Source organism: Artemia sp. Qi Xiang Cuo, chromosome 18 (genome assembly GCF_049724085.1).
Source record: "Artemia sp. Qi Xiang Cuo chromosome 18, ASM4972408v1, whole genome shotgun sequence".
In the NCBI taxonomy this organism is placed as follows: Eukaryota; Metazoa; Arthropoda; class Branchiopoda; order Anostraca; family Artemiidae; genus Artemia; species Artemia sp. Qi Xiang Cuo.
The window spans coordinates 50,926,021-51,159,939 of record NC_142811.1 but is presented as its reverse complement, the minus strand read 5'-3'; the positions used below and the strand labels follow the sequence as shown (position 1 = coordinate 51,159,939).

General features: G+C 36.1%; 7 protein-coding genes, 1 long non-coding RNA gene and 1 pseudogene across 8 annotated transcripts; 3 read left to right on the top strand and 6 right to left on the bottom strand.

Moving 5' to 3' along the window:
* Positions 1-4,632: 4,632 nt before the first annotated feature.
* Positions 4,633-20,054, bottom strand: LOC148941617 (uncharacterized). Its single transcript, XM_089104212.1, has 5 exons — positions 19,935-20,054; positions 9,990-10,160; positions 6,701-6,900; positions 6,468-6,617; positions 4,633-4,776 (listed from the first exon to the last, which is right to left on the bottom strand). The coding sequence occupies exons 1-5, from the start codon at positions 19,975-19,977 to the stop codon at positions 4,633-4,635; spliced, it is 708 nt and encodes a 235-aa protein (XP_088960338.1). The 5' UTR covers positions 19,978-20,054.
* A 10,987-nt stretch (positions 20,055-31,041) lies between these two features.
* LOC148941616 (protein CFDP2-like) lies at positions 31,042-31,440 on the bottom strand. The gene has a single exon (XM_089104211.1). The coding sequence runs from the start codon at positions 31,438-31,440 to the stop codon at positions 31,042-31,044; it is 399 nt and encodes a 132-aa protein (XP_088960337.1).
* A 12,337-nt stretch (positions 31,441-43,777) lies between these two features.
* LOC148941615 (eukaryotic initiation factor 4A-like) lies at positions 43,778-44,581 on the bottom strand. Its single transcript, XM_089104210.1, has one exon. It carries the CDS (start codon positions 44,579-44,581, stop codon positions 43,778-43,780), a length of 804 nt encoding a protein of 267 aa, XP_088960336.1.
* A 12,899-nt stretch (positions 44,582-57,480) lies between these two features.
* On the top strand, positions 57,481-58,281 carry LOC148941614 (uncharacterized). Its single transcript, XM_089104209.1, has one exon. It carries the CDS (start codon positions 57,481-57,483, stop codon positions 58,279-58,281), a length of 801 nt encoding a protein of 266 aa, XP_088960335.1.
* A 32,388-nt stretch (positions 58,282-90,669) lies between these two features.
* LOC148941611 (uncharacterized) lies at positions 90,670-167,990 on the top strand. The gene is made up of 2 exons (XR_016143303.1): positions 90,670-90,790; positions 167,342-167,990. It is a non-coding gene; the product is annotated as an uncharacterized LOC148941611 (long non-coding RNA).
* Positions 123,999-140,817, bottom strand: LOC148941613 (uncharacterized). The gene is made up of 4 exons (XM_089104572.1): positions 140,759-140,817; positions 138,609-139,104; positions 136,766-136,973; positions 123,999-124,096 (listed from the first exon to the last, which is right to left on the bottom strand). The coding sequence occupies exons 1-4, from the start codon at positions 140,815-140,817 to the stop codon at positions 123,999-124,001; spliced, it is 861 nt and encodes a 286-aa protein (XP_088960698.1).
* On the bottom strand, positions 141,028-160,560 carry LOC148941612 (uncharacterized). Its single transcript, XM_089104707.1, has 6 exons — positions 160,318-160,560; positions 158,494-158,775; positions 151,392-151,569; positions 149,239-149,404; positions 146,395-146,699; positions 141,028-141,296 (listed from the first exon to the last, which is right to left on the bottom strand). Exons 1-6 carry the CDS (start codon positions 160,520-160,522, stop codon positions 141,089-141,091), a joined length of 1,344 nt encoding a protein of 447 aa, XP_088960833.1. The 5' UTR covers positions 160,523-160,560; the 3' UTR covers positions 141,028-141,088.
* Positions 163,385-209,079, bottom strand: Fis1 (Mitochondrial fission 1 protein). The gene is made up of 4 exons (XM_089104701.1): positions 208,988-209,079; positions 178,899-179,108; positions 169,390-169,495; positions 163,385-163,565 (listed from the first exon to the last, which is right to left on the bottom strand). Exons 1-4 carry the CDS (start codon positions 209,018-209,020, stop codon positions 163,477-163,479), a joined length of 438 nt encoding a protein of 145 aa, XP_088960827.1. The 5' UTR covers positions 209,021-209,079; the 3' UTR covers positions 163,385-163,476.
* LOC148941610 (uncharacterized) lies at positions 191,128-192,303 on the top strand (annotated as a pseudogene).
* Positions 209,080-233,919: the final 24,840 nt, after the last annotated feature.

Sequence of the window (233,919 nt, the reverse complement as noted above, 5' to 3'; positions counted from 1 at the left end):
TTTTTTGCATTGGTAGCACTGATCTGTCTCATGTTTTTTTTTTTTTTTTCTTTCTTTTTTTTCAACATGCAAATATAGCTAACATAAAAAAATAGAGATATAATTAATTGTTAATTAAAAATATTATACTCATAATTACATTATTCTTATAAATTATTACATATGAAATTGCCATATGGCACTAAAATGGAACTCTTTGTGCTATTTCTCAATGGGTGGCACTAGCAGGCTATAAGAACATTGTTGACAGATCTTTTATAGCTCCTATAAAAGATATTGCCCATATCTACGTCTTTGATATAAATTCCACCATAATCAAGTTCCAAATGGCACCAAAAACGGTACTTTTGAAGTCATGTCTCAAGTAGAAAAGCTGGGGCTATTGGGCTAGCAGACCTTTATATATGTGATGTTTAATGACTCATTTGAAAGCTATTGCTCTTATATACGTGTTTTTGCTTGTTTTTTTTTTGTTTTTTTTACATTTGTAAGTGCGATACAGCACTGAAAACAAAACTTATGGTGCCACTTCTTAAGTGGAAAATCCTGGAAGCATAAAACGGTATCATTATAATAATTATGGTTCAAAACCCTTAACTGGAGGTTTGCAAGAATACCTCCAGCAAATTCCTCCTCCAGTCCTCCTTAATCAGCTACGCAATTACAGTCCTACAAATACCAATATATTAAATTAAATTATTAGAGACGTGGTTCTGTCAGTACTGTGCTGGACTTCAAATTAGATTATCATGCGTTTAATTCCAGGTTGGAGTTATTTTTTTTCAATAATTGTTTATCCCTTCTTATGTTTAATTTGCAGGTAATCCAATACTTTTGTATGCATGATGCACTCATTTTTTTTAAAAGCATATCCCGGTACGGAATATTTTAAACAATTTACTCATATATACGTGCTTTTTTATCATTTTTACCATCCAAAAATGCTATACATAAATAAAAAAAAAACGGCACTTTTGGTACCACTTCGTAAGTGGAAGAGTTTGGAAGTATTAAACGGTAGTTAATGAAGCATAAAACTCCAGTTAAGGTCCAAAGCCCTTAACTGGAGGTTTATAAGATCCCCTCAAATACACTCCCCCTCCAAGCGCTCTTAGTAAGTTACATAAATCGTCTAGTCATATTAAAAGTAATAGATTTTTGCAAAAACAAATTAACTAAAACTAAACACTTTTCAACTGTACATCTACCAGCAATTAAGATTGATTGATAAACAGTTTTGAATTGAACCTTCAAACTTCACTCGGTGATGAAGCCTGTGTGCTAGTTCTAACAGCGGTAATTGAGGGGGAAGAGACGTCCTTGCCCCCTGAGTTTTTCTCTTGCCTAGGTTTTGAAAGTACCTTTTTTTGTTCATTTAATTGGAAAAGACACTTGTTTCATTTAAAAAAGTTGGGGAAACAACCAAAAGTGCACTTTTTGGGAATGTGCTATCAAGTCAAATTTATAAAAAGTGAATAAGTATAAATATAAGCTTTTAAATGAGCCCTTAAATAGCTTTCTTTTGTTACAGTAGCCTTCTAGTTTCTGCTAGACATTAGGTAATTTATAAAGCCCTGTCTTTATTATGGCTTTCTCAGGCAAAGTTGGCAGAGTAAAAACAGCTATTTGCTCATCGAAAAACAAACGTTCTTGAAAAACATTTACTGTTTTGTGAAGTATGGATAATAAGCTTTACGTTAAAGACTGAAAGTTTTTCTTAGCTGTCACGGTTGTTTGCAGTATTTTTTAGAGATGTCTTATCTCCCCTAGATCGATGACAATCAGAAATTATACTAAAAATAAGTTTTCAACTGAAACTAAGAAGTGACATTCAAACTTAAAACAAACATACATTATTCTGTAAAAATAAAAAAGATCATAGCGGTTTCGCTTAAACATCAAACTTGAATAAAAAACAAGCAAAGCTTAATTTAAAAAAACAAAGTTCTACCGAGGGAAGCAAAGAGCGAACTTGAAAGTTAAAACGGACAAAAATTATTACTTCACAGTTTATTTAATATACATTAATATAACTAGTACAAATTAACCAATTAATTATGTTTCCCTATGCTTTTAGCATTATACAAAACTAATGCTTTATTGAAAACAAAATAATATTGGAGTTTTGGTACAGTAAAAGTAAACCAATTAAGGACACTTTTTATAGAATCAAAATATTATCAATCCCTTATAAGATAAAGCAACAATCCATTTTAGGACTTTCTTTATTTTTATTTTTTTACACTTAATTTGATATCACTTCTGCAAAATGGCTCAGTTCAATATCTGGCTCTCGTTTTGGTTCTTAAAAGGACATGTCATGATTAATTTGCACACAAGTTCGAAGTAAGACCATCGTGATAGTATTAGGACTATAGACTAGCTTTAAAATTTATATCATAGCTTGAAATTCACTGTTGTATAGAGAGAAATGATCAGATTTCCAGAATTCATATAAGTCTTATTTGATCTTCATTTCAATTGATACTAAAGCATATTTCTTACAATTTAAGACTGTATATTACCCACTGTTGCTATTATAGCTGGTAAGAGCAAAATGCTGCTTGATAAATCAATCCAATATTTCTATATGCTGTTCAATTCCTTTGTGGTTATTAAAAAATATTTAGTTTTAGGCTTATGTTTTTAAGATAATTTTAATTGTATAGTGAAAGTTACTAATGTCCCCACTGGTGCAAGACTATGAAAAGCTTTACAGATTCGTTTAGTGTTGTCAGGCTACATACTCACTTTTGACTCTTAAATCAATAATCCTGTTTTTAATATTTGACTTTTGTGTTTTTAGTAAAGCGCTAGTTTTGTGTAATCCTAAAAGCATAGGGAAACATAATTAGTTGGTTTATTTGTACTAGTTTTATTGATATATATATATATATATATATATATATATATATATATATATATATATATATATATATATATATATATATATATATATATATATATATATATATATATATATATATATATATATATATATATATATATATATATATATATATATATATATATATATATATATATATATATATATATATATATATATATATATATATATATATATATATATATATATATATATATATATATATATATATATATATATATATATATATATATATATATATATATATATATATATATATATATATATATATATATATATATATATATATATATATATATATATATATATATATATATATATATATATACATATATCAATATAACTAGTACATATAAACCAACTAATTACTTTTCTCTATGCTTTTATGAATATACAAATCTAGCGCTGTGCAGAAAAAACAAAAGTCATGTATACACCGCAGGATTATGGATATAAGAGTGAAAATTGAGCATGTGACCTGGAAACACTAAACGAATCTATAAAGCTTTTCATAGTCTTACACCAGTTGTGACATCAGTAACTTTCAGTACACAATTAAAAGTATCGTAAAACATAAAGCGTAAAACTAAATATTTTTAATAGCCGCGAAGTAATTGAAAAGCATGTAGAAATATTGGACTGCTTTATCAAGCAGCATTTTGGTCTCGCCAGCTATAATATCAATAGTGGGTAATATACAGTCTTAAATTGTAAGAAATATGGTTTAGTATTACTTGAAATGTAGATCAAATAAGGCATAATATGAACTCTGGAAATACAATTTCTCTCTATACAACAGTGAATTTCAAGCTATGATACAAATTCTAAAGCTAGTCTATAGTCCTAATACTATCAAGATGGCTTTACTTCAAACTTGTGTACAAACTAGTCATGACAAGTCATTGTCCATTTCAGAACCAAAACGAGGGCAAGTCATTGAACTGAACCATTGTGCAGAAGTGATACCAAATTAACGTAAAAAAATAAAGCAAAATCCTAAAATGGATTGTTACTTTATCTTAAATGGATTGATCCTGAAAGAGATTGATAATATTTTTATTCTGTAAAAAGTGTCATTAATTGGTTTGCTTTTACTGTAACAAAACTCCTATATTATTTTGTGTTTTCAGCAAAGTGCTAGTTATGTATAATCCTAAAAGCATAGGGAAACACAATTACTTGATTTATTTGTGCTAGTTTTATTGATATATATATATTAGATAGGCAATGAAATAATAATTTTTGTCTGTTGTAAGTTTCAACTTTGCTCTTTACTTCCCTCGGGAAAACCTCGTTTTTTTTAAAATTAATCTTTGCTCGTTTCTGATTAAAATTTTATGCTGAAGCAATGCTGCCATGATCTTTTTTATTTATACGGAATAATGCATGTTCGTTTTAAGTTTTAATGTCACTTCTTAGTTTCAGTTGAAAACTTATTCTTAATATAATTTCTAACTATCACCGATCTAAGGGAGATAAGACACCTTAGAAAATACTGCAAACAACCTTGACAGGTAAGAAAAACTTTCAGTCTATAACATAAAGTTCATTATCCATACTTCATAAAACAATACATGTTTTTCAGGAACGTTTGTTTTTCGATGAGCAAAAAGCTGTTTTTAATCAGCCGACTTCGCCTGAAAAAGCCATAATGAAAGAAGTATTGTACCAATGACTCCAAGCGGCCCTAAGGGACTACTCTTTTCTTTCTTAGTGGCTTAAGATCATGAGGAAGGTTTAACGGCAATTTCCCCAGTATTCGCACCAACATAATCAAAGTCATAGATGGCGTTATTGTTAATTGCAGTTAAAGATGGTGACATGTTTTCTTTTCCATCAATACTGATGTATGCAGAATCAGCGGTGCCCTATCCTTTTTAGAAAAAAGAATAGAAGTTCTCCCGCGAATAAACTTGCATCAGTTCATTTACTTTTACGGTTTCAATTCCGTTTTGTCAATGTGTTCTTCGTTTTAATTCCATTATTTTCAAACACATAGGCAAAGCAATAGACTGAAGCAAAACATTTCTTTTAGTTCTTATAAAAACTGATTAGCACAATCGAAGATTAAGTTTAAGCTGTTTAATTGATATTAAACAAAGCATAAATAATATGGTATAAACTGTATGACAGCAAATAAATGACATAAATTGGCACAGACATTGACACAAAATAAAGAGTTTATACTCGTAGGAACATAAGTGTGTGTAGAAGTAAAGTTTATACTCGTAGAAACATAAATGTGCCTAATGGATCTGAAATCGCCCATATTCTGTTATTTTGTATTTTGGAACTGCTCTGAATTTTTATATGTATGGATTTTTTATGTTTGCTGAAAGTCAGAAAACCATTTCTTATATAAAACAGATTCATACCCCAGTATGGATTTTTCTATGTCTAATGAAATGAGAACTGCGTGAAAACTTTTTCTTAAATGTAGTACATTCATACGGTTTTTCACTTTTATAGATTTTCCTATGTCTGTTCAAAGGAGAACTGCGTGAAAACTTTTTCTTGCATATAGCACATTCATATAGTTTCTCTCCAGAATGGATTCTTGTATGTCTATTCATATCAGAAGTTCTAGAGAACTGTTTCTTACATGTAGTACATTCATGCAGTTTCTCTCCAGAATGGGTTCTTGAATGCAAAGTTAAATTTGAACTACTTGAAAACTGTTTCTTACATGTAGTACATTCATACGGTTTCTCACCAGTATGGAGTCTACGATGTTTGTTCAAATGAGAACTTCTTGAAAACGTTTTCTCACATGCAGTACATTCATAGGGTTTCTCACCAGTATGGACTCTTCGATGTTCATTCAAATCAAAACTTTGTGAAAACTTTTTCTCACATGTAATACATTCATACGGTTTTTCACTTGTATGGATTCTTCTGTGTCATAGTTCAAAGCAGAACTTCTTGAAAACTTTCTCACATGCTGTACATTCTTAGGGTTTTTCACTAGTATGGACTCTTCGATGTTCGCTCAAATCAGAACTTAGTGAAAACTGTTTCTCACATGTAGTACATTCATGGAGTCTTTCACTAGTATGGGCTCTTCGATGTTCGTTCAATTGAGAACTTCTTGAAAACTTTTTCTCACATATCAGCACATTCATACGGTTTCTCACCAGAATGGACTCTTCGTATGTCTGTTCATATCAGAAGTTCTGTGAAAACTGTTTCTTACATGTAGTACATTCATGCAGTTTTTCTCTAGAATGGGTTCTTCTGTGTCTAAGTTCAATTCAGAACTACTGTGAAAACTGTTTCTTGCACATAGCACATTCATACAGTTTCTCTCCAGAATGGATTTTTGTATGTCTATTCATATCAGAAGTTCTTGGAAACTTTTTCTTAAAAGTAGTAGATTCATACGGTTTCTCTCCAGAATGGATTCTTGAATGCAAAGTTAAACTTGAAATACTTGAAAACAGTTTCTTACATGTTGTACAATCATACTGCCTCTCACCAGTATGGAGTCTACTGTGTCTGTTCAAATGAGAACTTTTTGAAAACTGTTTCTCACATGTTGTACATTCATACGGTTTCTCACCAGTATGGATTCTACGTATGTTCTATTCATATCAGAAGTTCTTGAAAACTGTTTCTTACATGTAGTACATTCATGCAGTTTCTCTCCAGAATGGGTTCTTGAATGCAAAGTTAAATTTGAACTACTTGAAAACTGTTTCTCACATGTTGTCATTCATACGGTTTCTCACCAGTATGGACTCTACTGTGTATGTTCAAATGAGAAATTCTTGAAAACCGTTTCCCACATGTAGTACATTCATACGGTTTCTCACCAGTATGGACTCTTCGATGTTCTCTCAAATGAGAACTTTGTGAAAACTTTTTCTTGCAGATAGTACATTCATGCGGTTTCTCTCTGGTATGGATTCTTGCATGTGTACTCAACTTAGTTTCAGATTTTACTATTATATTAGACGGCTCAATACAGCGAAACGGTGGGGAAGCATAGACTCCTAAAATAGAAAGCATATAAAAGCAGTAGAAAACATATAAGATTTTAGAAATACTGTTAGCTATAAATTATTTTCTAGCTTACGAGGTTTCATAATTTCAACTCCAGAACAACACAATATTTTTAGGAATTGATAGAAACCTTAATCAGACTAGACAATTAAAGGCAGCGCTTTTATGTTGCCAAAGTAATAAGCCATGTGCCTCCCATGTACTACTTTTCTCAGCCACTTCTTACAAAAAGGGCGTTAGTAAAAGCTTAGGATTGGGTTCAGTAAATTGGAAATTAAAAGTTATAGCACTCATGCAAAGGGTTGAAAGTAGTTGGAGTTCTCCTCCCATTCATCTTTTTCCTATCTCTGTAAACCATATACAGAGGTATACAATCCTCCCCATATCATATCGAAATTCTCTAATAGTCATTTTGTCGAACGTTATCAAATGTCCAATAAATAAGATTCTGACCATATTTGTTTTTATTTGTCACAACAACATAAATAACGTAACAAGATAATTACATCACAAGGTTAATCAATTTTACTAAATAACATTTATCCAAAAAACAGTGGGACAACACACCCAATCTAAATGGTCTGAGTGTAATTTGCATATTTGCTGAAAATGGTATCTCTTTTAAATAGCACGATTTATGTGCGCTGGAAAATCAACAACAACAACAAAGTAAATTATGGTAATAATTGCAAATGATAAAAAAAATTCATTATTGACAATATATATTGACACTTCAAAATTCACTGTCAATTTATCGAAATTTTAATCAGGCACAAATGAGGACTGCCTGTATGGTGTTTAGGAGAACGGTATATATACTCTTATAATTTTAAACTTTACTTTTTAATCGTAAATCAGTTAAATTAAATAATCTGTCCGAAGTGCTTGTTTTATTTTTTTCATCTAATACATATCTGATTATTTGCGAATTTGCGTCCAGGCAAAAAGGTTTTTGGACCAAAAAGCTTATTGTTCTTTGGTCCAAGCTTTTTGGACTAGACAAAAAGCATATTGTTCAAGTTCCTCTTGGTCCAAAATCATACGATATTAAGTTTAAAACTGATGAAGAAAAATTAATTATTAAACCCGTATTTAGATCACTAGCACCCTTCTCTGTACGAAAACAGTGTGCTTTCTTAGCCCAAACACGATTCCTGAAAATTTCAAGTTTTTGACGGTTTTTTTCTCTTTGGAAGGTTTGCTTCACATTATTCTTGCACAATTTGCACTCAGGAAAGGAACTTACTGTTGTCTATTTGATTTTATTCAATAAACATTATTTGTACTTTTTTCAAGCCGGAAAATAATATTTGCTGGCTGACAATAAACTAGCTCCCACCATAAAAAATGTGAGATTTTGTATTTTTGCCATAAGGAAGACCACAGATTCGTGTTCTTTTTTCCAGAGGTAATCCTATCAAACCTATGGCCTTAAACGAAAGGGGGAGGGCGCATTCAAATGGAACTCAAAAAGTTTTAGTACCCTTTTTGAGTGAAAAAAGATTGGATGGCAACTAGCCCCCTTCACATGCACTCTTTTTCCATAGAATCACCCAAACAAAATTTTGAGATAACCATTTCGTTCAGCATAGTTGACAGGTGCAATAACTATGCTTTTGGGGGTAATTTGACCCCTCTCCCAGTCCTTAGGGAAAGCGCTATAAAATATGAGATTTGCCCATTGTTTAAGCATAGTATATGTTATTGGAGGGGTATTTAATTCTGGGAGTTGGTTTCCAAAGGGAGAATTTTCTGTAAGGTGAGATGTTTCAGAGGGTAAATTTCCAGGGAGAAATTTAGACTGGGGGATGTGTCAGAATTTCTATACGATTTTTTTAGCATTTGTCCTCAAAACAAAATTCTTTTTAAGATTACCCCTCCTCCCCCCCCCCCCTTCCCTGGCTCATCTTCATAGGAATACCTTGTTGATTAGGGGTAAGAATAGTCCAGTGCTTTCAAATCTATCATTAATCACTCGATAAATTTATTTTCTACATAGTATGAATTCTTGAAATTTTAACATATTTCACGAGGCTATTGGAACATGTAAAAAAAAGCTTTAAAAGACACAGTTTCAACAACACAGAACAAAAATAATAGAATTTGAACATCACTGAAAAATAATTACACCAAACACAAGCAACCCATGATATTTGCACATTTGTTTTAGCTACTGTATTTTTACGTTTGAATTAAATTAATATCTCAACTAATAGGCACCTATTTATGAACCTTCTATTGGAAATTGTAAAATCTCCTGATTGTTTAGACTAATCTCTGTTCAAACGTCGACGTAAACAATCTTTGATAATGGTTCATTTCTATGGACTGTATTTTTGTTCAGGGACGATTGGTATACTGCATGGTCTCTGAGAAAGGGTAGCTATATGCATATATACATTTTCAATATTCTTCAGTGTATGCTCATTAATATTTTGGTCCTCTTCGGGTCCAAGCACTGGGATGTGAATTACACTTATTAATATACAAATTATTAATATCACTAATAAAAATACTAAATAGCCTAAACTAATAACTAATATATTAATTATTAGACCATACAATAGCAGGTAAAAAGTTAAATTTCAAGCGTAAAACAAACATGAATCACTACCAATCAATAAATGAAACCCAAAACAGAGACTAGAATAAATGATTAAGTCAAACTTAGAACGAACAGAAATTACGCTAAAAGGATGACAGCTAACACCATATATGCCTTTTAAAAATCAGGATCCGGGCTGGTTTTTCGGATGTCCCTTTTTATTTATTTTCATTTTTTTCAGTCAAGAAACACGAATATTTTAGAGTAGTCTAACAGTACAAACGATTCCCATCATGACACTTCAATTCAATCCTTTTTCTCTTTTTTGTGTCACTTTTGTTTTAGGTTTTTTAGAATAATATAGCCTTTGTCAATTTTCAAGGTTCCAAATTATTCTTAAAATATTTTCATGTTTCTACATTGACTATTATTTTACTGTTCAGTGCAAATGTAACTATTTAAACTGACAAACATACACACATCTTATTTTGTTTACCAAAAATATATGTAGACTCTTGATGTTTAAAAACATACCTTCGTTCTTGCAAGTAGTTACATCCAATTTAGGAGAGTCGAAATCGTTTTCAAATTTTACAGCTATACTGGGTGGAATGATCAAAGTATTATCCTCCTGCTTAGATGATACATCACAATTTGTAATCCCTATAACCTGTTCCTCTTCGTTTGGAAATAAATCTTCAATTTCTGAAATAAAGTCACAAATAAATTTACAATCAGAACCAGCATAGTAAAACAAGCCTGTCACTCCTCTGAAACAACAAATTTTAACATCTTAACAAATTAATTTTAGCATTTTAAAAAAATTTAATAGCTTAGGTGATACAGCTAAATTTATAATCCTGAAAACCTGATCATCTTCAATTGAAAATAAGTTATCCGTTTCTGAAATAAAATTGCAAATAAATTTAAGGTCATAACCAACATAGTAGAACAAGTCTGTCACTCCTCTGGACCAACAAATTTTAACATTTCAAATTTCTTTAAAAGATTTAAATTTTCTATATGGGGTGAATTGTCAAAATTACGAAAAAGTTTCTATACGGCACTTTGGACATGAATACAATATCTGTCAAAGACATACTTTCAAAGTTAGAGTAAAACTTGCAATTTCCAGCTCACTGAAAAATAATTTCATGAAACAATAGAAATAAAAATTTTTTGAATTTTTATTAACTTCTCATTTTCCAAAAGTCTAAAGTTCTTTCATCAATAGCTTCTCATTTCCCCGTTTTCAATATATAAAATTGAATGTGTGTTGGCATTGTATGCATCACTGTATGCATCACTACACATTTCATCCAATCAACAAAACACTGCAAAGAGTTTTTAACTACACGCTTACAAAGGTTTTAGGTATAGCCTACCCTCCCCCCCCCAAAAAAAAAAAAATCTGCTGTAGGGGGATTTTTCCATACTAAAATGAAATTTATTTGCATATCTTTTTCTGGCCTTTGGCATATGTAATAAAAATAAATTAATTAGGTAATTTAGCCTATATAAATATAGGGTATATATATAGGGTAAAGGTCAAATGTACTAAGTCTGGGATTAAACCTATATTGGAAAGCAAGACGTTGGAAAAGAATTTGAAAAATGTGCCTTTTTTTACATTTGTATTCCATGCAGAATTGTATATTCTCCGTGGATTTTTCTGTAAATTGATATAGCTGATGATGCTTGTTGGCTATGAAGTGTATCTTTAGAACATTGATGAAGATATCATTCAATGGTGCAATCCATGAATAATACATAATTTGGGCTAAATATTTACATATTAAGGGGGGGAGATTAGTGACTTATAAATGTTTAGGAATAATTTAAGTGGTAATATAATAATATTATAGTAGTAGCAAGTAGTAACTTTAGTGTTCTTTTTTTTTTTTTTTTTTTTTTTTTTTTTTTCTAGTGTTTACAATCACCCCTCCAAAAGGAACATTATAAAGTTTGAACACAACTTTTAATATTTCTAAAATACACACTTGTGTCATTCCTAACAGCAGTTAAAGTAAAGTGAAGCGCTTTAAGTAATAATGTAAGTAAGTATTTTAGAATTTCTAAAAGTAGTTTAAAAAATTTAATAGTGTTTCCGAGGAGGGCAATCTTTGCACCAGACTCACTGAAGATATCAAGCCGTCTGAGGCAAAAACAAGCAACTGCACACGCTTGTCCTCAACCCCAGTTCATTCAAGGCTTTATTTTTCACCTCCTCCAATGAAATTTCTGAACACTTTCTTCTTTTTACTTTTCACCTCATTAAGGGATGAACTGCTTTTCATCCTACCCCAACTGTTAATCTTTGGGTATCTATTGTCTGTAAAATGTGATCTAGCTATCTTAACCTCTCTTTCATTTCAGCTCTATAAAATCTAAGCCACCATTTTCTTTTTATAGTTTATTTTTTAAGTTTTCAAGTTTCTGTGTTAAAATTCAATAAAATAAATCCATATTTTATTCTTGCAAACACATTCTCTCATCAGCAGTCGCCAGCAGTAGAAAACGCCGAGTGTGTACGCTTCCATATAGCTCCATAGCTGTGTATTCCGAACCCGGACCAGGCATACCCTTCAGGCATACCATGTTGGAGGGGAACAGAATCCACAAGAAATGATGCAGACCCTAAAGTAGAAGAGGTTTTTTGCGTGGTATGGTCCTTTCTTATCTCTTTTTTCATCCTGCATTCAGAGACATTTAGCTTCTTTTTTTTTCCTTCTCCGTACAGTATTTCCTTCCTTGTCCTCTTACAACATTGTCTCGCGGAAAGACTAAACAATCTGCTGTGTTCCGTGTTCGGAATAGCTCTGTATTCCGAACCCGGATCACACAGACCCTTTTCTTAAGGGGAACAGGGTCCCAAGCTACACCTCCATCCTATATAGTCCTTCTTAGCCCAAACATGCAAATTTATCTACGTTGCTGGTTTCCTGGAAGAATAGGGGTGTAAAAATATTAGTAAAAGGTTGTTCCCAATCATTATTCTGCCTCAGATGAAGGAAAATGCCCACGTTATTGACCGCCCCTTTCGTGTTCATAAACCTACATTACATTTTCACGAAAGCTAGGGCTACAAGTTCAAAAGTGAGATCTTGTCAAGCAGGGTAATTGACCGTCCTCGGGTGTTATTGCTAGCACAAAGAGGTTGAGTATCCCTTTTGGACCTGTTGCATTGCGGCAATTAAATTTATTTTAAATGATAAAAAAAATTTCAAATTTCCTTTAAAAAAGAAGATAAAATAAGCGATAAATCTTACATGATTGAAATTAATTAAAATGTACGAAAAAATAAAAGAAAAAAAAACTACTGAGGGGGTTTTCTTTTCTTCTCTTTCTAATCTATGGTTATAGGGAAGCTGAAAAACAAATGATGAGATGCCAAACCAAGTTGACTGTGAATTTCAATGATCCTGAGGGTCCTGCTGCAACAAACTTCGCGGACGGACTGAAGATTCTGCAATGTTCCGCGTTCAGAATAGGCAACCATCTCTGCGTTAAAACAAACGAGCGTCTTTATACTGCGCAATGTTTACGCCACAATACACAATATGGTCAAATTTCAGATAATTATTGTGCTTCTTTTTTTTCATTATGGCCTTAATGCCCCAATGAAGGGGAATTGTTGGGAAGGGGATGAAGGAAGGAAAATCTATATTGAAAATCAAAATTAAAATGAATAAAATCTTGGACTGATGAGCATTCAGGCATTAATATCATTACACATCAAATATTCTGTTTAATTCATTAGTTCTTTCCAAGATTGTTCAAGACAAATATGGTTTTCACAACAAACAACAGTTTAGCTACTGTTCCCTTCCCTACAAAAGTAGAAACGCTACTACGAATTTAGCGCTTTACTAAAACGAATTAAATTACAAATATTGTCAATATTTTTAAAAATAAATATTCAAATGAACAAAAATCTTGGACTGAGGAGCATTCAGAAATAATATATATAAAAATAATCAGTTTAATATGTATCAAATGATCAGTTTAATTTAATTTGTTCTTTCCAAGACTCTTCAAGAAGTTTTCAGTAAAGGGCCAATGACAGAGTACGCTTTAGACTTTTACAGTTGGGGAAAGGGGTTGTAGCCAAACCCTTTTTCGCAGTAATTTTGTTTGTTTTGAACATGACTTGCACATCCAATTGAAGTCTTACTCGTATCAGATTTATTTATTCAGTTATGCTAATACCTGTTGTATGTTTGTTTGCTGTGTATATTTATTTGATTTCTGATTGTTTTGGGTTTCATTTATTCTTCAATAGTGATTTTAGGTCGTTTTGAGTTTTAAGTATTATAGGAATTTATTTCTGCTGATCTTAAGTTTAATATGGCCTTTACTTTTTTTGAAAAACTTCTTTTTTGGAAACTTTTTTTCTGTTTGCTTTTGATTGCAAAAGTTTTAAGTTTTTCAACGTTCCCTGTTTCAAAATCATTCTTTTTTCCACGTTAAAGTTTCCTCAAACTATCAAAACTATTATCAAAGTAAAAATATCAAAGGTGCGAAAGTATCAAAATTAACAAAGTAACAATAAGCAACTCCCATAATTTACAGCCCTTGCCCCTCAAAGCAAAGTCACCCTGTGAATCAGCAAATAAAAGTATGAAAGTAATCTTAGCCACAACAAGCAACTTGCATAATTCATAACACTCTTCCCGAGTACTTGGAATGGGGGATTTCAACCCTGGAAGCACAGTTATTGTGTCATTGGACAAATTTCAACAAAATGTCTATCTCAAAATTTCAACTGGATGCATTAGGAAAAGGGGTTGGGGGAGGCTGGTTGCCCGTTGATCACTTTTGACTGTTAGAAAAGGTGCTAGAACGTTCAATTCGCAATCAAATTAGCCCCCTCCAAAGCTAATACGACCACTCCTTCCACAAAAACCTTATATGTTAACAATGCACAACTTGCATAGGTTACAGCCCTTGCCCAGGGGGGCTTTAGAAAATTTATCAACCCCTCAGTTATAGTTATTTGACTTTTGGACTGTTTTGAACAAAATGGCTGTTTCAAAATTTTAATTAGATACATTTCAGAAAAAAAGTCGAGCGGGGGGGGGTACCCTTTGATCACTTTCGAATCTTGAAAAAAGGCACTAGAACCTTCAATTTCCAGTCGAATAAGCCTCCTCTAAAGTTTACACAACCACCCCTTCTGTAAAAATCTTATGTGTAAACAATGGGGAACTAGCATAAGTTACAGCCGTTTCCACGAGGGCTGGGGGATTTATCAAACCAACACTCATAGGTATTTTACTTTTAGAATTATAAAAAAACGGTTATCTAAAATTTTTATTGGAAGCATTTGGGAGGGGGGGCGTAGGGACTGGTTGCTTCGCGATCACTCTTGACTCTTAAAAAGAGAACTATAAATTTCGATTCCAAATAAAAGGTGCCTTCTGCGAAGTCTATACGATCACCCCTTCAATAAAAACCTTATATGTTAACAACAGAAAACTTGTACAACTTGCAGATCTTGCCCCAAGGCTCTGAGGGGTTGTGTCAACCCCGGAGGCATTGTTACAGGATTTTTAGACAATATTTTTACAACCCTTACATAAAAGCCTTATATCTCCCCAAGGCATGGCTTACAAACCTAGCCCCCAGGCTCTGGGAGTTTTTTCAACACTGGAGGCATTGTTATATCATCTTGGACTGTTCTGAACAAAATAGCTATCTCAAAATTTTGATCAGTTGCATTTGGGGAAAAGAAGGCGTCAGGGGAAGGAGGGATCCCTTTTAGCTCTTAAAAGGAAACTAGAACTTTCAATCTTCAATCAAATTAGCGTCCTCCAAAGTTTATACGTCTTCCATAAGCTTTATATGTCTCCGGGTTATAGCTAACGACCCTTGTCTCTGGCCTCTGTGGAGCTGTGTCGGCTCGGTGGCATTGTTATATGATCTATGGAAAATTTTAAATAAAATGGCTATCTGAAAATTTTTATCGGATACATTTGGGGAAAGGAGGGCATTGTGGAAGGGCTACTTGCCCTCTGATTACTTTAGACTTTTAAAAAGGAAACTAGAACTTCCAATTTCCAATCAAATGAGCCTCCTCCAAAGTTTATATGGCTACACTTTCCATATAACCTTATATGCCCCAGGCGGATAGCTTAAAACCCTCGCTCTGAGATTTGGGGATGTGTCAACCCCAAAGGCAGTTCTATATGATATTTAGACTATTTTTAACAAAATGGCTATTTAAAAATTTCGATTGGAAGCATTTGGGAATAGCAGGGCGTGGGGAGACAGTTATTGATTGATCACTTTTGAGTCTTAAAAAGAGAACTAGAACTTTCAATTTCCAATTAAACAACCATCTTCCGAAGTTTATATGACCATCCCTTCCATAAAATTTGCCCACGGGGCATAACTTACATCCTTTCCCCGATCCGTGGGGGGTTGTGTCTACCACAGAGGCATTATTTCATACCCTTTGGACTATTTTGAACAAAATGGCTATCTCAAAATTTTCGATTGGATACATTTGGGAAACGAGGACGTTAGGGTGGAGGGGAGTATTTGCACTCCAGGCATATTGATCAGATGCATTTGGGAAAAGAGATTAGGGGGAGGGGGCTAGTTGTTCTCTGATCAATTTTGACTCGTAAAAAGGACATTGGAACTTCTGGTTTCCAATTGAATGAGCCCATTCAAAATGCATACAACCACCCATTCCATATGAAGTGTCTGTGAAAAAAAAGAAAACAAATAATAAAACATTGAAGCGTAATGGCCTTTACAACAGACAACGCTATAGCGTTGTCTCTTATTATAGTTTTTTAACTAAACAAAAACAAATCTTTTTTGCCATTCAATAAAAAACAAGACAAATCACTGTAGTTCAGATACAATTTACTTAACAGTTTAAAAGCCTTGGCTACTTGTCAACAGAGTACTGAACACCAATTATAAACATGTCTCGCCTCTGTTCTATTGTGTGTATGCCTCTTGCATCAAATTCTATAAATTGATCTTGAAGCCACTTTTTTTTACCTGATTTTCAACTTCATTCTTGTATCGAAAATGTTATCTGGGTTAAGCCTCTTTCAGGGGTCCAAGCAAATGACCGTCTAATGGACAAGGTTAAGAAAGAAGGGATGATTAGGAAACATCTAACTTCCCAGTGTTCCCAGTGAAACATTTTCATGAGCAAAAGTCAAAAGTGCATGGCGTTTTATTCGAATGGAAAGGCTTACTTTTTTGTGAGCATATTACTATGCTACTTGTTCTTTTTGCCTCATTGATCTTCAGGAAAGTCACAATAGTTAAGCTCCTGTGAATTCCAGAATACTGCAAGAATGACTTAAGGCCTGCCATTTGAACAAAACGTTGTGGTCTCTTGACTAAAGGTTTGATTCTTCTACAAGAGAATGAGCATCAACATATGGCACTGGTAAAACAAGAAACTGCTTAAAACATGGGTGAGAGATTGCTCCAAATACCCCTACTGCCCTAACTTTTCCTTTCAGACATGCATTGGTTTGCACTCCTTAAAGAGGCTCTACACAGAAAACTAATTTGATCCAACAAAGAAGTTAAAAATCAGGCGCAAAAGTGGCTTTCAGACGAATCTAAACAATTTTATGCTAGAAAAATACATAAATTAGAACAATAATGGGATAGGTGCATAAATGTTGCCGAGGAATAAGTTGAATAGTAGCCAAAATTTTTAATTGACTTAAAAAATCGTTTCTAAGCTACAGTGATATGTCTCATTACTTATTGAATAACTCTTGTGCTTTGCTTGATTTTAGGAATCAATTTTCTTCTTTTCATTCCTCCTAGGGATATGTAAGCGGATTCTAATAATTAAATATAATATACCTGATAGAATATTAAAGTTGAAAAAGCTACACAGGAGGCTCTCAGGTAATGCTCTTGATGAACTTTCTCCTTTTAATTGTCTTGTTAAAAAAAAAATTATAGTTAAAGTTTTTGTTTTATCTATGTTTTGCATTTTTTTTTAATGTATTTAATTTATTTTTACTCCACATTCTAATACTTTTAGAGTATTTTTGTGGGTAATAAATAAATTGTATTATTATTATTATATAATTTAGTGTTACTCATCAAAAACTACAAGCCTGAGAAACTTTGCCTAATTTTCAAAAAAGGGTGAAACACCCCCAAAAAGTCAAGAAATCTTATTAAAAATCATTCCATCAGATTCAGTGTATCAGAGAACCCTTCTGTAAGGGTTACAAGCTGCCACCTGCAAAAATGTGTAATTTTGTAGCTTTTGCAGAAACACAGGTCATGGATGCATGTTCATTTCATTTTTTTTTCAGGGATGATTGTATCAAACCAATGGTTCCAAATTATCACAAGAGTCCTCATTAAACACAAAATGAAAAGTTCTAGTCCCCTTTTTAAGAAACCAAAAAGATTGGAGGGCAAAATTCTGAGAAAAGCCTTTTATTTAACATTGTTGAAATGTCCAATAGCTGTGCATTGGAGATAAAATGAGCCCTCAGAAACCCTAGGGATAGGCCTGTAATGGGCTAATGAAATTAGTCCGTTATTTATGTATAGTATTTGCTATTAGGAAGTATACACATTTTTTTAGAAGGGGGGTTTCTGCTAGGGAGGTATTTTCCAGGTGGAAAATTCTCTGTTTTACAGAAATTTTCTGTAAAAAATTTTCTGGGTACAATTTTCAGTGAGGATGGGATTGCCCTTAAAAATTTTCTGGGGGAGTAAGCAATTTACATGGGTGAAACTTTTCACAGAGGAATTTTCTGTACGGGAATCAAGTTTTCCATGGGGGGACAAAGAACGTTTTCTAGCATTATTTGAAAAGCATCCAGAAAATAAAATTACAAAAACAAGTTTTCTCAACTAAAAGTATGGAGCAACACTAAAAGTTAAAACTAACAGAAATTATTCCATTAATTAGGGGGGTTGAATCTTCCTTCCTCGATTCCTCTCGCATTATGCTTAAGTTTGACTTTTTGTCCCAATTCTTTAGGAATTACTCCTGAAACACAAGGGCCATTTTATTGAAATAAGAGGCTTTTTTAGAAGTACTAAAAAACTTTAGCGTCAAGAGCAAGGGATTTAGGAGGGGGCAACCCCACCCCCATAAAAATAATGAATAATTTTTACACATTCTAAGTTTTAATGTTGCTCCTTACTTTCCAGCAAAAAAACTTTTTTTTAATTTATCAAACAGTTCATGGTAACGAACTGTAAGTAAGGAGCGACCCGGCTCAATGGTAACCGAAACTCTAAAAAACTAAATTTTGATACCAATAGATACATCAAAAGAATATATGGTAGGATATATGGTAGGAAGAAGATATGGTAGGATCTCTCGATGAAGGAAGTTTTCATGGGGGAAGGGACATTGGTATGAAGGGGGCGCCGGATTTTCCATCATTATTAAAGAAAAAGATCAGAAATTAAATTTTTAAAAAACAAGTTATTCAACTGAAAGTAAGGAGCAACATCAAAACTTAAGACGAGCAGAAAATATTACGCATATGATTGGGTTCACCCCCTAGTCAATACCTCGCTCTTTAAGCCAAAGATTTTTTAGTACTTTCATAAGAGTTATTTATTCTAATTAACGGCCTTTGTGATTAAGGGGTCCTTTTAAAGAATTGGAACTAAGTTTGAATTTTAGCGTAAAGTGCGAAGTATTGGGTAGGGGGTGAACCCCCTAAAAAACCCATTTAAAATCTCTGTATACAGATGTTCGTTGCGTAAGTTTTTTCGTAAGTCACGCATATTCATTACTAATAAAAACGTTCTTCATTAAAATTATACAAGTTTCGAGAAAGGCATTTAACCAAATAAAAGTAAAATTAATACGCAAATTTTTTTTAATTATTCGTGTACGGTGAGCCAAAATCAAAACCTGCGTTAATTCAAAAACGTTCAAAAATTAAATAAAAAAACAAGTTTTTTTTAACTGAAAGTAAGGAACGACGTTAAAAGTTAAAACAAGCAAAAATTATCCCGTATATGAAAGGGGCTGTCCCCTCCTCAACACCTCGCTCTTTGCGCTAAAGTTTGACTTTCTCACAACTCTTTTAAGAAATAAAAAACTTTAGCGTAAAGAGCGAGGCGTTGAGGAGGGGACAGCCCCTTTCATATACGGTATAATTTCTGTTCGTTTTAAGTTTTAACGTCGTTCTTTACTTTCAGTTACAAAACTTGTTTTTTTATTTAATCTTCTATAAGGCTGAATCTTTACATAGGGTAACTTGAAACAAAGCATACAAATTATCCAGAGGAATTTCACTAATTAATCAAAGCTGCAAAAATTAATCATTACCATCATAGGTAATAATCAAATGATCCTACGTTCCCCCAAGAACAATTATACACAAAACAAAAGTCTTTTTAGGTAATATTTATTTGCTTTAGTATATTTTTCATCTAATAGAAGGAAGGATAGGATGTAGATTCTACTCATGATTACTTGGCTAAATTCTTGGAACTACTACTAACCTTGTTTAACTGTGGCTTCATCAAAAAGATCATTTGTATCCATTGTTTCACAGTCAAAATTAATCTTTGATTCTATCTCTTCTGCTAATGATCAAACCTCAACTTCTAAGACTCTATTTCCTAGAAGACAAAGAGTCAAAAAAGGGAATTTTCCAACTGGAAGCAAAAGTGCTTGATAGAAAAGTCATTTTGACATTTGCTGTGTGATAACCAGTTCTTTAATTCGTCTATATCCAATCCCACACTTGAGCACTGCAAGTTTTGCACCCATAAAAACCTGACACCAAACTAGAGCTTATTTTAAAGAACTTTATAGGCTACTAGTCAGTATTATGTTGAAAAAAAAGAAGACTTATCTAGAATAAACTAACAGATTAGTGATAGGCTAAAGGTGAGATAGAAAATATAAATTGAATATAAAGATACAATGGACAGAAAGACGAACCAATATTTGCTTTTAAAAGTCATAAATTAAGAAAAAGGGTTTATAGAAAAGTTGGCAGCTTCTGACCATCCCAAATAGAGATGATATGCTGCACTTATCAGGGAGCCAAGGCGTCACTGAAAAGCATAAAAGAGTTTGTGAAAATAAATCAGGAAATTGATCTAGTTAAAATAGGAACTAAAGTGGTTGAACACAAAGACTGCTAATTTTGTGGCGGTATTTCTGATTTAAAAATACAAATGTTTGGTAAGGACTCATTTGATTTATGTGGTGTGAATGCAACCTCTGAAACTGTTTCTTTCTGTTCCAGGTCTGATCATCTTTAATTCATTTAGTATAAATGGGAGTGTTTTGGGTTGTGTGCGTACTTTGTTCATGAATTTCTACTCATGACATCAAGCAATAGTCTTTTTGTGGCACACCATGAATCTTCTACTCATTGCATTAATGAAGGATCAATCACATAATGATGTTGGCAAGTTAAGGACACAAATGTCTGGTAGCCTTTTATGAAATACAATGCATCCAGCAATGAGAAACAACAGAGAAATGGGTTGTTTATGGATGTGTTTAGAACAGGGAGGGGGGGGGGATAAACATCTACAGTATCAGGATAGCTAATACTATATCTGAAAAGAATTTAAAAGAATGAATTAAGTGGTCTAGCCCACTTTATTTTGGAGTATTTTGTTCAGAACAATCATGCCTCTGCAAAGTTGCTCCAGATATGGTAAATTTATACATATTGATATAATTTAGTTAAAAAGAAAGTGAATACATTGCTTGACCCTTTTTTTATTGATTAAATTTTGAGCCGTTACAGGAGATAAAGGGGCTCAAAAAGCACAGAATAAACAACAGTTTGAAAATGTGTTTTTCTTAAAAAAAAGTGTCCCGTGAGAAAAGATTGCCATTTGTAGCTAATACAGGAAGGATAATGATTATTTTCAGTAGCCTAGTCTTGATAGTAAAGTTTTATTTTGAAATAAAATTTGCAGGAATTTTGAAAGAGACTGACCCCCCCCCCCAATAAGTGATGTCAGTTTTAGGCCTTTTCTGGCAAACAAAGTATTGATCAACAATTGCTAGAACAGATTTGTTTATCAACAATAATTTTTGCATGAACACAAATTGTTATTATTGTTGGAAATAAATCAATATTTTCAAAATCAATTGAACATTTCACTGTTTTCAATCAAACTCATGTTCACCACTATAATTTTAAGCGTTTCTAAATCTTTCCACTGTCTAATCAAATACTGCTTTCTCTATAAAACACAACAAGATTTCTTCTCTACCCTTTGGAGGGAAAAATGATAGGTAATTCAAACAAAAGTACCTTATAGTGTCTTAACAATATATACTGAATCTTAATGGCAAATTATTTTTTTATTATTATTTCCTGAATTGCAGAAACAAAATAGTCCACGATATCCATCCTTAAAATTTCCTGTATGGCTAGAGGCCTTTTCTGGTGGCATTGTTGATCAAAAGTGTTCAGATGAGACATTTGATCAATAATGTTGATGAAAATTATTGACAATTGAAATTGTTTTTTATCAATTTTTTTTTCAATCAAATCTAAGCAAGAAATTCCAAGGATGTATTTCATGAGAATTTTTTTTCTTTTTAACAATTTAGAAAAATAGTTAATTTGTCATCAAGGTTTTGTAGACGATGTATTGTTAACTTGATCTGTTGCCTAAAATAAGACATGAGAAGGTATTTTCTTTTGAGGTACCTATCTCTTTTCTCTCCAAAGGAAAGTGAAGAAATTTTGCTGTATTATAAAGAAAAATTCATAATTTTTCTTAATTGATGCTCCATTAAGTGTTGGTCTGTCTTTTGTCATAAATATTTTTTTTGTATCTTGAACGTTTTTCTTTTCTTTGGTTACTCTGCTCTTGTGAAGTTTCTAAGTTTTATGTACTCATGTATGTAGTGTATTAAAATAAAAGTTCTAAATAGGGATAAAATCCTTTTTAATAGACAGTGTATGGAAAATTCACAAAAAATACCAGATATTTCGGTCACATATAGTGACCAAAATATGTGGTATTTTTTGTGAATTTTCTATACACTGTCTATTAAAAAGGATTTTATCCCTATATTGAACTTTTATTTTATCGTCATGGAAAGGCAGTGTGGTCTCCAAAATTATCTATGTTGTGTATTATCTACTTTTTTCTTTATACTTCACAATTATCGTTTTTGTATATGATGTGGGTTAAAAATAAATTATTATTATTATTATTATAATTTGATCAGATTTATAAAAAGTGAATATTATAGAAGCAAACATGAGCTTAATTGGAAATAATAAACAATGTTCAATTCCTGTTTATGGTAAAATTCTACTTTAGCTACTTTTGGCCATCTTGGAAAGGGGTTAGGTTATAAAAATGAAACTTTCAGGGATGGGTCTACAGGTTAGTGGGTAAATTTGCAGGTGGCACTATAATTTAGCTAGGATGAAAGTAAAAATGTCATTTGATGCTTTTTTTGATGCTCTCTCATAATACAGTAATTGTTTCTGTTGCAAATTGCATCTTGAGCCCTTAAAGGGGCCCCAAAGGGATTTTATATGAATTGTGAAAGACCATAAAAAAAGCATCAAATAATGTTTTCACTTTCATCCTAGCTAAAATATATGACCCACTGAAAATTTACCATGAACTTTATACCCCCCCCCCCCCCACCCCCCTAATATACAAATATATGCCCTGAATTGGAATTAACCCTGAATTGTTGATGGCAAAGTTTTGGATTGCAAAATTCAGTGCTATTTTTGTCAACTGAATTTGAAAAACTTTAAACAGTAGGAAATCAGTTTGAATTCAGTTGCCTAATAAATGAGGTTTGAATTGTTATAAATAAGTATTTTTGGAATATATTACTCTTGAACAATTTATTTATAAACAGGTAATATGTTTTTAACCACATTTCAATAACTTAACTAGTGTTGATAACTTCTTTGTGTGGTCACAAAATGAAACACCTTTGGGACCTCTTTAAGGGCTCAAGATGCAATTTACAACAGAAGCAATTATAGTATTACGAAAGAGCATAAAAAAGGCATCAAATAACATTTTCACTTTCATCCTAGCTAAATTATTGTGCCACCTGCAAATTTACCAAAGTATGTCCCCAGAAGGTATTTTGAAGTACCTACCTCTACTCCTTCTCCCTGTAGCCTAAAGGGCCATGACCTTTAAAAATATGGGTGTTATAAAAGTGAAACCTTGCAAAATAGATCTTTGGCTTAAATGAAGTACAACAAAATTGTTTTCAGCTTCACAACTTTGCTCAATCCCAATTTATAAGATTTTAAAGATAAGCAAATAGATTTCCAAAATAAAAAAAAAATATTGATATGGCTTAAAATTCTATTCAATTAACTGGAATTACATTTTCAGAAGTAAAGCCAGAGAAAAAGAAACTGATAACTGAAAATTAAGGTAAAATACTGTTTGGTCAAAATTTCAATAGCCTACCAGTCATGTAGCCAAATTTAGCGGGGAAATTTACAATCGGGAGTGAATTATCTTCTCATATAATTTTCCCAGAACTGGGGTAATCATAATGGGTCTGAAGGAGTTGGGGTCCTCTTTGGGTTTATTTTGTTTTAATATAGGGATGATGAGTGATGTTTTCCAAGCAGACGGGAAGATAGAATTACTCCAGGCATTGTTGAAGAGAGACAAGAGTACTTTTTTAAACTCTATTGGAAGGTGTTGGAGCAAAGATGGATGGATCTGGTCGTGGCTGCAAGATGTTTTGGGTTTGATTGAATTGATTGCTTTATTCAGCTCAATCATTGTAAAATTTTGGAGTAGATGCAGGGACCCAGGCAAGTCAAAATGGGGTGCTAGGCTGATCTGAGGTGGATTATGAGGGGTGGTTTTGAATTTCTTCTCCAAAAAATCTGCAAAAAATTCCGCTTTTTCTTTGCTGGTTTCCAGCTGCTGACCATTTAAAGTTAGCTGATAATGGAAGGGGTTCTGTGTGGAAAATCTGCCATACATCTTTTCTAGAAATTTATGAATCCTTGACTCTTGTGTTTTGTGGGACACTGATAAGAGAAAGTTTTTGCATGCCTCTTCTTTTGCAAGTTTGATTGTTCTCTTAAGTTTTCCCTCTGCTTGTAGCTTTGCTATATATTTTCCAGTGGATGGATTTCTCTTGAAGGATCTGATGGCATTCCTTTTATTGTGCAAAGCCTCTTGGCAAGAGGATGTCCACCATGGCTTAGGGGTTTTGTTATTCCTCAGTGTTTTTGGGCGTTGGGACTGGGGTATGATACGTTTTGCAGCATCAAGAAGTAATGATGTGAGATTTTTGGAGAGTTGGTTTGGGTCAGTGGATAGTGAAGAGTAGTCATGGTTTGATAGAATGTGGGAGAAGTTTGGCCAGTCTGCTTTTTGCCACACATAGTGGGAAATGAAATTTCCCACTATGGAGTGATCAACAAAATGGTCACTTAGGAGGTCGTCTTTTCTGTTAACAGTAGTTTTATTTATTAAACTTGATGAGACTAATTGAAGATCAATAGTTGAATAACTCCCACTTCTTTTGCTGAAGTAGGTATTTAGGTGTCTAGGAGTCACTAGTACTATGTCGGTAAAATTGGTGAGGAATTCCTCTATGTATTTTCAAGCATTATTTTGAGGTGAATAACCCCAGATAGGACAATGGGCATTGAAGTCCCCAACAACAACTAGATTTGAATTTGAGAAGTTATAAGAAATAAAATTGAAAAAATTACATCCATTGTTATTACCATTTGGATTATATAAATTAATAACAGTGACCTCCATGTTTGCCAGCCACAACTTTACACCAATTGCATCAATGTCATGACTGAAATCAGGGAGGCTTATACCACAGAATTTGAGGTGTGATTGTACAAGGATGGCAACTCCACCACCAATGCTATTTGAAGATCTGTCTTTTCTTAGGACATCATAACCAGGAACTTTTAAATTAACTGATGAGCTTAAATAGGTTTGTTGGATGCATAGTGCGTTTATGTTATGTGAAGAAGTATACTTCAGAAGATCAGTAATGGTATAATCATTTAATGATCTCACATTCCATTGCAAAATTGTGGTGGATAGAGGTAACTGAGGGTTAGCCATTGATAGATAGATTTAGTTTATTGAGTATAGTGCTGAAATTTGTGTTGGCTGTGTCCTTAAGATTTTTTGGGAAGTAGGTATTAGCCATCTCTTCTAGAATTGAGGACTTTTGATCTTCTGTGAGGGATGTTCTGGAGAGTGAGTTGAAGTTGAATACGTAGAGGCGTAAGTTTGTAAGTAGATTTGGATTTTCTTCTGATGTTTCCTTTGGTGATTTTGATGAAGTTGGTTTTGCAGGTTTACTTATGGAAGATTCTGGGTCTTGGTCTCTGGCTGGAAGGGGGGGGGGGGAAGTCTAAGGTCTTGATTCCAGGGAATGTTTTTTGTGGTTGGGTCCTTGTAGCTTTTTGCTGTAGAGTTTTTTGATTAGGTTGTGTGTTTGATTCAGAGAATTCGGGTGTATCTGCATTGTGCACCATGAGTTTAATTTTTGCAAACTGAAATGGGATGTTTTCTTTTTCAGACAACCTGAGAGCCATTGATCTTGCCTTGTATTTTGGGCATACAGATCTGTTGTCAGAAGAATGGGGACCTTTCCAATTGATGCATGTTAATTTCTTGTTTGCACAGTTTGCTGTGTTTGAAGGATGGATATTTTAGCATAGGTTGCACCTTTTCAGGTTTGTTGTGCAGTGTTGTTTTGTGTGACCCATTATTAGACATATTTCACACTGTATTGGCTTAGCCTTGTACTCTTTGTAGGGCTTTATCTGGCCAAATAGGGATTTAGGTTCACTGAAGTTCTCTAGGGTGGAGTCCAGGGTGAAAAGGTAGGAGTTAGATGTGTATATGCCATCATTGTTGGGTTTTCCAAGTCTGGTGACTTTTGATACTGATATTTTTTGGCCTTTGCAGTTTATAAGGCAATCTTTTAAGTCAGTTTCAGGAATACCGTTAGGGATATTGTATATGACAATTTTTGTTTGGGCAGGTGGAGGGCGAATCCATTGCTTTGAATGGACCTTAATGCCTCCAAGGGAGTTAAGTGACAAAAGAGTTGTTTTTGCACTTTCAAAGCCTGCTTGAATAGATATTAAGATTGAACCATCTCTGTTGATGTTGAGGTTGAAATTAATTTTCAGAATTTTGAAGAGCTCAAGTCGAATTATTTGGATGTTTTTTATTTGGAACATAGTTTCAGGAGAGATATGCAGAATGTGGATGAAGTGCTCCTCTTCCAAAAAAGATGGGGGTGTCATAGAAACTGTCTTTAATGGGGAGAAACTGGTGTACCGTTTCCTCTTGGATCTTTTAGGAGTGACTGTTTTGAAGCCATTATCATGGTGATTTGAGTCCTCAGAGTGGACAGTGACCATGGTTTCATTGGAGTCTGAGTCCTCAGAAAGGTCACTTGGTAATGGAGAGATGGGGCCTAGCACTTGGTTATTGGTATCTCCCTTCTCAGGGGGTAATTTCATTGGGATCATGGTTGAGGTAAATTCCCCACTTTACATAAATAAAAATAATCAAGAAAACTTCACTTGATAGTCCTGTTTTCATAATTTTTTCAAATTCTCTAACACAATTATTTTTAATATTTTTCTTCTTTTCTTGATTTTCTGTTTTGTTTTTTATTTATTTCATAAGCATTAACCAAACTAGCTTCTTCTTCTATTTCACAGCAGGCGGGCTTTTCAGTAATACCATTTAGCCCTTTTCCTTTTGCTTCACTCTGTGGGCTACAGAGCTACTGGCTTGATTGCCTAGTATTTATTAGATATTTTCAGATATCTTTCAGTTGATCTTTCGACTCAAGGAGTTCAAATATAAGATGATAGATTTCGATTTCTATGCTCTGTGTGCAGGTATAGTTGGCTAGGCTCTTGGCTGATAGGGAGATTTTGTGGTGTTTAAAGCATTTTAACAGTTTACAAAGCAAGGTATGTTGTGCAGACTTCAGCATATTACATTCAAATAGGCAGTGGTCAATTGTTTCATTATTCATATTACAATACCTGCAAAGGGGGGACAGGGAAACTGAACCACTTGAATTAGGAAACTGGTACAAGAATGCAAGAAAGTTTAGTCCATTTGTTCCAGAACAAATTCTATGATAAATTTTAGAAAAATACTTATTGGGAAAGGAGGAAAGGCTAGGATTATCTTTATTAAACGTAGTATCTGATAGTCTTCTGCGGTAAATATCTCTAATGGGGATTGGTCTCCCTCTTGGCTGGTCAATATTTATAGCATTTTTTTCTATTTCATCAACTTGATGATTACCACTTATACCAGAGTGGCTAGGAATATACTGAAGATAATTTCTTATGCCAATTGAAGCAAGATTATCAATAATACTAAGACAATGATAAGTGTCAATGTCCAACTTATACTGAGGAGCTGAGGCCAGCAACTGAAGGCTTGATAAAGAGTCGGAATAGACTATAATATTTTTTTAATTAGCAATCAAAGGTTGGTTTTCCATAAGGTGTTCTAATGGCATGATTATGGCATTTAACTCAGCAGACAGTATAGATACATTATTATACAATCTCTCACCCATGGCAATTTTCAGGTGACGAAGGAAAGCACCACTTGCTACCTTCTCATTCATTTTTGACCCATCAACAAATATTTGGAAGCGGTTTTTATAAGTAATTGTATTAATTTCAGCAAATTTTTTCTGGACAAAAGCAATTTGGGTTAAATCTTTATTCCACTTTGAGAAATCAGTATTTATTATTGTAATTGATCAATTCCATGGAGGGGAATTTATATATCATTGATGAAATCACCTATATTCAGGCAGTTAAAGACAGCTTTCAACAATTCACCATCATTGACTGAAGAGAGTTTGCTTTGTGTTAGTTGGTCAATATTAGGGGTTAGCTTATGGGGCTTGAATATAGCAGATAAAGTTAGCAATTCTTTTTTATGGTTGAGAGTTGCCACAGGGCAAACAAAAAGAATTTGGTTGATGGTCTCATCATGGGTTTGGCATAGGTGGCAAAGAGAGCTTGTTACTGTTGGATTGGTTGTGTTTTGGAAATGATAAGTTTGGAAGTTAAGACCAGTAGCATTTGATCATATTCTTTGGTACATCTTTGAGTCTTTCCAGGATGCAAATGGAGAAAGGTTTACTTTACTTTTTTACTTTCGGTGGGAACCAGACGATGAACTGTCCTGCCCGGCACCAAAGGATCTTGGGATGACTTCCGACGACCACTTGGACCTGTCGGCTGCAGCTTCTCTGGCGATCTTCAGCTAGTCTTTGTCTCATATCCGACCGCGTCTCATGAAACCTCCCCATCGTTCTGGGTCCTCCTTGAATTTTTACCACAGGTTCTTCTTTTGTCTTCCTGGCTTACGTTTCCAGGAGGGGGCTGGTTCGCAGACAAGGACGTCTCGACATATCGTGCCTTCGGGACGGCGCAATGTGTGGCCGAGGAGCTTCAGGCGACGTCTTTTAATGATAAGCAATAGCCCTTCTAATTGACCACAGCGACTCCTTACTTCACTATTGGAAATCCTGTCCCATCTCTTAATGCGGAAGATGTAACAAAGGCAGCAGTGGTCAAACACGTCCAAAGTTTTCACATCTTCAGTCTTGATCAGCCATGTCTCGCAAACATACAGAAGTACTGCTCGAACAGTTGCACCATAGATTCTGAATTTTGTTTTGGTTGAGATCTCCCGTCTGGTCCATAATATTTTTTTCAGACTAGTAAACACTCCCCAGGCTTTTGCTATGCGGGCAGAGATATCCCTTTCAGCTCCGCCATCAGGTGTTATGATAGAGCCAAGATACTTGAATTCCTCAACGCTTTCTATTGGCTCACCGTCGAGGGTAACTTGGCAAGAAGCAGGTTGGTTGAGAGCCAATACTTTAGTCTTTGCGCCGCTGATGGCCAGTCCGATGCGCTTTGAGACCTCATAGGTATCGTCGATCATGCCTTGTAAGCTGTCGGCGGTAGTTTCCAGCTCAGCAATATCGTCTGCGAAGTCCAGATCTGTCAGGGCCTGGAGGAAACCAGCTATTTGTCCGAAGACTATTTCGCTGTGGTTTCTCATTGCATTATACATGATCCAGTCTATCGCGTAGTTGAATAATATAGGCGAAAGGGGGCATCCCTGCTTTACCCCAAACTCCACTGGAAACTTAGGGGTGTCATTGCCGGAAACACGGACGCAAGTCTCTTATGTGTCCTTATACGCACTTCAGAGTATCTCAATGATATCCTGTGGCGCACCGTCTTCAGCCATAATTCTTCATAGCTCCTCTCTGATGAGAGAGTCGAAGGCAGCTGCAAAGTCAATAAAGGCGATAAGAAGGGGTAGATGAAACCTGCTGAACTGCTGAAGGATGAGGTGAATCGTCAATATCTGTTCTGGACAGCCTCTTCCTGGTCTGAAGCCTGCTTGTTCAGGCAGGTTACCTTGTCTCGAGTGTCTTTGAATCGATTCAAAAGAATGACGCAGAAGATCTTCATGGCATGGTCGATCAGGGAGATACCTCTATAGTTTCCGCAAATGGCCTTATCTCCTTTTTTGTATAGCGGAACGAGGACTGATACTTTCCAGTCTTTTGGGAAGGTCTTCGTCGTCCAAACCTGGACAAAAAGGTCGGTTAGGCGGCATAGTAGAGTTGGTGAGGCCTTGAACATTTCAGAAGGGATCCCATCCTCTCCAGGAGTTTTATTGTTTTTCATGCACTTCAGCGCTTTTTGTACGTCCGCAATACTTGGCGGATCGAGGTTTACTGCGTAGGGCTCTCTAGCTGCACTCGAGAAGGCAGGTAGATCGCACGGGGGTTTGACAGGGTTCAGTAGCTCAGAAAAATGCTCTCGCCAGCGTTCCATGCGTCCTTCTTCTGTTCGGATGAGTTCTCCGGACTTATCTTTCAGTGTGTCAACCGTTACAGGATCTTATCCAGTCGCTTCTTTAAGTAGTTTGAACATTTTCCTGCTGTTGTGGCGCCTGGACGCGTGTTACAACTCATTCGCCAGATCTGACCAGTACTGTTGTCTGTCCCGTTTCAGTGACTGTTTAACTGCTTTGCGGGCTACTTTTAAGGGTTCTTTTGCACCTCCCATGAGCGGTCGCTTCTTCTCCACTAGTTCTATGGTGTGGTCAGAGATCCAGGCTCGCTGTTTTTGTTTTGTTTGGCCAAGCACCTCCTCAGCTATGTCCTGTGTCGCAATTTTTATCTGCGCCCATTCTTCATCGACGAGTGAGAGACGATTCAAGGCATCGAACCGGTTGCTTAGCTTTAACTCGAAGTCGGCTTTGATTTCCGGGCATCTTAGTTTCGAAACATCGAAGCACTTCCCTGCCTTCTGTCGCTTCTGTCTACTAAGGCGGTGACGGACTTTGCAAGTGAGGAGATAGTGGTCGGATCCATTTAAAGATCCTTTGTCTGCTCCTCTGTATACCCGGGCATCTGTGCATGAGCTCCTCCATCTTCTGCTGACTAAGATGTGGTCGATCTGGGCTGTTGTTACGCCGTCGTTCGAACGCCATGTAACGAGGTGGAGTCTCTTGTGCTCAAAGAGAGTGTTTGTGACGCATAGGTTGTTATATCTGGCTAGCTGTAAGAGCCTTTCTCCATTGATGCATCTGTCACCAACGGTGTGGTGGCCAATAACTGCTGCTGTGTCGGGGCTACTCTGCCAAGCCGGGCGTTCCAGTCTCCAGCTACAAAGAGTATGTCACGCCTTGGTGTCTTGTCGATGATTCTTTGTAGGTCATAATAAAAGGCATCTTTGACCGGGTCACTGCTGTCCCTTATCGGGGCGTACACAGCGATTATGGCTAATTGGCTAATGTGGCCTCTCAGTGTGATTATGGCGATCCTTGGTGACACTGTCTCCCAAGAGGTGACGCATGATGCAGTAGAACCGTCTATTAGGAACCCAACTCCTTGCTGGCCGGAACCATCATTAGGACCTGAGTTATAGAAGTAGAAAGAGTCAGGTTCGGACATGCTCAATTTTCTGGTCAGATCATCATTCAGTCTCGTTTCTGATAGACAAGAAATGACGATTTAGTACTTCTGTATCTCCTATGAAAGGAGCCATAGTGCAGATTCCGGCTTGCAGCTGAAGACATTCCACGCGCCAATATGCAGATTTTTCTTGATCGGGCGGCTTGCATACTTGTCGGGCCAGGCACCACCCTGACCTGGTCCGCGTCGACTACCGTGAACGCCGTAAAAGTAGTTTTTCTCTGCATTCGGTCTTCAATATCCATTGGTGTTTCATGGGAATTGACTTGACCAAAGGCTCCCCAGACCCTTGGCGCCCCGTTGCGTTAGCCATTCTATTTGTCGGGCTAGGCTACTAATAGAATGTTACACCACTCCACCGCTGTGAGGTGCAACTTAGGGCTCTCCTCCCGGCTCGCTAGGGACGGGGGCGTGAATCCTCGCTCCGAGACCCCAACCATAGCTTGGGAGCACTCGTGCTTATATCTTTTACTGGGAAATGCCTTCCAGATATTATTTCAAGCAGAAGGGCAGATTTAGCTATTCAGCCTTGTGGTTTCCTTTAATGCCCATATGACTTGGGATATATTGGAATGTGGATATACCTTGTTTAGGTAATTGGTTCAATAGTATAAGAGTGGTAGAGATATCATTGTCTGGGTAGTCTGAATACTCTGGTGATATTAAGGCAAGGGCTGATTTTTAGTCTGAATAAATTATAAGAGGGGGGTTTCTACATGGGTTTGGCATCTTTATAATGGTTTCCAATGCAATATTGATGGCAGCTATTTTTGCCGTCATGATACTCACATCATTTTGGAGGCTTTCTGCAGCTGCTATACATAAAAATGGGAAGTGGATTCCACAAGCAGTCCTAGATTGTGTTGTTGAGCTATCCACAAAAATTGGGAGGTGGTGGTTATATCTCTGAGACTCAAATTCATGGAATAATGATTTTACATAGGCAAGGGAGAGATCTGCCTTAATAGCTGGTACAAACAAAAGGTTGACTTCTGGGTAGTGGTTAGCCCAGAATGCTATCCAGGGGTATATTTGGGATAAAGTAGATTAAGGTATGGGGAAGGTCATTTGGGTGGTTGCAAATTCCTGTGCAAGGTCCCTAAAAGCACCAGGGTTTCTTAGCCAATCATGCAATCTATGGGAGCTATTACCTTCAATTTTTGTAAAGTAGCAGGTAAGTAGGCTTGCTCTATGTGTAGCAATAGAGGTGAGACCACTTTCACTGAGAAGGAAGTTGGTTTTGGTGTGATTCCTGAGGCCAAGTATAGCACAGATCATAGTATTTTGGACAGTCTCCAGACTACATAATAGGGTTTTTGAACATGAGCTGTAGACAATTAGTCCATAATCAATCTGAGATCAGATATAAGTCCTATAGAAATTTATTAGAGTTTTTTCATGGCAACCCCAAGGCATATTAAGTAGCCTTTGTAAGATGCACATTTTTCTGAGGCATTTTATTGTCCCATTTTCAATATGGAGCCTGAAAGTTAGTTTTTGGTCTTAAGTGAGGCCTAGATATTTAACATGTTGTTGCTCTTGGATGACAACACCATTTAAGATTAGTAGGGCAGATTGAGGGTTTCTTTTATTATGGAACTGTACTATAGCTGATTTTGATGGGGCGGTGGGTAGGCATGAATTGTTGGAGAAATGTTCAAAGGCATAAAGCAACTTTTGTAACTTAGATTTGGCCAGTTCAAACTTATTGGAAGTAGACCATAGGACTATATCATCTGCAAATTGAATGTTTGTAGCCTACAGGGAAAATTCAGATCCCATTCATATAACAAAAACAGGAGACAGCTGAGGACAGCACCTTGAGGAAGGCCTTTGGAGACAGACTTTTTAGAAGAAATGTAGGAATTTATGGATATCCACTCTTTGACTATTGGAAAAAATTAGTTTATAAGCTTATATAGAATGGTACTATTCAATCTCCTTATAATTAAAAACATTTTAGTCATCTAGTTGGAAAATTTAACCCATCTGTATAGGAAAAATCTAAATTTGCCAACTAGTTGACTAATAACTTCACCCCAGCAAAACTGTCATTTTCCAACTAGTTGACTGATAACTTCTCCCCAGCAACACTTAAATTTGCCAACGAGTTGACAATAAATGTTGCCCCAGCAAAACTTTCCTTCTCCAACTAGTTGACTATTAACTTCTCCCTGGCAACACTTAAATTTGCCTACTAGTTGACAGTAAATGTTGCCCCAGCACAACTTTCCTTTTCCAACTAGTTGACTAATAACTTCTCCCCAGCAAAACTTTCATTTTCCAACTAGTTGACTATTAACTTCTCCCCGGCAACACTTAAATTTGCCAACTAGTTGACAGTAAATGTTGCCCCAACACAACTTTCATTTTCCAACTAGTTGACTAGTAACTTCTCCCCAGCAAAACTTTCATTTTCCAACTAGTTGACTAATAACTTCTCCCATGCATACTCTTTCTCTATCTCTCTCTCTTTCACTATTTCTGTAACACTTTTCTCTTTTCAAACTACTGCTTTCCTATTAGTGGCTTATATTGTTTTGTTTTTTTTAGGCAAAGAAAACAGCTTCATCTGCTGCTAACTTAGCTGCGCGAGCAAAATCATCATTAAATGGCTCCATTAGCTCCAAATCTCCACTTTTGAATCAAAGTACAGAACCATTATCTCATTCAAATGGCGTTTTTATTGACATTCCTGTTAATGATTACAATGAAGTTAGCACGGATTTGCCCTCACCTAGAAGTATTTCTTCAAAAGATGTTGATAGAAATATGCTTGTGAAAAGTGTAGTGATAAAACTAAAGTGTAGTGACTACTAAAAAAATTTAGTAGTGATATTAAATTTTTACAAGAATAAAATTATATTTTGCAGTTTATTGCTGTAATTTCTTAGCAATATAAAACTATATAATGTGGCAGAATCAAATATTTATGCTTAGTGACTTGAGAACATTGTTAACTTCTTATAGCAACACATGTTTTATTTATTTTGTTCTCAGTGGTTGCATTTCCGTTTCCTCCTTGTAAAATTGGTTTACAGCACAGATGAGATTCGAGTATATCAAAACTAGTTGGCAAACATAAATTTGCCAACTAGTTGACTAAAAACTTCTCCCCAGAAAAATTTAATTTTGCCAACAAGCTGACTAATAACTTCTCCCCAGCAAAACTTAATTTTGCCATCTAGCTGGAAAGAAACATTGCCCCAGTAAACAATTCATTTTCCGACTAGTTGACTAATAATAGTTAGAATTTATTGTGAATAGCATAAAATATTTTAAAAATACAGGGTTTTTTTTTCAAATATAATTATCACTATTGTTACTATTCAGTTACGACTTCTGTCTCTCTCCCAGTATCCCTCTTAATGGGAGATGTAATTTGAGTTATTTATTGGGCTTTGAAGCCAGGGATTTTTTTTTATTAATTCTCAGGATAATTAGTTTCATAATACCTGGTCCCAAAAGTCAGATTGAATTTGTCAAAGCTTGGAGGATTATTCCTCCATACTGTTAAAGAAAACAGATGCATATTTGAAGTTTTGTTCATTTCTATCTTGCATTTAATGGACATAAATTGTGTATGTTCCTTCATTGATCTGTCTTTGTTCCTTTACTGGAGGAATATTTTTGTTTCATTTCTAGAATTTGTAATTGATTTTAAGGTAAAATTCTACTTTAGCTACTTTTGACTATTTTGGAAAGGGGTTATGTTAGGACAATGAAACTTTCAGGGATGGGTCTATGGGCTAAAGTATGTCCCGGGAAGGTATTTTGAAGTACCTACCTCCACCCCTTCTCCTTCTAGAGGGTCTTGACCTATGATGACCTTTAAAAATATGTGTGTTATAAAAGTGAAACCTTGCAATATAGATTATCTGCTTAAATGAATACAGCAATAATTTTTTCCTCTTCATAACTTTGCTCAAACCTAATTTATAAGGTTTTAAAGATATGTAAATACATTTCCTAAATTTTGAAAAAAAAAACAACATAAATTTGCCAACTAGTTGACTAAGAACTTTTCCCCAGAAAAACTTTTATTTTCCAAGTAGTTGACTAATAACTTCTCCCTTGAAAAGTTTAATTTTGCCAACTATCTGAATAATAACTTCTCCGCAGCAAAACTTAATTTTGCTATCTAGCTGGAAGGAAACATTGGCCCAAAAAAAAATTCATTTTCGAACTAGTTGACTAATAAGAGTTAGAATTTATTGTGAATAGCATAAAATATGTTAATAATACAGGTTTTTTTTCAAATATAATTATCACTATTGTTACTATTCAGTTACAACTTCTGTCTCTCCCTGTCTCCCTCTTAATGGGAGATGTAATTTGAGTTATATATTTGGCTTTGAAGCCAGGAATTTTTTTTTTATTAATTCTCAGGATAATTAGTCTTATAATACCTGTTCCCAAAAGTCAGATTGAATTTGTCAAAGCTTGGAGGGTTATTCCTCCTGTCTGTTAAAGAAAACAGATGCATATTGAAGTTTTGTTCATTTCTATCTTGCATTTAATGGACATAAATTGTGTATGTTTGTTCATTGATCTGTCTTTGTTCCTTTACTGGAGGAATATTTTTGTCTCATTTTTAGAATTTGTAATTAATTTTAAGGTAAAATTCTACTTTAGCTACTTTTGACTATTTTGGAAAGGGGTTATGTTAGGAAAATGAAACTTTCAGGGATGGGTCTATGGGCTAAAGTATGTTCCAGTAAGGTATTTTGAAGTACCTACCTCCACCCCTTCTCCCTCTAGAGGGTCCTGACCTTTAAAAATATGTGTGTTATAAAAGTGAAACCTTGCAATATAGATCATCTGCTTAAATGAATACAGCAATAATTTTGTCATCTTCATAACTTTGCTCAAACCTAATTTATAAGGTTTTAAAGATATGTAAATACATTTCCTAAATTTTGAAAAAAAAACCATAAATTTGCCAACTAGTTGACTAATAACTTCTCCCCAGCAAAGCTTAATTTTGCCATCTAGCTGGAAAGAAACATTGCCCCAGGAAACAGTTCATTTTCCAACTAGTTGACTAAACTCCCTCAAAATATTGCCCTGTTCCAGTGTTACCAACACTTCAAAACAAAATGTACCACAAATCGCAAGAAAAATGTACCAAAGACAAAAAATTGTACTATATCCTAATTTTTTTCACGTGTTACGCTTCGCGTAACACGTGAATCGTCAATGACGTACAGTACTATCTATGAACATTTTGTATAGAAATTTTCGTTCACTTTCTTTCTCCATTCCTTCGTTTTTTCTCTCTTCTAATACAGTTCATTACTCCTGACAGTAATTGAAGAAATTGTTCGGGGTAACATATATTACTACAATAGCATTTTACTACAGGCCAAAAAGTCGTTGTTATTCGGCCATTTACGACCGTTTACAGCACCGCGCTGAAATCGGTCCCAAATGACGATTTTAATACCAATCAGGGGGTAAAATCAAAATTTTAACCTTGTATTCTTACAGAATATTGCCCAAAACTTGTTGCTGGGACCTGTTTTTCTATTTAATAGTTTGCATACAAATCCCCCTTTTGCCTTATATAAGGATCTCGATAGAGGGGAGGATCGGTCTTAAATTGGGACTGATTAAATAAGTGATTTTGGGGGTTATGATCTGGTCTAGCACGTACTGGAGATTTTTATTTTAAAACAATATTTTTCTCCAAAATTCTTTTAAAAGATCCTTCACTCACCTTATAAGATCGATTCGGATATATCCCCAAAAATTGTACAATAGAGACCATATCTTTCACTATTTCTTAAATCAGCTTAAAAATCTAGATAATGGCATCTTTTATTTTTAAAACTGGAACTGGGTTTATAGCTTTGACTTATCTGAGGTTCCAACTACTCTATACTGTAGTTGGAAAAACTATACATAAAAAAATGACCAAAAATATGACATTAAATATCACTATTTAAATCAGAAGCAATGGCAGCTCTCACAATTGCAGATATTCTGTAACCTTTTCCAGTATTTCACCAGTTAGGGTGTGACACCATGCTCATGGGGGGTTTCCAGTCTTTGCTAACAAATCGTTTAGCATCCAGTACAGCATTAAGAGTAGTAAAGCCGAGTTTATTTCTCAATTTTGTTCTGTTTAAATTAGTAGTTGAAAAAACCCTCGCGGCACAAGCAGAAGAATAGGGTAGGATAAGCATTTTCATCATGAATTCACCAAAGAATGGGAAACTTTTGACTTGAGGACCATCACATCGTTCCAATACTTTAAACCAGAAATAAACTGGGTCAGAATCTGCACATTTCTTGAAATCAGCGCAAAATGGTAACCTTTCCCAATCTTTGGCAATGTTTTCCTCATCAGTCTCTTTTGCCAAATTTAGAAACTGGCCAAGTTGTGGGACAACACTTAAGTTTGAGTGGTCAGGAGACACAGCTATCTTTGGGTCCTGTCTGTCTAAGCTTGTACCCGACGATTATTTTGAACTGAAAAACTTTTCCTTATTTCGTCGCTCAGTTCTATCCGTACACGCTGTTTTGAAGGCAGTTGCAGCTTTTTTGTTGTTGTTGATAAATTTAAAATCTACACGACAGCCAAAGTTTACTTCTTTCATGTCTCGAAAGTGCTGTGGGTTCCTGAACTGTATCAAAGGTGCTTATGTCGTCTCCACGTAGCTTGGCTTCACAGTATGGTTGATAATCACTTTATACAGCTCACTAAGTCGCCTGTACAACATGTGAATTTGGGTATCCTGCAACTGAAACAACCGATTAAGGTCACTAATAAATAGTAGGATACATGTGAGAAAAGAAAAATAAGCTTTGAATGTAGAGAACAGCAATTTTTAGAGTATAGCTGTGGCTTGTTTCCTTCTTTAAAGCTTTCACTCTGAAAGAAAAGTATCAAACAATCCCATTGTTCGAGATAACGCATAATAACTGGAAGTCAGGAAAGCAACCTAGTTGTGACATGGCACAGGATCCTGTGTTCGTCAAGCCTAATGATTTTCTGCATTTCGGCAAACTCACCAGCTATTTTAGGGCTTCAATCAATGTAATTTTAGAGGTCTTGACAGAATTCTTCGACGTCTTTAGGTAGCTTATGACTTGCTGCACTGGCACACAAATGGATGGAGTGGCATGTACACCCAAGAACAAATAGGCTTGGTAAATCCAGTGAAAGCTTTGCTTGAATATCCCTTGTCCCCCCCCCATCATCACAGATGCATTATCTGATGCAAAACCAAACAGATTACGCTTTGGCACTTCAATCTCTTCAAACAGAATTTTTATCAACACTATATATAGATCTTCAGCTGTGCACTGCTGTACTTCAACCAATTACAAGAATGAGTCCTTTACAACTTTCTTCCATCCACCATTCTTATCTTCCTTCACTTCATCGACATGACAAACAATAGCAACTAGGCTTTTCAAATTACTCATATCAGTACTTTCGTCAATGATTACCAAAAAAAACTTTTTTCTCATCAGGTTGCACAAGTCCACATTTGCTACTTCTCCAATTATTTTATTAATCACATGTGTAGTTTTTGTACGACCACACTGAACACTTTTTACTGTTTCCCAGTCAGGAAATGATCTCTTTAAGGTATCTGGAAGCCCTTTCATAACATTGATTGCCAAGTTATGCCTCGCCAGAAATCCACTTAAAATCCTGATTTTCTGACTTTTTAGAAGCCTTTCATTCTTTTTAATACTATCTATTGAGAACTGTAACATGGGAGCAAAGCTAAGCGTTGCAGACACCTTTGACACCTAATATGAAAACTACTACCTGAAAAGTCAGTATTACGCAGAATACAGCGAGGCTGCGTGGTATGCCCTTTGCCGATGTAATGTTTACCCTCAAGGTCAATATTCCAATTTGTGTAAGTTTTTTTTGTCATTCTGCTTCCTTGTGGTAGTTTTCTTAGCTCCAGAGCTGTTCCAACGTGTGATTCCGCTTCATCAGTAACTGAAGGCGTTCCGTCATCTTCTAAACTGTTGCTACAGCTAGCAACAACAGTTGAGCTATCGTACTGAATTTCTTCTTCCCTTGCTACAGCACTGCTTACAGACCGGCTCAACTCTGAATCTGCAATAATACTCCCAACAATCAGATGGCTTCTTATATTTTTGTCTCGATCTAAAACTTCCACGTCAGGATAATGTTCTCTAATATTGGTCAAAAAGGTGATGATATTTGAGATTCTTCTTCACTGTTTTTAGTACTGCTTATGGCCATGCTTTTTTTCTCACTGTTTCACGAGTTCTTCTATCTAGATAACCATTACCATTCTGAGAGCTCGTCGTTGGTCGTTGGCAACAAGAAACCTCCATTATAGGGCCTGTAGGACTGGGAGAATGATTCTTGTCGATGCATAAAATTTTATTCTGAGGTGTCTGTCTTCTAATAGGTTTGAAAAAAGTGTCCTTTCTTGGCAATGTTGAAAGATTCCTGACCATCACGAATCTAAAGTGTCATTATAGCTTCATTGTTAAATTTTCATTTTCACTCGGTAAGACTTGATAGACAGAGATGTTTTTGTCTGACTTTTAGAAGCCGGAAGTGTCTGTTTACGAAAAAAGGAAAAGAGGTGACCGATGACAACTTGTCTATCTCTTATTTTGACTATGGCGAACAAGATCAGGGTGAAATAAAATTATTTGTAAATGAAAGAATACAAGCATCAGTACAAAAATACTGAATTGTACCACATTGTACCATAATTTTGTAAAATGTACCATATTTTGTAGGATTGTACGAAATTGTACCAGTAGAGGTGAAATGTACCAAAATGGAACAATTGTACCACGTTTGGCATCACTTCACTGTTCTTCTGTGGTCTCATCAAGCCTTTTTTAAAGAAGAAAAGAACTGTGATTCAAGTTCTGCAACGTGCTGTTGCTGCAAAAAGTATTTAAAAGCTGAAATCAAGATCTGCAGGCTCTTGAAGATAAGGTAAATACCGTAGTGTTTGGTAATAATATGCTTTTTGTGTTAGGATGAGTTGGTTAAGGTGAAGTCCCTTTATCTGAGGCAACACTATAGCATTGCCTATAGTAAAGGCCATACAGCTCAAATGTTTTGTTGTTATTACTGTATTTATTTATATTTTTTTCCTCAGAGGCACTTCATATGGAAGGAGTCATCGCATAAACTTCAAAGGCGGTTCATTTGTTTGGAAATCGAGAGTTCTAGAGCCCCTTTTAAGAGTCCAAAGTTATCAGAGGGCAACTAGCCCCTCCCCCACGCCCTTGTTTTCCCAAATGCACCCAATAAAAATTTGAGATATCATTTTTGCTAAAAATTGATCAAAGATCATATAACAAAAACTCGGGGTAACCACCCCCTTCCAGGGTTCGAGGGCAGGCATTGTAAGTTATACCCTGGGGGAATATATGGTTCTCATGGAAGGAATGCTAAGAACTTTGAGATAACCATTTTTTTTAATGATTCAAACATCATATAAAGACAACTTCGGGGTTGACGCAACCCCCCAGTGCCCGAGTGCAGGTATTTTAAGTTATGTCCTGGGGGAATATATGGTTTTTATGGAAGGAATGCTCGTACAAACTTCAGAGGGCTCATTTGAATGAAAATTGAAAGTTCTAGTTCGGTTTTGAGAGTCAAAAGAGATTGGAGGGCAAATAGCCCCCCCCCCCCGCCGTGCCCTTTTTCCCAAATGTATCCGATGAAAATTTTGAGGTAACCATTTTGTTAAAAATAGTTCGAAGGTCAGATAACAGAAACTCTGGTGTAGACACAACCCCCCAGGGTCCGGAGAAAGGCGTTGTAAGTCAAGACCTGGGGGTATATATGGTACTTATGGAAGGGATGCTCGTATAAACTTCAGAGAGGGCTCATTTAATTCGAAATTGAAATTTCTAGCTCATTTTCTCAGAGTACAAAAAAGATAGGAGGGCAACTAGCCCCTCCCTTCCCCTTCCACGTCTTTTTCTTCCCCAAACCAATCAGATAAAAATGTTAAGGTGACCATTTGTTAAAAATAGTTCAAACATCAGATATTAAAACTCCGGAGTCTTCACAACGGCCCAGAGCCCAGGGACAGGCGTTGTAAGATACCCTGGGGGCATCTATGGTTTTTATAGATGGGATGGTCGTATAAACTTCAGAGAGGACTTATTTGATTGAAAATGGAAAGTTCTAGTTCACTTTTAAAGAGTTATAAGAGATCAAAGAGACTATCTTTCCGTGAAGATAAATAAAAGTTCAAATAGGGATAAAATCACTACCGGATCTAATCTTAGAAGGTCTTAGATCCGGATCTGAGAAGGCCAAACAGACTAGCTTCCGATTTTGCTTTGGAAAGAATAAGATCATTAAACAATATGTAGTTTTATTTTATTTCGTATATAAATTATTGTTTTTAATTGTTTTAGTTTAGTTTTTATACTGATGACGGTCACTGCATTATATGTGACCAAAATATCTAGTATTTTTGTAAACTTGATCACTTTGGATTAAAGGATTTTATCCCTATTTGAACTTTTATTTATTGCCATATTATCCAAGATCGTTCTTGCTGGGCAACAACCTAGGGCCAAACGAAAAGTAGGTTGCCCTCGAGTCGGTTGGGAGGGTGTCGTAAAGAAAGGTTTAAGGGTAATGGGGACTTCTTGGCAGGGTTTAAAGAGGGAGGCTGGATGGAGGAAGAGCGTGCTTAGCAGTTTTGGTCTTAGGCGGCTTGGTGCTTTAGTGAGTCGTTGATAGTGGTAGTTATATCTGTCTGAAGGGTCCCCCGTCCACTGGGAAATTAATGAAAAGGATAAACTCTCTGATGCTTGTACAAAGGCCTTGGGATATTTGTTGCCACTCAAAATCAGTTACTTATCGCACGGCCTCTCCCAAATCTCAGAATGAGTTTCAGCTGCGAGTACTTGTTCTATCTTAATGCTACTGGAGTTTCATTATAAGCAAATATTACTAGCATCCTCTTATGAATCTCACAAGTGGAGCCAAAGGATCGATTATTGAAGAAGCCTTAGTGGACACAATATTTAACACTTAAAACAACTGTTGAAGAACCCATTTAACAAACATAGGAATTACTGGTTAGAAATGAGTATTTGAAATGAGTTATATATTTATGAATATTCTAAGCAGCTATATTTTCTTTCAGGAACTTACCCATTTGTTACATCATCAAATTGCAGTATTGGAGGTGTTCTTACCGGCTTAGGCCTACCTCCCAGGCAAGAACAAGTTCTCTTCTAGGATCTCTATTGTTATTGATGTTTGTGTTATGTTTTTATTCGAATAAATTGAATTGAGAAATTGATCTATATACAAATAGAAATAGGGTTCTCTGTATTTATTTATATTTATTTATGTGGCTGTATCAATGATACTCTATGGTTGCTCATAGACACTCTGCGGCTGTCTCAGTGATGCTCTATGGCAGGTTATGGAGACTACCTAGTTAAATGTATGTATTAAATCAGTAATTTTAACATATTGGCAGGATAAACATCTTTCAGCATATTTAGAAAAAAAGTGAAAATGAATTATTCAAAGAAAGTTGTACACACAATAAAATCATCGTTGTGTTGAATCCCGACAAATATCGATATTTGAACTATGTAACAAGCATTAATGGAGATCTTATTGGAAATGTATGCGTGCGTTATCAAGACAGCAAAAAGCTAAATTTCTATTCAATGATTTTAGGTTTATAAATTTAACCTTTTTGTATGATAGGCTTTGTTAACTAGATAAAAATTTTAGGTACTAAGAAAAAATTTAAATGGATATACCATTTTTTTACACTAAGAATGAGTGGCCAAAAAAATGCACATTCCCAACATAATGAGAGGTAAAAAATACATATTCTCAACATAATGAGATGCAAAAAAGCATATTCCCAACATAATGAGAGACAAAAAGAAGCATATGTCCAACATAGTCCAAAGCATAATTAACAATATCAAAATATAATTAATCCATAACTTTCAAGAAGAGGCAAAACATATGTGAGGAAAAAAAAAAAATATAAGAGGACATGATTTTAGGTTTATAAATTTAACCTTTTTGTATGATAGGCTGTGTTAACTAGATAAAAATTCTAGGTACTAAGAAAAAATTTAAATGGATATACCATTTTTTTTTTACACTAAGAATGGGAGGCCAAAAAAATGCATATTCCCAACATAATGAGAGACAAAAAAAAGTATATCAAACAGTTCGTAGTAACAAACTAGTCCAACATAGTCCAAAGCATAATGAACAATATCAAAATGTAATTAATCCATAACTTTCAAGAAGAGGTAAAACATATGGGAGGCAAAAAAAAAAATTTAAGGGTTAATATAATAGGGTTAATTCTTGGTTCTTCTTGGTTTGAAAGTTCTTCTTGGTTTGACCGTGATATTTGACACATGATAGTTCCTTTGAACTGACTTTGAGCGTTTTACGAACTTCAATGGATTTTCTTGTTCCTGGACTGGTCCCCTCTCTCTTCTCAACCGGATCCTTGGCATGGTTAACCATAAATGTCTTTAATATAAAAGAGACTTCAGGGGTTATTGTTGTTGAGGATAGTATTACTTGAATACCTTTTGGTAAGATTTCGAAAAACTCCCGAATCCTAAAAAAATCCTTGAACATTAGATCAGCTGAGTCAATAACAATTATTTTTATATTACTTGTATCTAAAATTTGTGTCGGATTGATGTCAATATGCTGTTTTCTGATTAGCAGCAGCATTCGATCAGTTGTTCCAACAGCAACTTGTACCCTTAGATCTCTAATTATCGTGCGTTGTATAGATAGAGATATACCTTCTATGAACTCGTGAATTGCAATTCCCATTAATTGACATAAGTTCACAGTTACTTCACAAAATTTCTGGGCTAGTTCTCGGGTTGGCGCAAAAATAATCGCTTGACACTCCTGTAGCTGCGGATCTACTTGCTGAAGCGTCAATATTGAAGACATTGTTGTTTTTCCGGTCCCAGATGGCCCTTGAACAACAACTTTCTCTCCTTTTAGACCCGCTATAATTGCTCTCTGTTGGGCATGTATTGGCTCATGAAAGCCTCTTTTGTAAATGTTCATCAGCAAATTATGTTTGAGGTTCATATCCTCCCAATTTATCTTTTCTGACATCTTACATAGTAACAGTAATAACCAAGTTCTACAGTGTTAAAGTGTTCGGCTTGTATCAGCTAATGATGTATTTTCTAAAGGTGATAACTAAGCCCTGAAAGAGAAACGCCAATGAAATATTACAGTATGGTCAAATAACTATATCATGGCTTCTGTGAATTGAAGCTGGACCTAGGGAATGTACACATAAAGTGAGAGGGGGCTTTTGGGACTTATTCCTCTGAAATTTCATGATTTATCCATAATTTTTTACATGTAACAAATAATTCACCTGTGTTTTGTACTTACCTCTCCTGTTCTCTCTGAAATAAATCTTACAAGGGTCTTGCCTCAGATAAAAAAAAATTTGTACCCCCCCCCCCCCCATCAATTACTGTTAAATGTAGATTTTATAAACTGGAAGTGATGTTTGAGCAACAGGTTAGGAGTGGTCAATAGGAGGGGTCACTTGTCTCAGCTAAATTTTGAACAATACCCATTTTGGTGCTTTCATTGAAAATGGCTTTTTTGGCATTTTCATTGAAAAAAAAAATCCAACAAACTTGGTAATTTCCCAGTTCTGAAAAATACAATCTTACCCCCCCCCCCCGGGCTAGACTTTCTTGTGAGTGGGACACATGTCATTTTTGAGGGGTAAGGCACTTTTACAAATGCGCTGGAAAAAAAAAAAAAAAAAAAAATGCCAAAGATGCAGTCTAAAGTTCCTTGATTCTAATAAAATCTTAATCTACTAGTCAAAGAGATAGTTGGATAACAGGCATCAAGGCCAACATCAGGGTATATTGCGGTTTGAATTCCGTCCCCCAAAATTTTTGTCCAACTTGTAAAAACGTAACAAATTTCATATAAACAAATTTTATATTCTTTTTCTTAAGAATTTTTTAACCAGCCCCCAAACAAAAATCCTACATATGCCCCTTGGCAGTCATACTACAGAAATGAACCAAAACAGAAAAAACTTGTCCTGAGGAAAAATTTGCTTTCCAGCCCCTCCATCAATTAAATCCTGTTCAACATAAACTTAAAGAATGACATTGACATTTGAATAACAGGCTAGACTGTTTTGAGCATTGGAAGCAATCATTTTATTATTACTTATGGAGGAGGATAGAACCCCCCAAGTCAAAATACTAGTCCAAGAGGTGGTTGGATGACAGGTATAATAAAAAAAAGCCCATAGCACATACTCTTAAGTGAGGGAAGGAGAAGAAATAATGTCCTCTCTTTTTCCAAACACAAAATTATAAGTCTCCCCCCCCAAGAAAAAGACGAAAATCCAGAGTTTGAAAATCCAGAGAGTTTGAACTCAAACCCAACTCACTCTGTTTTGATGACGGGAAATCAACTGGACTCTTAATTGTCAAAAATACTCCATAGAGAAGTGTTGACTTCAGCAACCCATTTTATGACTTCACTTATTTGCAAAACATTTTGGCCAAATTATCAATTATATGAAGTAAAAGTTTCAGCAAACAGGTAAAACACATCCTTTCCTCTATTAGCATTATATGCAATGACATGTGTAAAAGAACAAAATAAAAAAATATATGTATAAAAAACAGATCTAAGGCCAGTAAAGAGGACACAAAGAGAGAAAAATACTGCAAATATTTTGCTTGTTTTCAACAAAGCATTAGCATCTTCAGCACAGATGAGAAGCCCCCCAAAAGGAATCTGACATAACAAAGACATAAAAAGTTGAACAGAAATAAACCAAGAAGAGAAAATAAAAACTCAAGAATTTTTCACTGCAAAAAAAAAAAAAACTCCAAAAAAAAACACAGCATATGTTATACTAATTGTGGTAATAGTTGCTCTCTAGTTCTTTTCGTTTTTTTTTACTTTTGGATGATGTTCATTCAGTTGTATTTTGAGAACGTGTCTTAGAGTCTCCACTTCTGAATATGCAGAATTGTTTACACCAAGATAAGATTAGAAGAGTTGAATAACTTACAGGCTAAAGGTATTTGTTGATAAAAACAACATCATTTCTATACAATTCTCAAAAAGGCTTAGCCAGCTTTGCTTCTCAGTCAGACTATCTGTCTTGACTTTTTCTATAATTAGTCATACCTCTCAAGTCATGCCCCTCCCCCATATATTTTGAAAAACAAGAGTTACACCCCCCCCCCTAATTTCATTGAATTTACATCATTGTCTGCTTAGAGCTTAATGTCCTACCATAACCTATTGGTTTTGGTCCTCAGTTTTGTGTCAAATACATTGAACTGGATTGGAAAAAAAGTTACTCCTACTAATCAAGGTAGAAATAAAGCATAGCCTACAATTTATTATTGGTTATGTTAACCATATATTGTTCAATATTTTACTTCAGTCCCTAATGGATTATCAGGTTCGCTTTGTAAAAATGTATTTCTAATACATTTATTTTTCTGAAAATTTCAGACAAACTTTTTCAGACAATTTTTTTCAGTTTTTCCCGAAACACCTTACCCCTAAGCACATGATTTTAGGTTGATAACTAGTCCAAAAAAAAAATATATAGACATGATTTTGGACATGATTTTAGGTTTATAAATTTAAGCTTTTTGTATGACAGGCTTTGTTAACTAGATAAAAACTTTAGGTACTAAGAAACAATTTAAATGGATATACCATTTTACACTAAGAATGAGAGGCCAAAAAAATGTATATTACCAACATAATGAGAGGTAAAAATGCATATTCCCAACATAATGAGATGTAAAAAATGCATATTCTTACATAATGAGAGACAAAAAATGCATATTCCCAACATAATGAGAGACAAAAAAAAAGCATATCAAACAGTTTGTGGTAACAAACTGTAAGTAAGAAGCAACCCGGCTCAATAGTAACCAAAACTCTAAAAAACGGGATACCAATAGATACACCAAAAGAATCAAATTTTAATGCTGATTTCAAATATATAAGTTTCATCAAGTTTAGTCCTACCCATCAAAAGTTACGCACCTGAGAAAATTTGGCTGATTTTTGAAAAAACAGGGAAAGACCCCCTAAAACTTATAGACCCTTAATGAAAATCCCACCATCAGATTCACCATATCAGAGGACCCTATTGTAGAGGTTTCAAGCTCCTATCTACAAAAATGTGGAATTTTGTATTTTATGCCAGAAGAAAGATCATGGATAAATGTTTATTTGTTTTTTTTTTTCTCAGGGGTGATTGTATCAACTGAGTTGTCCTAGAATATCGTGGGAGGGCTCATTGGAATGGAAATTAAAAGTTCTAGTGGCCTTTTTAAGTGACAAATAAAATGGAGGGCACTTAGGCCTCTCCCACGCTCATATTTTCCCAAAGTCACTCAATAAAAACTCTGAGATAGCCATTTTGTTCAGTATGGTCAAAAATATGATAACTATTTCTTTTAGGATGGCTTAATCCCCCAGAGTCCACAGGGGGAGGGCTGAAAGTTATGAACTTTACCCAATTTTAACATATAGCATTGGTTATTGGGAAGTATAGACGTTTTCAGGGGTAATTTTTTCTGGTAGTGGGGGGGGAGGGGTCAAGGGTTATGTGGGAGGATATTTACATGGAGGAAGTTTTCATGTGGGAAGGGACATTGCTATGAAGTGGGCGCCGGATTTCCCAGCATTATTTAAAAAAAGATCAAAAATGAAATAAAAAAAAAACAAGTTTTCTAACTGAAAGTAAGGAGCAACATCAAAACTTAAAACAAACAGAAAATATTATAACAAACAGAAAATATTATGTATATGATTGGGTTTGCCCCCTAGTCAATACTTTGCTCTTTAAGCCAAAGATTTTTTAGTACTTTCACAAAGCTATTTATTCTAATTAATGGCCTTTGTGATTAAGGGGTCATTTAAAAAAAATTTGAACACAATTCAAACTTTAGCATAAAGAATGAGGTATTGACTAGGGGACAAACCCCCTAATATATGTATTGAAATCTATGAATATAGAAGCTCTTTTCCCCAGGGGTGATTGTATCAACTGAGTTGTCCTAGAATATTGTGGGAGGGCTCATTGGAACAGAAATTAAAAGTTCTAGTGCCCTTTTTATACTTTTTTACACTGAGATTGAGAGGCCAAAAAATGCATATTACCAACATAAAGAGAGGTAAAAATGCATATTCCCAACAGAATGAGAGGTAAAAATGCATTTTCTCAACATAATGAGAGGCAAAAAATGCATATTCCCAACATATTGAGAGACAAAAAAATCATATCAAACAGTTTGTGGTAACAAACTTGAAGTAAGGAGCAACCTTGCTCCATAGTAACCAAAACTCTAAAAAACGGGATTTTGATACCAATAGATACATCAAAAGAATCAAATTTTAATGCTGATTTCAAATATACAAGTTTCATCAATAGTCCTACCCATCTCTGTTAACGTTTCTGCCTAGAATAGTCCTACCCATCTCTGTTAACATTTCTGCCAAGAATTAAAACACAATGTGCCATTCACTAGGCATCACAATTTGACTTTGCACCTCCAGTATAAATTTATACAGCTGAAGAGGCTAAAAAAAAAAAATTTCAAAGAGAGAAAATCTCAAACTTTCAAGAAGAGGCAAAACATATGGGAGGCAAAAAAACATTCAAGAGAACGTGATTTTAGGTTTATAAATTTAACCTTTTTGTATGATAGGCTTTGTTAACTAGATAAAAATTTTAGGTACTAAGAAAAAATTTAAATGGATATACCATTTTACACTAAGAATGAGAGGCCAAAAAAAAAATGCATATTACCAACACAATGAGAGGTAAAAATGCATATTCCCAACATGAGAGGTAAAAAATGCATATTCTCAACATAATGAGAGGCAAAAAATGCATATTCCCAACATAATGAGAGACAAAATAAAGCATATTTCCAACATAGTCCAAAGCATAATTAGCAATATCAAAATGTAATTAATCCATAACTTTCAAGAAGAGGCAAAATATATGGGAGGCAAAAAAAAAACATATAAGAGGACATGATTTTAGGTTTATAAATTTAACCTTTTGTATTAGCCATCTAGTCAGCTAGTAAAAAAACTGTATATACTTTATAGAATTAGCTGACTAGTTGGCTATTAACATCCTAGTATATATATAAAATATAGTTTAAAATAGCCAACTAGTCAGCTATCAACAATGTTTCTAAAGTTTCACTTGTTTAGATTAGCCAACCAGTTGGCTATTAGATCTCACATAAATATATACTTCAGCATGAGTTAAGCCACTAAGAGAACTGTACATACCTTATAGAATTAGCTAACTAGTTGGCTCTTAATATCCCTTGTACATATAAACTTTAGTTTAAAACAGCAAACTAATCAGCTATCAAAGTGATTTAAAGTGCCAATTAGTTTCTCTTCCCCATCAATCCGCTATGAGTGGCAGGGATGCAGAACATCTTGCTTTCTGCTCACCATCTCTACATATTATTTAGACTACTTGGCTAATATCAAACCACTTGATGTGTAAATATCCTAAATATAGCCAACCAGTCAGCTATTGAAAAACAATTGAAGTATACACAAAAATATAAAATAGCAAACCAGTTGGCTACTGAATTGAGTCTATGTATATGCAGGAAAGGAAATTAGCAAACTAGGATTGTCTGCTAAGTGCTAACAATTCTTTTTTTTAATGGGAGAAGGGGTAGGGACAAGGTTGTTGACTTGACTTCATTTAAGGAAAAGGGGGTAAGAAGAGGGTTAAGGAAATGCAGTTTAGAAAAGAGATGGCCAGGATTAAGAAAAAAAAATGATTATTTTAGCAGAGTGCAAATTATAATTGATTTGACGTGCCAATTAATTTAGATTTAATATTCTCTATCATTTTACTATGATTGGGCAGGAGGGGTGGGGATGTGGAATATCTTGCTTTCTACTCACCATCTCTACATAATACTTAGACTACTTGGCTAATATCAAACCACTTTATATATATATATATATATATATATATATATATATATATATATATATATATATATATATATATATATATATATATATATATATATATATATATATAGAGAGAGAGAGAGAGAGAGAGAGAGAGAGAGAGAGAGAGAGAGAGAGAGAGAGACAGAGAGAAAGAAAGAGAGAGAGAATAATAAATAGTGAGATAGCCAACTAGTTAGCTAATTATGCTGTAAAGGCTATAAAAAATTACATTGATAGCTAACCATTTGGCTATTTTAGGCTCAGAGGTATTTATAGGTGAGATCATAACATACAACTAGTTAGCTAATTCCTCAAGTATATTAGAAATTGCATTGACAGCTGACTAGTTTGCTATTTTAAAGTAAAGTTTATATATACATAAAATATTAATAGCCAAATAGCTAGCTAATTCTACAGAGTATATACACATATCTTATTAGCTGGATAATTCAGGCTGAAGTGTATAGCCTATATAGGTGAGATCTAATAGCTAACTGGTTGGCTAATCTAAACATGTGTATACAGCTGAGATTTTAATAGTAAACTAGTTAGCTAATTCTAGTTTGTATGAGAAACTTTATTGATAGTTGACTAGTAGAAGCAGCAAATGAGTAGTCCAACAAGATATATATACTGGTCATTGATTTTGAAAAGACCTTTGATTCTGTGGACCATAACACTCTGGGAAATTCTATAGTATTATGGTGTCCCCAAGAAAATGATAAGTTTGATCATGGCCTTTTACAAAAATACAGAATGCTGCATAAAGACAGAGAATAGAACAACTAGATACTCCAAAATTACATCAGGAGTGTGACAGGGATGCATTTTATCACTGTTTTTATTTGTCATTCTAATGGACTATGTTTTGCAAGAAGCAAGTCAAGCTCCTGTACAAAAATCACAGTCCATGAATTTATGTACTTTGGAAGCTGGGTCAATTACACAGGAGAGGTGCAGAATGAGGTTAAGAGAAGAATTGGCATGGTAAACAGTACTTTCAACAAACTTAAGCCAGTATGAAAATCAAAGAAGTACTTGCTTGCACTAAAGCTGCAACTTCTTAATAGCAAAATTTTGTCCATGCTATTGTGTGCCAGTGAGTGCTGGTAACTAGATGTAAGGACAGAGAAATGACTCACAGCTTTCAAAAATATGTGCTTGAGATGCATGCTGAATATTGGTTGGTGTCAAAAAGTCAGCAACACAGGGGTCAGCAGAAGAACTGGCTAGCTGCTTATTACTGAAGTGATTAAGAAGAAGAGATAGAGCTATCTTGGCCATGTCCTTTAGACAGAAGATTCCAGAATCCCACACTAGGTTGAACAATGACAGTCATGTGGGCATTGTCAGAGGGGAAGACTGAGAAACATGCTCAGACACATGTACAATTGTGATCTACATAGTGCTCACACATCACTACAGCTCAGTGGGAGGATGTACTCATCATACTGCCAATATGTAACATTTACCAAGGCTTTGTCAATGCCCTATGCACCACAGATGGCTCAGAAGGACCTAAGCTCTGGGTAAGTAAGATATTAATAGCCAACTAGTTCTATAAAGGGTAAAATTCTACTTTAGCTATCTTGGAAAGGGATTAGGTTAGGAAAATGAAACTTTCAGGGATGGGTCTATAGGCTAAATTATGGCCCAGGAAAGTATTTTGAAGTATCTACCTCTACTCCTTCTGACTCTAGAGGATCCTGACCTTTAAAAATCTGTGTTGTAAAAGTGAAACCTTACAAAATATATCTTCTACTTAAATGAAGTACAACAAAATTGTTTTCAGCTTCATAACTTTGCTCAATCCCAATTTATAAGGTTTTAAAGATATGCAAATGCATTTCCTAAATTTTGAAAAAAAAACATTGATATGGCTTAAAATTCTACTCAAATAATAGGAATTGCATTTTCAGAACTAAGGCTAGAGAAAAAGAAACTGATAACTGAAAATTAAGGTACAATGTTGTTTTGTCAAGATTTCAATAGGTAGCCTGGTAAATTTTTACCAAATCATATTTTTGAGTTACAAATAAAGTGAATATACCACTTGATGCCTTTTTATGCTGGGGTAAAATTCATTTCTGACAAAAATGGGTACTATATTTGTAAAGGGCAGAAAAATGGCATCAAGTGGTATATTCACTTTATTTGTAACTCAATAATATGATTTGGTAAAAATTTATCACATAGACCTAGGCCTAAGTCAAATTTCAGGACCCCTTGAAGGGTGAAGAAGTGGAGATAAGTACTTTAAAATACCTTCCCAGGACATAACCTACTTTAGCCTTTAAAACCATCCCTGAAAGTTTCATTTCCCTAACCTAACCCCTTTCCAAAATAGCCAAAAGTAGTATTATAAGTAAATTTTTGCAGTCCATGTTACTGACTTAGGCTACAGGTAAAGTAAACATACTACTCAATGCCTTTTTTTATGCTCTTTCCAAATATAATAATCATTTTTGTCGGAAATGAATTTTACCCCCACCCTTATATATACCAATTCAGGGCATATATTTGCACATTAGGGGGTGGGGTTAAATTTTATTTCTGATGTAAATGGGAGGTAAGTTTAAAATTTACCCCCACCCCCTAATGTGTAAATATATACCCTGAATTGGTATATAGCCTATAGGGGTGGGGGTAAAATTCATTTCTGACAAAATGATTATTATATTTGTAAAGAGTATAAAAAAAGGCATCAAGTGGTATATTCACTTTATTTATTAGTCAATAATATGATCTGGTAAAAATTTACCAATTCTCCTCCCCCAAACAGGTAGGCTACCCATTTTCACAAGTGGCCTAAATCTAGCCTTGCATAACAAAAGAAAACTGTACACAACTTGAATAACCAACTAAGATGCTCAGATAAGGATACAAATATATGGTTGCTGTTGTCAGTAAAATATTAAGGGCGAGACTGTCAATGAATAAATAAAAGCAGGCAAATAGCCGAGACGAATAGTAATATGCCGATTTTACTCAACTTTGGGACGTTTTTATTTCTTGTTAATATTTTTTTTTCTTAGCTTTTGTTCCAGCTTATGTGAGGATGTATGATTTTTCCCAGATGAATAGCCAGGACCCACAATTTTTAGTTATTTACTTTTGGAATTTCATTGATTCATTCATAGTAATTTCTATTTATTTCAAGTTTGACTTATTGTGTGAACCTTTCTCTGGTCGTTTACGGTTTTGAAATGACTCTTTATCCTTCTTTGGAACATTTTACTTTAAAAATTTTCTTAAAAATAAATTCTTAAGTATTTTTAATTGTCATACTTTTATTGTGGGCTATACTTTAATAAAAGGAAGGGTAACTAATTCCGGGAAATTGTGACAATGGTAGACTCCAGGATGAAAATTTGAGAGAAAATATTTAGGAACAGTCGTATACTTAACTGGAGAGCATAAAATTTGACAATGTAGAAGATGGATGGAAATATTTTAGGAAAGTATTTGTAAAGTCGCTAGTGGTGTCTTAAGAAAGAAAAATACAAGTGCAGCTAGGAATATTAGTAAAAACGTATTATGTTAAATAGAGAGTTTGATTGTTAATACGTAATAGGAATATTACGTTTAATAAATTATTCATTGGAAAATACTGTATGTTTAATAGAGAGGAATAGGGGCTTGTACAAATAAAGGTCATATTCTTTTACAAGACTAAAAGGTGCATAAGAAAGTAAGTGGAAGAGACAATTTTTTCCTTCTAAAGTAGACGGAAAAGTGAAGTGGAGGCCACGGATAGGATTGCTGGTATAACAGTAAAATATCATAAGAGCCCGTTAATAAATTGAGAGGGGTTAGTGTATCTGGACAGGTCCCAGTTAAAGATAGAAAAGAGGCCACAGTTAATAATAAAGAAAGACTTAAAGGAAGATGGGTGGAACAATTTGAGAATGTACTAAACTGTAATAGAGTTGCACGAAAAGATATAGAGGAGAAAAAAAAAGTTAGTGACACCTTGGATGTTAAGGAAGATTTATTTTGCGAGGAAGAATTAGTGATAGTATTATAAAGATGAAAGAATAATAAGACCCCAAATACTGATAGTTTTTTTTAATATTGTAGTTATGAAGTTAGAGACAAGTTACTGATAATTAAGAACATGATTTTTAAAAAAGAGGAAGTATCTTGCAATTGTATATATATATATATATATATATATATATATATATATATATATATATATATATATATATATATATATATATATATATATATATATATATATATATATATATATATATATATATATATATATATATATTACTTTTCTTAATATTATTGATTTATGTGATTGTATTATTTTTGCACTATTATAATATTATTTATTCTATAATGACATGATTCATGTTATTATTATTGCTGTTTTTTGGGATATCTCCAAACCGTTGGTCGGATTACGCAAGTTGCGAGATTATGCAATCCAATTTGTTGGATTATGCAAGCTGCAAGATCAAACAAGAATCGTTTGTAAGTCATAAAAAGCAAAAACTATATTGATATCTAATTTATTCAGTCAAGTCAAGCATATATATTTTTTTTGTTTCACTCTATTCTGTGCATTTGCTAAAAACTATGTAAGTCAGAAGCATGGAGCTTTTGCGGAATAATTTTGGAATCCGTTAGAATAAAATTAAAGAAATTTTGCCTTTTCTTAAGTAGGAAATGTGATGCTATGATAACAAGCATCCGATTGTTGACAGTCGAGACCAATCTTTATGAGGCGTGAAGACTGAAGTTACTAACTTTAGTGAGTGGAGGAGGGAGATGCAAGCCTCTATTGCAGGGGTTGAAGGTCCTAGCTTGTTGTTGGCTAAAGGGTCGAGAAGAGGGAGGACCTCTTTAAATTGTCTATTTCTTAATTATTGTAGGTCACTTCTTTCGGGGAAATGGTTGTTAACTGGTTGATTGAATTTGGCAGTAGACTTTATAGTCCAAACTTTTGGTGCTAATAGTCGTTTCATGGCCCATTTTTGTATTTTTTTAGGAAATCGGACAAACGTTTCTGGAGCAAGGATTTGAGTTTGGTGTCACTACTGGCAGGCGAAGACGCTGTGGATGGTTAGATCTTGTTGTGCTGCGTTATAGCAATTTCATTAATGGTTATACAGGGTAAGGTGTTCTTCACGAATTTTTTTAAGTCCCATTGTTGCGCATTTCTTTGTGCTCCTTTATTGCCTATTTCTGATACCAGTATGAAAATTAAAAACACTTAGACCTGTATCCTCATCAGGGAATGCCATGTAGTCCTAATAAAACAATTAAATTTTGACTAAGAGCGCTAAGATATTACACTTTACTTAATTATTTACAAGATATTAATTTAGATTTTTCTTAAAGACTATATTAATTAAAAGTGATTCTGAGTTAGTAAGTATCTTCTTTACTTCTTTTTGTTCAATAGTTTTATTCGAAAATCTATTCAATATCTAATGTCATGTAGTCCTAATAAACAATTAAATTTTGACTAAGAGTTCTAAGATATTACACTATACTTAATTAATTATAAGATATTAATTAAGATTTTTCTCAAAAACTATCTTAATTGAAAGGGATTCTGAGTTTTTAAGTATCTTCTTTACTTTTCTTTCTTAAAAAATTTTACTAGACAATCTATTTCAACTGATGTTTGTATTTATTTCTAAGTATTTTCTAATGGTATAATAACAGTGGCGATTATAGGCCAGGCCAGGCCCAGCACATGATTAAATCCGTTTTTTTTTACACAAATATTAAGGTACATTATTGAAAAAGGATTTTAACAAATGTAATTTTCGTATACCTTGCCTCCCAGTTTATGAGGCCTAAGACCGTTACTTGTCTATCAGCTGACGAACCTATATATCTATATATAAAGAACAAAAGAAGAAACAAGCCAATCGCGTAGTTAATAGCTCAAACTTTCAAGAAGACTCTCTAGTAGCTCTACACGTTTTGCTCTTTATATGTTCTGAATATTCCTTATAATTATTTGAGCCATAAACCAACCACAAAAAAAATGAAAACATAACAAAAATGATGCAAAAGACAACGATTAAATGCTGTTCTGTAGATAAGTAATTTAAAATCCCTTTTAAGGTTACTCATTGCTTTTCAAATTAATTTAATATAATGTCAAATTACTGTAATAATATCCCCCCCCCCAAAAAAAAAAATCATGCTGTATTGAACTAAGCACCTAAAGATCCTTTATATTTCTTGTGTTCTTTAGTTAAATTTAAGCAAATTGCAATTAAAAGCACAAAACATTAAGAGTATCTTATTCAACACTTGAAAAAATATTTTTTTTATAGCTCTGGGTAGGCTGCGTAATCTTTGAACTTATTTTTGATTGGTTAATAAGGTTTAGAACCCACCTTTACCCTTTATGATTTTTTTAAGAAGTTAGAAATTTGAAGAAGTCTAAAAATTTTGGCTTCAAGTCAGCGAGAAGAACATAAAAAAAGATTAAACAAGTTAACACATACTAGAAAATATAAATAGGTAAACAAACATCAATGTTATATAGTAAATAGAGTGGGTGATTTTTTTAATCTTTTTGTGTAATTTTTTATCATTTTTTTTTTCATTAAGTAGTGCATCTTCTTTTTTTGTAGGCTGGCAATTACCAAGTTGGACATATTGGATACATTTAATGAAATTAAAGTTGGTGTAGACTACAAATTGGATGGTAAAATTCTGGAGTTCTTTCGCTACAAGCTACAACCTTCTGTAGTTTGTTTTGTGCCTTTGTCAGTGTATCTTGGCATAAATTACGTTAGGATAGTTCTCATTTAGTATAGCTTTTATTTCAGGTCTAATTTATGTAACTACCTCTGACTGTCTACGAAGTAATATCAAATGATATTTGTGAAGTTAGTGCCCTTGCCTAGTTTAGGCGTTTTGTGTAGCAACGATTCTTGAAGACGGCATTATTTCGTTCTTTCCATTTTTTCCTCTTTTTTTCCTTTTTTCTATGTGGTGTTAGCGCCATGGCTCTCTGCTTGAAAGTACCATGTTTTGTTAAACCGAAATTGAATCCGGTTATATCGAAAGAATTATTTATCGACGCTGTTCCACTTCCAGAAACAGTAATTGGGAGTGGGAGGGCTTGTGAGGTTTCCGTAGGTCTTTTTCGCGGGGAAAAAGTAGCCTTCAAAAAGTATGTAGGAATTCGCGGTAATGTCGAGTACGAGTCAATTATTCTAAAAGAAGCTGCTGCCATTTGTAAAGCAAGTCATGAAAATGTTGCTGGAATTAGATTTGTCTGTGTGAAGGAAATGACCCTAGGCCTCGAATACTGTGAAAAAGTTTTGACAGATCAAGATGGGAATCCACATGTCTTTAATACTGCCAGACAAATGCTTGGTTTCATGTCCGTTATGAGTAGTGGAGTTAGTAGGGAAATTGCTCCTCCCTTATTTAATTCAATGGCTTGCCAGATTTCTGAGGGGCTAAGGTATCTTCACTCAATCAATATTATTCATGCTGATCTAAAATCAGCTAACATTTTGGTCACTCAAAATAAAGAGGACGACGATTCTTGGATCTTTAAACTATCAGATTTTGGAGAAAGCCGATTTTCGCTTGCAACATCAGTAATTACTTCAACTACGCAAGATCAGTCTCAGGAAAATCACGGTGGTACCGTTTGTTTTTTGAGCCCGCAAAGATGCGATGGCAAACGTCCTACCTTGGCTTGTGATGTCTTTTTTGTGGAATGTTTTTATATGAGCTGCATGACTTCACGATCAAGTTTCCTTTTGAAAAAGATGGCTTTCCTGTCGACCTGATAGTCGATAAAATTCACCGTGGAGTTTTGCCCTGTCATGAGAACATGTCAAATTCCTTAAAAGAAATTTTTTTGAAATGTTGCAAGTTTGACCCGAAAAGTCGTTCCACAGTCCCCGAACTTTGTAAAATTTTGACTGCCCTTGGCCAAGAATCTTTCATACAGCCAGATAGTTCTGTCGAATCCCTGGGCAGAAATGATGATTCCACTCATGAAATTTTGTCCATTTCAGATATATCATTCATTAACAATAGTCAACCTGGATCTCTCTCGGAATTTTCTGATCCAGGTCTATCTGATTCTCATTTAAAAAACTATTGTCAACCTGTTTCTCTCTCTAAATTTCCGGATCCTGGTGAATCTGATTCTCAATCAATGGTTTTTGAAGGTATGGACGGCGGTAAAATATCCCGTTGTGGTCAAACGCAATCTTCTGGGATTTACGAACCTAATCTGGAACCATCTCCAATGATCTTGGATGCTATAGTTGGCTGTGCACTTAGAAATTTTGGCATCACACAAATAAAAAATTTTCAGATTCGTAGCATTACAAGTATTCTAAAAAAAGAAGATGTTTTAGTAGTTTCAGGCACAGGGAGCGGAAAATCAATTTGCTATCAAATTCCATCCGTTATGGCAACCAGTATTACTCTCTTAGTTGTTCCAACCATAGCACTGCGCAAAGATCAAGTTGATTCTTACTTTTCCGTGACATCAATTCCTTTGCTCTTGGAGAAAAAACTACTGCTGTCGAGTACGACCAACAACTCACAGCCATTTCAGGTCTGTCCAAAAGTAAACCAGTAATCTTGGTAGGTACTCCAGAAACGTTTATGGGCCGGGAAGGATCGTTCGGGTTAGTTTGAAGACACAGACCTCTTTTAGATAGACGACTGAAATTAGTAGTGTTCGACGAGTGTCATCTTATTTACGAGTGGTGTGGCTTTAGAAACTCCTTTTTGGAATTGAAGACCTTGAAAAGTTGTTTCACTCAAGCAACTTTCCTTGCATTGACAGCAACTCTGCTGCCCAAAGATGAGAAATTGATTATAGAAGAGTTTCTTCCCAACCCCTGTGTAGTTCGGATGTTGGTTAATAGGCCAAATGTCAGGCTGAAGATTTCGCACTACAACCTCCCATTAGGTTCAGTAGGTAGCGCAGATTGGGTTGGAAGTTGGTTCAAGATTGCTAAGGGAATTGTTGAAACAGTTAATGGACAGTTAGTCATAGTGTTTTTCTCGTATGAGCGGGAGGCCAATGCTGCATGTTCGGCCATTTCTAATTTAAGAGTCAAGGCAGCGGCGTTCACTGGAGAATGCTAATCACTGGATAAAAATCATATTCATGCTGCTATAAAAAATGGGGAGATTGAAATACTACGCGCCACAACTGCGTATGGTTGTGGCTTGAATATCCCGGACGTCTGCTGTGTTATTCATTTTGGTTTGCCCAAAAACATGTCGTCTTGGATGCAGGAGCAAGACAGAACAGGACGCGATAGACAACCTGCTAGGGCAATTGTTCTCTTAAATGAAAAGTATGACATCAATCGCTGTGTATTCTGGCTTGACGGATTATCTGATGAGGAAAAAAAATCAATGTTTTCTGACTTTGTGGATGTTCTGAAATACGCCTATTCTGGCTACTCTGGTCTCTGTCTTCATAAATTTCAGGTAGAATACTTTGGCGAAAGCTTTGCCCAGGATTACAATCAAAACTGCTGCCAGATTTGTGACGATCAGAGTCTTCACGATGTTACCGCTGAGATTCGTAAAGCTGTCGACTGCTTGAAGCTGTTTTATGAGAGGGGGATTTCGTCTGTTTCGGAAACGCACATAACTTCTTTTCTCGTTGGCAGGTCAGACAAGTGGCTGCGGGAACATTTGGTTGATGCAGATTACAGTGCCTACCCTTATTATAGTTTCGTAGGTGTTAATGGCCAGTATGTACTCTCAGGACTGCTTCGTCGCTAGGTATCGTAACGATTGTCTTGCGTGAAATGTTTTTTGGCGGTAGGAGGGAAGTCCGAAATTTTTTTTCGCGTGGAATGTCTTTGCCAGGTGTGATTAAGCTCCCTATGGTCCTGTACTTAAAAGAGTGCTTTTTATGTTTGTAACTCACTCATGTCATCTAGAAAGCCGCGAACAGGCGTCGCTGACAAAGCTGTAGCCGCGCTTCACTCTGGAACAAGGAAAAATGCTACACTAAGCATGCTCAAGTATCCTGGTTTTACCGAAAACCCAGGTGTTTCTGAGGTTCTCTTTGTTGACGACGTGAAAAGATTTTATGATGGAGAGGATGATTATGTTTTCCTGATGGGTAATATGCAACTAACTAGGAAGGTAGGCAAGCCCAAGTTTGAGAAAGTAGTTACACTTCCTGATGAAGAATCTCTTATTATAGTAGGAGAAAAATAAGTTTTGACCAGGAAAAAATTGGTATAGAAATGATTTTTTCACTACCCGGCCCGGAAAAAAAATGCTTAACAACATATCAATAATCTAAATCTATAGTTTAATGAAAAATCGTTTTTTCAAATGTTTTTTTATTTATTTTCTCAAAAACCGGGAAAAAAATTAAAAACGTAAACTATAATTTTTTAAAAATCTTTTTAGATAAGCTTTTTGATTTGAATTAACTTATTATAATCATTTCGTTACCTGACCAAAAGAAAAATATTTATCATCAAAAAAAAAAAAAATGGGGAAAAAACTGTGTCGTTGGGGAAAAAAACTCTTACCAGCGTCTATCAAGGTCTAATACGGAATAAGTTTGTCGTTCTTGTAGTCTATTAGGCTATGTAAACGAAAGGCTTAGAAAAAAAAAGACTAAACAACAATAAACAGGAATGACGAAACACCTCAGCGCCAAAAACCATGAGACAAGGTAGGTTCTAACTTAATGTGTTCAGAGAAAAGCTTTTATCTTATTTTTCAAATATATAGAAATTGCACATCATGAAAATGTAGAAACTAGATTTTTCATCATCACAGTTAACTGTTATTCTTCTTCGCTAAGTTCTTCTTCTTGAAACTTCGAATTGTTGCACGAGCTTCCCTTACAGGTACGGCAGGCTATAGTACACTCAAGTCCGTTTTTCTTACAGGTACACTTTTCACTATCACAGCCGTCAATACGACACGAGCATTTGATAATTTTCAGCAACTGAGACGGAGCAGCAGGGAGATCTGTTTTTATTGGCGCAAAAACTTCGTTATCCTGCAGTTTCCATCCCAGGCGTAAAGGGTCTACTGGGTTCCCGAGCCAGATTTGAACTTGGCAGTAGACACGTAGCGAGTGGTACTTCGCGGCTGCCTGAGTCGGTGGCAGCTCTTGTGGATGTACGAAAGCGGTGGCAGTGCTCACTTTACTGTGAAAGATTAGCTTTCTGGCAGTGTCCAAGTTCGAAACATGAGGGCAACCATACAGTATCAACAATGCTCGCTCTCCTGCTGCCACAATATCATCAAGCGATGGGAGCTTGTCGCCAAATATAGCAGCGCTGTCCCTGAAACTCTTGTTGGAAAGTAGCAGCTGAACGGCTTTGCTCTTTCCTATTCCGTAAAGGTGAGAGGTTGTGTCACAACCCAGCACGGCATGACAGAACGGAATCAGATTGCTGACATCTGTTCCTAGCTTCTGCTTCATCTCACTAATATCCCACGCTGTACTAGTACCGTCAAACTTAGCTTCAGGTGAGAAATATAAACGCCCGGAACGCGAATCTGATCGACTTATCAGAAGAACCAAGATGTCAGTATCATCAGCAACCACGATTGTGTCTGTAAGACTAGCAGCTTCTACGGCTTTTTCTACAATCAGAACGTCGGCGTCTCCTTCCGAGTGGAAAATTCGGAAACCTACGGCTTCCAAATGGTTGCCGAGCAGCTTCAGGAAACGTCCCTTGTTTGTCTTACATGAAAGAAACTCTTCTTTCTTCATGCAGAGGATCATCTCTTTGGTGAAAAAAACTTGGCGGCCAACCATCCTTGCTCGACGTAAATGAGTAGCATCTTTGATTGCTGGACCACCTTCATATCTGTCAAACACAACGATCGCACTAGGGTACCTTGCTTGTACGCAATGGACGTATGAAGCAAAGATGACCTTGAAGGTTGACCCTACCTTCCATGGAACTCGATGTAGAAGAGAACCACTATCCAAGATGGTGTTACACGCAGAAGCAGGTCTTGAGGGTGACTGAGTCTCGATCCCGCAAGCCTGAAAGATCGCTTTTGCAAGCTCTGGCTTATTTGCTTTTCTCATAAGGCCATCGCTTTCGAAAAGAGAAGGATGAATCGTACAAAGTTCGTACTTGAAGTATTCTTCTCGGAGGTCAGTTCGTTGGGCTACTATTATAAACTGCTGGAAAAGGAGCGCCGGATCTATATGCGCTACCACAAAGGACCCCACCTTTTTGGCATTCATTAGGGTCACTTGGTCTTTTTTCTTGAAGACTTGCTCCTTCAAGGTTTTTCCCGTCATCCTACTTAGAATCAACTTTCCAGCCACATCGGCCTCGTCAACATTAATATCTTGGGAAGAAGTTATGCTGTTGGCAGTGTTTCTAAGCTGATTGTCACCTCTGAACGGAGAAGAGCCTCCGAAGTATCCGACGAGCTTCTGGGTATCGTCGAAGTCACGCTCCTTTCTACTGGAACTCATGTCGCGGTGCTGCTCACTTGTTGAGTAACCAATTTTTGTCAAATTTTGTATCAAGAGGTTGATCTCCAGGCATGCTGGTCTTGACAGAACCCAAATTGCTCTCTGCTGTTCTGTCATCCCACCTCCAGTTGTAAGACCGCCCGATGTTTTCAGACTTCTCATATACTCCTGCTCGATGACAAGATCTGCCGAGAGCCCAGCCCAGCGTCGCTCTGATCTTCTAATGGTGTGACCTCCCTGTTCAAATGCTTCGAAGATTGTTGGGTGACTAGTTTGAAGCTTAGACATCTCTTGCTGGTATATCCAGACCGACTTGACATAGAGGTTACGTCCAGATGCTGCTAGAAACGGAAGCATCTCTACTGCAGATTGTAGGTGCAAATCCCACTGGCCTAGTCTCTCGGCACGTATGAACTTAAGCAGTATCCCAACCATGTCAAGATACTGAAACCAGAGCTTCACAGTTATCTGAGTCAGCAGGTCTTGGCGTCTCTGCTTGAGAAAGTTTTCAAGTTGCTTGAGCTGGGGATCATGACTGAGATCTTCGGGTGGGGAGTATCCATCCAGTACGTTAGCGAAGACAGTAGACATGTCTAGAGACGTCAATATCGCTTGCTCTTTTTCGAGGAGATGAGCATATATGGCCGAGCTCACGAGAATGTGAGCTCGAACAGCTCTAGAAATTGCGTTTCCAGAAAGAATGTGCGGCACTGCACCAGTCACGTATACCAATTCCAGAACCTCTTTCAGACCAGAACCTTGCATGAGGTGTCCTATGCATCCGACGAAACTCATCATCAAATGAAAACCGCCTAACTTGAGAACAATACTACTCAGCTCATTCGTCGTGTCGGACTTGAGGATCTTCATAGACTTCCACCAGAGCGGCTGGTCAAATGTGAGAACGGGTGTGAATCCGTAGGTTCAGCCTTGCGAAGCTACAAAGCGCAAGGTTGAGTAAAGGAAGGATTCGTTTCTAGACGGGAGGTCAATCATCGGCAAAAAAAAGACGCTTGCCTTGCTGCGGAGGTTTCCCGTTTCATGATGTATTTGGTTAGAGAAAACTGACTGCATGAATCCATTCCAGCTCTGGTTTGGGACATTCAGGAGCCCGGTAGCTAACCAGAGCTGATCGAGTGAGGCATACGGGTCGTTGACATTTTTGCCAGGGATCTTCTCATATTGTACATTTGAAAGCACTGTCTCACTTAAGCGGTAAGGGTAGATGGGAATTTTTCCTTTTTGGGCTACTTCATCTAATGAAACTTCAACTCTCGGAATGGGTGATCGGCTGTTAATGAGAGGAGGCTTGACTGTTGCTAGCAGAGCCATCCCATGGAAAGTGTTTCTTCCGTCCATCGTGCAAACATCGTGATCTGCATTATCAGCTACATGCTGCACAGCATGTGCGGAGGTAACTCCTGCAAGGCTAGATTCATCATGGACTGATGCACAGCGTTTAAATTTCTGGACTTCAGCAGAGGAGGAGCAGAATCCATGGCTGTGTAAAGTGTCAATAAGAAATCTGGACTTGAAATGGTGATCCAGTTGCACTGCTAAGCCTAGTTGCAGTGGACAAATGAGGGCACGCGGGTGAGCTGCTTGAACGATGGAATTGCCAATGGCAAGCACTTTGAAGGAAATATCGGTCCAACGAATATTTCATCTAAGAACACCATTAGGCTATTAGGTAGAGCGCCTTCCAGCTGTTCTCCAGAAAAAATCTGCCGTGCGGTCATATATGAGTCCTTCTGTGCTGGCAGTCCTTTGATATAACTTTTGATAATCATTGTTGCTGCTCTAATAAGCTTGATTTTATCACTCTCTTTGTTATCAGTTTTGTCCAAGAAACAAAAATTTTGGAGTATCGCTGACGCTTTTTCTTTGAATGTCACCACGTCAGCCTTACCGTCAATAGTTGCAAATACTAGCTGGTCACTGAAATATTCCAGATGCTTGCTCTTCAAGTACTTGTTAGAGTACGGTTCAAGGTCTGTCCCATTCAAAAGCTCTCCCATTTTAACATCAAGTTCACTGACTGTATACTGTTCTTCGTCATTTTCTTCGAAAAAAGTAGCCAGCTTCAAAGACGCCTAATATCTTTCATCTTGACTTGGCCTCCCCCTTTTTGGACGTTTTTTATCTGGCTCAGTATCTTCGAGTATTCCAAAAAGTTCTTGCGTTGCAAATCTGACTCGAAGGCTCTTATTTAATTGAAACATAGAAGAACAGGCTTTGTGATAAATTGCGTCAACTGCGTGCAACTCTGACACTGCACATATTCGGCGGAAAACGTTATTTGACCAATCATCATCACGGCTTTTGCACACTGCCTTTATACTCTCTTCAAAGTCTTTAGTCCGAACCTTGTACCACTCGTGTCCTTTTCTGTGGGTAGTGTTGAGATTTATCCTTGTAGTGCAGAATAAGCAACACTCTTGGAAGTTGAAACTTGGAGTCCGTGATCGGAGTACCACTTTTTCGGCTTCCGTCTTTTCTTGCAAGGTTCGTCGTCTCTCATTCTCAATTTTCGACAGGTATATTTTGTTTGTGAAAAGTCTTTCTGCAAGTAACATGGACTTGGTTCCCTGTCTCGACAGAGATTTGCTAGCTTCATTGATTGCCGTAGCTCCTTTTTCTGCCAGTACCGACGATTCTGAGGTGTGTATTGAAGGTTCACAAAGGGGACATAAAACTGCGGTCTCCGCCATCTAGAATAGAGAACTGGGAATAAGTGAGTATAAGTAGTATAAGTATAAGTAGTATAAGTAATAAGTGAATATAAGTATGGGAATAAGTAGAACTGTCGGTGAATGTTATAACGAAAACCCTGATTCTGAACCGAAAAATCTGTAGATAAACCCTCCCCAGTTCAGATAGGTTACTAAAATAAATGAGCTTTCAATCTTATTGAGGGCCGGCGTCGAGTATCATAGGGGCTTTAAGGATTCTTGACCAGGGAAATCTGACAGTCACATCCGCGAAAGGAACCGGCGATAGTCGATAGTACTCTCGCTTCCACTAGAGAAATAGCTTTTTCGTTCCGCCTAGCGGCGTCAACCGTGCTGCACTCTAGCGACTTGTTTGCTGTACTTAAGTTTTCTTCAGACAGATGGCACTGATAAAATATGTGTCAGAAAACAGAGGTAGGACGAGAGTAGAGTCGTCTTTCCTTTCTATATTTCCTTCCTCCGATTCCTCTCCGCTTCCTAGTAGTTACGTTACAAAAGCATCGGCAAGAAAAACAAACAAAAACGCGCCTGTGTTAAATCTCTGCTCGGACTCCAAAATGCTTTCCATCTGAGGAGTTTTTTTGCAGATAGGTGGCTCTACAAGGCTCAGCAGACTGAAGCAACTTTGAAAAGAGTGTAAGATCAAGGCATGGTGTAATAGAAAGTGAATATCAGAAGGGACTTTCCAGCTGGTTGAAAATGTCGTCACCAATAAAGCTCGGTAGGAAAAGAAATGGATTTGGAACGTCGGTAGGCTATTTGTTCAGATGGGGAAAAATGAACCGAAAATTCGTGCTCCTATTCAAAAAATACCCTGTGATCGTGTGTCACTTTATTTTTTTTTTTTTTTTTTTTTTTGATTTTTTACTTCATAAAAAAAAAAAAAAAACATAAAAGAGAATTAAAGTTTTAAAATTTATTTTTTTTTCTAAAGAAATAGCACAAAAACTAACGTATCTTATAAGAAAAACCATCAATAAACTACTTTTCTTTTCACGGTTCCTGATTCTCGGATTCTGGAAATATCTAAAAAATAGGCGCAAAAAACGTGAGAAAAAAAGAATTTCGCAACGGGATGGAGATTTAGATTTTTGATATGTTGTAGAGCTCTCTTTTCTGAACACAGTGAAGCAAAAATAATTTCTATACCAATTTTTTCCTGGTTCGGCCATTTTTTTCCGTATCTTTCCCCTAATATTAGCGTTGTCGTCCGTGTCAATGAATGCGCTGGGGTCAAACAGTGCGCAGCAGCCAATTGCGATTTTTCTCTTCAGAATTGTTTTAGCAGAAACACTTGCCTCAAACATCCTTACGAGCCACTGAAAAACGAATCCTGTCATTGTTAAATAGCTTTCGTATGTCCTGTCGAAAAACAGGATCGTCGACGGTGGGTCATTTCTTTCAGTGATGATGAGGGACGACTTCACTCTCACGCACGGCCACCAGAAAACCGTCTAGTCTCTAGGGTTCGTTCTGACATAGTTGGTGCTGTATTACGTGACCCAACATTAACAGTTTCAGAGATTCACAAAGGGGTTGGTGTTGGCTACATTTTAGGTGAAAGGAATTTAGCTGCAGTTAACTTGGACCGCGTCAGGAAGGTTGTTGATGCTGTGCGGAAGGGGTCCGAGACTCTTCCTCAATTTCTAGAAACTTTTGACGAGGCTCTACTTAAGTATATACCGTTAAATCAACACGACGACAAACAGATCAATTTTGAGATGCAGCAGGCCACTCAAAAATACCTACGTTTTTTCTCTTTGGATCCAGGCAATTCAAATCGATGTACGATCGTGTGTCGCTGGATTTTTTTTTTTTTTCTTCATAGAAAAACAAAAACAAAACGTAAAAATAAATTAAATGATTAAACGTGATGTTTCTGTCTAATAAAAGAGCACAAAAACAATCGTTTCTTAAAAGGGAAACCATCAATAAACTATTCTTTTCACGGTTCCTCATTCTCGGATTCTGGAAATATCTAAAAAATAGGCGCAAAAAACGTGAAAAAAAGAGAATTTTGCAGCGGGATGGAGATTTAGATTTTTGATATGTTGTAGAGCTCTCTTTTCTGAACACAGTAGTGCAAAAATAATTTCTTTACCAATTTTTTTCTGGTTCGACCATTTTTTTTCGTATCTTTCCCCTACTATCAGTGTCAATTATTTGTAAGACTCGGCCTTGCCACCTTAAACTTTCTTTCATTATAGCCCTAGAAAAAGAGATCGAACAAATCTTTCTCAAGTTTCAAAATTACCCACGTTACAGAAACATGCTTGACCACTGTTATTACCTTGGCTTATAATATTCTAATCTTAGTTTGAAGACCTATCTTCCCAGTCTTTTAAACTTTTTTATTGCTAAGAAAAAACCCTACGTCTTGGCTATTCTACTTTTTATATCTTTAATGCATCCAAAACTTTTACTAGTATAACTATTCAGGTGAACCCCCCTGATCGATCTCTTTGTTGTCTAACATCACCACTCCAGCCACATTTATTCCTATTCTAAGGGACTTGTCTAAGTCTTTTTAACATTAATTTTCAAACCTATTTTTGAAAATGAACATATTTTGCTAATACTGTATTTAAGAAAATCAAATCATCTGCATATTCTAGGTCAAAGAGAGTTATATTTGCCCATTTGATCCCATGTTTGCTCTTAGTCTTTGCCGTGTTCCTTTGGACAGAGTCAGTCAAATTAATCCATATAAATGAGAATAACACCCTCTTTAACTCCTCATTCAATACCAAACCAGCTACTAACCTGCTTTCCTGCACTAATTGCAGCAATATTTTTCTTGCACACATCACTAATCACCTTAATGCACTTATCCAGTATACCATACAAGGATATACATTTAAACTTTTCTTTCAGCTGAAACTATCATCCTGTTCTATAAATCTGTTTATCAGCTATTTTCTGTCTGTCTGTTCTAAATCTATAAACTAAGGACAAAAGGGATCTGATAATTCAGACGCTTTTCAATTCTTACTCCAATCAATGTTGGTTCTAGGCCTGTGCAGGGTATTCAGCCGCCCTTCTTTGTTCTGCCATCTGACATTAAATTTATTTCATCTTATATTTTTTCACTCCTATTAACTTACCTAATTGACTAAAAATGGTCTCAATTGCTGTAATTTTAATATCATTAAAAAATCACTCCTATATCAAAACTGAGATTTGTAAAATCATTCTAAAACAAATTTGGTATCCTGACCGTGTGGAATACACTGCCTACCAGACTACGAAGCATAAAACTGCCACTGATTCCAATATTAAAATTTGGTCGACGCAGCCTCATTCATTCCTAACCAACATTGCTCTTCTCTTAAAACCTTATGTACGGCATCTCTCAGTCTAAAAAGTATCACCATACTAAGTAATTTGCTTCCTACAAAAATTAAGCGAAAACTTATGTAATTACTACAACCAGTCTTATTACCTTTCTTATAATGGGTTTAATCGAAGTTTTCCTAAGCAATGTACTGCCTTCAAAGTAATTCAGATGATCACCGAAAGTGTTTTTGTGAAGAGGACGATTTTTATGCCAAGGGAGGAAATAAACAAATTAGGCATTTCAGTATTTCCTTAAAATATTAAGCTCTAGCTTAATATTTTAATCTGGTAGTTTAATCTTAATATTTTATTTTAATCTAGCTTAATCTGGTATGCAGAATATCTGCACAATGCACTTTGCTATTCTTTTAAACTTGCCTGCTTTGATACGCATTTATTACATAATTTAATTTTGCCCAAAGGAAATATATTAAGCAGAATATTGAAGTCATGCTAATTTCAAGTCACGCCAAGTCACACTTGGCGCATGTTTTCAGAGCTGAAATGTCAATGAATCATTTGTGAGTAAAAAACGGTCAAGAGCTGAACTTAATTAAATTCGCTCTTTTTAACGCTTATCCGTGGTATGGTATGCTAATTGCGAACAACTGGAAATTTACTATAGATGTAAAAACGTTTGATGAAAGAACGAGAATTTGTTGCTGCTGAAAAAAATAAGCTCTAAGCATTTGGAGTAGACATAAAAAAATAAAAAAGTGTGCTTAAATTTTGTGCAGAAATACCGCTCCTAATATATTGAAAAAAAAATTATAAGTTTAATTTACCGTATATACATACAAATACATATATATATATATATATTTTTTTATATATATATATATATATATATATATATATATATATATATATATATATATATATATATATATATATATATATATATATATATATATATATATATATATATATATATATATATATATATATATATATATATATATATATATATATATATATATATATATATATATATATATATATATATATATATATATATATATATATATATATATATATATATATATATATATATACATATATATATGTCATTAGCAGTTGGCTACAGCTTTTTGAAAAAAGGAAACACATAGTTATTGATAGAATAAAAATAATTTGGACTAAAGTCGTAGAAGCTAATGAAACATAGAGAAGTATGAGATCTAACACAAAGTATAAACAAATTAACTGATTTGATTTATTTAGATCATGCCCTGATTATCCTGCACCTTGTGATTGGAACGATTATAACAGTCCAAACCCTAATGACCTAATGACCAAGATGTGTAGAACAATAGTCGCCAAGATTATGTAACAAACGAAGTCACTATTGACTATAATGCAGCTTTTACTGCGTGTCTAGCAGCATTGAAAAGGATTTAATTTCAGTTCCTTCTTAACTATACCGGTTTCTGTTAAAATTAAATATTTACCAACTGCAAAATAGTTTTGAAATTGAATTGGGTATCAAACCACTGAAATGACGAGGCTTTAAAAGTTCATGGTAAGTGGTAATCCAGCTTTGAAGAAACAGTATCATGCAGGTGGTAGCAATGTATTATTTGGGTTTCCTTTTCAAAACTCCACCCTAGGGAGCTGAAGCTCCCATAAGAAGGGCGAGGGGATCCAAGGCTCGTCCCAGAGCTGGAACAAAATGGGTACCCCATCTATAAAGAAAGCTGCGATGTCTGAATAGAAAGGTAAAATTTGCATCTTTTAACTCAAAATTTCGCCTATATAATCTTTGAAAGATTAAAAAAATAATAGATCGTTCAAATTTTAAAAATTATTAGCAATAAAAAAACAAAATGGGTTAACTTGACTGGGATAACTGTTCAAACAGTTCGTGGTAACGAACTGTTTTTAAGGAGTGACCCGGCTCAATAGTTACTGAAACTTTAAAAAATGGAATTTTTATACCAATAAATCAGCAAAAGAATCAAATTTTTATGCTGATTTCAAATATATAAGTTTTACCAAGTTTAGTCTTACCCATCAAAAGTTACGCGTCTGAGAAAGTTTGCCTTATTTTCGAAAAAATGGAGAAAAACCCCTAAAAAGTCATAGAACTTTATTGAAAATCATACCATCAGATTCAGCGTACCCGAGAACCCTACTTTAGAAGTTTCAAGCTCCTTTCTGCAAAAATGTGGAATTTTGTACTTTTTGTCAGAAGAAAGATCACGGATGCGTGTTTATTTGTTTGTTTTTTCTCCCAGGGGTGATTGTATCGACCCAATGGTCTTAGAATATTACGGGAGGGTTCATACAAACGGAAATTAAAACTTCCAGTGCCCTTTTTAAGTGACCAAAAAATGGAGGGCAACTAGGCCCCCTCCCACTCTCATTTTTTTCCCAAAGTATCCCGATCAAAATTTTGAGCTAGCCATTTTGTTCAGCATGGTCGAAAAATACATTAAATATGTCTCTGAGGACGACTTAATCTCCCACAGTCCCCTGGGGAAGGGCTACAAGTTATGAACTTTGCCCAATGTTTACATATAGTATTGGTTACTGGAAAGTATACAAAAGTTTTAAGGGGGATATTTCCTAGTATTTGGGGGGGGGGGGTTCGGGGCTACGTGGGAGGATCTTTTCATGGAGTAAGTTTTCATGTGGCAAGGGACATTGCTATGAAGGGGGCGCCGGATTTCCCAGCATTATTTAAAAAAAACAATCAGAAATTAAATAAAAAATTTATTTTCTTCAACTGAAAGAAAGGAGCAGCATCAAAACTTAAAACAAACAGAAATTATTACGTATATGATTGGGTTCGCCCCCTAGTCATTACCTCGCTCTTTATTTTGTTTTGATTATTCATGCACGGTGAGCCAAAATCAAAGCGTCATTAACTCAAATACGTTCAGAAATTAAATAAGAAAATAAGTTGTTTTAACTGAAAGTAAGGAGCGACATTAATACTTAACACGAACATAAATTATTCCGTATGTGAAAGGGGTTCTCCCCTCCTCAACGCCTCCTTCTTTACGCTCAAGTTTGACTCTGTCTCACAACTTTATTTTTTAAAACAATAAAAAATGTAGCGTAAAGAGCGAGGCATTGAAAAGGGGACAGCCCCTTTCATATACGGAATAATTTCTATTCGTTTTAAGTTTTAATGTCGCTCCTTACTTTCAGTTAAAAAACTTGTTTTTTATTTAATTTATGGTTAGACATGGCTCTAGTTCAAGACACCTGTTGGTAACAACAATATTATCTTCCCATGAATTAACACTAATCGAAAATTTCGGAATATTTCTACACTAGCAACATTTTAAAGTCAAACTGTGCTTTATTAAAGTCAAACCTAGCAACCTTGTTGTCGGTTTCCCGGATAGATAGAAATTTGTTGATATCTGACTGTCTTAGAAACATGTTTCAAAAATTTAAAAAGTAGTCCAATGGACACCTTGAAATCGATATCAGACGAAGCTGTTACTAATGATATGAGAATCAACCCCCTTACAGTTGACGGTTTTAACTATTAATTTCCTTAAAACTTCCCCTTCTTTCACATGCCCAATTCCCTCTGAAATGTCTGTCATCATTATGAAGTTACTGGGTGTTACCATCTCAAGCGACTTAAAATGGGATTGTCATATTAATGATATTATAAAACGTGCAAATGCTGCGTTTTCCCTCCTTAAACTACTTAAAAAAAACAAATGTCCTAACTCGTATTGTTTGAGGATTTTCCTCTCATCTCTACGCCCAACTCTCAAGTACGCATGTCTTCTTTGGCATTCTCCCATCACCATTGAATTGTTGGACAGAAAAGAGGCAGTACAAAAGAGGTGCCTAAGAATTATGTTTAATGAAGGTAAAGTGCCTTATATTTCTCTTCTTCGGAGAGCCAATCTAGTTACCCTTCAGGAAAGGTGAGCAAAATTTTCCTTGCGTTTCGCTTACATTGCCCTTCATAACCCTCGGAAAACTGCCCTTTTCCCCAGTCAATATTCACCCCTTCGATCCCACCACCCGCGTTCTGCTTCAACTAAAATCCCCTTCCTTGCTCCTATAAAAGTTTCCACTAAAAATATAGAAAAACGTTCATCGCTATTTAACTATGTAAATAGTTGACATATTCTTTTAGTGAATCTTCTCCCCCCCCCCCCCTACTCCCTGTTTACATAATAATTTCAATGTTTCATTTTGTAAATTTCCACCTTTCTGGCGTAACTAAATTATTTTTCTTTTAATTAAATTATTGCCTTTTTAATTTTACGAGTTTTTTTTTTCGTTTTGACATTTTGCTGATTCGGCATTGACCTTTTAATTTTTTTGTTTTAATTGTCTTTGACATTTTTACGTATTTAATATTGACTATTTTATAATTTTTTCGTTTTTATTGTTTTTTTTTGTTTATTGACGCTAAAGTGCGAATTCGGACCATTTGGGCTTGTGATAGCCGTTTTTGAACAATAAATCATTTTCAAGTATCAATTAAAACATACCTTTTCCGTGAAATCAAAAAAGGAAGTTAGAAACTAAAAGGAAGTTAGAAACATTTTTATGTAAAAGTGGGGTCTCAAGCCTTTACCTCCATTATCTAAAAGTTAAGAATTGAATTTACTTGAATTAGCTCAAATAATCCATGAAATTGTTATCTAAAAATTGTTATTTGAAGCAACTGGCATTTACGGAGGTACCCAGGAACACATTTGGCAATAGAGGAGCCATATAAAGGCTTTTGGTATACAAAAAGGCAATCAGGAAATTTATTTGAGTTACAATGAGTCTGGCTTCAAGTGTTCATCCATAGAATATGACCGAAAAAAAACATGCTATGTGGTTTCATTTGCAAAAAGTTGGCTTAAGCCACCAGCTTTGACAAAAATGTTGCAATTCCTCTGATGGTTCCAATGGTTCCCTCTGGTGAGTTTGATACTTTTTTCCAAAGAGTTTTGGCAGCTCTGAAAGGCTTTTAACATGACCTAATTTCCTGCTAAGGGTTTGATTCTGTAGAGCCCACTTTCTCAGATTTACTGTTTAGCTGGCCCCTAATCTGAATCTTTGCCCTATCTTGGATTAAAAAGGTAGGCAGGAACGTTGAGACTGACAATTTGATCATACCTATGGGTTGATTTTTTTCTGTCCTGGCGGCACTACAGAGCTGTCTAAGTAAATAGTGGAGTAGGCTGTATGTATTAATTAACTTTTCATCGTTTATTTAATTAACTTTTCATTGAGCCTCTTCGTATTGAAGAAATTTCAGAAGGGGTCATTCGGTTGGAAATTGAAAGTTCTAGTGTCCTTTTTGTAAGTCACAAGGGATTTGAGGGCAACCATGCCCCAACTAGATCATGTTTTTAATCCCCCTCTCCCCAAAGACATATGATCAAAATTTGAAGATAGAGATTTTGTTCATCATTCTTGAAATGTCCAATCTGTTAAATGGTCCTCCTGGAAATGACATAACCCCCACAGCCTTTTGGGCATGGAATTTTCCCATTATCTATATATAGGATTTGCTATTAGGAAAGGGATATTTACCTTCTTACTTTAGTAAATGATAGTAACTAAACAGTAACTATAAACGTTTGAACTCGGTTATATTCATTACGGATAAACTCTGAGTCACTGAAGTTTAAACTCAAGTCTGACTGAGGTTCAAACGATGATAGCACATAATTTTAAGTGAAATTTTTCTTGCTGCAGTTGATGAGCAAAGAAGATTAGTACTTTGGCATCCCTTTCATCACTTCTTTCATACAACTGATTTAAAAAACTTTTTCCCAAAATAAATTTTTCAAAAAAGTAAAGAGCTCCTTTAAACCTGAAATCCTTTAAGTCAAATAGTCTTCCAAGCGTAGAACTACCACAAATCATCTTAAATAAATAAATGAAAACAAAAAAAAAAAACAGAAAAAACTATAACCGAAACACCCTTATCATCTACTATGTTAGATGATTATCAGGTAGGCCTACTTAGCTTTTAGTTTTAAGAAGCAAGGATGCACAAGTTCAAATTACATCTGTTATCCTCAGCAATGTTAGATGATTTTCAGGTAGGCCTACTTAGCTTTTAGTTTTAAGAAGCAAGAATGCATAAGTTCAAATTGAAACTATTATCCTTAGCAATGTTAGATGATTTTCAGGTAGGCCTACTTAGCTTTTAGTCAGAGGCAACGCTGTAGCGTTGCCTATAGTAAAGACCATACGGCTCCAATGTTTTATTATTTATTTATTATTATTATTTTTTTCCCAGAGGCACTTCATATGGAAGGGGTCGTTGTAAAAACTTCAAGGGGGGCTCATTCGATAGGAAATCAATAGTTCTAGTGCCCTTTTTAATATTCGAAAATGATTGTAGGGCAAGTAGCCCCCCCCCCCCATGCCCATCATTCCCCCAAACACATCCAATCAAAATTTTGAGATAGCCATTTTGTTCAGCATAGTTGATTTCTAGATAGAAAATATATTTTTGAGGAGGACACTCCCCCACAACCCTCAGGGCAAGGGTTTTAAGTAATGCCCTGGGGGCATATAAGGTTTTTATAGAAGGCGTTGTCGTAGAAACTTCAAAACAGACTCATTCGATTGGAAATTCAAAGGAATAGTGCCCTTTTTAATAGTCGAAAGTGATTGGAGGGCATAAATGATAATGATAAAAAGTTTCCTTTCTTATATTGGACGGTAAAATTTAATAAAAACCCACCAAAACCACTTTTTATTGCTGGGACAGCTAGGTGTCCAACCAGAATTGCGGCCACTGACCTATCTTTAATTTTAGGAGAAATTAGAAATAAATTTAAGTTATATTGCTCTGGAATTAAAAATTGTTCTAACTTTAACCCATATTGGAGCGTTAATAACTCAATACAAGTAATAGATTCTTTGGCTATTGTTTCAGCTAAAAGAGTCGATTCATTGGACTTTACTACTCTGTATAGAAATTTGTCACTTAATTTAGTATTCGAAAAATTGAAAATGGTCATATAGAAAACTTTTCTTTGGTGTAATATCAGATTTTTGAGAATTGGTACTTTTAATAAAAAAGCCCGATGGACGAACTTCCTTAGAAGTACTATTAATTCAAGATGTTATAGCTTGGATATGGTATGTCATTTATTGGAATTTGTTCTGTTTAATACTTTTATAAGATTTAATGGTAATTTATATAAACAATCTGTTGGCATTCCTATGGTTGGGAATGCGAGTCCATTCATAGCGGACATGTTTTTAAGTCAATTAGAATACGAATATGATAAATAAAATAGCCCAAGCAATGTAAAATATAACCTTTCAAATAACAAAAGATATCTGGACGATCTCTTAGTAATAAATTGTTCAGAGTTTATTGAGATTTCAAAAAATATTTATCCATAAGAGTTAATTCTGGAGCCTAGCTATGGGACAGGACACTCTGACTATTTCTTAGATTTAAATATTAATTTTTCAGATAATAATACATTAGTTTTTAAAATATAATAAAACGGTGGATTTTAATTTTGAAGTAATTAATTTTCTATTTCTGGAAAGTAATATACATTCAAATATTAATTGTTAAGCTTAATATTCCCAATTATTTAGATATGTAAAAATTTGCAGTAATTACACAGATTTTAAAAATAGTTGTAAAAAGCTTAGCCGAAAACTAATATTTAGAGGTTTTTCTGCCAAAAAATTAGTTGGCAATTTAAGTATCATTAACTTTTAGGTAAATATACGAAAAATTATAGAGAAATGCTGAATGATATTTTAATATAGTTTCTGTGTCGCTTTTCTTTTTTGGAATTTTGAATTTGTACATTGTTTTCAAATAGCTTGAAGAACTTTGAATCTGTAATTGGTTCTGGATACCAATAAAACATTTGTTTTACAACTCACACCTGGACCAGTATTTATTTGTACCAGAATGGTCTTTGCTCAGTGACCTCTGGGATTTCAATAAGGAAAGAATGAAACTCATTTTGTATGTAATTTTGAATAGTTTTACTAGTATGCATGTATTTCACAAGTTTTACCTAACCTAGGGACACCATAAGATCTTATGGTAGAGGCTCCACTGTGCCGGATAAAGAAAGTAAAGCCTCGAAACCCGCTAAGGCAGGTGGTATTTCTTCTGATGAGCCCTAATGAAAGGTACTACTTGGAAATATTTCGCTAGATATAAGGTGCTTTTGCTTGTAAAAATTTACTACGACTTACATTTATTGATGACGACTGTGCATGGATTTGGGCATTTCTATTTGGTTGATGGTTCGGTTATACTGTTTGGTCCTAAGTAGTTGGATAGATGAGTAAGGTCATAACCTCGTTCAAGTGCATATTTATCTCAATTGCTGGATTAGGATGACGGTCTTTTTCTTCTTCTTCTCTCTCTCTCTCATTTTTTTTTTTTTTTTTTTTTTTGCCAAGTAATTACCTCTAAAACATCAGACTTCGTTATGTTAACACCATATTTCTATTGGATATAACCTTACTCAAGCTGTGAAATTTCCCTGTGGACTTTCTTTTTGGATTTATTTCTTTAAGCGGATTTTCGTTATGCAAGCTATTTCAAATTCCCTTGGGACACTAAATTGTAGTTGAATATCTATGCAATAACTGAATGATGGGTGCTAATAACTAGTTTAGACTTGAATTTATTTATTACTTAAATGGATGAATGTGGTATATATTGAATATATTCCTGGTTATGATGGAGCTTATCCATTCTGCCCTACTAAATTTTGTGCAGTCAATTTTTATGAAGGAGAGGATAATGAAATTATTGCCAAACATGCGGCTGACTTTTTTGAAGAAAAGTCTATTATGATAGCTAAAACTGACCTATGATCTCGAGTGTTCGTGGGCGAGCGTGTGCCTCGACGGCAAGGTGATCTATCTAATTACCGTCACACAAACGATATAATTGAGACCCTTCAGAAATGCGATTCTGATGATTTTATTTTGCCTACCAAGGTTCCTGTCATTCCAGCCGTTGCATATTCAAGCCTCGCATCAAGGCTTCTAAACATTGACTCCGAACTCAAGCAGATCCGTGAGAAAATTGTGTCTTATGATCTAAATTTTCCTCCTCTTAGTGACCCCAGGCCCCGGCCAATTGCTGATAAGCATGCCATTATTGTCATTTCGAAAGTTCCATCTCACCTTAACAACCCTGCAAAACACCGTGAAGTGATTGACCTTACACCTGGTCATGAATGTATTCATAGCATAAAGCCCTCCGGCGATAAATTGGTGGTACGGATTGATCAGATTGCTGCTAAGGACTTTTGTGATTCTGTTCCCTCTGTAATGAGCAGCTGTGACGTCAAAGTAAATAAAATAAAACATATCGGCATTGTGAAAGTTTTATCAAATGCCTTTGACGTGGGCATGCTAATTGGCTGTGGCAATATTAAGGATGCAAAACGAATTGGCAATTCTTTTGCTGCCAAAGTCTTTTTTCAAAATGCAATTGCTCTTGCTAATGCGCTGAAGCTTGGCGTTAAAGTTGGTTATGAGATTTTCCGTGTTCATGAGTTCCAGCGTCCACCGACGTGCTGCTATAATTGCCAATCGCCTAATCACCTGAAGGGCTCTTGTAATAACGTAAACGTTGCTCCCGTTATTAAGAAGAACATGAACTGAATCGTCGCGCGATTCCCCGTGTCAGGCTACCCCTAAATGTGCAATCATGTTTCCAGGAGTGTTTCCAGTAGTGGATTTTTGATATTATAACCCAACATTTTCATTCCTTATGTACACTGCCAAACGAGTTTACCCCTTTTGTCAAAGTGTCTTAAAATAGAATATTACAATGAAAAATCTTCTCATTTTTCATTCTTTCCAGTTCTCTCACACACTGATCCTGAAAATCCCTCTCATCATCATCACTAAAATCAATGCAGCTCCTTATTTTACTTACTAACCACAAATTAGTTTCATTTACATATAAATTTGCAACTCTCATTTAAGCTATATGGCGGACAAGATATTCAGAAACAATTCTCAAATGGTCAAATTCATCGAGCCCCCGACAAAAAAAATTATGTGCAACTTCATAAAGAGGTGTACGTCCATAAAAACTCAAAATTTATGTCAGACCCACATTCCAAAAGGTTTACTAGACTTTCTATACGTACTGGAAAATAAGCATAATGATGCGCTGTTCTACCCTCCTCATCTTTAAAGTCAATTTCGGCACCAGTTTCTAATAATAGCTTCATAATCTTTTAATTGCCATTTAAAGCTGCAAAATACAGAGGTGTTGTACCATCCATATCTTCAAAGTCAGTTTTGGCACCATTTTCTAATAATGGCTTCACAATATTTTCATTGTCATTTCTAGATGCAATATGCAGAGGTGTTCAACTACACTTGTCTTTAAAGTTAATTTTTGCACTATTGTCTTATAGCAGCTTCACAAACTCTTCATTGCCAAATCCAGCTGCAATATGCCGCGGTGTTCTGCCAGCCTTATCTTTAAAGTCAGTTTCGGCACCATTTTCTAATAATGGCTTCACAATCTTTTCATTTTCATTTCCAGCTGCAATATGCAGAGGTGTTCTACCATACTTGTCTTGAAAGTCAATTTTAGCATTATTTTCTTATAGCAACTTCACAAACTCTTCATTGCCCAATCCAGCTGCAATATGCAGCGGTGTTCTACCATCCTTATCTTCAAAGTCAATTTCGGCACCATTTTCTAATAATAGATTCATAATCTTTTAATTGCCATTTAAAGCTGCAAAATACAGAGGTGTTGTACCATCCATATCTTCAAAGTCAGTTTTGGCACCATTTTCTAATAATGGCTTCACAATATTTTCATTGTCATTTCTAGATGCAATATGCAGAGGTGTTCAACTATACTTGTCTTTAAAGTCAATTTTAGCACTATTTTCTTATAGCAGCTTCACAAACTCCTTATTGCCAAATCCAGCTGCAACATGCAGCGGTGTTCTGCCATCCTTATCTTCAAAGTCAGTTTCGGCACCATTTTCTAATAATGACTTCACAATCTTTTCATTGTCATTTTCAGCTGCAATATGCAGAGGTGTTCTACCATACTTGTCTTGAAAGTCAATTTTAGCATTATTTTCTAATAACAGCTTCACAATCTCCTCATTGCCAAATTCAGCTGCAGTATACAGTGGTGTTCTACCATCCTTATTTTTGAAGTCAGTTTTAGCACCATTTTCTAATAATAGCTTCACAATCTTTTCTTTGCCGTTTCCGGCTGCAATATGCAGTGGTGTTGTACCATGCGTATCTTTAAAGTCAGTCTTGGCATCATTTTCTAATAATAGCTTCACAATCTTTTAATTGCAATTTCCAGCTGCACTATGAAGTGGTGTATATACAATAGTGAATGCAGAATTAATATCAGCTCCATAGCTTATCAATAAATTTGGTATTTCTTCCTGTTTGTGTTCTACTGCAGTATGCAGTAAAGTTACACTATTATTATGTTTAGCATTAATTCTGGCCCCTTTGTGAAGAAGTATGTTCACAACTTCCTTATCATTAGTCTTAATGTCATAGAAAAGTGGAGTTTGACTAGATTTCGCTTCGGCATCAACCCTAGCACCTTCATCTAAAACCATCTTAACAATTTCTATATCACCACGAACAACAGCATAATGAAGAGGCATATCAGAAGGTGCATTAGATGTATTTTTACAGTTAACTTTACAACCACAACCTAAAAGTAATTCAGCAATTGATATATGCTTGTTCTTCAAAGCATCACAAAGTAGTACATATCCATCTTAGCATCCCTTTGAGTAAGACAGCCCAAAAGGTGTTGATTAATTCCCTTGCTCTTTCAAGTTTTCCTTCACGAACTGCACATATTAAGTCGTGGGTCACATTGCAACTATCTAGCATGACTACTTAGCTTGTTGTCTACCACTATCAGGATACTTGTGGTTAAAATTGATGTTCTCTGATTGAATCTTCTTCTCTAAATAAATGCTCTTTGTCATTACCTGAAAAAAAATCTATAAAATCTTGCTTACAATTCATTTTAGACGGGGGGGGGGAGCACATTCAAGAATGCACATACTTGTTTATATGTCTCTTGATCATAGGCAGGGAAATTATGGTAAATGAAAACCACTTTATTATGGGTGTGTAAAAGAATTTTTATGTGGTTGGAGCTTAGTTTGGGAGTGATATAACTCTCAAGGAGGAGCCATAGAAGTGCCCCTCCCCATCTCTGTACAACAAGAAAACATTTTAATATTCATCAAAACAGAGAAACATTAATATGATTCTCACATTTACCTCCGTATTAGACAAATCGTTATGGAGTTTATTGCAGATCCATTTTTTTATTTTCCTTCCCAGTCTATTTTATTTGTACTAAAGTAGTGATTTTGTTTTTAATCTGTTTTCAGTTTGTAGATACATGTTTTGTTGGAGTTGACCTTTGGGAGAATAAAATTGAGTTCTTTTCTCCAACCGTGTTAGATTATTTTCCCCAAATCCAGACAGGGTAGGAAAAGTGTTGGCGAGAAATACCGTCATTAATATATCGATAGGGGAGGGGTCTGTTTACCCTCAAAAGAGATAACTAGAGATAATAGTGGTGACACAGGCTGTGGTACCCTTGGCCCATATTTTGGCCCTTGCAATCGTTCTATCCCGTTACTAGACTAGCGGTACCGCACTGTCAAACAGTGGCGGTGGCACTGTCAAACAGTTCGTGGTAACGAACTGTAAGTAAGGAGTGACCCGGCTCAATAGTAACCGAAACTCCAAAAAACGGGATTTTAATACCAATAGATACATCAAAAGAATCCAATTTTAATGCTGATTTCAAATATATAAGTTTCATCAAGATTAGTCCTACCCATCAAAAGTTACGTTCCTGAGAAAATTTGCCTGATTTTCGAAAAAAGGGGGAAAGATCCCCTAAAAGTTATGAACCTTAATGAAAATCACACCATCATATTCAGCGTATCAGAGAACCCTACTGTAGAGGTTTCTCCTATCTACAAAAATGTGGAATTTTGCTTTTTTTTCCAGAAGAAAGATCACGGATGTGTGTTTATTTGTTTTTTTTTCTTTTTATTTTTTTGTTTTTTTGTTGTTGTTTTTTTCCAGGGGTGATCGTATCGACTCAGTGGTCCTAGAATATCGTGAGAGGGCTCATTCGAACGGAAATTAAAAGTTCTAGGGCTCTTTTTAAGTGACCAAAAATAATGGAGGGCAACTAGGCCTCCTCCCACGCTCATTTTTTCCTAAAGTCACCAGATAAAAATTTTGAGATAGCCATTTTTTTCAGCATGGTCGAAAATATGATAACTATGTTTTCTACGATGACTTAATCCTCCGAAGTCTCCGGGGGGAGGGCTGAAGTTATGAACTTTACCCAATCTTAACATATAGTATTGGTTATTGGGAAGTATACAGACGTTTTCAGGGGGATTTTTTGCTGGTAGTGGGGGGGGGGTGTCGGGGGTTATGTGGGAGGAACTTTAAATGCAGGGAGTTTCCATGGGGGAAGGGACATTGCTGTGAAGGGGCACCGTATTTCCCAGCATTATGTAAAAAACGATCAGAAAATAAATACATAAAACAAATTTTTTAGCTGAGAGTAAGGAGCAACATGAAAACTCAAAACAAATAGAAATTATTACGTATATGAATCGGTTCGCCCACTAGTCAATACCTCTCTCTTCAAGCCAAAGATTTTTTAATGCTTTCATAGAAGCTATTTGTTCTATTTAACGGCCTTTATGATTAAGTCATTTTTAAAGAATTTGAACAAAATTCAAACTTTAGCGTAAAGTGCGAGGTACTGACTAGGGGGCGAACCCCCTAATATACGTATTAAAATCATATGAATATAGAAGTAGAAGTTCGTTACGTAAGTTAATTCGTAAGTTACGTATATTTATTACTAATAAAAACGTTCGTAAATAAAATTAAACAAGTTTCGAGAAAGCCATTTAACCAAATAAAAGTAAAATTAATATGTACATTTTGTTTTGAATTATTCATGTACGGTGAGCCAAAATCAAAACCTGCATTAATTCAAAAATGTTCAAAAATTAAATATATATAAAAAAAAATTCAACTGAAAGTAAGGAACGACGGTAAAACTTAAAACGAACAGAAATTATTCCGTATATGAAAGGGGCTGTCCCCTCCTCAACGCCTCGCTCTTTACGCTAGATTTTGACTTTCTCACAACTCTATTTTTTTAAACAATAAAAAACTTTAGGTTAAAGAGCGAGGTGTTGAGGAGGGGACAGCCCCTTTCATATACGGAATAATTTCTGGTCGTTCTAAGTTTTAACGTCGTTCCTTACCTTCAGTTAAAAAAAAACTTGTTTTTTTTTTTTATTTAATGGCGCTAAAGATCAAAGAGTGGTAGCCTATAGGATACCATTGGCCCCATCTATAATAGTCATACCTGTGGTGGTTTTGCGTATAACAGTGGTGGCAGCTAGTTAAGGAAAGTTATCAATGGCGAAGGTTCAAAGATTGTTGAAGACGTAAAATTAGGAAAATTTGTCAGTTTTGTGCGCACATTTGACATGGAAGGGGAGAGGCACCTGTCCTATTGAGTAATCTGCTTAAGTGCAGATTACAAGTGGAGTACCAGTATCCAGGGTGGATACGTGATTTGTTTTGGAAGGTAGTTTCCCCGTTTGAGTTTTTGTCCAGCTAATCCAGCAGTAGAATATTTGTGAGGTTATTTAGTTTACTTTCTCGTCCAACACCTGTTATTTTGTTTTTCGGAGATATATTTCACTCATCAAAGATTATCGTAGCAAAGGGAATTGTTATTTGCTAATTAAGTTTGAATATTTTGGTTATATCCGAGGTCAGATTAAAAATTTAAAGAGAAATAATGCCAATTAAGAACGATAACATCCAATGTAGGGATACCGGCTTTGGAGTAGAAATTCCGACACAGGCCCTCGCTCAAACATATTGGATAATGACAAATATCTACGAAGGATCAAAGATATCTGTCAGAAAGATAGCAATAAAGAAATTTGGGGAAAATCAGCGAAACAATATAATGCGGTATTTTAGATGGAATGGGGAGCTTTTAAAAAGGCCAGGGAGCCCGTTGCAAAAAATTACAAACTTATAAGGAGGTCGTTAAAAGAGTTTAACAACATCGATCAGAAAATTTTAAAAAGTTTTGCTTGTTAAGGAAAAATAAGCTAATTAGGGTAACCATGAAGGGTAACTAGAAAATGAATTAGATTTAACTTGCTCCTCTACTTGGCTTTAGGATATTGCTGTTGAAGAGTATGAGGAGGTACAGAAAATAGAGACAAACCTACGAAGAGGTAAATAAAAACGTTGACGAAGTACAATTGGGAATATTTTACTAAATAGAAGAAACTCTAGAACACGAAAATTACACACCTCCACGTTACATAAAATAGTAGAAGAGAAAATAGAGGGAAAAAAGACAAAAACGTATAGAGGTGGAAGAAGAGACAGATCACCAAGAGTTCAAAAGAACCATGAAAGGTCTAACAGAAACTCGCTGAGGAAATTCGGAAACTGACGTTCTATCACAAGGGACTTCTGGGCTATCAGATGGCCATAATAATTTGTAGAAGATAGACACAATAATTTGTGTAAGGATCAACTGAGGAAGAGTGAAAATTATCAGACATTAAATGCTAAGAGGGAAAAACTTGCAACTTCGTTGACAAGGGAGGGAGTTGGACCGGCCCATAAAACAAATAGGGAGGCTAAGCGTTCCAGTCTAAAAAAACGAAATACACAATATTAAAGCTCGGAATGCTAATAATGCTAATCCAGTAAAATGTGATTCCTTGGAGCCTTTTTCTAAGAACTGCCAGGATAGAGATGAGAAAGGAACCCATAAAAAAAAATTGGGCCATAGCCCTTAGTAAAGCAAATATTGACGAGTTTGTAAAATCACATAAAATAGAAGTAAAATTAAACGGAAAACTCACCAAAATGGTAACTGACTCAGGTAGTGAGAGAACTTTTGTGCGAACGGACCCAATTAATAAGACAGAAAAAAAACATAGAGATACGATTGCAACAGTACTTTGTTATGGAGATAAGCACAAATGCCCGTCTGCTTGAGTAAGAATAGAAATTGCAAAGAAGGACAGTCCAAAGAAAACCGTAAAAGCAGGCTTAGTACCTACTCTTTCAGTAGATGTTCCTATAGGAGTAGACTTTGGGGATGTCAGAAATCTCTTATCCTTAAAAGTGACTTCTTTAACGGTGGGAGATGCGAAAGAGGCTTACTACTACAACTACTAACAACTCACAGCAGCACCAAGCCGCCTGAGGCCAACACAGCTACGCACCCTCCTCCTTCATCCCAATCTATTCAAAGCCTCCCTTTTTACACCCTCCCACGAAGTTCTCATGTCCTTTAAATCTTTCTTTATGACGTCCTCCCACCCCAGACGAGGACAACATGCTTTCCGTCGAGCCCTAGACTTTTGGTCGAAAAGAACAATCTTCGGCAATCTGTCATCCTTCATCCGCACAACGTGCCCTAGCCATCTCAACCTTTCTTTCATTATAGCCCTAGAGAGCGATATTGAACCAAATTTTCCGTAAAGCCTATTGTTTGAAGTACGGTTAGTCATCCGGGTGCCCAGAACAATCCCTACGCAATTTCTCTGGAATACATCTAGCAAATCTTCATCCGCTCTTCGAAGCGCCCATGCTTCAGAGCCATATTTGACTACTGTCATTGCTGTAGCTTCTAATGTTCTAATCTTGGTTTGCAGACTTATCTACCTATTCTTCGAAATTTTTCTTAACTGTGAAAAAACACCCTGAGCCTTGGCTATTCTACTTTTAACATCTTCACTGCTCCCACCGTCTTTACTAATAATACTACCAAGGCAAGTGAAGCTGCCCACCTGATCAATCATTTTATTACCCAACGTCACATTTTCCTCTTCACTTATTACTAACCTCAGGGACCTAGTCTTCTAAGTGTTATATTTCAAAGGTATTCTAGCATCCCTAACTCAAAAAGTCACTAAAAGTTTATTCGTTTTGATCTAACTTCCATATAAGATGCTTAAACCATCAGTGTAATGCAATTTCAGGAGACTTTTCCCTCCCTGTGTATTTCCATAGTCTCCTATTGCCTTTCCTGTGCTCCTTAATACAAAGTCCAGCAACAACTTCTGATGTTTGGCCACATAATTTTGAGAATAAGAAATGCGAAACTGATCCCCCGGGAAAATTTTCAGAAAATAATAAGCTTCAAAACACACGCAACGAATATGAGACACCAAAAAGTACATACCAAAATGAAACACTCGCTGTGCTAGACAAAAATGGGAACAAATTTATCGTAGGCGCTTTTCCTCGTAAAGTTCGAAAAATTTTGGTCCAGTATGAAAAACTAAATTCCGGGGATCCAATTCCCATTTGATGACGATTTATTTAATTCTACGACAAAAGAAAACAAAACTAAAATGGAGAAAAGAAATATTAAACGCAAATACAATAAAGAGATGCAGTCAAAGATGGTGGACACTGGAGTCCAATTCAAATTTAATGACTATTTATTTTGTGCGATTGAAAAAGTTGAGGAAAGTAGAAAAGAAACAAAAAAGCAAAAAAAGAGAAGCAAATTTGCAGATTCAAAACAAAATTTTGGAAGAATTACGAAATGACGAGAAGAAAAAAGAGCTTAAGGGGAACGAAGATGTTCATGGCCCATTGGGAATAAACAAGGACTATAACAGAACAATGAAATCTAAGAAAAGGACACTAGTGTCTAATTAAAAGTTGAAGATGGTCTATGTCGCGAAACAAAGACATGGGAGGAAAGTAAGAAAGAGATAAGAGACACAAAAAAGAAATATGATTTACAAATTCAGCCTACGATTGTGGAGAATAAAAATTTGGGGAATTACAAGACGAGTTTAGGCGAAGCAAAGAGATCCTGGATCCATGTGGGAAAATTATAGATGATTATAAAATAGAATTAAATTAATTGCAACGGGTTATGGAAAAGTTGGGAGATATTGAATTTCAGGTTGGATTGGAAGAGCTTGGGAAGGAATCTGAGATTACTCCTATCAACTCTAAGGGAAATTTATTCCTTTTTTTTGGGGGGGGGGGAAGAACCTTTGGGGAGCCATGAATAATGGACGGTCCACTCAACGGACAATTGATTGGCCAGCATTGACCCTGTTACGGAGATTTTGCCTCCCATATTTGGAGTCTTTTGGGGGATACTCTGTACCAGTCACTTCATATTTCACCCAAACCTTTGTCCAGTAACCCTATTCACGGTTTTAACTCTTCATGAGAATCGCCAATTATTTTCTGTAAACCTTATTCATTGGGCGACGTATCCAAATTTCATCTTCAGTTGGTATCAACACCTATTATTCGTTTGATTATCCCAGGCATGGACGCCCATGAGGGGGGGCAGCCCCCCCCCCGGCTGAATGTTGGTGTCATATATTTGTATTAATTAAAAAAAAAACTTTTTCCACGGAATAAGTTTTCAAAGAAAAGTAGAGCTCTATTAAGTCAAAAATGGGCAGAAATAAAGTCAAATAATCTTCCAAGCGTAAAACTACCACAAATCACTATCAACAATTAAATGAAACTTAAAACGAACAGAAATTATAATAAATAGCCGAGTCAAACTCAAAACGAGCAAAAATTATCATTACTAGGGCTGACAACTCCCATGCCTTCTCAAGACCAGAACATAAATTAGGATTTACTGAAAAAAAAAACGAATGACTGTGGATTGTCAGTTTGATATACCAATAAACTCAAAACGAAGTGCCGATTAGATCAGGTAAGCCCCCCCCCCCCCTTAAAATTCAGCTTATGGGCGCCCATGATCGCAGGGGATGGGACCCAGAATGAACTGATTAATGATTCTCTTGGAGTTTTAGCTGTTTTTCCTGTACGTCTATCGTTTCACAGGCCTTAGTATTGTCGGTCATGGATTATTTTAAATTATGCCAAGGGGCAATTACCGTTTTAATTGAGATGTGGTGTCGCTTTCACCGTTGGAGGTAAAGAGGTCAGTTCTGCAAATTTTTCGTGATAGCTGGCATCATCCAATGTTCCAGAACCTGATTCTACGCTACTCACAAATATAAAATCGTGAAAATGAGAAAATTTTAATTGAATCATGCTTAGCACGATTTGGTTCCACTATGTCATGGATTGGGTGTTGTAATTCATTCTGGCTTGGCCAGAATATTGCTTGACTAGATTGTCACGATTAGTTTTTGCTAATCTTACGAACTTCAATTTTCCAAAGCTCATGCGAATGCCCATACGATCTAGACCATGGTTGTGCTAAAGTGGAGACGTGCGGAGGGCAAAAAATCCGGAGCCAAGCTGTGGTAGCAGCAGCACAGACGCTGGTGGAAGAAAGAAGGCAAATGGGTAATGTGAAGTTGAAGTTCTGTGTTTATGTTTTTCTAAGGATGGACCAGCGTGCATGTGGGTGGTCATTTATCTTACAGGGGGAGGTGTTCGGGCTCCCTGCCCCTTTCTTTCTTTTTCCAGGTAAATGACCTATTTCTCTTTTCTTAATTACATTTGCTTAGATTTGCTTATGATATAATTTTCAACTAAAAGTTAAAGTCTCGTTGCCAAGCCAGTCATTTCGCAATAAGAGAATTTTTGGGTTAATGATATTCAAAAAGTGTGAAGCTTTCATTTATAGGATTGGCCAGGGTCAATCTAGGGTCAACCCCTACACCAAGCTCTTTGTACTAAAATAGTGATTTTGTTTTGAGTCTGTTTAGAGAGTTTGTAGATAGATACATGTTTTGTTGGAGTTGACCTTTGGGAGAATAAAAAATAGTTATCATATCCAACCGTGTAAGATTATTTTCCCCACACCTAGACAGGGTAGAAAAAGAGTGTGAGAAATACTGTCATTGTATTTATCGATAGGGGGGTCCGTTTACCCTCCAAAGAGATAGCTAAAGATATTAGTGGTGACACAAGTTGTGGCACCCTTGGCCCATAGTTTGGCCCTTTTAATCGTTTGATCACGTTACTAGGCGCTAATGGTACCGCCAGTGGTGGTACTGTGGCGTTAGAGATCAAAGCTACAGGATACCATATCAAATAGCTGGTAGCCCCAAGACAACTAGTACGAACAGTGGTGCCAGTGTTGGTCCCATCTATAATAATGGTACCAGCGGTGGTTCTACATATATCACCCATGATAAAAACTTAGCAATCAGATAAGAACTGAAATCCGTTTTGAAAACTTTCCGAAAAATAAGTTGTCAAAGAAAAGTAAAAAGCCTTGTCGAAAATCCAAGGTATACGGCAGTAGTATCCATGTATAAGGTTTCAATTACACATGGAATTACACAAGAATATACAGTGTAGTTTGACGTGCACATTGCAAAAAGCGACCAATCCTTTTATATTATATACCTATAAAGTGAACAAACACGTTTTGAAAGTATAATTGAGATTATATAACGCAAGCAGACTGGTTTTTGAGGCACTTTCATCATAACATTTTTTTTTATAACCGAAAACTAGAAACTGTCAAATTGCGTAATCAAAGAATGATCTTATTCAAGAAATACCGGTTTACAGTTGGTTATAATCATGCTTTTTTTTTTTTTTTTTTTTTTTTTTTGCTATATATATTGAACGAATTGTTCATTCCGTCTCAGTTGATTAATATAAGTTCTAATAAACCTATGAGAATCAATTTGCTCGTTCTAATGGACAATAAAATTGTATTGGTAAGTAAATGTACTTTATTCGTCGACTAATATAACCTTTTTTATTTCCTATCTAGCATTATGAGTTCCGCGCAGAATTATCTGTCATTTTGAGTTTCACACAGAAAGGTGAACTTTCTTTAAATATGCTAGCTATGATAAAATTCATATGTTCATTACAGCTGTTTTGATTAGAAGGCTGTTTTCTTGTGAGATTACATTTCACTGCGCTGTTAATTAAACAAACTGAATGAGACGATCATTGTATGTACGCGTGTGTATTTACTAAAGGGGATAGTTATTGTAGAGAAAAAAGAGGAGGAGTTGGGGGAAGGGGGCGCTCCCTATTAATATTCTGAATAAAATAATAGTTGAAATTGTTTTTTTTTATGTATCGTATTTAAAAATGTTTCTTATGTACCTTTTCCTATGTGTTTGTGGCTCATTCTTGAGGCATTGTTGGGGGAGGGTCGGTGACTGATGCGTAAAAAAACTGCACTTTTAAGGCTATATGCATTCATAGCTTAACCGAACTTAATAATTGAGGTTAAAAATAATGCTAGGAGGGGGAATTCAGTTTTGAAGGATGTTTAGAAATGCTACTTATTTCATTTCCAGTTAACATCCGATTCGAAATGCTTCAGATGGTATATTTTCTACTAGCTTCTAAGTAGATGGCCAGGTACAACGATATCTCGGTAAAATAGCGTTCCCAACAATTTCGATTTTTAAATCAACAGATAGCAATTTTCTTCCGTGCCATATATAATTGAGAAGATCGTTGTATGTATGCATGTGTATTTACTAAAGGGGTAATCATTGAAGAAAAAAGAGGAGTTGGAGGAAGGGGTCACAATCATTAATATCCTGAATAAATTTCAAATGTAGCTAATAGTTGAAATTGTAATTTTTTTTCGTACATTGTATTTAAATATCTAGTGAATAACTAAAAATTTATTTTTATTTCCAGGACTCAGATATTCAGGTGTCAAGTCAAAAACGACCAAAGCTCAATCATGAGACTGGCAGCACTGAAATGAATTTGAGGAGAGAAAGCGTGATTCACTATGCCCCACGAACACTTTGTAGCGAGCTAGCTGTAACTTCTATGGTAAGCACCATTTATCAAATAGCTTAAGGGGTTCAGTTGCAACGAGGGTTCAGTTGTATGGGGGTTCAGTTATACGAAGCTTCGATTATACGGGAGTTCAGTCGCACAGAGGGTTCAGTTGTAAGGGGGTTCGGTTATACGGGGAGTTCACTTTCACGGAGGTTCACTTGAACGATGGTTCGGTTACACGGGGTTTAGTTAAATGGGGTGGAGTTGCACGGGGGGGTTCAGATGCACGAGGGTTCAGTTATACGGGGGTTCAGTTGCAATGGAACCGACACAAAAACAATGGGGCACACACAAAAGCCAAATTAGGCCAGTGACCTATGAGAAATCGTAAAATACACCTTGACAATAAACAAGTTCACATGGGGCACATATTTAGTTAAAATAATGCTAGGAGGGGGAAATTAAGTTTTGAGGGGGGTGTAAAAATGGTACTTATTTAATACCCCGGTAAACATCTGACTTGAAATGCTTCAGGATAAATAGACTATTGCTTCTTTCTGAAGTAATCACAGTTCCTTGACAAATATTTTTTATTTTACTTTATTGCTATGCCACACCAAACTAGCGAATATTTATCAGGGGCTTTTTAGATGTTAAATTTTTTTTCAGTGTAATAAATAACGTAAAAAAAATTTATGAAATTTAGAATTGGCTAAGCTCTATTTTGGCTACTCTATATGAAGTGTGGGGGTAAGTATTTAGTTAAAATAATGCTAGGAGGGGGAATTAAGTTTTGAGGGGGATGTAAAAATGGCACTTATTTACTACCCTGGTAAACATCTGACTTGAAATGCTTCAGGATAAATAGACTATTGCTTCTTTATGAAATAATCGCAGTTCCTTGACAAATATTTTTTTATTTTACTTTATTGCTATGCCACACCAAACTAGCGAATATTTATCGGGGGCTTTTTAGATGTTCAATTTTTTTCAGTGTAATTAATAACATAAAAAATGATGAAATTTAGAATTGGCTAAGCTCTATTTTGGCTACTCTATATGAAGTGTGGGGGCAAGTATTTAGTTAAAATAATGCTAGGAGGGGAAATTAAGTTTTGAGGGAGGTGTAAAAATGCTACTTATTTAATACCCCAGTAAACATCTGACTTGAAATGCATCAGGAGAAATAGACTATTACGTCTTTCTTAACTTTCTGGAGAGAGGGGCGAGTACTTAGTTAATATAAGGCTAAGAGGGGAAATTAACTTCTTCGGATAAGGTAAAAATTGAGGAAGTTTTTGAACTTTGTAAAATAATGGTCATTTCCCATGGGAAACAAAGGTCTTTTCTACAGATTAATGAAATAGCAGTGCCATCAAGATCAGATCATGGAGCATCCATTTTTAGTGGACCTGAACCAATCCTCGCACCACCACTGGAGTTTAGGGATGAGCCTAAGCTAGTTCTTGATAATATGGAGTGGCGTAGAGGTTTTTTAAATGATTTTTTTGGGGACATGGCCAGCCTAGATGATCTAACCTGTGACATTGACATGGTGGAGGGCCAGGAATGGACAGATAGATTTATGAGATAGCATTTAGGTGATGTTAGTAGTACTAGTGCATCTCAAACGGGTCCTCATAAAGAAATTCCGTCACAGGACAATACAGACTGGCTTGATCAGCTATCCCCCAAACACCCTGGAAGATGCTCTAACTAGCCTAGAGGATTTCATGCCACCTCCATCCAATGCAATTGAACAGACTGGGGGTGGTGCTATTGAATATTCTATGCCACCCCCCACGATTCCAGTTTATGATGCCGCTAGTACTAAGAATGATATAACATCATCACAAGTACCCTCATTTCCATATTTTTTTTCCTTCCAACTCTGCCTTGCACCATACAAAAGTCTATAGCGCTAAATTTGGTGACCCCTTTAACTCTTTGACCTCAGGGGATATAATAGCAGATCCGTTACCCATTTATGTGCTAATAAGATTCGAGCCATTCTTGAACAACAGATGGGGGCTTGGGGGTGGGGGTCAGTTTAAAAGCATCAATAGCACTAAAAATATTTTTTTTAAATGAAAATGCGAGCGAGCTGTATTCGAAATACTTGCACACAGAGAAGTTGGCAATTCGCTCGCATTTATCAAATTATGAGGAGGTTTTTCTAGATTGGGTTAATGGCATTCAAACTAAATGGGAAAAATATAACGAGGGGGGTAGTGGCTTGGTGGTTTTATTTATCGAGAGTTTAAACGTTAATATTTGTAGACTTAAAAAGGATTTTATTTTAAGAGGTGGGCATTCGGAGAGGGCTTAGTTTTAAAATATCAGATATAGAGGGGTGTTGGGGGATACAAGGAATCTGTTTCGATACGAGGATACATTGTTTCAAATATGCATTTTTGATTCCCGCACACAGACCTCTTCAAATAGATGCCTCTAAGAAAAAGTTGGATGAATTAGCAGTTAATGGTAGGGAGGGTTCAAAGTTCCCCATAGTAGATTTTAATTGTTTAGATGGTCAATTTCCCGTGACATGAAAAGGAATAGATATTTTCGAGTGGGCTAATGCACATTTAAAGATTGGTGTCACGGTATTGCAGTATGATACAGAATTTGAGGAGGGGCAGCGTTCCGATATGAAGGGCGTATTATTTTCAGTGAGGGCTCCTTCAATTGAATCAGTGGAACATTGGGTGTGGCTTCTATACACGCCACCAACAGAGCCTGATTCAATTGGACATTTTAATCCAATTACCGATATTAGTAGGGTTTTCGGGGAGGGTAAAAATGGGTGTGTTTGTTGTTACTGTCCAACATGCCTCTCAAGATTTCGCTCTGATTTAAAGTTAAATAATCACATGAAACACTGTAAACGTCATGGATACCAGGCTGTGGAGACGGTAAGCGGATATTGAGCGATTTTAAGTTTTTAGAATTTCCAAAAAACGTTTGTACAGAGCAATAAGATCGCTTTAGACTGCAAGGTCCGACTTAAAGACGTATACGATTCGTTAAATCCAAATTGTGTTAAAATACATGTAGCCATAGGGGTATCTTACGCTGATGCGTAACGAGATTCCAATAATACCATGCAAGTGCTGGATGTAGTTGAGATGTTGGGCGGCGAAGACTGCATGCGCTCGGCATTGGTCAGTCTAATCAAAATAGCAAACGGTGCAATTTCGCACCTTTGTTACACAAGCTATCCTATGCTCTTATCACCAGATGACAGATTGGCCATTCAAAATCGTAAAATATGTTGGGTTTGCAAGGGGAATTTTGATGATGGTGTTGGGAATGGGGGGAGGAGGACGGTGATCGACCATGATCATTTTTGGCAGAAAATTACATGGGGGGAGTAACTTTAGAGGGGTAGGACATCAGTCATGCAATTTAAACGTTAGACAGCAATATTTCGTGCCTGTTTTTATACACAATTCCAATTTTCACTTAAAGTTTGTTCTACCGGCGTTGGCCCGCATTGCCAAGGGTGGAGTTGTAGATGACGCATGGATAGATGGTTCTTTTTCATATAATATCATACCCAAATCATCGGATAAGCTATTGCTGCTAGAATTCATGAGGAAAACGGTTGACAAGGGTAACACGTGCCTGAACAAAATCTGTTTTTAGACTCTTTCAGCTTCTTCCCCAAATCCTTAAGTCAATTTATTCAGGTACAGAAAAGTGACAATTTTGACAGCTCCCCCCTCCTTAAAAAGCGCTTCCCTGATGATGAAATGTATGATTTATTAACGTGTAAGGGCATATATGCATATGATTATTACAACTCTGCCTCGAGTCTAGATGAGGTGTCATTACTGCTCATTGAAGCTTTTTACAATTATCTTACTGAGAGTGAGTGCACCACTAGCGACTATGAATTTGCTAAGAGGGTTTGGGCAAAGGGTGCATGTAAAAATTGGTGGGTTTATTGTAAACTATACTTGGCCAGTGACATACTCACTCTTCTTGACATTGTGGGCAAGAATACCGATAAAATCTATGGGGAATTCGGGTTGGATTTTGGTTATTATTTTTCCACTCCTCATCTGGTGATGGACTTGATACTTAAAATCAGCAAAGAAGAAATAGGTCTGATCACCGATGTGGATCAGATTCTTTTTGTAGAGAGATCAAAGAGGGGCGGGTATGTTTTTCACGGGGAACGAATCATGAAAACTGATCCGACCGGACAGCACACCAATGAAAAGTCAGATGCAGTTTTTTTGGATATGAATTCCCTTTACCCATCGGCAATGTCTCACTACTGTTTGCCGTGTGGCAATTATAAATGGCTTAACAATCCATGTGCTTCAAATTTCTCCGACATTGCTAGCGTTGAGGAGAATGGGACACAGGGATGGTTTTTTTAAATTGACGATGAAATAACCATGAAAATCCATGACTCGGTAAAAGACTTTGTTTTTCCGTGCATAAATAGACCGGTGGGTAGGGGCTCTCTGAGCCCCTACAATTTATCTTTAGTAGAGGATGGGAGTATGCACTGGGTACCTACAAAAAAAAACTAATTGCCGACCTCAACCCGAAACAGAATATCGTTGTTCAGCACGTGCTGTTTAAAGGGTGTCCAATGATTCACAAAGATTGGTGTCACAAAGATTCATAGAGCCCTCCAACTTGATCAAAAGCCTTACATGAAAACGTTTATTGATACCTTTGTCAGTAAGCGTTCACAAGCGAAAACGAAAGTTGAAAAAGAAGTCTATAAACTCATTTTTAACTCAGCCTTCAGTAAAATGTGCGAAAGTGTACGAAACAGAAATTGATGTGACATTGTAACGAATCCCAAAGATTGTGCTCGAATCATTGCGGATCCAAACTTCACGTCGTTCACAATCATAGACTCTGATATGGTGCTCCTACATCGCAAGAAAAGAAACATTGTTTTAAATAGAAATATTGCAACCGGGAGTGCATTAACTGAAATATCTAAAAAACTCATGTTGTCATTTTATTATAATGTATGCAAGGTACAGTGGCCGATTGAGGGACAAGTTCAAGTGTATTACGGGGACACTGATTCACTCCTGTTAGAAGTTGAAACTGAAAATCTATTGAACGATTTGTAAAATGGCGAGTACATTAGCTCACGAATGAACTAAACAAATTGGGATAAATCCCGCTATCCATAGCTAGTGAAACGCCAGGCCCCAAATCAAGTGTTAATATTAAAATCTGAAACTGGTAGCGATCTGATATCCAGTGGTTTGTTCCCTTGTCCGAAGGTATACTGTGTGGAAACACACAACAAGGATATCAAACAAGTTTGCAAGGGGGTACCTACACACTTTTTAAAAAATAATTTCGACATGAGTGTGTGTGTGTGTGCAAGGCAGAGCTATTTCCTCACAAATTCCATTATTTAATGCCCCCCTCCGGCACGTTGCAGCAGGACCCGCGGTGCTTCCCGGCCGCCGCAGTGGCCGCCATCGGCCTTCGTCTGCCGCAGCGCCCCATTTCAAATTTAAAATGTTGTAAATAAAAGTGTGATATTATTATTTTACGTGTGTGTGTGTGTGTGTGTATATATATAATAATAATAATCTGTATTTAAAAGCCAACTAAAGCCATATACAAAAAGACATACTAAAGAAAAATTACACTTCATTTGACATCCTTCCCATCAATACAAAATTTCCTACTGCCACAATATAACGGGGAGTCCTAGACATCATTAACTCACAAAACAGCCTATCTTCTCCCTCATGGATAATTAATCCCCTTAAATGAGATAGTTGCTTACACCGGAGGAGGAAATGGCCCAACCCATAATCATTTTCCCCACATCTCAAGCAACTATACCTGGCCTCCGGACCTTCCCTCTTTTTCCTTGCAACCTTAGTATAAATTGGAAGATAATTTGCTCGAATCTGAATCCAAATCCTCAAATACTTAATGGGCAAACCCAGCTTGAAATAAAACTCCTGACCAAAATTCTCTTTTACTTCTCTATACAAAGTAAGACTCGGAGATTTGTCCACAGCTGCTTGCCATAGTTGCACTTCTTGGTCTTCAAGTCTTGCACTAAATTCCTTGAAGAACTTTTCATGATCCTCTGGCCCTTTTCCCTTCTCCCACGAACTTGAAAATCCATTCTCATCTAATATCCTCTTGATTTGTGCTGTCCATGATGTTTTGTTATACTGAAGGAGAAGATCTTCATATGCTGCTCGGGTAAGTCTAATCTGGGGAAGTTCTAGAATTATTAACCACAATTTGATAACATTGGTATATCTTTTCAATTTCAGATTAAATGTGCCAATATCACTTTTTAAAACTTACGTATGTGGTGTATTGTGTCGGCCAAAAACTCGTTTAAAATTTTTAAATACAATGGCTTCTAGTTGCTTTGCCGGCTGATACCCCCATATTTCTGATCCGTAATGTAAGATAGGCATAATTTTAGTATTAAATATATGTTTGTGGAGGCTTAGTTCACTTATTTTTGCTGTTAGTGTGCTTCTGTATATACCAAATAATGCATTTCTTCCTTTCTGTGCCATTAGTGTAATATGACTCGTCCATTTTCCATTTTTACTAATGTTGAAACTTAATTGTTTGGTCTTTTCCACCGTTTCAGCCTTTCTTTAGTCAATAAACAATGTGGCAGTAAGTCAAAGGTTTCTCTGCTAACAGTATTAATTTGGGATTTTGTGACGTTCGCCACTAGTTTCTTCTCTTTCATATATTTTTCATGGAGGTTCAAGAGAGTTTGTAAATCATTATTTAAATTTGCCAGTAATATTATGTCGTCTGCAAATAGTAGCATTGACATATTCAGATTTCCCAGTCGGAGAGTAGGTGCCCATCTTTGTCGGAAATAAGGAACAATATCATTAATAAACATAGCAAATAATTTTGGCAAGAGTGTACTTCCTTGGCGCACGCCCTTTTTCGAGAAAAAAGGCAGAGATATTCCCTTCCTAACAACTTTCACAAAACTTTTATTCAATGAATACATAGATGATAGAATTTGTAAAAAAAAGGGGCTGGTAGGCCTAGATTTACTAATACATTCAACAATAAAACACGATCTACACTATCAAATGCTGATTTCAAATCAATTAGGGCCACATATAATTTTCCTTTACCTTTGCAGTGCTTTTCTAGAAGAGCATTAATAACAAAAACTCTATCAGCTGTAGAATAACCTGGTCTGAACCCACCTTGTTCTTCTTGCAAGATTTTTTTCTCTTCTATCCACATTCCCAGCCTTTTATCTATAATTTTTTCTAGAACTTTTCCAGCACTGTTTAGGATGTTTATTGGTCTATAGTTGTTATGTGTAGTGGGATTACCATTCTTATAAAGTGGGAGAATAAGCGAGGTTTTCCAGGTCATTGGCCACTTCCTCTTTGAAATAATTAGGTTAAATAATGAGACCAAAAAAGGTAAAAGAACAGTCCGAAATGCTTTGAAGATCTTCATAGGAATTCCATCGGGCCCGGGAGCTGAATCACCTCGTATTTTGTTAAGTGAATCTTCAATTTCTTCTGGGGTTATTGGGTCACATAATACGTATTCTTCCTGGTTTAGAGGGAATGATGTTTCTTCACAGTTATCTAGACCTAATGTCTCTTGTAGGTGTATGTTGCTATCCTGGGTATCTTTTTGTAGTAGTTTGAAGTAATCGGGCCAAGTTTCGGGGGCGGGCACCTCTGACTGTGGTCTTTTAGCCTATCTCTTTTTATGATTTTCTAGAACTCCCTACTGTTATTTTCTCTAAAGCACTTTAAAAGATTGGCTTTTTCTTTCTCTTTTATAATTTTCCTTTTTCCTTTTTATTGATTTTTTGTGCTCTTTACGTACTAAACGGTAACTTGTTAATGTCTTGTTTTTTGATTCATCATCCGGTGCATTCTTTACATTTTGTAACATTTTATCCAAGTTAACGCTACTGAATTTACATTCTTCATCATAAAAACTTTCATTCTTTTTCTCGGCTGATTTTACCGATGCCAGAGATTCGCTTAATATTTGTGAAAACCTATTTGCTATTGTTTCCTGGTCGGTATTCGGTACCTCAGCCTCATACTTCAGATGGTCAATTTCTTTCGCTATGGGGTCATTAATTAATTTCTCATGGACCAGTACCCATTGTTCATGTGAACAGTTGCAATTGATTTTATAAGGTAAAATTTCTAGCTCCTTACACACCATCATTTCTTTATTCACATACCTCTCCTCAAGACTCCTCTCAAACAAACAATATTCCATTCAAGAAACAATATACTCTGCTTTAACTGCAAAGTTGTCTGATCTTGTTCGATGTATCACTTTCACATTTCGGGATTCAACTTTGAGCCCAGTGTCAACCAATATATAATCAATTAAACGAAAGCAAGGTCCAGAAACACAAGTGTACTCACCTAAGCTACCATCTTCACAAAATCTCCCATTTCCCATTGTCAAATCAGAACCTCCACACTGTGCAAGCAGTTTCCTCCCCCATGAGTTAACTCTCCTTTTTCGATCTTGGCACCTTCGTGGTATAAATTACATTCAAGTAATAATCCCCACTACAGGGTCGTCCTCATCATCTGAAACAAAATTCACATTTAGTTCGGATTGTTCAGCAGTGTAAGCGTTTAAGTCACCTATTAATAACACTGAATCTTCTTTATACCACGATCTAGTAAGAATAATTTCTTCGTCTAATATTGCCCAAGTATCTTCTTCACAATATGAAATATTCTCAGGTGAAATATAAACACATCCAAATATAAACCACTTCCTCAAGAAAATCAAAAGTAACCATATCAAATTTTCAGACATGCTTGGCAAACGACTTAAACTAGAAAATTCATGTTGCTTGACTAGCACTGATATTCCTCCATAGTTCCTGGAATTCCTTGATGTCCTTCTATCTACACGAAAAACAACATAACCAAACACTGATATTTCCTCTTCTGGCAATAACCATGTTTCAACTAAGCAAGTTATTTGTGAATCCAAAAATGAACTATTTAAACACACATCGCTTTTACTACTTAGACCCTGTACATCCCACGTAATAGCTGACAGTTTTTGTATATGGCTGTTTCCCTATTCTATGACAAATGGTGGTCGTTCTGCTAGATTTTGGCCACATTTTTTCGGACTAAGACTTTTTCGTTTCCTTTCCAATTTTGGTCCTTTATTTGGTCTCACATTTCTTTGATCCTGCTTACTATCGTTGCTTGGGCTTATAATCATGTCCAGGACCCTTTTTCCTTTCGGCCTATCACTTTTTGCGTAGTTTCCACTAGGAATGTTATGGTCTAGTATCGCAGCCGGCTTTTCTATGATCGTTGTATCTGAATCGCTGTTTGGGATGCTTTCAATTTCAGGATCTGAATCGCTATCGCTTGAGGGAGATCGCATATAAGACCTTCTCGGGATATGGTTTTTTGTGCTACTATCTTTATTATGAGTTTGTTTCTCCATAGTCGGCTCCGCCATTTCCAGCACTGGTTTCCTCTCAAAATCATAAACAACGTCTGATTGTCTATGCATAATCTATTTCCGCGTAGCTTCACAATTCTCTTTTTGCTTATAGCTTGGGATAATAAAGGTCTTAGGGCCGTACGAGCCTCGCGTTCTTCTGGCGTATAATCTGGCGCTACTGATATCCCCTTTTGTTTGAAAAGGTTCGCATTCCTCAACAAAATGTCTCGTGTAACTTTGGAATTGAACTTTATTAAAATAGGGCGTAGGTTTTGTGGTCCCCTTAAACGAACAGCATCCCTGAATTCCCACTTTGACACTTTTAAGCTTGGCACAGTATTACTGATTAGCAAAATTATATCATCTAACAGGGTTGTATTCGATATAGGGTGCTGGGGAAAATTATAAAACCTCAAATTTGTCTGTTTTATTTCTTTCTCAAGCCGCATATTTCTCTTACGGGATACTTCCAGCTCTGCTCGAATGTTTGTCAATTCTTGAGCTGTCTCCGTTTGCTTAATGTTAAACTCTTTCATTTTAGCTTCAATACTTGCTAGGCTTAGTTTAACGTCATCGATACTCTTCGACAGGCTAGGGATTTCGAACACTGCCTTTTTTATCTCTTCAAGGGCAAATGCTATAGACTGTCCTTCCATCCTTTTTCTATTATAAAATGGAAAATTATTAGCTTAATTTTCTATTAAACATGAAACGAGGACTTACGCGCAAGGGGGCTACTTCGTAACTTGTACGGCCCCCCAGTTTCAAACAGAACAGGTGGTAGATTCTATTCGTCAATCTTCTTTTGAATCCAATGTTAAATCATATACCACAATTAAAAGGTTTATAAATCTTGTCAAACTGGTTTATAACTCTTTTAAGCAGAGTATCACTATAGATTTTATTTCGTCTCCGCACTGAATGAATGCCAAATCGCAACTGATAAATTCTAATAAATGTTGTATTTTTTATAAGGAAATTTAAAAAAAAATGTATTTATTAAAGTGTTTTTTTTATTTTTTTTTTCTAGTGCTCATGTAAAATAAATGTTGTATTTTTTATTATAAATAAATTTAAAAAACAAGTCTAATTTTTCATGTTTAATGTGCTTTTTTTCATGTTCAATGTAGTATTTATAAAGTGCTATTACTTTTATGCATATAATAAAAGAAAATATGATTCTTTATTCTTCTTCTCCTTCTTATTATTGTTTAACCGACTAGTACGGAAATTATTTAGTCATTAGACAACTATAGTCTACAGTTAGTTCTAGGTGAACTGTTGAAGAGAACAAGCATCAATTTAAAACACCATTCAGATCGTTTTTGTTCAGGCCCTCAATGTCGGGCAAAACAGCATTGATAACCAAAACAATATAAAATTGTGATAAAATGTTTGTGGAAAAGCCGAAAAAATCTACTATTGTTACAGTATTTGGCAGGAATCATACGATAAAATAAAATCAATTGCCATAGCGGGATTGGTGCAGATACAATTCATAAAGGGTCTTGATGTTTTCAGCATTATTGAACCAAACACTTGGCTGATTATTGACGATCTGGCTGAATCTATTTAACAATGGTCCCAGGAAATGCTATAACTGTTCACTGTTCGCTCTCATCATGAACAGATTCCCGTTACTCTGGTTCTACACAATCTCTCTCATGAGAACAAATGTATGCGAACACCTGCATTGAACTGCACCTACTATATCATCTACAGAGTTGTTCGTGATTCTAGATCGCTAATAACTCTCAATAAACAAATATACCCCGGCGCCTCTAAATTACTGCTCTCTGCATACAATCAGGCAACTAATAAACCCTAAGGCTATATCCTATTGGATCTTAATCAAAATATATCCGAGGATCTGCGTGTAGTCACAGATATTTTTGACAATGAAATTACAGTATATCTCCCCTTGAACAGTAAAAAAGGCTAATAGTTGCTATCATGACACTGAGGAAATTAAATGAAAATAGAGTTTTATTTTCGGTTCTAAGCACTTCAAAACCCTCGCTTAGGAAAGCCATACTCAAACATGGCATTGACAATGATTTCATTAATCTAATATTTGCACTTTGTTTAAATTTGACCGAGGGCAATGTTCAACTGCCAGAAGTAGTTAAGCAACAGGCAAAGCAACATGGTTCCATTGTACGTGGCCTCTAAAAAGAAAGGGAAGAATTTTAAAAGGAAACGTCTTCTTCAGGCGGGCGGTAGCTTTTTCACACTTTTACTGCCAATAATTGCAGGACTTGTTAACAGTTTTCTCTGGACAACGGCAAAACCCTATCAATTGACTACAATAAAAATCGCTCTATCACCCGTGGAACACTTTGAGGACAATCTGAGTAAATTCACTAACGACGAGAATAATGAGAATGGTAAAAAACTATTTTTACTTGAAGATGCACTTCGCCGAGTGGACAAATATAAGCCCTATCGTGTGAAGACCAGTGGTATTGATCACAAAAAAGAATCATCTCCTCAGGATTCTGCTGCTGCTGCTGCTGCTACTGTTGCTACTGCTGGAACACAATTCAAGAAGGAGGAATTGGATTCAATTGTGTCGAAAATTGGAAATCTAATGCCCCACTCATATCGTGAACAAATTAAACGACTCCTAACCTATCTCATGGAAAGTGGTCAAGATCATATTCAATTTGATAACAATGGGAAAGGGATTATAATTCAGGGCAAGAGCTATAATCTACTTGATTTAATCTATAATATGGTTACAAATCGTAAAGGATTATTATCATTTGACGCTCATCTATACAAGTGTCTAAATACACTAAACTTCCCCAAAAGCCTTATTAGCAATATAAAAATTCTAAAAAAATTAAATGAACATGTACCATCACCAACACCATTAAAATATGAACATGAACAAGAAGAAGAAGATTTTAAATCAATCTTGGAAAATACTAGCACACCTAGTGGAAATTTGACAATGGTGAGGAGGAGGAGCAGCACACCATTGATAGCTAGACAAAACCGAAAACGTATCAAGTCAATGTCACTATCACCCCCATCGCCAACCACTAGTATACAAAAGGGTAGAAGACGTTACACTACGTGTTTACGTTCAAAATGGTTGAAGTTCTGAAAGGTGTTTATGAAAATATTCGTGATGCGGGGAGTTTAAGCTCCCCCACCACTCTTTCCAAATTTACTGGTGTTCACACTAAAAGTGTACAAGACTATCTACACAATAAATAAAGTTACACTCTGCATAGAAATCATAGGCTTTGCGCAAATCATTATCGAAAAACTAAATCCTTTTTCCTATTGCATATAATGCAAGCAGATCTCCTAACTCTAGATGAGATTCAAAGACGTCACAATACACCGTACAAGTACATTCTACATGCAATCAATGTTTATAGTCGCTATGCATATGCAATGCCATTGCGGTCAAAGAGAGGTGTTGAAGTTGCTCAGGCCGTTGAAAGTACTCTCAAACAGGATTCGTATAGAAAAATTCAAACGGATCGCGGTGGTGAATTTGTTAATCCCCATGTTGCAAAAGTACTTGTGAAATATAATACACTGCTCTATCATAGTCATAGTCCTATAAAGGCGGCATTGGCCTAGGATTGATACGAACTATTCGACTTTTAATTTCAAGATATTGTACATTGAAAAATACATCTGCTTTTATTCAAGATTTAGATAAAATCATGTTGATTTGTAATCAACGACCTCATCGATCATTGCCCAACTCAACCCCAACGGAAGCTCATCATTCTGATCATGATACAATTGACACCTTTCTTAAACAATATTCCAATGAAACGATTTTCAATAAAAAAAAAATATTCAATGTTGGTGATACTGTCCGAATTAATAGAACAACTAATGTTTTTTCAAAGGGGAATTACTTGTGGTCCACATAACTTTTTAAAGTGGCAAAAATCCTAGACACTAAACACATAACTTATCGTTTGCGCGATACCAAAGATGAAGAGATTCTCGGCGGCTTTTATGACTATGAACTACCAAAAAGTTAAAAATAATAGTGAAATCTATCAAATTGAAAAGATATTAAAGATTCGTACTCGCAGGGGTAAGAAACAGTTACTTGTTCGGTGGCTAGGATACAACTCTGATTTCAATTCTTGGATGGGTGTTGAAAATATTGACAATGCCCAATGATTTCTATGTAACAATTATGTCCAACGTCTCCGATCCACTCTACAATGATATGAATAAAACAAGTGATTTTTGGACGAAACTGTCCCCCGCCATCAAATTCGACTGTGCCTATGAAGTGGCTCTTGTCGACTGTATTCTCAAAAATACCTATGACGTCCTGAGAAAGGATCGTGAGTATGATATAAAAGTTATACCATTGGATTGGTCACTCTTTGTCGAGTATGAATGGGTTGAAGCACTTAAATCTACTGAATATCCACATGTCAAATTGAAATATATTGAATATGATGATATGACAGATTTGTGTCGTACAATCAATAGAAAAATCTCATATCGTAGGAATGGTACATTCCTTTTTAATTATTCAATGGAACACGATAGGATTTACATTATCTCGCCTGTTGACACTGAAATAATTATTCTGAATGATAGTCTGAGAGACGTTCTTGGCTTTAAACAGAATATGATCAATGGGGAAAATTCTGGCACTGTTTACGGGATGGATCAAGATATTTTTGCTGACTATCTACCTGGTTTCGCCTCGGACTCTTGCATATTTATCTATGCATCCTTTGTGGAAACGTCAAGAGTTGGTAATTCAAATGTGCCCCTCCTAAGTGTTCTTGAACGAAAAACAACTCATGAACTTGGTTATCACTATAATATAAAGCATCTCCAGTATATTTCTGTAAACACTTCGTATTTGGAACTCTGTCAGTTAACACTAAGAAGTGAATTGGGTGATCCTCTAGCAATAACAAAAGGCTTAGCAATGATTACATGTCATTTTCGACCCATCGTCGACGTCACCAGTACCACCTAAAATGAACAATAGAAGAATTCCATTTGTCTGTCCCGATATCGATTGCTATGTTGGTGCTCTGAGTCCACGTCAAATAGGCAATGGATTGGACTACTACAAGGGGCGTACTACAATGTCTGGCTATGGTCTTGGTAGCTGGTTTACTAGGCTATTTCGTTCTGCACCACCCCTTGCCAGAAAATATCTTGTACCTGCTGCATCAAATTCTTCTGCCTCAACACTACAGGACAGGGGGTCGGGTAAGAATTTCAATGAGAGTGTTAAGGAAAATATTAGATCTTCAGCAAGAGCCGTTGGTGAGGAATTAAAATCTCAGCAAAATGGGAAGGGATTAAAAAGGATGCGTGCGTGTCATTCGTCATTCCCCCAGGCGGGAAGCCAAGGACATCAACAATAACTTTGAAGAATGAAAGAAGGAAGACCAATAAGAGGAAAAAGAAAAATATTGTAAGATGAAAGAAGGATTTCTTCTCTTAAGATGACCTATCTCCCCCACAAGGAATCGCATCCATCAATCAGTTCCTGATTGAATCTGTTCAATGCTGAAAATATTGATGTTAGTTTCAAGTATGGCTACTATGAACATTTTTATCCCCAGCAACCCCTCTTGGGAAATATGCACTTTCAAATATTTTCCAATGAAGACTATTTCATTGATTTGTCATCAACATTTATTGATTTAAATGTAGAGATGAAGAAAAATTCAGATAATACAACTCCAACTGTTCCAATAGTCTTTCCTATGAACACTGTATTCTACACAACCTGTTCAAACAAATTAACGTATTTATTAATGGAACATTGATGAGCACTAGCAATAATTTATCCAACAATGCAAGCCACATACAATTTATGATGATGACACCAAAGGCATATAAGGAGTTGAGAGGACAGTCATTTGGCCATGAATATAGATCAGGTGTTAATACTGACGGTGAGTTGACTACTGTAGTGACCCAGGAGTATCATTTAGTTAGAAAATTAAATCATGAGATATTGAATATATTCCAATGGTTGCTCCCCAATGTCAAGATTGACATAAAATTGCAACTGGCCCCATCGAATTTCATTTTGAGAAAGAAACTTTCTGCAGCACCTGATGCAAATGTTAATATCACATCAGCAATTCTCCACGTTCGAAAACAACAGGTTATGAGCTCTTTTGCATTTGCAGTGAAAAAGCTAAGAGCCAATTGCAAGATCAATAAACTTCTTGTACTCCATACGATCACCAATCAACGTCACATTGTCACCGGCTCTCGTAGCTATACCGATTCATCATTTATCAATGGAGAAATCCCATCAAAATTGGCTTTGGCCTTCGTGAAGAGTGGCAGTGCCGTTGGCTCCTGGAATGAATCCCCCCATGATTTTAATTTTTTCGGTCTATCTAGCCTTTTGTGCAAAGTGAATGGTATTCCGCTGTACAGTCTATCATTTGACAAAAAATCCTATATAACTCTGTACGAGTTGACCATGCAATCTCTAGATCATGACTCCCAACTATTTGAAAATGGAATAACCGATTCAATGTTTTCAAAAAATCATGGTGTAATTGTTTTGGACTTGTCGGGGACCCAGGATATGAGCATAGTACGAACAGGGAATGTACGTTTAGAGTGCACCTTTTCCGATGCTTTGACTGAGAGTATCACGCTAATATCATTGAGTCAATTTGAAACCTATTGGGAAATTACACCCGACGGCAGTGTTCTACTAGACCTGACACCATGAACACAATCCAAATAATCAACGTATTTAATATGGATCCATACATGTCTCAATACAAGTCCTATTGCATACCATCGGACTTCATTGAAAAAATTCCAAGTCTTAACAATACCTTAATCTTTGTTAATAGCAGTCCAATGACTTTGAAGACAGGCCATTGGCTATGCATCTTTCAAACAGCGAAGAATATTGCATTTTTTGATCCTCTTGGCCTATCGTATAAATTCTACACTCCATACATCAACAACTTTATTGAAAGCAGTGGGGAAACTATTATTCAAAATCAACGAAGAGTACAGGATTTAACGACTAAGACATGTGGCTTTCATGCTCTACTCTTTTTCATGTTCAGATGTCGTGGCTATACCTACAAGCAGTTTCTCAACATCTACGTTGACTTACCTCAATTGAACGACATTATAGTGGAAAATATACTTACAAACGTGTTTAATATTTATTTTAGTGCCCTAATAAAATGTTCTAAAAATGTATGTGAATAAAATTTTATAAAAATGTATTTGAAATTCTTTATTAATAAATGAAAAATGTATATACATGATAAAAACGACTTTTCTACTCTTTAGATTTCATCTTCTACTAGGTATAGGTATTTGTCGAGAACAACTAATGCAGGTAGATTATCTGAATTCAAAGTATACTGATCCTGATGTGCTGCAATGTAAGGGTCACATTTTCTACAATAGAGTGTAACTTCAGTCTTGTCATATCTCTTTGTATAGTCAATGACACTATTCTCATCATTCTATAGAATTTACATGTTTCAATTTGCTTATCTGAAGTAATGTCACAAACAGTGTCCTCAAGTGGCGAATCACATTCCGTCACAGCCAAATAAAAATCAGTGGGCTTATAATCATAGTAGCCATTGTCTTCACAACGATGACGTAGAAACCAAATTCTTTTGTTGTTCCAATAGTTGAATCGCTGACCCGGCTTCTCCTCCCAGAACAATCTAAAACCACGACAATACCAATCTCGTAGCAGTAAACTAAAATCACGCTTAGGATTCTTTCCAATCATACCAGGATATGTGTTCTCCCACTGATTACATTTATCATAGTGGCAATTTGAGCATAGGTGCCCTCTAGGATGAGAGTAACACACCTCTTCAAGACAGGAATTACAACCTTTAATTTGTACAGCATGTCCTCTATGCAATTTACACGGATTGCATAATCTGCACTTTTCATCATACTCATCAATCATTGTGCAATTCTCACATGAAGACCAGCTGCCCAGTGTGTGCATGCATAGTGGACATGTATGGAACATTTTTTCATGTGTGTTGACACTCTCACTGCCGCAATGAAACTGAGCTACCAACAACAATAAATTGAGTGGGATAGAGAGAGAGGAGTAAATCATCCTTGAACACCATCTTTCTCATGAAAAAAAGTCCTAAATTTCTAAACTATTGTTTAAAGGCATATCCACAATATCATTTTGCTGCTTCGTAATTAATATGTCAATAAATTGTGTAAATGCATTTGAACCACAGCGTAAAAGCTTTATGCACTAGTCTGATGATTGAGAATCAGTTTTCATTATATCGACAAGCATTCCCTGAGAAAATATCTTCCTTTGAATAGACAGCTCTAGAAAATCATCATCTAGAATCAAACGTTTTTCCATAAACACTAGATTCCCAATGATTCGCTTTTTCTCAAATCTATCCATAATAATCTAAAAATATACGCTAGTCTACTATAGAATGAAAAATATCTTTGATTTAGAAACAATTTTATTGAGCATAATTACAACAATAATAACCACTGATTCAATTTGTTCTCATCAATATATTTCACTAGATCATCTAATGCTGCCGGAAGTCTATTTATATTGCACAATATTCAGTTTCGCAGCAAAACATAATTGCTCCACCATTTTAAATTTGCTTAATGATATCACATATCTAGCATACATATCATCCCATTTAAGGCATAGTCTGCTGCCACCTGTTATTTCCACGGCCACGTTTGGTACTCGTATATCTTTGCTGCTAGCGGCTCCACCCTCAACCTCCAATAGTGTTAATGCTCCACTCATTTTCTCTACTAATATCGTCTCAAATAAACTATTTTCTCTGAATTCAATTCTCTTACTAATATGAATTGCAATGAAAATCACTTCTTTTATTCGAATCCAATTACCAATTAAGCTATCGTATATGGAGTAACCTCCGCTCTCTCTGATTGCCCCTAAAAAATGGATGTTGCCTCAAAAACCAGTCTGCTGGCGTTATATAATCTCAATTATAACTTAAAACGTGTTTGTTCACTTTATAGGTATATAATATAAAAGGATTGGTCGCTTTTTACAATGTGCACGTCAAACTGCACTGTATATTTTTGTGTAATTCCATGTGTAATTCAAATCTTATACATGGATACTACTTACGACCCTAGGTAATAATTGTATACGACCAAAAATCATCAATAAGGAATAAATGATATCTTAAAGCAACAGAAATTTAAATAAATAATCACACCACATCTAGAGATAAATGAAAGTAGTACCCTAGCTCCATGTCCGAGCACAGCCTACCCACTTTAAATCCCGATCCGGACTTTTTGTTTTGAAGTTGTAGGTATTGGGATATTCCTTGGGAGCTTTCTGATGTCATGGTAGCCGTAGGAAAATTAACATTAGATGTTATTGTTGATTATGTTTGTTGGTCATGTTTGTTGGTTATGTTTTGTTGGTTATTGGTTTTTGGTTGTTGGATGTGATTGTTGGTTGTTGGTTATGTTTGATGGTTGTGTTTAGGGTTTGTTGGGTATGTTTGTTGGTTCTTGGTTATGATTGTTGGTTATGTTTGTTGCTTGATGGTTGATGGATATGATTGTTGGTTGTTTGTTGTTTGTCGGTTATGTTTGTTGTTTGTTGGTTATATTTGTTGGTTGCTGGTTATGGTTGTTGGATGTTGGTATGGATATTTTTGATAATAAATGGGGTTACTAACCAATGCCAACCCTGTTTTATTTCTCCCATGATTTTTTCTATTAAAAGCCTTAGACGTTTGTATGGAATCATGTCTAAACATGCCTCCCCAGGTGGCAGAGGCCTGATGATAAATCGAGTTACTAGCCAACACCACCCCATGTTTCTACTTCCCATGATGTTTTTCCATTAAAACCCTTATACGAGCATTTTATAGGAAATCATCTCTAAACATCCGTTTCCCTGGTGGCAGACGCCATTTTATAGCACATTAGATAATGTAACTACCAACCCTTAAACCGTCACACCTAAGCAATGCGGTCAGCTGGCAAGATTCCGAGCAGAGCCCTCTAGTCGTCACACCTGTGCACTGCGGTCACTGGTTTTATAAAAGGGAACAGACTTGGCAAGACTCCCATGACACGCCCCTCTGGGCTCCAATTACATCGACCGACTTACCGCTTTTCAAACGCTTAAGTTTAATATGCTTGATGCAATTTCCTGTAACCCTGCGTAAGGAACTCATTAGGGAATCCCCGCTTATAGCGTAACGATAGCACACACCTTAGGTAATGATTGTGCAAAATTGTCACGGAATACTTTTCTTACATTTTATTTTTCGCTCAAAACGTACAACGTTTTTTTTTTCTTTCTTTAACTTAATGGTGGCACACACTTTATGTAATGTCACGTAATGATTGCGCAACCATCACTGCCAGATAATACTTTTTTGACATTTTTGCCTGAAACCCTCAACACATTTTTTTCCTCCTTTTAACTTAATGGCATTTTATTTTTCGCCCAAAACGCTCAATGCATTTTGTCTTTCTTTCATTCTTTAGTTGTTTCTTTGACCTCGTCAGAACTAGAAAGGTCAGTTTTCTTCCAAAGGATTTGCACATTAACTGGTAGGACTAACAAGCCATTCCTAATATTTTGTCCTACTCAGTATATTCTAAAATTACCGTAATGAATGATACCTGAGACCCCCCATTTTTGGCGCTCGTTAGAACGGTGTGTTATAACCCCAAATTTGACACGCTCCCGGAGACATTCGCTCTCAAAATATTAATAGCGATACAGACTAAGCAGTGATTTAATTGTATAATCACATCGATAGTCCAAAATAATAAATCTTAAAAGCACACACTTTGTAAATAAAGCTATTATTATTTTAAAGGAAATTATAAACAATATTAAAAACACAGAAAAAAGCAGTTAAAAACACGACAGGCAAAAAATAAAGGGTGAAAAAAGGCTTTTCGTAATATATGCAAAAGATACATATATTATAGAAAGGTGATGGGGATCCAGGCAACTAGTTCCAGAGGAGGGGGTTTTAATATTAGAGATATATTCAAAGAGTTTTAAGAGATATTAACGAGAGGCCTTAACGAAAATACAGCGTTTTTGATTAATTGCTAGATTTCAGTCCCCCTCTACCGAAAAAATCGTTTAACGCCTCCCGCCTTATTTTTAAGCTGTAGAGTATAGTAGTCCTTGCCAATGCATACCACCCTGGCAAATTATGAACGGTCCAAGGCACTCTCTGACACCCCATCCTCATACCTAAGACATTTTCAGACATTTCCAGCTAAAAACCATACATTCAATCTGTTGATTCATGTTTTTGCAACCCAACCCTCAGTAATACACCATCTAAAATCCCATCCTGTGCCCACACTACTACTGGCCCCCTCTGGCACTTTTTGACACCCCATCCTTATATCTAAGACATTTTCGGACATTTCCAGCTAAAAACCACACATTCAATCCATTGATTCATGTTTTTGCAACACAACCCTCCGTAATATAGCATCTAAAATCCCATCCTGTGCCGCACTATTACTTGAGCCCCTCCCTGGCACACTTTGACACCCCCATCTTCATACCTAAGACATTTTTAGACATTTCCAGCCAAAAATCACACATTCAACCCATTGATTCATGTTTTCGCAACTAAACTCTCCGTAATACACCATCTAAAATCCCATCCTGTGCCGCACTATTACTGGAACCCCCCCCCCCTCCTGGCATACTCTGACATCCCATCCTCATGCGTAAGATATTTTCAGACACTTCCAGGTAAAAATCAGACATTCAATCCATTGATTCATGTTTTTGCAGCCCAACCCTCCGTAATACACCATCTAAAATCCCATCCTGTGCTGCACTATTACTGCCCTTCCCCCAATGGAACACTCTGACATCCCATCCTCATACCTAAGATATTTTAAGACATTTCCACCTGAAAATCATTCATTATATCCATTGTTTAATGTTTTCGCAACCCAACCCCCCGTTATACACCATCTCAATTCCCATCCTGTGCCACACTATTACTGAAACCCCTTGGCACTCTCTGACACCCCAATCTTCATTTCTAAGACATTTTTCAGATATTTTTTGTTAAAAGTTTTACTTCAACCCATTCATTCGAGTTTTTTGTAAGCAATTCACGGCACAGTTCCACACTGTAACTACTTTTTAGCCCCCCTAAGACACCTGTCCCAAAACACCTGTCCCATAACACCTGTATTTTATAACACATTTCCCCAAAAAATACACCAGTCTAACTTTCGCCAACATACGCCCCATTACACTCACTTCAGTTTTTTCCAAACTTTATGAGGGTTTCCTCTGTGACTGCCTTATAGTTAAAATTTGTCCTCGCATTGACGTCCGGCAGTTTGGTAATTTAAGGAACATTCACCACCCATTACTTTGTGCACTTAATACATACCATCGTAAGTAACCTTGGTAAACTAAATGTTTGGCTGAACCTTGTCTTAGTTGATTTCTAAAAAGCTTTTGACCTGGTTGACCACACCACCCTAAGTCGTTCACTACTGGTTAACTTTGAACTTGATCCTCCTGTCAGTAAATATTGTTATATCGTTTCTTTCAAATAGATCTCAACTTGAAAGATACAAAAATATTTTCTCCAACCTCCCTCCCTATATATTGTGGAATTCCTCAAGGAGCCTTATTGGGACCATTTTTATCTCGAGTTATGATTAAAGATATTGGTAAGAATTTCCCCTAAAGGTGGAAATACGTAGATGATTTATCGATCCTTGAAGTATGTCAGGGGAATATTAAAAGAGACCCTTTCGAAATCATATCCCATATTTCGGATGAAACTAAGAACCTAAATATGAAAGTAAATTCCACTAAATCCAAAATAATTACTATAAATTTTTTGTAATCCACTACCCGTTTTCCTTGACCCTATCCCACCCGGATTGCTAATGAAAGTTGCTAATCTCTTCGGCGTCACAATTCCAAACGACCTTAAGCGAGACAGCTTCAAATATTGTTAAACAAGCGGATGTTTCATTATCTATGTTAAAACTTCTAAACAAATTTAATTGCCTTAACATGTATTCCCTCTGTGGTTATTTATCATTTATCAGGAATATGAATATCATTTATCAGGAATTATCATTTATAATTGGAATATGCATGTCCGGTCTGGTATTCGCATCTTTCAAGCAAACTTCAGGATCATCTACAAAGAGAGCAAAATTCCATACTCCTTCCTTCTTAAATCCTTATGTATTACCACGTTAAAAGAAAGGAGAGAATAAATTTGTTTACGTTTTGCTAAATCCACAATATCTAATCTTCGTACTGAGGACGAAGCTTCCTTGGCAATTCCAACATATTCACCGATTCATACCGTTACTGAGAGGTTCTGGAAAAGTTTTATCCCCCATATTCTGGAACACCTAAATAATTCCTGAACTATGTTCTGCACCAAAATTAACTCCTCCGTCCCTTATTTTAGTTGTTGATGTATGCTCACAATAATCATGCGTCGTTTTGTTCTTTGTCTTTGGTCACTCTTATTTTACTCTTTTGTGATATTTATTTATGCTATATTTCATTTTTGACCTTTAATTATAAATCCTTTGACCTTCAATTGCAATCCTTTCTTTAATTGTAAATATTTCATTCAATCGATCTTTGATCTTTACTCTCCAAAAATACGAAGGGCGTTCAATCGAGCCATTCATTGAATGTTGAGGGGAGTGTTGAACTCAATCAATATACACTATGTACATACGGGTTACCAAAAGGGCATAACTCAGGAATAGTACTACTACTACTACTAACAACTCACCACAGCACCAAACCGCCTGAGGCCAATACAACTACCGCGCTCCTCCACCATCCCAATCTTTTCAAAGCCTCCCTTTTTCCACCCTCCCACGAAGTTCCCATTTCTTTTAAATCTTTCTTTGTGACGTCCTCCCACCCCAGACGATGACAACCTACTTTCCGTTTATCCCTAGAGAGTTGGCCGAAAAGAACAATCTTCTATAATCTGTCATCCTTCATCCGCATAACGTGCCCTAGCCACTTCGACCTTTCTTTCATTATAGCCCTAGAGAGTCAGCTGGGTACCCAGAACAATCCTTAAGTAATTTCTCTGGAATACAACTAGCAAATCTTCATCCGCTTTTCGAAGCGCCCGTGCTCCAGAGCCATATTTGACTACTGTCATCACTGTAGCTTCTAATATTCTAATCTTGGTTTGCAGACTTATCTTCCCTCTCTTACCAACTTCCTTTAACTGTGAAAAAACACCCTGAGCCTTGGCTATTCTACTTTTAACATCTACACTGCTCCCACCATCTTTACTAGTAATACTACCAAGGTAAGTGAAGCTGCCCACCTGATCAATCTTTTCATTACCCAACGTCACCTTTTCATCTTCACTTATTACTACTACTATTACTACTACTAACTACTCATCACAGCACAAAGCCGCCTGAGGTCAATATAGCTACGCACGCTCCTCCTCCATTCCAATATATGCATAGCCTCCATCTTTACACCCTCCCAGGAAGTTCCCACTTCCTTTAAATCTTTCTTTATGACGTCCTCCCAACCCGGACATTAATAGCCCAGAACATTAGCACCAACCCAGATACTAGTTGCAGTCCTAGCTTTCTTCCCTACAATACCTTCGGCAACTTCATATATTATTTTTCTAAAATTATTCCAACCATCCTCCACATTATCTAATTTTAAACCCTCAAGTTTAGTATTCAACTGTTCCTGGAAAATCTCTCAAATTCTCGTCCTGGAGTCTACCAACATCATAACTTCCCGAGAGGTAGTTACCCTTCTGAAATTTGAGCTTTAAATTAACCCTTGACACTACTAGATGGTGATCTTTACTTTTAACATCAATAACAGCACTCCTTTGTACCCTAGTATCCTGTATTGATCCTGCCAGTCTTCGGTTTACTATAACATAATCAGTAAGATTTGCTGTCTTACCATCACGTGAATACCATGTTAACTTATGAGCCATTTTATGACCGAACACAGTGTTGGTTGTAAGTAGATTGTTATACCTACAAAATTGCAAAAGTGTGTATCCATTACTGTTTTCTTTTCCTACACTTTTCCTAGGCTAGGATACTATCTATCCCTATTTCTACCAGCCTGGGGGTTAGAATCTCCTAGTAAAAACACCATACTTCTACCGGGGAACCTCTCTATTTGCTCCTGTAAGTAAAATTCATCTGAGTCACTAGTATCTCCATCAGTCGGTTCTACAGGGGCATATACTACTGTAACTGATATCCTGAACTTTTTAGTCATAAAATGAGCACTTCGTATTATTAATACCTTCCCAGCCTAAACAAGACTTAGCAGCTTCTTTATTCATCATGAGCCCTACTCCCTGTTTATCTAGCCCATCCTTACTGCCTGAGTAAACAAATTCTATATCTCCTAATTTCATGCTTCCTACCCCTGGGACATGATTTGCTGAAACTACTAATAAGTCCAGTTCGAATTGTCTGAATTCGTCAGTCAAAATGTCGATACGATGGTCATTATTTAACGTCGTAACATTCCAAGTTCCAATTTTCATGTTCTTTAAATCTTTGAAATTATTTTGGCCTCAGGAAAACCAATGATCCCGGTTACCAGTGCAGGACGGAGATCACATATCTTCTCAAGTCTACCCCAAAGTGCTTAAGCTGGCTTAGAACTGGACAGTAAGAAGTCCCTGGGACCTCCATGAATGGAGGCTTTGTGCAATCCTGGGCACATCTTGGTCACAACAGGGTTTTCGGCACTTGGTGATGCTCTTCCATCAACAAGAGTCAAAACCCTGCACAAACAATCTCAAGCCTATTACCTCCGACTCATTATATATTCATGCCTACTAATATTACTACGTGGAGGCAACCCATAGTGGATAAATTAGCTAGGAAGAGGTTTTTCAGCCAAAAGACGCCCTTCAAAACATACCAAGCCCAGAAGAATTGTCCATTGATCAGAATCCCGTGCAAATGCTGTGTCGTTTACTAGGCTATAATTTCCTCGAGGGGTGCCACTCCTCAATTGGGATTAGGGTTAGCCCAAGGTCCCCAGTCTTGCAGGTACCCCGAAAGGGTCGAGACAGCTCTTTGCACAGGCCGTTGTCCATATATCTGGATCTTACGCCCTGCCGCAGTTGTCCTCCTATAGAGGATCCTTCCACGATGGTGTTCTGCATCACCATGCAATTTAACTCATTACTGGGAGAAGGTTTCTAACTCATGGGACTTGTGGACACACCAGTAGGCCCTATTGAATGTACATTTAAGGAGCCTTCTTCCTCCTCCACCTGCACTTATGACCCTAGGCAAGGGTGCCCCAGTTTGTATAATGGACCCCCAGGGACGAGGTTTCCCTTGGTCCGTGCCTCCTATGGAGGTACTCTACTAATTTGTAGGGCGTTCCCCTATCGCCATCTGGGGACACGCTGAGTGGCCTGGGGGAGGCCAGGAGCATAAGTTAAGACAATAAGGCCAAAACAATAAAATGAAAACAGATTTCCAAAATGATAATACAAATTATGGTACTTAGATTGCATGTTATAGCAACCACGCTAAAGAAGTGAAAGAATGCTAAGTAGGCCTACCTGAAAATCATCTAACATTGCTAAGGATAAAAGAAGCAATTTGATCTTATGCATCCTTGCTTATTAAAACTAATTAAAAAAAAACTTTCCGAAAAATAAGTTTTTCAAAGAAAAGTAAATGTCATTTTAAACTTAAGCTCAGCAGGTACACATACCTTTTAAAATTCAAACTCAAAAAGACCAGAAATGACTATTAAACAATAAATGAAACCCAAAACGAACAGAAATTAAATAAGCAATCATAGCAAAAACATACAACAAATAATAATATAAATAAATAAATAAATCTTACAGCAAATAGTGCCTTTATTGAATATGAGAATCAAGCTTAAAACGAAAAAAAAAAATTCCGGTTGAAGTAAAGATGAAACTAAACAAGAGCAGAAATCAGACTAGTAGTGCATGAGAGTAGGAATAAAAAAGATGTTAATATCGACGTATAAATGAATATCAAAACGAGTAGAAACTGAATTAAATGTGCAGATCAAGCTTGAAACGAACAAAAATCACACGAACAAGAGTTTGGGCATGACCTCCTTCTCTCAGTGTAAAGGTCTAAAACCTACTGCATCATTGGCACTTTACTGAAAACCAATTTTATGAAAAATGTTTTCTTTTGTACTTAACATTGAAAATAAACATTAAAATTATTGTAAAATTTTGAACTGATGAGCTTTCAGCAATTAATATCATTATACATAAAATATTCAGTTTAATTTATTAGCTCTTTTTAAAGCTGTTAAAGACGAATATAGTTTCCCTAAAGACAACTGTTTGGATACTGCCTCCTTTCCTAACTTTAAGTAAAAACCAAAAGCCTACTGCGTCATTGGCGCTTAACTGAAAACGGATTATATTACAAATATTTTCTTTTCCAGTTCTTACAGTATTGACAATAAAAACACAGTTACAGTGAAATAAATTCTTGAACTGAAGGATCTTTCAACAATTAATATCTTTATTCATCAAATATTCAATTTGCTGTTGTTTACACTTTTTAACACTGTTCAAGACGCATATAGTTTTCAGTAAAGAGCCAATGACACAGAAGGTTTTAGACTTTTACAGTGAGAGAAGGAGGTCATACCCAAACTCTTGTTTGTTGTGATTTTTGTTCGTTTTAAGCTTGATTTGCATATTCAATTTAAGTTTCACTCGTTTTGAGATTTATTTATTAATTTACATTAATATCTATTGTATGTTTGTTTGCATTGATTGTTTATTTAATTTTTGTTCGTTTTAAGTTTAATTTGTACTTCGATAGGAAAACATTTTTTTTCATTTTAAGCTTGATATCCATATTCGTTCTAATCATTACTCGCTTTAAGATATATTTATTCATTTATATTATTACTTGTTGTATGTTTTTGCTATGATTGCTTATTTAATTTCTGTTCGTTTTGGGTTTCATTTATTCTTTAATAGTAATTTCTGGTCGTTTTGAGTTGGAATTTTAAAAGGTATTTGTATCTGCTGAGCTTAAGTTTAAAATGGCCTTTACTTTTCTTTGAAAAACTTATTTTTCGGAAAGTTTTTTTTTTAATTAAGTTTTGTTGGTTTTTGACTGAAAAATTTCAAGTTTTTAAAAATTCTTTATTTCAAAATCAAACTTTAAAAAAATCAGATATTCATCAAAGTATCAAAACTGACATCAAAGTAACAATATCAAAGCGAAAAAATGGGTTTGTGTCAACCTCGTAGTTTTTATTATCTGATGTTTGAACTATTTTTAAAAAAATTGATCTCTCAAAATTTTTATCGGATGGGTTTGGGGAAAAAGGCGTGGGGGGACTAGATTAAGCTTCGGTCTCTTTCGACTCTTTAAAAGTGAACTAGAACTTTTTATTTTCAATCAAATGAGCCCTCTCTGAAGTTTATACGAGTATGCCTTATATAAGAACCATATATATCTCCGGAGTATAACTTACAACGCCTATCCCTGGGCTTTGGGGGTTTGTGTCGACCCTGGAGTTTTAACATCTGATGGTTAAACTATTTTTAAAAAAATGGTCACCTGAAATTTTTATCGGATGGGTTTATCCATCCGATACGCCCAAAGGCGTTGAGGCCGGGAAGGGCTAGTTGCCCTCTGATCTTTTTCACTCTGAGAAAATGAACTACAACTTTTAATTTCCCTTCAAATGAACCCTCTCTGAAGTTTATGCGAGCATATCTTCCATAAGAACCATATATGCCCCCAGAGCAATATTTACAATGCCTTCCCCAGCCATGGGGGGGTGTTGACATAGGAGTTTTTCTTATCTGGTCTCTGAACTATTTTTTATGGAAATGACCATACGTAAAGGTGTTTTTGTTATATGATCTTTCAACTATTTTTAACAAAATGGCTACCTCAAATTTTTTATCAGATGTATTAGGGGAAAAAGGGCTTGGGGGCCAGTTGCCCTCTGATTACTTTTGACTCGTAAAAAGCACACTACTACTCTAGAATTCCAATCAAATGAGCCCCCTTTGAAGTTTATACGACGACCTCTTCTATATGAAGTGCCTCTGGGGAAAAAAATGGAGTGTGGGGGGAGGCTAGCTGCCCTCCAATCACTTTTGACTCTTAAAAAGCGAATTACAACTTTCAATTTCCAATCAAATGAGCCCTATAGGAATTTTATACGAGCATCCCTTCCATAAAACCATATATGCCCCCAGGTCATAACTTACAACGCCTACCCCTGGGCCCTGGGGGGCTGTGTTGACACCGGAGTTTTTTGTTATTAGAACTTTCAACTATTTTTAACAAAATGTCTATCTCAAAATTTTTATCTGACGCATTTAGGGCGTGGAGGATGGGGGGGCTAGTTGCCCTCCGATCTATTTTGACTCTTAAAAGTGAACAAGAACTTTCAATTTCAAATCAAATGAGCCCTCTCCGAAGTTAATACGAGCATCCCTTCCATAAGAACTATATATGCCCCTATCTCAAAATTTTTATTGGATGTATTTGGGGAAAAGGGGCGTGGGGGGCTTGTTGCCCTCCAATATCTTTTGACTCGAAAAACTTTAACTAGAACATTCAATTTCCAATCAAATGAGCCGTCTCTGAATTTGTTACGAGCCTCTCTTCAATAAGAACCATATATTCCCCAAGGGCATAAGTTACAACACCTGCCCTCGGGTCCTTGGGGCTGTGTTGACCCCCGAGTTTTTGTTATATGGTCTTTGACTATTTTAAAAAAAGCTATCTCAAAGTTCTTATCGTATGGGTTTGAAGAAAAAGAGCGTGGAAGGGGGGGGGGGGCTAGGTGCCCTCCAATCTCTTTTGACTCTTAAAAATTGAACTAGAACTTTCAATTTCCAATCAAATGATCCCACTCTGAAGTTTATATGAGCATCCCCTCCATGAGACCCGTAAATTTCCCCAGGGCATAAACTCCAACGCCTGCCCCCGGGCCCTGGTGGGTTGTTTCAACACCAGATTTTTTTTTATATAATCTTTAAACTATTTTTAACAAAATGGCTATCTTAAAATTTTTATTGGTTGCATTTGGGAAAAAAGGGTTTAGGGGGGGAGGGAAGCTAGTTACCCTCCAACATCTTTTTACGCTTCAAACGTTAACTAGAACTTTCAATTTCTAAACAAATGAGCCACCTCTGAAGTTTATGCGACAATGTTGTCTATACAAAAACTTATACGCCCCCAGGGCATAACTTAAAACCCTTGCCCTGAGGTCTGTGTGGGAGTTGTAATCCTCAAATACCTAATTTCCAGAACTTAAAACTACGTTTAATAAAATGGCTGTCTCAAAATTTTGATTGGAAGTGTTTGGGGAAAAGTTGGGCGTGAGACGGGGGTTAGTTGCCCTCCAATCACTTTTGACTATTAAAAAGGGCACTAGTCCTTTTAATTTCCAATCGAATGAGCCTTTTTTGAAGTTTCTATGGCAACGCCTTCTATAAAGACCTTATATGCCCCAAGGGTATAACTTAAAACCCTTGCATGGAGGGTTGTGGGGGAGTGTCCTCCTCAAAAACATATTTTCTATCTGAAAATCAACTACGCTGAACAAAATGGCTTTCTAAAAATTTTGATTGGATGTGTTTGGGGGAATGAAGGGCGTGGGGGTAATAGTTGCCCTTCAATCACTTTCGACTATTAAAAAGGGCAATAGCCCTTTGATTTTCCAATCGAATGAACCTTTTTTGAAGTTTCTACGACAGCATCTTCTATAAAAACCTGATATGTCCCCAGGGCATAACTTAAAACCCTTGCACTGATGGTTGTGCGGGATTGTCCTCCACAAAAGTATTTTTTCTATATGCAAATTAACTATGTTGAACAAAATGGCTGTCTCAAAAGTTTGAATTGATGTATGTGGGGAAATGATGGGCAGGGGGGGGGGGGCAAGTTGCCTTCCAATCACTTTCGACTGTTCAAAAGCGCACTAGAACTTTCGATTTCCAATCGAAAGAGCTCCTTTTGAAGTTTTTACAACGACCCCTTCCATATGAAGTGCCTCTGGGAAAAAAAATAATAATAAATAAATAACAAAACATTGGAGCCGTATGGTCTTTACTATGGGCAACGCTACAGCGTTGCCTCTGACTAAAAGCTAAGTAGGCGTACCTGAAAATCGTCTAACATTGCTAAGGATAACAGATTGAATTTGAACTTATGCATTCTTGCTCCTTAAAACTAAAAGCTAAGTAGGCCTACCTGAAAATCATCTAACATTGCTAAGGATAACAGATGTAATTTGAACTTGTGCATCCTTGATTCTTAAAACTAAAAGCTAAGTAGGCCTACCTGAAAATCATCTAACATAGTAGATGATAAGGGTGTCTCGGTTATTGTATTTTCTGTTTGTTTAGGTTTTTATTTATTTATTTAAGATGATTTGCGGTAGTTTTACGCTTGGAAGACTATTTGACTTAGAGGATTTCAGGTTTAAAGGAGCTCTTTACTTTTTTGAAAAATTTATTTTGGGAAAATGTTTTTTAAATTAGTTGTATGAAAGAAGTGATGAAAGGGATGCCAAAGTAATAACCTTCTTTGCTCATCAACTGCAGCAAGAAAAATTTCACTTAAAATTATGTGCTATCATCGTTTGAACCTCAGTCAGACTTGAGTTTAAACTTCAGTGACTCAGAGTTTATCCGTAATGAATATAACCAAGTTCAAACGTTTATAGTTACTGTTTAGTTACTATCATTTACTAAAGTAAGAAGGTAAATATCCCTTTCCTAATAGCAAATCCTATATATAGAAAATGGGAAAATTCCATGCCCAAAAGGCTGTGGGGGTTATGTCATTTCCAGGAGGACCATTTGACAGATTGGACATTTCAACTATGATGAACAAAATCTCTATCTTCAAATTTTGATCATATGTCTTTGGGAAGAGGGGGATTAAAAACGTGATCTAGTTGGGGCATAGTTGCCCTCAAATCCCTTGTGACTTACAAAAAGGACACTAGAACTTTCAATTTCCAACCGAATGACCCCTTCTGAAATTTCTTCAATACGAAGAGGCTCGATGAAAAGTTAATTAAATAAACGATGAAAAGTTAATTAATACATACAGCCTACTCCACTATTTACTTAGGCAGCTCTGTAGTGCCGCCAGGACGGTAAAAAATCACCCCATAGGTATGATCAAATTGTCAGTCTCAACGTTCCTGCCTACCTTTTTAATCCAAGATAGGGCAAAGATTCAGATTAAGGGCCAGCTAAACAGTAAATCTGAGAAAGTGGGCTCTACAGAATCAAACCCTTAGCGGGAAATTAGGTCATGTTAAAAGCCTTTCAGAGCTGCCAAAACTCTTTGGAAAAAAGTATCAAACTCACCAGAGGGAACCATTGGAACCATCAGAGGAATTGCAACATTTTTTTCAAAGCTGGTGGCTTAAGCCAACTTTTTGTAAATGAAACCACATAGCATATTTTTTTTTTTTCGGTCATATTCTATGGATGAACACTTGAAGCCAGACTCATTGTAACTCAAATAAATTTCCTGATTGCCTTTTCGTATACCAAAAGCCTTTCAATGGCTCCTCCATTGCCAAATGTGTTCCTGGGTACCTCCGTAAATGCCAGTTACTTCAAATAACAATTTTTAGATAACAATTTCATGGATTATTTGAGCTAATTCAAGTAAATTCAAATCTTAACTTTTAGATAATGAAGGTAAAGGCTTGAGACCCCACTTTTACATAAAAATGTTTCTGTTCCTTTTAGTTTCTAACTTCCTTTTTTGATTTCACGGAAAAGGCATGTCTTAATTGAAACTTGAAAATGATTTATTGCTCAAAAACGGCTATCACAAGCCCAAAGGGGCTGAATTCGCACTTTAGCGTCAATAAAAAAAAAAAAAAATGACAACGAAAAAATTATAAAATAGTCAATATTAAATACGTAAAAATTTCAAAGACAATTAAAACACAAAAATTAAAAGGTCAATGCAAAACCAGCAAAATGTCAAGACGAAAAAAAAGAACTCGTAAAATTAAAAAGGCAATAAAATAATTAAAACAAAAATAATTTAGTTACGCCAGAAAGCTGGAAATTTACAAAATGAAACATTGAAATTATTATGTAAACAGGGAGTAGGGGGGGGGTGAGAAGATTCACTAAATGAATATGTCAACTATTTACATAGTTACATAGCGATGAACGTTTTTCTATATTTTTCAGTGGAAACTTTTATAGGGACAAGGAAGGGTATTTAAGTTGAAGCAGAACGCGGGAGGTGGGGTCGAAGGGGTGAATATTGACTGGAGAAAAGGGCAGTTTTCCGAGGGTTATGAAGGGCAATGTTAGCGAAACGCAAGGAAAATTTTGCTCACCTTTCCTGAAGGTTAACTAGATTGGCTCTCCGAAGAAGAGAAATATAAGGCACTTTACCTTCATTAAACATAATTCTTAGGCACCTCTTTTGTACTGCCTCTTTTCTGTCCAACAATTCAATGGTGATGGGAGAATCACAAAGAAGACATGCGTACTTGAGAGTTGGGCGTATAGATGAGAGGAAAATCCTCAAACAATACGATTTAGGACATTTGTTTTTTTAAGGAGTTTAAGGAGGGAAAATGCAGCATTTTGCACGTTTTATAATATCATTAATATGGCAATCCCATTTTAAGTCGCTTGAGATGGTAACACCCAGTAGCTTCATGATGATGACAGACATTTCAGGGGGGATTGGGCATGTGAAAGAAGGGGAAGTTTTAAGGAAACTAATAGTTAAAACCGTCGATTTTAAGGGGGTTGACTCTCATATCATTAGTAACAGCTTCGTCTGATACCGGTTCCAAGGTGTCCATTGGGCCACTTTCTAAATTTTTGAAACATATTTCTAAGACAGTTAGATCATCAACAAATTTCCACCTATCCGAGAAATCGACAACAAGGTTGCTAGGTTTGACTTTAATAAAGCACAGTTTGACTTTAAAATGTTGCTGGTGTAGAAATATTCCGAAATTTTCGATTAGTGTTTATTCATGGGAAGATAATATTGTTGTTACCAACAGGTGTCTTGAACTAGAGCCATGTCTAACCATAAATGAAATAAAAAACAAGTTTTTTAACTGAAAGTAAGGAGCGACATTAAAACTTAAAACGAATAAAAATTATTCCGTATATGAAAGGGGCTGTCCCCTTTTCAATGCCTCGCTCTTTACGCTACATTTTTTATTGTTTAAAAAAAATAAAGTTGTGAGACAGAGTAAAACTTAAGCCGTAAAGAACGAGGCGTTGAGGAGGGGACAACCCCTTTCATATACGGAATAATTTCTGTTCGTTTTAAGTATTAATGTCGCTCCTTACTTTCAGTTAAAACGACTTATTTTTCTTATTTAATTTCTGAACGTATTTGAATTAATGAAGCTTTGATTTTGGCTCACCGTACATGAATAATCAAAACAAAATTTGCATATTAATTTTCCTTTTTTTGGCTAAATGGATTTCTCGAAATTTTTTTCTGACGTAACTTATTCGAATTAACTTACGTAACGAACTTCTATATTCGTATTTTTTTTATTATGTATATTAGGGAGTTCGCCCCCTATTCAATACCTTGTTCTTTACACTAAAGTTCAAATTTTGTTCCAATTCTTTAATTAAATTTATAATTTTTTCTCAATTCTTTAAAAACGACTCCTGAAACACAAGGGTCGTTTAATTAGAACAATAAGTAACATTTTTAAAAATTATGAAGTATATGCAAGATATGTGATATCCTTGAGCAAATTTAAAATGGAGGATCAATTATGTTTCGCTGCAAAAGTTGATATAGCACACGTGAATAGACTTCAATGTGCTTTAAGTGCATTAGTGAAACATATCGAAGACAATAAACTCTATCGCTAATTGTACATGCTTAGTATTATTGTTGTAATTATTCAATAAAATTGTTTCGAAATCGAAAATGTTCCCTTTCTTTTCTGGTTATGGCTAACAAATCATGGTCAGTCTAGAGTCAGCAGTCAGAGTGAAAGGATTGAAAATGACTAAATTTGAGAAAGAAAGAATTAGATCAAATCCAGCGTTTATGGAAAAACATTTGATTTTGGATGAGGATTTTCTTGAGTTATCTCTTCAACGCAGGATATTCTCTCGTCAGGAAACACTTGACAATATAATGAGGACTGATTCTCCCCCATTGAACTATTGTATGAAACTTTTAAAATGTGATTCAAATGCTTATAGTCAATTTATTGATATATTAATTGAAACAAAGCAGAATCATATCGTGGATATACTTTTGAAAACATTGCTAATGGATTCAATGTAGATGGCTCCCCCGTCATTCAAAAGAGGTAACGTCACACAGCTACTCCTCTCACCATTTCCCCTCAGTGAGTTTATGGACCGAGGACGCTCAGTTTCGTTTTAGCTGTGAGAGAGTCAAGTGACATTGGAAACCAGATAAATGTTCTATATATGCCCATTGTGCATGTACACTCTTGGCAGTTGGACTCAATGTGAGAATTGTACAATTATTGATGACTATAGTGAAAAGTGCAAATTATGTAATCCTTTTAAATTACATAGAGGCTATGCACTACAAATTAAAGGATGTAATTCATGTCTTGAAGAGATTTGTGACTCTCACCCTAGAGGACACCTGTGCTCCAATTGTCACTATGATAAATGTGATCAGTGGGAGAATACTTACCCCGCTATGATTGGAAAGAATCCTAAATGTGATTTTAGTTTATTTCTACGAGATTGGTATCGTCGTGGATTTAAATTATTCTGGGAAGAGGAATCTAGTCTACGATTCAACTGTTGGGGTAACAAGACAATTTTGCTTCTACGTCATCGCTGTGATGACGCTGTCTACTATGACTATAAACCAAGTGATTTTTATTTGGCAGTTACCGAATGTGATTCACCACTTGAAAACACTGTATGTGATATTGCATCAAATAGACAGATTGAAACTCATGAATTTCATAATATGAATGCAAATAGTATCATTGACTATACAAAGAGATATGACAAGAGTGAAGTTACGTTGTACTGTAGAAAATGTGACCCTGACTTTGCAGTCAATCAAGATCAATATACAGTGAATCCAAATGATTTACCGGCATTAGTGGTTCACGACAGTTGCCTATACATTCATGAAGAAATCTAAAGTGAAGATTTAAAGACATTGTTGTATATATACATTTTATTAATAAACAAATTCACAAACATTTTTTAAGCACTTTACTCTTAGGGCACTGAAATCAATACTATATAGGTCTGAGAGGATATTTTCCACTAGAAAGTCATTCAGACATGGATTGTCAACATAAATGTGGAGAAACTGCTTGTAAGTATAGCCGCGACATCGGGACACAAAATATAGTAGTGCATGGAAGCCGCAGCTTTTAGTCGTTAGATCCTGCACCCTCTTCCGATTTTGAATAATAGTTTTCCCACTGCTCTCGATATAGTTGCTAATGTGGGGTGTGTAGAATGTATAGAGTAGACCAAGAGGATCAAAAAATTCAATCGTCTTCATTGTTTGAAAGATGCACAGCCAATGACCCGTCAGCACAGTCGACGGACTGCTATTAACAATAATTAAGGTATTGTTGACACTTTGAATTTTTCCAAGAAAGTCCGAGGATAGACAATAAGATTTGTACTGGGACATGTAGGGGTCCATATTAAATACATTGATTATTTGACTGGTGTTCATGGTGCCAAGTCTAGTAGAACACTGCCTTCGGAGGTGATTTCCCAATAGGTTTCATATTGATTTAGTGAGATTAGTGCAACAATCTCCGCATATGGGTCGGAAAATGTACAATATAAACGGACAGTCCACGTATGTACTATACTCATATCATGCGTGCAAGACAAATCCAAAACAATTATACCATGTGTTTTAGCAAACATTTCTTCGGTTATACCATTTTCAAATAGTTGCGAATCATGATCCAGTATTTGCATGGTCAACTCATACAATGTTCTATAGGATTTATCAAAAGATAGATTGTAGAGTGGGATGCCGTTTACTTTGCACACAAGAGATGAAAGTCCAAACATCTCAAATTTATTAGGACATTCAGTCCATAAACCTATTATACTAGTACTCAGTAAACCTATTATAGCATGTTACGGTAGAACTTCACACCCGATTAGGTTTGATCTAATGAAGTTAAATGAGCACTTGGTAACAAAACGCGGAGGGGTCATTGTATGACGGCCAACTGGGTGAATATAGTTTATACTGACTTATAGTGTTTTAACGGACAAAGCGACAAAACTCATGACTTGTTGTTTGCGAACATGAAATATTGCCGAGGTGAGGGAGAGACTTACATAAGGATTGGCAGCAAGTTCTTTTCTCAATATGAAATTGGATGGTGCAAGAGTCAGTTTTATATCCACTTTAACATTGGGCGGCAGCCATTGGGGTATATTAAATATTTTATGATATATTTTTCCAACTAGATGTAATTCACTAGTTGTAGCATTTTTAAGTGCATCTGTACTATCAGTATTAGTAATATATTCATATCCATTGAAGCTGCCTCTAAGTTTTTTGTATCACTTGGATCTCATAAACAAGAATTGCATATAGCTTGTATAATTTGAGAGATTGTTGCTTGAGCTCACCAGTATGTCATTGATGTACACTAATTTGACGAAATAAATTATGCAAAATACAATTTTCATAGGATATTCCATCGGCCCGAATTGGCATTGTATTATCGGATTTTTGGACTTTCATATGTAAATCTATAAATGTTGAAGACATGTCCATAAAGTAGTCTTCATTGGAATAAATTTGAAAGTAGATATTATCGGAGAGGGATTGTTGAGGATAAAATTGTTCATAGTATCCATGCTTGACACTCAGATCAACATTTTAGCATTGAATAGATTCAATGAGGCAGTGATTGAAGGTTGAGAATCCTTATGTGGTAGGTAGGACATCTTAAGAGAAGAAATCTAGTTTTGATCTAACAATTTTCTTCCTGGGGCTTCTTCTTCTGTTTACACCACGTGTCGGCTTTTTCCTTCTTTTCTTTGAAAAGAGTGATAATGTCTTTCTTTTCCGACCTGAGTGGAGACTGATGACTGATGCATTGTTTCTCGACCTTTTTAAACCTTTTCCATTTTGTTTTAATACCTCGCCAAGGTTTCGCGCACTGGACCTAAGATTTTCCGTAGAACTTTTTTAAAAATCCTTTCCAGAGCCCCAATCTTATACTGTAGAGGATGCAAAATCTGTCGCAGCCGGTACAAGATATTTTCTAGCCAGTGGTAGTGAAGAGCGAACAGCATAGCAAACCAACTGCCAAGACCACAGCCAGACATTGACGAGCGACCTTTGTAATAGTCCATTCCGTTGCCCTGTTGTCTCGGGCCAAGAGTATTAACATAGCAGTCAATATCAGGACAAGTGAATACCACTTTTCTATTAGATATCTTGTTGAACGATGGGACGAAAATGGCATGTAATCACAGCCAAACCTTTTGAAATTGCTATGGGATCACCCAATTCAGTTCTTAGTGTTAACTGACAGAGTTCCAAATAGGAAGTGTTTACGGGAATATACTGAAGATGCTTTATATTGTAGCGATGAATATTTTCTTGATCCGTTTATAATTCGACAACACGCAGGTGGGAGACAGTAGAATTAACGACTCGGGATGCTTCCCCAAATGAAGCGTAAAAATATATCCAAGTGTCTATGAAGAAGGCAGGCGGGTAGGCAGCCAAAATAAAATCAATGTTTTCAGCACTGTTACGATTGATAATAATAAGCTGAAAGCCAAGAATATCATTTAGGTTATCATTGAGAATAACCTTTTCACTGGCAATAGGTGAACTAATGTAGATCTTGCCCTCTTCCTTTGAATAGTTCAAATGAAAAGCTCCTTTTTTACGAGCGGAAATTCTTTTATTAATAGAACGACATAAATCGTTCATACAGGTGAGTTCCTCGTAGGGTAATTCAATATAAGGATAATCCATCCAATTGATTTTTTGAATTTGTTCTTGATCACTTGAGGATGGTGGTGACGGCCAATCATAGGGTCTAATTTTTATTTCATATTTACGATCCTTTCTCAGGATGTCATAGGTATTTTTGAGAATACATTCGACAAGAGCCACTTCATACTTTCCATCGTCGAATTTTATGGTGGGGGATAGTTTCGTCCAAAAATTACTTGTTCGATTCTATTCATGGTAGAGAGGATCGGAAACATTGGACATGAATTTCACATAGAAATCATTGAGCATTGTTAATATCTTCAGCACTGACCCAAGAATCCAAATCTGAGTTGTATCCTAGCCAGCGAACAAGCAACTGTCTCTTGCCCCTACGAGTACGACTCTTTAATATCTTTTCAATTTGATAAATTTCACTAGTGTTTCTAACTTTTTGCAGTTCATATTCATAGAAACCGCCGAGAATCTCATCATCTTTGGTGTCTCGCAGTCGATATGTCGTGGGCTCGGTGTCCAAGATTTTGGACACTTTAAAAAGTTCAGTGGACTATAAGTAATTACCCTTTTCAAAAATATTGGTGGTTCTATTAATTCGAACAGTATCACCAACATTGAATTTCTTCTTCACATTTTTTTTCTTTTTCACCATTGGAATATTGCTTTAGAAAAGCATCAAATGTATTTTCATTGTAGTGAACATCCCGAGGGCTTGAGTTGGACAGAGATCGATGGGGTCGATGGTTGTATATCCGCATGATTTTATCTAAATCATGAATAAAAGCAGGTGTATTTTTTAGGGTACAATATCTTGAAATTAATAGACGAATCGTTCTTATTAATCGTTCAGCCAATGCAGCCTTTATCGGGCTGTGACTATGATAAAGTGTTGTATTATATTTCGATAGAACCTTTTGCACATGGGGATTAACAAATTCACTGCCACGATCCGATTGAATTTTTCTATACGAATCCTGTTCAAGAATACTTTCAATGGCCCGAGCAACTTCAACACCTCTCTTTGATCGCAGTGGAATGGCATAGGCAGGCATAGCGACTAAAGACACTGATTGCCACCAGAATATATTTGTAGGGTGCATTGTGACGCCGTTGAACTGCGTCTAAAGTTAAAAGATCCGTTTGCATTATATGCAGAGGGAAAAAGGCTTTAGTTTGTCGATATTGTTTGCCGCGAAGCCTGTGATTCCGCTGCAGTGTGTAACTCGCTTCATTTTCAAGACACTCTTTTGCATTTTTCAATGTGGTGCCGGAGACAACTTTAGAAAGCATTTTGGGAGAACTTAAACTTCCCGCTTCACCAATATTTTTATAGACACCTTTCAGAACTTCATCCATTTTGAACGTAAATACGTAGTGTAATGTCCCCTTCCCTTTTGCACACTGGAGGATGTATCAATTCTTCTTCACTTTTGACCAGAAGCCACAGGTGTTGTAAAATCAGTGGTGCTGTTACTGCTAGTATTTCCCAATATTGAATCTTCTTTTTCTTTATTAAATGGCGTTGGTGTTGGCGCTGGAGGAAGACTATATTCTCTTAGTTTCTTTAGAATTTGCTTATTGCCAATACGACTTTTGGGGAAGTTTGATACACTTAGAAAGGTGTATAGATTATAGTCAAAGGATAAAAGTCCTTTACGATTCGTCACCATATCACAAATTAAATCAACTAGATTATAACTTTTTCCCTGAATTATAATTCGTTTCCCTGTCCTGTCGACTTGAACTTGATGTTTATCAGTTTCCAGCATGAGATAAGATAATACTCTTTTACTCTGTTCTCGATAGGTGAGTGGCAATAGGTTCCCAATTTTCAATACAATCGAATTCAATTCTTTCTCCTTTGATTGTGCAGAATCTTGAGGAGATGTTTCCTGTTTAGAGGGATCGGCGACAGCGGTGGGTCTCTCACGATAAGGTTTATGTTTGTCCACACGTCGCAATGCATCTTGAAGTAAAAGCAGTTTTTTGTCATCGGCAATATTCTGATCATTAATGAATTTGCTTAGATTGTCTACAAAATTTTCAACGGGCAAGAGGAAAAGTTCAAATGGTGTCAATTTATAGGGTTTTGCCATTCTCTAGAGAAAAATGTTTACAAGTCCTGCAATTATTGGCAGTAAAAGTGTGAAAAAGCTACCGCCCGCTTGAAGTAGCCGTTTTCTATTACAATTTTTTCCCTTGTTTTTACAAGCCAAGGCAGGTAGAGTGGAACGATGTTGCTTTGTCTGCTGTCTAACACCTTTTGACATTTGAGTCATTCCCTCGGTCAGATTAAAAAAACGTTTAGACATTGGATTTATGAAGTCCCCTTCGAACCCGTAGTTGATCATTGTAGTCCTATGTACGAATATTGAAGTGCTGAAAATGGACAACAAATGCTGATGTTCGTGTAGTTTCTTCAGTGTCATAATTGCAACTAATAGTCTTTTCTACTGTTCACCGGAAGATATACTGTAATTTCATTGTTGAAAATGTCGGTGACTACACGTAGATCCTGGGGCGTGCTCTGATTAAGATCCAGCAAAATGTAACCGTAGGGCTTGCTAGTCGCCTGAGTGTACGCTGACAACAGAAATTCAGGGGCGCCGGGGTATATCTGTTTATTGAGAGTTATGAGCGAGCTAGAATCACGAACAACTCGATAGATAATATAGATAGTGCAATTCAAAGCAAGGGTTCGCATACATTTGCTCTGATGAAACAGATTGTGTAGAACTAGGGTTATGGAAATGTGTTCATGGTGGGATCGAACAGTGAACAGTTGTAGCATTTCCTGTGAGAACTGTTCAATGGATTCAGCCAAATCATCAATAATCAGCCACGAGTTCGATTCAATACTATTGAAAACATCAAGTCCCCGTATGAATTGTATTGGTATGGTTGTGGCAATTGCTTTTATTTGATCATAGGAATCCTGCCAAAAACTATAGCAATGGTAGATTTTTTTCGGTTTTTCCAAAAACATTTTATCGCAATTTTGAATTATTTTAGATAAAAGTGTTGTTTTCCCCAGCATTGAGGGCCCACACAGAAACGATCTGAAGGGTGGTTTAAATTGATACATACTGTTGACAACAGTCGGACTACAACTAACTGTAAATCATACGTGTCCAATGAATAAGTAGTAGCAATAATTTTCCCATAGATCTATCTATTCAAGAACAACAAAAAACAATATTTCATGGCAGCATTTATTTCGGCAATATGAAAACAAATATTTGTTCAACATGAACAATGATAACACTTTATGTACAATATAAATAAAAACACTTTTGTCCATCAGCAGCAATAACACTTAGTGTCTTTAAACACTTTTCTGTACAACAACATTAACACTTTTCTGTACAACAAAAAGCACTTGGAAAACGAACTCGCGACGATGAACATTACAGTGAATTTATTGGTGCCCCCGCCCGGAACCGCGGGGGCGAGGGCCGGCTGGCCGCGGGCGGGCCCCCCCCCCGGAATAGCGGGGGGCAAAAACAATACAATAGTTGTCGTCACTGCAGGTTAGTGGTTGGGTTAGTTGAGGTTCGATTAGTTAATTTATGAACGGGTTGGGTGGTTAGTTAATTTATGAACGGGTTAGTTGGTTAGTTGGTTAGGTTAATTTATCCAGACCAAGTTGATTGCGATAGTCTATGCATTCAACTCGGTCTGAAATACGGTAGTGGCCATGAGGCAGGACCCTCACACCATTCTCGAGCACGTAGACTTTGTCGGATATACACGACATTGCATTTTTTTCTACTCTCACAGCATAATTTCTATACTGTAGAGAGCGAATTGCAAGCACTTGTGCTCTTGGCACTAGACTACTTTCTACACAGTCTCTGTACACGCTCATGTTGAAATTGCTATTTACAAAGTGTGTAGGCACCCATTTACACGCCTGCTTTCCATCCCCATTATGCGTTTTAATGCAATAAACTTTGGGACCCGGGAATACCCCCCTGGATATCAAATCATTCCCCGTCTCTGATTTTAACATTAATAGTTGGTTGGGGGCTGGACGTTTCACCAACTCGGGGTAGAGTGATGGATTTCAGTTGGTGAAATCCATCCGCGAGCTGATGTGTTCCCCCTTTTCTAAATTACTCAATAAATCTTCGGGCCCATTTACCTTTAACAGCAGATAATCTGTATCCCCATAGTAAACTTGAACCTCCCCCTCCCGTGGCCATTGCACCTTGCACAAATTGTAAAAAAAACGACAACATGAGCTTTTTGGAAACTGCCGCCCGCTATATTCTTATTCAGTACCACATTTCGCTTTCGCCTGTGTAGAAAAACCATGCCAGCCTCTATGCTTGTGAATGATGTAAAATCGGGATAGGCAATAATTCGTGTACACTCTAGAGGGTCAGTCATGACATCACAGCGAGATCTGTTACAGACGCTTTCACACATTTTGCCAAACGCTGAATTTAGGATGAGTTCGTACATTTCCTTCTCCACCTTTTAGTTTGCCATAGAGCGTTTATCGACAAAAGTATCGATAAACGTTTTCAAGTATGTTCGCTGATTGAACTGCAGGACCCTGTGTATTTTGGTGATTTTGAAACCATTGTTCACCATCCAGTGCAAAAGCACATGGTGAACAACGATATTCTCCTTAGGGTCCAAATCAGCAATCAGTTTCTGTCTGGAGGGAGTCCAGTGCATCCCCATATCCTCAACCAATGATCGATTGTAGGGGCTCAGAGAGTCCCTGCTCACTGGCCGATTGGTACAGGGAAAGGCAAAATCTTTGACTGAATCGTGAAGCGCCAGCGGAATGTGACCGTCAACTTCAAAGAACCATCCTTGTGGCCAGTTGTCCTCGACGATGGTAATGTCGGGGAACTCACAAGGATTCTCAAGCCATTGATAGTTCCCACACGGCAAAGAGTAGTGAGACATTGCCGAGGGGTACAATGAGTTCATGTCCAAGAACACTGCATTTGATTTTGCACCGGTGCTTTGGCCGCTCGGATCGGTTGACAAGACGCGGTCCCCATGAAAAACATACCCTCCCCTCATTGAACGCTCTACAAAAAGGTGCTGATCTACGTGGGTGATTAGGCCTATTTCCTCCCTACTAACTTTTAAAATCAAATCCATCACCAAATGGGGTGTGGAAAAATAATAGCCTATATCTAACCCGAACTCTGAATAGATTTGGTCTGTGTTCTTACAGACTATATCCAACAGAGTTAAAACGTCACTGGCCAAGTACAGTCTACAATAATCCCACCTATTTTTACAATCCCCCTTAGACCACACCTTCTTGGCAAACTCGTACTCCTCGGTTGTGCATTCACTGCTGGTCAGTGAATTGTAGAAAGCTTCAATTTGAGGTAGTTTCCCCTAACTTAAGCGAGCGCCAGAACAGTAATAATCATATGCGTATATACCTTTGCAGGTCAACAGGTCATAATTTTCAATGTATGGAAAGTGGTGTTTAATCAAAGTAAAGCTATCAAAATTGTCACTCTTATGCACTTGAATTACTTGTATCACTTTCATGGGGAAGGATCTCAAAGAGTACTGAACCATAATTGTATGACAGCACGAATATTCATTTTATCGTGACTACCATTTCAACTCGCGAAGCACCCTCTTTTCGGTCGATTTGGGACTAACGTTATAGGTAATTGAATTATTTACCCGTGGACTATCTACTCCCCCTCCCTCCCTATGCATACGTGCCAGTGCCGGTAAAATAAATTTTTAAGTCATAATTTAAGTTGTGAATAAAAACAGGAATAAAAAACTGTTGGCTAACATTTAAGTTACACGATTGATGCACAACCCCTCTAAAATTACTACCCCCAGATGATATTTCCTGCCACAAGTGATTATGATCTCTGACTTTCCCCTCCCCCCTCTTTTCCCTTTAGTCCCCTTATCCCCCTCTACAAACTCCCCCATACAAACCCAACATATTTTTTGATTTTTAATCGTGAGACAATCCTCTGCAGACAAAACCATTGGGTAATGTGTATTTCTCAAACGAGAAATAGCCCCATTAGCCGTGCCAATTAGTTTAGTCAGTGCCTTGACCAAACACTCGTTCTCATCCATTGTTTCTACTATTTCTAACAACCGCATGGTGTTAGAACTGTCTCTTTGCGCATGTGCATAGGACACTGCAATAGCCTAGTGTTCTTTGACTCGGTTTGGAAATCGGGGATCATTCACCTCCACCAGCTTAGCTTCACAGTCTAAAGATATTTTGTTGCACTGGAGGAGGGTATTCTGGAAATTTTTAAAGCGTAAAATAGCCCTATCCCCTGAAACCATTTCCCCTGTCTGGTAGCCATGCCGTCTACAATGCTTCATATGATCCCGTAGTTTTATATCACTACGGAATTGTGACAGACATGTAGGACAGTAGAAACGTTCCCCCCTTTTCTTACCCTCCCCCAGAACTCTACTGATGTCTGTGATAGGATTAAAATGGCCAATTGCATTCGCTTCACTAGGTGGTGTGTATAACAACCAAACCCAGTGTCTGACCAAATCAATTGACGGGCCCCTTACTGGGAAAACCACTCCCTTCTTTTTCAAACGAGTCCGATCTTCAAATTCAGTTTCATACAGAGCCAAAGTAACGCCAATATTTAAATGGGCCTTGGCCCTTTCAAAAATTTCAATAGATCATAGCGTTACTGGGTTTTTTGCTTCTAGAAACGAAAAATCTACAATTGGAAAATCGGACCCGTCCTTCCCATGTACAGCCCAATCTTTTAAATTCGTCTTGGTAGCGTCACGTGCTAGAGGCTCGAATGCTGATATGAGGAAAGCATACATGAAACATTTTTGACCTGTTTCAAAACAGATCCGCTGGACACCTTGACAAACTACTAGATCTGGATTATAATTTTAAACTCTATCCCTTTCCCCAACCCCTCTTAAAATAAAATATTTCTTAAATTTACAAATACTTACCCTTAAATTTTCAATAAATAAAACTACAGAGCCGCTCCCATTTTCGTTAAAGTTCTCAAGATGCGCTATAATTTGACCTACCCAATCCATAAAAGCACACTAAAAATTTTCTAAATTCGAATAAACCAAACGCATCTCTGAATGTATATAATGGTGATAAACTTCACTTTTCCCCTCATTTAAATAGAACAAGTTTAAAACAATAGAAAACTTAATTGAATCCCTCCCCCACAATTCAATTTGATTCTCCAGCAGTGCACGAATTATATCTACATAGTCATGCACAATTTCTACAGGATCAAACACAAATTTTCCCCCCATTAGTAAATTAAAAGGGTCACTAAAAGTCGCAGTGTAAACAACTATTGCATTTAAAATTGTATTAGATAATTGAAAATCGGGAAAAGTAGTACCCCCCTCCCCCAAGTTGTTCAACAATATTTGGGGTATGCGAATGTTCCACTTCAGTTGTTTGAAGTGGAATTAGGTAATCAGTGGGGGATAGAGGAGGGTTCCCTGTAAAATCCTCTAAAATGTGTGAGGTGTTTGGGCTTAGCACTGGCAAGTCCCCCTCTGAACTAGAAACATTACCTTGCCCAACTGTGCTAGGTTCTACATTAAAATAATTACTTAGAAAAGCATCAATATTAAAAGGTATTTCATCGGAATTAACAATACCATCCCATTCATTGATATGTGAATTGTCCTGAATGACATGAAATTCCGTAGACGCGAGTTCTTCCTCTCCTTCACCAACTGATGACGATGGTGATAATGAATAAGGGACCAATGGTCCAACCTATAAATGAAAAATAGCTTATTTTCAAAGTGTTCAAATCGCCCCTACTGTTTTTAAAATTTGGATTAATCTTTAAAACGTGCTTAGTAGTATGCACATAGTAGCATTTGCTTAATTCACTGTTCCCCCCACTCCACTGATATTCTGAAAGTTCCAATTTCCAACTTAACGAAAATCTAAAACACCGCTTTACATAAAATTGACAATTTGATTTTGTTCAAACAACCCCCTTCCCCCTCAATTTCCACTATTTAATGCTCCCCCCCCCCCTCCGAGCCGGTCATCTCAGCGCTTTCCCGCGGCGCTTCCCGCGGCGCTTCGCGAGCCCACCGGCACTTCCAGGGCGCTACAGTACAAAAAGCTATCCTTTTATCAGCGAAATACCGACACCATACGCATTCACCCACGCGTGAAGAAACAGTTCTTTTTTCGCGGCGCTTCTCGGCCCCGCAGCGCTTCCCGCGGCGCTTCTCGGGTCTGCAGCGCTTTCCCGCGGCACTTCTCGGGCCCACCAGCGCTTCCCGGGAGCCGTAGCAGTCCCAACCGTTTACATAATGTCCTAAAAAACCGTATTGTTAGGCGGCATAAGTCGTTTCGCCTACTTCCCGTACAGGTTGTCTAGGACTCCAAATGAGCCTAGATTATTTGTAATCTCGTGTCTGTTCTGTTTCCAAGACTGAACTTCAACAGCTAGGAAAATACACAATTAAATGCTGTAAACCGTTAACTCAGACATTGTCAGAATGTTTCCCCTCGCTAAAATCTTGGCGGCAAGTTGTAAGATTGAAAGCTATTTTAAAAATATTCAGTGCAAATTAGAACGCCGATATGTGCAATAGATAAATGGGAATAATCTCTCAGTTCCTTCTTCTCTTAAAACTATGGAATATTCAATTGTGAACGGAATAGCATTCACAGAGTTTCAAATGGTGAGCATTAGCAGTAATTGACTGCACTTTTTAAGTGACCAAAAAGATTCGAGGGCAACTCGGCCCCCCCCACCCCTTTTCAGCAATGTCATAAATAGCAATTATTATTTTTGGGACTATAACTTGTTTCGCTCTTACATAGAATTACAATTTCCTAAATATCTATTGATAATTTTGCAAACAATTCCGCTATTTTCAGAAATATACACAGAATTACGTAAAAGCATTGAAATCCTAGACTTGGCCTAACCGCTAATGATAGAACAAGACAGGAAAAGGGGTGAAACAGATCTATTTATATGCTTGTGTGGAGCTTTAAGCCAAAGATTAAAACAATAATATTCAATAGTGAAAATAGCATTTTGAGTTTCATAGTAGTGAGAGATAGCAGTAAAAACTAGAAAATTACCTAAAAATATTCGCTTATGAGATATCGACGCGATAGCAACAGAGAAAATAGTATAGATTAGAAAAAAAGAGCGGTTTCTTTGCAAAAAAATTACATTATATTTAGATATCTCTCAGGGAGGGGGGAGCAGAGAAATTTAAAACAAGGGGTGTGAGATTATACAGAAAATAATATTTTAATATTCCGCTGAGATACACTTTTACACAGTGTTGAAAAATAGTGAAAGGAAAAGACTAAAAAACATTGGAAGAAATAGATATATATATTTCTATAAGATAGGCAGGAAAAAATGCTCACATTTGCAAATCCTGACTGCACTTGGGTGCCAGATGGTCCGGCTAGTGCGTGTTGGAGGGCGGACGGGCCGACGTCGTTAATTACTTGCGCAGATTGGGCTGCGGCTTGTACAGTAGGACCTGTGACGGTACAGACTTGTGCAGTCGAGCCAGTGATGTCATGGGCTTGCACAGATGGCTGCACTTGGGCAGGCAGTGTGGAGCTGGGGGGTTTCAGCCAACGGCCATATTGAACAACTGTTGCAGAGGTTTTACCTTGACCCCGTGCTTTCTTACTGGGAGGTGGGGCACATTCTTCACCATTGTCCTTAAAGAAGAGAAAAAATTTAGTATCGAAAATAATTTCATCCTTTTTTTTTACAGAATGAAAATTAGTACCCCCTTCTACAGAATTTATTGTCAGACATAATTTGTCTAGAAAAGCATTTATCTCAAAGAAGCCCCCTCCTCCACCCTTTTTCAGCAAAGCAAAAAGTAAAAATACATATAGGTTTACCCTCTCATTGAGTTAATCTAGCGTTTTTTTTTTGCAAGCGCAATGTAGATCAATAAAGAATATATCTTACTACCTTTTATTCAAATGCTATAGTTAATATCGCTAAAATATCAAAGAGAAATGGTTTTACACTGAAATAGAAAACAATTATGATAAAAACAATTATCTTTTCATTTCTATTTGGTCACCATTAAAAGCGTTAACCCATTCCCCAACAAATATCCTGGATTCAAATTGACCCTCTCCCCCTAAATTTTGGAAAATTAAGCCATCCCTAGGTTTGCCCTCTCATTGAGTTAATCTTGCGTTTTTTTTGCAAGCGCAATGTAGATCAATAAAGAATATATCTTACTACCTTTTATTCAAATGTTATAGTTAATATCGCTAAAATATCAAAGAGAAATGGTTTTACACTGAAATAGAAAACAATTATGATAAAAACAATTATCTTTTCATTTCTATTTTGTGACCATTAAAAGCGTTAACCCATTCCCCAACAAATATCCTGGATTCAAACTGACCCTCTCCCCCTAAATTTTGGAAAATTAAGCCCTCCCTAGGTTTACCCTCTTATTGAGTTAATCTTACGTAACTATTCAATAATCCCTTTTAATTTTGTAGGCAATTTGTTCCCCTTTTTTTTCAGACATCCTTTAAATGTGCACACAAGCTTAATTAAGTGTAATCTTTCTTTTCACGGGAATGTTGTTTATGTAAATCTCCCCTCTTGTCGGATATTCACACGCGGCTTTTACTGCAAAGGAGAGCCAGTTCATTTGATAATTTTAAACACATCAAGGGGAAAAGATAATTTTGAGTAATAACTTCAACTGAAAGAATTAAATGGGGATGAATGGTGGGAAAGGAGGGAGGGAGGATGAGGTTTACGTAATGGAAAAAAGTTTATATTTTCAAGAAATGTATAAAGAATTTTTTTTTTTGGGGGGGGGGGAAGGGATTTACCTGAATATACTGGAGGGTGACCATGTAAAATAATTTTATTTTGAAAATAAAAAATGTACTAAATCAGAACTTACATGGTAAATTGAAGTTGCCAAGGCTTCTAATTCATCAATATTATTCGTTTCTAGTTGTTTGCACTGTGTCAAAATACTTTCTGATAATTTAATCACATTGCAAGCCCGTTATATACGAAATCTCAAGGGTGAATTGTTACGTAACGGGGAAAATCATGCAAGCAAGCCTCTGATTGGCTGAGAAGAAGGATGTATCCGACTCGTTGATTGGCTGAGAAGGAAACACGGGATCTAACTGTTTCCTATTCCGTTAGGTCTTGCGTGCACATGACCAAAACAACAACAAGATCTTGAAGGAAGTGTCATTGACCCTGTCCCCGCTAGACTCAATAATCCATCAAAGTGAGAAAGTTCCTGTTTTTCCATTCTCACTGACAAAAACCATAAAACAGACATAAATTGCTGTTGACATCAAATAAATTGACCAACACGTTCCTGGTTTTTCATTCTCACTGACAAAAACCATAAAACAGACATGAATTGCTGTTGACATCCATGAAAAACATCAAATAAATTGACCAACACACATAACCGTCCAAGAAAACATCCATCAAAGTGAGAAAATTCCTGTTTTTTCAAGTGAGAAAAATTCTGTTTTTTTATTCTCAGTGAGAAAACCATAAACCTCGTGGTCCTGTTCGGAGTCGGACCCTGCTTTCTACTGATGGGGTACCCATTTTGTTCCAGCTCTGGGACGAGCCTTGGATCCCCTCGCCCTTCTTATGGAAGCTTCAGCTCCCTAGGGTGGAGTTTTGAAAAGGAAACCCAAATAATGCATTGCTACCACTTGCATGATACTGTTTCTTCAAAGCTGGATTACCACTTACAATGAACTTTTAAAACCTCGTCATTTGAGTGGTTTGATACCCAGTTCAATTTCAAAACTATTTTGCAGTTGGTAAATATTTAATTCTGACAAAAACTGGTAAAGTTAACAAGGAACTGAAATTAAATCCTTTTCAATGCTGCTAGACACGCAGTAAAAGCTGCATTATAGTCAATAGTGACTTCGTTTGTTACATAATCTTGGCGACTATCGTTCCAAACATCTTGGTCATTAGGTCCTCCAACTAGGGCGCCTGTTAGTACTTGAGGATTTGGGTTTGGACTGTTATAATCGTTCCAATCACAAGGTGCAGGATAATCAGGGCATGATCTAAATAAATTAAATCAGTTAATTTGTTTATACTTTATGTTAGATCTCATACTTCTCAATGTTTCATTAGCTTCTACGACTTTAGTCCAAATTATTTTTATTCTATCAATAACTATGTGTTTCCTTTTTTCAAAAAGCTGTAGCTAATTGCTAATGATATATATATATATATATATATATATATATATATATATATATATATATATATATATATATATATATATATATTCCCTTTATTTAGGTATGCAAAAATATTTTAGGTATGCAAAAATATGCAGTAATTACACAGATTTTAAGAATAGATGTAAAAAGCTGAGCGAAAAACTGATCTTAAGAGGTTTTTCTGCGAAAAAAATTAGTTGGCAATTCAAAAAATTTAGTTTCATGTATCATGAACTTTTAAGTAAATATACAAAAAAATATAAAGAAATACTGAATGATATTTTAATATGATTTCTCTTGCGCTTTTGTTTTTTTGGAAGTTTGAGTTTGTAGGGGTTTTCAAACAAACTTGAGGATTTTTAAATTGGTAATTGGTTCCAGATACCAATAAAATATACATCTGGACATGTCTTCATTTGTTCCAGAATGGTCTCTTTCAGTGACCTTTGGGATTTTACTATGGAAACGTTGAAACACTTTTTGTATGTAATTTTTAATAGCTTGACTAGTATGTATGTATTTCACAAGTTTTACCTGACATAGGGTTACCATATAGATCTTATGGTAGAGGCTCCACCGTGCCGGGTAAAGAATGTAAAGCCTTGAAATCTGTTAAGGGAGGTGGTATTTTTTCTGATGAGCCCTAAATGGAAGGTTTTACTTGAAAATATTTTGCTAGATTTAAGGTGCTTTTGCTGGTAAATTTACAACGACTTATATTTATTGATGACAACTGTGCATGGATTCGGACTTTTCTATTTGGTTGACGGTTCGGGTATACTGTTTGTTCCTTGGTAGTTGTATAGATGGGTAAGTTAAAAGCCTCGTTAAAGTGCACATTTGTCCCAATTGGGGTATTTGGACTACAGTTTTTTTTGGTTGTGTTTTTTTGCCAAGTAATTGACTCTTAAAAATAATATATATATATATATATATATATATATATATATATATATATATATATATATATATATATATATATATATATATATATATATATATATATATATATATATATATATATATATATATATATATATATATATATATATATATATATATATATATATATATATATATATATATATATATATATATATATATATATATATATATATATATATATATATATATATATATATATATATATATATATATATATATATATATATATATATATATATATATATGTATATAGTCTTGCTAAGTTCAAGTCACGCCAAGTCACACTTGGCGCATGTTCTCAGAGCTGAAATATCAATGAATCATTTGTCAGTAAAAAACGGTCAAGAGCTGAATATATATATATATATATATATATATATATATATATATATATATATATATATATATATATATATATATATATATATATATATATATATATATATATATATATATATATATCCACGGATAAGCGTTAAAAAGAGCGACTTTAATTAAGTTCAGCTCTTGACCGTTTTTTACTGACAAATGATTCATTGATATTTCAGCTCTGAGAACATGCGCCAAGTGTGACTTGGCGTGACTTGAACTTAGCATGACTTCAATATTCTGCTTAATATATTTCCTTTGGGCAAAATTAAATTATGTAATAAATGCGTATCAAAGCAGGCAAGTTTAAAAGAATAGCAAAGTGCACTGTGCAGATATACTGCTTACCAGATTAAGCTAGATTAAAATAAAATATTAAGATTAAACTACCAGATTAAAATATTAAGCTAGAGCTTAATATTTTAAGGAAATACTGAAATGCCTAATTTGTTTATTTCCTCCCTTGGCATAAAAATTGTCTTCTTCACAAAAACACTTTCGGTGATCATCTGAATTACTTTGAAGGCAGTACATTTCTTAGGAAAACTTCGATTAAACCCATTATAAGAAAGGTAATAAGACTGGTTGTAATAATTACATAAATATTTACTTAATCTTTGTAGGGAGCAAATTACTTAATATGGTGATACTTTTTAGACTTAGGGATGCCGTAGATAAAGTTTTAAGAGAAGAGCAATGTTGTTTAGGAATGAATGAGGCTGCGTCGACCAAATTTTAATATTGGAGTCAGTGGCAGTTTTATGCTTCGTAGTCTGGTAGGCAGTGTATTCCACACGGTCAGGATACCAAATTTGTTTTAGAATGATCTTACAAATCTCAGTTTTGATATAGGAGTGATTTTTTAATGATATAAAAAATACAGCAATTACGACCATTTTTAGTCAATTAGGTAAGTTAATAGGAGTGTAAAAATATAAGATGAAATAAATTTAATGACAGATGACAGAACAAAGGAGGGGCGGCTGAATACCCTGCACAGGCCCAGAGACGACATTGATTAGAGTAAGAATTGAAAAGCGTCTGAATTATCAGATCCCTTTTGTCCTTAGTTTATAGATTAAGCACAGATAGACAGAAAACAGCTGACGAACAGATTTATAGAACATGCTGATAGTTTCAGCTGAAAGAAAAACTTAAATGTATATCCTTGTATGGTATACTGGATAAGTGCATTAAGGTGATTAGTGATGTGTGCCAGAGAAATATTGCTGCAATTAGTGCAGGAAAGCAGGTTAGCAGCTGGTTTGGTATTGAATGAGGAGTTAAAGAGGGTGTTATTCTCGTTTATATGGATTAATTTGACTGACTCTGTCCAAAGGAACACGGCAAAGACTAAGAGCAAACATGGGATCAAATGGGCAAATATAACTCTCTTTGACCTAGACTATGCAGATGATTTGATTTTCTAAATACAGTATTAGCAAAATATGTTCAGGTTCAAAAATAGGTTTAAAAATTAATGTTAAAAAGACTTAGACAAGTCCCTTAGAATAGGAATAAATGTGGCTGGAGTGGTGATGTTAGACAACAAAGAGATCGATCAGGTGGGTTCACCTGGATAGTTATACAAGTAAAAGTTTTGGATGCATTAAAGATGTAAAAAGTAAAATAGCCAAGACGTAGGGTTTTTTTTATCAATAAAAAAGTTTAAAAGACTAGGAAGATAGGTCTTTAAACTATAGATTAGAATATTATAAGCCAAGGTAATAACTGTGGTCAAGTATGTTTCTGTAACGTGGGTAATTTTAAAGCTTGAGAAAGGTTTGTTCGATCTCTTTTTCTAGGGCTATAATGAAAGAAAGGTTAAGGTGGCAAGGCCGAGTCTTACAAATAATTGACACTGATTGTACTTTTTGTCATCAGTCTGGGGCCACACTTGAAGTAGTTCGCCTCCAAATGGAGTGGGAAGAGTTCAAATAGAAAAATTTTGAGGAGCTATATGGGAAACCATAACAATCGAATCTCCGAATTGTGGTGGAGAAGGAGCATACGCAGCTGTGCTGACCTAAGATGGATTTATGCTGCAGTGAGTAGTTAGTGATGATAGTAGTAGATGAAGATAAGACTAGAAATAGATTTGGCTCATAATTTGAAAGAACCTGCTCCTAGTAATATACCTTTTGGTAAAGCGTACGCTACAAAATTGTTGCTACAATCAAATTTTTTGTCCGAAGTTTGTAAAACTCTAGATTCACTTTCAATTAAACAAAAATACACTAACTCTTTTAAGAGCAGTATAAGACTCGTAAAGAGGAGCTGATATAGCTCCCAAAGTCAAGTGGGAGGAACGGGAAACAAATCACGGATTTTTGACATAACAAATCTAATAATTAAGCTCTTGGTTATCCACATAGCTATATATGCTATTAAACATTTCATCAAAATGTTAAGACTAGAAATAGCTTTGGCTCCTAGAACCTGCTCCTAGAACTTGAAAGAACTTGCTCCTAGTAATATACTTTTTTGTAGAACAAACAAAAGAGAAGTAAAATATTTATAAGGCTACTTCATTAATTTTATAGAATGTATGCTTGCTGCAAAACCCCAAATTCCCCTAAATAGCAGAAGATAGCTTTAGATATTAAATATAAGAAATCATGTAGCATTATCTCAGGCTGGAGGCTTTTTGTTTAAACTAAAATTCTTCAAATTTTCAATTACATTATAAAATAATTAAACATTAAAATGAAAAGATTATAATTTATAGTATATTTTCTGGTGCTAATTTCGGCTCGGAACCAAGTGAAGCCTCAGAGGAACAATTGATATAAATAACTTTATCACTTTATAACTTTTAATCACTTAATAATTTGAGCGCAAATTTTTAAACTTCTCAAAAACCTACGTACTATTTTTCTTGATATTATTATTGTATTATAATGGGTTTAACCTAAAAATATGGCTTTGCATCATTCTTCTCCATCCATCTAGATCTTTCTACTTTATGAATTCTACGTCAAGTTTAATCACCAATTATAGATACCTTCTGGTATCTATAGATGTTATAGATTATAGATGTATTCTGGTTCCCCTAAAAAGCTTTTAGAATCCCTTCAAAAGTCAAAACTGGAATAATAAGGGTGTGTTGTACTGTTAATGTATAGCTTCCGTCTTTTAGCGAATATTTTAATGTAGCATCGATGGATTTTTTTTGTGACTAAGTGAACTAGTTTGTGACAACATGAGCTTTGTCTCTCGCTCAGACTACCTGTCTTGGCTTTTTCTACATTTAACCATGGCTTGATGGCAACTTGATTTTTATTCAAAATCAACTACCGAGCTTTTTGACAGTATTCTACCATTCATCCATTCTTCTACCATTCATAGAAGCGAAGGTGCACCATTCGATATAATTATCTTTAGCCTTCAAGTGTCAAGGAACTGAGGAACGATTTCACTTGATACTGCACTTCTGTTTGGAATGATCTTTCTATGGAAGTTTGCCCTGAAAATGTCTTTGTTGATTCCTTCAAAAAAAAGGCAAAACAGAGATATATAGCCTCGAATTCAAACGAGATCATCAGCATTGCAGATGCTAGGAAATATCTAACGCCATGAAATTGGGCATTGTAATTGTATTATTAAAATGATGAAAACTTACGAGGGCCTGTGATGTGGACGCTGTGGAGGATTTGTGCCGTAACCGCAGACGAAGCTGTGACCAACATCACCAAGCATGTAATGGACTTGCTTTTTTGCAAAGTTTTGGCATTCTGTTGTAGAAATTCCTAGATCAGCAGCTTGTAAGCAAATCCAGGAAGCCCCAGCAGCATGACGCAGTACTCCCCATGTATCAAGGAAAATCAATCCTTTTGGAGTATAGCGGGCTTGGTAAAGAAGATAATTGACGTAGTTTTGAACATCAGCTCTGTACTGACCATCCCCCGTCAGTTTAGCCATTAACAACTGATAAAAAAAAAAATGTTTATTAATTATTTTAGATGTTTAAATTAAGCATGACTTCATGTTGCTAGACAACTTGCATAAGAAAACCTACGCTATATTTTTGGATCAACTATTTAGTTACTAACAATTAATCAAATTAAAAATAAAATACAAGTAAATTTAAAATTTTGCTAACGGCATAAAAGCAGCATTTTCGTACCAAACATGTTGATGCTGGGAGGGGGTCAGCCCAATTGGGAGACGGAGGAGTTTAATTATAGAAGTACGAGTTATTACGTAGTTATTCACAGCCACTGCATAACCAACTAATTTGTATTACTATGTAATTTTCTACAGTTTCAGATGAGGAGTCCAGACAACTATCCCAAGGACAACTATCCTTGGGAAAAATAGTTAAATGAATAAAAATTGCATATAATATCATTTTTACCTATGTCTCGCTTAAATCATCTATCTGCAATAGCTGTTTAAAGCCTAGGCTATATAAAATATGTTAGGATAATAGACATTGTCTTCTTGTTGGCCGCCCCAAACCAAAACACTTTACTTGTAAACGATTGATTTTAGGCTCAATGTACTGTAAATTATAATTACTCGGGCTCTACTGGTTGGCTAATATTGGAAAAATTACCATATATCATATTTGACCTTGGATGAAACTGAACATTTGTTATCATCTTCTACGCAAACTCGTACCTTCAAATTACATTTGCCAAAACTGCGTTTTTGTCTGAAATGTATTTAAATTTTTGAAGGCTAATCTGCATTAGGGTGCGTGTGAAAAGCAGAAAACGCAAAGTAAACAAAATAAATAGCAACAAAAATATTGGAATAATTTAGTAATGAGTATTCGTGAATTAAAATTGATGCTTCTTTACATTTCTTTGCAATGCCGGATGCTTGCACGTCATTCGATAAAAAAAACATAGACTTGAGACTATGTTCATTTCTAACAATTCTGTCTGCACTCACTGAAATTTCAACAGAATCTAAGACTAAATCCTATACCACAAGGGCTTTAACTTTTATGGGTGGTTACAATCTATCTGGACTAGAACCGGTCTGATTACAGCCTTATATAGTTCAATTTCTTCCGTACCTTCTCTTTACAGTGAGTTTTCCAGCATAATTGGTTGTCGCATATGAACTCGTGATATTTCACCTGTCTTTTCAGGGAAATTGGGTGGTTACATACATTAAGGGTGAAGGGAATTTCTTATTTCGTCAATTATTTTTAACTGCTACTTTGTCAATTTCTGGGGATAAGGGTGGTTAATACAAAGATTATTATTATTAACCTTTTACTGTAAATTTGACGCTCCACAGTAGCGTCAGCCAATATTTGTCATATTTCGATCGTATCTATGACGGAATAAAACAGAAGTTATCAGCTTTTTGGTGCCTCGAAATCCCCTGAAGAATTACTTAACAGTGTCCCGTATTTCTTGACTTGACTTTCAAACGAATTTTTACTATTCTATGTAGAGAAGTCATAATGACTCCAAAATAAGATTCCAAAGACCGACCACTGGTACTCAGAGGTTAAGTCTCAATCCACTACATTTAGCTCCGGTGCAGAAAAGTTGTAAATATATTCCTGGTTATCATCCATTGGTGCCATACTAAGCTGGTTCCGGCTACAAAACTGGTAAACAGTGGAGCCAATTCACGAAAATGTTCGTAGGAGGGGACAATTTTTATTTCTTTTAAACTAAGGATGACCATTTTTTTCGATATTTCCCGGATAAATTCTAAACTAAGGGATTATTCAACGAAAATAAAAAAAAAAGATATTTTTCAAAATATATAAATATAGAAGGGGACAAAAGCACCAAGTGCTTTTGCCCAGAAATCCAACGGGATTGACTACAGCCACAAAGTTACTGGTAACGGTGGAAGCAACAGTTTTTACTTAGATTAAGTACTATTTCACGTTGAATAAGTAGGCTTATCACACAAGTTAAGGTTAAGGTTCGTAAGAATGTAAACTTGATTCTGACAGATGAAACATTTTTAACAAACAAAATTCTCTATTATTTTACAAACTGCGTGTCAAGTGGCTTACGTTACAACATGGCAAATTGTTTTGGCATTTTATAACATAATTATTTTTAGTGAATTGTATTCACTGAGATTGAAAAACGTCAAAATTCATATTGGATAAATTAAGAAAAAAAAATTGTAGCTGTAGAAAAAGTTCCGAGTAAGAAAAAAACATCTTTTCACAAATTGCCTTAAAGTGTTTACAAATTATTTAAAGCTTTCTATGCTTGTTTGAATTTTGTACTATACAACGTAAAGGCTTTTTAAAAAAAAAATACTACAATACTTTATGAAAACTCTAGTTTCTTATTAGATAGTAGGCAATTTTTCGAAATTGAAAAAAATCCTAATTTTTGCCGCCTCAATTAAAAATTTTGCAACGCAACCAGCGAAGTTTCATGACACACAACATTGCAACTGATATACATGAAAGGGAACACAAACCGCAAAAACTTCCGTTATGTGCGAACACTAATCCATGCGAACCCAACATTACCTGAACACCTGCTTTCTTATCATCCCAAGAAAATTGAGAAGGAGTTCCTGACATGGAAAATTCATTGTAAAAGCCTTTGGCAGCATCCAAATAAGAAGCCTCTTCGGTAGCACGATAGAGCCAAATAGCAGCCCAGGTTAATTCGTCACCATAACCACTCCAGGAACTACAAAAAAGAGCTTCGCATACATCACATTCATTATATTGGTTCTTTTTTTATTTGGAACAGATCTGCTTGTTCACTAAGAATAGAAAAAAAACTCTGACAGAAAAAACCCCACAAAATTCGAATTATTGTGCATTTAAATTCACCAGCCTATTTTCACAAGTCTATCTTGAGAACTTGGTGGGAATACGAATAAGTGAATGTGGTGACTCAAAACGTAACTTAAACGTCAACGTAACGTAAACGTAAACGTAACTTAAATATAACGTAATGACAAATAAGATAATAGCAAATTATGAAATATTGTGAAAAATCTGAAGACAAAATATTCTTCATTCCTTGCTATTGTCAAATATAAGATATCCTATTTCAGCACAATAATTATTCTAATTATCAAATTACTTATTCAAATCATTAAGAGTATTTTTGGGCCTGCCTCTAGGACTGTCAGTCCCCGTTGGAAATAAACAGTTATTGAAACCAAAGAAAAATAGAGACATCCCTTTAAAAATATTGCAACTCAAAATTTTTTGGTTCATTTCATTAGCTTGTTATTTTACACAGAAGAGTATTTTCCCACGAATTTTTAGAAATATAATCTCCCGTTTTTATGTGTATGAATATTGAGAGATTTCCCTCCGTAAAAGATTAATGCCACTCTATGTGCCCTCACATTCCTATAATAACATTTAACTTGAACCTCACAGATAACGCTATATGCTTGATTTGCTTAGCTACTAAAATTAAGTATATTTCAGTGAGGTCATTTTTTTTTTTTTTAATTCATCGGGAAATTCTCCGACATCAAAATAGCGTACCTTAAGGCATGGACGCACGTAAGTTTTTTCGGCACCGATTTCCACATCGGCACCTAATTGCAAAGAAAACGGCAGCGATTCGAGCTTGAAAATTTTTCTAATTTTCGGTGCCAATTTACAAAAAACGGCACTGAATTTCTTCGTGATCAACAAATAAAGCCGAAAATGACATCACAGGAAAACTGACGTCCTTTTTGAGGGGCTTCTAGCTCTTTTTGAAAATTCCCACAAATGTGTTTTCCAAATAACATTTCACTATTAAGACTAAGGAAAATAATAATTATCCTGAGCTGTTTCAATCCTCAATTGAATCCTTCTCTTCAGCAGAAAAAATCAAAAAAACTAAAATGAGATCAATCATGCAACTATTGAAAGACTGCATTTGACTGTTGGTGTCCATGATGTTTAGTTTTGAGAATCTCCCACAAAGGGCACTGTTTTTGTACCGATATCGTTTGCCCGATGAGGCACTGAAATCGGTGCAACAAATAGTTATGTTTAACGTCTCTAGCTCAAACTACTTTGGTGATGCTGGTGTAGAATGACAAGGTGTCCTTAAGTTACAAACATTGAACTTTTGCAAGATTTACTACTAACGTAGTCTTGCCATTTTTTAATATTGAATCCTAAAAGTCATTGATTTTGAGCAAAGAGAAATTTTTACTGCAACTTCTAAAAAATTAACAAGTCTATTAAAAAACAGTTTTTTAAAGCGACGTTCAGATGGTGGACTCTGTCCTACATTGAATCTAAAAGTCGGTCGGTAGTCTTCGAGTAGGCCCCGTCTTAAAACTGAGTTCAACTTTGTCAAACTTTCAGTTTCTGAATTAACTTGTGATAGACTACATAGTGTTTAAAAAAAGAAACTACTAAAAGAAATTGTCAAAATCTTCCGTTTAATCTGTTGCTTTAACAAATCCCTATCAGACATTGATCATGCCAAATGCTTTACAAAGAGAAAACAGGAAAACACGAGGACAAAATGTCTTTAAATGGCTACCTGGAGAAATCTGGGAAAGGTAAACAGGAAGGGTGTGTGAAAGCATAGGATGGTTGGCCCCCAACCCCCCATTGCACTTCCTGGCTGAAGGGCCAAGAAACGGAGATCAGCAGCGCCAGTAGGGACTGTAAAGTCCAATGCCGTATTCTTTACCTTTTTTTTTACTTACTTGTAAAACTGTCCAGCATTGGAGATTGAATCGCTGTACTTTCCGCGATAGTTGCGAGCAAACTCGAACAAGCGGCGAGCATGATCCAAACAAGTGTCTGCATAACCAGAGTCAGAGCTTCGGAAAGCTATTGATGCTGCTGCAAGAGCTGCCGCTGTCTCTCCGGCAAGGTCAGAACCTATTCGTACAGAATGAATCAATCAATCTGTTATAATAAAATTGTTATAAAACAATTAATAGAGGAAGATTTGACATCCAAGGAGGTAGCATGTAAGGAGTAAAGCAAAGGAGAACTAGAAGACTCGGAGGGGGGGGGGAGAGAGAGAGAGAGAAAGAGACATATGCTGGTTGAGATTTTGGAAGTAAAGGAGATAGGAAAACGGTAGGACAAGAGAAATATTGAGGAACTAGAAGGAAAAGCTAACGAGCCAAATAAAAAAAATCAATTAAAATGGTAAAATCAAGAAGAATAAAAGAGAATCTTTTATCCAATGAGTGGTGGGATATTGTCAAGTTTCATTCGTTGCCTCTCAAGTAATTAGGCCTTTATCATAATAGCTATCAAATCTTTCATTAATTTCTTTTAGCCCATAAACCTCACATGTCCCTCCCAGCTGACAGCTGTATTTACTGTGAGTAAATATTTCCATTGTATGTCCATTGTCTTATAAATTCTGTATAAGTCAAACGTTAGATAGACCCAATTTTTGAGGCACCTGGTTGACAAACAATCAGGCTGGGGAAGGGACAGCTAAGCCAATCCCACTGAGACACGAAAGCTTTTGAGCTGTTTTAAAAGTGTAGATTTTCTCTAAATATAAGCCTCATAGATACAATAAAAAAGTAAAATATAATTAAAAAAGTTTAAAAAATGTAAATGAAAGTAAGATTATGTAGTAGACCTTTGAGAAACTGTATAATTTGCTGATAGATTAGAGGAATTATTTAAATTAAACGTTTTCCAGGCAATAGAAAGGGAAAGCACTATTAACTGAAATCCAGTATATGGATTGATGAGAGGAATTTGAAGATTGCCTTCAGTGAAATATTATCTAGAGCAAAAATAAAAATTTTGGAATCCAATCATGATTGCTGCTGGAGAACTATTTAACTGAACCAGATAGTCGGTTTAAAAATCGATGTCATGAATTTGCAATCATTATTTTGACAAAAGACACCTCTTAGATTTCCTAATTTAATTTTTCTGCCATCTAAGTAATACCCAAGTTTGATTTACTACTTTACTAACTGCGGGTAATACGGGTAATTTCCTTCAGTGCAGGGGTACTAGAAGGTCCTCGTTTCCAGTTTGTGTATCGAATGATATGGGTTGAAAATCAATGCATCTTCAAGAGAAATGATTACACTTTTTTCTGTTAATGGTACTATCTGTCTTCTCTTTTTGTAAAAGCTGGATGGACAAAGTGTAGCTAAGACTTGGCTCGTTTTTACCCCAAATCAGGACTCAGTCATTTGCACGGAGTCAGGATTTTGATTGTATGTGAGCTAGGTCAGGACTTGGTTTGTTTTGTCCAGTCATGATTTAGTCTTCTTTTGGATATGTACTACACACCAATGGAGTTGTCTGGCACTCAAAATGTTCAAAATGTGTATCTCATAGACAAATTTTTGCAAGAAAAACTGACATTATAAACGCTGATCAGATCATCAAGGATTAGCAATAAGCGTTAAGAAAGATCCAGTCTCGGCTGCTCCAGAGAAATACAAAAAAAAAATCTAGTAGAATAAGATTTGGGCTATTTTCTAATCAAATCCTATGAAAATTCCCTTACGGGTGCTGAAGAATTTTCGCTACAAATTTTAAACATGATATGGTATACTTAAAAAAAAAAACAATAAAAAAACACGACTATTATATGGAGCAATCTGATTGCTACAATGAAAGCTAAAAAATCTCAACTTTAATCACTTGCGAAAATTTGTATATAATTTTGCAGCGGTGCTGAAATTTTGCGAGCTCAGAACGAGCATGGCAGTGCAATTTGAGAATGTCACATTCGTTAAGAGCGTGATTTAGTTAATGGCAGGGAAAACTGCACATAAAAGGATGACTCATCTGATGAGATACTTCTTTTCATAGGCAGTGCAATAGCGCTGCTTAAGTAAAGAACGATGTTGGCACAATGTACTGTTTAAAGTTATTTTTTTCTAGATCAGGGCACTTCGTATCGAAGGAGTTGTCGTAGAAACTTCGAAAAGGGCTCATTCGATTGGAATGGCTAGTGCCCTTTTTAATGGTCGTAAGTAATGGAAGGCAATTAACACCATTTCCACACCCACCATTTCCCCAAACACATCCAATAAAAATTTTGAAATAGCCATTTTGTTCAACGTAGTTGATTTCCAGATAGAAATTATGTTTTTGAGGAGGATACTCCCCCCAGAGCCCCCAGGACAAGGGTTGTAAGTTATGCCCTGGGGGCATATAAGGTTTTTATAGAAATTTTTGTCGTAGAAACTTCAAAGGGCTCATTCGATTGGAAATTCAAAGGGCTAGTGCTCTTTTTAAAAGTCAAAAGTGATTGGAGGGCAACTAACCCCCCTCTCACGCCCACCTTTTCCTAAAACACATCCAGTCAAAATTTTGAGATAGCCATTTTCTTCAACGTAGTTCAAAGTTCTGGAAATTAGATCTTTGAGGATGACAACCCAATCCCCTCCCCAAACAGCCCTCAGGGAAAGGGATGTAAGTTATGCCCTGGGGGCACATAAGGTTTTTATTGGAAGTTTTTTCATAGAAACTTCAAAAGGAGTTCATTCGATTGGAAATTCAAAGGGCTAGTGCTCTTTTTAATAGTCGAAAGTGATTGCAGGGCAACTAAACCCCTTTCACGCCCACCTTTTCCAAAAACACATCCAATCAAAATTTTGAGTTAGCCATTTTCTTCAACGTAGTTCGAAGTTCTGGAGATTAGATTTTTGAAGATGACAGCTCAACCCCCCAACACCCATATCCCTCAGGGCAAGGGTTTTAAGTTATGCCCTGGGGGCTTATAAGGTTTCCATAGAAAGCATTGCCGTAGAAACCTCAAAAAGGGCTCATTCGATTGGAAATTGAAAGGGCTAGTGCCCTTTTTAAGAGTTGAAAGTGATTGGAGGGCAACTAACCCCCCTCTCACACCCACCATTTATCCAAACACATCCAATCAAAACTTTGAGATAGCAATTTTGTTCAACGTAGTTGAAATTTCTGGAAATTAGGTCTTCGAGGAAGGGAAAGGATTATAAGTTATGCCTTGGGCGCAAATAAGGTTTTATTGAAAGCTTTGTCGTAGATACTTGAAAAAGGACTCATTCGATTGGAAATTCAAAGGGCTAGTGCCCTTTTTAATTGTCGAAAGTGGTTGGAGGGCAACTAAACCCCCTCTCACGTCCAACTTTTCCCCAAACACATTTTTCGATAGCCATTAGGTTCGACGTAGTTGAAAGTTTTGGAAATTACGTCTTTAAGGATGACAACCCTGCCCCCCCCCCACAACACTCAGGGCAAGGGTTGTAAGTTATGCCCGGGGGCATATAAGGTTTTTATAGAAAGCGTTGTCGTAGAAACTTCAAAAAGGGCTGGTTCGATTGGAAATTGAAATAGCTAGTGCCCTTTTTAATAGTCGAAAGTGATTGGAGGGCAACTAACCCCCCTCTTACGCCCACCATTTCCCCAAACACATCCAATCAAAATTTTGAGATATTCATTTTGTTCAACGTAGTTCAAAGTTCTGGAAATTAGGTCTTTGAGGATGACAACCCTCTCCTCCACAACCATTAGGGCAAGGGTTGTAAGATTTTTATATATAGCTTTGTCGTGGAAACTTCAAAAGGGGCTCATTAAATTGGAAATTGGGAGAGTTAGTGCCCTTTTTAATAGTCGATAGTGATTGGAGGGCAACTAACCCCCCTCTCCCCTCCTCCATTTCCCCAATATTTCCAGATAGCCATTTTGTTCAACGAAGTTGAAAGTTCTGGAAATTAGGTCATTGAGGAGGACACTCCCCCCACAGTCTCCAGGGCAAGGGTTGTAATTTATGCCTTGGGGGCATAGACGGCTTTATTGAAAGCTTTGTCGTAGAAACTTCAAAACTCATTTGATTGGAAATTGAAAGGGCTAGTACCCTTTTCAATAGTCGAAAATGATTGAAGGGAAACTAACCCCCCTCACACCCATCATTCCCCCAAACACATTCATTCAAAAATTAGAGATGACCATTTTGTTTAACGTAGTTTCAAGTTCTAGAAATTAGGTCTTTGAGGATGGCAAACTATGCCCTGGGGGGCATATAAAGTTTTTATAGAACGCATTGTCGTAGAAATTTCAAAGAGGGCTCATTCAATTCGGAATTGAGATGGCTAGTGCCATTTTTAATAGTCAAAAGCAATCGGAGGGCGAATCCCCCCCCCACGCCCATCATTTCCCCAAACACTTCCGATCAAAATTTGTACATAGCCATCTTGTTGAAAGTAGTTAAAGGGTCCAAAAATTATGTTTTTGAGTATGACAACCCCCCCCCCCCCAACCACAGCCCTCAGGGCTAAGACTTTAAGTTATGCCTTGGGGCATGTAGTATCTTCATAGAAAGCGCTGTCGTAAAAACTTCAAAAAGGGGTCATTGCATTGGAAATTGAGAGGGCTATTGTCCTTTTTAATAGTCGAAAGTAATCGGAGGGACAATTACCCCCGCCCCATGCCCATCATTTCCACAAACATTTAAGATCAACATTTTGATATGGCCATTTTGTTCAACATAGTTGAAAAATCTGGAAATTATGTCTTTGAGGACGACAACCTTCCCCCCATAGATCTCAGGACAAGGGTCGTAAGTTATGCCTATGGGCATATAAGGTTTTTATAGAAATTTTTGTCGTAGAAACTTGAAAAAGGACTCATTCGATTGGAAATTGAGAGGACTAGTGCCTTTTTTAAAGTTGAAAGCGATCAGAGGGCTAATGCCCTCCCCGCACCCATCATTTCCCCAAAACCTTAGAATCAAAATTTTGAGATAGCCATTTTGTTCAGCATATCGGAAAGGTCTGGAAATTATATCTTTGAGGATAAAAATCCTCCCAGCCCTCAGGGCAAGGGTTGTAAGTTATGCCCTGGGGACATAAGGTTTTTACAGAAAGCGAGGTTATATAAACTTTGGAGGGGGCTCACTGGATTGGTAATCAGACGCTCTAGTGCTCTTTTTAAGAGTCAGTGATCGGAGGGCAGATACCCCCTCCCCCCACACACGTCGTATTTTCTGAAATGCATCTAATAAAAATTTTGGGATAGACATTCTATTCAAAATTCTCTAAATATCATATAACAAGGCGTTTGGGGTTGAAACATATCCCAGAGATTAGGGGCAAGGATTTTATGATGGTTGTTTATCTTTAGAAGAGGCTCAGTTTTTTCCCTGAAAAAGACTATGTCAAAATAAAACAAACAGAAATTAATTAAAAAAAAAACTTGTTCCACATAATAAGTTTTCAAAAAAGAGTAAAGAGCTCCATTAAACCAAAAATGAACAAAAATAGAATCAAATAATCTACCAAGCATACAACTACCATAAATCAGTATCAATAATAAATGAGACCCAAAACAAAGAGAAATTAAAATAAATAACAAAGTCAAACTCAAAACGAGCAGAAATTAATATGAATAGGGTTCTAAACCCCATGCTTTCTAAAAGCCATTACTAAAAAACATTCTTTTAAATGTTTTCACTTTTATAACTTTAAGAAATCAAAAATTAATTAAGATTTTAAGGAATGAATATCAGCATAGCTATATTAAACTGACAATGCCCATTTTTTTTTCAGTAAATTCATTTGAGTTTTTTTCAGTAAAGTACAAATTATATTATGGCTTTTAGAAAGCCTGGGGTTTAGATTCGTTTAGAAAGCCAGTTTTTGAAATTTTTATTCATAATATCGCTGGATTATTAGCAAAAATAAGATTATTCAATTCACTTATAACAAATATAAGGATAGCGGAATATTAATTGGAAATTTGACCCTTACTAAAAAGAGACTTGGACTCTCCACAAATTTTTGTCGATTAATTTACGAAAATGGAAAAAAAGTAAATAAGATTTGGGCATATTTCTTTACAAAATATTACTAAAATTCGCACAAGAGTCTTGCAAAATTTTCACTTCAAGTTCCAAACCCGGTGTGGCTGCTTATAAAAACACGAGTTTTATGTTGAGCAAGCTGACTGCTACAATGAAAGCGAAAAATCTCAACTTTAACCAGTTGTAAAATTCGTAGAGGATTTTGCAAAGTTGTTTGCATTTTCCAAGCTCAGTACGAACATTGTTTACCAAGATTAGAATATTAGAAGTTATAGTGATGATAGTGGTCAAATATGGCTCTGAAACATGGGCGCTCCGAAAAGCGGATGAAGATTTGCTAGATGTTTTCTAGAGAAATTGCTTAAGGATCGTTCTGGGTACCCGGCTGACTGACCGTATTTCAAACAATAGGCTGTACGAAAAATGTGGTTCAATACCGCTCTCTAGGGCTATAATAAGGTTGAGGTGGCTAGGGCACGTTGTGCGGATGAAGGATGACAGATTTCGGAAGATTGTTCTTTTCGGCCAACCGTCTAGGGTTAAACGGAAAGCAGGTCGTCCTCGTTTGGGGTGGGAGGACATTATAAAGAAAGATTTAAAGGAAATGGGAACTTCGTGGGAGGGTATAAAAAGGGAGGCTTTAAATAGATTGGGATGGAGGAGCGTGCGTAGCTGTGTTGGCCTCAGGCGGCTTGGTGCTGCGGTGAGTTGTTAGTAGTAGTAGTACGAACATTGTACTACAATTCGCGAATGTCGTATTCGGTAAGAGCATGATTTGGTGAATGGTTTTGAAAACAGCACAAAAAAAGGATGACTTACCCGATGAAGATACTCCTTTTTACAGTGATGTACAAACGTACAAATAAGTTCATACGCATTGTTTTAGTGTCATTCCTACACATTATTTAAATCGTAGTAAAATGATAAAACCATTCATTTGATCAAATGCCTAGTGTTTTGATCCAAGCCTGTAAATATAATCTTTTTATTCATAATAGCCTATAAGAAAACAAGCTTAAGCAAATATTTACCAGGGGCACCCGTTGTAAGTTTCCAAGCTGGACGAGCTCCTTGGTTCCAATCTTCACATCTTCCCCAGTAAGAATGGTCTACATTTCCGTCGCCAACCTGTCCCCAAAGTTCATTATCAGATGTGTGGCATTTGATAAAGTAATCAGTGCCCCATTTGACTGTGTTTCGCATATGATCCAATTGCCCGGCGGAACTAAATTCTGCCTCGTTTTCTATTAAGCTCCAAGCCAGGATTGTGTTGGTAAAAGCCATCGGAAAATTAAACTTGACATAATCACCAGCTAAAACATAATAAGATCTCAAATAAAATATTTGGAGTAACAAGAAGAGCAAAAAGAAAGGGGATTTGGGCCTGTTTCCACCCTCCAAAACTTCTAGATTCTCTTGATTTTGCATGAAAATTTTCCTCATTAACTTTAAATTATCACTACTCTATTAGAATAGATCTATAGCTGTACCTAAAAATATGTCATACAGGCTTCTTTCCTGGATAGGATTGAAACTGTTTTCCCTAATTCCTTTTTAGATTTCCAAATTACCTTCGTTTTGATGGGAAATTTTTACTGTAAATGCTCATTAGCCTCGGGAAGAAAGATAATCACAGCCTTTATCGGAGGCTGACATCCATCTAAAGAAAATGATTGGGGAACTTCAAATTGTCAAACGTCACCCCTTTATATAATTACGGCGTATTTACAGTATTAAGGAGAAAATATTGTTTTTTTTTTATTTTTTAATGGTTAGATAAAAAAAAGGAAAAAAAAACATCCTTAGTCTATTCACGGTCTTTAAATATAATATTTTTTTTGTGCAAAATGACTTTCCGTCTTGGGTGAACAAAATGTTAAACAGTAACCTGTGTATGTCAAATAGCTTGAATAAATTTTTAAAGCTTCCTTACTCCAGACCGCGATTAAATAATTTCATTTCAAAACTTTTAGTATAAATTGTCCAGGAGTGTGGAAACAACTTATAAAGTTGAATGTACTTTCATAACGCAAGGTTTTCGGGGTCTAGACCTATATTACCCATGACATTGAAACTTCGCTTTTCACATCTCAAATCTAAAAAACTAATATATTAAGACGACTTTTACACCCCTTATCAAGAAAAATCAGATAAGAGACTTTTTTTTTACCTAGCGGTGTTTTGAAATATTGCTTCAGCTTTAGGCACTGCTCTGTTAACATTCGTCTGAAGGTGATCTTTATTTTTTTAATTTTGAATCAGGTATTTTAATATCTCAAAAATTTAAGAAACCACAACAAGCTAAGATTTACTCGTCTCTTAAATAAAATTAACAGACGAAAAAGAACTGTTTTTAATAGGCTCTAAGCCCCTTCCTTCCCAGTTCTGTTGGGGTGGGGAAGGGGGTCTCAGTCACCGCAAAAAATTTTGGTTCACAAAATTTGGTTGGGAATTCTGCGCTCGACCTAATTCGTTTTATCAGAAGTATTATGCACAGTTTAGACAAAAAAAAAAAAAAAAAAAAACATATTTATACTGATCACTACAGGCTTAGGCACAAAACCATTTTGGGAGGAGTAAATATTATTTCAGGGTAGGGACAAGTTCTAACTATGTAATATGGGATCCCTGAACGCTTTGCTACGCCATAGCTGATCACAGTGAAATAGAAAATTTTGAAACTTATTTAGCAGGACTCCTTCTTTGTTCTTTTTATATAGTATGTATAGGTCTCCTCTTAGGGTTGGTTTACTGAAGGATGTTTTTTGACACTTAAAACTTGTCTCGAAATTACAAGCTGACTTTGTAGTACTCTGCCTGAAGATCTCTGAGAAAAATGCAAACGGATAACTTACCATCATGGTAACCACCACTCAAATCGACACCAGCACTTGCACCATCATCAATAAAGCAGTTCCCTCTATAGGGAATTCGATTATCGGATGGAAGAACACCAGACCTCTGAGCCTCGTAGAAAAGAAGTGAAGCTGACAACGCTTCATCATAGTTGTACTGCGCAAGCGCAGCTGTGATGCAAAGCACCAGAGTAAATAGTTTCATTGTCACCCCGAGAGACAACTGACGCTAAAAGTGATGCGTGTAAAATAAATAAGCCCTCTTATCAGTCATTTGTCCCAAGTCCAGAATGAGGATGGACATAAACCATATCTGTGAAAAATCAAATATTTAAGTAGCTTCTATTTTTAAACAGTTGGCAATTATTTTTCCTCTTATTTTTAATTCTATTTGCAAACGGATTGTCACAAAATTTGCTTTTTACTATTTTGCTCCAAGGAACATCAAAACTTTACTGCAGAAGACAGCACAAACGGCAAGCTAGATTTATCCAACTTAGAATACTATATACCGAATTACCGAGTCCTGATCAGGGGCGTCCCGAGGGGGGGGGGCACGCCACCCCCCCAATGGTTTTGGCATTCGGTAAAATTTTCACCGAAGGCGAAAATTTCGGCATAAATTTTGAAAAATAGGCCGAAATTTAGCGAGATTCTTGATTTATGCTGAAAATTCGGCATAAATCAGGTATCAATTCGGTAAAATTTACAAAGATTGCCCCCCCCCCCCCAATTAAATGAGTCTCGGCACGCCCCAGGTCCTAATTATTAGTGCAGAATGATATTAATAAAAATCATTTTTAATTTAGATACATGAAAGAGAAGACCGAATGAACAGAACAGAACAAACCCTATGAATTTTATGTTCAGTATGAACAGCTGCACTTCATAGATTATTTAAAAAAAAAGGTTAAAATAAATAAATTAGCACTGATATCGTGTATTCATGTTTGTGCAAAAAACGAAATTAAAATTAGAAATTAAGAAAATTATACTTGCCCGGTTAAAAAGACATATTTGGAAATGACCTCTCACTAATAAACGTTTAATATAATATAAAACAAAATTAATTTAAGATAAGGATTATTGACTTAAGTACAGCTCTGTGACGACTTTATCTGTTTGTGTTGTTAAATGACAAAATGAAGTAGTAGTTGCTAAACAAATATATTGAATATTTTTTTATCTTGTAACTTTTCCTAATTTAGATAAATTTTATACAAAAAGAACAAACAAACAAAAGAACTAAACAAATGACGGCATATTCCCAGAAGATGGTCTCAAAAATACACTGTATGCTTAAGCTAAAGAATTGGCGACACTTGGGCTTGAACCTTGTCCCGGAGGACAAAGGATTGTAAATACAGCGTGCCATCAACTCGGCTAGGGTAGCTCTATTGCCATCCATGGCTTTAGGGTGGCACGCCATCAATATTTTATGTTTCAGAATACACCATTTATTCAAGCTAAAGCTTTATTACTCTCCCAAAACATAAAACCTCACGCAATCTATCGCAAAATCTATCGCAAAAATTATTGCATGTAAAATTTAAGGTTACGTTAATTTCGCTTAAAGTATAAAACCTATTATACATTTCATCTGTATTTAAAGGCGGAAACGATTTTATTTAGTGCCTATAAACAACTGTTATAGAAACAATAAGTATACGAATCAAAACCCCTAGCGTAATTCTGGTGCAAATAATGTACGACATGCAAATCTTTCTAAAAAGGGGTTTGAAAGGAGGAGGGGGGATTTTGGAGGTACCTAGAGTCCACTGTATGCCACGAATAAAAAATTAAGAAACTTTACATGATTTCACTTCAGTAAAGTTGTAGCATACCTGCGTTTCTGCAAAGACAAGAAAATGATTTGGGTAGTTGAGTACTACAGGGGCCATGGACAATTAGAAAAAATAATCAGGACCTTCCTGAGCAAGTGATGGCGTATGGACACTTATGTGCTCCCTAATCATATTAACTAAAAATTCTTGAACGTTTGGGCTGATGGCCATCTATTCGCTAAAATTTTGGGGTAAGGTGTTTTTTCCCAGTCATATAGATTTGAAATTATTGTGTGATTCTAGCTCAAACATGGTGCGACGTGCCCTGTCTTTCTGCTAAAAAGTTAGCAATAGATTTGGTGCGGGAGAAGGTAAGCATCATTTGTCCATCTTGGCTGATAAGAATCGAAAATTTATGCGTGACTCTGGTTCAAAGAGTGCACCCATTTGAAAAAGTTAGGATCGGAGGGAAAGGGATTGAGGGATGGAGGAGAAAGGCTTCCAGTTTGTTCTTTCAAACAACTCATTCTTAACTAATTTTGAGGGGAGTCATTATCTAATTTTTTCAGTTATGAACGTTAACAAAGAAGTGGCCCTTTTCTCAAAATTTCCAAAAAGGTGTATCTAACGGACAAATTTTTATACAAGAAAGCTGATGCGACATAACCTTCTTCAGTTCTTCAACAAATGTCGACCAAAAGAGAAAAAAACAAAAAGAAAGTTCCATGTCACTTATTCGAAAATAACTTTTTGTCGTGGGTCAACTTTCTCGCATTACTACTAAGAAAGGAGCAAAGAAAAAGCACCAGTTTCTTTAGCAATGACTTACTTATTTAACTTGGATCTTCCAACGCCTAAAGGCGCATAAGTAGCAAAGGTAAACCTCCAATTCAGCCGATCATGTGCCAGGGACCAGAGATCATTTAAGGTAGTTCAAGACGTGTCGCCTCTTCCTTAAGGGACAGGCCTAGTGTAATGTGCTGTCTCCCCCTCGGTCAAAGACAGCGATATTTTTAGAAATCCAGGGGGTAATAAAAATCTAGAGGGGGCGGAAATACCCCTCCCCCCATTGGTCACAACGAAATAAACAAAATTGTCATCTAATCTTTAACTGTTGCAAAATAGATTATCTTTGTGAAACACTTATCAGAAATTAGTAAAAACCACACGAAAAAGACTACAAATAACTGACACTAAAAATCGTCAACAAGACAAAGCCAGTAAAAAGTTAGCCTAATACTATTCAATACTATTCGAGAATTACCTGACCCAAAAAACTTACGTTCCTTCACTAATTTCGTTTAATCATAAATAAGAAGCAAATATTTAAAAGAATAAAAACATAAATTTGTCAATATAAAGCCAGAATGTTGATTTACTTCTTCGCCAAACTGACAGCCAGACCAATAATTGCACCAACCCCAGCCACAGCACCAGCAGCAAGGGCCATCCCCTTTAGTCCATCTAAAGAAAATAAGCTTACTATTAGTTTATAGCCCATTAAAGGACTTGAAAACGGATTCAAATTAAAACAGCTAATACCATTCTTAAACACGGAAATGGAGGGAATATTTAAAACGTTATTATTTAATCCGGTACGCACACGAAATTTTACGATGCACAAGTTATATTTTTCTCTGTTTTATGTGGTTGGTGATGCTCGTGAACAGCGCGCTTGATTGCTGCTTACTTTTGGAACTGATGCTTAGAACTTACTGCTTACTCTATAAATGTCCATATTTTTATTATTAATTGTATATTTCTTGGATAGACACGGGGGGAGCAATCAGAATTTGTATTCAGGAAACGATTAGGGGGTAAAATTAATCAACATACAGCCATCAACACATGTTCCTGTAGCGTATTCCTGGTCAAGCTCGTAAATCACCCCTCGCCCTAATCAAAATAAATTTCTGGAAATATGCTTCGATTTACATCATTATTACATTCAGCCAAGACAAATGTTTCATCAGTTGACAGATAGTCAATGAGTGAGGCTAGTTAAATAAGCCATGTCTATGTAGGTGTAGTTCCTGTAGGTCCAAATCCTTTAATTTTCATTGAGCCATCATATAAATACTGAAGGAAGGGGAAGGAAGGTTTGATTTTAACACTAATCTCTCTTTATTCCTAGGAGCATTTTAGGACTAAGCTTTTAAAATACGTACAACAGGGTGATAGCTTAATACAGAAATATTTTCAGTAGTTCCTTTAAGAAAATTTGTTCAAAAGAATGTACCTTGTAAACCTTAAGAATGGTAAATTTAAAATTTGTTTTTGATATCTCAGACCCCTCCCCTCCCCCCCTGAGAAAGACTTTTACGGATGTTCTTTTTCAAAGATTATTAATGGCGTTTTATACAAATATTGAAATTGAATCTGAAAAAAAAACAAGACTGAAGAAGCGAGTGGTGGCCAAAGCTTCGCAGCAGAAACTGTAAGTACAGGGCAACCCTGTCAATGGTAACCAAAGCTCTATAGACTGAAGTAACTGCAACAACATATGAAACAAAAAAATCTATTATATATATGCTGATTTTAAATGTGTCTATTTAGATAATTTTATAATTGTTCATCAAAAAATATCTGCATATAGAAAGTTAATTATTTTTAGACAATAGGGCTAAACTCCACCAAAAAGGGGAGCAACACTGATACTAATTATACAATTAAATTCAACATGTACAAGTGCCCTACAGCCACTTTGAACAAAACACGAAATCTTCCATTTTTTTTACAAGTTGACAAATCGAATCCACAGCTTTTGGTTATTGAAAGAGAGGTCATTCGAATAAGAACTCAAAGACCCAGCACTCTTTTAATAAATGAAAAGAGATTAAACTACAAGAAACTACCAAATTCTAGAATTTTGTCCTGTGAAATTGCAATTTTAGTCCAAACAGAGCCGATATGTTATAATGAAAAACATTCCGAGACCTACTGAAGCAGTTTTATATGGCCTCCCAGTCTCAGAAGTGACTTTGATGTACTATGGTATTCACAAATGGATAATTTTAGGTGAAGAAGATACCTAAGCATGGGTGTAGGCAGCATCTTGTCTAGGGGGGGGGGCGTTGATTCTGTGATAGAGGTGTGGGGGCTTATAAATACTTCCCGAGGTCCTTTTAACATAGCTCTTTAGAAACTCGTCATTCGTATATTTCGCCTCTAGCATTTTCCATGTTCTACTTTTCCGGCAATACTATAATATAATAAACTCACTATCCTACTTCCAATTCCCAGAAAACATAAACACCATAAAAGCGATCTGACACAAATCACGTTACGTTTAAATAACAGATTCTTGTTCTAAGAATTCAATCAAAAGTTTAAAGTTGAGCAATATTAAATATCAAACTTGGTATAGGGAAGACTAGCCCACGATCAGCACGGCCCACAAAAATTTAACCAAAGCAAATAATTTCAATATAAAAAACTATTGGGACATCTGGTGGATTATAAGAGCTCTGACAGATGGCAGTGTATATGTTAAATTGTCAGGCCTTGATTAATACTTTTACCAAAAATATCAGATTGGATCACGCTTTATGGTGATTAAATCTGTAATTTTGTTCAATTTTTGTCTGAAGGCCTACGCCTAATTACGAATACTAGAAAAGCCATAAACTCACGTTGTATTCTCTAATTACTTGTCTGTCTTTTGGCAGCTTTTGAGACGTACCATCTTCACTGGTTTGCTGTTAGCATTTTTTCATCCCGCGGGATGGCAAAATCCCAGGTACGGCCACAATACCCGGGGCATGCCGTAAAAAGGTGTTCAAAAGTGAGCTGTGTTTGTACAAGCAGTGCTATTTCCCACAGAAAACAATGTCCGGAAAGTTTACGCAAGGGAGCTTTACCAGGAACCATCATGATCGGCTCGAAACAAATTCTTGCTGGATGACTGCCTTCCATTTTTTGCTTTACTTACAGCATTTTATCAATCAAGTCAAACCCTCAAAAGAGTCACCTGTACTTCTGAAAATAAACGACCAGATCAGTCGGTACACCATTGAATTGCTTGCTCTGGCTAAAAATAATGGTGTTGTATTTTTAACTATCCCTTCTCGCACCACTTACAAACTACAGCCTCTAGAAAGGACAGTCATGGGGTCTTTTAATGCTTACTATAATCAAGAAGCCGCAAGTTTTATGACTGCCCAAAAACATAAAACTATATCAGTGCATAAACATTGCTGAGCTGCAGGGGAAAGCATATCCAAAGACTTTCACTCCCGAGAATATAATCAGTGGATTCAGAGCCAATGGGGTCTACCCCAACAAAAGAAACGTCTTCAAGGATTATGAGTTCCTCTCGTCGTATGTCTTAGACAGAATGCCAACCGCATCTAGTGAAACACTTACTTGGGAGGTTTCTGTGCTCAGCGGAAGCCCTGTGCGACATTTATACTCCTTCTTTAATATAGACCCTGAAACGGACACAACATAGGTTCTATCTCTAAATGAGAAGCAAAAGCCAGCAGATGATTCGCTAAAAGAGATTGTCCATGCAAATCCCTTTCCAAAAAGATCACCACGAAAAAGCAACAGGACAAATAATATGAAAAAGTCAGGAGCGCTCACTGACATTCCTGTGAAAGAATGCACTTCTTCTGTTGTAAAAGCTGTATTTTCCGGAAAAACCCTTGCCTATAAAAAAAAGATTGCCACAGACATGAAAAAAGAATAAGGCAAAAGACATTTTTCTTATAACAAGAGTATCAGCCAGAGTGACGATTCTGACGTAGATAGGCATGTATACAACAACTCTTCCAACTTCAGTATGGACGTTGAAGACGAGCCCCCTACCAGCAACTTTCAGTTTAACATTGAGAAAGTCAAGACTTGTTATTGCAATCTGTTTGAGCTGAAGAGCAAGAAAGGGAATCTGTTCACTATATTATCATTATCAAAAAAGTAGCAACTGAAGAACTTAAGGTCCACTTTCTGAACGAGACTAAAGTATGAGACTTTGCACTAACTGACGAGACGGATAGTGAATTAAAGAAAGTTGAAATAAAGCTACAACCACTGACAGGTGGAACATCAAGATTAGTGGAGCGGCTTACTTTTGATGTTGATCAGTCAATTTATAATTTGAAATTAATACTCTTTAGTTTTTTTAAACCTTACTGAAATTGATTTTGTAGTTTTTTATACTGCCTATCTTCTTTCATAATTTTGTAGCCGTAAAACAAGTTTTAATGTTTCCTTGGCCAATTTTCTGTTTCTTTTGTCAGGTGGCCGAACGCAAGCAAGAGACAACCGAACCAGTACTAGGGTGGCCCAGGTTTGGCACTTGTGACCACTTGGATAGAGAGGTATCCAGGTGGAAAAGTGGTGGAGTATTTCTAACTGTCGTTTTAAAAAATGGTACTGAATGAGTTACCTATGCTTTGGCATACTCAGCATCTTCTTATCGCCTGAATCAATTCCTGGAGAATTAAAAAAGTCAAAACTTGCCAATCGCGGGCCAGTTTCCTATCTATATATCGGACAAAAATCAATATTCAATATCGAAATGTAAATATCGATATCAGAAACAATATTTGGAAATTTCTGTTTATTTCCAGCTTTTCCAACCAGTGAACAACCTACAGAAAAATTCCAACATACGAAAAATTCTTGTTAATATCTACTGCAAATTTGAAGTTCCAGAGGGGGGCAGCCACTCTATTTTGGAAAATTATACTTTATTCCGAAAAGCAAATAGAGAATTTCCATTTAAAAAGTAGAGTTTGAGAGGCCCGTAGCGTGCCACATATTTAGGTTAACTTCACGGTGTTAGAAACGAACAGAACTGACATTGAAAAACAGGTTTTCTCACATGAAAGCTTTTTCAAAATAATAATTGGTACCGGTGCATTATAAGGACACTTCTAAAAAGTCAAGTTTGGTTAACGCTAATGAAATAAAATAAAATAGGATGAATACATAATAGTTTATAAAAACAAAATTGGGCTATATATTTGCACCTTCGGGGGGGGGGGGTAAAGCAGACCATATATTAAATACGTAACCTAACCTAACCTAGGTACCTTCCCCCCCCCCCCCCCTAAACAATAGTTTAAATATCGTAAACACAATGAAAAATACTTTTTGCATTCCATTTCTCAATAGCGGTCTCTTGAACATAACCAGTCTGGCGGGTTTCGTCTCTCATTTGTATATAAAAGTGTCCGTATAACGCACCAGTATCTAATAATTATACAAATTCAACGGAAATTTTGTTTTCAGCAACTAGGCAGAGGGTAGAAAAGGATCTAAAGATTACGATTGAAGTAAAAAATTTATAAATTTAACCCTCATCAATCCCAAACCCACAAATGCCCCCTGTAAAAAAATTGTCAGAGGTGTATGCAGGAGAGTAAAGAATCAATCAAAATTTTTAATGGAACATATTTTTGCTATTGCAGACTCGTTTTGTTTGTTTACACTAAAAAAAATTCACAAATTAGCAACCCTTTTAGATTGGACCCTTGACAGGACTTCCGTTAGTTAACTCAGGTTCAGTAACCGCAAAGCACCACGTTACAAGACATTAATTTTAAAGAAGGGTAGCAAGATGTTGAAGTAGAACGGGTCCCATTGTCCCTTCAAATTTGACATCAGAATACCTATTTTCTAACTACCGCCGAACTCGGTGCTAGGCTTTGGGAGAGTTATCCCACAGGAACAACCGAAAGGGTAACTTTTATCTATACTCAAAAACCTCGGGGATATCCCTCAACAAAATAGGAGACGAATTCTCCTAAAACAAAAATCGCATCTAACCTTCCAAAATCTAGGCTAGGAGACAAATGTAGGTAGTACATTGTAAGAAACTTACTATTAACTTGAACCAACAAAAAAGACCTAACTAAGAACAGGGCACAAACGAAAACTGTGACTTCTAAGCTGGCGTATCCCTTTGACATTCTGACCAAGGCCATAACTGCACAGTTCACGACAATCAATGAACCATTAACAAACTAAAGGAAGATTAGGCAATCCTACCTTACCGGGGGTCGGGCTTGAAGATGAATCACTGTCCAGCTGAATTTTTCTGTTTATCTTTATTAGCTGGCTTATTCATTCAAGACGTGAAAAGATTCTCGTGGAAAAAGGGGAAAAGAATTAAATATACTAAAAGGGGCATACAAAAGAACAAAAAGACATTTATCAGATAAATAAATGGACCAGGGGCCCAACAGTTAAGTTTAATCAAAGGCCCTGGCTCCAAAGCCTGGATATTTTATAAAGTTTTTTTATATATCCTACTATTTCCATATTGAATACTCAGGCTTACCTATTTCCATTTTCTTCTTAATGTTTGTCTTCATATCCATAGCTTGTCGATTGTTTGGCTCCATTGCTAATAGAGTTTCAGTGTATTCTAAGGCTTTAGGGTAATCCTAAATGAAAACTGCTATCAATAACATTGCAAAATTAAATAAATTTGCTAATAATTTGCATACATTAAATAAATTTGCTAATAAATTTCATTATCAGTTAGTTATTATCCATTTCTAGCCCAAATTTAAGAAGTCAAATTATACAGAACAAATATAAAATTGCTCGACATTTCATTAAAATCTTTAAACTTTAGGAGGGGACGAATTTAAAGACCCTATCAATATACACGCCTGGGTTAAACTTCAAAACTTCTATTTCATAAAATATGTTTTCTATAGTTGTGAGCTGTACTGGTACTTGGTCCCCTTCAGAGGAAAGATTGAATAGCATCTATGCGATACAGGAGTTATAAACTGAGAAATAACTACAAAACTTATTATTATTCTTTGCAAAATTAATAAATTATTATATGTTCTGTTACTGTTGATTTGTTTTTGTCTAAATACGGTATTTATAGTTGATAAACAAAATACAAAAGAGACATGCAAAATATCCTGCTTTGATTTTCCCTCCCTTAAAGAAAGTTCCAGGCTTCACAGTTATTTAAGTTCTTGTTTATCTGTTTATTGTCTTTATTGAATTTTATTTGTTTTTATTTGAACTGTTATTTAAATATATTATATATTTGTTTAAATGTTTGTTATAATTATATTTGCTTGTATATAATTACATACTTTAATATTTTTCACATTCAATTTGTTATTATCATATTTTTTATTATATTTATTTTTTGTGAGCTGATAATCTCATCACAACTTTCTTTTGTTGATAAACGAAAAACGTTAAAATAATAAAATTATTTCTTAAAGAAAATAAAAGTGCTGATAAAATGATTATTCAACTGAAAAATTATGCTTAAAACAGAAGAAATTTTTATGTTCTTCAAAAATTATTTTATGTTCTTTGTCAGTTTATTTGCTTTAGTCTGAATGTTTATAGTTGATAAACAAAATACAAAAGAAATATGCAAAATATCCTGCTTTGATTTTCCCTCACTTAAAGAAAGTTCCAGGCTTCACAGTTATTTACGTTCTTCCGTATCTGTTTATTGTCTTTATTGAATTTTATTACTTATTATTCGAACTGTTATTTAAATTTGTTATATATTTGTTTAAATATTTGTTATACTTATATTTGTTTGTATATTATTACATATTTTAATTTATTTGTTATTATTATCATATTTATTTGTTTTTAAGAGCTGATAATCTCTTCACGCCTTTCTTTTGTTGGTAGACGAAAAACATTAAAACAACAAAATCATTTCATAAAGAAAACAAGTGTTAATGAAATAATTATTCAACTTAAAAATTTTGTTTAAAACAGAGGAAATTGCCTTTTTTTCTAATCCCCCTCCGTACGGACAATTTACTTTGCCAAGCAAACAGTGAAGAATCGTTGCTCTCACAACAGAATTGATGGAGAAGAAAATAAAAAAAGGGAAGGAAAAGATTAGCTTAGGACGCCGAACTTTTTTTTTAGAAGACATTTTGACCAAACACGCTAAATACTAATATAAATTATCATTTGTGTCGGAAATAGTCATATTCGATAAAATTATTAATTACCACTATTAATTATTAATTAATTACCAGTCTAAGCCCATATCCGAAACCATCCCTAATATATACGGTTTAGATTCCAGTGACTCATCTTTCTTGGCTGAAAATTGTATGCAAACCATTCAATTAAAAAAGGTGTTCAGCTTATTTGAAATGCTTCGTTAATTTTAAGGGGATTCGATACATTAAATCATTTTGTAAGCCTCAGCGCCCACTTACAGTCTCAAAGACAATGGGCCTATAAGCGAATTCTACCAGGAGATTAGCCACCGTCGAGAGCTATTGAGAATCTATGGCTTGGCTTTCATATTTGATTGAAAAGAAAATGGAATTTTACGTCCCTGTATCGGCAAGGTTTCGATCAAAGCGGGCAGCACGAAAAAAATCGAACAAAGCAGGCAGCACGATCAAAGCGATACTGCCAAGGCTGACAAACTACTCAAATGATATCTCCATTGAGCTGATTGTTACCGCTTTCCTAGAAATTATAACAGAAAATTTCTAGGAACTAGCCTTTCCTGAACTTAAAACAGAGAATTCTGCTACTAATCGAAAAACCAAAATTCGCACTGTCTGATAATAAGAATAATTTATTTACGCCCTCTATACATACATGGATGTACATAGAGGAGTATAGGAAATAAATGAAAAAAATACTGAGAATACAAAATTACACTTTTAACGAAAAGGACGGCAATAAGTAGCTCATAATAACTCATGAATATATAATAAAGGGGATATTTATTCTATGTTCTCTAGATCGTCTAAGAAATTGGTCGCATTCTTGATCCATTTTAACAGTAATATCAAATATTCCGAATTTTCGTATAATATACCTATTTTTGAACGATAGTGGAATTCCAAAAAAATTTTTACAAAACCGGAAAAAGCACACGTGGATACGCTTTTCATCACTTTTACTTAAAAACCTCAACGACGAAAAAATTGTGAGGCACAAACATAAAATCATAAATTATAGCAAGTTTTTTTTTTTTATCAAAACGACCTTTCACCCTCAATAGCAGGCCATGAGTTTTGCTAAGTTTTCCCATTACAGACGATATCGCCAACTCCCACGTAGCTTTAATTTTCGGGCCAAAAGGCAACCCAAGGTAATTAATGGAATCTTTATTTAAAATATTCAGTGATCCCATCCTAATTGAATGATACTGAAAAAAACTATTACTGTCTGCCACTAGGAATTCTGTTTTAGTAGATTCAATCTCTAATCATATCTCCCGTAGATGCGAATGTAATATTTAATTGCATTCTGCATTGATATTAAATTGTCCGAAAATAAAAAATCATCAGCATACGACAAGTGGCTAATGTTTCATTAAAACTTAATATCTGTCTTCAGCAAAAAGCGTGAAAAGTTTAATGGCATTTCTAAGATTTCTGAGAAAGAAGATGTCGGCTTTTAGTTTTATGTCGTTCATTCGGATATCTTATCCATGCTTTACAAGTTATAGCAAGACCGTCCAGCCAATTTTAAACAGTTTAGCCACACAAACATATTACTGGACGAGCTAGGATGATCCTAGAACGTATTGAGTCCCCCTACACTACTGTCAAGGAGAGAAGAAATTAACTATTATTGTCTTTTTTGAAGAATTTAATTAACAAAATAATAAGTTGTAAATCCTTAGAGCTGTGAGGATTTTGATGGACAAGTAAACCATGAGAGTGGGAAATTAATTTAATTTATTTAATTATTAAATTCATTTATTAATTTAATTATTAATTTAATAATATTTTTTTAATTATTTAATTTAATTTAATATTATTAATTATTAATTAACAAAAATTAATTTAATTATTCTCCGGAAAATTGTCGGCTAAATGATTGGGGCCAAAACTAAATATAAACTGAGATAACTTGCCTGGTCAGAAGTTTAATCGACAAAGTCCATAAAACCATGGAGAATTAAAAAAAAAATATACTACTGAATTTTATTTAATGTGCCAATCTTTCAATAAGGGTAATCTAGGACGTAGTTGCTAAAGGGTTTGGGTATGGATAATACACTTGGCTTAAGTACATATTTGTATACACTTAGCCAAATTAGCTTCTCTCGCCAAATTAGTCAAAGCATTTTTGGTCCTTTTTCAATACAAATCCTTTTTTTTATTTTCATGTATAGAATTACTAGAACTACAAGCTCAGGACCATTTTTATCCTCAACAGCATAAGCAGACCAGAACTAATTTTAACCTTGGGTGTGTTCCAGAGCTCACTTATCATTAATTATATGATACAGGTTGCAATTCTCCCAAACTAATGAACTACTATTATCTTCAGCCTAAATGTCAGATAACAACTTATTTAGCTCCTAAAATGCTTGCAATACACAAAATAGGGTAACATACTAGGCGGTTCTACACTTAAAAGCATATAAATTATTTACAACTTTTTTTTATCTGTTGTCTTGAAATGAAAATAATAATGAATAAATTAATTATCATTAGGCTTACTGACAATAGAATTCTGAACACACAACCCTTTTTTCCACCAGATGATTAGAGCATTAAAATCAGCTACAGATAAAGTTTTTGTAACATTTTCTTCACTTTTACTTGTATTGACTCAGTCAAATTGGTACAATTATAGTCAATAGCCTGAAAACCCATCCCACCCCAAAAAAAACTTTTAATAAAGCTAAGGAAACTAAGTAACGTTTGTATGAGTAAACGCCTTCCAGAGGAAATCGTTGCTCATAGTACAGGGAAACTAGCCAAGAATATGGGTTGACCCCAAACAAATTGCAACAGAAATGATTTTTATATGATATTGTAGAGAAAAAAACGTTTAACAACATATCCAAAGTTGCACATTCTAGGTCGACGCAAAACTAGTTTATTTTTGCTTTTCTCGTCAATTTTTTCAGTTTTTTCTACAAAAAACGAACTGTCGGTAAAGGTTCGTTTTTCTATATAGGCATATGAAGTACCGTCCCGATGTAAAATGAAAAGCTGAGCCCGAAAATGAAAGCAAATTTGATGTACAATGTACCAGAAAAACATTTCCTAATCATCAATCCAATCAATAATTCAATAATTCCATAAATCAATAATCAATAATTCCAATCATCAATATGTTATTTTACCTTTTTCACCGTTGTGACCTCTTTTTCACCATACGATTAGAAGGCAACTATTCTGACATAAAATGATGAGCTGAGCCCAAAAATCAAATTAACCGGATGTAATTTCTACTAGAAAACCCGTTTCATATTCATCAATATGCACTTTTTTATTTAATTTTCATTTTACATGTTTCTTTTACCACTTATTGTCCCCTAATTCATCGATTGTTGGTAAAAAAAAAAAAAAAAGGGCTGATAAATTATGGTTGGCTCGTTTAGAAGACCAGTTAAAGCACAGAAGGCAACTACACCACTTTCATACCCTTCGAATGCAATAAGTAATATCAACGTTTCATCCCACGCTTTGTCCAAGTGATTTCCCGAATAAAGCCGTAAGCTGAAAGTCACAATTGAAAATTACCCCGAGTAATCATTTATTAGGTCACGTTAATGCCCGTGTTTGATATCTTGCCATCTGTAGGTAAAAAAAGTCATTCGATATATCTGCCACCTAACAAGCTAAAAAAGTTTTACTGCGAATGTTTTCCTTTCCCATTGACTTGATATTTAAAGGTAAGAGATCATTTTTGTTTGTGTCATCATTTCAACCAAAGATCTAAAGTCTAAAATGGTAAACTAATGTGTCCAACCGTACGTAGTAAAATTCTTGAAAATTTAAATCAAAGTACTGTTTTATCTATTCACAGAGACATCTACTGAGAAGATAATCGCGCCTTGAAAAACATCTTGTGCTAAAAGATGACCCTTAACGTTAGGCTGTCCAAGTTTGTAATGCTGCGATATGGTATCCGTACTGCGAAATTTCTTAAGAGCCGAAGGATCTGGGTCATGAAATCTCCAATTAAATTCTACCTCTGACATGCTACCTTTTCTGGCGGCATCTAGGCACAACAATTAAACAAAATCCTGCCAGCTTTACATCCAGCGAATGGTCAAGCTCCAAGAAACCCATCCTGTCATTTATCAAGCCTTCCAGAATGGGATGCATGCGGTCAGACTTTCTGATAGATTCTGGGCTGGGCTTTCCACGGATCTTGTCATTGAGAGCTCATGCGTTGTCTCAAAAAGACCGGTGGCCTTACCGATGGAAGTGGTATGACAGAGGTTCAAAGGTCTTTATGGGTTCTGTCTCAACCAATCTGCTCTGCACTATATATTCTGATGGAGGGTATGTAACAGGTTTTCTATGGAACTAGTGAACAGCATAAGGAAACATCCGAACCGACAGCTAAGAGACTGTAGACACCCAGATCGTTATCGATTTCCTAGAAAAAGGATCACCACTTAATGGGGATCTTCAACTAAGAAACATCAACAACGGTCTGACAGCCAACGAATATGCCAAAGCTGATTCCCCTAGAGATTTAGGCCTAAAAATCATTGACTCCATGTCTGGAAAGCTGGTCACTGATTTTGTGTTTCGACGAAAACAACAGGCAGTTCAAATTACTTCAAAGCAGAATCCAGGTTGAGATTGGAAAAGACTGGACTCCACTCTCCTTTTTCAGAGGTTCGTCACGCTAGCAAAGAGGCAGATCAATCCTACGGAATCTGAGTACTGTCAACACAAACTGTGTTTCTACTCAGCATCGCTTTTTGACAGTTCTTGCATGCTCCGGTCTCCGAACAAGCCAGAGTTTGTCAAGGTTATATCACAGGCTTGTAATCTTGAGGAGCACTCTACTCCTCTTTCCAAAGGCATCCGATATATCATCGACGGTGAAGCTCTTCTGCACAGAATTCCATGGGCCAAAAACGAACGGTACTCCGAAATCCTTGACCATTATGCTACTTACGTGACCTAAAAGTATCCAACGGCCACTATTGTGTTCGACGGTTACGATGACAGAGCTACCATAAAAGGATATGGCCCAGTCGAAGAAAAGTCGTATAATCGGCCGTGAGATCTTCCTCACATTAGATATGCAGTTGAAGGTAAAAAAAGATGAGTTCTTGTCCTGCGAGAAAAACAAGGCCAGGTTTATCTGCGCGTTGGCTGTTTATCTCCGATCAAAGGGCTTCGTCGTAGTCCAGGCACCATGTGATGCAGATGTCCCAATTGTATAAGCTGCTGTTGATTCTTCCCGGTATTACGACACTGAATGGAGATGACACTGATCTTTTGGTTCTATTATGTTATCATAGTGACCTATCTAGCATGAAATTGTTCTTTGCATTTAAGACAAAGTCGAATAAAGCTCCCCGAATATGGGATATTCACAAATTGAAAGAGAAGCTGAGCCAAGAGACGTGCCATCTGATTCTTTTTGCTCACGCCATCTTGGGCTGTTACTGTACTTCACGGATTCACAATATGGGAAAAGGCCTTGCTCTGAAGAGGCTAATGACAGATGCCGATTTTCGTACATCAGCTGCAGTCTTCAGGCTGAAGTCAGCTTCAAAGGAGGAAGTAAGGATTGCTGGAGAAGACGCTCTGCTCATGATATAGGGCTCATCAAAAGGGGGAAATCTGAATGAACTCGGCAGGGAAGTTTTTAAACAGAAGGTGACTACTGCTAGCACGTTGGTCCACCCAGAACAGTTACCACCAACTTCTGATGCGGCTAAATTCTACAGTTACAGGGTTTTCATCCAAGTTCAGGTGTGGAATAGAGATCCGGATTCTGAACTTAAAGCCGAGGAATGGGGTTGGAAAAATAAAGATTACTTCTTGTATCCATTGATTACTGAAGTCCTACCAGCCCCTTGTCTGCTTCTGAAAATCGTGAAGTGTTCCTGTCAACTGGAATGTAGTTCAACGAGATGTTGCTTCTTTAATAACGGCTTAGCTTGCACTGCAGCCTGTAAAACGTGCAAAGGGACAGCATGTTCTAACTCTCGAAGAATCGAAAGCTATAACTATGAAGAGAACGTCGAAGCTTAGATATCTGAATCAAAAGAATAAGTTGTGAATACTAGTCGGAGTTTCATTCTGTGTTTCAAATGTTCATGAAGTTATTTCGATAAATTTATCAGTTGTGAAGACTAGTCAGTGTGTTGATAATAGTTTGTTCTAAGAGGGATTTTAAATGTCGGCCGCTGAAAACTAGTTTCAGGGATGATTTCCCTTTTCTAATATTTTTAATGTTTTAATAAACATCTTGCAATCACTTTTTTAGGCCGACCTATTAGGTGATGGAGCCAGCGACAATAGGATTCAGGCTAACTAAATATTAGATCTCAAAACCGACATATTAGCCAGCGAAAGATGGTCTGGTAAAAAAAAATGGGGGTCACGACGACGAGAAGCGTAAAAATCTCATATCGATGATTATGAAACTTTTTTAAATACCGTACACCAAACGTGACTCCATTTTTGCACTCATCTCATCTTTTTACATCGGAATAATAATTCAGTTCAAGAAAAAAAAACAATTACCAAAACTTTTTTTTTTTTTTTGTTAGGAAATTGAGAAAACTGACACGATATGAAAAAAAAACTAGTTTTGCGTCGACCTAGAATGTGCAACTTCGGATATGTTGTTAAGCTTTTTTTCCTCTACAACATGGTTTAAAAATCATTTCTGTTGCAATTTCTTTTTACCAACAATCGATGAATTAGTTGACAATAAGTGCTAAAAGAAACATGTCAAATGAAAATAAAAAAGTGCATAACGATGAATAAGAAACGGGTTTTCTTAGAAGAAACTACATTATGTTAATTTGATTTTTGGGCTCAACTTATGATTTTATATCAGAATAGTTGCCTTCTGATAGTATGGTGAAAAAAAGGTCACAACGATGAGAAGGGTAAAATCACATATTGATGATTATGAAACTTTTTCCGGTACATTTTACATCAAATTAGCTTTCATTTTCAAGCTCAGCTTTTAATTTTACATCGGGACGGTACTTCATATAGAGAAAAACGAACATTTACCGACAGTTCATTTTTTTAGAAAAAACTGAAAAAATTGACACGAAAAGCAAAAAAAAAAAACTAGTTTTGCGTCGACCCAGAATGTGCGACTTTGGATATATTTTTAAGCTTTTTTTTCTCTACAACATCATGTAAAAATCATTTCTCTTGCAATTTGTTTGGGGTCAAAATCTAGTTTGCCTGTACTATCAGAATACGCATATTACATGATTTGACTGAGCTAAAGCATTTCCATAAATCCAACATTAATTTTTTTTTTTTTTTTTCTGGATCCAACCACTGAGAAATTCAAAACAAGATTAAAACACTTTTTGCCATATAACTCAGGAAAGTAAATTCACTCTCAAAGTCCCTCTCAAGCTATCTTTCGTCAAAAACTCAACGTTTGATCAGTATGAAATGAAAATACTCAAAATGATCCTTAATAATAAAAAAAAAGTGTTTTTATTAATTTAAAAAAAGAATATAAAATACAAATTGAATGCTAGCCTAAAATAATAGCTTAATTTATAGGCTATCAATTATAGAATTAATACAATTTTTAAGTATATTATAGATTATTAATACAACCTATATTTTATAGCCTTATAATACGACAGATTTTGGCAAAAAAAGCTACTGTCCAGCCAATAAGAGTTAGTCACAGGTTTTGATTGGCTAAAAAAAAAAAAACTATACAAATAAAAAAAAAAAAAAAATCAAAAAAATTAACTCAATCTACCTGGCTTGAGACTCAATTATGTTCTGCGCAGAATTATCTGCACATTAGTGTACAGAATTTTGAACAAGTTGGGCAACATAAATAATCTTAGAAAATCAATTATAAAAATCAAATACAAAAAAAAAGTTATACCTTCAACTTAAAATGACCATAAGCTAGATAGAATATATAATCCCTTCTTGCTTCTTCATCACCTTTGACAATAAGTTCTTCTAAAAATTTGATACCATTCTTTATATCTTCAGCATAACGACTCTTGACGAGACAAAAGGCAAAGTTGAATTTGGATATAGCTGTTACTTTTCCATCTTTTAATTCTTCAAAGTACTGTTTCTCAAATTTCTGAAAGCATTGTTAATTAATAATAACTAGAGGGTTTAGTTCAAGAGTGTATAATGTTCATTTTGTATCATCAAAGTATATTATTTAATCGCAAGCCATTAATGGAATTATGGCTTGCAATTAAAAGCAGAATTATGGCTAATAGTACTTGGTAAAAATTACTCATAATTGAAAACATTGTTTGTCAAGTTTGTTATCACATAATTAAAGTAAGTAAGTGAGTAAGTATGATGGCACTAGACCCTCAAGATCCAAACTGGCGGTGCTGATCTTCATTTCGTGACTCTTCAGCCAGGAAGTGCAATGGGGGTTGGGGCCAGCCATCCTGTGCTATCGTACACCCTTCCTGCTAACATTACATAAGTAGAGTAATCAAAAAGACTCAGAAGAAGTTAAAAGGATCTAGACAACTTGAAAAGAAAAAAACGGCATTTATTTTGCTACAATGATTATCATATTTGCTAATTTCTAGATGCAAATATATAAACTGGAGCAATTGATTATTAAGTCCTTGAGACATTAAAGAAGTAATTTGCAATTAATGAAGTCTTCTGACAATAGCAACAAAGTAGTCTTTCTCCCATTAAATTTTTGATGAAAGTCACAAGTAAACACATTAAGGTAGAGATTTCTAAGGATGAAAATGCGTGTATAACAATAACACAATAAGTCCTTTTAACAATAATCATTTTGATAACTTGTATATTTATATACTTTTATGATCAAACAGTTCGTGGTAAGGAACTGTAAGTGAGGAGCGACCCGGCTCAATAGTAACCGAAACTCTAAAAAAAGAGATATAAAAACCAATAGATACATCAAAAGAATCAGATTTTTATGCTGAATTCAAATATATAAGTTTCATCAAGTTTAGTCTTACCCATCGTTACGTGCCTGAGAAAAAGTTTTCTATTAAAGTATAAATGAAACTTAAAACGAACAGAAATTAAATAAACAATCAATGCGAACAAACATACAATATATATATTAATGAAAATGAAAAAATAAATCTTAAAACGAGTGAAACTTAAATTGAATATGAAAATCAAGTTTGAATCGAATAAAAAATAACTACAAACAAGAGTTTGGGTATCGCCTCACTGCAGAAGCCTAAAACCTACTGCGTCATTGGCGCCTTACTGAAAACTATATGAGTCCTGAACAGTCTTGGAAAGTATAAACAAAATCAAATTGAATATTAGATATATAATGATATTAATTGTTGAAAGATCCATCAGTTCAAGATTTTTTTTTCACTGTAATTTTTATTTTCATTTTCAATGCTGTAAGAATTGGAAAAGAATAAATTTGTAATATACGAGTAATTCGTTTTCAGTGAAGCGCCAATGACGGAGCAGGCTTTAGGTTTTTACAGTTAAAGAAGGGTGTAGTATCCTAATTTTGTTTGTAGTAAAACTGTATTTGACTTGACCAATCCTGCAAAGAACTAATAAATTAAACTGAATATTTGATGTATAATGATATTAACTGCTGAAAGCTCATCAGTTCAAAATTTTACTGTAATTTTAATATTTATTTTCAATATTAAGTACAAAAGAAAACATTTGTAATATAAGTCGTTTTCAGTAAAGCGCTAATGACGCAGTAGGTTTTAGGCTTTTGCAGTGAGGCAATACTCAAACTCTTGTTTGTAGTTATTTTTATTCGCTTCAAACTTGATTTGCATATTCAATTTAAGTTTCACTCGTTTTAAGATTTATTTATTCATTTTCATTAATAAATATTGTATGTTTGTTCACATTGATTGTTATATTTAATTTCTGTTCGTTTTAAGTTTCATTTATACTTTAATAGCAAACTTTTTTTTTCGTTTTAAGCTTGATTTTCATATTAAATCCAAGCATTACGCGCTTTAAGATATATTTATTCATTTATATCATTACTTGTTGTATGTTTTTTTGCTATGATTGTTTATTTAATTTCTGTTCGTTTTGAGTTTCATTTATTCATTAATAGTAATTTCTGGTCGTTTTGAGTTTGAATTTTGAAAGGTATTTTTATATACTGAGGTTAAGTTTAAAATAGCCTTTACTTTTCTTTGAAAAACTTATTTTTCGGAGTTTTTTTAATCAATTTTTGTTCGTTTTTGATTGCAAAAGGTTTCAAGTTTTTATGGCATGGGGGGGGGATTACTGTCCGATTATTCTTGACTTTAAAGAACGGATATATAACTTTCAATTTAACTCGAATGAGGCTTTTTTCAAGTCTATACGATTACCTCTTTGATAAAAACCTTATATATGAACAATAGACAGCTTGCATAACTTGTGGACACCGATTGACAACAATGAATGGATTGAAAAAATAGTTCCAATAAGGGTGTTTTGACCATTTTACTTGCTGACACAAAGGGATCACGACTGTTTGGAATTAACCTTAATAGATTTTGTCTGCCAAAGCAATTTTGCATCTATCACAGAGTATGTATTTTAACCTTATAATTGAATAATTATAATAGATTTACTATGTGTTTTTCCCATACAAAACTTTACTTTATTAAAGTCTTTGGGGTGGGGGCAGCGTATTTGGCATAAAGAAGAAACCTTTAGCGTAGACAGTAGGAGAGGGGGAGGGTGAGGTTGGAGACTCATCCAATACAGGGCGGAACTTAACTTATCTCCTCCGTTCCCGATTTAGGAGACTAAACAGACTCATTGGGCTGTAGAATGTTGGACCGTTTGAGTTGTGGAAGACGTTAAAATACTCAAAAATATTTTATATTTTCAGTTATTGCAGGATTGATTTCATAGATTGTGGAATGGTGAGCCCCCTGGTCCATCGTTTGGGTGAGCCTCAACTCATAATATGCAATTTTATTAATTGTTCTGTGTTGTGTGCATATATTATTCTATATATGTTATTTTGAGTTATACTTTTATCACATTGCGTTCCTTTTTAAGGCTTGAGATAAAAAGTGAAACCTTAGCGGAGACAGCGGTGGGGGGAAGTCTCCCCCCCCTCACATGCACAATTGAGCAGCCACAGAGAAAGTAATACAAATGAAATTAATCTGTTTTTGAAAATGTCTTTTTTCAAAATACACGAACAAAATTATCTAAAGGAACCTGAAGTGCTATCTCTGACATTACCGCTGATTCTTTATTCCCGTTACTTTGAGATGTAAAATTTAGAATATTATCGAATGGGTTTAGTCGTACCCTCCCTGAATAATTCACATTTGGAAAACCCACCCCTGGGAAATTCCCCCCCCCCTCGAAGAACATTTTCTTTTCCTGCTGATAATTCCCCCGCGTTAAATTCCACCCAGCAGAAATTTCCCAGCCGTTGAATATGCTCCCCCAACATATTCCCCTCAGATAATTTCGGATATTCATAAAAATGGAAGCTGAAATTTCTACTCAACTTTTTAGGTTCCGGGCGTCAGGGCATCGGGTTTAATGCTAAGGGGTGGGCGGGCAGGGCTGGCTGTACACAAAAAAATGAGGAGTTTTTAGAAAAAGACCCAATAAAACATTATAAGGCTATCCTCACATTTGCGCTACAAATGGGAGGATATTAGGGGGTCGGGTTTAATCCTAAAGGGTGGGCGGACGGGGCTCGCTGTGCACAACCTTCCCGTTGGTGGCCCTGTTTTCACTAATCTTAGTGCACAACTAAAAAACAATAAAATATCGAAACCTTATTGCATTTATGACCTTTAGTTTTCTATTGTCTGAAACTTAGTAACATAAGAAAATTAAATTTAAAAACTAAATTAATTTATTAATTTACATTAATATCTATTGTATTTTTGTTTGCATTGATTGTTTATTTAATAATTGTTTGATTGTTTATATGCCCCAGGACATAACTTACAACGCCTAACCCCGGGCCCTGGTGGGCTGTGTCGACACCGGAGTTTTGTCATCAGAACTTATAACTATTTTAACAAAATGTATGTCTCAAAATTTTTATCTGATGCATTTAGGGCGTGTAAGAGGGGGGGGGGGCTAGTTGCCCTCCAATCTCTTTTGACTCTTAAAAAGTGAAGAGAACTTTCAATTTCCAATTAAATGAGCCCTCTCTAAAGTTTATACGAGCATCCCTTCCATAAGAAATAATATGAAGGATTCGGAGAATCCTTAAATTACAACCCTTGCCCTGAGGGCTGCGGAGGAGTTGTCATCCACAAAGACCTAATTTCCAGAACTTGAAACTACGTTTAATAAAATGGCTGTCTCAAAATGTTGATTGGATGTGTTTGGGGAAAAGGTGGGCGTGAGAGGGGGTTAGTTGCCCTCAAATCACTTTCGACTATTAAATAGGGTACTAGCCCTTTGAATTTCCAATCGAACGAGCCTTTTTTGAAGTTTAACGACACCGCCTTCTATAAAAACCTTATATGCCTCCAGGGTATAGCTTAAAACTCTGGCCTTTAGGGTTATGGGGGAGTGTCCTCCTCAAAAACATACTTTCTATCTGAAAATCAACTACGCTGAACAAAATGGCTATCTCAAAATTTTGATTGGATGTGTTTGGGGGAATGATGGGGATGGGGGGGGGGCGAGTTGCCCTCCAATCACAATCGACTATTAAAGAGGGCAATAGTCCTTTGAATTTCCAATCGAATGAGCCTTTTTTTGAAGTTTCTACGGCAACGCCTTATATAAAAACCTTATATGCCCCCAGGACATAACTTAAAACCCTTGCCCTAAGGGTTGTGGGGGAGTGTCCTCCTCAAAACATATTTTATATCTGGAAATCAACTACGCTGAACAAAATGGCTATCTCAAAATTTCGATTGGATGTGTTTGAGGAAGTGATGGGCGTGGGGGGGGCTAATTGTCCTTTATTTTCTATCAGGAAATCAACTACCCTGAACAAAATAGCTATGCCAAAATTTTGATTGGATGTGTTTGGGGGAATGAAGGGCGTGGGGGGGCTAGTTGCCCTCCAATAACTTTTGACTATTAAAAAGGGCACTATCCCTTTGAATTTCCAATCGAATAATCCTTTTTTGAAGTTTCTACGACAACACCTTCTATAAAAACCTTATTAACCCCCAGGGCATAACTTAAAATCCTTGCCCTGAGGGTTGTGGGGGAGTGTCCTCCTCAAAAACATATTTTCTATCTGGAAATCAACTATGTTGAACAAAATGGCTATCTCAAAATTTTTATTGGATGTGTTTTGGAAAATCATGGGCGTGGGGTGGGGGGGGGGGTGCTAGTTGCCCTCAAAGTATTTTCGACTATTGAAAAGGTCACCAGCCCATTGAATTTCCAATTAAATGAGCCTTTTTTGAAGTTCCTGCGACGACACTTTCTATAAAAAACCTTATATGCCCCCAGGGCATAACTTAAAACCCTTGCCCTGAGGGTTGTAGGGGAGTGTCCTCCTCAAAATATATTTTCTATCTGGAAATCAACTACGCACTAGAACTCTCGATTTCCAATCGAATGAGCCTCCTTTGAAGTTTCTACGACAACCTCTTCCATATGAAGTGCCTCTGGAAAAAAAAAAATAATAAATAATAAAACATTGGAGCCGTATGGCCTTTACTATCAGGGGCAATGCTACAGCGTTGCCTCTGATAGTATGCCTATTGGTTAATGGGAAGTATACAGACGTTTTCAGGAGCAGTTTTTTTCTAGTGGGGGGGGGGTCGGAGGAGGGGTTTACGAAGGAGGATTTTTTCATGGAGGATTTTTCCTTAAGGGAAGGGACATTCCTATGAAGGGGGCGCCAGATTTACCAGCATTATTAAAAAACGATCAGAAATTCAATAAAAAAACAAGTTTTTTTTCAACTGAAAGCAAGAAGCCAAATTGAAACTTAAAAAAAATAGAACTTAATACGTATATGACGGGGTTCGCCCCCAAGTTAATTCCTCGCTCTTTACGCTAAAGTTTTTTTTTAGAACTTTCAAAAGAACTACCTGTTCTAATTAACCGGCCTTTGCGATTCAGGGGTTTGTGATTCGAACAAAGTTTGAACTTTAGTGTAAAGGGTGAGGAATTGACTAGGGAGCGAAATCCCATATATACGTAATAAAAACATACGAATATATAAGTTCGTTATGTAAGTTAATTCGTATAGTTATGTCAGAACAAAATTTCGAGAAAGCCATTTAGCAAAAAAAAAAATTAATTTTGTTTTAATTATTCATGTACGGTGAGCCAAAATCAAAACTCCATTAATTCAGAAACGTTCAGAAATGAAATTAAATTATTTTTTTTTAACTGAAAGTAAGGAGCGACATTAAAACTTTAAACGAGCAGAAATTATTCTGTATATGAAAGGGGCTGTCCCCTCCTCAACGCCTCGCCCTTTACGCTAAAGTTTGAATCTGTCTCACAAGTTTATTTTTTAAAACAATAAAAAGCTTTAGCGTACTAACGTAAAACGTCTGACTCGTAAAAACGTAACAAAAATGGATATAAACAAAATTGTGTATGCGTTTTTCGAGTTTTTTTGTGTAAGCCCCCACCCCGGAAAAAAATCTTCGAGTAAAACTCCCTCAGAAAAAAAAATCCTCACTAAATAGATTTTTTGATTCTATTTTTGTTCATTTTCGGTTTAATAGAGTTCTTTACTTTTCTATGAAAAGCTGTGGAAAGGTTTTTTTTAGTTAATTTCTGTTCGTTTTATATTGACAGTTTTGTCCAGGGAGAAAGACTGAGCCTCTTCTGAAGCTAAACAACCATCCCTTCCATAAAAACCTTAAATACCCCCTGGGCAAAACTTACAATCCTTGCACCTAATCTCTGGGGTTTGTTTCAACCCCAAAAGCCTTGTTATATGATATCTAGACTATTTTGAATAGAATGGTTATCTCAGAATTTATATTAGATGCATTTCGGGACAATACGACGTGTGTGTGTGGGGGGGGGGGAGGGGTAGCTGCCCTACGATCACTTTGAATCTTAAAAAGAGCACTATAGCATAGGATTACCAATCCAATGATCCCCCTCCGAAGTTTATACGACCACGCTTTCTATAAAAACCTTATATGTCCCCAGGTCATAACTTACAGCCCTTGCCCCGAGGGCTAGGGGGATTTTTTATTCCTCCAAAACATATTTTCCTGGCACTTCTGATACGCTGAACAAAATAGGTATCTAAATATTTTGATTGTAAGGGTTTGGGGAAATGATGGGCATGATGGGGGGGGGGGTATATTTGCCCTGTGATCATTTTCGACTAATAAAAAAGGCATTAGTCCTCTCAAGTTCTAATCGAATGAGCCCTTTTTGAAGTTTCTACAACAAAACTTTCTATAAGAACCTTATTTGCCCCAAGGGCATAACTTAGGACCCTTGTCCTGAGGGCTAAGGGAGGAGGGTTGTCATCCTCAAAGATATAATTTCCAGACCTTTCAACTACGTTGAACAAAATGGCCATAGCAAATTGTTGATCGAAAATGTTTGGGGAAATGATGGGCCTGGGGCGGGGATGATTCTCCCTCCAATTACTTTCGACTATTAAAAAGGACAATAGCCCTCTCAATTTCCAATCCAATGACCCCTTTTCGAATTTTTTACGACAACGCTTTCTATAAAAGCATTATATGCCCCCTGGGCATAACTTACAATCTTAGCCCTGAGGGCTAAGGGGTGGTTTTCATACTCAAAAATATAATTTCTGGACACTTCAACTACGTTCAACAAAATGACTATATCAAAATGCTGATCGGAAGTGTTTGGGGAAATGATGGGCGTGGGGGGGGGGAGTATTCGTCCTCCGATCGCTTTTGACTATTAATAAGGACATTAGCCATCTCAGTTCCCAATTGAATGAGCTCTTTCTGAAGTTTCTACGACAACGCATTCTATAAAACCTTAGACCTGAGGGTTGGGGGGGGGGGTTGTTATACTCAAAAACATAATTTCTGGACCCTTCAACTACGATCAACAAAATGGCTATATAAAAATGTTGATTGGAAGTGTTTGGGGAAATGATGGGCAAGGGGGGAGGCATTCGCCCACCAATCTCTTTTGACTATTAATAAGGGCACTAGCCTTCTCAATTCCCAATTGAATGAGCCCTTTTTGAGGTTTCTACGACAACGCTTTTTATATATACCTTATATGCCCCCAGGGCATAAGTTACAACCTTTGCCCTGGGGGCAGTGGGGGGGGGGGGGTTGTCATCCTCAAAGACATAATTTCTGAACCTTTGAACTACACTGAAAAAAAATGACTATCTCGAAAGTTTGATTGAATGTGTTCGGGAAAATGGTGGGCGTGAGGGCGGGTTAGTTGTCCTCTAATCTTTTTCGACTATTAAAAAGGGCACTAGCCCTTTCAATTTCCAATCGAATGAGCCCTTTTTGAAGTTTCTACGACAACACTTTCTATAAAAACCTTATATTCTCCCAAGGCAAAACTTACAACCGTTGCCCTGAGAGTTGTGGGGGGGGGTGTCATCTTCAAAGACCTAATTTCCAGAACTTTAAACAACGTTGAACAAAATTGTTATCTTAAAGTTTTTATTGGAGGTGTTTGGGGAAATGGTGGGCGTGAGAGGGGGGTTTGTTACCCGTCGATCACTTTAGACTATAAAAGAGCACTAGCTCTCTCAATTTCCAGTCGAATGAGCCCTTTTTGAAGTTTCTGTAACACCACTTTCTGTAAAAACCTTATATGTCCCCAGGGCATAATTTACAACCCTTGTCCTGAGGACTGTGGGTTATCATCCTTAAATACCTAATTTCTTTAACTCTCAATTACGTTGAAAATATGGCTATCTCAAAATTTTAATTTGATATGTTTGGGGGAATTGTGGGCGCGAGAGGGGGGTTAGTTGCCATCCAATAACTTTTGACAATTAAAAAGGGCCCTTTTTAATAATTTCCAATCGAATGAGCCCTTATTGAAGTTTATACGACAAAGCTTTCTATAAAAATCTTTTATGCCCCTAGGGCGTAACTCACAACCCTTGCCCTGAGGGATGTGGGGGGGGGGGTTATCATCCTCAAAGACCTAATTTTCAAAACTTTCAACTACATTGAACAAAATGGATGTCTCAAAATTTTGATTGGATGTGTCTGGGGAAATAGTCGGCGTGAGATGGGGGGGGGTAGTTGCCCTCCAATCACTTTCGAATATTAAAAAGGGCACTAGCCCTTTCAATTTCCAATCCAATGAACCCTTTTTGAAGTTTCTACGATAACGCATTCTATAAAAACCTCATATGCCCCTAGGGCATAACTTACAACCCTTGCCCTGAAGGCTCTGAGGGGGTTATTATCCTTAAAGACCTAATTTCCAGAACTTTTAACTGCATTGAACAAAATAGATATCTACAAATTTTGATTGCATGTGTTTGGGGAAAAGGTGGGCGTGTGAGAGGGGATAGTTGCCCTCCAATCACTTTCAACTATTAAAAAGGGCACTAGCCCTTTCAATTTCCAATCAAATGAGTTTTTATTGAAGTTTCTATGACAATACTTTCTATAAAAACCTTATATGCCCCCAGGGCATAACTTACAACCCTTGCCCTGAGGTCTCTGAGGGGATTATCATCCTCAAAGCCGTAATTTCCAGAACTTTTAACTACATTGAACAAAATGTATTTTTCAAAATTTTTATTGCATGTGTTTGGAGAAATGGTGGGCGTGAGAGGGGGGTTAGCTGACCTCCAATAACTTTCAACTAATAAAAAGGGCACTAGCCCTTTCAATTTCCAATCGGGTGAGCCGTTTTGGAAGTTTTTACGACAACGCTTTCTATAAAAAAAACCTTATATGCCCCCAGGACATAACTAATTACCCTTGCCCTGAGGGCTGTGGGGGGAGTGTCATCCTCAAAGACATAATTCCCGGACCTTTCAACTACGTTGAACAAAATGTCTATCTCAAAATTTTTATTGGATATGTTTGGTGAAATGGTGGGCGTGAGAGGGGGGTTAGTTACCCTCCAATCACTTTCGACGATTAAAAAGGGCATTAGCCCTTTCAGTTTCCAATCGAATGAACCCTTTTTTAAGTTTCTGCGCAAGTGCTTTCTATAAAACCCTTATATACCCCCAGGGCACATAGCTTACAACCCTTGCCCTGAGGGGTTTGGGGGTTTGTCACCCCCAGAGAAATAATTTCCAGAACTTTCAACTACACTGAACAAAATACCTATCTCAAATTTGGATTGGGTGTGTTGGGGAAATGGTGAGCGTTAGAGCAGGGTAAGTTGCTCCCCAATCACTTTCGACCATTAAAAAGGGCACTAGCCCTTTCAATTTCCAATCAAATGCGTTTTTTTGAAGTTACTATGACAATACTTTCTATAAAAACCTTATATGCCCCCAGGGCATAACTTACAACTCTTGCCCTGAGGGCTCTGAGGGGGTTATCATCCTCAAAGACGTAATTTCCAGAACTTTTAACTCCGTTAGACAAAATTGATATCTCAAAATTTTGATTGCATGTGTTTGGGGAAATGGTCGGCGTGAGAGAGGGGTTAGTTTCCCTACAATCACTTTCAAATACTAAAAATGGCACTCACCCTTTCAATTTTCAATCGAGTGAGCCCTTTTTGAAGTTGGGCATTTTTTTGGGGGGTAGGTTGGTCACTTTGAAGGTGCACTGTCCAACCTGCCCCACTGGGTGAAAAAAAGAAGAAAATTCAATTTTTTTCCAAAAGTGCAGATCTTTACATTATTTGACTTTATTTTGGCTCATTTTTGGTTTAATGGAGTACTTTACTTTTCTTTGAAAAACTTATTTTGTGGAAAAAGTTTTTTTAATTAATTTCTGTTCGTTTTATATTGACATAGTCTTTTTAGGGAAAAAGAAAATAATACTTTAAATCTTTTCTTTTTTTTTAAGACTTTATAGTTTGTTTTCTTTTTCCCTGGAAAACACTAAATGAATGTTCATTGTCAGTTTAATATACATATACTGATATTTAGTAATCAAAATTTTAATATTATTTAATTTATTAAATTTATAAAAGTAAAAACATTTATATTTTTTTTCAGTAAAGTGCAAATTATGTTCTGGCCTTGGGAAGGCATGGGGGTTTTGAGCCCAACTTGTGTTAATTTCTGCTCGTTTTGAGTTTGACTCGGTTATTTATTGTAATTTCTGTTTATTTTGGGTTTCATTTGTTTATCGATGCTGATTTATGGTTGTTTGACGCTTGGTAGATTATTTGATTTTATTTATATCATTTTTGATTTAATGGAGTTCTTTACTTTTCTTCGAAAAACTTATTTTGTGGAAAAAGCTTTTTTAATTAATTACAGACAAAGACTAGTGACAAAGTGACATTTTGTTCAATTACGATTCAGTATACCCTATCAAAATCTATACAAAAATACTTACAAAATCTTTACAAAAAATATGTTCTTCCGTTTTGGATGTGGTGATATTATTAATCATACAGCTTTTAAAGTTGCTTTCTTTATAGTGCTTTATAGTTAAATTGCAGATCTTTATCATTTAAAAAGTGCTGGAAGGTGGAAAATTTGCCATCATTGCACGCGAGATGGATATCCCCCACTCGACTCTAAAACGCTATGCCCAGAAATTCTTTGAAGAAGGTCGTACAAGTGCAACTGATGTTAGTAAAGTTAAGCTAGAGCAGTTTGTGCCACGGTATAAAACGTGCATAGTTTTCATGGCTGAAGAAGAGAAAAGTCTTGAGCAATATCTTGTCAGAGCATCCCATTTTCACCACAGACTGTCACCAAAAGAAGTTAGAACCTTGGCATTTGAGTTTGCAGAGAAACTCGGTAAGGATATATGTCATTGGGAAGAAGCTAGAACAGCTGGTAAGGATTGGCTCTGGGCCTTCTTACGGCGTAACCCAACGTTTTCTCTTAGATCTCCAGAAGCGACAAATGTTGCAAGCGCTACTGCTTTTAACAGACCTGTAGTCAATGCTTTTTTTACTCATACGACGAACAGTTGCGTAAATATAGTTTTGCTGCTTGTGGTGTTTAGAATGTGGACGAGACTGGCCCCACTACGGTTCAGAAACCAAGAAAAATAGTTGCTGAGAAGGGAAAGAAACAAGTTGGCAGGATTACATCTGGAGAAAGAGGCTTACTAGTTACCATGTGTACAGCTGTGTCAGCTCAAGGTAATATAATCCCACGTTTCATGATTTTCCCAAGGTTAAAGTGTCTCCCACACATGATGAAGGGATTTCCGCCAGGGAGTGTGGGTGTTTCTCATTCCTCAGGATGGATGACTGGAGAGAACTTCGTTGTTTTTCTGGAGCACTTTATTTGCCGTAGCAAGCCAAGCGTTGACAGACCAGTGCTAGTTCTAATGGACAATCACGCCAGTCATATTACCATTGAGTCACTTGAGCTTATAAAAAAGTCCCAAAATTATTGCGTTAACTTTCACCCCAGACAAGCCATAAACTGCACCCACTAGATAGAAGTTGTTACAGCCCATTCAATTCATACTACAATGCTGCTTGTGACACATGGATGACGAAGAATCCAGGACAACCCATTTCTATCTATGACGTTGCGGAATTAGTTGGAACTACCTTTCTTCGTGCTTTGACTCCAACGAATATCACCTCTGGATTCAGGGTTGCTGGAATCTGGCTCTGGGATCACCATGTGTTCGGGGAGGAGGAATTCCAAGCCGCTGATGTAACCGACAGACCCGAGCCATCCAATATTTCACAAAGAACTGTGTCCGATACGATTGATAGAGAAGATAGGTCGAGCCTTTCAGAGGCTGAACTAGGGTGTTTGACAACTTCTCAAGCTCCTCTGGCATTAGTGCCTGCTTCTACTAATCCAGAAGCAGCAAGTCCCTATCTAAAAGCTCCGCCAAAAAAAGCTGATGCAATCAAATAAAAGAAGAACAAATCTCAAGTTCTCACAGATACATCAATTAAAAATGCCTTGATTGAAGAATTGTCAGCTAAGAAGAAACAAAAAATTGGGAAGCCTATTTCTAGTGGGATGAGAAACACCAGTAGATCAAGCAAAGACTACAGAAGTAAGGGCACTTTTCGCAGAAGCGGATACGAGCTCTTATAGTGAAAGAGAAATGGTCTTGGACGATGACTCGGATCTTGATGCTAATAAGGATGAGATTCCAACTAAAAAGGAAGAAATCAGTGTGGGTGATATCGTTCTTGTGGCATTTGTCGGCAAGAAGAAGAAAAAATACTTTTCAGGTGAAGTGAAGGAAGAAACGAGCGAGGGGTATGTTGTGACCTTCCTTCATAGGAAATCTCCAACATGGAAATTTGTTTTCCCATAAGTAACTGACGAGGCTCTAGTCCCTCAAAGTAATATTGTTTTGAAGCTCCCAGTTCCCACGACCTTTGGAGGAACTGAACGTGCTGTGAAAGCACTAGTGTTTGACGTTTGTCTTGGGGAGTACTCAGTTGAATAAGTCATATATTTTTCAGTTTTGTTGTACTTAAAGCTGAACAGTTTATAATTGAAGTTGAAAAATTTTTATTTGAAGCAAAATATACACCTTGTAAATGAAACAAGACTACTACTGTAATTGCGTCAGGTCTCAGAAGTAAAGCAAAGATGACTCGTTTTGTGACCAACCTACCCCATGTCCATGACCAACCTCCCCACCTGTTAAAAATGTTTGTGAAAAAAAAAATAATGGATGCGTAAATCTAAAAATATCAAAGAAGCTAGAACAACGAATGCTGCATCTTTCTATGTCAAAACCATTCTTCTGGCCTTCATACTTTGGCTAAACTTTCTATTAGAACGAAAATGTGACCAACCATCCCCACCCTCCCTATTCCGGACTTGGCAACTCGATATGACGATTCTAAACCTGACAAGTAGGCCGTCCTTCCGGTAAGCAACGCACCTGAAATGATCACCTTTTCTTTCGAGAATGGATTGACCATCACAGGATTGATCATCACTGGATTGATCATCACAGGATTGATCATCACATTGAGAACACGTGGAACAGAGCCAAAAGTTAAATATTACGCGGAATTAGTCTCCAAACCTAGAAATGATGACTGGAAGTCATTAGATCTCCTTCTCAACCAAATGGTAACAGCAATTCTTGAAGATTTTATGCAACCTAACCAAACGGATTGATTCCAAAAAAGGAGTAGCCTAGTTTTAACATATTGAAAACTAGCAATATTTATACATTTGCTAGTGTGGTAGCATAATTTGTGCTAATCTCTGGAAGTCACATCAGTATTCATGCTATCACGGCCACCAAACGGTAAATTCTGGTTAACATTTTCGTTACAAATTTTTATTATTAAGGCTAATTGAAATAACAATTACCAGTTTTGAATCAACTAAAAATAGTATTTTTTCTGACTCTAAATTTTTATAACGCTTTTTTTATTACTATGGGCCAATTTTTGTTCTTTACTAGGTTGCAGCTATCCCTGCTGCCATGATATAGGGTTGAAATAAATATTTCTAAAATAAATATCTGAAGGTTCTCGAATTACAGTAAGAAGCGTGATAAAAACTTCAGAAATGCACAAGTCGAGTTGCAGAGAAGTGGGATTTTGCATTTTTTTTTTTTTTCCCGGAGCCAATCAAACAGTTCGTGGTAACGGACTGTAAGTAAGGACGACCCAGCTCAATAGTGACTGAAACTCTAAAAACGAAGTTTTGATATCAATAGATACATCAAAAGAATTGGATTTTTATGCTGATTTCAAATATATAAGTTTCATCAAGTTTAGTTTTACGCATGAGAAAATTTTCACCTTAGAAAAATGAGCCTGAGAGAATTTGCCTCATTTTCGAAAAAAGGGGAAATGCTCCCTTAAATTCATATAATCTTAATGAAAATCACACCATCAGATTCAGCGTATCAGATAACCCTACTGTAGTGGTTTCAAGCTCCTATTTGCAAAAATTTGGAATTTTTTATTTTTTCCAGAAGAAAGATCACGGATGCACGTTTATTTGTTTCTTTTTCCCCAGGGGTGATCGTATCGACCCAGTGCTCCTAGAATGTCGCGAAAAGATTCATTCGAATGGAAAATAAAAGTTGTAGTGGCCTTTTAAAGTAACCAAAAAAATTGGAGGGCAACTAGGCCCCCTTCCACGTTCATTTTTTCCCAAAGTCACCGAACCAAAACTTTGAGATAACCATTTGTTCAGCATAGTAGAAAAATCTAATAAATATGTCTTTGAAGACGACTTAATCCCTCACAGTCCCCGGGAAAAGGGCTGCAAGTTATGAACTTTGCCCATTGTTTACTTATAGGATTGGTTATTGGGAAGTATCCAGACGTTTTCAGGAGGGAATTTTTCTGGTGGGGGTTCGGGGAATTTTCCATGGAGGAATTTTCCATAGGGGAAGATAATTTTCCATGCAGGGGGTCCCGGATTTCTCAGAATTATTTAAAAAATGATCAGAAATTAAATAAAAGAAACAAGTTTTTCAAACTGAAAGTAATGAGCAACATTAAAACTTAAAATAAACAGAAATTATTACGTAAAGTTAAGTACAGATTATATTCTGGCTTTTAGAAAGCATGGGGTTTAGAACCCTACTCATATTTATTTATGCTCGTTTTGAACTTGAATCGATTGCTTGTTTTAATTTATGTTTGTTTTGGGTTTTATTTACTTATTTATAGTGATTTGTGGTAGTTGTATGCTTGGTAGATTATTTAATTCTATTTTTGTTCATTTTTGGTTTAATGGAGTTCTTTACTTTTCTTTGAAAAACTTATTTTGTGGAAAAAGTTTTTTTTTAATGAATTATATGAAACAACCGTAGACTGTTTTAAAATGCTCATGAATAAATATGACACAAATTATTTTCGTATTTAGCAAAAAAAGGGGAAATTTTCCCCATTTGATTTCACAGTTAAACCGTAATTTGACTCAAAATATCATATTTTTGTTATTTGTATACCTGCATATGCGCAACAAACTTATTAACAGGATAGCTGATGGCCTGATACTGTGAATTCACCTATTTTCTTAGGTAATCGTTGCAGATGTCTTTGCAACCGATTAAAATTCTTTCATCCTAATAATAACCAAAACCTAAGAAATCGTCTTAAACTGTCTTGTGACAAAAGATTCACTTGTAACGCGGTTTTGAAAATAGTTAATTTCATTCAGAATCACCTGAAGAGTAGCTTTTACTAACAAAAAGAGATTTTTAGAATCTCAAAAAAGACCTTAGAACCCTGTAAAAATGGTCAACAAAGAAAACTCGCATTTTTGTATTGGTAGCACTGATGTGCTTTCTTTTTTTCTTAAGGAGATCGTATCAAACCAGTGGTTGTAGAATAAACCAAAAAAATTCATTTGAATTTAAATGAACATATCTAATTCCTTTTTAAAGTAACAACAAGGACAATAATTTCAACTTTATGTCACAAACAAGCAGAGGCGGATCCAGGGGGGGGGCGAGCCCCCCCCCCCTAACGTAGTCTAAAGTAGTGTGATTTACTTAATTAACGCAAGTTTGCGTTGATTAAACTTGCTCCTAACGCAAGATTATCTGATCAACCTATCTGACCCCCCCCCCCCCAAAAAAAAAGAACAAAAAATCCTGGATCCGCCCTTGCAAACAAGTAGAAACCATGTTCATCAAAAGAAAGAGGACAGCCATTTACTTATTTTAATTTCTTAAGAAGCATCAAGGCAGTAGACTTATGCCTCTTGTATCTCAGTAATATGGCAATAATGCACAAAAAGACCTAGTAAACTCGAGAAAAGCTTGGAAAGGGATTTTCAAGGATTATAAAAAACTTTAATGTATAACCGGAATAAACTTGGGAGAACCCATCTTAGTCAGTTTCATTGAATATGGAAATTAAGTTTGTTCAAGAATCTGCAAAAACTGAGCTTTGTCAGCCTGCATGGCGTATCTGCTCCACAATTGACTGGCACTAGTAAGCCTGTACTGCGCGCCATAATTGAACAATTTAACTTAACTATCAAGGATCATTAGAGCTTTTTTGGTCATAATCCTGCGATTTACTGTCCAGCAGAGGCCGGTAGAACATTAGATAGTCGAGCCTTGATAGATCTGCTCCTTAAGATAGCAGCTACCTTAAGATAGCAGAGAGAGATTCAAAATCATCAAAGAAACCAGTCAAAAGTGACATCATAAATCCAACACTGCTCCCACAGGTTACGTTTCCCACACACATTATTTTGACCGGTTACCAAGACGCAGTTTTTGATCTGGTTCGCGTGCAACTGAGCCTTCATTTAACTGATCCCCCTACAGCTGAACCCATTTAACTCAACCACCTTGCAACTCAAACCCATGTTTAGGTTAATCACCATTTAACACAATTCCCGTTTGACTCAGCCCTCATTCAACTTAAACCCATTCAACTCAACCCTAATTCACTCAACCCCTGTGCATCTCAAGTCCGTTCACCTAAACCTCCATGCAACTCAATCCCCGTTTAATTCAACCTTTATTTGACTCAACTCCATCTAACTCATTCCTTTAGCAACTCAACCCCCATTTGACTGAACTCCTATTCAACTCAACCCCCGTACAATTCAGCCTTCATTCAACTCAGTCCCATTTTAACTCACCCCTATGAAATTTAATCATCATTTAACTCAACCCTCATGCGAACCAACCCCATTCAAATCAGCCTCATTCAGGCCAACCCTCATTAAATCAAAAATATACCTATAAACTGTAATTCAGCCTATTTTGTTGGAAGTGTTAAAAGTTGACCCGAATGAAATAATTTTCTTCTTCTTAAGAAAAAAGCATCTGGAATCCTAAACTGGCTCCTTTCGGCTTCCAAATGCACCTTCCTTCTTCTTCGTAAGAAATCACTTGGACTCCATCATTTGTTGTCTTTCTGGCTTCAAAGATGGTGGATTCTCCTCCATGGCTTTGAATTTATGTTCTTCCAAGGGGGAGGGAGGGAAGAAAACTAATTTGGCTTTTTTAAGAGGGCCAAACAAGGAAACCGTAGGGTCCTGCTACCATTTCCCAGCAATTTAAGAGTAAACACGGCAGGTACCCCTACGGCTCTTGCGACAGGACCCTCCCTTTTTTCTGCTTGTCAACCCTTCTTTAAATTTACGATACTTTGGAAGAAGTCACTCACTCAAAGAACATCTAAATTCATTAACACATCAATTGCGTCTCTGTAAAACTTTTTTTTAGTGAAAGCTGGTAAGGGAACATCAACAATCAGGTTAATATCTAGTGGAAGTTTAAAATTTTGGGATAGGTTATGCAGTTTATAAATTCCAGGAGTACTTGCAATGCATTCAAAGAGAAGCTGTTGCAAAGTTTCTTCAGTCAAGTTGCAGAGTCTACAATTTGGTTCACTATACTGCCTCCATCTAAATTCCTCTCATTTCAGTATTACTGCTAAGCTTTTTATTTTAAAGTAGGCCCAATTTATTTCAGGCTCTTTGAAAATTGGAACGAGAGCACGAGGAGGCTTTCTATAAGGATAACGGTTTCTAGTTGCATCTCTAAGTGCGATTGAAGGATTTTGAGCAAGTTGTGGGTTGATAGACTTTGCAGTCTCTGCGGCAAGAATGTCAATTTTTTCGTTATAGTGATGCCTACATGGCTAGGAATATGCTGGAAAGCCACTTCTATTGAATCAAGCTGTTCTCTTACCTCCTGCAAATCAGTGTCCTTTGCGTTCCAGGTTAAGGTTTTCATTAGTTTAAAAGCAGTCTGAGAATCCGAGAAGATTGCTACTTTGCTAAAATGGGGAGGTTTATTTTTGACCGCCTTTAGTGCCATAATTAGTTGATGTGGGATATTCTCCTTTTTGTCTTGTATAAGCTTAAGGCAGACATTTGGTTGGCAAAACTTCCATGGAGGAGGAAACTTAAAAGAATCAAGCTGAATTTTATCCAATGACCAGTTTGGACAGAGTGCTGAAAAAGCTTGTCATGATGCAATCTCGATTTTATTCTGCTGCCTAGCGCTCCCATGACATAGAGTGAAAATGGGGTGCAGCTCCCCATAGGCTTGGATCTTGGTATAATATTTAAGTGGCTTTGGCTATTCTCTAGCTCATAGGGACAACTCCTTTTTTCCTGGTACGATCACTAGAAGTGTGTGGGTACAAGCCAAGAGCCAGTCAGAGTGCCATGTTCTGGATAGTTTCCAATTTCGAAAAGTTTTTATTTTTGGGTGTGGCCACAAGCAACTATCCCATACTCTACTCCATTTTTGGCCTTATATATTGTTTGTAAAAAGTTCCCAATACAGTTGGTGAATTTCTCCATTTTGTAGAGGCAAGTCTTTTTAGAATTACAATCCTTTTCAGGCAGACCTCTTTTGTTACCTCTACTTGTTTATTCCAAGTCTATCGATGGTCTATTTTCAATCAAGTAATCTACATTCTTTGGCTAATTCAAGTCTCTCTCCTCCAATAGTTATTTGAGCCATTGGAGTGGAAATATTTTTATTATTGAACATCATCGCTTTTGTTTTTTGGGCTGATACACTCATTCCAAATGTCTTGGAGAATTGAACTAATTCTTTCGGGGCAGTGTTTAATTTTCCAAATGCTTCACTGTCTCCTACTTCCCAAATGGTGAGGTCATCTGCAAAGGTTGCTAGCACTATACTCTCACTTGAAAATTCGAGCTCGGCTAGAAAGAGGAGGAAAAGAAGTGAACTAAATGGCGATCCTTGCCGTAAACCCTGATGGATTCTACAAATAGAGGATGTAGCCTCATTGATCTTCACTTTGAATGTTCTACTATTAAGGAAATCAGAGATGAAACAGATGAATTTGTCTGGAAAGTCCATTGGAAAGTCTAATATTTTGTCGAAAGCAGATTCGAAGTAAACAAATGCTGCTATGAGGACTTTCTTCTGACTTTTAGCATTTTTATAGCCTCCTCCAGCATGAGTATACAATCAATTGCGTTGAAGCTTTTCCTAATACCACACTGCTGTTGCGGAAAGAGGCCATTATATTTGCAAAACCATACAAGCCTTTTCTTTATCATCTTTTCCATAATTTTTCCCAGGACGGGTAAGAGTGATATAGGCCTGTAAGAAGATAGCCTTTCTGGTGGTTTATTCAGTTTATTTACTGGAGTAATTATTGAATTCTTCCAAGTTTTGAGAGAAGCACTTTGCTTCCAGGATTCGTTGTATACATCAATTAGAGCTCTTCTCAATCTCGGCTCTGAATTAGTCAACATCAAGTAACTTATTTCACCCTCTCCATATGCTGAGTCCACATTCACTTCCTTCAGAGCTTCGACTAGCTCTCATTCTGAAAATAGTTCCAAGAGTTCCTCCTTGGCCTGGTTTTGTTGTGGAGTTTGCAAATATGCGGGGTGAGATGAGGAAATGTAATGGGGGTTGGATGTTCGAAATATTTTAAAAGGCCTCCGCTTTATGTTGGTTACTGGTAAGAAGAATGATGTTATGCTGCAATGTCAGTATAATACCATCTTTTGTATTTTTCCCTGCCATTTGATTGAGGAAGCTGTGGACATTTGACAGTGGGCTGTAGATGTCTAGTTTTTTTGAAAAATTCTTCCATGTTGATCTCTTTGCATTTAGGAATACTTTTTCCACTTTAGTTTCTGCTCTTTGGAGATATATAAGATTTTCTGCTAGGAAATTTCTGAAACCTGTTTCTAAGTTTGCGTTTTTCGTTGACGGCCTTTTTACAATCATCGTTCCACCATACTTAATTTGTCTTTTTGGGTTGGCGTAGTGTATGCTGGTTGAAGATCTTGGAATGTATTCTAAAGCAGCATTTTTTAGAACACGTGTTAGGATTTCGCAACAGAATAATTAAAGTAATTTCCAGTTTTTTTTTATTTTTCCTCAGTTACTCTGGAGTCCTCAGTGAAGTAACTCTATAATAGCATCTTTTCCCTACGTGGATCTTTGCGCCAATTGTATATATATTTTTTTTTTTAGGTGGTAGTTTTATTGGTTTTTTAGTTTTAGCTTGTTTTTTTTTTATCTTGTTCCTCTTGTGTTTCTTTCGTGCTGAAGACGCCTTGTTCGGATACAGGATAAATATCCGCGTTGTTTTACATTTTTGGTTTATTTCTCTCCACTGGATGCAGTCTCGTTTGTTTTTGCATTTTTCACGGAGATTTTTCTCTTTGTTGTTTTTTTTTCATGGCTGGCCAGTTCGGCTTAAGATCTTTTATTCAACAATTCTTGTAGTATGGTGTTCCTGCTGTGCAAGCATCTTGATTCAGACCCGTTCCTCCACATTGTGGACATGCAGGAATCGTTTCTTTGCAGTTATTTTTGGTAAGGCCATGCATCCGACAAATAGTGCACTGGAATGGTTTGTGTTGCTTGTACCAAACTTTTTGGCTGTACAGATACAAAACAACTTTTATCTCATTTTAGCTGCTTATCAGGATAGATTTACTGTCCACTAGATCACCATCATTCTTTTGTCGAAGTCTAGTTACAGCTGCTGGTTCTACTAACCGTCCTGATGCATCTAGTAGCTCAAGCTGAATTTCTTCATTCGAAAGATACACGTCAAGCCCATACACCACATATTCGTGGAGGGTATTTTTTATTACAATTTTACATTCGACTGTGGTGCTTTATTCATTGGTCAATTATTTGTAAGTTTTTAATGCTGTTTTGACGCAAGACTCTTCTTCCTCCCCCCCCCCCCCCCTTCCATCTCAGGTAAAATTATCGTTTTGTCTATTTTATTTGAAGCTAGCAAAATTGTCCGTGCCCAAGTCCCAAACACTTGAAATTCACTTGAATTGGCTTGAATTCCATGGTAGCAGCAATGGGGTAGAATGGGAGTTGAGTCAAATAGAGTTGGGCCCAATGAGGGCTGATTTGCACGACGACTGAATTAAACGAGAGTTGATTTGCACGGGGATGGATTTGGATAGGAGTTATGTTAATCGGGATTTAGTTAAATTGGAGTTGAGTTGAATGGAGGTTGAATTAAACGGGCATTAAGTTGTATGGGAATTGAGTTAAATACGGTTGTATTAAATGAGGGTGAATTTCACAGAGGTTGAGTCAAATAAGAAAAAAAGTAAAAGTAAAGAATAAGGCATTGGACTTTACAGTCCCTACCGGCAGTGATCTCCGTTTCTAGGCCATTCAGCCAGGAAGTACAATGGGGGTTGGGGCCCATCCTTTACTTTCACGCACCTTTCCTGTTTGCCTTCCCCAGATTTATCCGGGTACCCATTTAGAGCTGGGTCGACTCTGACTGAGCTTACAGAGTCACACCACTGACACCCATCCCAAACCAAATAATTGGGCACACTAGGATTCAAACCCTTGCCCTCTCGGACAAAGGATCCTAAATAAGGATCAGTTGAGGCAAGTTGAAACAAGAAACAAGCTGACTCAAATAAGGGTTGAGCTAAAAGGTTTGAGTCTAATAGCGTTGACTTGCATGGTGTTGAGTTGAGGGGGGGTTGAGTTAAACGAAAATTTTCTTAAATGGGGGTTCAGTTAAGTGGGTTGAGTTGAACGAGATTCAGTTAAATGGGGTTCATTTAGACGCACACCGTTTGATCTAACTGAAATTTGAAAACCATGCTTGACGATGAGGTAATAGAATCAATTAGTAACGATATCATATCACTTGTGTCAAACGTAGATACATGAGTTATGTCAGCTTGTGCTTGAAGATGCATTTTTTTTGTCATGCATTATATTCTAAATTTTATTCTTTGTTAATTACAAAAGGCACTAGATATTGCAACTTCCTTTCAAACGAGTTCTTAAACAGCTCTCTACGTTGTTCCAGTTCCAAGCTAACGAGGTTGAAAAATAAAACGGGAAGAAAAAAGAGGACACATAAGTGCTACCAATTTAAAAAAAAATTATTTTCTTTTTGTTCAAGGTAGGGGACTGCCAGTCTCCTGTATGTGATTTTCGAATATGTGATTCCAATAGTATGCTTTTCGTTTTGATCCGACACTACTTTTTAGGGATTTCGGGCTATCAGAACGTATATCAGCTCTACCCACTAGTTTTGAAACGTCTTCATAAAGAGTGAGTGAGTTCAATAGAAGAATGAAAGATCTTAAGCCGAACTGGCCACCCATCACAAAGAACAACAAAGAGAAACTGAAATTGATACGCCGTGGACATTTCGCCTGTATAAAGTGGCACCTTTAGTGCAGAAGAATCTAAGATAAAAAAAAAGAAACTAAAAAAAAATAAAAAGAAACACCAACAATATTAATAACTACGATTGTCTCAACCGATCCACATAGGTCACCGTCACTATTGGAGTTACTTCGATCACAACACCAACGCAACTGGATGAATAATATAAAATGCAAGTGAAATTAATTTTTGAAATTTTGTGAAATAATCCTTTTGTTTGGTACCATTGACCCAATTCTCCTTGGTCTTGTATTTAATCTTGTCCCCTGTTGATTTTGTTTAAATCTGAATACTCCCTTTTAAAAACTGGTTCATTTTTTAGAAGAATGTTATAAATTGGGTCAATATTTAAATTTCCTCTATCCCAATTTATTGAAAAATCAGCAAACATGTATTTTTTATTTCAATTAATTAAAAAAACTTTTCCCAATAACTAAAATGTTCAAAGAAAAGTAAAGAACTCCATTAAACCAAAAATGAGCAAGAAATAAAATCAAATAATCTACCAAGCGTGAAACTACCACAAATCAGCATTGATAAATAAATGAAACTCAAAACGAACAGAAATTACAATAAATAACCGAGTCAAACTCAAAACGAGAAGAAATGAATATGAGTAGTGCTCAAAGCCCCAAGGCCAGAGCACAATTTGCACTTTACTGAAAAAATAATAAAAGTTTTTACTTTCATAACTTTAGTAAATCAATCAATGAATCAAATCATTTTATTCTAAAACCACTTTCATAGCAATTGCTAAATTACGGTTTGCGTCATAAATACATATCATAGGGCAATGTGTCATAAAGATACATTATATTAATACATAAAAATACACTAATAAACATAAATAAAGATGCTACTTTTTAGAGGGTAACATTGTACTCATTCACGAAACTGGGAACAAACGTTCTATTGTACCACAAATGTTTGGCTTTTATTTTGGCAACTTTGGGACTGGTCCCGCGACAACCCTTGGTGGTCGTTTAGGGATAAAATCTGAGGGAAGGATATCACGGTGTTTATTATTATCAAGGCATTTTTTGCCGAAATCCATACTCGGCTTCAGCCTCCTTCGCTCCAGCGAAACCAACTACAATTTAACTAATAGTTCAGAATACGGAATTTCAGTTCCATGGGAAATTACAACAAGAGCACATTTCTGGATTCTTTTCATGCGGTTAGATTGTTCCAGAGTTCAGCCGAAATGCCACACAGGGGTAGCATACTCCAAAAGCGGTCTAGTAAAAGTACAGTAAATTCTCAGAAAATGGGTTGGGGGAACGCGAAATTTTGTCTTTAATTTTATCATTTATAAGCTAGCGTTGCCTCTCTTCACCAACTCTGTAGTGAGTGCTTCCCACTATAGATCAAAAGTAATGGTTATTCCTAGTAATGTATTTTTATTTACAATTTGTTGTTCAGGGGCAGGGGGAACAAAAGTAGGGTTAAAATTCTTAAAAAAATAAAATGGTAAAATGTTACTCTTTTTTTCATTCATGGTCATCAGTGAAGACACCGACTCCTGTCTCACTTTTTCGATGATTGCCACAGCTCTGCTGAAATCACCTTTATCACATATTTCTACTATGCTTAAGTCATCAATGTAAATCAAATAATATTAACATTTTTAGTACTAAATATCAGTGTATATATATATATATATACTAAACTGACAATTCACATTCATTTGTATTCTTTTCATTAAAGTGCAAATTGAAAGGCTATAAAATAGCCTCCCTCGTCCATTGAGTAAACCTCTATCATTAGAAACGGCCTTGGAATCGCCAAATTTTTGTTCTGCCAAAGCTGAAACAAAATTTATAGGAGGTTTGCTCAATTGTAGAGCTTTTTCTATTGAGTTGCACTGCTCAATAAGTCTTTCAACAGATTGTTGGTGACTTCTGCCAATGTAAAGCTTCCCACAAGAACAAGAAATACAAAGAATAATCCCCACATACTAAATTAAACTCATAAATGAAATAACAGAAAATAAACGGATTAAACATAATCTAAAATAATTAGAGTTTTATAGTCTTTGGAATTGAATTTGTCTAAAATTTTTATCTCTTTGCTATATGTGCTGGGTTTAGGGGAAAAACCTAAACAGATTTTACATAAATATAACGTTGATGCATGTTTCCAGTCAATAAGACCATTAAGCAGTTTCCTTAATTCTGGAAAGGAAAATTTGGTAAGTTGGGTCTATAGTATTCCTTGTTCTTGGGGGAAATTTTACATCGGCAGAACTCATCAACAATTTGTTGAAAGATTTATTGAGCATCAAGCTCTGCAATTGAGCAAGCCTCTTGAAACCTTTGTTTCGACTTTGGCAGAACACGTTTTCTACCATACTGATCATCATGTAAAATTTGACGATATCATGGCCATCTCTAATGATAGAGGTTTTACTCAATGGGTGTGAGAGGCTATTGAAATAAAAAAAACCATATGATTGCAAATATTTCAATAAATAGGGATACAGGAAATTTAAATATTCATCCAATCTTTAACATTCTTTCAAAAATGAACCAGTTTGTTAACGAGGGTATTAAGACGTTAAAAAATCACCAGGGAACGAGATCAAATACAAGACCAAGCAGAATTGTGTCAATAACTTCATTTCCATTTAAATATTATTTTATCCAGTTGCTTTGGTGTTCTCACAGAAGTAAATTTATAAGTGACAATAACCTATGTGGATATGTTGCAACAAGTAGAGTTTATGAATATTGGTGGTGGTTTTTATTTGTTTTTTAGTTTATTTTTTATTCTTTATCCTTGTTTCTTCTGCGCTGAAGACGCCTCATTTTACACAGGCAAAATATCCGCGTTATTTAATTTTTTTCTCTCTCCTGGCCGTAGTCTTGTATGTTTTTCTTCATTGGGTTTTCTCTCTTTGTTGCTCAATGGAAGACTTGGCACACCATTTACATAGAGGTTGAAGAGGCTCATTCCAAGAATAGTACCCTGAGGAACACCAGTTAAGACTGTTGAAGACGAGAAAAATGAGGAACGCCTTCAGAATTAAAAACTCAGCCAGCTTGGGTCCAATCTGATATGGTCATGTATCTATTGTGCAACAGAAAGCCTACAGCTACAACTTCGAGTTTTGTGATCAGCAATTTGTGGCCAACCTCATAAAATTTTTTTGACAAGTCCAGAAGGATCGTGTCAACAGGATAACCTTTGTCATGTAATGTTGTGACGTAGTCATACAATTGTAGAAGGATATTGTTGACCAATCTGGTGTGAGAATATTGTTTGCCTTTAAGTGGCAAACTGTAGCTTTTTTCATACATCTATCTCTCTTAAGTACCTCTACTGGTGCATGATCCCAAACAGAAATAACGTCATCCACAAACTGACCAAAAATAGGGCTTCAGAGGAGAACTTTCCAGAGCATATTTTTTTTATATATACTATGTAAAAGGTGGCTTAAAAAGGCAATAGGCTAGTATTCATTGGTAGACCCATAATTACGTCTCTTTTTTTCTACTTTTCTTTTAATTATAAGTTTGTGTTTGATCACACAGGAGGTATACATAAAGATGACATCAAAACTTGCCAAAATTTAGTTTTTTTATATCAACATCTTCTAATTTTTCAACAAGGCAAACTGAATTTTTAATCAACAAATTTTGTATGTACAAAATGGGACAGAAAATTGTGGACAATTATTTCTTTATTCCGGCAGCTGGAGAGCTATAAAAAGCCACAAAGGCACAAAGAGGCGTAGAAAAACTCCTTCTTCGTGAATTTTTGACAGACCCTAAAATTTCCCAGCAGAGCAACCTTTTGGACAACAAATATTATACATCTGTAGAATGATAAACCTTTCACTTTTTGAAGTTCCTAGTTCTTATCTTATTTCTGCTGTGAAATCACTGGTGGGATCTGAATCTATGAGTTTATGAGTGAGTATGTCAGATAAAATATCCATGAGTATTTGTCAAGAATAACCACTTTATTCCGTTTGTCAGCCCAAGTTTTTAACTTTTTAAGAATTTGTATACCCCTCTTATCAAGTCAATTTGATGTATTCTGTGAGTAATAAAGAAGAAATTTCCTCACCTTGAAGCAAACCTGGGTTTTCCACGTTAACTCTATGCCTAAGGATAACCACCTCCACAATGGAGACTATCTTCAAGAAAGTCACCCTTGTTTGAGGTAGAACTTTTAACCCTAAGACAAAACAAAGTTTGCTTCCATTGTAAGAACTTTAGAAGAAACATTCTCAATTGCTGGACCTGGACGGAATCTAGGGAAAAAACATCTGGAATATCTCATATTCTAATTTTAAAAACTTCTCCAATGAGCAAGACCTAGCCATGTGAAAGTCGTGGTGAAAAACTGTCAGGTTTTGGAAATTTTATTACTAAGGAAAAAACACTTGCACTTGTGGTCTTTTGAAACATGGATCAACAACTGAAAACCAATTCTTTTGCGAATTACCTTTACTTAAACTAATTTACTAAACTAAATTACCTTTCTGAATGTGCACCTAAATTAAGGCATAATCAAAGCAAATTAGGAATAATCTTCATTAATCAAAACTGCTTTAAAAATTCTTGCAAGTTCATCAGATTTGCAGATTTTATAGAACAATGAATATTTACATTACATTTTCATTTTTGCTGCCTGTAAATATTCTTGTTTTTTATTCTTTTTTAATTTAATCTCATCTTGTATGTGGTTGTAGAAATTATTTCTGAACATCAATGGCTGCAAAACCAAGCTAATAATCTCTGACACCATATATTGATGACTTTCTTACTTACTCCTGCAACAGGCCCAAAGTGGCTAAAATCAGGAAAACATTTCCTTAAGTCACACTTGCTAGCAATATGGACTACTAATACGTATGGCAATAAGTCCAGTGCACACTAATAGTGATGATAATACTGCAGGACATCAACCCATTGCATGAGCCATGGCTTAGTCACCCATTCCTTGTTGAGACTGGCTTTGAAGCTCTCAATAGTTGGTGAATTCAGAGTTGTCTTGCTTAGACAATACCAGAGACTTGTGGTGTGGATGTAGAAGATGGCATGCTGGTATAAGCATTCATCATCAGAATTGAGCAACTTGTAGGTCATTATCATGTTACTTCTTTGTTGATGGTATGTCACAGTTGGTAGCTTGAGGTTCTGCAGATAGCACAACACATACTCTGTTTTTATTAGCCCATTTATTCATTTTGTTGTCCATCTTTGGACAGAATCAAGGTCATCAGATCCATTCTATTAACTGATGTGAATATTTTAGAAGCCTTGAAAGAGAATTAGAACTAATTATCTAAATGAGCATTAGATTGGTGCTGGAAGTTCAAAACCTCAAAATGTAAAGTCTTTCATCTTGGATACACTAACCCAATAGGTCAATATCAGAAGGTGATGCCTACCTTGAGTTATTAAGTGAGGAGAAGAACAATGTGGGTCATTATTGACAATGAATTCCAGTTTCACAGCCAAACACAAGCTCAAGCTGCAAGAGTAAACTGAGCCCTTGGGTTCATAAAACAAACATTCACCACTAGGAAGTTATATGTGGTTAAAAACTACACAAAGCCATGATCAATCTACACCTAGAATGTTGCATGACCTATGTATCCCCCTCCCCAATACATGTGAAGGTACTTGACTGTTCAACAAAGAGCAACAAAGCTTATTCCTGCATTGCAAAAAAAAAAACTATGAGGAATATTTCAATTCACTCAAATTTCCAACTTTAGCATGCTTTATATAACAACGGAATGTAAAAATAACAAAGAATCAGTAACTTTGAAATCCGGAATAGAACAGGACACCCTCTCATTATTGCTGTTCTGAGGAAGAAGAGGTGATCATATTCAGGCCATGTATTCTGCATGAAGGAAGGCTGCCTTCCTTGGACAGCGTAAAACAGGAAACCAGCCAGCAGAAGAAGAAGAGGTCATCCAAAGAGCACTATACTGCAAATTTTTGATTGAGATCTGACAATGGCTAAGACCTCGTTAATACCTGAATGGGAAGATCACTGCTGCAGCATTGCTTTGGGATGAGTGGAGAGGCTTTGTTGACGCCCTATGCACCACCAATGACTCAGAAGGAACTAAGTAAGTTCTAAGTAAGTAAGTATGTAAAAATAACTAGCTGATACTAAAGATTTAACCTTTTGTTAAATCTATTAAAAGATTAGGAATCTTGATTAGGCTATAAGTTATCTAAAAATTGTTTTGTTTGCATGCAGTGTCTGGTGCTAAGTTTAAGTTCCAGACTGAGTATTCAAAAATCATTACTAACAGGAGTAAATACAACCATAAAACAGTTTCAAAACTCTACTTAACCTACTGTGACTGCTCCATTGCATCTTTATCTGGTTTGTTTCAATTTTTCCTCAAAAAAAAATATCCAAGCTGAGTATCTTTACTTTATTTGCCACCATGGTATACAAATAGAAAAATTGTACAGAATTTTAATGTTCCATATATAACAGCAAAACTGGCTCTGTTACATGAAGAATTGTCCAAGTCTGCTATCTTAAAGTTTCAGCCAATTCATGGTCTTATCTCATGTTTTGTTCTATCTGATAGTTTTTTGTTTGTTTTGTCTTGTGTTTTTTTTCCTGTAGGCTAATTCACTAGCCTACTCTACTTTTTTCTTGTTGTTTATAGTGGGTTAAAAATAAATCATTATTATTAATACATCACTTGAAGGATTTTTTTATGCTCTTTCCAAATTCAATGGGCCTAATGAATTCTAGGAGAAATTACATAGTGAGACCTTAAGGGGGCTCAAAACAGCTGATAGTAGCCAAAAGTTTAAAAATGTGCTTCTAAAAAACTGTCCAAGTCAATCTTTAGAAGTAAATAAAGATTATAAATTCGATCGCAGACCTTTATATCCTCAGGTGGGATGAAGTTTTCCATCTTGACAAATTTCGAAAGTCACGGCTTATTTTGTTATTTCAAATTTCGACGCAGTTACTAGTCATAGTTGACTAAATTTAAAAGTCGCTCATAAAAAGCCAAATTAAAAACATTCTAACAAGCAAAATTATTCAAAAACTTTGGGTTGATTTAATTAAATAATAAGATTTCTTCATTTTACTCCGTATTCCCAGGGGCGAATATCCAAAATTTTTATTGGAGGGGCAAGAGCGGTCCATATCTGGATTGTCAAAGGCCATGGGATGTATAATATTTTTTCTCCATATTATTGGGGGCGGGGGGGCAACTGCCCCCCCCGCCCTTGCCACCCCCAAACGACGACCTTTCGTATTCTATATAGCATAAATTACAGTTTCATCAGCAATGTAGGATTTTTATGCTAATTTTCTCACTAAAAAATAAAACAAAAATCCCATTTGATTTGTCTTTCAACGTTCTTTTCAAATATACCAGTCACTATCGTTGCAAACGCGTCCCACTTCCCAAATGGTAGTGGATATAGCCCTAGATTATATTTTTTTTCTGAATTTATATGTTTCTATTAGTTCTTATGCGTATTATTCTTCAGCAGTTTCTTCATGAGGCCAAAGAAAACCAATTTGAAAAACTGTAATATCAGCTAACTTTTTTCTTCTAGCCAAATTCAATTCTAGTTTAGGAGCCTGCAAGACAAAATTAATTTCTCTCAACTTGAAGTTTTTTGTCGGGGGGGCCATACTTTTTCTTAAACGCAGAAAGAGGTATGAGGTAATTGTGTCGGGTTTAACTTGACCAAGGTTTATAAGTCTAGATGGCATTTTATCCTGAATAGCAATTTGGAGGTCCACAGCGATATTTTCTACCCCCACTGAAAGTAGCTTCAGTTTGATACCAAACTATGGTAACTTATAGATAGAGCTATATTTCTTAAGCAAAAAAATAGAATAAGTCAATGGATTTAATACGTCGTTATAGTTTTTTCGGCCTTTTGTAAAACAATTTTATACTCTACTACTATCACTAACAGCTCACTGAAACACTGACATCCTACCCTGTTAGAAAAAGGACTGGAGCACTTTTGTTACAGTGGGAATTCCTCTAAATTTAAATAGTTTTGACAAGGAAAATGACTAGTATTTTCATCTTTGAACAGCAGAATAATATAAAACAATAAATTTGCCTTATCATGTGGCATATGACAAATATGCCATACTATTAAGCTTAAGGTTACTTTTGTCGAACAAAAACATTAGTGATCCGCTTACTACAAATGCACCAGTATACTAGATTTTAACTAAAATAAAGTTTGACGTTAAAAAAGAATGACGGAAAAATTAAGCGTAACAAATGGAAAACAATATTACGATTAAGCCAAATGAGAAACAAATACTAAAATGTAAAATAAAAAATTTTTTGGCTGGTTCAAGCAAGGCAATTCGAGTTTGCAGCACAATGCACAACATGGTAAGATTATTTTTTCCAGAAAATACAGAATTCTACAAATAGCATCGAATGGAATATCAAAGGCAACGCTATAGCGTTTCGTATTGTAAAGGCATTACGGCTCCAATGTTTTATTATTATTATTTTTTTCCCCAGAGGCACTTTATATAGAAGGGGTTGTTGTACAAACGTCAAAGGGGGCTCATTCGACTGGAAATTCAAAGGGCTAGTGCCCTTTTTCATAGTCAAAAGTGGTTGGAGGGCAACTATCCCCCCCCTCCACGCTCGTCATTTCCTTAAACACATCCAATCAAAATTTTGAGATAGCCATTTTGCTCAATATATTTGTTTTCCTGATTGGAAATATTGTTTTGAGAATAACGATCCCTCAGAACCCTCAGGGCAAGGTAGATAGTCCCTAGAAGTATATACAATTTTAGCACAAGGCGTTGTCGTAGAAACTTCAAAAAAGGATCATTTGATTGGAAATTCAAAGAGCTAGTGCCCTTTATAATAATCGAAAGTGATTGAAGGGTAACTAGCCCCCCCCCCCCGCCCCACATTCCCCCAAAAACCTCCCATCAATAATTTGAGATACCTATTTTGGTGAGCGTGGTTGATTTTCAGAGAGAAAACAGGTTTTTAAGGAGGACACTCCCCCACACACCTCCAGGCCCGGGTTGTATGTTATGCCCTGGGGCATGTAAGGTTTTAATAGAAGGATTTGTCGTAGAAACGTCAAAACAGGTACATTCGATTGGAAATTCAAAGAGCTAGTGCCCTTTTTAATAGTCACAAGAAATTGGAGGGCAACTAGCCCCCCCCCGCCCCCCCCCCCATCATTCTCCAAAGACATCCAATCAAAACTTTGAGATAGCCATTTTGTTCAGCGTAGTTGATTTCTGGATAGAAAAAATGTTTTTGAGGAGGACACCTCCCACAACCCTCAGGACAAGGGTTTAAAGTTATGCCCAGGGGGTATATAAGGTTTTTATAGAAGGCGTTGTCGTAGAAACTTCAAAAAAGGCTCATTTGAGGGATCATTTGATTGGAAATTGAAAGCTCTAGTTCACCCCCCCCACGCCCATCATTTCCCCAAACACATCCAATCGAAATTTTGAGATAGCCATTTTGTTTAGCGTAGTTGATTTCCAGATAGCAAATATATTTTTGAGGAGGACACTCCCCCGCAACCCTCAGGGCAAGGGTTTTAATTTAAGTCCTGAGGGTAGATAAGGTTTTTATAGAAGGCGTTGTCGTAGAAACTTAAAAAAAGGCTCATTGGATTGGAAATTCAAAGGGCTAGTGCCATTTTTAATAGTCGAAAGTGATTAGAGGGCAACTAGCCGCCCCCCCCCACGCCCATCATTCCCCCAAACACTTCCAATAAAAATTTTGAGATAACCATTTTGTTCAGCGTAGTTGATTTCCAGATAGCAAATATGCTTTTGAGGAGGACACTCCCCCACAACTCTCAAGGCAAGGGTTTTAAGTTATACCCTGGGGTTATATAAGGTTTTTATTGAAGGCGTTGTCGTAGGAACTTCAAAAAAGACTCATTTGATTAGAAATTCAAAGGGCTAGTGCCCTTTTTAATAGTCGAAAGTGATTTGAGGACAACTAACCCTCCTCTAACGCCCACCTTTTCCCCAAACACATCAAAAAAAAATTAGACAACCATTTTAATAAACGTAGTTTTAAGTTCTGGAAATTAGGTCTTTAAGGATGACAACTACCCCGCGGCCCTCAGGGCAATGGTTGTAAGCTATGCCCTAGGGGCATATTAGGTTTTGTATAGACAACATTGTCGTAGGAACTTCAGAAAGGGCTCATTCGATTGGAAATTTAAATGGCTAGTTCCCTTTTTAATAGTCGAAAGCGATTCTAAGGTAACTGACACCCCTTCCACGCCCACCATTTCCCCAAACACATCGAATCAAAGTTTTTATATAGCCATTTCGTTCAACGTAATTGAAATTTCTGGAAATTATATGTTTGAACAGGACACTCCCCCCACAGTCTTCAGGGGCAAGGGTTATAAGTTAAGCCCTGGGGGCATATATGGTTCTTTTGGAAGGAATGTTCGTATTAACTTCAGAGAGGGCTCATTGGATTGGAAATTAAAAGTTCTAGTTCACTTTTTAAGCGTCAAAACATATTGGAGGGTAACCAGCTCCCCCCCCCCGCCGTTGTAAGTTACAGGTGTTGTAAGTTATGTCCTGGGGGCACATATGGGTCTTATGGAAGGGATTCTCGTATTAACTTCAAAGAGGGATCATTTGATTGGAAATTGAAAGTTCTAGTTCACTTTTTAAGAGACAAAAGAGATTGGAGGGCACCTAGCCCCCCCCTCCACGCCCTTTTTTTCTAATACCCATCCGATAGGAACTTTGAGATTTTTTTTTAAAGAGTTCAAAGACCATATAACGAAAACTCAGGGGTCAACACAGCCCCTCAAGGCCCGAGAGCAGGTGTTGTAAGTTATGCCTTGGGGAATATATGGTTCTTATTGAAGGGATTCTCATAAAAAATTCAGAGATGGCTCATTTGATTGGAAATTGAATGTTCTAGTTCGAGTCAAAAGAGATTGGAAGGCAACTAGCCCCCCTCCCCACGCCTCTTTTTCCCCAAATGCATCCAATAAAAATTTTGAAATAGCCTTTAAGTTAACTTTCTCAGAAGTCAGATAACAAAAACTCAGGTGTCGTCACAACCCCCAGGGCCCAAGGGCAGGCGTTGTAAGTTATGTCCTGGGGCGTACATTGTTCGTATGAAAGGGATGCTCGTATAAACTTCAGAGAGGGCTCTTTTGATTGGATACTAAAAGTTCGAGCTCATTTTTTAATAGTCAAAAGAGATCCAAGGGCAGCTAGACCCCCCCTGCCTTCTTTTTCAAAACCCATCTGATGAAAATTATGAGATAGACATCTTGTTAAAATAAATAGTTCAAAGGTCAGATAAGAAAAACTCCGGTGTCAATACAACCCCCCATGGCACAGGGGAAGGCGTTCTAAGTTATGCCCTAACGGCATGTATGGCTCTTATGAAAGGGATGCTCATATAAACTTCACAGAGGCAACGCTATAGCGTTGCCTATACGAAAGGCCATACGGCTCCAATGTTTTATTATTATTATATTTTTTCCCAGAGGCACTTCATATTTAAGGGGTCGTCGTAGAACCTTCAAAGGGGGCTCATTCGATTAGAAATCGAGAGTTATAGTGCCCTTTTTAATAGTCGAATGTGATTGGAGGGCAACTAGCCCCCCCCCCCCACGCCCATCATTCCCCCTAAACACATCCAATCAAAATTTTGAGATAGCCATTTTGTTCAGCGTAGTCAATTTCCGAATAGAAAATATGTTTTTGAGGAGGACACTGCCCCACAAACCTCAGGGCAAGGGTTTTAAGCTATGCCCCGGGGGCATATAAGGTTTTTATAGAAGGATTTGTCGTAGAAACTTCAAAACAGGCTGATTCGATTGGAAATTCAAAGGGCTAATACCCTTTTTAATAGTCGAAAATGATTGGAGGGCAACTATCCCTCCCTCCCCCCACCACGCCCGTCATTCTCCCAAGCACATCCAATCAAAATTTTGAGATAGACATTTTGTTTAGCGTAGTTGATTTTCAGATAGCGAATATGTTTTTGAGGAGGACACTCCCCCAGAAGCCTCAGGGCAAGGGATTTAAGTTATGCCCTGGGGGCATATAAGGTTTTTATAGAAGGTGCTGTCGTAGAAACTTCAAAAAAAGCTCATTCGATTGGAAATACAAAGGGCTAGTGCCCTTTTTAATGGTCGAAAGTGATTGGAGGGCAACTAGACCCCCCCACGTCCATTATTCCCCCAAACACACCCGATCAAAATTTTGAGATAACCATTTTGTTCATCGTAGTTGATTTCCAGATAGAAAATATGTTTTTGAGGAGGACACTCCCCCACAACTCTCAGGGCAAGGGTTTTAAGTTATGCCCTGGGGGCATATAAGGTTTTTATAGAAGATTTTGTCGTAGAAACTTCAAAAAAGGCTAATTCGATTGGAAATTCAAAGGGCTAGTGCTCTTTTTAATAGTCGAAAGTTATTTGAGGGCAACTAGCCTCCCCTCCCACGCCCGTCATTCCCCCAAACACATCCAATCAAAATTTTGAGATAGCCATTTTGTTCAGCGTAGTTACTTTCCAAATATAAAATACGTTTTTGAGGAGAACACTCCCCCAAAACCCTCAAGGCTAGGGTTTTAAGTTATACCCTGGGGGCATATAAGGTTTTTATAGAAGGTGTTGTAGTAGAAACTTCAAAAAAGACTCATTCGATTGGAAATTCAAAGGGCTAGTGCCCTTTTTAATAGTCAAAAATGATTTGAGTGCAACTATAAAAAAACACATCAAAAAAAATTTAGACAACTATTTTATTATGCGTAGTTTTAAGTTCTGGAAATTAGGTCTTTCAGGATGACAACTCCCCCGTGGCCCTCAGGGCTAGGGTTATAATCTATGCCCTGGGGGCATATAAGGTATAGACAGCGTTGTCGTAGGAACTTCAGAAAGGGCTCATTCGATTGGATATTTAAATGGCTAGTTCCCTTTTTAATAGTCGAAAGTGATTCGAAGGCAACTGACACCCCTTCCACGCCCACCATTTCCCCAAACACATCGAATCTTTTATATAGCCATTTTGTTCAACGTAGTTGAAATTTCTGGAAATTATATGTTTGAACAGGACACACCCCCCACTGTCTTCAGGGGTAACAGTAAAGGCTATACGGCTCCAATGTTTTATTATTATTATTATTATTTCCCATAGGCACTTCATATGTAAGGGGTCGTTGTAAAAACTTCAAAGGGGGCTCAATCGATTGGAAATCGAGAGTTCTGTTGCCCTTTTTAATATTCAAACGTGATTGGAGGGCAACTAGTCACCCTCACGCCCATCATTCCCCTAACACATCCAATCAAAATTTTCAGATAGCCATTATATTTAGCGTAGTTTATTTCCAGATAGCAAATATGTTTTTGAGGAGGACACTCCCCCACAGCCGTCAAAACAAGGGTTTTAGGTTATGCCCAGGGGATATATAAGGTTTTTATACAAGGTGTTGTCATAGAAACTTCAAAAAAGGCTCATTCGGTTGGAAATTCAAAGGGCTAGTGCCCTTTTTAATAGTCAAAAGTGATTGGAGGGCAACTAGCCCCCACGCCCATCATTCCCCCAAACACATCCAATTAAAATTTTGAGATAGCCATTTTGTTTAGCTTTAAAAAAAGACTCATTCGATGGAAATTCAAAGGGCTAGTGCTCTTTTTAATCGTCGAAAGTGATTTGAGGGCAACTAACCCCCCTCTCACGCCCATCTTTTCCCTAAACACATCCCCAAAAAATTTTTAGACAGGCATTTTATTAAACGTAGTTTTAAGTTATGGAAATTATGTCTTTGAGGATCACAACTCCCCCACGGACCTCAGAGCAAGGATTGTAAGCTATTCTCTGGGGGCATATAAGGCTTTGTATAGACAACGTTGTCGTAGAAACTTCAAAAAGGGCTTATTCGATTCGAAATTTAAATGGCTAGTTAACTTTTTAATTGTCGAAAGTGATTCTAAGGCAACTGACACCATTTCCCCAAACACATCCAATCAAAATCTTGATATAGCCATTTTGTTCAGTGTTGTTGAAAGTTCTGGAAATTAGGTCTTTGAAGATGAGAAACCCCCCACACCCCTCAGGTCAAGGTTGTAAGTTATGCCCTTGGAGCATATAAGGTTTTATAGAAAGCGTCATCGTAGAAATTTCAAAAAGTGCTTATTTCAATCAGAATTAGAAAGGTCTAGTGCCCGTTTTAATAGTAGAAAGTGATTGGAGGGCAACTAGCCCCCCTCTTACACCCACCATTTCCCCAAACACATCCAATCAAAATTTTGAGATAGCCATTTTTTCAGCATAATTGAGAGCTAAAGAAAATAGGTCTTTAATAATGACGACTCCTTGCGGCACTCCGGGCAAGGTTTGTTTTAGCAGGACACTCCCCCCACAGTCTTCAGGGGCAAGGGTTATAAGTTATCCCCTGGGGGCATATATGGTTTTTATGGAAGGAATGTTTGTATAAACCTCATAGAGGGCTCATTTGATTGGAAATTGAAATTGCTAGTTTACTTTTTAAGCGTCAAAAGATATTGGTTAGCCAGCTTCTCCCCCCCCCCCCCCCCAAATGCATCCAATAAAAGTTTTAAGATGGCTATTTTGTTAAAAATAGTTCAAAGATCATATAACAGAAATTCCGGTGTCGACAAAATCCCCCAGGGCCCGGGGGCAGGCGTTGTAAGTTATGCCCTTGGGCATATATGGGTCTTATGGAATGGGCATATATGCTCGTATTAACTTCAAAGAGGGATCATTTGATTCGAAATTGAAAGTTCTAGTTCACTTTTTAAGAGTCAAAAGAGATTGGAGGGCACCTACCCTCCCCCTGCACGCCCTTTTTCCTCAAACCCATCCGATAAGAACTTTGAGATAGCATTTTAAGTTTTTTAGAGTCAAAAGAGATTGGATGGCAATTATCCCCCCCCCCCCACGCCCCCTGTTCCCCAAATGCATCCAATAAAAATTTTGAGATAGCCACGACGTTAAAAATTTCTCAAAAGTCAGATAACAAAAACTCAGGTGTCGTCATAACCCCCCAGGGCCCGGGGGCAGGCGTTGTAAGTTATGCCCTGGGGCATATATTGATCGTCTGAAAGGGATGCTCGTATAAACTTCAGAGAGGGCTCATTTGATTGGAAATTGAAAGTTCGAGCTCACTTTTTAATAGTAAAAAGAGATCCGAGGGCAGGTAGCCCCCCCCCCCCCACGCCTTCTTTTTCCAAACCCATCTGATGAAAATTTTTTGATAGACATTTTGTTAGAAAAAAATAGTTCAACGGTCGGATAAGAAAAACTCAGGTGTCAGGACAACCCCCCAGGGCACAGGGGAAGGCGGTCTAAGTTATACCCTAAGGGCATGTATAGTTCTTATGAAAGGGATGCTTGCATAAACTTCACAGAGTGTTCATTTGATTGGAAATTAAAAGTTCTAATTCACTTTTTAAGAGTAATGAGAGTTAAACTAGCCCCCCCCCGCCACGCTCTTTTTTCCCCAAACCCGTCCGTTACAAATTTTGAGATAGCCATTGTTTTGCAAATTACTCAAAAATTAGATAACAAAAACGCCCCATAGAGCCCGGGGGATAGGTGTTGTAAGTGTTGTCCTTGGGGCGTATATGGTTCTTATCAAAGGGATGCTCGTATAAACTTCAGAGGGGGCTCATTTGATTGGAAATTGAGAGTTCTAGTTCAATTTTTAAGAGTCAAAAGATATCCGAGGGCAACTAGCCCCCCTCGCCCCACACACCCTTTTTTCCCCAAGCCCATCCGATAAATTTTTATAATAGCCATTTCATTAAAAATGGTTCAAAGGTCAGATAAGAAAAATTCCTGTGTTGACGGAACCCGCCAGGGCCCGGAGACAGGCTTTATGAGTAATGCTTTAGGTGCTTATATAGATCTTACGGAAGGGATGTTCGTATAAACTTCGGAGAGAGCTAATTTGATTGGAAATTGGAAATTTTTGTTCATTATTTAAGATTCAAAAGATATCAGAGGGCAACTATCCCCACCTCCTCCAAGCTCTAAATGCATCAGATAAAAATTTTGAGATAGATATTTTGTTAAAAATAGTTCAAAGTTCTGATAACAAAAAACTCCGGTGTAGACACAGCACCCCAGGGCCCGGGAGTAGGCGTTGTAAATTATGCACTGGGAGCATATATGGTTATTATGGAAAAGATGCTCGTATAAAATTCCTAGAGGGCTCATTTGATTGGAAATTGAAATTTCTAGTTCACTTTTTAAGCGTCAAAGGATATTGGAGGGTAGCCAGCTTTACCCCACTCCCCCTCCCAAATGCATCCAATAAAATTTTTAAGATAGCTATTTTGTTAAAAATGGTTCAAAGATCATATAACAAAAATTCCGGTGTCGATACGACCCCCCAAGGCCCGGGGGCAGGCGTTGTAAGTTATGCTCTTGGACATATATGGGTCTTATGGAATGGGCATATATGCTCGTATTAACTTCAAAGAGGGATCATTTGATTGGAAATTGAAAGTTCTAGTTCACTTTTTAAAAGTCAAAAGAGATTGGAGGGCATCTAGCTCCCCTCGCCCTCCACGCCTTTTTCCTCAAACCCATCTGATAAGAACTTTGAGATTGCATTTTAAGTTTTTTAGAGTGAAAAGAGATTGGATGGCAATTATCCCCCCACGCCCCCTTTTCCCCAAATGCATCCAATAAAAATTTTGAGATAGCCACGAAGTTAAAAATTTCTCAAAAGTCAGATAACAAAAACTCAGGTGTCGTCACAACCCCCCAGGGCCTGGGAACAGGCGTTGTAAGTTATGCCCTGGGGCTTATATTGTTTGTATGAAAGGGATGCTCGTATAAACTTCAGAGAGGGCTCATTTTTAATAGTCAAAAGAGATCCGTGGGCAGCTAGCCCCCCCCCCCCCCACGCCTTCTTTTACAAAACCCATCTGATGAAAATTTTTAGATACACATCTTGTTAGAAAAAAATAGTTCAAAGGTCGGATAAGAAAAACTCCGGAGTCAATACAACCCCCCAGGGCACAGGGGAAGGTGTTCTAAGTTATGCCCTAAGGGCATGTATGGTTCTTATGAAAGGAATGCTTGTATAAACTTCATAGAGGGTTCATTTGATTGATAAGATAAGATAAGTTTTATTCTTCATTAAATACACATATAATATTACATGTTATTAATCCCTCAAAGGCTCATTGGCCAGTACAAAGAGGGACGACACATGAATTACATACTCAGAGATAAAAAACAAAAGAAAATTTAAAATGATCACTTACTCACATATGAAGGAGAAGAAAAGAAAATATAGATAAACTGGAAACTATAGAAAAAATTAGAATAAATAAACTAAATTTATTAATTATATTAAATAGACTCACAAAAAAAAAAAAAAAAAAAAAAAAAAAAAAAAAAAAAAAAAAATTATATTATTATTACTATAAGCGAATCCCTATCGTCGAAACAGAATTATGTGTATTGTCAGGTAGAACCAACATCATAATAGCTGTTACGATATTATTCATAACTCTTATCCAAAATATTAAAAAATCAAAACTTAAGCCATGTACAGCCCTTTTAAGCTTGTATTTAAAACTATATAAATTCCAATTCAATCAACTCTGCTTATTTCTGAGGCTAGGTAGCAAAATTTAGGTCTATGGGTTAATTCAGTCATAAGGCTTATAATTATTGGACTGTAATAAAATGGTGCGAAAGCAATAAAATTTAACCCGTCTTCATGAATGCTACTCCTTAGTGAACTATACAAGTTTCAGCAATAAATATTGATAGTCATACCTGAGGTCTGGGAGTCATAGCGCAGAGAAGACCACCATAAAACAAAACAAAACTAAACTAAACTAAATTGGAAATTGAAAGTTCTAATTCACTTTTTAAGAGTCAAGAGAGTTAAACTAGCCCCCCCCCCCTCCACGCTCTTTTTTCCCCAAACCCCTTCAGAGGGGGCTCGTTTGATTGGAAATTGAAAGTTCTAGTTCAATTTTTAAGAGTCAAAAGATATCCGAGGGCAGCTAGCCCCCCCCCACACCTTTTTTTCCCCAATCCCATCCGATAAATTTTTATTATAGTCATTTCATTAAAAATAGTTCAAAGGTCAGATAAGAAAAATTCCTGTGTTGACGGAACCCGCCAGGGCCCGGAGACAGGCTTTATGAGTAATGCTTTAGGTGCTTATATAGATCTTACGGAAGGGATGTTCGTATAAACTTCGGAGAGGGCTCATTTGATTTGAAATTGAAAGTTCTTGTTCACTTTTTAAGAGTCAAAAGAGATCGGAGGGCAACTAGCCCCACCTCCTCCATGCCCTAAATGCATCAGATAAAAATTTTGAGATAGACATTTTGTTAAAAATAGTTCAAAGTTCTGATAAAAAAAAACTCCGGTGTCAACACAGCCCCCAAGGCCCAGGAGTAGGCTTGTAAGTTATGCACTGGGGGCATATATGGTTGTTATGGAAAAGATGCTCGTATAAAATTCCTAGAGGGCTCATTTGCCTGGAAATTGAAAGTTGTAGTTCACTTTTTAAGAGTCAAAAGTATTCTTTCCCAGAGGCACTTCATATAGAAGGGGTCGTCGTATTAACTTCAAAGGGGGCTCATTCGATTGTAAATCGAGAGTTCTAGTGGCCTTTTTAAGAGTCAAGAGTGATCAGAGGGAACTTCCCCCCCCCCTCAAACCCTGCCCCCCCAAATACATCTGATAAAAAATTTGAGGTAGTCATTTTGTTAAAAATAGTTCAAAGGTCAGGTAAGAAAAAATCCTTGGTCAACACCCCTCCCCCAGGGCCTGGGAAGGCATTGCAAGTATTGCTCTGGGGGTCTATGTGGTTTCTATGGAAGGTATGCTCGTATAAAATTCAGAGAGGGTTCATTTGAATGGAAATTAAAGTTGTAGTTCATTTTCTCAGAGTGAAAAAAAATGAGAGGGCAACTAGCCCCTCCCACCCTCCACGCCTTTGGGTGTATTGGATAGATAAACCCATCCGATAAAAATTTCAGGTGACCACTTTGTTAAAAATAGTTCAACCATCAGATATTAAAACTCCAGGGTCGACACAGCCCCCCAGGTCCCAGGAATAGGCTTTGTAAGTTACACTCTTGGGATATATATGGTTCTTATAGAAGGGATACTCATATAAACTTCAGAGAGGGCTCATTTTATTGAAAATAGAAAGTTCTAGTTCACTTTTAAAGAGTCCAAAGAGACCGAAGCTTAATCTAGTCCCCCCATGCCCTTTTTCCCCAAACCCATCAGATAAAAATTTTGAGACAGCAATTTTGTTAGAAATCGTTCAAAAATCAGATATAAAAACTCTGAGGTTGACACAAACCCATTTTTTCACTTTGATATTGTTACTTTGATATCAGTTTTGTTACTTTGATGAATATTTGATTTTTTTTTTAAGTTTGATTTTGAAATAAGGAATTTTTAAAAACTTGAAATTTTTTGCAATAAAAAAAGAATAAAAAATAATTTAAAAACTTTCCGAAAAATAAGTTTTTCAAAGAAAAGTAAAGGCCGTTTTAAACTTAAGCTCAGCAGATACAAATACCTTTTAAAATTCAAAATCAAAACGCCCAGAAATTACTATTAAAGAATAAACTAAACCCAAAACGAAGAGAAAATAAATAAACAATCATAGCAAAAACACACAACAAGTAATAAAATAAATGAATAAATAGATCTTAAAGCGAGTAATGCTTAGATTGAATAGGAAAATCAAGCTTAAAACAAAAAAAAATATTTTTGCTATTGAAGTATAAATGAAACCTAAAACAAACAGAAAGTGAATAAACTATTAATGCAAACAAACATACAATAGATATTAATGTAAGTTAATAAGCAAATCATAAAACAAGTGAAACTTAAATGGAATATTCAAATCAAGCTTGAAACGAACAAAAATCATCACAAACAAGAGTTTGGGTATCACCTCCTCTCACTGTAAAAGTCTAAAACCTACTGCGTCATTGGCGCTTTACTGAAAACTATATGCGTCTTGAGTAGTCTTGGAAAGTATAAACAACATCAAATTGAATATTTGATGCATAATGATATTAAATGTTGAAAGATCACTCAGTTCAAGGATTTATTTCACTGTAATTGTATTTTATTTTCAATACTGTAAGAATTGGAAAAGAAAGTATTTGTAATATAATTCGTTTTCAGTTAAGCACCAATGACGCAGTAGGAGTTTGGTTTTTATTTACTGTTAGGAAAGAAGGCAGTATCCAAACACTTGTTTGTAGGGAAACTATATTCGTCCTTAAAACTTTAAAAAAAGCTAATAAATTAAACTGAATATTTGATGTATAATGATATTAATTGCTGAAAGCTCATCAGTTCAAAATGTTACTATAATTTTAATGTTCATTTTCAATATTAAGGTGAAAAGAAAATATTTGTCATAAAGTTGGTTTTCAGTAAAGCGCCAATGACGCAGTAGGTTTTCGACTTTTACAGTGAGAGAAGGAGGTCATACCCAAACTCTTGTTTGTGGTAATTTTTGTTCGTTTAAAGCTTGATTTGGATATTCAATTTAAGTTTCACTCTTCTTAAGATTTATTTATTAATTTACATTAATATTCATTGTATGTTCGTTCGCATTCATTGTTTATTTAGTTTCTGTTCGTTTTAAGTTTCATTTATACTTCAATAGCAAAAATATTTTTGTTCGTATTAAGCTTGATATTCATATTCAATCTAAGCATTACTCGCTTTAAGATCTATTTATTCATTTATGCTATGATTGTTTATTTAATTTCTGTTCGTTTTGGGTTTCATTTTTTCTTTAATAATAATTTCTGATTGTTTTGAGTTTGAATTTTAAAAGGTATTTGTATCTGCTTGGCTTAAGTTTAAAATGGCCTTTACTTTTCTTTGAAAAACTTATTTTTCGGAAAGTTTTTTTTTAATTAATAGCTATAAAGGCTGTGGCAGCTGAGTCATATTCTCTTAACGTTAAATAAAATTTTTTCCAAAATTATATTTTAGCTGATGATTCACCCAAAATAATGTTTAACGCTAGCTACAAAATCAAATGTTTCAGCAAACTTAAAAATTATTAAGTGAAATATTTTTTTTTCATTTGATTTGAAATTTGCTTAGTAGTTATGTCAACTGATGGCATAGATTGGCATATACTTTGTCATAATTATTCATCGTCTGCACAGAGTTAAAATAATTCTATTAGTTTTACTTGGCTCTTATTTGGAAAGACTCTGTAAAGTTTTTTTTTTAATTTGGTATTTTTCGGAAACCATGGAAAGATAACTTATTCAATGAAAAAAAAAAGCAGATTTCAGGACTGTACAAGAAATATTTGTTTTCCACTGGTTGGTTCGTTTGGCTTATATCGAATAAACTTAATGGGAAAGAAACTTGGTAATATAGCGGGTCTAATTTGGGTGCTTTTTGCTATATTTGCGGTATAAACAGGACTGCTTCCCAAAATTCATGTTGTTAATTTTATAGCAAAAAAATAAAAAAAAGGTCATTAATTTTTTAGATTAACTGTCAATAAATTGTCATAAGACATTAATAAATAGGAACTGATACATCGAGAGGCCAAAGTTTTTGAAGAGTTTTATTTGCTTGTGTGATGCTGTAGCTGGACTAATCCAGAAATTTAATTTTTTTTTCTGAGAGTGTAACTAGAGCAGTCGACCAGATTCCTGAAAAAATCTTATGACAGGTAAAACTTATTAATTAGAATTTGCCTTATTACTTGGTAGTTTAAAAAAGGTTGAGCGGTAGCCATTATAGTAAATTTCTATCACATTTTATCGTAAGCACCAGGAAATGTCATAGCTCAGTAATAAACCTAAACAACAAGCTTTTATTCTTTAACAGGATTTTTCTGCTGGACGGAGAAGCAGAATTTAATATACTCAGGGCCTGATAAAGGGTGATTGGAACGATTGGGCCCAATCGGGCCCGGCGTTTTAAAGGCCCCGCGCTACCATCAAAATGAACAATTTTTTTTTTTAATTTTGAAATATTCTTAACAATTTCAGTAAGCGTTGCTTCTAGAAAGAGATCATTTTTAAGAGAAAAACCAATGAGAAACCATCTGATATCAGCAATGAATCAGGATAGAATAAACAATTTAGCAATTATGTCAATGGAAAGTGAAGCCACAAGGGAGTTAAATCTTCAAACAGTTTTAGAAGAATCTACAGAACAAAAACTTAAAAATATGTAAATTCATGTATTCATTTTTGTGCGATATAAATTTCAGAATACATTTGTAGTAGTCTTATAATATATAGAGGGCAAAGGCGTAAATTAAGATAAGCTCAAAATGAGGACAAAAACACATAAGCTCAAACTAAACAAACTTGACCATCAAATGAGACAAAACCAAGAGAACGATTTGAGAAATGTAAATGCATGTGTGAAAATGAACAACCTAGACCATCAAAAGTGACAAGACCAATCCGAGTAGCTAAGGCAAAGGGCATTGAACGATATCTGGAGCAATTTGAGAGAGAGAAAAAATTCATTTTTATTGAATATCAATCTTCACAAAAAAAACATATCAAACAGACCTACCACATGAAAATCTATACAGATTTGTTTGTGGCAGGACTCACTATTTTACTTACTCATATATATATTGAAAAAAACTTACTCACATAAATAAAGGAAAAAAAAAATAACAATAATGCAATCATATGAATAAATAAGAAATAAACCTCATGGGAACCGCAAACCAATCCTTACACAAGACAAAAGACAGAATACAGCCCCCCCCCCTCAGCCATCCCTATTCATTAAGAAATTCTTTAACCTATTCTTAAAAGAGGACACACTCTCAGCCATCCTAGTACTTTCCGGAAGACTGTTCCATACCGAAACACCCACGTTGTTTTTTTTAATTTTTTAATTGACTTTTTACAGTTTTAATTATTGACTTTTAAATGATGTTCATTATGGTTTTCTCTATTTTGTTGTTGTTCTTTGCACTTTTAGTGTAACCATTTATTTGTTGTCGACTCTAAAGTCCGAATTCGGCCCTTTGTGGGCTTGTGATAGCGATTTTTTTTTGAAATAAATATCTTATCTTATCTACATGCCTAAATACAAAACTAGACCTGGCGGTGTGTCGTCTCTCATGTACTAGGTCCGCAGAATTCCTAGTATCATAAGAATGGCACGCAGAATTCGATGATAATACATCACAAAAATAATTAGGTGCTAGATTATTTCAACACTGATACACAAAAATACCGGTCTGATATTCTCTCAACTGCCCAACATTTAAAATCTTAAAATGGTGATAACAATCCTTGTACTTTCACAATTTTTGAAAATCACCGAGCAGGCGCAGTGCTTTATTCTGCACAATTTGTATCCGTTTAAAATTTACAACCAAATTACTAGCCCACACAGAACAACCATAAACAATCTAAGGATGAATAAGTGAATTATATAAAATTTTCAAAACTGAAACAGGAAAAACATGTTTAAATCTACGAATCAGCCCTAAGCCCTGCGCAACTTTCACCGATACAGTTTCACTATGTTTTTTCCAATTTAAATTACAATCAATCTGAAAACCAAGATACCTTGTATCAAATATCTGCTTAATCTCTGTACCATTAAAACTAACCAAACCGAAAACATTATCAATAACTCCAGTACGACTAAAATCATGTAATTAGTTTTACTTACATTCACTGCTAAGCAACTAAGACTAGTAAAAATATGCAGGTCCAGTAGCACTTTATTTGCTTTTGGAACAAGCTCACTCAAGGCCTTTCCAGCAATCTTTATAGCTGTGTCATCCGCATAGGATGTTATGGCGGCATCAGGAATGTAAAACTGTAATGTGTCAAAATAAATTAAATATAAAAGCGGACCTAAGACAGAACCTTGCTATTCTTCATATATTACGGGACGATGTGGGCTTACAATATCCCCCCCTACTTCATGCACTGATCTACCATACAGATACGAAACGAAACCAATCAATTAAATTCACTTTAATACCTAAATGTGACATATTATCTAACAACAGCTCAAAATTAACAGTATCAAAAGCTTTTTTTTTAAATCAATAAAAATAGTTAAAGGAGTAGAGCCGCTCTCGAATACATTGTTTAAAACATCAAGAAGGTGGTGCAATGCATGACTAGTAGAATGAGATTTTCGGAATCCAAATTGCGTGTCACATAAAAACCCAAGAGAATTAAGGTAGGAATATAGTTTCTTATGAACAACCTTTTCAAATATTTTTGGGAACAGTGGCAGAATCGATATAGATCTCCAGTTTGACATTTCTCTTTTGTCACCACCTTTATGTAAAGGTATAATGTTTGCTTGTTTTAAAGCATCTGCGAACTGACCTTTTTCCATAGATAGGTTCAGCAAGTACAGAAGACAAGGCAAAAGGTAAGCGGCAACAGCCTTAAATGCCTTAAGGCTAAGACCGTTAATTCCTGCTGAATTCGATTTTATTGTTTTCAGTGCTGCGTCCTCGAGATCAGACTGAGTGCACTTTATGAATTTCACGGAACAACCTTCCCCACGATCATCAGTAAACAGCTGATTTTTATACCCATGGTCGGCAACATCATTTTTAAGATCAATACCAACATTTGAAAAATATTTACAAAACTCATCACTACCACCTTTCTTGTCTTTAACTTGTTTTTCACCAACTACAAGTTCATCCACTGGGTCTGTAGTGTTATTACTACATAATGCCTCATTTATCAATCGCCAAGTTCCCTTAACTTCACCGATTTTACCACGAAACTTGTCTGAATAATAATGTATCATTGATGACCTTTTGAGGGAGTTCACATTGTTCCAAATTTTCCTAAATTCTTCAAGGTTTTGTTGCGTTGGAGAATCAAGGTACAACCGATAAAGTCTGTTCCGTTCGCTAATTTTTTCCACCCACGGTTTCCTTGGGATATGTTTCTTCTTACGAACAACCTTCACAGGGCAACACTTATCATAAATAGGTGACAATATTTAAAAAAAAGTGTCAAACGCCACCGATGCGTTTTCTTTTTCATTCATATCTTCCTCCCAAGAAACTATGCTTATCTCTTCTTGAAACTGTTTAAGATTTTCTGGCTTAAGATCCCTAACTGTTGTTTTCCCCATCTTAAAAACCTTTTTTCCAGTGTCCTGAATTACGCACGCCAAAGGAAGATGGTCAGAACCAGAACCTGGACATATGATCACGTCGCAATAACTTTTCGGTATAATGTTCGCCGATAAATAAATATTATCAATAGGGTAGCAGACTGACTAGTAATCCGTATCGGTATTTCTGCTACCGGAAAAAGATTGTTCTACAACATAAGATTAAAAAAAATCAAGGTTAGAACTATTTAAATTAAGAAGATAAAAATTTAAATCACCAATAAAAACCCGATCCAATTTTGTCGACGCTGTATCAGAAATAAACTTATCAAAATCGCAAAGAAAAATTCTCCGGATTAGCACTAGGTGGCCGGTATACTAAACAAACTAACAACTTTTTCTTCTCCGAAACTTCAATCTCAATAGAAAAAGTTTCAATCTTACCTTCAATCCAACAATTTAAATCTTTCTTTACTATTTATCTTATTTGATCCTTAATTATAAATGCAAGTCCACCCCGCATCGTAGAATTTCTTGATTTTGAAACCAGCTGGTACCCTGGAAAAGTATATGATGAGAGAAAGCTATCCTGTGTAAGATAAGATTCGCATATACCCAACATATCAATTTTATCACAACATGAAGTAAGAAGGTTCGACACTTCAGAAAAATTTGACGTGATATGACAGTTCCAGTTACCAATACATAAATCCATATTTGTCACATTAATTATATACTATTCATAATATCAACGTATCTACTATGCGTCATCGCCCTATCATTAACTACAGCGGGATCATATGACAAGCGAGATAACAATACGTCATCAATACAAAATGGATTATTTTCAAGTGACTTCAAATGCGAAGGGTTAATGCACGAAGCGATTAACCTTATTTAACTTCACTGACAACAAATGATTATATGCCCCTGGTTGACGGAGCACAAAACCTATGACTGGAAAACCAATGCTAAACTGAAGAAATAAATGAAAAACCAATGATACGTAACTAAAATTACTACAAGCAGGATTAAACTTATGAAGATATGCTAACTAATAATATATGCAAAAAATGACACACGCATCAGAAGATTTTTTCTAGCGATCAGAGCCTCCGGGGTGAAGAATCGCTAGTTTCACGAACGAAAATTCGACCTTGGTAGGACCATACACACTTGTTTCCAAATTTATCTCTAGCCGCATTTAAAATATCACGCTTCTTGCGCGTAAGGTTTTCACTCAAAAATATCCCGCTTTTTGCAAGTTTAGGCTTAGCTTTGAAGATAGACTTTGCAATCTCTTTGTTACGGAGCTTCACTATAACTAGTGCAACTCTGTCAGGTCTACTTGCAGGGCTATTATTCAGACTCAGTCTATGTGCACTAATAATATCAGAATCAGCAATATTTACAAGGCCCATTTTTTCGCGGACACCATGAAATAGAAGCGAGTCCAGTTTCCCCTCTTGTTTGAAATCGTCCAGTTTATTTTCTAAACTACGAACTTTTTCTTCAAGTAAATCAATCTGATGATTGATTCCTTTGAGTGATTTTTCTAGAAGCAAAAATTTGGGGGTGTTTAAAATTTGATAATGTGGAAGATGGTTGGAATAATTTTAGAAAAATAATTTGTGAAGTTGCTGAAGGTGTATTAGGGAAGAAAGCTAGAACTGCAGCTAAGAATATTAATGAAAAGGCTTTATGTTTAACAGAAAGGAGAAAGGACTTATACAAGAATTATCTGAGTGATAGATCGCATGAAAACAAAAGGAATGTAAAGGAAACGGAGAAAGCATTAAAATATAAACTAAGGAGGTGTGAAGTGGAGGCCATGGATAAAATTGCCGAGGATCTGGAAGATGCAGCTAGACGGCATAATAGTAAAATATTGCACTGTCACGTTAATAAATTGAGAGGGAGCAGTCAATCTGGACTTGGCCCAGTTAAAGATAGGAATGGGGTCGCAATTAGTGACAAGAAAAAAACTAAAGAGAAATGGGCCGAACATTTTGAGAACTTGCTTCACCGAGATAGAGTTGCAGGAAAATATGCAGAGGAAGGTGAAAGAGTATGTGATCCATTGGATTTGAAGAAAGATTTGCTTGGTGGGGAGTAATGAGAAGCACTATTAAAAGTGTTAAAGAATCATAAGTATCCAGGTGCTAGTTAGACGGCAAGCATGTATTCTGACGGTGATGGGTCTGAGTTTTGAAACAGGCTACTAAAGATTATGAACATTAGTTTTGAACAAGTGGGAGTGCCCAGCAATTTTAGAAAAATATTAATGAAGCAACTGTATAAGAAAAGAGATGAAAGTGAGTGTGGTAATTATCGAGGCATTAGTCTGGTCTCTGTAGGTAATAAATTACTTAGTAATATGATACTTTTTAGACTGAGAGATGCCGTAGACAAAGTTTTAAGAGCAGTGCGGTTTTAAAAAAGGTAGAGGATGTGTTGACCAAATTTTCACTCTTAGGCTAATAATTGAGAAGTCCCTGAGTTTTCAAAAACCTTTGGTCCTCAGTTTTATAGATTACGAGCAAGCGTTTGATTCTGTTGATAGAAGAGCTTTAGTAAAGGTTTTATCCTTGTATGGTATACCAGACAAATACATTAAAGTGAATAGTGCTGTGTACGAGAATAACACTGCTGCGGTTAAGCTGGTTTTGTATTAAATCAGGACTTAAGCAGGGCTGTGTTCTATCCCCCTTTATATGGATTATTTTGATGGACTTTGTTTTAAGGAGCACAGGAAAGGCAATGAGAGACCACGGAATCAAATGGGGAGGAAAAACTCTCCTGTACTTTTATTATGCTGATGATTTAAGCATCCTAGATGAAAGTGTGAGCAAAATGAATGAAGTTTTAGAGGTTTCGCGAGTTCAGGGTGCTAGAATTGGTTTGAAAATTAATGTTAGGAAGACTAAGTCACTAAGGCTAGGAATAAGTGAAGATGAAAAGGTGACGCTGGGTAATGAAAAGATTGATCAGGTGGGCATCTTCACTTACCTTGGTAGTATTATTAGTAAAGATGGTGGGAGCAGGGAAGATGTTAAAAATAGAATAGCCAAGGCTCAGGGTGTTATTTCACAGTTAAAAAAAGTCTGGACGAATAGGAAGATAAGTCTGCAAATCATGATTAGAATATTAGAAGCTACAGTGATGACAGTCGTCAAATATGGCTCTGAAGCATGGACGCTCCGAAAAGCGGATGAAGATTTGCTAGACGTTTTCCAGAGAAATTGCTTAAGGATTGTTCTGGGTACCCGGCTGACTGACCGTATTTCAAACAATAGGCTATACGAAAAATGTAGTTCAATACCGCTCTCTAGGGTTATAATGAAAGAAAGGTTGAGGTGGCTAGGGCACGTTGTGCGGATGAAGGATGACAGATTACCAAAGATTGTTCTTTTTGGCCCACTATCTAGGGTTAAACGGAAAGCAGGTCGTCCCCGTCTGGGGTGGGAAGACGTCATAAAGAAAGATTTAAAGGAAACTTCGTGGGCGGGTGTAAAAAGGGAAGCTTTGAATAGATTGGGGTGGAGGAGGATCGTGCGTAGCTGTGTTGGCCTCAGGCGGCTTGGTGCTGAGGTGAGTTGCTAGTAGTAGTAGTAGTATTCCACAGTGATTGTATCACAGATTTCAGAGACAATAATTTCTGTCGGAAAGTTACCAACCCCTCGTTCATTTGATTTTTCCTCTACCTTGCGCTGAATATCCTTCCTAATGTTTTCTTTCATTTGAGCGATTTCCTGCTCAGACGCTACCAATTGAGCTCGAAGTCCACTCACATCAGCAGAAGCACTGTTGGCAGATCCGTCCTTATTTGTGTCACTTTGATTTTTAGCTTTTTTCAATACATCAAGATAAATTTCCGGAAAAGAATGAAGTTCTTCGAATGCTTTTTTTACTCCTTTTGTTACCCTCTTGGATGCATCCTCTTGGTTACTCTCGTAATCTACGAGTTGGCCCTTAACAATGAGTTACTGATCTTGCGACTCATAACAGAATACCCGATACTTCTTTGAACCCCTTGCAGTCTTCACCGTCTCAATAATCCTGACTGGCCAAAGGGGATACCCCGCAAATCGTGCTAAAGCTATGTCAACTTGCTGAAACTGGTTAGATGAAGGAGCCATTACGAAAATGAATAAAGTCACTAAACAAAGACTTACACGCAAGGGGGGCTTTTTAATTTCCCCCACTTTCCAATAAACACCTTCTAAATATCCAACTTAAAGATCTGAATCGTAACCACAAGTATTCACAGAATTGAATCAGCAGTACGTCTTTACTGGGTGAGTGCTGAGCAACAACTGAAAAAAACGAAAAACAAATAATATATAGATAGAATAATTGCGAAAGTGACAATTACAACGAATTAAGAATCAAATTGAACAACAAAGAAAGAGGCGGTTAAAAGATAAGTGGAAGCAAGAATTACAACGACTCAAGAACAAAAATGAAGAGAAAAAAAGCGATTAAAAGCAAAAAATAACGAGAAAAAACCAACAAAGAGAAAAATCTCTAAAAAAAAAAAACAAACAAACGAGACTGTGGCCAGTGGAGAGAAAAGAAAAACAACAGAAACAAAACACCGCGGATATTTCGCCTGTATACAAACAAGGCGTCTTAAGCACGAAAGACACAAAAAAAAACAAAAAAAAAAAACAAGAAAAAACTAAAACCAAAAAAAACCCCCACCAAAAAAAAAAAAAAAAATGTACAATCGGCGCAAACTAATCCACGTAGGGAAAAGATGCTAATATTTAGTTACTTCAGTGAGGACACCATAGTAAAAATAACGAGATATAAATATATATATAAATTAAAAGGGACACTAAAAAAGTGTCAATAATTCAACTGCATAAAGTGAATAAAAAAGTTAAGAAGATGAAAACTGATCGAAAAAGGCGAGGGATAGGACAAAATAAGTGAATAAACAAAAAAAAAGAAAATAAATTATAAAAGTTATAAAAATAAAATGGAAAATAAAAAAAGAATAGGGGGGGGGGCAAAACAAGCAAATAAGTACAAGAACCTGGGCAGCTCCATCAGCCAATAAATAAGAGGGAGAAACTAGTGGATATTTTATCCATTTCTTCAGTGATGAAGGGGACAAAAGTTATTTTTTTATATCTGGAAGTAACACAGCGAATGAGGGGAAAAACAGGGACGGGCTCAGAAACAGCTCGAGGTGGCCTTAATCTGGATGGGGAGTGACGTTAAGGGAAAATACTTGCCGTCCTAGGATTTGTTATGGCATTTTCTGCAAAACCAAGACACAAGATAACCCTCCTGCGCTCGAGGGTTTCCAAACTAGCTTTTTTTTAGGAGCAGAGAGTATGGCACCTTATCTTCTTTTGAATTTATTCGCAAGGCTCTTTTTTGGATTGATTTCATTATGTCCAATTCTTCACAAGAGATACCAGGGTGCCAAACTGGACAAGCATATTCAAGATTCAAGATGAAGGCAGACAAAAGATGGGCAAATCCTTAGGAAATGGGAAGGGAGGACTCTAAATTTATTTAGGGGCTTAAGGAGGGCGATAGACACATTAGCCCTATGGATAATATCAATAACGTGTATATCCCAATTTAAATTTGAAGAAATTGTGACGCCAAGTAGTTTAAATGAGGATACAGAAATTTCAGGAGGGATGGGATTAAGAGAGTAGGGTGAAGATTTGAGGAAAAAAATTGGTATTAACATGGGCATAGAGGGGTTTACTGTCATGTTTAAGACCAAGGCCTTATCTCCAATTTCATTGAGGATACTCATAGAGTCGCTTATTAAATTTCTGAAGCAACTTTCAACAACCATTAGGTCATCAACAAATTTCTATCGGTCATGTAATTCCTTCGCAAGGCTGTTAATCATGACTGGAAAAAGGAGGGGACTAAGAAGAGTACCTTGTTGTATGCCATTGTGGACATGGAAGGGCTGTGAATAATGGTTTTGGTATTTGACAACCTGCGATCTAATCTGCTAAGAAGGAGGACACAATTTCACTAGTAAGGGATCAATTTTGAACTGGCTGACAAGTTTCTCAACTAAAATATTGTAGTTAGCAAGGTCAAATGCTTTCTGAAGGTCAATGAAAATCGAATTTAGCTGTTTTTACTTTTTTTTATTATTTTTTGGCACTACTGAAAGTATCTTGGAAATTATTAAAAATCTGAAACTCAATTTTAAATGATAGGTAGTTTTTGAGTTTCTATAGGCAGCTTGTTACAAATAAAAAAAAGTACTCAGTGAAAGTTCAAAAAACAATTAACTGAAACATATTGCATCGAACAGAATGAAAAGGTGCAGGCTTTTTTTGAAGTTACAGTTGTCTTTGGGAAACAATAGGTTATTCATGTTTAAGTTTTTACGTTTCTAAGTTTGACTAACTAGCTGCTTCTTTTTGTTTCGTTTTCTGTTTTGGCGCTTCAACGTTGTAACACTAAAAAAATGGTCGAAATGCTCTAAAGACTTTATAGTTTTGAAACGACCAAGATAAATGCTATTACTTTGATGTCCTTTACACTTTGATCTTTTGTTGGGATTTTCAGCTTAATTTTTTTTTTCACTTTAGCTTATAATAATGATAGAAAAATTAAAAGTTTTTAGAGCCTTTTGACCTCAAGAAATACTCTTCAAAAACATTTTAGAAAAAAAACAGCAGCTGAAAATAGTGAAGCAATCCTTAAAATATTTTA

What these genes read in the sequence shown, in the direction of transcription:
- LOC148941617 (XM_089104212.1), bottom strand. Translation starts at nt 19,977, where the DNA reads ATGGATACAAATGATCTTTTTGATGAAGCCACAGTTAAACAAG. An exon ending in TGAAGCCACAGTTAAACAAG is followed by an intron (nt 10,161 to 19,934) that starts GTTAGTAGTAGT and finishes ACTTTATTTCAG; the next exon opens with AAATTGAAGATTTATTTCCA. An exon ending in GTGAGAAACCGTATGAATGT is followed by an intron (nt 6,618 to 6,700) that starts ACTACATGTGGG and finishes ACCGTATGAATG; the next exon opens with ACAACATGTGAGAAACAGTT.
- LOC148941616 (XM_089104211.1), bottom strand. Translation starts at nt 31,440, where the DNA reads ATGTCCGAACCTGACTCTTTCTACTTCTATAACTCAGGTCCTAATGAT.
- LOC148941615 (XM_089104210.1), bottom strand. Translation starts at nt 44,581, where the DNA reads ATGTCAGAAAAGATAAATTGGGAGGATATGAACCTCAAACATAATTTG.
- LOC148941614 (XM_089104209.1), top strand. Translation starts at nt 57,481, where the DNA reads ATGGCTCTCTGCTTGAAAGTACCATGTTTTGTTAAACCGAAATTGAAT.
- LOC148941613 (XM_089104572.1), bottom strand. Translation starts at nt 140,817, where the DNA reads ATGGGTACCCCATCAGTAGAAAGCAGGGTCCGACTCCGAACAGGACCA. An exon ending in TGCAGTCAGGATTTGCAAAT is followed by an intron (nt 136,974 to 138,608) that starts GTGAGCATTTTT and finishes TTTCATTTATAG; the next exon opens with GTTGGACCATTGGTCCCTTA. An exon ending in ACCTAGCACAGTTGGGCAAG is followed by an intron (nt 124,097 to 136,765) that starts GTAATGTTTCTA and finishes TCAAAAATTTAG; the next exon opens with AAAGTGGCCCAATGGACACC.
- LOC148941612 (XM_089104707.1), bottom strand. Translation starts at nt 160,522, where the DNA reads ATGAAACTATTTACTCTGGTGCTTTGCATCACAGCTGCGCTTGCGCAG. An exon ending in GAGTGGTGGTTACCATGATG is followed by an intron (nt 158,776 to 160,317) that starts GTAAGTTATCCG and finishes ATTATGTTTTAG; the next exon opens with CTGGTGATTATGTCAAGTTT. An exon ending in ACTTACAACGGGTGCCCCTG is followed by an intron (nt 151,570 to 158,493) that starts GTAAATATTTGC and finishes CTGTACGAATAG; the next exon opens with GTTCTGACCTTGCCGGAGAG.
- Fis1 (XM_089104701.1), bottom strand. Translation starts at nt 209,020, where the DNA reads ATGGAAAACTTCATCCCACCTGAGGATATAAAG. An exon ending in ATGGTCATTTTAAGTTGAAG is followed by an intron (nt 169,496 to 178,898) that starts GTATAACTTTTT and finishes GTTTTCATTTAG; the next exon opens with GATTACCCTAAAGCCTTAGA. An exon ending in TAAGAAGAAAATGGAAATAG is followed by an intron (nt 163,566 to 169,389) that starts GTAAGCCTGAGT and finishes TATTTTCTTTAG; the next exon opens with ATGGACTAAAGGGGATGGCC.